At 39.7% G+C, this 288,358-nt stretch overlaps 1 protein-coding gene and 1 long non-coding RNA gene across 12 annotated transcripts; both read right to left on the bottom strand.

Moving 5' to 3' along the window:
- Positions 1-14,361: 14,361 nt before the first annotated feature.
- LOC147365753 (uncharacterized) lies at positions 14,362-27,173 on the bottom strand. Of its 10 annotated transcripts, XR_015132720.1 has the most exons (6): positions 26,790-27,173; positions 25,559-25,735; positions 24,457-24,651; positions 22,592-22,750; positions 21,268-21,665; positions 17,413-19,041 (listed from the first exon to the last, which is right to left on the bottom strand). It is a non-coding gene; the product is annotated as an uncharacterized LOC147365753 (long non-coding RNA). The 10 variants fall into 10 exon arrangements; XR_015132717.1 differs by lacking the exons at positions 17,413-19,041; positions 24,457-24,651 and adding an exon at positions 14,362-14,812 and having other exon boundaries at positions 26,790-27,172; XR_015132723.1 differs by lacking the exon at positions 22,592-22,750 and having other exon boundaries at positions 17,411-19,041.
- Positions 27,174-72,238: 45,065 nt separating this feature from the next.
- MAN1A1 (mannosidase alpha class 1A member 1) lies at positions 72,239-245,475 on the bottom strand. Of its 2 annotated transcripts, XM_086317107.1 has the most exons (13): positions 245,214-245,475; positions 244,134-245,001; positions 199,346-199,442; positions 196,322-196,437; positions 181,798-181,878; positions 145,145-145,239; positions 98,972-99,095; positions 97,032-97,125; positions 89,224-89,339; positions 82,263-82,482; positions 81,113-81,285; positions 75,730-75,845; positions 72,239-74,917 (listed from the first exon to the last, which is right to left on the bottom strand). In XM_086317107.1, the coding sequence occupies exons 2-13, from the start codon at positions 244,752-244,754 to the stop codon at positions 74,791-74,793; spliced, it is 1,980 nt and encodes a 659-aa protein (XP_086173233.1). In that variant the 5' UTR covers positions 244,755-245,001; positions 245,214-245,475; the 3' UTR covers positions 72,239-74,790. The 2 variants fall into 2 exon arrangements, with proteins under 2 accessions (XP_086173233.1, XP_086173234.1); XM_086317108.1 differs by lacking the exons at positions 72,239-74,917; positions 75,730-75,845; positions 81,113-81,285; positions 82,263-82,482 and adding an exon at positions 85,885-86,835.
- Between the last annotated feature and the right edge of the window lie 42,883 nt (positions 245,476-288,358).

The following is a 288,358-nucleotide window of genomic DNA, read 5'->3' as shown; positions in this document are numbered from 1 at the left end:
TGGTCAGAGAATCGGGGGAAAAAGTCTCCTAAGGGCATGTCCTGCACACAGAGGGCTTCCGGGGGAATTCAGGTTTTGCTGGAAGATGTAGTTCCTTTGTTAAACCTCTGCTATTTACATTGATAAGTTGATTACTGCTCACCCTATTTGCAGTATGCACAGCTGTTTTGGTCACATAATCTTTGGTGAGACAGACTGGTATTTAGGAAATAAATTTCGGCAGTGATTTTTTAAAACTGTAGAGAAATCTGGAAACATGGTTCCTCTCTATTCTATTTTTAATTCTGTCCAAATCACCCATTTTTTTGTGGGTTTTCATTATAGTTGTAATATGCAGGTGTAGATGTTCTGACACAAACATTTACAAAGCACACCCCAAAGCATGAAGTTGAAGTGAAGTGAAGATTGCTCAGTCGTGTCTGACTCTTTGCGACCCCGTGGACTATAGCCTGCCAGGCTCTTCTGTCCATGGAATTCTCCAGGCCAGAGTACTGGAGTGGGTTGCCATTTCCTGCTCCAGGGCTTCTTCCCAAACCAGGTATCGAATCCAAGTCTCCGGCATTGCAGGCAGGTTCTTTACCATCTAAGCCACCAGGGAACCCCAAGGCATGTTCACTATCAATTGCTATTTATGGAACCCCATGTCACTGACAAGTAAAATTGGTCTTGAAATTTTTCGTTTCATTTCTTTTATAAATTGAAAATGTTCTTGGCTATTCATAGCCTTAGCTAATCAGTGTTTATGGAATTAAAGATGACAGTCAAAGAAAATTTTAATTAAAAAGATTCTTGTCTGTTCATTCATTTGGTTTAATTACCTGGCCAATGAACAAGTTAGCAGTCATGTACAGATGTGAGAGTTGGACCATAAAGAAGGCTGAGCGCTGAAGAACTGATGTTTTTGAACTGTGGTGCTGGAGAAGACTCTTGAGAGTCCCTTGGACAGCAAAGAGATCAAATCAGTCAATCCTAAAAGAAATCAACCCTGAATATTCATTGGAAGGACTGATGCTGAAGCTCCAATATTTGACCATCTGATGAAAGGAGCCAATTCATTGACAAAGCCCCTGATGCTGGGAAAGAATGAGGGCAGGAGGAGAAGGGGGTGACAGAGGATAAGATGGTTGGATAGCATCACTGAGTCAATGGACATGAGTTTGAGCAAACTCTGGGAGATAGTGAAGAATAGGGTAGCCTGGTGTGCTGCAGTCCACGGGGTCGCAAAGAGTTGGACATGACTTAGCAACTGAATAACAATAAAAATGGATGAGTTAAATTCTGGCAGAGTTTCTACTACTCCAATTCTTAGCCACTTCCTTAAAGACTTTTTATATATGTGTATTAATGATGCAAAGAACTTTACAGTATCAAAATTCATCTTATAAGTTCAACAACTTTTATTGACTGGCAACATTTTATGAAATTTTTGGATTAAGTTAGTTGGAACTTAGGATAGCATCTCTTGAATTTTTAAAGCAAGACAAAAATGATTATAACTAGCCAATCGGCTTCAACTTTGTGCTAGTGACTGTAATTATAATAAAAAAATCTACATTTACTTATGAAATTTTACCTGGGGGTGTAAAAAAACCTCATAGTCTATTAGAAAGATGATAGTTTTATATGCTATTAAAATGAGTCATGCTGAAATTATTGCTTACAAGGGGTCCATCTAAATGATAATGGGTACAAAATGTAGGTTATGCTCTGACAGTAGAGGTCCTATTTCCATCTGGCAAATCTAATGATACTTGAAAGATGTTAAGTCATGAACAAACTAATAGCCCAATTAGAACATCAAATAATCCATGACCCTACTGGTTTATTTTATCTTACACCTTTAAAGTACTTTTGGTAACAATTACTAATCTCTATGTTCCAAAAAGATATAACCTCAGAACCTCTATAGTACTGTAGTTGTTTTTAGCTCTCTTGGGGTTATGTATCTGAGGAGTATTCATGCCTAATGTTGCATAAAAATTCCTGGGATTCATAGCTCTCTAGAAATCCTGTTCTGTTAGGCATAGAAAAGAATACTAAATGAAATGGAGTTCACTTTACTAATGCTTTGAAAGGTATGATTTATAAATGATTCTTTATAAACATTGCTGTGACTTGATATTCAGAAATTTTAATTCATACCCAGGCCATAACATTTATTAATATTTTCTTAGGATAAACCTTCAGAAAATTTGCATACACATCTGGTCTAAGACTTGAGCCAGCTTTATTCTATCATTCAGTCAGTCAGAAAATGTATGGTTAACAATTACTATTGTGGCCATCTATAAGGAGGTCACAATACATGGAATATTTCCTTCAGGTTTATTCTCTTACATTCATTGAAGAGCTAGTTATAAATTTTAGATGGACACACCAATTTGCTCATCAGTGTTGGGGATTTTTACATTTTCTGGCATAAAAATTACATGTCTACAACTTTGCACCCACAATTGGCAAGCTACGTTTGAATTCTCAGAGTTGGGTCTAATTCTACAGGGTGTCCATTAGACAATATTCTGTGATGAAGAATTTTTAGAGTCTTGTTCATAGCATGTGCCACAGGGAAAAAGCAAACATCAAGCCAACAAGTGGGAGATTTTCCCCAGGAGCATGTAGCCAGGGGGAAGTTTGACAGTGGAAATGAGGATACTATCTTGAAGAGTTTCTGAGTGGTGAGAATACCATTCAGGGTCCCAACAAGAAATGGATGGCACACTCAAATTAGGGTAATTTGAGAGAGGTCCATTTACAAAGAGAGGATTACAAAAATAGAGGTGGAGTAGGGAAATTATTACAATAGTGCAGGAAGCTGGGACCACTAACTGGGACTGTCACCACCCCCAGGTCTGAGGGGCCATGAGGAGGAAGAGGTTGCTAGGAGCTGGAAGGGAAAGTGCGATGGAGGTCAGGTCACCTCTATCTGGGGACACATCAGCCCAGAGTGGCCTCCTGAGATGGAGACAGGGAAGTAACTATCTCTGTGTTAGTCTCCTCCCACCTCTGATCTCTTGGGCTCTCTTTTAGCAAGAACCAATAAAACCCCCTGGGTTTCCCAGGTGGCTCAGTGGTAAAGAACCCGCCTGCCAAGCAGGAGACACTGGTTCGATCCCTGGGTCGGGAAGATCGCTTGAAGAAGGAAATGGCAACCCACTCCAATATTCTTGCCTGGGAAATCCCATGGACAGAGCATCCTAGGGGACTACCATCCATGGGGTCACCAAAGAGTCAGACAAGACTTAGTGACTAAATGACAACAACAAAAAAAATCCCTATTGGTCAACCTCCTGGGGCAGAGAGTGATAACGGATAACAGGTGGAGAGTGACTCTGGGCAAAGTGAATGCTCTTCCACCCGGAAGCAAGATGTCTGAAACCCCTCCTTTTTCAATCGTTGATGGTATTTAAAAACTTATGAAAATACCATAGGGGTAGAAAATTTTTCTGTTCTGGCCTTTTTCTCTGAACTTCATCCTGCTTTTTCCTCTCCTGAACCGAGTAAAACCAGCTGCTTTAAAATCAGACCCTCTGAGGATACAAAGCACAAACCCCTCATTTGCTGTGTTCCCCGGACTGAACCTGAACTATTAGCCATATTCAAACATTTTCCCAAAGTCACTGAGGATCCCCACGGATTTGCTGAGGAATTTAATTTGGTCATTTAAACTTATCAACCTGGTTTCTCTGACTTTTATCAGCGAGTTCACGTGCCTCTCTGTGAAGGCCAGGCCCAATGGTGGATGAAAGCTGCTAACTGGGATGATCTTGAGAAGTCTTTAGAATTACACCTTGGAGACAAAGGAATCCCTGCTGTTTACTGTTTGATGTAATCATATTGTCTATGATCAGGTATGGAGAACTGCTAGATGACTGCATCTGACGGTTTCTAGGGCTTTCCCAAATCCAGTTGATTGGAATAATAGTCAGGCTTTTATTAAAAAACCCCAGTGATCTCATGCATGATCATTAAAGGCAGCTCCAAATTGTCTTTAAAGAAAACTCTTTTTTGTATGTTGAATCTACTTGAGAAAAGGTTCATTGACAGGCTGAACCGAGATCTTTTTCTTCTAGTTAAAAAGGCCAGGATGGAATGGGAGACCTGTCCTGTCCAGATTTAATTTAGCAGACCAGGTCACCTGCACCCTAGATGATTAGACCAAAAGGAAGATCACTAAAATCTTTAATTTTCAACTGCAAAAAATGGAGGCCCCTAAACCAAGCCAAAACTCTCTTAGTCTCTGCCGTTATTGCAAAAATCCAGGGCACTGGAGGAAAGACGGTTACAAGCTTAAGCGCTCCAGGTGCCTTCAGACTTTTCAATGTCCTCCTGACCCCCAGTGATGGGACTCTGAAGAACTATAGGGGTTTTCCCCAATCCTTCCCCTTAAACAACTTGGAGAAACCACTCTCCAGATTGGGAGTGAATCTTTCTCTGCCTTTATTGGCACTGGAGTTACACCTTTCATGCTCAACCCCACTGTTATGGAAGTCCCTGCCTCAGAGTGCTAAATAAAATGGTTCAAATAGTAGGGGTCTCAAACTTGGACAAGTTACTGTTTCTAAACCTATCCCCTTTGGTTTAAGCACTCTAAGACATTCTTACCCCTTTCTCTTTAGTTCCTCCACCTCTTATTTATGTACTGAGAAGAAATTTCTTAGAAAAACGCCATGCTGAAATATCTTTCTCCCAAAATGGGGAAATAATTCTAGGATTTGATAGTAGCAACCAAAACAGCCAAACAGGCAAAGCAAATAACCCTTCAACATCCCTTCTTTCCTCTGCCTCTGAACACACTAGAGCTAATTTTAGGGACACTAATCATTTGTCCCCATTGGATCAGCTACCATATTCCTTATCAACAAAATCCGTAACTGATATCGATAGAGTACACCTTCTTCTGAAGTCCAAATAGATCCCTCAAAGCCTCTCCCCAGAATTAATCAATACCTTATAAATAAAGGCTTCCCTAGTGGCTCATATGGTTAAGAATCTGCCTGCAATGATTTGGGTTCGATACCTGGGTTGGAAAAATCCCCTGGAGAAGGAAATGGCAACCCACTCCAGTATTCTTGTCTGAAGATTTCCATGGACAGAGGAGCCTGGCAGGCTACAGTCCATGGGGTCCTAAAGAGTCAACTAACACTTTCACTTCACTATAAATAAAGAAGTCCTGCAAGCCATTAATCTGATAATGAAAGACTCTAAGACCCAGGACTTCCTTATCCTCTTCACTAGTCCCTCCCATAACCCTATTTTACCAGTAAAGAAACCTAACATCTAAGGATGGATATTTGTCCAAGACCTCTGAACCATAAACAATATTGCTATCCCTCATCAACCTTTTGTTCTTGGTCTCAGTTTATTAGCCTTCATCACGCTGAAAGCAAATTGTTCACCGTGACTGATTTATGTAGCTCTTTCTTCAGTATCCCTGTGATAAAGCTGGTCAATACCTCCTCGCCTTTATTTGGGAAAGAAAATAGACCTGGAAGTGATATCCCAAAGTTTTACCAAAGGCTGTTCTTAATTCTCACCTTGAAAGCAGATTTAGATAATATAATCTGTGTGACCTGTTGCCATTTCAGTGTAGAGAGTAGACTAGTTTTCTGTTGCCGTATAACAAGTTGCTGTTAACTTAAAGGCTTACAAGAACAATCGCTGATAGGCTCACAGTTCTACAGAGCAGAAATTGGCATGCCACGGTTACGTTCTCTGCTCAGCGTCTTCCTAGACTGAAATTAATGTGTCAGCCAGGGTTGTGATGCTTGTCTAAGGCTTGCGGTCATCTTCCAAACTTATTCAGGTTATTGGCAGAATACAGTGGCTTGTGGTTGTCTGTCTGGGGTTGCCACCTTTTGAGGGTGGCATTGCTCAGCTGCCAGGGACTGCCTATTTGAAAGTCATTTATTTGGGACCCTTGGAGATTATCCTTAGTGAGCTTGACATAGTCAGATAAGTTACTAAAGGTATTTGACATTTTCTGGAAAGAGATCCAAAGCATGAGGGAGATGTGATGGAAGGGAGGGTCTCTGCTGCTGAGTGTGTCAATAGGAGGAGTCACGTGGCCGCAAACAGTGGGCAGATGCAGTCACAGTTCTGAGAGGTGGAAGGGAAAGGCTGCCAAGGAGGGGAGATGAGCATGCGGTGTGGAATTTTCCCTTAACTCATCCATCCATCCATCCATTCCACAGATATTCATTTAAGACCACCTGCTGCTGCTGCTGCTGCGTCACTTTAGTCGTGTCCGACTCTGTGCGACCCCATAGACGGCAGCCCACCAGGCTTCCCGTCCCTGGGATTCTCCAGGCAAGAACACTGGAGCGGGTTGCCATTTCCTTCTCCAATGCATGAAAGTGAAAAGTGAAAGTGAAGTCGCTCAGTCGTGTCCGACTCTATTGACCCCATGGACTGCAGCCTACCAGACTCCTCCGTCCATGGATTTTCTAGGCAAAAGTACTGGAGTGGGGTGCCATTGTGCCAAACACACAGAGAGGCAGCTAGAGAGAATCAAGTGGATAGCTTCTCTGCTTCCTGTCCAGCCAGAGAGACAGAGGCAAGTGGATGCAAGATGGTGAATGTTACTGAGCGGGGACCACAGGATGCCAAGAGGGTGAGAGCAGGAGTCCTTTTTTAGGAACTAATGCTTAAGGATTTGGTATTAGCTAAGAGAAGAGGGCGGGAGAGCAACAGAGTGGGAAAGGTGGAGACCTTCCTTCCTTCAGGAAAGGAAAAAAGCACTGATGAGGGGTGGAAGCTTTAATGACTAAAAGCACATTTAAGGAGGTATAATTAGCCCACTATGACCCAAATTGTCACAGGTTGCCATACAAATCATGCTGCTGCTGCTGCTGCTGCTGCTAAGTCGCTTCAGTCATGTCTGACTCTGTGCGACCCCATAGACGGCAGCCCACCAGGCTCCCCCATCCCTGGGATTCTCCAGGCAAGAACACTGGAGTGGGTTGCCATTTCCCTCTCCAATGCATGAAAGTGAAAAGTGAAAGTGAAGTCGCTCAGTCGTGTCCGACTCTTAGCGACCCCATGGACTACAGCCCACCAGGCTCCTCTGTCCATGGAATTTTCCAGGCAAGATTACTCGAGTGAGTTACAAATCATGCTAGTGAGTTTGAATTTTTCTTCTAAGCACAATGGGAAGACACTGAAAGGACTTAAGCAAGAGTAACTTGGAGACTGGCACTTAATATCACCCAGGCTTTAGTGTGAAAAATATATTGTAGAGGGTGGCTGTAGCAGAGTCATTGAGATGACTGCAGATGGGTGGGACCAGGAGAGTGAGGAGAGAAGGCAGATTTGAAGGAGATGCATAGGGCTTGGTTGGACTTGCGTGATGATTTGTATATGATCAATTTTAGGAGTCGTAGGATTAAATGTGACTGCATGTACTTGAGTTCACAGTTCCCCCTTTATACTACTCAAGATGTGTCTTTTCTGTTCCCAAAATCTTTAGGTTGCAACAAGACAGCACGTCTTCCATCCACATTGGGAATACTTGTTCCATCGGTTTGGAATATTTCACTGGGAATACGTTTTTAAGCAGGATAGAGAAGATCTGGATTCCCGTGCCTTTTATTTCCTTGTCTGCTCAATGAGAGGACTGAATTGTAAACCTCAAAGGCTGACTCTAGGACTGACACCCCTGAACTGGGCTCACTCTTGTTTCCGCCCAGGCCAGCCAGAGTTTCTGGCTGTAGTAATAGCAGAACTGGTAGTACCCCGAGAACAGTGCATATTTGGATCAAGGGCTGCTTTTGAACTTTTGTACTCCTCCAGTCCCAGGAGTAACTTAAAGAGAGTAGCCAGAAACAGTCAGGTCTACAGATTTAGCTTCATAGCCTGATACCTCTGAAAGTTGCCCAACGTGTCACACAGCAGGGTCATCCATCTGAGCACATAGGGGTATTTAATCACTGTCAATTTCCCTTTAATTTCTCCTCTCTTAGTAGGAGAAGGTGCACTGAGTACAGTGAATGACATGAATTCCGCATAAAATTTATATTTTATGCATATATATATATGCAGAATTCCATACTGCATTTATAAACTTCATTTTGCTCTGTCCTCAGAGATTCCAATCAGCAGTGGAGTTCTGTGCCTGGGCAGAAATGCCTGAATGCACACTGCTGAGGATGGCAAGGGGAAAATTCTGTCTACAGCAAAACCTACCAGTGCCAACCTGGACTCCCCCAGCAAAACCTGCCGTGAGGCAGATATAATGGAGATTTTCCCCTCTTTTAAGACCCAGACTCATTTCACTGGATGCATATTGCCTTTTTGTGAATGCATCTCATACTTCGTCTTTCTGTGTATTTTAATCTAATTTAACTCTCCTAATGGCTTAGATAGAGAAGGAAATGGCAACCCACTCCAGTATTCTTGCCTGGAGAATCCTGTGGACAGAGAAGCCTGGTGGGCTGCTGTCCATGGGGTCGCATAGAGTCGGACACGACTGAAGCGACTTAGCATGCATGCATTGGAGAAGGAAATGGCAACCCACTCCAGTGTTCTTGCCTGGAGAATCCCAGGGACGGAGGAGCCTGGTGGGCTGCCGTCTATGGGGTCGCACAGAGTCAGGACTGAAGCGACTTAGCAGCCATGGCTTAGATGAATTGTACAAAGTGCATTTTATTTTAATCCACTAGAGGGAGCCAGAGGGATTTAGACAATGGCACAAAGGAGACAATCAAGGTTCTTAAGCTCTAAGAAATGTAGACATTTAAACATTTAGAGAAATATCCAGGGTTTCTCAAAGTGGGCTTACTGTCAGTATTACTGGGAGGTGCTTTTTGTTTTTGCTTCTTAACTTGTTTGCATTAAAAAATAGACTAAGAGAATTTTAGATTTACAGCAAAGCTGAGCTGAAGGGGAGTTTTAAAAATATGTAGATTTCCAGACCCTGTTTGAGATCCATAACATCAGAAGCTTTGGGGTGAGGAATCGCTACTGTAAGGGTTGGTAGAATGCCTGGCTTATTAAAAAAATGTCTGCAAGCTTAAAACCAAGAACAGGGGCAGAAACACACTGAACTTTATGTAGCATACACAGCAGGATATAGGAACAAAGACTCACAAAGATTTAAATATTAAAAAAATATATAGAGATTAAAAACTTAGAGGCTGTCAATATTTAAACTATGGGTCATATATATTTCTAATTCCAACTGTTATTAATAAATATAATCTATGTGATTTACATAGAATCAAAGGAAAATCTGAGAACTACCATTAGGATAAAGTTTCCAAGCTCCAAGATGAGATTTTTAGGGAACCTCCAAATCAGTAAAGAGTATACTGTTTCGAAAATAAGCATTTCATGAAAGACTGCCCGATTCCTGTGGATCTTACCCAGGGAATAGAAATAAATGCTCTAGATTCGATTGCTACCAGACCCAGATGTCTCCATAGTGTCCCGTGCAATCTGTCACATTGGCCCCAACACAAGCAGCTTAAAAAATTAAAGAAAGAAAAGAGGGCACATGGATTAACAGAGAGAATTTAACAAATTCTGTCCCTATAGAAAGAAATTTAAAATAAAATGAAAGTAATTGGATTGATTCACAGAAAAGTGTGTTAGAAAACCCAAGTGGTGTGACGAAAATTAGCAATCCAGCCCTTTGGATGCTGCTGGCCCTGTGGATATTTACAGATTTGTTTAAATCAACATCAAATAGCCAGAATCCTTGTGATAAGAATTGGTCTTTATAACTGATGTCTGAAACCTAACTTGAATATCAAACAAAAACTCAGAGCAATGCTTTAACCAACCCTACCAAGGGCCAGCCTAACTAGGTTTTCTTTTTTCTTATCTCAGTTTATTTATTTGGCCACACCACCTGGCATGTGGGATCTCAGTTGCCAAACCAGAGATTGAATCCACGCCCCCTGCGGTGGAAGGGCAGTCTTCACCACTGGCCCTCCAGGTATCCCCCTAACTGGGTATCTACTACAATCTCAGGGTCAGAAGCGTCTTCCTGATGACGATGCCTTTCCAATATCAAGAGGGAAAAGGGAACACCTCTTTTTGCCTCTATGTAAAACAGAGATTCTGAGCACAGTCAAACTTGAAATATTTTTCCTCAAAGATTAAATACAACAGTAATTTAAAAAGGAAAAATGGCAAGGCTCAATTGGCCCAACAGACCCTGATAAGTGTGGAAACAAGATTCTTCCCTTTGAGCTTCTGTCTGAGAAACCTGGACAGGTTGGCCACTATCTTAAGAGTTCTTCATTAGTTTTTCTTCAAAGGTTTCTTTCCTCTGTAAGGAGGGCCCTCACACTTTTATAACTGAATCTTCTCAATCATAAAGCATAACAGAATTGTATTTTATGTTATAGATGTACTTCAACACAGAAATAAAGGGAAGTTATGTGATCGAGAAGGAGGTTATGTGATGGAGAACAATTTAGTAATGTACAGTCAACTCTGAGTAAATCATGCAAATGAATAAAACTCTTTCTAGCTAACTTGATTATATATCCTTCCTCTACATAATCATGTTCCATTTTGAAAATAAAATTTTAAAGGAATATTTTTGTGGATAAAAAATATTTTTGGAAAAATCTTTTAAAATAGTGAACGACAGGGAATTCAGGGAACAATGATCCTGCATGCTCTGAGGTGTGACTAAAAAACAACAAAAAAAAATGAATGAAAAGTTTCCTCTGGATTTTAATGATATTGAACATAAGACTATGTGCCATTTTCCTCATAATGAAATATAAATACATTTACACTGTTATTCACTCCCTTGATTGCAGAATCATTTTCAGTACCCTGTCTGCCCCTACCAGCTAAATATTTTTCTCCTATCAGCCTTTGGTTAAAAATGAAATATATCTTACAATAAGTTAGTTGGCTGCAAACCTTGGCAATTCCTATGTTTTGGCTAGAGGACAAGAGCTCCCTTTTGTTTGAGGTTCTGATATAGAGTCAGGCCCTCGAGATCATTAAAACTGTCAGCTGGTCTGTAACAGCTGCCTAGGTCCCAGGTTCAACACCCACACACCAAATCCACATTTTTGAAGAGAAAGGTAATTCTAATAGTAAATACCATTATTTTTTTCATTTGCAAATTTCTTATTCAATCTCTGATTTTTAAAAAAATGTTAACCACTTTCCATTCCTACCTTAGTTATCCCACCCCTGAGAGGCATAATTAATGGATCACAGTTGTTTTTTCCCTCAGAATGGGGATGTAGACTTGTAATCCATCTAGCATAGTGATCCATAGTTTCCTTTACTGGAGGTTGGCACTTGCGGTGAAATCTATTTACTACCCTGGCTTTAAGTTACATCTTTTGGAAACATTAGGTTCCAATTAGCTTTTCCCTTGGTGGTAAGGAGCTTAGAGGAGTTCAACTGGGACGCAGATGCTCATACAATGCTCCTTTTATTTTAATCAACACAGTGTTGAAAATATCAGGGGACCAAAAGTCAAACCTGGCAAGACAGACATTGTTCATAAATATTACTGGCCTGGGACTTCTCACTGGGTTAAGAAACTGGGTGACATATATCTTATTTGATTGTGCTTGTTTCTGCTCAATTGTGGATACTTATGATCCACAATTATCTTCAATGAGTGGTAATCTCATCAGAAGTTTGCAAATTAATAAAGTCTCAGGAGGGAACCTGTATTTAAGGGAGAAATCTTGGCAAGTATTTGGCACAAAAGTCAACTCTGGTTATTGCCAACTGCATTCTAAAACTCGGTTCCTATACAGGCTTTTTCACATGAGTTTTAACTGATTCCAAATTGTTTTACTAATTTATTCTAAATTATCTTAATTGATTAAAAATGTTAGATAATGCGGTAGATTAGCTATAACTTTCTTATATGAAACAGTCAAATCTTAGTTTTTCAAAGTCTCTCTTCCTTCCCACCTGCATTGGTAAACTGACATTAAAGTAAGAAAACCCCAAACCTCCCAAACAGAAGAGAAAAGAAGAATTCTGAAAGCTAAGGAAGTTCAAACCAATCTTTACTCTGAGAGTTTCTGCCAAACCTTTGAAACTTTGAGATCTGTTTGATCAGGGCAGAGAGTCAGGGGCAGTAGATAAAAACCTAGCATCTGCTCCAAGTGGAAAACTTGATATGAGGCACTCACATACAGCTGAGTCCCCAAAGAGCTTCACCCTCAGTCTCAGGGTGAGGGAGTGAAACTCCTTGCATTGAAGGGGGAGGTGAGAAAATATGTGCCTCTTGACCTTGGCACCAAGGGAGGGCAAGGAATAACTCAAGAATTCATAACCCTACTCTGTTCTTGAGTGGATGTATGTTTTTAATTCATTCTACTCACGTGGCCACAGAAAGCCTTACTTGTAGGATGTAATTTAATGTGGTTTCAGGCTGGTGGTGCTCCTGGATAACTGGCAGAAACAAATGCCCTCTGGAGAGACACAGGCTATGAATAAATACAAATGGAAAGTTGCCATGAAATGATCCTCATTAGAGCACCAACAAATTGATGCTTTCAAACTGTGCTGCTAGAGAAGACTCTTGAGAGTCCCTTATATAGCAAGGAGATCAAACTAGTCAATCCTAAAGGAAATCAGTTCTGAATATTCATTGGAAGGACTGATGCTGAAGCTGAAGCTCCAATACTTGGGCCACCTGATGCAAAGAGCTGACTCATTGGAAAATACTCTGATGCTGGGAAAGATTGAAGGCAGGAGGAAAGGGGACGGCAGAGGATGAGATGGTTGGATGGCATCACTGATTCAAAGGACATGAGTTTAACCAAACTCCAGGAGGTGGTGAAGGACAGGGAAGCCTTGTGTGGTCCAGTCCATGGTGTTGCAAAGAGCTGGACATGACTGAGCAACTGAAAACAACAAGAAGAAACTGAAATTTCCATTTATGCTGGAGAGAAGGAAGGTCTGAGATGCAAGAAAGAATGGGGAGCTAAAATATTGCTAAATATGTGGATAGATGCAAACAAGATTGCCAGGAGAAATATCAATAACCTCAGATATGCAGATGACACCACCCTTATGGCAGAAAGTGAAGAGGAACTAAAAAGCCTCTTGATGAAAGTGAAAGACGAGAGTGAAAAAGTTGGCTTAAAACTCAACATTCAGAAAATTAAGATCATGGCATCTGGTCTCATCACTTCATGGGAAATAGATGGGGAAACAGTGGAAACAGTGGCTGACTTTATTTTGGGGGGCTCCCAAATCACTGCAGATGGTGATTGCAGCCATGAAATTAAAAGACGCTTACTCCTCGGAAGGAAAGTTATGACTAACCTAGACAGCATATTGAAAAGCAGAGACATTACTTGTCAACAAAGGTCCATCTAGTCAAAGCTATGGTTTTTCCAATAGTCATGTATGGATGTGAGAGTTGGACTATAAAGAAAGCTGAGGACAGAAGAACATGCTTTTGAATTGTGGTGTTGGAGAAGACTCTTGAGAGTCCCTTGGACTGCAAGGAAATCCAACCAGTCCATTCTAAAGGAAACCAGTCCTGGGTGTTCATTGGAAGGACCGATGCTGAAGCTGAAACTACAATATTTTGGCCACCTGATGTGAAGAGCTGACTCATTTGAAAAGACCTTGATGCTGGGAAAGATTGGAAGCAGGAGGAGAAGGGGACAACAGAGGATGAGATGGTTGGATGGCATCACTAACTCAATGGACATGAGTTTGGGTAAACTCCAGGAGTTGGTGATGGACAGGGAGGCCTGGTGTGCTGTGGTTCATGGGGTCGCAAAGAGTCAGACATGACTGAGCGACTGAACTGAACTGTATAAAACAAAATTTTTCCCACAAATAAAACATTAAGATTAACTAAAAGACTAGATAGACAGCAATAAACTTATAAGGTATAGAAAGGTAAGAGAGTTAAATGTTTAAGGTTCTTATGTCTTTCAGGAAGGGAATAAGGATATTAACTATAATTTTTAGGTATGTGAATTAAAATAGCTTGAATTGCCTTTAAAAGGCTAGAAATAGTATAACTCTTAAAGAAACGGAGAAGGAAAAATGGGATGGTAAAGATATAGCAATTTTAATCAGTTTAAAAGAAGGCAAGAAAGCTAGGAAGAAAAAAAGAAACAGAAATTTAAGACAAAGAGAAAGTACATGATTCAGTGCTAGATTAAATGCAAATATGTAAAAGTCCCTGATGCTGGGAAAGAGAAGGCAAAAGGAGAAGGGCGTAGCAGAGAATGAGATGGTTAGATATCACCACTGACCCAGTGGACATGAATTTGAGCAAATTCTGCGATACAGTGAAGGACAGGGAGCCTGGCGTGCTGCACTTCATGGGTCTCAAAGAGTCAGACATTACTTAGTGACCGAACAACAACAACAATATAAATAATTACAACCACTCTTAGCAAAATTGTTACTAGACAAAGTATAATTAAGGGTTAAAGTCACTTTATGATGGAAAAAGTTAAATTGCTCAGGATGATACAAGTCAAAACTTGTATGCACTTAATGAAGTCTCAAATTATATAAACCAAATATAGAACTGTGAAGATAAATTGGTAGTCCGCAAGCATACTTGGAAATATTAAATCTCTCTCATAGTAATAAATCTGTCTCATGTGTGTGTGTACTCAGTCATGTCCAACTCTTTGTGACCCCATGGGCTTGTAACCCACCAGGCTCCTCTGTCCATGGAATCTTCCATGCAAAAATACTGGAGTGGGTTGCCATTTCCTACGCCAAGGAATCTTCACGACCCAGGGATCGAACACAGGTTTCCTGCATTGCAGGTGGATTCTTTACTGCTGAGCGACAGGGAATCTCCAATATCTCTCATAGTAAACAGTAAGGCTGACAGTATCTGTGAAGATAAGAGAAGATTCAAAGAGAAAAATAAAACTTAAGCCCCAAATTGGAGTATACACATCTTTTTGAAGCACAGATGAAACATTATGAAAACTGACACTTTGAAAATTGGTATTGTTTCCACACCTATCAATGTAAAACCTCAAGTTAAAGGACTGGTGTCATACAGATCACTTCTCTAACATAAGGCAACTAAATTAGAGATAAGAAAATCCTACATATTTAGCTATTCAAAAAACCACACATGTCTAAGGGTCAAAGAAAAAAATCATAGAAATTAGAAAATCTTATGCTCTAAACAATGATAAAAGTTCAGTTCAGTTCAGTCACTCAGTCATGTCCAAGTCTTTGTGACCCCATGAATCGCAGCACGCCAGGCCTCCCTGTCCATCACCAACTCCTGGAGTTCACTCAGACTCACGTCCATTGAGTCAGTGATGCCATCCAGCCATCTCATCCTCTGTCGTCCCCTTCTCCTCCTGCCCCCAACCCCTCCCAGCATCAGAGTCTTTTCCAATGAGTCAACTCTTCGCATGAGGTGGCCAAAGTACTGGAGTTTCAGCTTTAGCATCATTCCTTCCAAAGATCCCAGGGCTGATCTCCTTCAGAATGGACTGGTTGGATCTCCTTGCAGTCCAAGGGACACTCAAGAGTCTTCTCCAACACCACAGTTCAAAAGCATCAATTCTTCGGCGCTCAGCCTTCTTCACAGTCCAACTCTCACATCCATACATGACCACAGGAAAAACCATAGCCTTGACTGGACGGACCTTTGTTGGCAAAGTAATGTCTCTGCTTTTCAATATGCTGTCTAGGTTGGTCATAACGTTCCTTCCAAGGAATAAGTGTCTTTTAATTTCATGGCTGCAGTCACCATCTGCAGTGATTTTGGAGCCCAGAAAAATAAAGTCTGACACTGTTTCCACTGTTTCCCCATCTATTTCCCATGAAGTGATGGGACCAGATGCCATGATCTTCATTTTCTGAATGTTGAGCTTTAAGCCAACTTTTTCACTCTCCTCTTTCACCTTCATCAAGAGGCTTTTTAGTTCCTCTTCACTTTCTGCCATAAGGGTGGTGTCAAATGCGTATCTGAGGTTATCGATATTTCTCCTGGCAATCTTGATTCTAGCTTGTGCTTCTTCCAGCCCAGCGTTTCTCATGATGTACTCTGCATATAAGTTAAATAAGCAGGGTGACAATATACAGCCTTGACGAACTCCTTTTCCTATTTGGAACCAGTCTGTTGTTCCATGTCCAGTTCTGACTGTTGCTTCCTGACCTGCATACAGGTTTCTCAAGAGGCAGGTCAGGTGGTCTGGTATTCCCACCTCTTTCAGAATTTTCCACAGTTTATGGTGATCCACACAGTCAAAGGCTTTGGCATAGTCAATAAAGCAGAAATAGATGTTTTTATGGAACTCTCTTGCTTTTTTGATGATCCAGCGGATGTTGGCAATTTGGTCTCTGGTTCCTCTGCCTTTTCTAAAACCAGCTTGAACATCTGGAAGTTCATGGTTCATGTATTGTTGAAGCCTGGCTTGGAGAATTTTGAGCATTACTTTACTAGCATGTGAGATGAGTGCAATTGTGCGGTAGTTTGAGCATTCTTTGGCATTGCCTTTCTTTGGGATTGGAATGAAAACTGACCTTTTCCAGTCCTGTGGCCACTGCTGAGTTTTCCAAATTTGCTGGCATATTGAGTGCAGCACTTTCACAGCATCATCTTTCAGGATTTGAAATAGCTCAACTGGAATTCCATCACCTCCACTAGCTTTGTTCATAGTGATGCTTTCTAAGGCCCACTTGACTTCACATTCGAGGATATCTGGCTCTAGGTCAGTGATCACACCATCGTGATTATCTGGGTCGTGAAGATCTTTTTTGTACACTTCTTCTGTGTATTCTTGCCACCTCTTCTTAATATTTTCTGCTTCTGTTAGGTCCATACCATTTCTGTCCTTTATCGAGCCCATCTTTGCATGAAATGTTCCCTTGGTATCTCTAATTTACTTGAAGAGATCTCTAGTCTTTCCCATTCTGTTGTTTTCCTCTATTTCTTTGCATTGATCTCTGAGGAAGGCTTTCTTATCTCTTCTTGCTATTCTTTGTACTCCCCATCAAATTTGGGGGGATTCAAATAAAATGGTACTTAGGGAAATTTATATTAAGAAGAATCAGGTTTCAAAATTAGTAAATTAAATGTCTATCTTAGGAAGTTAAAAAAAGAACAAGAGAATAAATGAAAGAAAAAAGTAATGCAATTTTAGAAGAAAATGATGAAATAGAAAAATAAACAAACATACAACAGGGAAATCGACATAGTCTCTAAACTGATTTTTTGAAAAAGAATACAAAAACAAACCTCTGCGAAAATTAAGGGAAAAAGGGAGAGTAGTCTCAAAATAAATGGGATGAACAAAAAAAATGCTATGACTAAAAATGTCAAAGTCATGAGAAAAGTAAATTATTTTACAAACTGGATGAAAATATTTCTTATAGAAATACAAATTGTAAAATATATTTCAAGAAGAATTAGAGAACCTGAATAGTCTTATAACCATTAAAGAAACGAAATAGTTAAAAACCTTTGCACAGAGCAATTTTGATCTTCAGATAATTCCAGTCTTCCCCAACCCTTTCAGAGACCAGAAATGGAGGGAAATACTCCCCAACTTATTTTATGAAGCCAAGATTATCTTGATGTCAAATCTAGACAAAAAGATTACAAGCAAAATGGAAACCCAGAAAACCCTGAAATAAGCCAATCTCAATCATGACCACGAATACAAATTCTGAACAAAATTTATATTAGCAAATTGAATCTGAAAATGCACAAAGATAGTACATTACGATCAAAATGTCTTCATCCCACAAATGTAATTATCAGTTTACTTTTAAATTGTCTACAGCCTCATAAACAATAGAGAAAAAACAGATGATTACTCCAATTGATGCAGAAGAAACATTAGAAAAACTTGATATTCATTTAGATTAGAAAAATTGGAAAACTGCAAATAGTCACTGTCATAGCTTGAGTTTCTCAGGAAGTGTCTGAGATGGAGGTTAACATGGAGGAAACTGATTAGGGAGTGTTCCCAAGGTTAGGATCTTTGGAAGAGAAAGCAGGAATTAAGACTGGGCAGAGAAGGGAGAAGTCAGGCTGCAGTGTAGACTCAGGGAAAGCTTCACCCAACCCTAAAGAGAGTGCTGGAATGAGGGTAGCCCTTTGGAGTTGGTTTGACTTGGGGTGATAGGTGGGCCTTTATACCTTGTGTCAACCAGCCACCCAAGGTGAGCTACCCCAGGAAGTGGATGTGATATAGGCAGGTTGACTCTCTTTAGCTAAAGAAGGTTGATGGTCCAGGGCTGTTTGCCAGTAGTACCGCCAACTGCTGGAAGAATTACTTCAGCTCAGAAAAGAGGGACCTCAGAGGCATATCACAGAGTCTGTTACAGGCATGTACAAAAAGCCTACAGCAGATGCCACAGTTAATGTTAAAATGTGGAAAGCATTGCCTTCAAGATGAGAAACAAGACAAGGAAGCCCATTATTACCACTTCTGTTTAGCACTGTGTGATGAGACAGGATAAACAGAAGGTTTAAGGATTAAAACGGAAATAAAATGAATATTGTTGTAGCCACACATTCCGGGAAACAAACTCACTCAGAAGGACCCTGCAGATGGAGTGCAGTTTATAACACCGGTGGGCCCAAGGCAGAGTCTCCTCTTAGCCAAGGACCCCGACCGTTTTTGTGAAAACCTTATATACCCTAAGTGTACTTGCCCAAACCCACCTCCCCAAATTTCTTGAAACTAGTCTGGACAAGGTAAAAGAGAGATACAGTCAAAGTTAACCCGTGATTCATGTGTCACAAGACTAGATAAACAGTGAACGTTTATCAATAGGCCTGTGGTCATATCCCGATAAATATAATGGAATTTACAACTTTGTTCTGTTGCAGAGATAATTAGCGTATTCTTTTAGGCAATGGAGAGTCCAAGTACAAGTCCTGAGGCTCTTTTATCGGGGGGGGGGGGTCTGGTTTTCCATTGGTATGCCACTTCTATAGACACTGGGCACAAAGTTCAGAGTCCATTGGGAGGGTGACCATGCGTGTAGCCTAATGTTCGCAGCCTGGCCTAAGATGGAGTCCAACTCTGTCTGTTTCCTCCTTCAATATGATTTGCAGGTGATATGATTGTCTATGAAGAAAATAATCTACAAATGAATTATAACAATAAAAAGCTTGTCAGCACTCACTCCTGGATGCAAAGCAAATGCATATAAATGTGTATACATACGTGTGTTGATGCCATTTTTATAGACAATTATTTAGAAAACCTTATTCATAAATGGTATTTACAATGGCATAGAAATATAATAACTTGAAATAAATCTAACAAAAATGTGTGATACTGAAGAATATGTTAAATAAATATATGATGTTTATGGCTAGTACTCTGTTCTATAAAGATTTCAAATCTTCCCCAATTGATCTATAGATATGAAACTCCAATAAGCAAAAATACTGCCGTGTTGTTTGTGGAATTTGACAAGCTGATTTAAAAATTTACAGGGAAGCATAAAAGACCAAGGAAAATGAAAAGTGAAAAGACTTGCATTACTGGATAAAATGACTTATTATCAGATTATATTATTAAGAATAGGATGTTGATGCAGGATGAGATAAATTGACAAGCAAAACCGAGTGAAACAGAGTCAAGAAGGAAACTCCCATATATGCACATATAGAAACTGGATTTTCACAGATCACTGGGAAAGAGTAGATTATTTTGTTAATGGCCTAAGGACGATTTGGTTCCCATACACTTTTAAAAACCTGAAAATTGAGTCTAATCTTGTATCATAAGGTCAATCTAGGTGTTAAAGACAATGTAAAAGGCACAACCTTACAGTTTTAGAAATAGTGTATAGGGAATATATGAAAAATCTTTAGTAAATAAAGTTTCTTAAAGAAGACACAAAAGTGAAAATTATGCAGGAAAAGATGAATACACTCAAGTACATTAAAAATGAGGGTTCAGATAGTCAAAGACACAATAAACAACCCCAAAATCAGAAAATTAAAAAAACCCAAAACTAGGAGATGATATTTGCAACCTTTATTAACAAAAATTTAGTATCTGAAATATATATAAAAACTTTGAAAAAAATAAGGAAAGACAAACCAACACAAAAATGGAGAAAACATGTGAGACAGATACTTAAACAGAAAAGGAATACAAAAAGTTCAGAACCATAGGAGAATGTGTTAACCTCATTAGTAACAGCATATTGAAAAGCAGAGACATTACTTTGCCAACAAAGGTCTGTCTAGTCAAGGCTATGGTTTTTCCAGTAGTCATGTATGGATGTGAGAGTTGGACTACAAAGAAAGCTGAGCAATGAAGAATTGATGCTTTTGAACTGTGGTGTTGGAGAAGACTCTTGAGAGTCCCTTGGAGTGCAAGGAGATCCAACCAGTCCATCCTAAAGGAGATCAGTCCTGGGTGTTCATTGACGCTGAAGTTGAAACTCCAGTACTTTGGCCACCTCATGTGAAGAACTGACTCATTGGAAAAGACCCTGATGCTGGGAAAGATTGAAGGTGGGAGGAGAATGGAACGACAGAGGGTGAGATGGTTGGATGGCATCACGGAGTCAATGGACATGAGTTTGGGTGGACTCCGGGAGTTGGTGATGGACAGGGAGGCCTGGCGTGCTGTGGTTCATGGGGTCACAAAGAGTCGGACACAACTGAGCGACTGAACTGAATAGGGAAATACAAACCAAAACCAAAATAAACCATGTGAATTACATTTTCCTTTGCTTCTAGACTTAGTAAACACTTATTATCTCAAAGTTTCTGTGGGTGAGGAATTTGAGAGTGGCTTAGCTAGGTGATTCTTGCTTAGGATGTGTCGTGAGGTCTGACTCAAGAAATTAGTGAGACAAGGATATCATACATCCAGGGAATATAGCCAATATTTTATAATAACTATGAATGGAGTACAACCTTAAAAAGTTATGAATCACTATGTTGTACATCTGAGACTTACATAACATTGTAAATCAACCATATGTCAATTAAAAAAAAAGAGATCATTTAAAAAAGATTTAAATGATCCTCATAAAATTGCCAAACATGACTGTTGGCCAAAAAAAAAAGAGTAACTTTTAGATGTATTGATATCTACCTAGGACTTGTTCATTAAACCCACCTGTCTGAGTACTGTGACTTGATTGGGGTTTTCTTTAAGTCACTCCTGAAGCACTGTGATGGCTTTGTCTAACATTAATAGATTTTTAAAAATGATATGTCTTGGGGTATGGCTATGAATAAAGGGGAGAATCTGTTGCTATTGCAAACCAATTATGGAAGCGACTTAAAAAGAAAATCTGAATTGTAACTCTGTTTCTATTTATGTAAAATACTGTCCTTACCTTTCAGTCTGTAGCTGATGTGCACAGACACAGTGGTGGCTCTCGGGTTGCTGTTCTGCCATCTTCCTGTCTCCTTCAGTCCCTCCACGTGGGTATGAACTTCAATGATACAATGGGGCATTTAACAGAGATTGCTCTGTGCAATGCTGTATTTAGTGTTTCTATTTTAATTTTTCTAGGATGTGAATTTATATGAAAATAAAATGCATAATAAAAGAAAAAGAAAAGAAAGAAAGTAGCTGAGCTGTAGTCTTCTAAAGGCTCGACTGGGACTAGAAGGTCTGCTTCCAAGGTGGCTCACACACATGGCTAGCAAACTGATGTTGGCTGTTGCCGTGGGGAGAAACTGCTTGAGCATCCTTACAACATGGCAGCTGGCTTCTCTCAGAGAAAATGATCTAAAACAAAGGAAAGTCAAACTGTGATGTCCTTTGTGATCTTTCCTCAGAAATCATAGTTCACCATTTTTGCAATATCGTAGTGTTTATGGAGAAGTCTACTTTTAAGACCAGAGATTTATAAATAACCCATAAAAGGATAAACAAATTATGGTATACTTATCAAGCAGAAAATGATATAGTAATGTAAAATGAATGAACCAAGGTACGTGTTTCAGTTTTAAGTAATCTAAAAACAATATTGAACAAAAGATGCAAGTCACAAGGAATACGCGCAATATATTCTTTAGAGACCATACATATGAGATGAAACTATCAAGAAAACAAGAGAATGAATGAACAATATAAAATATAGACTGGTGGCTACTTCTGTGGGAAAGGGATCAGGAATTCAAAAGGGGGTTTTGGTAATGTCCCATTTCTCAAAGGCCATGGTTCTTTAAATTCTACTGATACATTTTATACAGTCCTTTTGTAAAAAGGACATGTTTCACAATAAAAATGCAAATTAAAGTGTTCTTAAAAAATAATTTTAAATGTCAGGGCTATTTCAGTGAGCAAACAAATTGTTCTTAAACATTCATCATTATACATCAAGCATCTCCCCATCCTCCATGCCTCTTTATCAAAAGAGAAAAGTATAAATGCATCAAGCCCCTCAAGGAGGACCAAGTTTCCTCAATTCGCAAATGTTACCACAAAAGTCATGGTAATTTGCCCCCAGAGCTCCCTCTGATTCATTGTCTGGCTCCACATCTTTGATGTGGGTTTTCAGGAGAACACTAAAATAGACTGAGAATAATAAGCCCAAATTCAACTTCATGCAAAAGAAAAATTAGAATTTGACTAAAATTGATGTCCTAGGTGGATTCTTTTATTCCTCAGGTCTGTGACATCATGCCATTTTAATTTTAAAATGTATATACATATATGACTTGGACATCCCTGGTGGCTCAGTGGGTAAGAATCTGTCTGCCAAGGCAGGGGATGAGTTCAATCCTTGGTCTGAGAAGATTCCACGGGCCTCAGAGCAACCAAGTCCATGTGCGACAACTCCTGAAACCCAAGTGCCTGGAGCTTGTACTCTGCAACAAGAGAAGCCACCACAGTGAGAAGCCCAGCAGAGCAACGAAGAGCAGCCCCCGCTCACTGGAACTAGAGAAAGCCCACGCACAGCAACGAAGACCCAGCACAGCCAACGATAAAAGGAAAAAAAAAAAAAAAAGCAACCCCAAACATATATGATCCTCTTTATTCTCACTGTTTTGTAAATATTTCAGAATAGAAATTTCATCAACTCCAGATGAGTTACCCAGATGGCCCTAAATATTAGGGTTCTCTTGTTAATTAAAAAAAAATCAGAAGACTATTTCCAGAAACATAGTACATTTTCCTATAGTACATTAATCACTAAACTCTTTTTTAAAATGACATTCTTTCCAAACCATGAGTAGCTTTCAAAGTGCATGCATTTTAGTTGCATAATTATACAAAAATAATTCATTGGCATTAAGATAAGATCAACAGCACAGATTTGACAGACCCACGTATCTGTCAGAGTTTCACGGTTGCAAGCAACCAAAACCAATGCTGACTAGTTAAAACTAGAAAGTAATTTATTGTGAGGATATGGGGTGTCACCAAAGTGAAGATATAATTGACCAAGCAGACTTTGGAAATGGCAGGATTTAGTGTAGCTCCAAGAATCTAGACAGTAGAAACTATTAGGCAGTATTTTTTCCTAGGTATTATCATCAAAATAAATTAGCTCCAGGTCTTCTCTGGTGGTTCAGTGGTGAAGAATCCACCTGTCAATGCAGGAGCTGCTGCTGCTGCTGCTAAGTCGCTTCAGTCGTGTCCGACTCTGTGTGACCCCATAGACGGCAGCCCACCAGCCTCCCCCGTCCCTGGGATTCTCCAGGCAAGAACACTGGAGTGGGTTGCCATTTCCTTCTCCAATGCATGAAAGTGAAAAGTGAAAGGGAAGTCGCTCAGTCGTGTCTGACTCTTAGCGACCCCATGGACTGCAGCCTACCAGGCTCCTCCATCTATGGGATTTTCCAGGCAAGAGTACTGGAGTGGGGTGCCATTGCCTTCTCCACAATGCAGGAGACACAGGTTCAATTCCTGATCTGGGAAGATCTCACATGCAGTGGGGCAACTAATCCCGTGTACCACAACTACTGAATCTGTGCTCTAGAGCCCGCTTGCCTCAGCTACTGAAGCCCATGCACCCTGCAGCCCGTGCTCTGCAACGAGAAGCCACCACAGTGAGAAACTCGTGCACTGCAGCTAGAGAGTGGCCCAGGGAGCAACGAAGACCCAGCACAGCCAAAATAAATAAGATAATAAAATGAAAAAAAAATTTAGCTCCAATATATTCCAGTCCTTATGTCACTGTGCTCAATTTTCACATTTCTGTGATAATCTGGTCTGGGCCACTTCTTGGCAGTAGAAAATATGGCATAATTGACAATTCCACTCAGGCTGCTGCAGTCAAAAGTTTGGGGTGGTAGTGGGAAAAGATTTGGTAGTACCCAAAGTAAAATCAGGTGCTGTTACTAAAAGAACAGGGGGTATTGATGCTGAGCTGGCAAATAGCAGATATCCACTATAACCCTCTTAACAGAAATTAATTTTGCTGTAATCTTCTTATCCAGAACCACTGCACAATTTAAATTAATGCTATAAACATTTGCGCATTGTCTTAGTCTGCTTGGACTGCCACAGAACATAAATAAATAAATGCAATAGATAGGGTGGCTTACACAACAGAAATTAATTTTCTCACAGTTTTGGAGGTTAGAAGTCTGGGTGCCAGTATGGTTGGCTTCTGTGGAGAGATCTCTTCCTGCTTGCAGATGGTCACCTTTTCCCTGTGTACTCACATGGTCCTTCCTGTCTCTTTATCTTAAGGCCACCAATCCTATCAGATTGGAACCCCATCTTTATGACTTCATGCAATCTTGTCTTTTTTTCTCTTGACCTAGAAAGTTTCAGTTCATTTTAGCAGTTACTATTTAGGAGTGTTAGTGAAATGATTCTGTTATTAAAAAAGTTGTGAACCTACTATATGATGGGTACCATGGGGTTGTGCAAATAAGTAGAAAGTAGATAATTATGTCTTAATAGTCCTATCTCCCGGAGAAGGCAATGGCACCCCACTCCAGTCCTCCTGCCTGGAAAATCCCATGGACGGAGGAGCCGGGTGGGCTGCAGTCAGTGCGGTCACTAAGAGTCGGACACGACTGAGCGACTTCCCTTTCACTTTTCACTTTCATGCATTGGAGAAGGAAATGGCAACCCACTCCAGTGTTCTTGCCTGGAGAATCCCAGGGATGGGGGAGCCTGGTGGGCTGCCGTCTATGGGGTTGCACAGAGTCCGACACGACTGACGCGACTCAGCAGCAGCAGCAGCAGCAGCAGTCCTATCTCCAAATACAGTCATACTGAGGGTTGGGGCTTCAACATATAAATTTTATGGAGACACAATAGTTTTTTGGCAGATACCACTATGGGATTCACGATTTGCTAACTCACTTTGATAGTCTTCTTGTCCTCAAGCAAAATTTGATTGTAAATTCTGGTGAACTCGTGCTGTTTTCTAAGTAATCTGTCAGAGGTTTGTGGGAAACCCTGCTGCTGCTCTTTCTGGACCAGGAAGCACTGTGCTCAAAGCCAGAGTCTCGTGTCTACCGTCCATATGCAGGACTGAGTCCATTACTTTTCTGTGCTTCCGCTCTGGAGCATTCTCTGCTCCGGTCTTGGTACTACTTTCTCTCCTGTTTTTCGCGAGGCCATGTGGAGTCGTGGAAAGATGTGGAAATCAGAACACCTGTGTCTATTCCTAGCTCCAGCACTTCAAGCTGTGTGACTTCAGGGAAATCACTTACCTTCAGGAAATTCATCTGTGCCACAAATGTGCCTTGCTTTCCTACTTGCAAATCTGCGGCTAGGTGTTGAGAAGTCAGATACATGCTATGAAGGGAAATGTGGGATGCCGTGAGAGCGTGTGGGCGGGGTGAGGAGCGAACAATGAATCTGGTGGTGTATAGGCTGCAGAAGGCTTCCTGGAAATGATAACGAAAATGCAGGATGAGCAGGAGTTACCTAGGAGCAGGCTGGGAGCATTGTGGGAGAGGGAACACTCAAGACACAGGGCCCAGCATGAGTACAGCCCCTGAGGCTGGAGGGACTGGGCACGCTGAACTTCTGACTGGTCAGAGAGAGAGCCGGCAGGAGTGATGTCTGGTGAGCCTGGGCAGGCAGGCAGGGGCAAGAGTAGGGAGCTGCCAGGCTGTTGGAGATTCTGTTCTCTATTCCAGGACCTGGTGGGAAGCGAGGAGAGTAAAGGACACTCCTGTGTGTGTTTTCAAAAGATCCCTTAGTCTAGAATATGGCCGAGTATTGAGAGAGGAGCATGGACGTCCCTGGTGGCTCAGACAATAAAGAATCTGCCTACAAAGCAAGAGACCAGGTTCTATACCTGATTTGGGAAGATCCCTTGGAGAAGGGAATGGCAACCCACTCCAGTACTCTTGCCTGGAGAATCTCCTAGACAGAGGAGCGTGGCAGGCTTCAGTCCATGGGTTCGCAAAGAGTTGGATGCGACTGAGAGGCTAACGCTAAGAGGTGGCTGAGGCAAGATTAGTGAAGCAGCTGGGGAGGATGGTGGTTTGGAAAAGAATGGGGAGAGTAGAGATAAGCATACTAGTCATTTCTTTCCATTTTCAATATATACATGTTTAGCTGCACCGGCTCTTAGTTGCAGCATGTGGGATCTAGTTCCCCGACTAGGGATCGAACCTTGACCCCCTGCATTGGAAGCTTGGAATCTTGACCACCTGGAAGTCTCAACCTGTTAAGTCATTTCTAAACAAGGTTACTGTTTAAGTTACCTGTGAATTATATAATACTACCCGATTGGCCCAGAGTGATGTTTACTGAGTAATACATTCAGCATATATTGAACTAAACACTTCTCTAGGTGCTGAGGACATAACAGTGAACAAAACACAGAATTTGACCTCTTACAGCTTTTTGCTAGTAAAATGGCTTGCAGTCTACTGAGGTTGTTATAGAGTCCAAACGAGATATGTAAACTACCCAAATGTGAATGCTTACCTTGGAATCTCCAGTTCACAGCTTCTAGAGAATACTGGTTTTCAGCTTTTTCCCAGTATTACTTTACTATGGTTGCTGTAACACATTACCACAAATCAGAGGCTTAAAACACCACGCATTCGTTACCCTCAGTTCTGGAGGTCAGAAACCTGAAATGCATCTCAGTGGGCTCAAACCAGGACAGGGATGAGTCCCTTCTGGAGGCTCCTTGGGAAGAATCTGTTTCCTTGCCTTTCCCAGCTTCCAGAAACTGCCTGCACTCCTGGCTCCAGCCCTCCCATCTACTTGCCTACAATGGCCAGTCTTGTCTTCCTCACACCCCACCACTCTGGCTCTCGCCCGCCTTCCTGTCTTTGACATGTAAGGATTCTTATCAGGATTCTTGTGATTGCATTGGGCCCAGCTGGAGAATCCAGGAAACTGGCTCCATCTGAAGATCCTTCACTTAATTACATTTGAGAAGTCCCTTCCATCACATAAGGTGCTGGGGGTCAGGACGTGGACACCTTTGGCAGTGATTGTTATTCTGCTGACCCCACTCCCAGTGCAGTTACGGTCTGTCCAAGTCATGACATGGAATCACGTTTTCTCATCTTTCTTGTTGGTGACATCCCCAGGGTGTTATGGAACAGTAAAGTGAATCACAGGGACAACCACGTTGGTTCAGTCCCTTTTTCCTGTGTCTGAGAAGTTTAGAGAATCGTGGAGGTTCCCTCTTTACAAGAGAATCTAGTGTCAAAACCCCAGGCCTCGCCCGTGCAGCTGGGGAGGATGGCTGAGCGGGTGGTTCCTAGTTATCTCAGCTGTCTTGCTGCTCTCAGACTATTCCTGACAGTATCTGGAAATCTTTAACTGTGAGTGGTCTATCGAGCACAATGTCCTTCCTACAGGGTTACTAGTGGGGGAAAAAACAACACTCTCAAGAATGTACCCTGATGGTGGCTCAGGTGGTAAAGAATCTGCATGCAAGGCAGAAGACCCAGGTTCAATCCCTGGGTCGGGAAGATCCCCTGGAGAAGGGAATGGCAATTCTAGTACTCTTGCCTGGAGAATCCCATGGACAGAGAAGCCTAGCCGGCTACAGTCCATAGGGTCACAAAGAGTCGGACCCAACTGAGCGACTAACACACACAAAGAATATGCCCTGACACATTTTACAGCACAGAGGTAGGAAAAGATTCAGTTGATTAAGAAAAGTTCTGGAACTTGTTTCCTTAAGGAGGAAGCGATTCTAACCCAATTCCTTAAAGAATTACACTTTCCCACAATGCTGCTATTAAGGGATGAGGAAAGCACCCCGGGAGATTTTTATGACCCATTTAAAACTAAATTTATTGGCATTTCTTCATCAGGGACCAGGCTGTAATTTTATAAATCTTTCCCATGGCTGTTAGAGGAGCAGCTCTGAAAAAGAAATAAAGGGTTAAGTTAAAAAAAGGTTAAGTTCAAATTCTCTCTTTTTTTTTTTTTCCTTTAAGAAAATGACTAGGGTTTCCTGATTCCAAGTAAGAAACTGCCAACTCAGTAACAGCAAGTGAACAGTTACCCGCTTCAAATGCATGCGTTGTCAGAGGTGGGAGTGAGGGCTGGGTCTGCCGCAGTGCCCGGCAGGGTCCTTGGCTGCACTTTGCAGGCAGTTTGATTTGGATCCTCAGCTCCCGTGAGTTAGAGGGTATAAGGGCCAGCAGTAGAGAGTGGTTTCAAATATGTGGATGAAAAGGGCTTGAGACGGAGGATGGGTACTAGAGTGGTGCCAGGAATCAAGGCCATTATCCAAAGGAAAACAAGTCCATCTGCCCTATGAGTTGTCCCCGGTGTGACAAGGGATGGGAGCTGACAGTGGAAAGGTGCTGAGATAGAGGGCAGGAAAATGAACTTTCTGGGCCCATGTCTGGTTTTTTTTTTTTTTTTGCTGTCATGGGTCTTAGTTGTGGCATGTGGGATCTAGTTCCCTGACCGGGGATTGAACCCAGGTCTCCCGCATCGGGAGGGTGGAGTCTTAGCCACTGGAACAGCAGGGAAGTCCCCCAGCCCCGTGTCTTTATTGCTTGCCATACACCACACTCATGGGTCCTCTGGTCAGATTTGCTTCTTCAGTAAACAAGATTCTTCATTTTCCCCGGCCTCTGAGAAGGCCCGTGGGAGAAGCAGACAAATAAATTTCAGGAGGGACGTCTTTGAAGGACAAAAGCACGAGAGGCCCGCAATCCCCACTATCCACTTTCCTGGACTCACAGTGCCCGTCTTTCTTCCTTTCTCAGCCCCTGTCTGAACCCCGCTCTCTGCTTTCTTTCGGTCCTTGTAATCGCATCATCTCGTCCGCGCCTTTCAGCGGCTGACCGGCCTCTGCTCCCCGAGCGGCGATATCGGTTCTCAGGGGCACCAGCCGGAGAACAGACGCTGCCTCTGCTGGGAGCTGAGTCTCCTTTCCCACACTCCAGGCAGGGAAGTGGGTGAAAGGGAGGTGAGGAAGGGCCTCTCTTTCGTTTTCAAAACCCTGGCATCAAACCCTGCTAGGATTTCCATGCGGTACTGCCTCGTGCATTGTGGACTGCAGCCCATGTCCTTTCTATTTAAGCTAGAATTGATTCACTAGGTAACGAATGGAAAACTCCTCCCCAGGCTTCCCAGAGAAATTACATACGCTATTAGTAGCATTCAGCAAGCTTTTACAACTGGAGATAAGCTACCCCGACGTTCTGTCTGTCTCGATGTGTAAAAGCCAGAGCTTCTTCACCTGACCTCAGGTGGGTGACAGGGTCAGAGGAAAATGTGGCCGTTTGTGGCTCTGATTCCCAGCTTGGGTTTGTTCCTGTGGGGTATTGGTCTCGTTCTTTCACTAGAAAGCCATGGCATGTTAAAACCAACTAGACCCAGAGAGCATGAAAAACACACTTTAAAATTCTGACTTTGCTTTAGGGCTTCCCATGTGGCGCTAGGGGAAAGAACCTGTCTGCCAGTGCAGGAGACGTAAGAGATGTGGGCTCGATTCCTGGTTTGGGAAGGTCCTCTGGAGGAAGGCATGGCAACCCACTCCAGTATTCTTACCTGAGAATCCCATGGACAGAGAAACCTGGCGGGCTACAGTCCATAGGATTGCAGAGTCGGACATGACTCAAGTGACTCAGTATGCTTGTTAGGGTTTAGCAACCTGCCTAGTCAAATTGCCCTGGTGTTGATCTTAAAGCAAAACTGCCTCTGTAAGTAAATTGCCAGGTCGACCTGTCCAGGCAGCTGAGGAGTTTGTGTCACCGTGTCTGTCGAAATTGCTGTCTGCTGCAGTTTCGACAGTCAGGTGTGGGGTGGGCCCACCTGATTGTAGGGCAGCTGAGCTGTTGAATGGGGGAGATCAGCTGAACTCCTTTAGAAGTCTAGCTCAGGACCCCAGACTTGCATATCTGGAAGAGTCTATGTGATAGATTTATCAGTAGCCCCTTTTTTCAGTAGATGAGCTCAGAAAAATTTTAAGTGAAATCTTTTATTATTATTGTGGCTGGTTGTTCAGTCACTCAGTCGTGTCTGACTCTTTGCGAGGGCATGGACTGCACAGCATGCCAGGCTCTTTGTCCTTTACCATCTCCCAGAGTTTGCTCAAACTCATGTCCATTGAGTTGTTGAGGCCATCCAACCATCTCATCCCTCTGTTGCCCTCTTCTCCTGCCCTCAGTCTTTCCCCGCATCAGGGTCCTTTCCAATGAGTTGGCTCTTCACATCAGGTGGCCAAAGTACTGGAGCTTCAGCTTCGGTGTCAGTCCTTCCAGTGAATATTCAGGGTTGATTTCCTTTAGAGTTACCTGGTTTGATCTCTTTGCCATCCAAGGGATTCTCAAGAGTCTTCTCCAGTTCAAAAGCATCAATTCTTTGGTGCTCGGCCGTTATTATGGCTCGTATAGTTTCATTTAAGGAGTTATTTTCATAGTCTCATTTAAGGAATCACATAACAAATCCTTTATAAACACAAATAATCATCCCTTAATTGTACTTCTAGAATTGCTGATTTTCATATGTTGGAAAATGGTTATTCCTCTAGAGAACAAGTTTCAGGGGTAAGTAAGCTGTTTAGCAGCAATATAGTTATTTAAAGTACCAAGAGTGAATAATTTCTGTTCCTTCTCTCAGTAAATCTGTTTTGTGTGTCTCAGCTTGAAGAACGTTGCAGAGGACACAGACAAACATCTGAAGATAATATATCAGCTAGGCAGCCTAAGCTCCTCTGGGGTGCAGTATTTAAGGAGGTGGTGACAATTAGATAAGCCAGGGAAGGACATGATGACCTTGCAGTCTCTATAGTCTTGCTTTCCAAGAGTGTCCAGGCACAACATTTTTGCCTGTCCTTTGGGACAAGGGGAGCAATGCAAAGCAGCAGAGAGTGTATTCTTCAGAGATCCAAAGATACAGAAAATACAAAGTGTGAAGACCAGACTTGATCTCCTGTCCACCCTTAATGTTCTTCCTTCTCCTAGGGATGAAAATGACATTGAACATTTAACAACACATAGCAAAGGCAGTTCCAGTTAGAACCAGAGGGGCACTCAATAAGCAAGAATGAACTCAGCAGTCCAGACCAAGAGGCAAAGGGAGAAGGAACTCCTTGCAGTCAGAAGACACACAAGCTAAATCTCAGCTTAGACATGATACTCCCACCCAGTATGATTCTTCAGTATTTACAAAGTGCACTGAATGCTCACAGAGATCCTGGAGGCTAGCTGTTGGGGGTTGAATTGTCTTCCTGAAGGTAATGTTGAAGTCCTGGCCCTAGTACCTGTGTACGTGTGTATGTATATATGTATGTGAAAGTCGCTCAGTTGTGTTCAGCTCTTTGAAATCCCATGGACTGTACCCTGCCAGGCAACTCCATCCATGGGATTTTCCAGACAAGAATACTTGAGTGGGTTGCCATTTCCTTCTCCAGGGGATCTTCCCGCCCAGGGATCAGACCCAGGTCTCCCACAATGCAGGCAGACTCTTTACTGTCTGAGCCACCAGGGAAGTCCTAGTACATGTGAGTGGGACCTTATTTGGAAATAGGGTCTTTGCATGTATAATCAATTTAAGATGATGTCATAGTGGATTAGAATGGGCCCTAATCCAGTGACTGGTATCCTTGTAAAATGGGGAAAATTTAGACACACAGAGAGGAGAGAATGTCATGTAAAGACACAGACACACCAGGCAAGACAGCCGTGTGATAAAGGAGTCGGGTGACAATGGATGCCGCTGAAAGTCACGGAGGCCAGGATTGCTAGCGACCACCAGGAGCCAGGGGGCAGACATGGAACACACTCCCCCTCTGAGCTACCAAGAAGGAAGCAGCCTTGCTGACACCTTGATTTTGGACTTTATAGCATACAGAATGATGAAAGAATACATGTTTGTGGTTTTAAGGCATCCAGTTTATAGTACTTGGTTACGGTATCCCTGAGAAACTAATACTGTGGGTGATATATTACCAGTTGTATGAAAAACAAACAAACACATGTTTCAGAGATGTTAAGAAACATACCCAACATTATATAGTCAGTAGGAGGTTAGTATGGGCTTTCCTGGTGGCTCAGTTGGTAAAGAATCCACCCACAATGCGGGAGACCTGGGTTCGATCCCTGGGTTGGGAAGATCACCTGGAGGAGGGCGTGGGAACTCACTGCAGTATTCTTGCCTGAAGAATCCCATGGACAAAGGGGCCTAGTGGGCTACAGTCCATGTGGTCCCAAAGAGTCTGACATTACTGAGCGACTAAGCACAGCATAGCACAGGGAGTTAGAATGGAAACTTAAAACCCAGATTTATGACTTTCAGTCCTTGGCCCTTCCCTCAACACAGCCTCTGAAACAACTGACATGAAGGTGAATAAAAAAGAGATGTGTAGATATTTCATTTCTGGCTATATACTCAAAAGTATTGAAAGCAAAGTCACAAAGTGACACTCATACACCTGTACTTACGGCAGCATTACAATGGCTAAAAGGTGAAAGCAGCCATAGTGTTCGTTGATGGATGAATAGATAAGCAAAACAACGGACTATTATTCAGCCTTAGAACACAACAAAATTCTGACTTACAGTACAACATAGATGAGGCATCCCAGGTGGCTCACTGGTAAAGAATCCACCTGCCAATGCAGGAGATGTAGATGTGGATTTGACCCCTAGGTAGGGAAGATCCCCTGGAGAATGGGTACTCCACTCTAGTATTCTTGCCTGGAAAATCCCATGGGCAGTGGAGCCTAGCAGGCTATAGTCCATGGGGTCTCAAAAGAATTAGACATGATTTAGCATGCACACACATACCATAACATGGATGAACCTGGGGACATTTTGCTAACAGAAGTAAGTGGATCACATAAGGACGAACACTGTATGATCCCACTTATATGAGGGATCTACAGCAGTCAGATCCCTCGAGACAGAAAGTAGAAGCCCAGCTGCCAGAGGCTGAGGGAAGGGGGCGGAGGGGAGTTGTTTAATAGGTATAGAGTTCAGTTTTACAAGATAGATGGAGTTCTGGAGATTGGTATTACAACAAGTAAATGTACTTAACACTCCTGCACTATACACTTAAAAATGATTATATGGTAAATTTTATGTGTATTTTACCACAATTTAAAAAGAGGGAGGGAGCATATTTTGATAACAGGATTGTTAGATTGGATTTTCTGTGAGCAGGCAGCCAGATTGGAAGGGCTGGTTTCTTCCCTCAAGAAAATATTGCTTCTACCTGGGTAGCTTAGCTGGTAAAGAATCCGCCTGCAATGCAGGAGACTCTGGTTTGATTTCTGGGTTGGGAAGATCCCCTGAAGAAGGGATAGGCTACCCATTCCAATATTCTTGGGCTTCCCTGGTGGCTCAGAGGGTAAAGAATCCACCTGCAATGCAGGAGACCTGGGTTGAGAAGATCCCCTGAAGGAGGGCTTGGCAACCCACTCCAGTATTCTTGCCTGGAGCATCACCATGCACAGAAGAGCCTGGTGGGCTACAGTCCATTGGGTAGCAAACTACTGAGTTACTAAGCACGCACTGCCTAGGCCGTCCACCCTAAGGGAGGCTTCAAATAAGGGGGAGTCACCTGCCTTCCTCCAAGAGGCCTGGAAGCCCACCTTCTGAGGGTGCCGGCCTCGCCCTGCAGGTCTGTGCAGGTGCTGGTTATCCGCTCCCGAGACTTCCAGGGTTACATTCTTCTCTCAGAAGACTTGCACATCCTCAATTGGTTAGTAGGATGGGGATTTTCATTGCTCTGCTTCCTGATTTTGCTGGTTTGTGGTGCAGAAGGGAGGCGTGGGGGTTCTTTGCATGGTTTGTTTCCTTTGCGGTCCTTGCTAACAGAGCTGTGGCCCAGGGCTGAGAGATGGCCCCCGTGCCGCTTCCTGGATGGGAGCCGAGGGCTGAGCTGCTCTGAGCGCCTGGGTGGTGGCCCTTGGCCTGTGGGGGGCGCTCTAGATGGGTGGTACATGCCTCTATTTTGCCTGTGCCTTCACTTGTGTTTGTGTCATTGAGATACATATTTACAGTCTGATTCGCTTAGCATTTCTTCTGAGAATTTAAGGGGCAGGATTTAAGGGGCAAAATTTAAGGTCTATCACATGCAGACAGATAAGCATCACAATATTAGTAAACGTGGTGGTTCCTCTGCATCCAGTCCTCAGCATTTATTTTCCACACTCCTCTGCTGACCTCTAAGGATGACCTGTCCAGTGCTCCCCTTGCCCTCTGGCTTCCAGTTGGGTTTAGCCCCCAGGAAACACTGGAAGGGGATGACAGGCAGGAAGAGAGTCCATTCACGCTAGGTATTTATTCTGTCTGCGCCCTCACTGCCCGACCATGGCTGAATTCCTCCACTAAGGCCACAGCTCCCACTGGGGGCAGAGTGGGGTGACCTTTCTTGGCTTTGGAGCTCCCAAAGATCCAAGAACAGCCTCCTCCTAATGACAAAACTCGGAGAAGGCAATGGCACCCTTCAGTACTCTTGCCTGGAAAATCCCATGGACGGAGGAGCCTGGTAGGCTACAGTCCATGGGGTAGCAAAGAGTTGGACACGACTGAGCGACTTCACTTTCACTTTTCATTTTCATGCATTGGAGAAGGAAATGGCAACCCGCTCCAGTGTTCTTGCCTGGAGAATCCCAGGGACGGGGGAGCCTGGTGGGCTGCCGTCTACGGGGTCGCACAGAGTCGGACACGACTGAAGCGACTTAGCAGCAGCAGTAGCAGCAGCAATGACAAAACGAAAACATTCTAGTTGTGAGTTTGATGTCCTGTATTCAAGAGAAAGCAGTCTGTGGGCTAGAGGGAATACAACGCCTCCAAAACAGTGGCACACTCTTCTCGAGAGAATTTAAACAAGAGCCAGTTTTACAGAGTGTTAGAAAAAGCAACTTGGAAACAGGGCATGATTGGCTGGGGTTACATATCTGACCTTATTCAGAAAGGTCAGGGGAATAGGACATAAGTGTAGAGTCCAGATTGGCTTGGCGTTTGGGGATTGGATGATGGCTACACTGCATTATGGGTACACGGAAGTCCAGGCACATCTCCATCAACAGCTCTATTACTGGTCTCTTACATGACTCCTTTGGGTACCATCTAATTCCTGCTGAGACTCTGCCTGATACAGTGGTGTCAGGAGAAAACAAGAATATTATCACTGAGAACCAAGGGGCTGGGAAAGAGCAGGTAATATAAAAAGCTCAAATCAAAAGTTGATTGATATACTTTGGTTCTCTGACTCACCCACTGGAATTTTTAACATGAAAGGCCTAGCAGCTGCATTGACGAAGTCAACTGCATTTCTAGGACATCAAATATAGTTTCTCACCAAGATAGAGAAGGACCCCAAACTCTCATAGAGGAACCAAGATAACCCTATGGAACCGTGGCAGGCTCTGTTTCACGTCTCTTGCCTCCCTCAGCTGCCCACAGGATGAGCCGCCCTACCACTATCAGCCCCACTGCCAAAAACACCACTGCCACTTCCTCCTCTTGAAGCTTAAGTTTCTTTCAAGTTCCTCATCTGATCCTGACTAAGACAGCAAGTATTCTGACTCTGGGTACATTTTCTCTCTGCCGCTGCCTGTCTACGTGGCAGTCCAGCAGCCCACCCCTACTCTGCCTCCAATGGTCTTCTCAGTCCTGACTTTCCTCTCCCCAGCACACACTATTGCTGCATCTATCAGACAGAGGACCAGCCGGCCCTGCTCTCACAAGCCCCCCAACACAACTGTCCATCAGTCAGTCTCCCTGCCAGGCCTGGCTCTAGCTGAATTTTGGAAGACACTGAGAAGGGACCACATGATGGCACTAGAAAGCTGCCAATGCTCTCACAGAGTTGGCAACTGCAAAGCTCCAGGGAGTCGGGATCTGGGCTTTTCTGTTTTTGTGAATGTCACAAAACTGAAAACTGGTAATGGTCAACAGCCTCCGGAAAATCTTAATATTGTTTCACCAAGCACTCTTCCTAATCAATGGTTATTGGTGTTTGACACTTGCCAAACGTCAACCCTCCTTCCTCAGCACGCAGCCACACTGCCCAAGGCTCTCTTCTCTTTGCACTCAATGCATTTCCATCCTAAATAGCCCGCCAGTTGCTATGAACCCAAAATTACACACACAGAGATGTAAGAAAGATTAAAATGTCTCACCTAAGCATGACTGAACTGTTCTCTCCTTTTGTTTTGATTCATGATTATGCTACATAGTTAGCTGTCTTTTCCCTTTACACAAACAGAGCTGGGCAAACAAGCACAAATGAAAACTGCCCACATTGGGAAAAATCCCTTGGCTGCCCCCGGCTGATTAGTCATTACATATTTACATAACACAGGCAAGGTTACCGGAGTAATCATACAAACATTTGCTAGTTTCCTGTACCTTCCCTGGCTGATTCAGATTCTTAGGAATCGAGATGTGCTCTGTGCATGCTTTTAAAAACAGCAATGGTGAGATTTACTTGGACATCTTCTGTTTTAACGTGACTGACTGACAGCCTAACGTTCTCTGAGCTCTGTATCAAAGACAGTGAAGCAGGATGGGGGGAGTGGAATATATCTCTAGGATCTAGATGGAGGAAGGGAAAAGACTGAATCCTGGCTCGGTTCTTCCTTTGCAACCTTTGCCAAATGTTCTGTTTCTTTGACCTTTAATTTGCTTATCTGCGAACTGGGGTAAAGAATATTTGACTTCTGGAGTTGTTTGGGGGGATTAAATGAGATGAGGCAAATATGCACAGAAGGTACTCAATCATTTGGAGCTATTAATAGTATTCCTGTGATTCGGCTGGAAGATCACAGATCCTAACCTACGGTCAAGCGGCTGAAAGGTCGGGAGACGGCCTTGTGCTCCTCCCGAAATGCCCCGTGGTGATGAAGAGCATGATCTTTTGAGTCAGAAGGTCTGGATTTAAATTGTGGTTCTGCCATTTGTGCAGCAGATGAATTCGGCAAAGGTAAAATAAGAAGATTTTCAAGCCTCAGTGTCACAGTTTGTAATTGTAACAATCATAGCACTGAACAAGATAATCCCTGTATTGTGGATTGAGTTGTATTCCCTGAAAAAATGCTGAAGTCCTAATTCTCAGGACCTGCCACAGTGACCTTATTTAGTGACAGTGTCTTTGCAGATGGTCAACTTAAGATGAGGTCATTCAGTTCATTTCAGTTCAGTTCAGTCGCTCAGTTGTGTCCGACTCTTTGTGACCCCATGGACTGCAGCACACCAGGCCTCCCTGTCCACCACCAACTCCCGGAGTTCACTCAAACTCATGTCCATTGAGTTGGTGATACCATCCAACCATCTCATCCTCTGTTGTCCCCTTCTCCTCCCACCTTCAATCTTTCCCAGCATCAGGGTCTTTTCCAATGAGTCAGTTCTTCTAATCAGGTGGCCAAAGTATTGGAGTTTCAGCTTCAACATCAGTCCTTCCAATGAATATTCAGGACTGATTGCCTTTAGGATGAACTGGTTGGATCTCCTTGCAGTCCAGGGGATTCTCAAGAGTCTTCTTCAACACCATGGTTCAAAAGTATCAGTTCTTTGGTGCTCAGCTTTCTTTATAACCCAACTCTCACATCCATACATGACTCCTGGAAAAACCATAGTTTTGACTACACATTAGGGTCATTAGGACAGGCCTTAATCCAATACAACTGATGTTCTTACAGAAAGTGGACATTTGAGTCCAGAAAGAAGCTCACACACGGAGAACACCATGTGAGGAGGAAGAGATCAGGGTGATGCACCTACGAGTCAAGGAACGCCAAAGGTTGCCAGCAAACCACCAGGAGCTAGGAGAGAGGCATGGACAGATTCTCCTTCACAGCCCTGGGTAGGAACCAACCCTGCTGAAACCTTCATCTCAAGCTTCCAGCCTCCAGGGCTGTGAGATGCTAAATTTCTGTTAAGCCAGCCAGTTTGTGGTACTTCATTGCAGTAGCCCCTGCCCCCCACAAACTAACACAGTGTGTATGCACTAACCCAGTGGTGGGTACCTCACAAGCATTCGATACATCTTAGATATTATTGCTGTGGTTGTTGGCTAAGGACATGTCTTACCTTTTCTAACATTAGTTCCTTTGCACAAAAATATTCCCAGCTGGTCTCCCCTGCTTGGTTTCTAGAACATGCATTTTATTGTGATGTTTAAACACGTACAGAAAGGAATATACAAATGCAGATTTCAATCAGGCTGTTGTTTGGATTTTTAAAACATGTAAGCACCATGAACAGAGCTTCATTAAATAGAAAGCCCAGGGTATAAAGAATGATTTTATACAGGGTGAGGGTGGAACCAGAAAGCATCCCTGATTAAATTGTGAGGCATTTTGGCAGGTGTCAGGCCCGTGGCCAGCAACAGACAGATCAGCGGCTCAGTGAGAATGAGGCATCTCGACTTGCTATTCACACGTTTCCAGGGAGTGGAAATTCACTTCATGAAAAATACAAGATTCCTAGCGGGGCTCCTCAGTGGCTGTTTTATTTTACACTTGTCCTGTGACAGCACGATAGAAGCAGTTTTATTCTCTCATTTCTTGGTATGACCTGTCTTGCTGATGACAACTACTCAGGAGTCTTGACTGATCTGACCTGTGACTTGATTTTGTATCTTGGCATTTAAACTGTATCTAAAACCACGTACATAGCACAGAAGCTCACACAGTTTCTTACTCACTGTTCAACAATATGTATGTGCTGGAAGAATATGAACTGCAAAAATAAATATGTATTTTACCAATACTTGATTCTTGACCTTAAAGATCATTAGGATGGTCTCACTGGAAACACACTATAAAAGTTTCAGGTGGAAAGCATCGATGGTCTGTCTTTCCAGAGAAATTAGAATTACAAGCGTTCTCTTCCTCTCATACATGCAATGTACAAACAATCCCTAGAAATGAACTGTCTGGAGTATTTTATTTCTTAATTAATCCAGTTTTGCTATTTGGTATAAATAGGATGATGTTCAGGCTGAATGAAAGAATAGGAAAGTTTAGGGAATACAATCCAAGGAGGAGTTTTAACTCCCTCCACATCTGCTGCTGTATTTTGCTTTAAATTAGATTTTAAAATTAATTTAATTTTTCATTTGAAACAGCTCAGCTTTCCCTCACCCCTTTCTTTTTTCATTCTATAGCTGGTCCTCCTGTCTGTGTCCCCTTGGAGGACAAATACTACTTTCTCCATCACCTGATAGCTCTTTTTCCATCTATTTTTTTTTATCATTTACCTACATTTCAATAAGAAGAGCATGACATTAGAAATAGGCTTATTGGAATATAAAAAAGATAAAATTCTCCCCCACTACGTTAGAAATTCCAGTCCATAACTCACCTGTTTCTGAAAGCACTGCCTGTTTTCCCGTGCAAATACTCAAGGTAACACAATATTACACGACTCGACACACCTTCACCTTAGTTTCCTCACGTGGGAAACTGAGACTCACCACGAGGATAACTATGTCCCAGAGCTATTGCTGAAGATCGTATTTTCATGTATTTATTGATAAATACTCAGTTTTCCACCAAGCAAGATTTTTATCTGCTGACCACACATATAATACAAGAAAATAATGGTAAAATAAAATTAAGGAGCCAGAAACAAAGACGAAATAAGGATATTACATATGATAGTAGAAAGTCAAGATTGAGTTAGGAAAAATATGTTGGGGGTGGGCGGGCTGGGCCACCTAGTTTCTGTAATTAAGCTTTATTTATTTTAATTAATTAATTTTATTTTTTGGGCTGCACAGCATGTGAGACCTTAGTTTCCCTACCAAAGATCAAACCCCTGTGCCCTGCAGTGGAAGCACAGTCTAAACTGCTGGACTGCCAGGGAAATCCCTGAAATTAAGCTTTAAATACAACTTAGATTCTTGAGAATTCATGGGTTAAGGATCAGTTATATGCTCTTTATGATCACAGAGACGATAAGGGTTTTAAGAGATGACATGTGGAACTTGAATGTCCTTAGCCCCAGCAGCATGTGATGCAATGAGGTCATGTTTTCGTAAATAATTCACATTCCCGTAACTTCTGGTTGTTGATATTAGCCCCTTATCTTCCACTTACTGCTCTACTTCCTGCATCTCTATGCTTCCTCCAGTCACCCTTGCAAACAGTAACAACAGCATATAAAATAAGAACCACAAAACACAACTCGTCACATGATGGAAGGGATGAGGGACCTCTCTGGGGTCTCTTTTATAAAGGATGCTAATCTCATTCTTTTATAAAGGATGCTAATTTCAACTCATTCAGTTGTGAATGTGACTGGTGATGGAGGCAAGGTCAGATGCTGGAAAGAGCAATATTGCATAGGAACCTGGAATGTTAGGTCCATGAATCAATGCAAATTGGAAGTGATCAAACAGGAGATGGCAAGAGTGAATGTCGACATTCTAGAAATCAGCGAACTAAAATGGACTGGAATGGGTGAATTTAACTCAGATGACCATTATATCTACTACTGTGGGCAAGAATCCCTTAGAAAAGACGGAGTGGCCATCATAGTCAACAAAAGAGTCCGAAATGCAGTACTTGGATGCAATCTCAAAAACGACAGAATGATCTCTGTTCATCTCCAAGGCAAACCATTCAATATCACGGTAACCCAAGCCTATGCCCCGACCAATAATGCTGAAGAAGCTGAAGTTGAATGGTTCTGTGAAGACCTACAAGACCTTCTAAAATTAACACCTCCAAAAGATGTCCTTTTCATACAGGGGACTGGAATGCAAAAGTAGGAAGTCAAGAAACACCTGAAGTACTAGGCAAATTTGGCCTTGGAGTACAGAATGAAGTAGGGCAAAGGCTAATAGACTTCTGCCAAGAGAATGCACTGGCCACAGCAAACACCCTATTCCGACAGCACAAGAGAAGACTCTACAAGTGGACATCACCAGATGGTCAACACCGAAATCAGATTGATTTCAATTGATTATATTCTTTGCAGGCAAAGATGGAGAAGCTCTATACAGTCAGCAAAAACAAGACTGGGAGCTGACTGTGGCTCAGATCCTTATTGCCAAATTCAGACTTAAATTGAAGAAAGTAAGGAAAACCACTAGACCGTTCAAGTATGACCTAGATCAAATCCCTAATGATAATACAGTAGAAGTGAGAAATAGATTCAAGGGACTAGATCTGATAGACAGAGTATCTGATGAACTATGGATGGAGGTTCGTGCCATTGTACAGTGCCCAGGTCCAGCCCCGGCGGATCCAGGGAATTCAAAGCAGGGACGGCGTCGGTGAGGATCAGGAAACAATTGCTTAATTACACTTTAATTAAGGATATAAAGGGTAATAGATAAGGATAGCTCAATGGGAAAATTTAGTGCAGAAAAGAGGCTGAATAATTCAGCCAGAAGGTGAGAGAAAGAACGACATGGGGAGACCAAGTTTCGGTGAACAAGGCCCGCACTTATTTTTCAAAGCAGTTTTTATACCTTAAGTTATGCATAGAGGATAATGGGGGAAGGGGTAGAGTCATGCAGTAAGCCAGGCTTTCTTCCTGCAAACTTATCATATGCAAAAGTTTAGGTGATTTGCATCATCTTCTGGCCCAGAGGCCTGTTAACATTTTAAGACCCTTTCTTCAGAAAACTTATTTTTCTCTAAAGGTGATTAGTCAGGGGCCACCCTCCAAAAGCATTAGATAAAGTTGCATTCCTATAGGGCAAAGGTGTGGTGGGCTATAACAAGAAAAAGAATTAACTCAAGGGTCCAAGGTTACAAACATTAAAGCTACTGCTTACACCAATTATATTAATCAATACACTGCCAGGGACACAGCAGGTAAGGGATACGGAAACTTAGCAGCAAACATTGGCCCAACAAGTGAAAAACCCTTCACCAATATAATTTCTAATCAATCTTTTAACTGCTCAAAGGAATCTGTATTCACACAGTTTAGAACATCTCACGCCTCTCACGGTTGTGAACTAAAACACTCTTGTCACGCCCAGGAACTTTATTAACTGGAGCTGTAATTTAACTCTTTTTCGGAGAGAGGTGGTGGGGGACAGCCCCCTGTAAAGTCAGAGGTGTAGGTGAGAGCACAAAGCAGCAAAGTAGGCAGACTCTGGTTTTGGGGGGTAGATGCTCAAGAGTTTCCAGGGGGACTCCTGAGGCTCGATCCCGCCTTTGCGTATGCTGAGCCTCCTTCCTCATGACCTTTGCCATGGGCGGAGTTCTCACGCTGGCTCCTTGCAGTACAGGAGACAGGGAGCAAGACCATCCCCAAGAAAAAGAAATTCAAAAAAGCAAAATGGCTGTCTGAGAAGGCTTTAAAAATAGCTGTGAAAAGAAGAGAAGCAAAAAGCAAAGGAGAAAAGGAAAGATATACCCATTTGAATGCAGAGTTCCAAAGAATAGCAAGAAGAGATAAGAAAGCCTTCCTCAGCGATCAATGCAAAGAAATAGAGGAAAACAACAGAATGGAAAAGACTAGAGATCTCTTCAAGAAAATTAGAGATACTAAGGGAACATTTCATGCAAAGATGGGCTCAATAAAGGACAGAAATGGTAGGAACATAACAGAAGCAGAAGATATTAAGAAGAGTTGGCAAGAATACACAGAAAAGATCTTCATGACCCAGATAATTACGATGGTGTGATCACTCACCTAGAGCCAGACATTCTGCAATGTGAAGTCAAATGGGCCTTAGGAAGCATCACTACGAACAAAGCTAGTGGAGGTGATGGAATTCCAGTGGAGCTATTTCAAATCCTGAAAGATGATGCTGTGAAAGTGCTACACTCAATATGCCAGCAAATTTGGACAACTCAGCAGTGGCCACAGGACTGGAAAAGGTCCGTTTTCATTCTAATCCCAAAGAAAGGTAATGCCAAAGAATGCTCAAACTACCACACAATTGTACTCATCTCACATTCTAGTAAAGTAATGCTCAAAATTCTCCAAGCCAGACTTCAACAATACATGAACTGTGAATTTCCAGATGTTCAAACTGGTTTTAGAAAAGGCAGAGGAACCAGAGATAAAATTGCCAACATCTGCTGGATTATCGAAAAAGCAAGAGAGTTCCAGAAAAACATCTATTTCTGCTTTATTGACTATGCCAAAGCCTTTGACTGTGTGGATCACAATAAACTGTGGAAAATTCTGAAAGAGATGGGAATACCAGACCACCTGACCTGCCTCTTGAAAAACCTATATGCAAGTCAGGAAGCAACAGTTAGAAGTGGACATGGAACAACAGACTGGTTCCAAACAGAAAAAGGAGTACATCAAGGCTGTATATTGTCACCCTGCTTATTTAACTTATATGCAGAGTACATCATGAGAAACGCTGGGCTGGAAGAAGCATAAGCTGGAATCAAGATTGCTGGGAGAAATATCAATAACCTCAGATATGCATAAGGACATCACCCTTATGGCAGAAAGTGAAGAGGAACTAAAAAGCCTCTTGATGAAAGTGAAAGTGGAGAGTGAAAAAGTTGGCTTAAAGCTCAGCATTCAGAAAATGAAGATTATGGCATCTGGTCCCATTACTTCATGGGAAATAGATGGAGAAACAGTGGAAACAGTGGCAGATTTCATTTTGCGGGGCTGGCTCCCAAATCACTGCAGATGGTGATTGCAGCCATGAAGTAAAAAGACGCTTACTACTTGGAAGAAAAGTTATGACCAACCTAGACAGCATATTAAAAAGCAGAGACATTACTTTGTCAACAAAGGTCCGTCTAGTCAAGGCTACGGATTTTCCCAGTGATCATGTATGGATGTGAGAGTTGGACTATAAAGAAAGCTGAGTGCCAAAGAATTGATGCTTTTGAACTGTAGTGTTGGAGAAGACTCTTGTGAGTCCTTTGGACCGCAAGGCAATCCAACCAGTTTATCCTAAAGGAAATCAGTCCTGAATGTTCATTGGAAGGACTGATGTTGAAGCTGGAACTCCAATACTTTGGCTACCTGATGCGAACAGCTGACTCATTTGAAAAGACCTTGACACTGGGAAAGATCGAAGGTGAGAGGAGAAGGGGACGACAGAGGATGAGATGGTTGGATGGCATCACCAACTCAATGGACATGGGTCTGAGTAAACTCTGGGAATTAATGATGGACAGGGAAGCCTGGCTTGCTGCAGTCCATGGGGTCACTAAGAGTCAGACACAACTGAGCAACTGAACTGAAACTGAATCTCATTCATGAATGCGCCATCCTCATGATCAAGCACCTCTCAAAGATCCCACATACTAATACCATGACAGGATTTCAACATTTGAATTTTTGGGGAACAAAAACATTCCATCCATGGCAGTGGCAGACTCCTCTGTTGGCAGTGAGTTGGGTACAGACATGGAGAACTCAGATCTCTTTTTTTGTTTTGTTTTCAATTAAAAATGGACTCTAAGTTGCCTTTTGAACACAGTTGAAACCCCTAGCATAGGAGGGATGATAAAACAGTGAGGGAAGTAACATAAGCCAAAGTGGGGTGGGAGAGAGGGGAACCATGAGGAGTTAACCTGAATTTGGGCTGAAGACTGACAAGAGTCAGTTAGGCTTTCTTTCTTTTTTTCTTGGGAGATCTCACACTGCATCCTATGCCTCCTCAGGAGAGTGTTAGTCCTATGCTAGGTATCATCATCTATTAATCTGTCTCTCTCTGGATTCTGGCGTTGCCTGAGAGGAGACTTTTTGTTTTGTCTTTACCTGAGTAACGCTAATTCCTAGTAGCTTCTTAGCTACAAGAGGGCAGGGAATATATTTTGCTATCTTCTCTATCCCCTGCTCAGTCTCCAATAAATATTTGCTGCATGAATAAATAAATTACTCAGCAAATTTTAGGGATTAATAAATATTTATTCAACTAATGAATCATTCGTGGAAATTAAATCATGCTCTGCTGTGCTAAGTTGCTTCAGTCATGTCTGACTTTTTGCGACCCTTTGGACTGCCAGGCTTCTCTGTCCATTGGGTTCTCCAAGCAAGAATACTGGAGTGGGTTGCCATGCCCTCCTCCAGGGGATCTTCCTGGCCCAGGGATAGAACCCACGTCTCCTGCGACTCCTGCATTTACCATTGAGCCACTGGGGAAGCCCAAATTAAATCATATTTTCATGCAATAAGGGAGTTAACTGCTTTGAGACACATTAAATATATCCTGTGTTAATTGATTCTTTTATCCACTTAAAATCTCTAGTCTTGTCTTTAGGTTTTCCTGATTGTACAAGTAATATGTATCCCAGACTGAAAACCTAGGAAACACAGAAAATATAAATGATACAGAATCCTCCCACATAAAATTAAGAACTGTTAATATAGCTTATTCGTACAGCACACTTAGTTTTTTATTCTGCTTTTTACTTAATCATATTTTCCTTCATTGTCAAATCTTTTGGGTTAACATCCTTTTTAATGGCTATGCAATATTCTGACTAATTGATGTGCCTTATTTTATTTAGCTATTTCTCTTATTCTAATGTAGGTCAGTTTTTATTTTTCACTATTATAAATAACATTGCAAAGAAGACCGAATATAAATTCCAGTCTGCATTTCTGATTATGTGCTTAGAATCGATTTCTAAAAATCTTTTTTTCTCCCAAGCTGTTCAGGGCAGTATATCTGAGTAAACACTAGGACTTTCTGCCTTTTATTAGTGACCTTGGGTAAGCGGAAACATTGTTACCAGCTATTAGTCTGCAGAGGGTTCTTTCTTCAGGATAGAGACCCAATGATTCCTATTCCTCTAGCCTGTGACTACCCTACTGAACTGTATCGTTACGGCAGCCATGTTTACAATGCTCTGCCACCCCACCCCTGCCCCTCCAGGGCTGTCTGAATGCTCTGGACATTTCCTTAACATCCACAAAAGGGTTTTGAAAAACCTGAGACTGATGGGGTCATTCAGGAGTATGCTCTTCAGGACAGAAAGGATGAAGGTAAGGACATTTTTATGACGGCATTCAGTCACCCTGAGCACCTACTGACCTCACCGATCTTCTGCATTTATGCCCCTTGTCAGCCTCTGAAGACTACTTTGGACTCTAGCGTGAACTCAAGGACATGGTGATTCTGTCAACAGTGTGTGGCAGCAGCTCTCATTAGAAGACCAGATGGGTGCACCTTAGCCCCAACATTACATAAAGAATGCCAGTCTCCATAGCAGCAGAGGCAGCTTACCTTGACTGTCCCTAGGTAGCCTTGTTGTGGCTAAGACCTGAGTAGCTACAGTAGATTTTTAAACTGGACTGAACAGAAATTGCCACGAGGCTGAAGACACAGAGCTGGATCTGGGCCCCAGCTCCACACTGGGGCAGCTCCTGTGTCAGTCCCTAGGACTGGCCTATGATCTCCAGCTGCATAAGAGGCCACAGCTATTGGCACATGATGGCCCTCAAGACGGTCATGGGTCAGGAGAGGGTCAAGAGGGTTAGAAGGCTAAGTGCCCACCTCTGCTTTTAGACATTTTCTGGGTTACCATTCCCTGGTGGCTCAGTGAGAAAAGACTCTGCCTGCAACGCCGGAGACCTAGGTTTGATCCCTGAGTCAGGAAGATTCCCCTGGAGAAGGAAATGGCAACTCACTCTGGTATTCTTGCCAGAGAACCCCATGGACAGAGGAGTCTGGTGGGCTATGGTCCATAGAGTCATAGAGAGTCAGATATAAATTAGCGACTAAACCACCATCACCGATACCTGAGAGATTGGCTGGTCCAGAAGAAAGGAAATCCTTAGAAAGTCAGGGGGACTGTGGTCATGTGTTGGAAAGCTGCATATCCCAGGTATGAGAGAGGCAGAGAGGCAAGGACAGCGTGGGAAACATGGTCAAGGGAGGGTGCAGGTAACTGTCAGTATGCCCAAGTCCATAGCCAACTACTTCATTTGTCTACTACTGAAATTTCTGGTTTTAGAACAAAAGAAACATTCGATCTGGAAATAGATGACAGGCAGGATTAAAGCAGACACTTATGAATTAACAGCATGAACTTTTAAACCGGTGATACACACACTTAACTGGTAGCCCAAACACTGTGGTTTAAAAAACATATCACGTGGCCAACAACCCTTGCCAATATATTTTTACAAGGTGGTTAATACTGCCAACACTCTGTGATGTTGAGCCAAATTACTCTGGGGTATTGTGCAGAGCATGATGCTGTGTTTTTGTGACATACTGGATACCCAGGGAGCAACCGCTATAACTCAAGAATATGTCCATGGGGCCAGAAGGCACTGGTAGGATCCAGGCCCTCGTGTAGAGCATCTCAGCTCCCTACCTTTGATGGTGGGGGGGGGTGGTGGAGAGTTAGGCTGAGTGAGACATCTTCCTCAGAGGCAGGGAAACCAAGACCTGGTGTTGGTTTATTAAAACCCCAAGCATGTATCTCATAACTAGAATTGGGAACTTCTCCCGGCCTAACGTTTGCCTTAGTGCGTGATACCTGTTAAGGAGCCAGTGATGTTTTCCAAGAAACAGTATGAGCGCTGGCTGGAGCTCCGCTTGCAGGAGCCTGGAGCAGGTCTCCTTGAGGTCATCGATCTGCACACAGGCCCAGCATCCACCAAATGCTCACCACATCCATGGCCAGGCCAGACCTGCTGCTGCCTTAAAGGGTACCTTCCTCACCAGTGCTGCTTCCCCCACTTCCAACGGGACCGACTTCCTGTCTGACCAGAGCTCCTCTGGATTCCCTGACATTCAGTCAAGCTGCCTAATGAGGATGCCATGGTTCAGTCTGTATTTCAGTACAGGAGATGCCAAGGCCTGCGAGTTTGGCTAAGATTCTCCTGGTAACCAAACCAGATAAGAGCTAAGAGGCTGCTGAGTGGGCAGATGGGTTGTTTACACCTGGCTCTTTTCAGAGGTTCTCTGCAGAGCTGGCTCTTGCCTTATTGTGCAGACATGGTCTCCCAGGGCTGGCAGAGATGGGCAGACCAGAGCTGGGTGAAGGCATGGAGAGTTCTCGGGGTTTAGCAACCACACAGACCATTAACATAAGCATCTAGCACTTGCCTTGGAGCATGGAGTATGTGCGCCCTAGCTATTCATTGCAAGAAGACAGCAATGTTCTCAACAGCGGGTAACTTTAAGGGAGAGGGAGAGAGGATGTATTTTTCATACAAACAGTAGTTCTTTTCCCTGCAGCAACCATCCTCCCTACCCCGACCTTCACCCTCTGCAAGAAGGATAATATGGAATATGTAATGGGAAAACACTTCCCTTTCCTTTTCTTCTCCAGTAGTTTTTCTGCCATCAAGACTAAGCTGTGATGGGAACTTTCCTGGTGGTGCAGTGGTTAAGACTCTGCACTCCCAATGCAGGGGGCTGGGGTGTGATCCCTGGTCAGGGAACTAGATCCTACTTGCTGTAACTAAGAGTTGGAGTGCTGTAACTAAAGATGCTGTGTGCAGCAACGAAGACCTGGTGCAGCCAAATGAATGAATGAACAAAAAAAAATTTTTTTTTGAAAAATAAAGATAGACTAAGCTGGGATGCAAAATGGCTGTCTGGGAGGCCTTACAAATAGCTGTGAAAAGAGAAGCAAAAAGCAAAGGAGAAAAGGAAAGATATAAGCATCTGAATGCAGAATTCCAAAGAATAGCAAGAAGAGAGAAGAAAGCCTTCCTCAGTGATCAATGCAAAGAAATAGAGGAAAACAACAGAATGGGAAAGACTAGAAATCTCTTCAAGAAAATTAGAGATACCAAGGGAACATTTGATGCAAAGATGGTCTTGATAAAGGACAGAAATGGTATGTACCTAAAAGAAGCAGAGGATACTAAGAAGAGGTGGCAAGAATACACAGAAGAACTGTACAAAAAAGATCTCCACGACCAAGATAATCACGATGGTGTGATCACTCACCTAGAGCCAGACATCCTGGAATGTGAAGTCAAGTGGGCGTTTGGAAGCATCACTACGAACAAAGCTAGTGGAGGTGATGGAATTCCAGATGAGCTCTTTCAAATCCTGAAAGATGATGCTGTGAAAGTGCTGCACTCAATATGCCAACAAATTTGGAAAACTCAGCAGTGGCCACAGACTGGAAAAGGTCAGTTTTCATCCCAATCCCAAAGAAAGGCAATGCCAAAGAATGCTCAAACTACCGCACAATTGTACTCATCTCACATGCTAGTAAAGTGGTGCTCAAAATTCTCCAAGCCAGGCTTCAGCAATACATGAACCGTGAACTTCCAGATGTTCAAGCTGGTTCTAGAAAAGGCAGATGAAATTGCCAATATCCGCTGGATCATGGAAAAAGCAAGAGTTCCAGAAAAACTTCTATTTCTTCTTTATTGATTATGGCCAAAGCCTTTGACTGTGTGGATCACAATAAACTGTGGAAAATTCTGAACGAGGTGGAAATACCAGACCACCTGACCTGCCTCTTGAGAAACCTATATGCAGGTCAGGAAGCAACAGTCAGAACTGTACATGGAACAACAGACTGGTTCCAAATAGGAAAAGGAGTATGTTAAGGCTGTATATTGTCACCCTGCTTATTTAACTTCTATGCAGAGTACATCATGAGAAATGCTGGGCTGGAAGAAGCACAAGCTGGAATCAAGATTGCCGGGAGAAATATCAATAACCTCAGATATGCAGATGACACCACCCTTATGGCAGAAAGTGAAGAGGAACTCAAAAGCCTCTTGATGAAAGTGAAAGAGGATAGTGAAAAAGTTGGCTTAAAGCTCAACATTCAGAAAACAAAGATCATGGCATCTGGTCCCATCCCTTCATGGGAAATAGATGGGGAAACAGTGGAAACAGTGTCAGACTTTATTTTTGGGGGCTCCCAAATCACTGCAGATGGTGACTGCAGCCGTGAAATAAAAAGACACTTACACCTTGGAAGGAAAGTTATGACCAACCTAGATAGCATATTAAAAAGCAGAGACATTACTTTGCCAACAAAGGTCTGTCTAGTCAAGGCTATGGTTTTTCCAGTGGTCATGTATGGATGTGAGAGTTGGACTGTGAAGAAGGCTGAGCACCGAAGAACTGATGCTTTTGAACTGTGGTGTTGGAGAAGACTCTTGAGAGTCCCTTGCACTCCAAGGAGATCCAACCAGTCCATTCTGAAGGAGATCAGCCCTGGGATTTCTTTGGAAGGAATGATGCTAAAGCTGAAACTCCAGTACTTTGGCCACCTCATGCGAAGAGTTGACTCATTGGAAAAGACTCTGATGCTGGGAGGGATTGGGGGCAGGAGGAGAAGGGGAGGACAGAGGATGAAATGGCTGGATGGCATCACCAACTCGATGGACATGAGTTTGGGTGAACTTCGGGAGTTGGTGATGGACAGGGAGGCCTGGTGTGCTGTGATTCATGGGGTCCCAAAGAGTCGGACATGACCGAGCGACTGAACTGAACTGAATTGAAGCTGGGATGACCTAATTGAGGAAGAAGCCCTGACTTGGAGGAAGTCATTGCCAGATGGAAAAAGGAGAGGAGAGAGCTCCTTCCTCCATGGGTGGGTTTGGAAATGACAGAGGACACGATGGGTAGGGCAAAGGTCGGCTGTGACAGTCTGGCCACCATCTGGTGCTGGTAGGTGAGGCTGCAGCGGCATCTCCCAGGTAGTAACAGACCTGGAACCCGCCTCATTGTCTCCCAGCCTAGCCCAGCTCCCTGTGATGAAATGTTCCCCCGGCCACTCTGGTTGGAAGCTGGAAACGCAGAATAAAAGAACAAAAATGGAGGGTGCCAGAACCCCGCAGTCTGTGCTTGCCATCTGTGAGTTTTCTGAGTGATTCTGCTTCCATCCTCCCTCCCCTCCAGGGGCAACTGACATTATTTTCATAGGCAGAGCTTCTCATATCCTGGCAGCCTTCTTTGGCTGCCAAAAATAAGAGTCTCAGGGTCGAGAAGCTTCCCCAGAGATCCGATCCACTCAAGAAGGACTTTGTCTGCGGCTGACTACTCACGGGTTCTGGGGCAGAAATTGTTCCCGGTGAGGAGCTGAGAGTGTGATGTGCTGTCTGGGGGGTGGGGTGCGGTGGGGCGGGGGCGGGGGCGGCCTTACGCGTGATGTGGAGCTGGGCTTTTTCCTCGGCCACATCAGCCCAACATATGAAACCTTCAATGACCCTGCATTTCTCAGTGGAGAATGTTAAACTCTTTCCCCCACTTTCATCATGCTACTTAGTCTGGCCCCACCCTGCTTACGCAACTTGTTTTGTACTCACCCACCCTTAGCATCTCATCCTCTGTCCGGTCGCCCTGTTGGCCCTGTTCTTAGATAACTCATCTTCTGTAGACTCTCCCAGGTCTCCTCCTTTCTGATTACTGCTTGGCACACATTTCCTATACACTCTTCCAAAGCTCACTCTGGTCTCTGGTGTCAGTTTTGTCTCCCTCAGCTCGTTTAAAAATGCATCGAGGCCAGAGTCCCTGCCTAACTGCTCCGTATTAGTCAAAACAGACAAGGGCGAGCTTTCGCTGGGGTTCAGGTCTTGTATCTCTGAGCTAAGACCCAGTTCTTGAGAGCTGTGACCTGCGTGGGGCAGGGAGGCACAGCGCGTTCTCAGAAGAGGAAGAAGAACAAGGCAGTGCTGGCCGCTGAGTGGGATGAACAATTCCTGGAAGTCAGTAACAGGCCCCTGGAACAGGACCTGCAGTGGCCACTCCTGCCCGCTCTGGTCGTTCCTAGTCTCTTCTCCCTCCAGGCGGTAAGGTAGGGCTAGAGAGGAAACCAAGGCCTGCGGTCCCGCTGGGAAGCAATCCACAGCACTTCACTGTGTTGGCTCCTCCCTGGAGGCCGAGGTCCGTGTGAAGGGGGGCACTTACTGCAAGAGATGGTGCTGTGGGAACCTGGCTTCGGTGGACTCCCATCCAAGCACTGCACCTCCGCGGTAGAAAGCGGGCGTTGCTCTCTTCACGTCAGCATTTCACCTCCTCTCATTGGCAGAATCCCAGAGGAGCCTGGTGGGCTGACGTCTATGGGGTGGCGCAGAGTTGGACACGACTGATGCGACTTAGCAGCAGCAGCAGCACTGTCAGTGAGTGGTGAGACATCAGCCAGAGGAATGATGACTAGTTCTCCCTTCCCCAGGAAGCGCCAGAGAGGGGCAGCCAAGCATGTCCTTCTGGGGAGGCCCCCACCTCCCTGCTTGTTGCCCCTTCTTCAGTCTGCCCCTCCTTCTCAGGGTGCTGCTGGTCCACACCTGCTTCACTCGTTAGTGTACCCAGTGGCACCCAATCAAGGGTCAGGCCCCCCGACCCTGAGCTGCAGGATAGAACCCCACGCCCCAGTTCAGGGCCTGGTCATGCATGGGGGTGGAGGGGGGAGGGGAGACCCAGCCAGGGAAGGGGGGACCCCCACTCTGTGAACAAAATTGCCTGCATTTCTGACTCTCTCCCTCCACCCTGGGTCTCCAGGCGGCCTGTGGTGAGCAGGAGCTTGGACTGCTAGCTGCAGGGTGGCTATGGAGGGTGGTGGTGGTGAAAATGTTCAAATTTGTTGCAAAAAAGACACCTTGTTTTAAGATGTTTGCCCTCTGCTACTCTGCTATAGGGCACAGCTTCTATTTCCCAGCCCTGCTTTTGGGCTCATTTGCACTAGCTTTCGGAGAAGGCAATGGCACCCCACTCCAGTACTCTTGCCTGGAGAATCCGATGGGCGGAGGAGACTGGTGGGCTGCAGTCCATGGGGTTGCTAAGAGTCAGGTACAACTGAGCGACTTCACTTTAACTTTTCACTTTCATGCATTGGAGAAGGAAATGGCAACCCACTCCACTCCAGTGTTCTTGCCTGGAGAATCCCAGGGACGGGGGAGCCTCGTGGGCTGCTGTCTATGGGGTCGCACAGAGTCAGACACGACTGACATGACTTAGCAGCAGCACTAGCTTTGCTCCTGAGGTGAAAGATGTGGAAGGAAATTCTTCTGATCTTAACGGAGCTCCACTTTGTGCTCTGCGGAGCCCTTCAGCCCTTATCGCGTTCTCACAGCCCTTCACAGAAGGCGTTTCATATCCATCACACTCAGGAGGAGATGAGCGCCGAGAGGAGGGGCTGGCTCTCACAGTGGTCTCCAAGCCCCCGCCTGCAGCCTCTCCTCTCCCTCGTGCCCTCACCCACTCCCCTCCTGGCCTGTCTCCTCACTGTTCCTTGACCTTCACACCCTGTTGTATCTTTTTTTTTTCATTGTATCTTTTTTTAAAAGTATTTTTTATTGTGGTAAAAGTCACATAAATAAAACATACTATTTTCACCATATTTAACTGTACAGTTCAGGGGCACTAAGTACATTCACACTGTGTAGCTCTCACCATTGTCCATCTCCTGCATTCTCCATCCTCCTAAACTGAAACTCTGTCCCCTTTAAACACTAATCCCCATTCCCCCAACCTCTCCCCCTCAGCCCCTGGCACTTACCAGTGTACTTCCTGACTATGAATTGGATTATTCTATTCTAGGTACCTCGTGTAATGGAGTCCAGTAGTATTTATCTGCACCTACTGTATGCTGGGATGCATTTTCCTCCTGCGTTATACAGTAGATTCTCATTGGTTATCTATTTTATACATACTAGTGTATATGTGTCATTCCCAGTCTCCCAAGTTACCTCCTCCCTCCTCCATTGTATCTTAAATCCTCTGCTCTAGCCAGTTGCTCTGCCTGGAACACTCTTCTCCTGGGTGACCCAAAAAACTCCCTGCCTAATTCTTCGTATCCTTCATGCTTTTCCACCAGTCTCCCGTTCTCCATGGTGGTCCACCCTGACCACTCGATCTTCATACTGCAACATGTACAGAAGGTATCATCCCCGGCTCTTGTGATGTCTTAGTCTTGTCCCATTTTTATATTTTCCTATCCTTCTCATCTTCTTCATGTTTTCCTATCCATCAGTTGCTAAATAGTGTCTGTTCTTTGTGACCCCATGAACTTCAGCACGCTAGGCTTCCCTGTCCTTCACTATCTCCTGGACTTCGCTCAAATTCATGTTCACTGAGTCAATGATGCCAACCAACCACCTCATCCTCTATTGTCTCCTTCTCCTCCTGCCCTCAGTCTTTCCCAGCAGCAGGGTTTTTTTCAGTGAGTCAGCTCTTTGCATCAGGTGGCCAAAGTATTAGAGCTTCAACTTTAGCATCAGTCCTTCCATTGAATATTCACAGCTGATTTCTTTTAGGATAGACTGGTTTGATCTTGCTGTCCAAGGGACTCTCAAGAATCTTCTCCAGCACCACAGTTCAAAAGCGTCAATTCTTCAGCGTTCAGCCTTCTTTATGGTCCAACTCTCACATCTGTACATGACCACTGGAAAAATCATAGCTTTGACCAGATGGACCCCTGTCAGCAAAATGATATCTCTGCTTTTTAATATGCGGTCTAGGTTTATCACAGAGAAGGCAATGGCACCCCACTCCAGTATTCTTGCCTGGAAAATCCCATGGATGGAGGAACCTGGAAGGCTGCAGTCCATGAGGTCGCTGAGGGTTGGGCACAACTGAGCGACTTCACTTTCACTTTTCACTTTCATGCATTGGAAAAGGAAATGGCAACCCACTCCAGTGTTCTTGCCTGGAGAATCCCAGGGATGAGGGAGCCTGGTGGGCTGCCGTCTCTGGGGTCGCACAGAGTCGGACACGACTGAAGCGACTTAGCAGCAGTAGCAGCAGCAGGTTTATCATAATTTCCTTATTTATGAAATTTATCATTTTCTGCTAGTGGCCTGTTTGTCCACTGCTGTCTCTGAAGTGCCTGGCATTGTGACTGGCAGGTGGCAGGCACTCAGTCCATGGCTGAGGAATCAATTTCATGAAAGGTCACCCTCGCCTGGATCTAGACAGAGACAGAGCTGGATTCGAGCTCTAAGGGTGTGATCTTGCTCTTCCATCTCAGAACCCAAAGCCTGTCCAGGTGGAGAGCAGGCTATTGGCTGCTCAAGAGATGCCTGTTAACTGGATTTCCCCATCAGACTGCTACAGCAGGGATATCAGAGGCTGTGAACACAGGGCCTGGCCTTGTTTTTCCTGGTTGACAGGTTTGCTGGCATCCAGAGATGGTGGCACACTCCTGGTCACAGGGCACCAAGCTCTGTGGTCCTCAGGAATGTTCTGAATGAGCTCGTCCAAACAACATTAGCCGCTAGGCCCGTGCTGCGTGCTCAAGACACAAGCTCGCAATCTCTCCAAGTCAGACACCTGTCAAATCCAGAATTGCCTCCCAGCCTTGCTCGAAGGATTTGCTCTTTAAGAAATGATGGAGGGAAACAGCTGGGGCTTGCAAGGCATGAGCTGGAGGTATCAGGGCAGACAGAGCTAGAGAGGATGCGAGGAGAAGCCGGTGGAGCAGGGGCAGCAGGTATCTCCCGAGAGGCTGCTCTCTGGGCAGAAAGGCAGCTGAGCCTAGAGGGCTGCGATGCGACAATGGTTTTGTCGTTTTTGTTTTTAATGAGGGTCTGGGGATGGAGACTATGAAGAAACTCTATAACATGAGGGTAGACTTGGGTCGGTTGGGGTCCACCGGCTTAAAGGATGAAGACATCTTCCTGCTCATTTCATAATCAGTTTCCTCAGAACAGATTCTCCCCTGAACTCCATTTACCTGGTCCTTTTACTTGTTATGCTGTGGTTCTGGCTTCTATTTTCTTTTTTCTTGTTTTTGTTCCTGTTATTAGCTGACCTTGTTTATGTTGGCATTAAGGACAGTTTTCTTCCTAATCTCAGTGGCTTGGTAATAGAAAGTTACACATGGTTTGGATTCTGGGTGAAAGGGAACATTTGTATTTATTCTCATACTTACTGGCTATGTTAGTGTTTCTAGGATAGCCCCAGAATTAATGTTTTAATGAACACTCCAACTGCTAGGAACACCATTCTGGAACATATTAACCCAGTCAGAGAACTGCCAGTTAGGCTGGTATTTGGTCAACAACAAGCATTTTCTTCCCCACAAAAGAGAGTAATGGAATTAATTTACCATTTCCTAGCTTATGGCATCTATCTCAACATAAATCTCTATATAGAGATCGATTGCACATATAACTATAACACAGAGTATTGGGGGAAATATTATGATGAGGAAAATCAGAACAAAAGCACAAATCAGGCCTGGCTGATGACATACAGGCAACCAATACATATTCTCAGGCACAGCATTTAGAAAATGGACTTAGGAACTTCCCTGGCAGTCTAGTGGTTAAGACTTTGCCTTCCAATGCAGGGGGTGTAGGTTCAATCCCTGGTCAGGGAGCTAAAATCCCACATGCCTGCAGCCAAAGGGCCAAAACACAGAACAGAAGCAATATTGTAACAAACCAATAGATTTTAAAAATGGCCCACATCAAAAAATCTTAAAAAAAGAAAATGGACTATAATGAAAATAAATCACCTCTCTATGGCTTTTCATTGCAGATAATCTCAGTATTTGGAATGAGTGTGTCATTGTTTCAGTGAGTTCTGGGTAATTCTGGGTGATTTAGTCTTGCTCCCAGGGGATATACGTTTTCTGTTCACAAGTTACTTTATAACAGAAGTGCATCTTCGGATTGAGACTGTCACTTTTTGATGACCTAACAAGTAAATAAAATAGTTTTAAAAAATAGCATCCTGGTGACCTGAGAAAATCTGCTTGGCTTCCTAAAGGGTATAGCTTACCTGGATGCAGTTTGCCTCTGGCCCCAGACTGCCTTTCTAGCAGAGCACACAGGGTGTCAACACAGTAGCAACAGCCTTCTTCATATGAGCATCTCTTCCTTGGTATTCTCACTAAAGCTCCCAGATGAATAAAAAAGAGACTCAACTTCTTCACCATATGCTATCTGGGATCACAGAAGAAAACCGAACAATTTTAGCGGAATTCTCCAGATCCAAATAGTGCAGTGAACCGACACTTGAGAGCGCCTAGGTTAACCGAGCGACTTGTTTTTAACTTGTTAACTGTAGCATCTATCTACAACAGTGGTTTCTAGTCTTTTTCCGGTCACAGACTCTCTTTCTCCCACTTTGGGAATCTGGTTAAAGTTTTAGATTCTCATTTCTGAAAACTGCGCATGGAGGTATACCCTCATGTTTGGAAGTTCACGTTAGGCCATTTTAACGAAGACTTACATCAATTCTTTTTTCACTAACCGGAAGAAATCCAAGGAGGATTTCTGATTTTACAAAAAAAGACAGAAAGTGAAAATAGCATTCAGCACGTGTCTTGCAGTGAGCTGTTACAGAGGCAGCTCACACCTTGAGCAGCAACAATGTCACCCCAAGCTCCTTCCCTGGGAACCATGCTCAGCATCTCAGCAACCAGGCACCATAGCTTTGAACTGTGTCTGCGAGCATCTGGGCTTTATCTCAGTTTGTGTATCCATTAGCAAGATGCCTCCTAAGGTAATTGCTTCTTTGCTTACACCATTTTGGCGTACAGAAGGTTTTTCAGATAACAGGGAATCCTATACATTCACAGGCCCCATTCATAGACTCCTAGGCCAACAATTGCTCATCTGACACCATGCCAGAAATCTCTTGTGTTTATGTTCTTTGGTGTGCTCTCTAGAAATGTGCTAAAATTTGCTGTTTATATTGAAACATGTACACATACTAAATATATATATACATGAAGACACACACTTGAGAGTCCCTTGGATAGCAAGGAAATCAAACCAGTCAATCCTAAAGGAAATCAACACTAAATATTCATTGGAAGCACTGATACTGAAGCTGAAGCTCCAATACTTTGGCCAATACTGATGCAAAGAGCCAACTCATTGGAAAAGACCCTGATGCTCAGAAAGAGGGAAGGCACGAAGAGAAGGGGGCAACAGAGGATGGGATGGTTGCATGGCCTCAGCGACTCAATGGACATGAGTTTGAGCAAATTCTAGGAGATAGTAAAGGACAGGGAAGCCTGGTGTGTTGCAGTCCATGAGGTCACAAAGAGTTGGACACGACTTAGTGACTGAACAACAACAACATATATATATACACATACATATATATATATATATGACATTTTCTCTATTAGAATGAATAAATGAAATAATATATGAAAAGATGCATCATAAAAAGCCAAATTGAGAATGTTGATATTATTGTTATAATTATTTGAATTGGCCATTTAAAATTCAGCACTAAAACTTTAGCTTCATATTGCAGCAGGTGGTATCTTTTATGGAAACTGCTCTATGACCTTTTATATTCTTATAATCCAGACTGCCTCTTTATTTTTATTTCACTCTAATCAATTATTTAAAAAGTCATGACACACCTGCTCACCAGTCTTTGTGGGACAGGTACTTTTGGGGTGTGTACTGTATGTGAAGTCTTTTTCATTCTGTGAAAAAAACCACTTCTCCATAGTACTCTGATGCGCCTGCACCTTACTGTAACTCCAATACAGGTCCTGACAAAAGCAATTAAATTCTGACCTGAATTAGAAATCTTATTAATTACACTTAATCGATCAGTTGCTTGTTTGTTTCGCCGATTTCTTGTTATAAACTGATTATAGACCATTAGTGTTCATTAATATACCAAATTAGATTTCACATCTTCTTCATTATACACTGGAAATAACACCAGTTCACACTTTGACAGGGTCTGTTAAAAAGAATGCCTGTTGTAGCCATACTCTCCTATGTGATTCTGGAAGTAGATAAACCACTCAAGAACAATTTATGAGCTTGCTAATTCTTTTTTTTTTTTTTTTTCTGCTCCTTGCCTTTAGCAGTAATATACAGCTTTGATATGGAGAGCCCTCAGGAGTGCTGTCTCAATGAAATTCTTAGAGTAGGGAGGAAAATAACTTATGAGAAGGATAACTTTATTCCAGCATATGTTTTATGGAGAGTGAGACTTTTACTTAACATTTGGGGAGGAGGGATACTGAATGGGAGGAACTGGGAGTTGGAGAAATACACAGAGAAGAGTAGGAAGAGAAACAATATTTCCTATTTTGAAAAATAGCATCTCAGTTCAGTAGAATCAAATTTGAACTAATGAACTCATGAAAAGTTTTTGTTAAAGAAAGACCTCTCAATATACACATTTGTTGAATACATGAAAGAGTGGGTGCCATCTGTAGATATGGACTGAATTTAGAAGGAAAAAAACAAACAAAATTATATTTACAGGTAGTCCGTTGGGGCTGCTATAATAGAATACCATGGACATTCGTTTCTCACAGTTCTGGGCTGTTTGAGATTCTGAAGATTCAATGTCTTATGAAGGCCCTCCTCCTGGTTCACAGATGACCTTGCTGCTGTGTCTTCCATTGGCAGGAGAGACGAGAAAGCTCTCTGAGGCTTGGGATCTCTTCTTATAAGGACACTTGCCCTTATAAGAGGTCATGAGGGGCTCCACCCTTATGACCTCATAACTTCTCAAAGCCCCACGTCCAAGTACTATTGTATTGGGAATTAGGTTTCAACATATGATTCGAGGGACACATATTCAGTCTATAGCACAAACTCATTTATTAGGTGCTTACTATATACTATGCGACTGCTAAGTCACTTCAGTTGTGTCCGACTCTGTGCGACCCCATAGACAGCAGCCCACCAGGCTCCCCCGTCCCTGGCATTCTCCAGGCAAGAACACTGGAGTGGGTTGCCATTTCCTTCTCCAATGCATGAAAGTGGAAAGTGAAAGTGAAGCTGTTCAGTCATGTCCGACTCTTAGCGACCCCATGGACTGCAGCCCACCAGGCTCCTCCGTCCATGGGATTTTCCAGGCAAGAGTACTGGAGTGGGGTGCCATTGCCTTCTCCGATTATATACTATGAGCTAGAGTCAAAGATGAATACGCATCATTATAGTATTTTCTATAAAAAGGAAAACAAACCTTAAATATTGTTTTCTAGCAATCAATTTTGGACTTCAAAATTGTTTCAATTTGTCACCTAGTACTAGATACTTGTCTTACCCAATGTCCTAAATTGGTATTTTGGTTGTTTCAACTTTTATAAATAATACAGAGTAGCAACTAACAGAGAAAATAATTTAGCAAAATGAGAAAAACTCCACTCCCAATTCTGGAAAAAGAAAAAGACCAAAAGAACCTCCCAAAAAACTAAAACACTGTTCTACAACAAAATGATTAAACTTGGCAACAGTGAATGAGGATACTATTTTTTGACCAAATTATAATGCAGACTGGCCTTAATTGTTTTTGATAGATTGTTTTGGTGTAAATCACTAGTAGAGAGAGATGGACTGGCACAAATAACTGCAGTATAATGTAATAAGTACACCCATTTAGGCTTATCCAAGATGCCAATACATCAAAAAGAAAGAAGACAGGGTTAGAAAGGTTCACAGGTAACATTTGAACTGGACGTAGCAAAGGAGGCATTCCTATCTAAACCCAGCCAAGAATGCAGAGAAAAATACTCCAAAATGTCTCCAAATAATTTTTTTTTAAATCACAGGATTCTATGATGCTAAGTATTATTAATTTCTATCCTTTATCTCTAATTTCTTGAAGAGATCTCTAGACTTTCCCATTCTGTTGCTGCTTTTAGAAGAGGCAGAGGAAACAGAGATCAAATTGCCAACATCCGCTGGATTATCGAAAAAGCAAGAGACTTCCAGAAAAACATGTATTTCTGCTTTATTGACTATGCCAAAGCCTTTGACTGTGTGGATCACAATAAACTGTGGAAAATTCTGAAAGAGATGGGAATACCAGACCCTCTGACCTGCCTCTTGAGAAACCTATATGCAAGTCAGGAAGCAACAGTTAGAACTGGACATGGAACAACAGACTGGTTCCAAATAGGAAAAGGAGTACGTTAAGGCTGTATATTGTCGCCCTTCTTATTTAACTTATATGCAGAGTATATCATAAGAAACACTGGGCTGGAAGAAGCACAGCTGGAATCAAGATTGCTGGGAGAAATATCAATAACCTCAGATATGCAGATGACATCACCCTTATGGCAGAAAGTGAAGAGGAACTAAAAAGCCTCTTGATGAAGGTGAAACAGGAGAGTGAAAAAGTTGGCTTAAAGCTCAACATTCAGAAAACGAAGATGATGGCATCTGGTCCCATCACTTCATGGGAAATAGATGGGGAAACAGTGGAAACAGTATCAGACTTTATTTTTGGGGGCTCCCAAATCACTGCAGATGGTGACTGCAGCCATGAAATTAAAAGACGCTTACTCCTTGGAAGGAAAGTTATGACCGACCTAGACAGCATATTAAAAAGCAGAGACATTACTTTGCCAACAAAGGTCCATTTAGTCAAGGGTATGGTTTTTCCAGTGATCATGTATGGATGTGAGAGTTAGACTGTGAAGTAGGCTGAGCACCAAAGAATTGATGCTTTTGAACTGTGGTGTTGGAGAAGACTCTTGAGAGTCCCTTGGACTGCAAGGAGATCCAACCAGTCCATCCTAAAGGAGACCAGTCCTGGGTGTTCATTTGAAGGACTGATGCTGAGGCTGAAACTCCAATACTTTGGCCACCTCATGCAAAGAGTTGACTCACTGGAAAAGACCCTGACGCTGGGAGGGATTGGGGGCAGGAGGAGAAGGGGACGACAGAGGATGAGATGGCTGGATGGCTTCACCAACTCGATGGACATGAGTTTGGGTGAACTCTGGGAGTTGGTGATGGACAGGGAGGCCTGGTGTGCTGTGATTCATGGGGTCGCAAAGAGTCGGACATGACTGAGCGACTGAACTGAACTGAAGTATTATTAAACTAATAGAGTCAGTGTTTTGAAAAAAATCTAAGTTCTTTCTCTTGGAAGATCATTTAGCTTTCATCATTTTTATGTTCCACTAAGTAGGATATAAAACTAAGCTGATGTATATGGGTTGGCAGATAAAGGCTTAGAAAAGTGCTACTATTAGTCATGAGAAAATCTGGAGTTAAGATCAATTGTGATCCAAAGCAGGGTAGCCAAAGTTTAATCACTGACATCTGAAATGATCATTTTGATGGCCAAGCTTTTTTCAGGTTTTATTTCAGGTTCATCTGTCCCTCTATTCTCTGAGAACAGGTGCTTCATGGACTCACATATTTCCTTCTCTGAAGCCTATTCTTTGACTGAAAGCACATGCTAAACTTCTTGGATCTTTCATGGATAAGTAAATGTGACTTCTCACCAGCAAGTTCATCACTGAGATACGAAGGCTCAAAAATACATTCAATATTTTTGCTCTGCAGCTCAGGGAGGACTCATGGACTGTTGCAATCAAGGCTTTCAATCTATTAGTTTCTAGCAGCTGGTAGTCTTAAGGCTTATTTTTTTTCAATGAGGATCTCTCAAGCTAAGCGGAGGTTCCAAATGGTGAGTCTAGCTATAGCTAATTTGGTGACGTTTACCCGTTTCCTCTCCTATCTATTCCTTGAGCTTCTTAAGGGTAACTCTGCATCTCAGGGAACTACAGTTCTCAGACTCCTTTGTTCTGTTTTCCTGGTAGTCTTGGTCGTCTTGGCCAATGGGAAGCATTGGTAAAAGACTGTGAAGTAGGAGAAAGGAAGAAGCCAGGGTATTTTCCTTTCATTGTGCTTCTAGCGCTGCCTAGCCATTGCTGTATCACCTTCATGATTCCAGCCTCTCCTGGACCATTCCTTCCCGCTACGGTCTCGGCTTCTGCTGAGTCCTCCATTGCTGATCTAGCTCACGCTCTGGCCTTTTCTGCTCTCTTGTAGCATCACCTCCAGCTTGTGTTTTTCCTCCTCCTGCCCAGAGAGTGGCATATTGCAGTTGCTAATTTCTGAACTGCCATCAGAGTTCACCATCCACTGTTTGATGTCTCAGCTCTTGTATCAGCAGTGTAACACGTTCTTTGTGTTAAATTTCTTCTTTTTGAGACTGAGTGGTTTCTGGTTCCCACTTGTAATAATTACAAAGATAATGACCAGAGAAGAAACTGGAGGATTTCTCACTTTAAACAAATCTCTTCACAAGGTGATGCCTGCTTCTGAGAATCTAGGGATCTTGTATTGTAACCATAAGAATCACAGAAAAAAGAAGGTTTTGCCAACTTCCTTTGAGATGTGAGGCATATTAGCAGTTTCACCAAAGGTCTCAGGGAAGCTCCTAAAATGTACTGAGGAGCCACCAAGTAACCTCTGTACAGTGGAGCAGTAATTAACACTTGGTCTTGGATTTTTTCTCATGAGGTAAAATACAATCTCATTGCCAAATGTATTTTTTTTCTTGCTTCCAACTTTTTATAAAAATATCATGGGCAAAAAGGTAATACAGCATATATTTGTAGAGTAAGGGAGGAGTATGTATGTCTCATTTTTCCCTTCACACCTTTTACTCCAAAATAGAATAAAACATTTATTTTACAGCGTATTCAAGACTCATTTTAAACAGAATAGCTTCTACAGTTAATCAATAGATAAAGACTCTGGAGAAGTCTTTGCTCTTGCTCAGACGTGCTGAATCTCCTATTTAAAGAATAAGCTGTGTACATGAGCCAAGAATGCTTTTTGGTTTGGCAGTCTTTATCTGATCTTTGGGAGAGGTTAAAAGCCCAGATACACAATGTGGAAATTTTGAAACTTCTCCTTAATGCACTCATCATTGTATGAAGAGACAGAAAGAAAACTAAATCTATTCTATACCGTTTTTACAATAGAAAAATAAATCCAAGATCTTGTGAAAATTCATTATATTTATTTACCTTTCAATCATGTTTTTGATGTATTATATGCTTTTATCTAGTGTTTAAAAGAAATTGTGTATATTGATTGATAATAACGACAAAAGTCGCTTTCAGATTTTCAGGGACTGATTAATCTTTTTGAGATCTCTTGTTACTCTCCCTCTCGGTTATTTGCTCATTTATATTAGCACTTCCACCAGAAATAAAGAGACAAGAAGATAAGGTTGACGACAGTGAAAATTCTAGCTAGCCATTCTGTCACCTGTTATTATCGCTGAAGACAGGCCAGCTTGCGAAAAGGAAGATGAACTTACTAGGAAGAATATAACAATGTCATTATTAAGGGATTTGCTTGACTCCTAAAATCCTTGATCCTATTTCTAGAGAGGATTACAAAAAGGCCGCAGTAGCTACAGAGGCGTTCTTCTTCCTTTACATCACTGACAGTGTCTCCCACGTGTTTCACTGACCAAAAGAAGGCAGTCTCAGATGTGTGAGCAGCCTTTAACTATGACGGCTCAAACAAACAAAAAAAACCCATCCCCTCTAAAACAGAATAAACAAGCAAGCCTAATCCTAATGATGAGAGAGTATCTGGTGTGTCTGCTGATCTTACCAGCAGTGTGTAGTCCAGAATCAATTAAAATGGAGGGATACGGCTTGGGCTCCTGTGGGTTTTCCCTGAGATAACTGATATATTTTGAACATGCTAAGAGATGAGAAAACTGTCCTATCTTTGGTGAGTTTACTGTTGCAAGTACTGTGATGAGAATTTTCTAATGACAGATTATAATTAGGTATCTCAGTTAAGGTAAACATGAGATTACCCACTAAAAATAGAGTCCGCATTCAGTCTTGCAGAAAGAAGTACCACTTGGCGTTAATATGGCCTAGCAGAAGCTGTGTTCTGTAGCAGGCAAACTTAATATGAAAATTCTGTTTTTATCTTTTCAACAAAAGTTTGAGACTTTTCCTTCGTAATACTTTGTTTGTATGTGCTGAGTTACTTCAGTTGTGTCTGACTCTGCTACCCTTTGGACTGTAGCTCTCCAGGCTCTTCTGTCTGTGGGATTCTCCAGGCAAGAATATTGGAGTGGGTTGCCATGCCCTCCTCCAGGGGACCTTCCCAACCCAGGGATCGAACCCCTGTCTCTTATGTCTCCTGTACTGGCAGGTGGGTTCTTTACCACTAGTGCCACCAGGGAAGCCCTTAACACTTTGTTCAGTCTTTACTGTATGTTCTCTGAGTGCCTTCCAGTGCAGGATGGAAGGATGTAACCAGATTGAAGACAAATACATGCCAGATGCCACATTAAATCTTGTATTTTTATTCATTAATAAGCCACGGCAACTTCCTTTTAAAATCTTATATATTTTTGCATATTTGCCCCTTTTCTAGCCTCCAGCTCTGTTGAAGCAAGAAGCAAGTCTAACTTGCTCTCTGCTGAATCCCTAGGAACCCGGGATAGTGTCTGAAACACTCTGGGAGCTTAATGAATGTCTGTGGAATGAATGAGTAAAAAATAATGACCCAAGAGTGTGATGAATGTGAATAGGAGTTTGCATAAAGTCCTTTGGAGACTCACAAGAAGCAAGAACAAATTGGGGGAAGAGAGAGGCAGACAGGTTACAAACATGTAAATTGAGACTTAAAGGTGAGTAGACATTTTTCCAAGAAGAGTAGAATACAGACAGGGAGGGCCATTTCAGGTGGAGTCCAGAAAAGTGAAAGTCAGCAGGGGTGTGGCAGGGGAGGAGAGGGGAACTGCGTGTACTTTGTTAGGCAGATTCTAGGGCAGAAACACAAGCCCCTCTTTAGAAGTGCACAGTCTGCTTCACTGGTGGGGAGTACTAGATGAAAAGGCAAGTGTCACTCTGACATAATTCATGTCCTCAATGCTATAGAAACTCTCAGTTTCTTTTATTTTTTTTTATTTTTGAAGGTGGGGGACAGGTAACGGGACTCTCAATCAAAATCACTTTTGCATTTGTCTTTGAAAGGATGTGATTAGTTTTAAATTACTATAAGTACATTTCAAACATTTAAGCTGAGGAGCTTCCAGTTCAAGATGGGAGAGTAGAAGGATACGAGTGTTCATCTCTTCCTGCCAGAGCACCAAAATCACAACTAGCTGTTAAACCACCATTGACAGGAGGGTGCTAGAATCCACGAAAAAAAGATACCCCAGTCCAAAGACAAGAAGATGCAATGAGATGGTAGGAGGGGCACAATCACAAAAAAATCAGATCCCATAGTCACCGAGTGGGTGACCCACAGGCTGGAGAACAATAACACCAGAGAAGTTCTCCCACTGTGAAGGTTCTAGGCCCCATGTCAGGCTTCCCAGCCTGGGGATCTGGCAAAGGGACTGGGAATCCCCAGGGAATCTGACCTTGAAAGCCAGCAGGGTTTGATGACAGGACTTCCATGGAACTGGGGGAAACAGATGTGACTTTTGGAGGGCACAAACATGTAAGCTGATCTTGGAAGCAATACTGGCTCTTTCAGAAATTATTTCAGCAATCCTTCCGAGTTCATTAAATTGATTTTGTTGGTTTCCAAAGCTACTTTTGGATGAAGACAAAACTATACTTCAATTTAAAAGCAGTTCTTAACTTGCAGTCACTGTTTTATTTTCATGGCATTATTTGAATACATCAATGACACAGCTGATAATAGTGCGCTTACTAGTGCGGCAGTCAAGCAGGTTGATCTCTGTTTCTTTTCTTCTACAAATGCTGAAAGGAAACCTCCTGTTCTTTCATACAAAGTATGTGGAAAAGTCAATTAGTGCAGCACACTGGTGTGAAGAAAGAGCTGGATATTTCTGTTCTCATCTTAGAAAATAAGAGCTAAACTCTGACCTTGGAAGATGAGCAATAACATGTGTTTGAAGCAGTCTGATTGAAGGACGGCATCCAAAGAAGCCTAGGGTAGTTGGAAACCGCAAGCAAAATAATAGCAAACGTGTTGTCATAACAAAACAAGCTGGAGGCTTCCCAAGGCAGAGGAGAGATGATTCTTTTGCAGGAGATGATTCTCTTTAGCTCTTTATAAAGCCAGAAATAGGGACTGGGATTCAGGGATTGAAGCATAATCCTACCAGGTACAGAGATAAGAACACATACATATATGAGCTGTATTAGTCCTCATGATGTAGGTGTTATTATTCCCATTTTACGGATGAGAAAAGTAAGGTTTTGATGTCTCATAATTTGGGTGCGGTGGTCTCAAGTCCATGCATGGAACATTCCTTGCTTGTGTATTGCGTTTCCTGCTCCACCATCCACAATAGACATTACTGAAGGTACAGCCTAGCTGCTCCACCTGGGCTGATCACTCCTCTCATTTTACAGATGAGGAAACTGAGATGTAAAGACTTGTTTCAAATCATACAGGAAGTTAATGCTATAGCCAAGTCTGGAACTCAGTTGTCTTGATTCTTAGTGAAATCTGCTTGCCACTGGCCCAACTATACCTATGTTCTTCTTCTCTACTGCATTATATAAAGAAAAGAGACTAGATGGATTTTTAGTGGTGGTATTTAAAATATATAAAATTTTGCAGCTCCTGGCCAACAGTTCATTAAGTCACAAAGTTATCCATCTGGAAATAGATGGCAAGGTGACCAGTACTTAAAATGTACTTAGGGTTTATTTAACCAGTGAGGCTAATGTGCGGTATTGACCGGCAGGGTGGTGGTGAGGTTTTGCACAAAGAAGGAAGAGACAGTTTGCTAGTCCTTCTGTCACTTGCTAAATAGATGCCTTGGGTCCCAAGAGTCAAAGCTGTCATGCCCACGATACGGGGCCAACAGCACCGTGCCTGCCTTAAGAAGCTGGTGTGGTGACTCTTCAGCTTAGTTCTAGGGCCGATTTGACGCTGTGTTTCTACTTTCTACCAACAACCACACAAATTCAAAGTCAGGAACAAAGTTCCTAAAAATTCAGCGAATGAGAATCATCATTTCTCCTTGGAGAGTCAAAAAACAAAACAGAATAGAACAAGCAAAACAAAAAAACTCTTAGGTGCCAGTCATTTTTTGGGAAAATGTTACTTGAAAATCAGTACATTTTATGGCCCTTTGTGCAGAATTATGAATTAATGTGTGTTCATAGCCTAAGGCCAAAATAACCCAGGATGTGGAAAAGCTGCTCTGCATCTATCCCTGTTCTTCTCTAGGCTTTCATGGTAATTTGCATTCACTGGGGAATTAAGTGAATCTGTAACACAAGTTTACGTTAATTTATTAGTAAGTAATGTTTTAAGGGCATTCAAAGTGATCATAACAATGACAAGTCAAAAAAATCTTTGGTGATTAGCATTACAATGAATGTAAAAATAGGGCGGGTGGGAGGGGCAAAGGAGGGTGTGGATGGAAATGAAGGTGCTTTTCAGAGGTCATTTCCAAGAACATTTTATACATTTACGCGACACATGGCCCACTAGGAGTTCTGTGTACTCTGCACAAGTGACAGCCATGTTAAAATTCAAGAAAAACAGAAGAAACAATTTAAGAATTGACTTTAAAAGCAGCTGTTGGGAGAAGAAAGCAAATGGAACAGTCATTGAATTAAAAGTTGGGGTGATTGAAGTTAATACTTTTAAGATTCCTTCAATAAGAAAGCGTTATTTAAAAATCCAATATAAATCTGTTTCTCAAAGATTTAGGTATGTATGGCTTACTACTTAGAAATGCTTTTGTAAAAGGATGAATCTATGTTTCCAAAGTGATCCAAATTTTGTTTCAGGTTGCTGTTGTGCTTGAACCTTGAAGTAGAAATAAAAATTCAGAAGGTACATAGGCTTGTCATGACTTGCTAATTAATTACTTCTTCTGCTATTTTAGGACTTCCACTTACTTATAACTTAAAATTGTGGCTCTTGACTTTAGAATGGATGGGAATTACAGAAAGAGCTCACTAAACGTGGATATTCCAGGCTACCCCTTAATTTTGATTTGCTTAGTTTAGACTAATGCTCTGGAATCTGCAGTTTAACAAGACTTACAAGAGATTCTGGCACAGGGGAACTGCAGCCGACTCCTTGAGAAATACAGCCTTAGACCAGTTTCCAACAGTGAACTGAATTTACACCTTTATTTTGGAGTAGGCTGGTTGGATATAATGTACGCTCTCATATATTGTTCTTTCTTATAAGCATAAATCTTACTAAATCTCTGTGTCTGGTAGCAGAGCCAGGATAGAAAACAGTTCCTGACCTTGGGAGAATTTCCCAGTTTCCTCATATTTAAAATAAAAGAATTGGACTAAATGCTGTCTAGACTCCTATGTAGTTCTAATACTTTATGTGCATATCTGATGCCTGGCAAATATTTTGTAAAGGTTATGACTCATGTATTGGCCAATGTAGATGGAATGAACAAGAAGAAACAGTAATCAGTCTTTGGGCCATTAAATCAGTTAAAAAGATTTAAAAAAAAATTCTCTTCATCCCATTCTGAGTCCCCCCCAGATGTCAGGCACAACCTAAGGAGCTAGAATGGCAATTAGATATATGAACTCTAGGCTTAAATAAATTCAAAGAAAAAGATCTACATTGTTTTCTTAAAAATTTAAGCAGCAGTCTACATATAACTGGGCTTCCCTGGTGCTTAGTTCGGAGAAGGCAATGGCACCCCACTCCAGTACTCTTGTCTGGAAAATCCCATGGACGGAGGAGCCTGGAAGGCTGCAGTCTATTGGGTCACTGAGGGTCAGACACGACTGAACGACTTCACTTTCACTTTCATGCATTGGAGAGGAAATGGCAACCCACTCCAGTGTTCTTGCCTGGAGAATCCCAGGGGCGGGGGAGCCTGGTGGGCTGCCATCTATGGGGTCGCACAGAGTCGGACACGACGAAGTGACTTAGCAGCAGGTGCTTAGTTGGTAAAGAATCTGCCTGCAATGCAGGAGACCTGGTTTTGATCCCTGGGTCAGGAAGATCCCCTGGACAAGGAAATGGCAACCCACTCCAGTATTCTTGCCTGGGAAATCCCTTGGGCAGAGAAGCCTGGAGGGGCTACAGTGAATAGGGTCACAGAGTCAGACACGACTTAGTGACTAAGCCACCACCACCACCTACCTACACATAAGTATCAGAAATTAGATGTATTGATTGCCAAGTTGTCATCTCTGTATGGATGGTTGATATTAGTGTAAAAAAAAAAAATCATGCTTAGAATCTTTTTAAGTAATCCTGTCACCAACAGAGTAAACAAAACCAACATTTGTGTTACAAATAATTGAATTCAGAAGGTTCCCTTTTGATTAACTCTACATCAAGTAAAAAAAAAACAATTTATTTGCTTGATGCTATTGAAATAGGTTCTTTTTATGATATAGTGACTGGGAGATTAAGTTACAGAAAATAATAGTAGGCTATTCAAATAGAAACACTGAAAAAACTCAATATTGGAGAAATCATGACTTACACTTTTTTTGGTATGTATTTTACACAAGGCTAGATATACACAGTACCTTAATGATATAAATGTTGTAAAAAAACATCTGTTGGTTTAAGGTTATTCCAATCATAAATACTAATTTATTCTATATTTCCCTAAAACTACTATGTGTGCTAAGTTGCTTCAGTTCTGTCCAACTCTTTGTGACCCCATGGACTGTAGCCTGCCAGGCTCCTCTGTCTATGGGATTCTTCAGTGTTCTCCAGAATACTGGAGTGAGTTGCCATGCCCTCTTCCAGTGGATCTTCCCAACCCACGGATCAAAGCCATGTCTCTCACATCTCCTGCACTGGCAGGCGGATTCATTACCACTAGTGCCACCTGGGATGCCCCAAAATTACTTTAGGGAGCAGTTTTAAAAACTGCCCATTCCTGTGATTAGTTATTTAAAACAATAGCAGGTAATACTGGTACTTAGTATTTTTTTTTTTTTAATGTACTACTTATTAAGACATTTGTAAATAGCTCTAGCAAAGCCTATGAATACAAGGTAGAATTTCATTCATTCATTCACCCGGTAACCAAGCATTCACTGTGTACACCAGGTATGAGGTGCCACTCCAGCACTGAAAACGGCAAGGGGAGAAAGACCCAATAAAGTAACTTTCTGTTCATATGGAGCTTAAATTCTAAGAGGTCAGGCAGACAACAGACACATAAGGAAAACAAATGTGTTACATAACAAATCTAAATAGAAAATAAAACAGAGTAAGGGGCAAAGGGTGACTGGGAATTTTATACTGATTTGTCAAGGAATCCACTCTGATAAGGTGCTAATTAAGCAGAGGCCTGAATGAAGTGAGGATGAGCCAGAAAAACATCTAGGAGAGATCTGGGCAGAGAGAACAGCAGCCCAAATGTTTGAAACATTTTAAAAAGTACAACCTGAATCTGAAGAACCTAGCATTTTTTTTTTTAATTTTATTTTTAAACTTTACAATATTGTATTGGTTTTGCCAAATATCAAAATGAATCCGCCACAGGTATACATGTGTTCCCCAACCTGAACCCTCCTCCCTCCTCCCTCCCCATACCATCCCTCTGGGTCGTCCCAGTGCACCAGCCCCAAGCATCCAATATCGTGCATCGAACCTGGACTGGCGACTCATTTCATATATGATATTATACGTATTTCAATGCCATTTTGGGGGTTCTCCTGTAGCTTAAGTTGTTCTTTTCTATTAAGGCTCTTTGACCACTCAAATCCTAGTGACCTCCTTCTGCTCTGAACATCTATAGCAGAATTTAACTTGTCATTTAACATGATGAAATGTTTTGTTTCACTGGTGGTGGTGGTGGGGTTTGATCTCAATTGAATTGTCAACTGAAGAACAAGGACCACTGATGTCTCCCTGGTGGTCTGGTGGTTGACAGTCTGCCTGCTCAGGTGGGGGACACAGGTTTGATCCCTAGTCTGGGAACTGGGATCCTACATGTCTCAGGGCGACTGAGTCCCTATGCAACAACTACTGATCCCATGGGCCACAATTACCGAAACCTGTGCACCTAGAGCCCACGCTCCGCAACAAGAGAAGCCACTGCAATGAGAAGCCAGAGTACTGCACCTAGAGTTTTTTTTGCTTTTGCTCGCTGCAGCTAGAGAAAGCCCATGCGAGCAATGAACACCTAATGCAGCCAAAAATGAATAAATACATAATAATTAAAAAAAAAACAAACAAGAAACACACTTCATTTCTGATGCCAACTCCCTGTCTCTACTCCATGTGCCCTGGTGTTCAACATATGTCAGATTCTTAACAAAAGTATCTGATTAACCAAAGGTGGTTATGCAACATTATTTGCAATCTAAAATTTTTAATGGGAAAACTGTCCTTGTCACAATTCTCTGGGTATGGTACGGAATCACTGTTAGAATTTAATATGTCCATTTGCCATGGTACACACTCATCCCAAAACATCCAAAAGCTTACTTAAATGGAGAAAAACAGAACAAATGAGGAGATATATCAAAAGACTTTATTTACAATAGAGAAATTTTACAAATATAGTTTTTAAAAATTATGTGTCAATCTATTATGTTTCCCATAACATTAGAGATTTATATAAAGTTGAAAATGACACAGTGGATTTAAGTACAAATAAAAAACAATGGGAAGAACTACTGGTACACATGAAGGTGTCATGACAAACATCACTGAAGTTCTGTAAACTGCCATATAACTTACATGTGTGTCACACAATGTATACCAAACATGTGCAGAAACAAAATTAAGTGCTATTTTAATTATTCACCTTTTGGGATGTGAAAACATATGTAAACATAATTGCACAGTTTTTGCTGAAAATGAACGAAAGACAACCTCTACCTAAGGACTTCAGTTGTTTAAAATAATTAACACAAAATATAACTTTAATTAAATTATATCACCATAATAGTAATCTCTTATTTTGCTTACATGATTGGTATTTTGGGTCCTAGGCTAAAAATATCCAAGTTCTAGAATTGAAATAACTTTGTTCTTGCTATTGGCTGGGCAGCATGTAGTATAATCTTCTTACCTATTTATATCAGAAAGGAAAAGGTTCATCATAGTACAGTCCTATGTGTTCATACAACCTGACTTTAGTATCCTATCTGCTGCAGAAATACCTATCAGCTTGTGCTCTTTCAAATCAGATTGAAAAGCAAAGAAAATAAATTATTTTAAATTGCTAGTTCAAAGACATTCATATGAAAGTTATAATCTAAATACATATGGCCCAATTTTGATGAGAATCTTCTACGTTTGCCTTTAAGTTTTGGAAATAGCAATCATGATGTCCTAAAGGATCTTTTCCACTTACTAACTTTACTGATTTATTTTTTGACATATACCAATGAATAACATTGAAAAAAGGGGCAGGTCATATGCCTTTCAGACAATGGAAATCTTTTGAAAAGCTTTCAAAAGCTGAAATAGCTAAAACAACTCAGTCTATTGAGATCTAAGAAAATAACTGTCTTAAAAACTATTAGGCTGAAGCATATGAAATCGCTGATACTGAGCAATTTTTAAACTACAAATGCCTTAATTTCATATGCTTCAACCTAATCTATGGGGTTGCACTGATCTATGTGACCGCTGTAGTTGAAAAGTACAGATGGTCAAAATCTCTGTACCTCAGTACATGCATCATCATATTAGCCCTTTCACAGGAATATATATAAAATATGAACCAATATGATAACCAAATCTATTTCTGGGAAAACGACTCATATCTCAAAAAATGTTTTGAAGACTCATTTAATTATAATTATTTTGATCTGCTACAGGACTGTAGAGGATTGGGAGTGTCCATTCCTATGCATTACTTCTAAGCGGAGATTGCTACGTTGAACTTAACCAGACAAAATATACTATATCCTAATTTGGCCTAAAAGTTTAATAGATTTTTCCTCAATCGACCATGAATAGACACATTGCCAAAGATTCTCTGAGTTAAATCCTGCTTTCATAAACTGAAATGAATAATTTACTAAGTTTGAGAAAAGACCCTTTTCAAACCTGAAAAACCTAAACAAATGTAATAGTTTCTTTTTTTCAAGAAAAATACATTACAGATGAAATGCAAACAAAAAAACCATATGGAATACCCTCTTTCCAGAGAGTGGGCCCCGATTTCTTTACATATTCAGATAAAAGCAAAAGCTAACTCACTAAAAGTTATACAGTTTCCCTTTAAAAAATATAATTCGGTAATAGCAGAGCTCTGCAAAACTGAAAAGCTCACTTTGTTGTGTGGTGGAGAATGGAAGAAATTAACCAGTACATGATCCAGAGATGACACAGGGCATTTAAAATAAAATCTGAAAACTATTTCCCAAATTAGGAAACACTAATATAATTAACTGACAAAAATATACCGTGGATCTGATGAAATGAGGTCGACAGGAGATGATCCTTTGGGGATGATATTCTAATTTGAATTACAATGTGAGTAAAGTATTCTAGAAGATATTCTATCAAATAATGATAGACCCGCATAAGGACACTGTCACAGTTATAAGATCTGTCTCTGGTGAATAGACAAACCCGATTAACATGAAATTGAAAAGGAAAAAAGCTTTTTTTATTATTTAATTCATTATTATGGCTTTTTGCAACATGGCAAAACATTACAGCTTAAAGCAGACATCATCTCCTCATAGAGGAGGAAAAAGTTTTGCAGTCAAATCAAAATTGTAATTAAGAGATCATAGGTATACTGTTCTATTCAGTTTATTAAAAATAATACTACATCTTCATAAACTCTAGAGATAACAGATTACTTAAAAACAACAACAAAAAACCCTGTGATTCACTGGCTGAATAATAAAGGATACAGTAAGGAATTTAGGTCCATCTATATGTATGATAATAAACATGGAAGACTGCAAAACAATTTTAAAACTTAGAATAATCACAGATCTATTAATAAAAATTCATCATGTGCCTGATCACCAGAAAAAGAATTATTAAGGTATGCAGTGAAAGGAGTGGAGGAGAGTAAAATATAAAATGTCTTTTTATTTCCCATCGTCTTCAACTTTCTTTAAATTCCTAGAGAGTACAGGGAGAAGATGTGCCTCGGTGTTGAAGATCCAATGTTCCAGAGGAAGTAGATCGTCATCAGAAAATATTAAGTACAAATATCTGGAGAGAGAAACATGGGTATGTGAGGCCTGAGGGACCCGGTTATTCAGTGAAACCACAAAGACACAGAGAAAAACCACATCAGCGTCTCCCTTCCCCTTGTGGAGAAGTGTGGACAACAGTCAAGTACAGCAAAACCTTAAGAAGTACACTCGTTACTGCTGAGGAAAAGAAGCTGCTGTGTGCTTTGGTCCGTGGACAAGAACCATACAAAGCAGTCCCAAGGGGCTCCCCTGGTGGCTCAGTAGTAAAGAATCTACCTGCCAACACAGGAGACACGGGTTCAATCCCTGACCAGGAAGATCCCACACTTGGAACATCTGAGCCTGTGCACCACAACTATCGAGCCTGTGCTCTGGAGCCTGGGAGCTGCAACTCTAGAGCCTGTGCTCTAGAGCCCTGAGCCCATGTGCTGCAAGGACTGAAGCCCAGGTGCCCGAGAGCTCGTGCTCTGCAACAAGAGAGGCCACCGCAATGAGAAGCCTGCTCACTGCAACCAGAGTGTAGCCCCTGCTCACCACAACTAGAGAAAAGCCTGTGCAGCAATGAAGACCCAGGACAGCCAAAAATAAAAAAAAAGGTAGTACATGTAAAAATGTTAACTTTAAAAAAAAAAAAAAAACGGTAGTCCCAAGCCGCCGAACTTACACAATGATGAAAACACACCCACAGTTACTGCCATGCATGTAGAATGGATTTCAGAAGCAGTCATGCTTGGTATTATTTGAATGTGCTCATGATAAAGACAACTTTCAGAAAGAAGGTCTGTTCAGGTATCTCGGTCACATGCACTGAGAATAACTTTTACTTACTTCAGTGTCTCTGCCAGGAAGAAGCTCTGCTGTACATCATCGTAGCTCTCCTTGGTGAAGTAAACGTCCCTGAGGCCGGAGTAGCCTCCTTTCACCCTGCAGTGTTTCTCCAGGGCCTAATCCGCAAAGAGGAGGGGAAAAATGGTCACGTTTCAGGAAACTGGCTGTCACAGAGTTTTACTACCAGACTGTCACGTTTAAATAAAATAAGGACTTAAACTGACCGGCTGTGCCACCCCATGGACTGAGGCCCATCAGGCTTCTCTGTCCATGGGAGTCTCCAGGCAAGAATACTGGAGTGGGTTGCCATTCCCTTCTCCACTGGATCTTCCTGACCCAGGGATAGAGCCCAGGTAGGTCTCTTATGTCTACCTGCATTGGCAGGAGGCTTTTTTTTTTTTTTTTTACCACTAGCGCCACCTGGGAAGCCCATGGACAGTATATCTCATCTAACTGGAAACATTTTTACATTTAATTTCAGAATAATTTTTAAACCATTTCATCTTATGGTCTAGAGCAAGATTCGTCAAACTACAGACCAAAAAGTACATCCAGCCTGCTTTTTGTTTTTGTAAATACAGTATTATGGAACCACAGACACACTCATTTATATATTGTGTATGGCCATTTTTTCACTACAGTGGCAGAGCTGAGTAAATGCTTATGGGCCCCAAGCCTAATTCTCTTTGGCTCTTACAGAAAGTTTGTTGACACCTGGTCTGGAAAAACTGTTAATGTCAACTGGGACTCTAAACCACTGGTTGAGCGTGCTGGGCTGCTATGGTCATCAGAACTTCTTATCTTTAAAAAATCGATAGCAGAGCACTAATGAGTGATACTGGTGACTGACAGATATAAAAGGAGAAAATGAAAACCAGTGAAAAAAACATGGCTGGCATCTATTTCTGAAATATATTTTTCTTTTCTTTAGACTGAGATGGAAGAAGATGGGATTAAACCACTGGTAACTAACCAGAGAGAAAGGATCCTACATTCTTATCATTGACTGACTAAAAAAAGTGCGTATTATAGTCAGAGATGGGAAAAGATAAGGGATGGGCAGTGTGAGAATGAAAATTCAGGTAATAGAATTTTAAAATGACTTGCCTTCCATTGTGTCAGTTACTGCTAAACTGACTGCTCTTTGTATTGGATATCTGGATATTACACTGGTTTGCCTTACTGGTTACCAGGCACAATCATCTCCAGGAAGTTATTTTCTACTCACTACATCCTATTAATTTTAATAACTATATGGTAAAATAAAGATTCCCACTGTATACAAACTCTTACTGGAAATCTGGTTCTAATTCATAGAATGTTGACAAAAATAATAAAGTGTAAGACTAAGTCCCTTACAATGTTTAATGAGATAAAGGAAACATGAATAAGATCAAGTTATTCTTCAGGTTATTGTGATCTATAGATCTATAGATCACAATCCTATCCCTTTTTAAAAAAAAATTTGTATAATTATATTGCATTTTCCTCCTATTTAGCTAAACTACCAAGAAGCTACGGCATAGCTCTTGCCATATTAATTGAGAAAAATCTTCATCGGCGAGAAAAGGGTTTCGGAGGAAAGCACGGCTCTAAGAATGCGGAGCCTGGAAAAGGTGAGGTGGAAGGCGAAGGCAGGGAGCAGGAGTGTGGTGCTGAGCGATCCACTTCCATCTGCAGACACTGATAATGAGTGTATTGATTCCACACCCTAGGGCTGGAGGGCAGAAGGGAGACAGCATTGGTCGGGAGAAAAAGCATTTAATTACCAGGTGAAAGAAAATCCAAGTGGCAGGCTACGTGAACATGTCTCCTAGTGTAGAACTTTTTAAAAGCCCTAGGGAACATAAGAACAATCAACTTAAAAAAAAGCAGTTTCGATTATACTCTTAGTTTCAGACAAAGAACTAAATGGAGGAAAAGCCTGAAGAAAGGAACTTTCAGGTTCTATTATATTTTTCCTTCCTTCCTTTTTTGATAACTGTTCTGTCTGATAAAAAGTCAAATGCCAGATACATGGAGTAGGCCAAAAATTATTTGTAAAAAAGGGTAAAAAAATAAAAAGATTCAGAAGTAGGTAAATTTGTTGTTATTGAACGTAATGAAATCCTATTTCCAGACATTTCCTTAAAAAGAAGAATTTATCCGCAAAACTTTTTCTTGATTTTTTCCCTTGAAGTTCTTTGGTACTGTGATAAACTAAAGAGAGGGCCAGGCATGATAAACAGCTAACCCTCCTTTCTACAGAAATTTCTGTATGATAATGTATTAGTTGCTCACTTGTGTCCAACTCTTTGCGACCCCATGGACTGTTCCATCCATGGGATTTTCCAGGCAAGAATACTGGAGTGGGTTGCCATTTCCTTCTCCAGGGCATCTTCCCGACCCAGGGGTCAGAAATTTCTATAAGCTCCTTCTTCTGTTGTAGAAAAAAAGAGTTGTTTTGGGGGCTGGTGCTGCCCAAACAGTTTTCATCTTTTCAGTTCACTTCCACTCATTCTTTTTTCTCTCCCATGCCTAACGTGGTGAACCAGAGTAGTCAAGAACACAATCTGACATTTTAGAGGTGGGGGCTAAGTCCCAGCTCTAGACTTCCTCACTGTGGCCTCAGTTTTCTGGATCTAGGGAGCATCCTTTTTTTCAACATGAGGTTGTCCTGAGAATAGAACCAGAAGATGACACACTTACTATTATTAGCACAGTGCGGGCCTTTCAGAAGTTTAGAGAGGCCTGCCTGCATGCTAGGTCACTTTAGTCATGTCTGACTCCTTGTGGCCCTATGGACTGTATAGCCCATCAGGCTCCTCTGTCCATGGGGATTCTCCTGGCAAGAATACTGGAGTGGGTTGTCACGTCCTCCCTCCAGGGATCTTTCCAACCTGGGGATCAAACCCCAGGGATCTTTCCAACCCGGGGATCAAACCCATGCCTCTTATGTCTCAGGCATTGGGAGGTGGGTTCTTTACCGCTAGGGCCACCAGGGAAGCTTAGAGAGGCCTAGCTACTTTAATATTTTGACATTTTTGGTAAATTAAAAAGAAAAACAAGGCCGGGAGAAATGCCAAAGAGGCATTTTTAACTTTCAAAAAATAAAAAAGCCCTCATGTCAAGTCTAAATTTTAAGACTTCAGAGATGTGAAGCTGGGGACAAGCAGCTCTCCTGGGTCCCCATGACAGTCCCTGGCTTTAGTTTCTTGACAGTGGAAGAGGCCACGTACCCAGGACGCTTAGTCTGATCAGAATACATCATTTCACTACAATCTTTGGGACTCTCAGCCTCTGGACATGGGTTCCTCCAAAAGCAGAGCAAGAGACATGGGCTGGATGCAGCGAGCTTTGCTTTTTACAGAGGTGACATCAGGAAGTGATTGAGCTGGTGGGAAAAGTGAAGTAAGGAAGGGAGGAGGGCCAGTGAAATACACATGGAGCAGGTCACAGCTGTGTGCATGGGGGCTCATTCCTGCCTGAAACCCTCTAAAGAGCCAAATAGAATGCCTCTCAGAATGATTCTTCGGAATAACTATTCTGGGATAGTGATGTATCAACTCCAAAACCTCAGTGGCCAAGGGCGGCCCTTGGGGCTGCAGCCTCCCACACGTCCCAGACCTCCGCCAGCTGCCTCAGAAGAGGCTCTGAGTCAGAACAGCTGAGAAGCACTGGCGCTGGGCAAGACAGGGCCAGCAGGCCAGGGTGTTGTCCACTGAAGCTGAAGCCAGGACACAGGGAGGGCCGATGGGACGGGACACAGCACAAAAGGAAGAGAAGGTGCTGCCGTACCTTCTGAGTCTATGATCTCCGTGGCTTTTCACAGAAGGCAAGAGGCCCCAGCACTACCACCCCCGACTACATTTCAAGTTCTAACAGAAGTTACCACAGGCAAAAAACGGGGATTCCTGTGTTGCGACACAAGCAAACAATCTGACATCATATGCTACGGTAAAAGGAGTCAACAGATAAAAACCCTAACACATCAAACCAACCTTCATACCCTACAGACAACTCCCTCCGCAAGAACCAAGCAAATCAAAGCTTTCTGCCCACACGACAAACTACCGTCATACGATTTTTTTTCACACTTTAACATGTCTAAAATTGGCATGTCATAATTTAATTGGTATTGTTGTATTTTCTTAATGGTATATAAAATAATGGTGTTTCTTATCAACTATGGTGTTTCATATTTGATGAAATGTTATTACTGAAATTTTTAATTTAAACTGATACTTGCAAGTGAGTATTAACCTTAATTTCCTTGCTGGCCTACTGAAGACCAAAATAATTCCCAATTACCAAAGCTTAGCTGAATCTCAATTTTAATATACTTTTTATTCAGAGGAAAAAACATAAAGAAACTGGAATTACAACTGACTAACCATAATTAGAAAATTTTTCAAAAAAAAAAAGAGGCATAAAGAATTGCTATTACTTAAAATAACTGACAACTGGTGATAAGATACATACCAAATGAAAAGAGTAATAAGCAAGATTCATCAACAGCTTCCTAAGATATTAGTTAAATTTTACACAAAGGCAATGCTCATTTTAGATTTCCTAAGAGAAGTTATTCCTAATGGTTTTAAAAGCCAGCTAACTTTCTAACAAAGAGTGCTAGACAGTAAGAGAGTGTATTGATAATTAAAGCGTTTGCCAGTTCTTATCCCCTGAATTTCCTCCCACTCCTTCTGAAATAATAGCTCTTAAAATTAGACATTGTTTGATGCATATCGTAAAGTGCACCTCCTCTGGCATTCAGCACACAAAGTGTTCAACAGATTAGTTCAGGAAGATTATACATCATATTCAGCAGGAAGAGATCCATGAAATGCCAGGATAATCCAAATAACACACTGGACAGATAGAAAGCTTACAGATATTCCGAGGATTCCGAGACCTGTGTTAGAATATTCATGTACAAAGTAGTTCTTCTATAGGTACTGTCTAAAAGTTAGATCTAAGTAGCTCATTTGCTCTAATTAAAAGCATATATTACCACTATGATGCTCAAAGACTAAAAGAAACAATCATACAGGGGTTTCTTGAAACATGCAACAGGTAAGGGTGACTATTCCCAAGTTGCCAGATACCCTTTGTGGGATTAACTGGTCAATGTTTTTATAAACATGAGAACTTAATTTTATAATAGGTCTTTCCAGATTCTCCTTCAATACCAGAGGAGGTATATTTATATACAAAAAACAGAGCTGAAGGCAGGGATGTGGGATGACTTAACTGAAAACACTCAGTCTTGAATGGAAAGATGGCTGGTCAAAGCTTTAAGCTCTAAGAATCATAGGAGAGTTAATATACTAGATTGATAGGGATCACTGAGTATTTTTTCCACACACATATTCCCATAAGAAACACAAGCAAACTAAAACGTCACCTCCACAGCTTCCCAGGCCCATTTCCTGTACTTTGGATCATGAGTCAGTCGCCACATGTACATGTAAGTCTCAACAACTTCTGGCCGTAAGATGTAGTATTTCTCATTTTGCCTCGTAGCAATGGCTTCAACACCACCATCGAATCTGAAAGCTTCTGGTCCCAGTTTCACAACTAAAAAACATGCAGTGGGGGACAAGGGTTATTGTCTCTGACAATACTTAGTGTCTATAACTTAAATGAAATTAAAAGATACTTTAGAACACTCAAGAGGGGTGCCAAAATGATCATTTTAAGGAATAGCTATAAACACTGTATAATAAGCAATGTTCAATATATATTTTTAATTTATCTACTGAAAATAGTACATTTAAGAAAGTGGTAATAATCCTTTACTTTCTTTCATTTTACCACCATTTACCGAGTCCTCACTGGGTCAGCGCGAAGCACCACCTTATTAGTGAGCTAAAAAATTAGTGTTTGAGAACTCTAAGTCATTACGGCATGAAGGTTATATAGTACTTGTGCATCAAACTTTCATAAGAAGGCAGCTAGACTCATCATATGGGGCTTCCCAGGTCGTGCCAGTGGTAAAGAACCTGCCTGCCAATGTGGGAGACTTAAGAGACATGGGTTTGATCCCTGAGTCTGAAATGTTCCCTGGAGGAGGGCATGGCAACCCCCTCCAGTATTCTTGCCTGGAGAATCTCGTGGACAGAGGAGCCTGGTGAGTTACAGCCCACAGGGTTGCAGAGTCAGATACAAATGAAGGAACTTAGCATGCATGTAGATTCATTGTATATTTCATGCAGATTCTGGGAAGATTAATAATGGTTTATAACATACCAAATTTCTTCTGTATTAGGACAGGGACTCTCGCCCAATGTTATTTACATAAAGCAGGGTCAGTAAGTTAGACTTGACCTTTTATGGCCTGGATTTTTGTTTATTGGTAAACTAAAAGTAAATGTTTTTATGTAGAAAAGCAATGCCTCTTAAAGTAAAAATGTAAATTCCTTTAAGATATTAATCATAATCATCAAATATTCACCAGGCACAGTGGATGTTTTTTTGATGGCAACAAATGGACAAAGTTACTTAATGAAATAAAAAAGCACAAAGACCATATATGAAGAGTAATAGGGACTCACAGGTGCGATTGTAAGATTCGTGACAGGTCCGGGCAATTTCAGCCCCAAGTTGAAGGTAGTGTTGGGTCATTCCTTCAGGAGCGTCGTCTGCCCCGAGTGCAAACATGCCTCCAGCAAAGCAGGTCAGGTGGCCCATCTTGTGTTCCAGGAGGCCCCCTTTCCACTCTGCGATGTAAGTCAGCCCGTTACGGGACTTCCGGATCAAGTGAGTCTCAATAGCCTGAAAATAATACTTATTTTCAACATTTTGTAATCTTTTCTCAGATTTATACTAAAAGAACATTGTGGCTCAGATGGTAAAGAGTCCATCTGCAATGCAGGAGACCAGGGTTCGATTCCTGGGTCAGGAATGTCCCCTGGAGAAGGGAATGGCAACCTACTCCAGTATTCTTGCCTGGAAAATCCCATGGACACAGGAGCCTGATGGGCTACAGTCCATGGGGTCGAAAACAGCTGGACACGACTGAGTAACTAACATATTCACTTTTACCACAACAGTATGTGTATATATATGTGTGTGTGTATATATATATATATATATATATATATGTATATATATATAAAAGAATAAAACCACTCACAATTTGAATTTGGTTCCATAAATACAACTCAACTTGAAATTTCATTTATTGCTTTTGTATATCTCCTCTAATCTATGCTTTGTTAGTTTGGTTCATTAGAATTAATGCTGTTGGGCCAGCCCCATAGGTTTTGCTTGGTTCCATGATCAAACACTTGTAGTCCTCAGACCAGAAAAGCTGTCTTCTTTTCAAAGACAGGCCACTGGTATAGTGTTGAGAGCTGCTTTAATGCATTTCCATTTTCAAAAATAACACAAAGCACTGGCTCAGCTCTGAATAATGAGGAGAGCATATTTGTATATAAAACCCAGGCTAGTGCTATTACTCTTCCTTTCTCTCCCTTAGGCTTGAAAGGGTGGCAAAACAGAGTGGAGAAAAAGGAGCTGTTCTTTGGTCAGTCAGATTTTGTGTATGTATGTGCTTAGTTGCTCAGTCGTGTCTGACTCTGCAATGCCAGGGACACCAGGCTCTTCTATTCATGGAATTTTCCAGGCAAGAATACTATAGTGGGTTGTCATTTCCTATGCCAGGGGATCTTCCTGACCCAGGTATCAAACCAGTGTCTCTAAGATCTCCTGCACTGGCAGATAGATCTTTACCACTGCTTGGTCTGGGAAGCCCCAATTGCTCGGCTTCAAATTTCAGCACTGACATTTACTATCTGCAAACTTTGTGGGTAATTTGCTTACTGTATCTTTAAATCTCAGTATCCTTATCCATGAAATAGGAATAGTAGTATCCATTGAGAAAACTGCAACATTTTGTTTATAAAGCAGTCAATACAGTGATTCAGTTCAGTTCAGTTCAGTTCAGTCGCTCAGTCGTGTCTGACTCTTCACGACCCCATGAATCGCAGCACGCCAGGCCTCCCTGTCCATCACCATCTCCCGGAGTTCACTCAAACTCACGTCATCGAGTCGGTGATGGCATCTAGCCATCTCATCCTCTGTCGTCCCCTTCTCCTCCTGCCCCCAATCCCTCCCAGCATCAGGGTCTTTTCCAATGAGTCAACTCTTCGCATGAGGTGGCCAAAGTACTGGAGTTTCAGCTTTAGCATCATTCCTTCCAATGAACACCCAGGACTGATCTCCTTTAGAATGGACTGGTTGGATCTCCTTGCTCTCCAAGGGACTCTCAAGAGTCTTCTCCAGCACCACAGTTCAAAACCATCAATTCTTCGGCGTTCAGCTTTCTTCGCAGTCCAACTCTCACATCCATACATGATCACTGGAAAAACCATAGCCTTGACTAGACAGACCTTTGTTGGCAAAGTAATGTCTCTGCTTTTGAATATGCTATCTAGGTCGGTCATAACTTTCCTTCCAAGGAGTAAGCGTCTTTTAATTTCATGGCTGCAATCACCATCTGCAGTGATTTTGGAGCCCCCAAAAATAAAGTCTGACACTGTTTCCACTATTTCCCCATCCATTTCCCATGAAGGGATGGGACCAGATGCCATGATCTTCGTTTTCTGAATGTTGAGCTTTAAGCCAACTTTTTCACTCTCCTCTTTCACGTTCATCAAGAGGCTTTTTAGTTCCTCTTCACTTTCTGCCATAAGGGTGGTGTCATCTGCATATCTGAGGTGATTGATCTTTCTCCTGGCAATCTTGATTCCAGTTTGTGCTTCTTCCAGCCCAGCATTTCTCATGATGTACTCTGCATAGAAGTTAAATAAGCAGGGTGACAATATACAGCCTTGATGTACTCCTTTTCCTATTTGGAACCAGTCTGTTGTTCCATGTCCAGTTCTAACTGTTGCTTCCTGACTTGCATATAGGTTTCTCAAGAGGCAGGTCAGGTGGTCTGGTATTCCCATCTCGTTCAGAATTTTCCACAGTTTATTGTGATCCACACAGTCAATAAAGTCAATATTGACTTTTTTTGGCATAGTCAATAAAGCAGAAATAGATGTTTTTCTGGAAGTCTCTTGCTTTTTCGATGATCCAGCAGATGTTGGCAATTTGATCTCTGGTTCCTCTGCCTTTTCTAAAACCAGCTTGAACATCTAGATTAGCACTTGATAAAAGCCATTTATTATCATCACATCACTACTGGTAACACATGAATTAAATTCCTCCCTAATAATTCTATTAAAAAGGATATTAATATATGATGAATAAGTTTTTTTTAAAAGAAAAAAGGTCTTTAAATTTGGGAGAAATGATTTTACAAAAATGACTAAACATCTTTGGCTATTTCTGCCCCAGAACTGTTGATATTCTTCTGAGTATATAAACAAAATAAGCCTTATTAGAAAAAAACAAAGTTGTAGTATAAGGGCTTGGGATTACTATTTTTATTACTTAAATAGGAAATACCCCCCACACTCTCAATTATTAATACTTCTTGGAAGGAGAAGGGCTATGACTGTGTCTATAACTGTTAGAGTATCATCAAAAAAGAGATTTTAGGAAGCACATTTGAGAATACAGGCATACCTTTTTTTATTGTGCTTTGCTTTATTACACTTTGCAGATACTGTGTTTTCCACAAACTGAAGTTTTGCTGTGACCCTGTATTAAGAAAGTCTTCAGCATTGTTTTTCCAACAGCATTTGTTCTTTTCATGTCTCTGGGTCACATTTTGATAATTAGCAACACTTCAAACTTTTTCAATATTATTATATTCATTATGGTGATTTGTATCCATCACCTTTAATGTTACTATTATGATTCACTGAAGACTCAGATGATGGTTAGTATTTTTAACTAGAGTATATACATTGTTTGCTTTATACATACTGTTATTGTACACTTAATAGCCTAGAGTGTAGTGTAAATATAACTTTATATGCATGGGACAACCAAAAATTTCATGTGAGTTGCTTTACTATGTTACTTGCTTTATTGCAGTGGTCTGGAACTGAACCCACAATATCTCTGAGGCATGCCTGTAGTAGATACAGACAAAATTGTGATAGAGAAGAATGAATGAAAATGAATGCATAGGTAGATCAAACCTCTTTTACCTTTATTAGAAATAAACAAATGAAACCAAGATGGTAGGAAATAAATGAACACACTACTGTGCTCATTAACTGTGGTTAAGCTAATTTTATTGATGGTCTAGATATTACATTAATATTTCATTCTTATTTAATGCAACTGAACATCTTAGTTATTTACACTTCTCATAGCACAAATTGCAATAAAGTCCTTCAAGCAGATACTTGTTCATCACCCAAGAAATTATTCTTTCTACATGGCAAGAGTAATAGCTTTGAGCATGCATTAGAGAAACATTATTACCCTGTTATGGATCCTGAATAAAGTACTACATTATTTTTGGTATGATTCTGACCAAGTCACTATCTCTCAAAACAAACTACAGTGAAGTTTCAAGACTTTTGAAACAACGTTTGTGTGGCAATGGGAAAATGTAAATAAATATAAAGGAGGAAAAATTAGTCTTCAGTGGTTTTAAAATATGTTCTGTCAAACCTATAGAGAATTGATTAGGTAAAAATAAACTTGTATATTTTGTGATTTCATCCTTCTATATTTGAAAAAAATTAGTTGGATGTGCCTCTAGAATCCTAAATGCCTAATATGTCACCTGTCCAGATCACTCCAATGGACTTTCTGGCAGCATGAGAATCTACCACCTTGGATTCTTAGTATGGCTTCCAGATGAGGCCACATTAACAGCCAGGTAAAAACTCAAAAGTATCTGTTATTAACACAATCCAAAGAAAACATGCCACTCTGGGATTAAATGATTTTCAAAAGGCACTAGAAGCTAAAGCTGATGGACTGCATGTCCAGTAAATTACCTGTCCAGAACAACACTGCAAGGGATCCTCTACTTCACAACAATGATCTTTTAAAGTACAACCAGGCGGTGATAATGCTAAAGAACTTGCTTGCCAGTGCAGGAGATGTGAGACGCAGGTTCGATCCCTGGATCGGGAAGATCCCCTGGAGGAGGGCATGGCAAGCCACTCCAGTATTCTTGCCTGGAGAATCCCATGGACAGAGGAGGCTGGCGGGCTACAGTCCATAGTGGCACAGAGTCAGACACGACTGAAACCACTCGGCACGCATGCAAGCAGCAAAATGTAACCAGCACAAAGAAATTTTACTATGTAAGACGTGACTACTTCTTCAAATCAAAAGTGCAATTGTTCTAACTTTGCTTTCTAAGTTGAAAAACACAATATGGATTGAAAGTGTTTTTACTATTAAGAGAAAGAGGAAACACTTTGACTTCATTTGCTCTTAATGGATTTTCCTGTCAACGGTTTGTCTAAATACAATATGTTAAAAGCTGGGGGCGGGGGGCGGGGTATAGTTTTAGAAACCAAGGGAAAAGTATTTGAAAGAGTATTTTAAAGTTGTCTTTCCTGGAACATCAAGATCTTAGGGGGCCACTTTAAGATTAGAATAATTAAAATGTCTGCCAGGACAGTAATTAAAAATGATATAAGGGAAACCATACTGTATGGAGAACTCCCTGAGTTAAAACCTGAAACCTCACAGGAATGAAGAAAAAATAAATCTGGAAGAGGGCATATGGACCATATCCTAGTCTGCTTTTAATGTTTATCATGTGTCTTAAAGGCTGTGTGAAATGAAGGCCACGGCTCTAACTAAGGTGTCTGGTTCCAATATCTGAAATATTAAAGAGCTGTATCTGCTCTGTGTAGTAAAGTTCACTATTGACCTTGGAGGGAACCAATGTAATATTAAATCTAGAGAGAGGGGATATATGTATGCATATGGCTGATTCACTTCATCGTACAGCAGAAACTGACACAACACAGTAAAATAATTATATTCCAATTAAAAAGTGGTGATGGGAAAACTGGACAGCTACATGCAAGAGACTCAAACTGGACTACTTTTTCACACCATATATAAACATAAATTCAAAATGGATTAAAGACTTAAGAGTAAGATCTGAAACTATAAAGCTCCTAGAAGAAAATATTGGCAGTGCATTCTTTGACATTGGTCCTAGAACTATATATATATTTATATGACTTCCTTGGTGGCTCAAATGGTAAAGAATCTGCCTGCGATGCAGGAGACCTGGGTTCAATCTGTGGGTTGGGAATATCCCCTGAGAAGGGAATGGCTATCCACTCCAGTATTCTTGCCTGGAGAATTCCATATATCGTTTTTTGATCTGTCACCTTAGGGAAGGAAAATAAAAACAAACAAGGGAGACTACATCAAACTAAAGAGCTTTTGCACAGTGAAGGAAACTAACAACAACAGAAGAAAGGCCACCTACTAAATGGGCGAAGATATCTGAAAATGTATCTGATAAAGGATTAAACAAAATCCACAAACCCATACAACTCAACAAACAACCCAATTAAAGTGGACAGAAAACCTGAATAGACATTTTTCTGAAGAAGAGAGAACACAGAGAGATGGCCAACAATCACATGAAAAGATGCTCAACATCACTAATTATCAGGGGAATGCAAGTTAAAACCACAATGAGCTATCACCTCACACCTGTCAGAATGGCAATCATCAAAAAGACAACAAATAACAAATGTTGACGAGGATATGAAGAGAATATGGTTGATAATACTGTAATAACTTTGTATGGGGACAGATGGTTACTAGACTCACTGTGGGTGACAATTTCATAACATACACAAATGTCAAATCACTATATAGTACATTTGAGACTAATATAATATCATACATCAACTACATTTCACTTAAAAAAAAAACTAAACTAACATAACATTGTTAATCAACTCAGATCAGATCAGATCAGTCACTCAGTCGTGTCCGACTCTTTGCGACCCCATGAATTGCAACTCCAATAGAAAATAAAAACACAAAAACTATTTAAGGAAACAAACATATTATATATTTACCTAACACACTATTTATTACACAGTAAATCAACAAATATTTGTTCCCCCTTATTCCTCTTCTATCACAAGGACCTTTGAAAACTATTAATAATCGTCCCTTACAGATTAGTTTGGTTAGTTCAGGTTTTTATTTCAAAGTACTGTCCATAATTAAATGGAAGTAGCCATTAGGACTGTCTGTAATTGTGGGTAATTTTAACTTACTTAATTTTTAGAATATAAATTCAGGATTTTACAATAATTTTAACTGTGACTTTAACAGGGAAGTCACACTTGTTGAAGAAAAATACCTCATTTTCAGATGTGTGAATCTTAACTGAGGTTTGAACCATGAAAAAACTTTTAACTGCCCTATTAGAACGAAACCATATCAAGTATGATTATTATTGGTATAATTATACTATCACATATTGAATTCTACCTAACTGAAAATATTTTGCAACCCACTCAGGTAGTATTTCATTTTTTCATTAAAGCTTGATTAATATGCAAGTTATAAGTTAGTTGAGTGCCAATAATGATTTAAATTTGTGTTTACCTTAATAGCATCAAAATACATTTTCTTAGCCTGGAGATCTGTCTTGTCAGACATTAACCATGCCTTTAGCAAATATTCATAAAAACTGTCTCCAAGTCCTCCAACTGATACATGATCTGCAAAGGAAATGAATTTTAGACTGATTCAGACTTTAATTCAGATAATGCAGTAAAATCACATCAGTTAAGTAGGATACAAAACCCTAAGTCAACAGCAAGTCAATGTTACATTTAAATTCCAACAAATCTGTTTTCAGAAAGATATTCTGAAATGAGCAGATGTGCTGTTAATTAATGTGATATACTTTAAATAATAACCAGTGTAGTTTTATAAGCATGCAGATAAAAAATAATCAACCCTAATTCTAAAATTCTGTTTCATTAGAAAAAATACTAAATTAAAATGTTTCATTATATATACAGAAATTTTAATTGTTTTATCTCTCAGTAAGATAATAAACCATGTCAAAGCTATGAGTATCATCATATCTTACAAAAAACCCCCAAAAACCTGGCCTGAAATATAACCAGAAACTCCTCAGTTTCTTCTAATTATTATTATTTGATAGCTTTTATAGTATTATCAATCTGAAGGGTCAAAATCCTTCAGGGGAGGCCAGTAAGAAAGAAGACAGGGTAGAAGTTTTTCTTCCTATACAGTCACTCTGTATCTGTGGGCTCCCTGTAAGTAGATCCAATCAACTGTGGATTGAATACACCGAAAAAAAAATTTGAGGAAGTTCCAAAGAGCAAAACTTGAACTTGCCATGCACAGCCAAATATTATTTTAATAGCATTACACATATTTACATAGCATTTCCATTGTATTACGTATTAAAGGTAGCAGGTAGTGCAGTGGTAAAAAATCTGCCTGCCAGAGCAGGAGACATGGATTTGATCCCTGGGTTGGGATGATCTCCTGCAGGAGGAAATGACAAACTACTCCAGTATTCTTGCTGGAAAACTCTTGTGGACAGAGGAGCCTTGTGGGCTACAGTCCATGGGATCACAAAGGCAGACATGACTGAGCAACTAAGCATGCATGTGCACACAGGTATTAAACATACTCTAGAGATGACAGGAGGATATGCATAGGTTACTTGCATATACTATGCCATTTTATATAAGGGAATGAGATCTGTGAATTTTGGTATTGTGGAGTCCTGGAAGCTACACTCTACAGATAGGAAGGATGGAATGTACTTCATTCCTACAATCCCCCTCCACTGTCATTTATTATGCTAGATCCACTATGTATGTTATAAACAATCTTGTAACTTGCAGGTAGGTAATCCTCTTTAAAAGTGAGATAAGAGGCTTAGAGGAGCTAAATGAGATTTTAACACTGGTAGGTACCAGGTGACTCTCCAGCCCGCATAGGGTGTCAAATCTGTAATCACTCGCTCTCCAACATATACACCAATCATACGTATTCTTTTGCTTACTACTTGAATTAATACATTTTCCAAGCACATTTACCTATAAAAACAGAGACACAACTCTCTTTGAAAGGTCATTCCTAGAGTTCACAGACAATTTGAGCATTAATAATACAGTCTTATTTGGGAAATATGCATTTGAAGTTTCAAACCTTAAAACTAATTTTATGTATCTATTAAAAAAATCTTTTATTTGTTGGCTTAGTTACAAAAAAGTAAACTGATTTTTATACCACTATCCAAACAATTTTCTCCTGAGTCCCACCCAACAATGAAACTTGGACATTGGGACCTAAAATTGAAGAGGTGATAAGAATGAACATACTATCTTTCCCTCCTCAACCTTATCTTAGCCTTGATCCCTACCTCACTAAGTGGCACCATCACACTTCCAGGTCTGCGTAAGTCAGACATCAGATGGTCATTCTTTACTTCTCTCCCTCACTCCCATATTCACTGAGTTACTGAACTCTACTAATTTTACCCCCAATGTATCTCTTGAGTCCATCCACTCCTTCCTGTCTTCACTAATACGATTTTGGCCTGAGCTACCACTATGCCTGAGTCTGCAATGGCAAATTATCTTGTCTCCTGCACTGTGACAGCATTTTGCTATTTAAACTAATTAAAAAATCAGTTCCTCAGCCATACTAGTGCTCAAGAGCTACATGAGGCCTTGGTTACAGCACTGGAAGGAAGACACAGAACATTTCCACCATCACACAAAGTTCCAATGCCAGTGCCATTCCAATCTCTCCTCCACATTAATGCCAGAGCAACCCTTTTAACATGTGAATCGGATCATCCCTTTCTTGATGCCTTTAATGTTAAAGACTCAAATCCTGGGTGTTTGGAGACCAGGGAGGCCCTGCATGATCTCAACCTTCCCTATGTCATCAATCCTGCTCTCTACCCTCTCGATATATGGCCCTTCTTTTGGGTTTTCAAAACAATTAGACTCCTTCCCACCTCAAGGTCTCTCAAGGTATTGTTCTCTCTGCCTGAAGCGTGCTCCCTGACTCCTCTCCCCTTCCTTTAGTAATCCTTACTCACATTTCATGTATCAGACTACCCACTAGGCTCTCCATGCGCTTTCTCACAGCACACGTTTGCCACATCTGCACTTTCATAAAATGGTGAAATTTGTGTGTGTGTGTGTGTCTTCTCCATGAGATTATGGTTCAGGAGGGCAGGGACTAGACCTGTTACGCTTTCCAGTCCACGTCAACCCCTAAGAAGTATCTTGCACATAGTAGGTACTCAGTAAATAACGACAAACGAGGCCAAATTCTTTTAAGTTAATTTTATTAAGGACTACACCTATGAAGCCTAGAAGGGATATATTTTTAATGTGTGATTTTCTTTTGCAGAAAGCCCAGAATTACAGTTTAAGTTTTATTGTAAAATTAGTATTTTTATAATTCTAGGGTTGATTCTTAAAATAGCAGTTTGACATGACCTTTACAATTTCTTAAATAAACCGCCACAGAAACCTCTGACATTTACAAACTAAACGGACTAAGTACTATCTCATCAATAAGAAGCCTGTTGTTATAAACATGATCACAGGAGACAAATGCAAGCGATGCGTGGTAAAGCAAATCTCTGTTCAGTTACTTTCAAAATAACAGGGACTAAATGAAGTAATAGGAAATGATGGCCATGATTCAGACATGTCCTTCAGAGTTAAGGCAATAAGAGTTGAAAACTAACAGCCAGAAGCAGCTTCATTTTCTTCCCCCTTGGGTTATGATTCTATAATGGAGGAAGATGCAAGCTTGGGCATTTGGTGATTTTTTAAAAAAGGAAAAGGGTTTACATATTTGCTTTAATGCCAGTTAGTTTTCTATTTTTTTCACCTATAAAATTTTTATATTTAGAAAGAATCAAAATAAAGGAACATAAAGGACTATGGACGAGAAACAAGAAAAATTCTTTTTAAATAAGTTAGTATTTCACTCACTAAGCTCCCCCGCCATGTCTGGATGACTATTTGTGTTGGCAACAAAGTCCTGTGTAAACATCTTAGTGGCTGTAAGAGAGAACATCCCTCATTTTATCAGCAGGAAAGGACTGTCTATTAGAAGGAACATATATGGTATTCTTATTCCCAAATGCTCTAAACATAATGTGTATGACAGCCACTCAAATATTATGCTCTTCTATAAAAGGGGCAATTTATTCTTTTCAATAGGAATAGGTCCCAGAAAAGGATGTCTGCTACTTTAAAAGAGAAAAAAAAAATCAAAAGAATCAAGACAAAAAGGACTATATACTCAATATCTTAACCCTTTAATTTTACAGACTTCATCTGAATGTGAACTTCTCTCTTCAAAGCAATCCCCCAATGATGCTCATTACACCAGATTTTATACATAATACTGTGTTACTATATGTATATATAATAGGGTGTTACTAAACACACACAATGTTGTCTCTGTTAATTGAAGAAGGGTGACAGTTGTTCTGTTTATAGACATGGAACCCCATCTTTGGCCTCAACAGTCATGACATATTATTAATGATCAGGACTAGATGCTGCCTCTCAACCACAACTGAGGAGCAGGAGACATATGGTTCGGAGAGGAAAAACTGAACCATTACTAAAAGCAGAGGCAGAAGGGGTTAGATTGGATACATACTGGATGAGTATTCACAAAATTCAAGTAAACTTCTACTAGCTGTAAGACACTGGGTTAACAAATATGACTAAGCCACTGTCCTCAAAAGTTCTGGATCCCTAGGAAGATGGAAATGTATATGAACCATTAGGAAAAGGACTGTGACAGGAAAGTACCCAGAGTGTTGGGATGGGGGAGGAAGACGGGGGCAAGCAGAGGAGGGGTGGGTGAACAATTCCCAACAGTGTCTTGAGGAAGGCCACGTAGAAAAAAGGGTGATTGAGTTGGCTCTTGGTAGAGTTAGAAAAACAGGAAAAGGGCTTGAGGGAAAAGGCACAAAAGCCAAGACCCAGATATGGCCAAGCAGAACTTGATTAATGAACAAAAAAAAGTGCATCTTCCTTGTGGCTGGAACATTGGATGGGGATGGGGGAAGAGAGGCAGGAGATGCATGAACCCTATTTGTTTTTCCATCAGGAAATTGGCCCATAAGCAATTCAATTACAAAGGGCCCTTTGTGCCAGGAAACATGGACAAATATATAGTACACTGGTGACCCAGAAGGTGAAACTGAGATGTTTCAGAATAACTGACTCTTTTTGTCCTTCTGCATAGTGACCTCTGAATCCTACAACACAGGAAGGAGAGAGCAACTCACAGAGACTTTTAACTTTTGAAATCTTTCATGAGGATAACTTTAAAAATAGTTTTCCTTTCAGAGAATCATATCTAGTTATCTTGAATTGAGAAAGTTACTCAAGTTCTATTTTTCCAAAATATTACGGTGGCCCTCCCATTTTTAACCTCAGTATGCTTTAACACTCTTAAAAATGAATAAGCATGCTGAAGAATTCATTTATGTAATATCTATCAATATTTGGGCTTCCCAGGTGGTGCTAGTGGTAAATAACCGACCTGCCAATGCAGGAGACACAAGAGGCATAGGTTCCATCCCTGGGTTGGGAAGATCCCCTGGAGGGCAGCCCACTCCAGTATTCTTGCCTGCAGAATCCCATGGACAGAAGAGCATGGCAGGCTACAGTCTATGCAGTAGAGTAGGACATGACTGAAGCAACTTAGCATGCGTGCATATCAATATTTACCATATTGGAAATTAAAACAGAACTGAAAATATTTTATTAAAGTAATAATATACCCATTATGTTAATATATAGGCTTTTCAGAAGAATATGCTATATTTTACAAAAAACAAAAAAAACTTAGTGGGCAGACACTGTTTTACATTTTTGCAAATCTCTTTTGCTGTACTAGAAGACAATTGGATTTCCATATCTGCTCTACATTCAATCTGTTGCTATGTGTTGTTCTGGCTGAAACATATGAAGAAAATGCAGCCTCACACATTTGTATAGTTGGAAAGCAAAGAGTATTTTGATAGTCTTTTCAGATAATAGCAGATAATTTTTTTGGTACTACAGCAAAACTTGACAAGTGGTTAAAGTTTCTAACAGTTACAATGTGGAGTTAGAAATCACATCAATGAATTTTTGCACTATTACATTAAAATCCACTGGGCCATCTTGCACTTTAAATGCACTTTTCCTCACGCATGATTTTGCAACATCATGCATGGTCATTTGGGACATACTGGTTCCCTGAATTATGCACATCTTCCAGATGATGATACATTTGACTATATAGCATCACAAAAACCATAGTTGTTATATCATCACCAATCTTAGCAGAAGAATCTTTCAGTGTTGGTGAAAGGCATTAAGCTTATGGTGACATGTGCAAATGTTTCAAAATTCTAATTATAAGCTCAAGTTTTATCTTTGGTAGAGACACTCTTCATTATCCCTGAAGCAACATGCTCATTTTTGTGACATCTACCAATTACCCAAATAATCAATTTGTCTTCAGCACTTCTTTCAAGTAAAAACGATGACCCATGAAACAGCACGGCAGCTAGTTCAGTTGCAACTCGAATCACAACACAAGCGCTTTTCTATGAGGTTTCTCATCATGCAGCAGAAGCGTTTTGTGTCTTTTTCATTTAATCATACAGAATATTACAAGGATGTGATCTACTCAGTGATTGAGATTTACTAGAATCAGTAACTGTCTTGCTTCATTAACAGCATTCGTGAGTGAAAGTGGTATCTTTTTATTTGTTGTGGTTATCTGTAGTGAAGGACATAACCACAGGCAAATCTCATGTTACTGCTCTGCATTTTACTGCCCTTTGCAGATACTGAGTTTGTTAGAAGTTGGAAGTTTGTGAAAACCCTGCATTCAGCAAGTCCGGCATCATTATTCCAACACCACTTGCTCACTTCCTGTCTCTGGAACACAGTTTGGTAATTTTCCAATATTTCTAAGTCTTTCACTACTATTATATTTTTTATGGTCAACTGTGATCAGTGATCTTTGATGCTACTATGACTTGCTAAAGACTCAGAAAATGGCTAGCACTTTTTAGCAATAAAGCGTTTTTACATTAAGGAATGTATATTGCTTTTTAGATATAATATTGTACTATTGCAGGCTTAATGGACTGCAGTATAAACATGACTTTTATATGTACTGGGAAATTAAAAAATTTGTGTCACTTGCTTTATTGTGATATTTGATTTACTGCAGTGGCCTGAAACTGAGCCTGCAATGTTTCTGAGGTTTGCCTGTTAGTATCTGGTGTCTCTGACATGATTCTCACCATGGCTTCAGCAGTTTTACCCACTACTGCTTTTGCAACATAACTGCAAATGTCAACACAGTGGAAAGTGTTATTATAAAAATAGCTTTGATTGTGGAGATCCCCTGAGAGGTCCAAAGAACATCTAATGACCTAGCAGACCATGCTTAGGTTAAGTGGCAACCTTGATTGTGGAGTTATGATGTCAATGCCAAGCCTTCCACAGACATTACTAATGCAGACATAGATTTTAGCGCATTTTTTCCTACTAAATTATTCTTTAAGAAAAATACTTGTAAAGTAACAGTGAGGCATACTCATCTAATACCCTATTTAAATATAAAGAAAAAACTTGAGTAAAATCTCAAGGCGTCGCTAACATCCTTGGCACTGCCAGACATCTCACTTAGGACTCTTCATTTGCTTTCAGGTGCTGCTTAATCTACCACTGTTTTCCCCAATCAGCTTGAGAACATTTCTTTCAGCTACTCTGAGTCTTTATAGCCTTGGTCAAAGTCCCTAAGGATCTTAAGTGAGGGCTTCTAGCACAATACTTTCTCCTATGGTAAAGGTAGCTCTCCTGGCGAGAAGCCTTTATCTGCCACCTTAAAACTGACTAAAGAAAAGAACCCTGTTTGCTCCTTCAATTTTTCAGCCCTTAAAGATTCAGGCTCCGCTTTCATCCTGTAGCCAAGCAGAAAGAGAAAATGTTATGAAATAGAATGCTCTAACTACTCTGGGCAAATCCTGCTAGTCATTAGCACAAAGGAACACTTTTCTTATCTGCATCATCAGTTTTTTAGAGGCTATCATCCCTGCACTACCCTGACCAGATCTTCCCTTTCTGATTAACACCTTTAAATGTGCTTACAGATGATCAGGCTCACAGTTATGCATGAAAAATAAAACAATCTAGCTCCCCTGGTAACATTTATAGTCTGCCTTATGACAGAAGCTTATTTATGAAGGGAACTTTCCTCTTTTCTAAGGATTCTCCAACAAGATTTGGGCTATTTTGGTGTTCCTTTTCTCTGTTACTAGAACAGTGCTGGGTACTAAAAAGAGCTGAAACAAGGCTTAACTCTTGACTTACATTGAGCCCACTGTCCACTATTGGGATTCAGATAGTTAGGGTAAAGGCCTTCTGGTTTTTCCAGGTTGTTCAGTACTGTTCGAATATTCATTACCTACAACAGAAAATGAAATGTTACTATGAAAAATCTAAAGAAAAAAGTTTGGTGCCATTCTTCTCTTTCTTGATTACATTTTTTCCATGTTAGAATCAAAGTTGATTTAAATGATGCCATATTAGAACAAAGATAGTTGCCACCAGCTTACAAATAATAACAGTAAGTGAATACAGTCACATTGATAACCATATGCAAGACACCATATAAAGAAGTAGAATGTATCAGTGGATATACTGGATAAACAAAGTCATTACTGTTTTGGAGTTTGCATCCAGTGGAGTGAGACAGCTAAGAAACAAATAAATACGTCAAGTGGTAATAAAAGCTATAAAAAATGCAAAAGGGTAATGGGACACAGTGATAGGAGGTGGTGAGGCTGCATTCGGTTAGGGTGCTCTGGGGAGGTTACTGGGAGAGTGTTTAAGCACAAATTTAAAAGAATAAAAGAGGAAGTAGTGCAGAGCAATAGAAGAGTAAGTCCACAAAAGCCCTGAGAAGAGAGTGGGTTTGGCAAGACCACCGAGGCTGGAGGTGAGGAAGCAAAGGTAGCCAGACCCACACTGTGCAGGCTTCTCAAACCATATCTTAATCTGAGTAAGATGCAAAGCCACTTAAAACTTGTATTTTTACAGGATCAGTGTGACTGAGGGGTTAAGAGAGGACGTGGTAGTCAGACAAGCTACTGCACAGTCCAGGTGAGAGATGATGGGTCCCTGAACCAGGGTAAAGCACAGGGGATGGGACACAAAAGATGTCCTGATGGTTTGGACCTGAGGTTTATAAAAGAGAAGAACCATGATAACTTCAAGAGTCCTGGTCTGAGCCCTTGGGTAAACTGAGGTGTCTTTTCCCAGAGAGTAAAGACTAGGGTAGAGGCAGGTGTGAGGCATTTTAAGTGGGACTTGTCTGAGCGACCTCACAGTGAAGATGTTGAATAGGTACTTGGCTACAGAGCTTGGAGTTCAGGGGGCAGCTTGGGACTGGACTTACAAACGTGGAGGCAGTCAGCATACAGATAATACGTAAAGTCATGAGACTGGGGACAATAACGGAGAGAGTGAGAGTAAGAAGAAGAGCCCCCAGTTTGAGTTCTGGGCTTTTCCAGTGTGTAGAGGTTGGGGTGATAAGGAGGATCCAACAGAAGAGACTGAGAAGAAAGCAACCTAGGGGAATACTGTGTGTCTGCCTCCAGGGCTAGAGAAAGCCTCCTGGAGAAGGAAGTGATCCAGTGCATCAACGCTGAGAGGGCGAGGAAGACGCAGAGGCGAGAAAGGCCACTGGACGTGGCAACAGGGTGGCTGGGACAAAAGCCGGGCAGGAAAGCGCTCCAGGGAGTGGGAGTCAGGCGGAGGAGAAAACAGACGCAGACAATGCGTCCAAGGGACTCTGCTGTAAAGGCAAGCAGACAAAGCGGGGTGAAAGCTAGATAAGGGCAGAGTGCTGGGGTGGTGGGTGTGTTTCTTGAAAATTAAAAATCAATTCAACTGCTACCTTGCATTTGTAAAACCGAGCTTAAAAAAGTCTTTCACATGTGTGGGTCACATAGTCCACAAAACACTATGTTTTTGAGAAAAAGGAAAAAATTCAGAGAGGTAAAGTTACTTACTGGAGGTGCAGAGAATCAGACATGTAATTCAGGCCCTCTTGCGCTGAGTTAGACAGTGCCATGAAACAGTGCTTTATAGTTTGGTTACAAGCAATGCTGCATGTAACAACATTTCATGAAGGCTTCATTAGACTTGGTTGTTCTTTCCCACATTCCATATGCCTAAATCTCCCCAGAGAGGATATTTTTTTCCTACAAGTACTCTTTTGCAATGCCGGGTTGACTGGAGAATCTCACCTTATCAGCAAAGATGGGGTTTCCTGATAAGTAGCTCAAGTGCATAAACTCCAAGTGCAGAGTTCCAAATTCTGCCAAAATACTGCTTCCTCCTGAGGCCCAGGGCCAGTTCCTTCCAATCCCACTACAGAAGAGAAGAGAGTGAAGAGTTATGGGTCAGACTAATTTTTTTTTTTTTGTAGTAGAAGCTAAAGAGACAGCTTTTGAATAACAGCATCTTAGCTAACAGATCACTTTATATATTTTAAAATATTCACTGCTCTTTTCCTTGGCTACTGGTTTCAAGCTTTGACCTTTATCTCCAAATGGAAAATTACTTTTGATGTAAGTCAGAAAGAAGTTGTTATGTGCTTGCTGTTGATGAACAAATATTTTAGAAGGTATAGGTGCCACATAGAGATACACACCTATTCCAGTTAGAATATAAAACAAAATCAGACCAAGATACCCCCACCATGTTCCAGATCCCACATAAAGCCTTTCAACATTTTATTTAATAAATAAAAGTCCAGAGGTTTTATAGATTTTACATATAATATTTTCTATAAAACATTATTCTTGGATATAAGACCCAACACTCATTCCAACCCACTTCAAACTTCCTCCCCATTTACTTGATGTCCTTTCTTATGTTTCCCTTCATACAATATTACCTATTCTCTAAGGCACTCATGTATTATTCCATGATCTAGTTAATTTATGCTCAAAAATTTCAACAAAATTATGTAATTAAAATCTGAAAGAGGTCAAACGGATACACTTAAAAAATGATTTCCTTGTGCCTTATCTTAGTGAAATGCTTTTTAGAAAGAGTTAGTCCCAAACATGCACTGACACAAATACGCATAAGTGACTCTTAAGACACGGTCATACCCTTGGGTATGGTTTATTTTTGGAAGTCTATTTAAAATGTCAAACACAGGTGATAATTCAAATAAAATATAAAGCTAATGATTCTCCTGACCAATAGATTCCCTTCCAGAAACTGAAAATCCATATTTTGGTTTTCATTCAGGCTCACGTTTATTGTATACCTAATATGCAGATGACACCACCCTTATGGCAGAAAGTGAAGAAGAACTAAAGAGCCTCTTGATGAAGGTGAAAGAGGAGAGTGAAAAAGTTGGCTTAAAGCTCAACATTCAGAAAACAAAGATCATGGCATCTGGTCCCATAGATGGGGAAACAGTGGAAACAGTGGCTGACTTTATTTTTCTGGGCTCCAAAATCACTGCAGATGGTGACTGCAGCCATGAAATTAAAAGACACTTAATTCTTGGAAGGAAAGTTATGACCAACTTAGACAGCATATTGAAAAGCAGAGACATTACTTTGTCAACAAAGGTCTGTCTAGTCAAGGCTATGGTTTTTCCAGTAGTCATGTATGGATGTGAGAGTTGGACTATCAGATCAGATCAGATCAGTCGCTCAGTCGTGTCCGACTATTTATGAGCCCATGAATTGTAGCACACCAGGCCTCCTTGTCCATCACCAACTCCCGGAGTTCACTGAGACTCACGTCCATCGAGTCAGTGACGTCATCCAGCCATCTCATCCTCTGTCGTCCCCTTCTCCTCTTGCCCCCAATCCCTCCCAGCATCAGAGTCTTTTCCAATGAGTCAACTCTTCGCATGAGGTGGCCAAAGTACTGGAGTTTCAGCTTTAGCATCATTCGTTCCAAAGAAATCCCAGGGCTGATCTCCTTCAGAATGGACTGGTTGTATCTCCTTGCAGTCCAAGGGACTCTCAAGAGTCTTCTCCGACACCACAGTTCAAAAGCATCAATTCTTCGGCGCTCAGCCTTCTTCACAGTCCAACTCTCACATCCATACATGACCACAGGAAAAACCATAGCCTTGACTAGACAGACCTTTGTTGGCAAAGTAATGTCTCTGCTTTTGAATATGCTATCTAGGTTGGTCATAACTTTCCTTCCAAGGAGTAAGCATCTTTTAATTTCATGGCTGCAATCACCATCTGTAGTGATTTTGGAGCCCAGAAAAATAAAGTCTGACACTGTTTCCACTGTTTCCCCATCTATTCGCCATGAAGGGATGGGACCAGATGCCATGATCTTCGTTTTCTGAATGTTGAGCTTTAAGCCAACTTTTTCACTCTCCACTTTCACTTTCATCAAGAGGCTTTTGAGTTCCTCTTCACCTTCTGCCATAAGGGTGGTGTCATCTGCATATCTGAGGTGATTGATATTTCTCCTGGCAATCTTGATTCCAGCTTGTGTTTCTTCCAGTCCAGCGTTTCTCATGATGTACTCTGCATATAGGTTAAATAAGCAGGGTGACAATATACAGCCTTGACAAACTCCTTTTCCTATTTGGAAACAGTCTCTTGTTCCATGTCCAGTTCTAACTGTTGCTTCCTGACCTGCATACAAATTTCTCAAGAAGCAGATCAGGTGGTCTGGTATGCCCATCTCTTTCAGAATTTTTCACAGTTTATTGTGATCCACACAAAGGCTTTGGCATAGTCAATACAGCAGAAATAGATGTTTTCTGGAACTTTCTTGCTTTTTCCATGATCCAGCGGATGTTGGCAATTTGATCTCTGGTTCCTCTACCTTTTCTAAAACCAGCTTGAACATCAGGAAGTTCACGGTTCACATATTGCTGAAGCCTGGTTTGGAGAATTTTGAGCATTACTTTACTAGCATGTGAGATGAGTGCAATTGTGCAGTAGTTTGAGCATTCTTTGGTATTGCCTTTCTTTGGGATTGGAATGAAAACTGACCTTTTCCAGTTCTGTGGCCACTGCTGAGTTTTCCAAATTTGCTGGCAGATTGAGTACAGCACTTTCACAGCATCATCTTTCAGGATTTGGAATAGCTCAACTGGAATTCCATCACCTCCACTAGCTTTGTTCGTAGTGATGCTTTCTAAGGCCCACTTGACTTCACATTCCAGGATGTCTGGCTCTAGGTCAGTGATCACACCATCGTGATTATCTGGGTCATGAAGATCTTTTTTGTACAGTTCTTCTGTGTATTCTTGCCATTTAAAGAAAGCTGAGTACAGAAGAATTGATGCTTTTGAACTGTGGTGTTGGAGAAGACTCTTGAGAGTCCCTTGGATGGCAAGGAAATCCAACCAGTCCATCCTAAAGGAAATCAGTCCTGAATATTCATTGGAAGGACTGATGCTGAGGCTGAAACTCCAATACTTTGGCCACCCGATGCGAAGAGCTGACTCACTGGAAAAGACCCTGATGCTGGGAAAGATTGAGGGCAGGAGGAGAACGGGACGACAGAGGATGAGTTGGTTGGATGGCATCACTGACTCAATGGACATGGGTTTGGGTGAACTCCGGGAGTTGGTGATGGACAAGGAGGCCTGGTGTGCTGCAGTTCATGGGGTCGCAAAGAGTCGGACACGACTGAGCGACTGAACTGAACTGAACTCTTTTCCAGGGACTACAGTAGGACATTAGGTTCCAAGGATTTTTATAATGAAGAAATCACTCTTAACTGCCTTCTAGTATAATGGGAGAGAAAGACCTAAGCATAAATAATTCTAATCACATACTATAAGAGCCAAGTTAAATGTGTGGAGTGTTCTGAGAGCCCAGAGCCAGGACATGCAATCCAGCATGGAAGTGATCAAGATAGCTTCTTCAAGAAGAGTCTTGAGTTGATTCTTGAAGGGTAAGTAAGGAATAGTGAGGGAAGAATGGAGAGAGAATCCAGACAATGAGAGACTCATAGCAGAAGGGCTAGCCAGGAACTGGAGGTAGCTCCAGAGATTGGTAAGTCGGGGGAGGGGAAGGCGGGAAGGAGAGAAGGCTACAAGGTTAAGTGGAAGCTGGCACCCCACTCCAGTACTTTTGCCTGGAAAATCCCATGGACGGAGGAGCCTGGTGGGCTGCAGTCCATGGGGTCGCAGAGTTGGACACGACTGAGTGACTTCACTTTCACTTTCATGCATTGGAGAAGGAAATGGCAACCCACTCCAGTGTTCTTGCCTGGAGAATCCCAGGGACGGGGGAGCCTGGTGGGCTGCCATCTCTGGGGTCGCACAGAGTCGGACACGACTGAAGTGACCTAGCAGCAGCAGCAGCAGCAGCAAATCTTGGAGGCTAGAGAGCCTCTTGATGAGGGTGAAAGAGGACAGTGAAAAAGCTGGCTTAAAACTCAACATTCAAAAAACTAAGATCATGGCATCTGGTCCTACCACCTCATGGCAAATAGATGGGGAAAAAGTGGAAGCAGTGACAGATTTTATTTTCTTGGACTCCAAAGTCATTGTGGACAGTGACTGCAACTATGAAATTAAAAGAAAGTTACTCCTTGGAAGGAAAGCTATGACAAGCATATTAAAAAGCAAAGAGTTCCCTTTCTTGACAAAGGTCCGTCTAGTCAAAGCTGTGGTTTTTCCAGTAATCATGTATGAATGTTAAGAGTTGGACCATAAAGAAGGCTGAGTACTAAATTGATGCTTTCAAATTGTGGTGCTAGAGAAGGCTCTTGAGAGTCTCTTGGACTGCAAGGAAATCAAACCAGTCAATCCTAAAGGAGATCAACCCTGAATACTCATTGGAAGGACTGATGCTGAAGCTGAAGCTCCAATACTTTGGCCACCTGATGCAAAGAGCCGACTCACTGGAAAAAACCCTGATGCTGGGAAAGACTGAGGGCAGGAGAAGCGGGTGACAGAGGATGAGATGGCTTTGAGCAAACTCCAGGAGATAGTGAAGGACAGGGAAGCTTGGCGTGCTGCAGTCCACAGGGTCACAAAGAGTCGGACACAACTCAGCAACTGATCAAAAACAGCACCTGGAGGCTTGTGGATTTGTCGCTTTCCTCTTTTTTTAGTTGGCTCCACTGACATACTGCTATTGGTGGGCCCTAGGTTTCCCACCTGCTTTGTTTTTCATCTTGGGCATTCACAACCCTGGGTAAACCCTTCTGTTCCGTCACTGCTTCTGCTGCAGGGCTTCTAAGGACACTCAAGGAAAATAATGACGACAAACTGGTATCTGACACGGCATGCCTTCCTCTCATTCCCTGTTTCTTTTTAGAAAAATCTAGGTTTTGTTTCTAAAACATAGACTTATATAGTAAACCTAATAAAAAGAAATAAAAGACAGAGATCTGAAAATATTTATTTTAGAAAATGCCTTACATTTACTAACTTCTGGGACTGAGAGTCAGTTTTTATTTTCATGGTTGGCTTAGGTAAAAGGAATGGCCAGTCATCCAAATAGGATGAACAGCTACTCTCAAATTTTATTAACATATGGCAAATGCATAGAGTAACTGGTCATTAATTTGCTGTCATGACATATTATTTTTTTATTCTAACCGTTTCATCACTGACCAAAGTCAATAAGCCTATTTAGCAAAATTACAAATTTCCATGTTCCAGAGAATCTATAAAAAACAAAGCTACAAAACCAAGCAAGAGGGAACAATGACTTCATGCTAGAGAAGGAAGAGGACGGCACGTTTCCAGATCTTCAGGGACTGGTTCAAATTCAGGGTATCAGAGGGTGTGGGAGGGCACTCAGATGCAAAACGAGCAGTACAGGTTCTAAATAAAATTCAAATTACTTTTGTATGCAGGTATTTGCTCTCTGCTATTAATGTGGTTAATCAAGAGAATATCAGATACACACTGAAAATTTTTCAATGTGTTAAAAGATAAAGATTTTAAAAAGGGTTATACACACACACACACACATATATGTTCTCTCCTTCTCTGTCTTTGCTCTCATTCGTATCAGAAGGAAAACAGCACTGTATCACTAATTATATAGGAAGCAAAACATTAAAAGCACTAGCAAAGGATATGTCATATGAACAGAAAGGAAGCTGGGCTTCAAATGCATGTATTATGCTTATATGAAAGTATAGTTTTGGTTGCCATTCTTTCAACCTACAAAATTAATATATTTCAGTAAAATTATAAGATCAATGGTTACACTGGCTCTTAAATGTAAGTCCTGAAAGGGTTTCAAGAAGTCAGATAAGGCATCATTACATCTTTATATTAAATAACGTCAAAATGAATTTCATTTGAGAGAGCAAGGGATTTTAAATATCTTTAACTTTAGTTCTGTTGTCACAGTAAAGGAAATCATGTTCTTTATTTTTATTTTACAAGCACTAATATTTTAGAAAAGTGTTTTAAAGATAAAATAACAGTTTGTGCTCAGAAACTATAAATTCCATAAGGCAAGCATGAAAGGAAAGAATATTTAAATACTGCCAATCCTGTTATAGTGACTGCATATTAAGCCAAAATGATGACTCAGCATATGGAAATACATACACAGAAAGGCAATTAACATGATGTGAAGAGCTGCCAAGTGTTTGGTTCAAAGAATCCTAGAACAGAACTTCAAACTTTGGTATCATCCTAATTTCATTTATTTCTATTTCCTCCAATCTTCAGTTCTTCCATTTTAAATTGGAGTATTATTTAATACATGTGTCTCAACTTTTAATTTAAAACATCACAATTCTACAAAGGTAATAATTCTTTGAAAATAAAACATCACATTAGAAAATAACTGATTTTGGCAACCGCAATTAGAAACATGTCTTTTAAAAAACTGAGTTGCTATGATTCTTTTGAAAATGTGGATTACTGTTTTGTTGCTTTAGAGACTGTAATTTGAATGTAGTTTATTAGCAGCTGTAATATACTTCCTCATTCGACCGCACTCGAAAGCAAGAAGGTATAATTATTTACTGAACTTATAACTCTGATAAAGCAATGGGCATTATGTGGTTCCCTTCTCTCTCTTGGGAATAGTTAACAGCACCAAAGAAAGGAAGTACAGTAGTAATGATGCTATTCTACTCACGTTTGAATCCTGTGAGATTCAACTCAAAAGAGATGCTAACTCTTTCGCCAGAGCTTATAATGAATCAAGTAGCTGGAGGATTGCTCAGGATTGATGGTATACCCCCTCAAATTAATCTTAAATCCAGGTACCTGAAGTTGTATGTTACAGTCACTTCCCAGACACAATTTAGAACATTAACAAATGCACCTGTTTTCTTAATATCATCAAATGTAACAAAGAATTTATAGACCTAAACAATTTTAAAAAACTGCCAGATGAATATACAAGCAAAACATTAAATAGTTACAAAGTCCTGCTACAGACTTTAAATTTACTCTTCCTTGCTGCCTGCTCTTCTTTGTAAAATGGGAAATGGGCCAATAAAGAAATTTCTTGAGGATTCTTGCCTGAATAATTTCTGATTAGCTGATTAGTAAACAAACTCTTTCAAGTTCACAGTCCAAAATACAGCTTATTCCTTGGGGCTATAGAGTTAACAAGTTTTGGAAGAAAAAAAATTTCCCATGTTCTATATATCATGGTAAAGCTTTACTTATGTTTGCAAATGAAGGGGACACACAAGGATATTTAATTCAGAACAGCAGACAATCCAATATTATTCCTTTTGGATTTTAGCACAAATTAGGAAAAAATAATTAGAAAGTTCATGATGATTGTTTCATTTAAACGTATTCCCAAAGCTAACTGATTTCGAGACTAAGCAATTTCAGCTTCACTTATTACAAATGCTTCCTTCCTGCAAAGGTTCACACAGTGCTGATCTTTCAAGTTTCTAGCCTAAGACCTCATTAAGACTTGGACTACAATTCCAGGGACTAAGACTAGTCATGATTCCACTGTAGCTCATGCACAGAAGTTCTGATTGGGGAGCACTGATCTCCTTAGGGCTATCCTTCCAGGGAAAGCTGTCTTAAAGGGCAGTCACTTGACTGAATTAATTCATAATCCAATACTTAACTGTTTCTGAATAGTAGCATGTGGATTATACGGCTAAAGAATTTTCATACTTGAAATTTTTTAACCAAGGGCCCATCGTAACTTTTTAAAAATTATCCAGATCTTGTTCCACTTTGCAGGTATTTAGTTTAGACAGAATTGGAACTGAATAGCTATTATTTTAGTTTATTCTCACCCTCAATACTGCTATCCTTGTACTTGACTATCTTGGATTGGAGGATAAGCTCAGGGCTACAAAGACTGAGGTGTTAAGTCCTCTCTAATTCCATAACGAATTTGCTCTCGAGATTCAAATATGCTAAAACTCTGTTTTCCAGCTGCTCTTTGGGTAAGGCCCCCCTGCTAACCACTTTCAACAGACTGAAAATAAGCTGAATGTAGTTTCTTCCCCATTATGGGGCACATGGAATATCCTACCATTAGGTCAGGGAACCCCACCAAAAGGCAGTACTAATGAGAAAATATTCCAGTGACTTTAGGATGTGTGAGCATGCTCATATATTTACTTTATCATACTTAAAAAAAAATCATATTCTACTTGTTTGCTTTAAATATACATTACATTTTTTTTTTCACAGACATTTCCCATGTCAATCAATGTACATCATTGTTGTTGTGGGGTATTGAATGCATAGTATCTGACTGAATGGATATATTCTACTTTACTTAAATATACACCTACTGACTCAATGGACACGAGTTTGAACAAATTCCGGGAGACAGTGAAGGACAGGGAAGGCTGGTGTACTGCAGTCCATGGGGTTGCAAAGAGTTGGACGTGACTGAGCAACTGAACAACAACAACCCCTACTGATGGACGCTGAAGCTAATTTATTTTTTATTTATGATTTTACCACTATAAGTAATTTGCTGGTAAGTGCAGACCTTTGATAAAGCTAACTTACTTTTACATAAAAAATGCTGACATCAATTCCAGCTGGAAGCTGTTAGCTTGTCTAAACTGCTAATGAGGATGGGCTTGGGAATGTATACTGGAGGCATATATGTCCACTGTTTACAGAGATATTTCTCCTTACCAAGTGGGCTCGTTACATACCATCACATTTGGTAGCTTCTAGAACTCTTGGGGTAGCTCAAATCCATTTGTTATAAATCCTCATGTTAAGTCCTTTAAAATTGGAGTGGTGGAAGTTACAGACAAGGACTCCACATCCAGACACTTTTCTAATAAACCTCGGGGTGGAACAGAAGCATAGGATGTTCCATCTTCCAAATGGCAATTCACTAATAAAATTAATAGTTTGCCAGACATTCCTTTCCTTTGATTTCAGATATAATTATTCCACTACTGTAAGAGTTTAACATATAACATCATTCCAAGACATTACTTAAGATCCAAGACGACAGTCAGATTTGATTATGTTTGTTATAGTGGCCAAGTTGTGTCTGAGTCTTTGAGACCCTGTGAACTGCAGCACGCCACGCTTCCCTGTCTTTCACTATCTCGTGGAGTTTGCTCAAACTTATGTCTACTGAGTTGGTGATGTCATCCAACCGTCCCATCCTCTGCCACCCACTCCTCCTCCTGCCCTCAATCTTTCCCAGTATCAGGGTCTTTTCTAATAAGACAGCTCTTCACAACAGGTGGTTGGAGCTTCAGCTTAAGCATCAGTCCTTCCAATGAATATTCAGGGTTGATGTCCTTTAGGATTGACTGGTTTGATCTCCTTGCAGTCCAAGGGACTCTCAAGAGTCTTCTCCAGCACCACAATTTGAAAGCATCAATTCTTTGGTGTTCATTCTTCTTTATGGTCCAACTCTCACATCTGGTACATGACTACTGTGAAAAACCATAGCTTTAACTAGACGGACCTTTGTTGGCAAAGTAATGTCTCTGCTTTTTAATATGCTGTCTAGGTTCGTCATAGCTTTTCTTCCGAGGAGCAAGTGCCTTTTAATTTCATGGCTGCAGTCACCATCTGCAGTGATTTTGGAGCCCAAGAAAATAAAGTCCGCCACTGTTTCCACTTTTTCCCCATCTATTTGCCATGAAGAGATGGGACCAGATGCCATGATCTTAATTTTTTGAATGCTGAGTTTTAAGCCAGCTTTTTCACTCTCTTCTTTCCCCCTCATCCAGAAGTTCTTTAGTTCTTCACTTTCTGCCATTAGAGTGGTATCATCTGCGTATCTGAGGTTGTTGATATTTCACCCAGAAGTCTTGATTCCAGCTTGTGAATCATCCAGTCTGGCATTTCACATGATGTACTTTGCACAGAAGTTAAATAAGCAGGGTGACAATATATGGCCTTCACATACTTCTTTTCCAATTTTGAACCAGTCTGTTCTTTCATGGCCGGTTCTGTTGCTTCTTATCCTGTACACAGGTTTCTCAGGAGACAGGTAAGATGGTTTAGTATTCCCATCTCTTTAAGAATTTTCCACAGTTTGTTGTGATCTAGACAAAGGCTTTAGCATAGTCAGTGAAGCAGATGTTGTGTTGTAATTCCCTTGCTTTTCTATGATCCAGTGAATATTGGCAATCTGATCTCTGGTTCCCCTGCATTTTCTAAATCTATCTTGTACTTCCAGAAGTTCCTGGTTCACATACTGTTGAAGCTGAGCTTGAAGGATTTTGAACATTACCTTGAGAGCATGGGAAAAGAGTGCAATTGTATGGTAGTTGGAACATTCTTTGGCACTGCCCTCTCTTCTGCCTTGCATTGTATGGGTCTATGGCTCATCTTGGGGCTTCCCTTGTAGCTCAGCTGGTAAAGAATCTGCCTGCAGTGTAGGAAACCTGGGTTCAATCCCTGGGTTGGGAAGATCTCCTGGAGAAGGAAATGGCAACCCACTCCAGTATTCTTGCCTGGAAAATCTCCAGGACAGAGGAGCCTTGTGGGCTGCAGTCCATGGGGTTGCAGAGTCGGGCACGACTGAGTGACTAACACTTACTTATGGCTCATCTACAGATCAAGACAAATGAAATCAGTACAGACCCCAAGTCTTTGATTCTCTGTATGCTATACAATAGTCTCTTTCCATAACCAGAATGGCCAGGATTTCTCCCTTCTACTTGATTCTAAATCCTCAGGGAGACAGATTTTGCTTTATGCGCCTGTGCAACCTCAAAGTCTAAGGCACTGCCAAGAAAGAGAGGTGCTCAGTTCAAGTTTCATGTAATAAAATTGAAAAAAAAAAAAAAAAAACCAAACATTAGCTAAAGGGTGTTTTTATTGCCTCCTCCCCCTAATTTATATAATCCTACATTAGTGTCACCATACACCTGCCCTCTTAAAGCCAAGTTAAGAAAAAACATATTCGCTGGGTTAATCATATAGTTTTCTACTATATACTTGAGGTAGTCTGAGGTTGTGATTTCTAAGAACTTAGAGGTGAAATGAGGAAAGTATGGACAGTATGGTAAATTTTTATGAAGGCTAAATTTTATTCAATTTAATGACTTTTAAATTCTGAATCTATGACTTTCCTATTTTTGTGATGTTAAGCATGTCTTTTTCTTTCTAAATGGAATAATGATAGGAGGTAATTTTCCTTTTTGTTTTCTTGAGCATCTTTTTTTTTTTTTAATGGAAAAAAAAAATGCTGGCAATGTAAGGCTGGTCTCTCAATAACTGGGGAAATTTTCCTCGGTCCATGAAAGCTAAAAATTTGGCACCACTAATTCTAAGATACAAAGCTACATAGCAATTACTACTGGAAAGCTATCAGTTACACCAACAAATGGATGACATCAAGGTAATCAGGGCTAATAATAACGCATTCTTTTAAGTAACATTAGGTAAATTTAGATATTTTTCTTACCATCTAATGGAAATCTAACTAGCCCAAAGAAACTAGATGGTTAGTTAAACTACTTTGTCATTTGAAATGGTAGTTTTCTTAGTTTTGAATTTTTACATAAGAAGTATCACACAAACAAAAATGTGTGTATAGCTTGTGGGAAGAACAGACAGACTATGGGATTACTCTGAACAGATGCTGGAGAATAAAGCTACCAGCTATTGCATTCTCATTTTCCTGCCTTCTGCCTACAACGTATGCTTCCAAGACTGTGGAAAAACAGTGTTATGAAATAGTGTGGCAACTAGAGGTTTGAAAACACAAAGATAAGGAAAAATTATGACTAAAGAATAAAGAGGACAATAGAAATAAAGAGGAAGCATAAATTGTTGAGGAAAATTCAGCAATAAAGACAGATGTCCTCAACGGAACATTACCTACTACAATGAAATCAACGTCTGTTCTGTTCTGACTCTCACTGACATCCTTATATAAAATTGTGCTAAAGAATCATCTGTGTATAATTAGCTATATGCTGCCTGGTGACACGTTCTCTGTTATTTATTTTTCCGCATGCTGAAATTCATCTCTCTAACCAGAAAACAGAGAATAAGATCCACAGGGGGAAATAAAACTGTCTTTTTTTTTTTTTTTTTAAACCACCACCACCCCTTCAAAGAGATACTCACATAGTAGAGGCCATAATTTGATGTTTGATGCATTTATATATTAGGGCAACAAATCCACTTCTAATATTACTGTAATCCAAATTCTGAAAGTATTCTGAGTAAGGTTTATTATAATTAAAATATTTTATATGTATTGACACTTTCAGTTTATGTTTACCTTTAATTTACAAGTGTGAATATTTTCAGTAATTAAGATTCTTTCTATTATAGGAAAAAAATACTAAAAGAAATGTAACTTATCTCCTAAAAACTTTCACAAAGTAAAAATAATCAAAATGGGTAAACTACATGCTCTGAACCGTTGGTAGTCTCCTAATGCTAATACGAACATTCACAAAATATTTCAAAATACTAAGCAAATAGTTGGTGGAACTTTGATAGTAAAACTGTTTCCCAGTAGAATATTCAAAATATGAGCACTGACAAACATAACTAACTTTTAAAATCTATAATGTGTGTTAGTTCTATAAAATGCCACAATGAACACATGAGTATAATATTTTGAGACCATCCAGTCATATTTATTTTACCATTAAGGAAATAATCAGATAAATGAGTGCCATCACAAAAATGTAGCTTTTGATAACTTTAATGTTAGAAAACATTATGAAATGCTAAAATGAAAATATTAAAATAGCATTTCAAAGTTAGAAATAATAGCCACTCTCATTTTATCTATTTCCGTAGTTGCTAAGTCATGTCCAACTCTTTGCAACCCCATCAACTGTAGCCTGCCAGGCTCCCCTGTTCAAGGGATTCTTCAGGCAAGAATACTGGTTGCTATGCCCTCTTCCAGAGGATCTTCCCAACCCAGGGATCAAACCCAGGTCTCCTGTATTTCAGGCAGATTCTTTACCATCTGAGCCACCAGGGAAGCCCAAGAATACTGGAGTGGGTGGCCTATCCCTTCTCCAGGGGATCTTTCCGACCCAGAAATGGTTAGGCTTTATATTTCATATAAGGTTCAGTGCAAACATGATGGCTCAGAGAATTTTACGTAATTAATAGGCCCCAAACACTGCTCTTTGGATCTTCCCTGTAACTCAGTTGGTAAACAATCTGCCTGCAATGCAGAAGACCCAGGTCAGGAAGACCCCCTGGAGAAGGAACTGGCAACCCACTCCAGTATTACTGCCTGGAGAATCCCATGGACAGAGGAGCCTGGCAGGCTATAGTCCATGGGGTTGCAAGAGTTGGACTTTGTGACTAAATCACAACCAAACACTGCTGTTCTTAACCCACTGAGGATAGGGTTTGGTGATGTTATGAAAAGAATATATAAGAAACAGAGGAATCTGGAATGAAAGGGGAGAGGCAAGACTTAGGACAATCTATATTAGACTAAGGTAAGACTAGACTTTTCAGGTAGATCTGGTCTGAAATGAGCTGTTGTGAAACAAAGCAATGAACTAGTAGGGGGGATTCCAGGGTTTTATGGATTGGGGTTACTCTTGGTACAAAATAAGTCTTAGAGTTCTGATGAGTGTCATCTTGTCCCGTGAATGCCAATTTAAAAACAATCACGATGTTTATGGTCTCTTCCCTGCCGCCCTCATTCAAAATGAAAATGCTCTCCTAAGGTCCTTGGGAAAAATGTACTTTCTTGGAATTTAAGATGACCTACTTCAGTTAAGAGTAGGATTCCAATGTGGAAAATGGCACAATTACCATGTAATGTTAAGCACCAAGAAGAGAATAAAACAAGCTGATGTGACAGAGTCTGATGGGGAGCCTTTTTAGATGAGTTTTTTGGGAAGAGCACGTTAAAGAGGAGATTTCCAAGTGCAGATGAGCAAGATAAAAATGAATCTGTCAGTGAGGACCTGGGAATGGTTTCTGCAGGTGCCCTAAACGGGGACATGACTCTGCAAAGTATGAAAACAGAGGTTGGTTGTGTGGCTGTAGTGACACGGACACTGGAGAGCTGACAGAGGGGCAGATCACCCAGGACTGGTAGGACAGAGCAAGCAGTGACTTATTCTAAGTGCAATGGGAACTCATTCTAGGGTTTTAAATAGGAAGTGATTTGCATTATTAAAGTTCACGCTGGACACTGTGGAAGAACGGACTATGGGAAAGCAAGACTGGAAGTAAGCGAGCAAGTGCAGGCATCCAGGCAAGATCAAGACGGTGGCCTGCACGGGTGCTGGCAGTGGCCATGGACAGACGTGGAGGGATTCAGGCTGTGTCTGAGGAAATGGATTTGGGGATGAGGGAAGACCAGAATTAAGGCAGATTTTTAATTTTTTGGCTTTAGCAGCTGAGGGAATATTGATGCCACTTAAGATGCAAAAGACTGATGTAGGAGCAGCCATGATAAAATATGAGCTCTCTTTTTCAGAGTTTGCTATAATAATCATCATTTATAATTAGAAGGACAAAGCCAAATTTGATCATTTTAACTTTCCTTTTTTAGTTTTTTTATAAAGATCAATTTACGCAATTTAAGGAACTTTTACAATGCTTTTTCTGAACTTTAAAAATTATGAAAATAACATGAATATGGCAAAAAATTGAAAACACAGAAAAGAATATGTAATCAAAACAAAATTTGCATCATTTTCTAAGTCATAATTCTAACGGACAGAAGAGCCTGGCAGGCTACAGTCATGTCTGACTCTTAGCGACCTCATGGACTGCAGCCTCCTATCAGGCTCCTCCATCCATGGCATTTTCCAGGCAAGAGTACTGGAGTGGGGTGCCATTGCCTTCTCCGACTGAATCCCTACCCCCTTGTAAATGTTTCCCACCTATCAATCTTAGTTTACCAGTGTCTTCCAACCGCATGCATACAAACATACAGATATATATCTATATAGATATATGTCTCTCAAGGATTTGTTCTTTTCAATAAAAGAGATTACTTTATATACACTATTTTGTGAGGTACCTGTCTTAATTAACAGTTTATCACAGACACTTTCTGGGATAATCATTTTTAACAGCTGCATAATAATATTCCATAAAATGGATAATCACATTTCATTAAGCCAGTCCTCTACTGATAAACAGGTAGAGCTCTTCAAATTTTTAAATACTGCAGTTATGCCATGTTAACCATCCATATTCATACTCATGCTTGTAGGAATAGCTTTTTACACATTAAGAAAACTTGCTTTTTATCTAGCATGTGTTTTGCTAATTTTTCCCCAAGTTGCTGTTTGTCATTTGATTTTGGCCATTTTTTTTGCTTTATTATTTTTATTTAGTAACATTTTCAATTTTCCCCCTATATATTTAATAAGTTCTAGCTTCTGTGCCCTATCTATAAAGTCTTCTCCCTCCAAAATTATGCTTTAAAAATCCTGAAAATCTGGGCAATAAATCCTTTTTTAAAAAAGTTAGATTCAACAGTGAAAACCAAAGTATTATTGTATATAAGTAAGAATAAAATTTACATTTTTTAACTATAAGTATTTTTGTTTCTTAGGTCATGTAATACTTTAAAAAAACTGTATTAGGCTCACCTGTTCAATAGTTTAGCTAATTATAGCTATTGAATATTTAAGTTTCTAAAGTTAATTTTCCTCAGTATTTTTTTGGATCCTACTGCAAATTTAGTGATTTATTTCTTCCTTATAGAGATTTAGTAGTTTCATCAATATTTCCTCATTAATAAAGAGAAAAAAAGCTGCATTTAAATGATAATGGAGAACATTTTATCCAGAACAACAACGGACAGGCTATAGATAAATCAGAAAATGGGCCACAAAATCTTTAAACCTTATGTATTTAGAGAATTTGCAGGTGTAACCATAGCCAAGGCCCTTAAACTCTCCAAGGCAGCCATCTTTTGCTTTTTAAAACAAAGTGACACCTGTGCAACCCACCTCCTATGATTTCATTGGGATCACATGGGATAACACACATGAAAGTGCACAGAAAACACAGGGTTTAGCCCAGAAAAGTATTTTTATCTTTTGCATTAAGCAACTGACATTTAGCTAACCAAAAGAAATCTGTTTTGGGTTTTTTTCTCTTCAATTTTAGAGATATGTACTCAATAAAAATAAATTAACCAAATGTTCACTTGGAGATAGAAACTATAACACAAGTAATAAGGAAACAAAATAAGGCATTCCCAAAACTTAAAAATGTAACAAATTACAACCATTAACACCCAACTTCCTTAAAGCAATTTAATTGCTGTAAAGCTACCGAATAAGCAGCACTTTAAGAAAGCTCTTATATGTTGCAAGTCCTCTAGAAAAAGGTAATTCCAAAAATATTTCCAGGAGTAAGAGACAACTGCACAGACCTATGACATATATATAAGAAAACACAACAATCCCTGAGTGATTCCTCCACCCCCACTCCAGCGCCAGCCAAAGGTGAGAAATCTTCATTCGTTCTGGACAGGCACAGTATATCCCTTGTGCAAGCTGGATAAATAATCAATCATGAGTCTTTAAGGAATCATTTTAAAAATTCACATATTTATAAATATCCATATACACAGCAAATTATTAGAATTATTCTCATAAACTATCCCCTGCCAAAATAGAACTTATACAACAACATCCATTTTAGAATGATTTCCAAAGCTTACCAGAAAAATCTTTCTTAGGCCCAAACTTGCTCATTATGCTAACTACTTTACTGTAGTAATGTGTAATGTCTGTGAAGCGTATTATGATTTCCAGAGCTGCCGATCTAATCAACTGTGAATCAGTGGGTTAAACCCACTAGAAAGTTTAAAGTTTAATTTTAAAGGGTAAAGATTTGATAACTCAAAAATTTGTTTTAATTGGCAAGTTTGAAGAGTCATTGGTATAAATAATTTTTTGAAGTTAACCTCAATTTTTAATTTAAAATTAAACTTACTTTCATTAAACTTAACTTTGCAAGCGAAATAGTTTAAATTTCATTCTTATTAGAAATATCTGTAAATAATGAAGCACTGCAACCAATGTCAAAAACAACAGTCTTTCACAGACTTTTATTTTTGACATTGGTTACACTGCTTCACAGACATATTGGTAATTCACACTTAAAAAAAACAAAAACAAACGTATCAGACTAGAGGTAAATTCAGAGAAGCGAGAATGGCAAAAAGGAAGTGGTAATCAACTTCACCTGTGGAAAGCAGAAGAGACTCTGGTAATGCTACAATAAGATAATTAAATTTTTATTCACAGAAAAATGAAATAATATGAGGCTCCTAACTCATATCCTAAAAAGCTAAATGAGGTGCTGGCTGTAAAAATGACTTGAAAGCTTCATGTTATCAAATTGTAATTGTTCTGTTTATTCTAATTTTTAAAAAGTGGTCCTTACTTGTTTGTTTAAAAAAAAAATAAAAATAGGCAATGGGCGCTACCTTTAAATGAGGGCGGACTGGTAGGAGGTTGTTTATATAATTAAGTTAATCTTTACAACAACCACATAGGTAATATTACCTTACTGTTTACCAAAGGAAACTGGTAAGGTTAAGAGACTTCCCTAAGGCTTTCAGTTAAGTGGCAGGAATGGGTGGGTTTCTAAGCCCATTTCTACAGCGTGTGTTCTACTCATTTCACATAATACATCATGTCATTTTTCATGCTGCTAAAGATGGTAGGGCCATGAAAATAAGTAAATAACCTGAGTCTAGGACAGCAAAAGGAATTTATTAAGTGAAAATTGAGGAATGACCAATCAGTATTCATTTATTTGAAACAAGATGGTGTTTTAAAAAAGAAAATACATACAAGACTGACTCATAATATACTTTTTCTTTAAATTAAAACTCCCCAGTACAAATATGCTATAGAGATAAAGAGAAAAATGATGCTGATATCTTGCAACAAAATAAAACAAGTTCAGTTTTTTAATGACTCCAAAATAAACTAAATGTCCAGGTCAATGACAGTTACTAGATCTATAAGCCTAATGCTTTGCCAAAATCTAAAAAGTCTTTTGGGCACGAAAAAATTTTTAATTTTTTTTAGGATCCAATTCTTAATGGCAATTTAGGGCATAATCTCTCTCTTTTAATGCATATTTTTGTTAGACATAAAAGGTTTCAAAATATTGAAAAGCATTAAAAATGAAAAGTTTGACTTTCAATTTGTGTCTCATCTCTTTTCCTATTCTCTTTCCTCCACAGAGAATCACTGTCTGTTGAATCACATTTACAGAAATTTTTTGCATATGCTAACAACTATGAATAAATATTCATTCCTTTTAACAGAAATAGGGCTTCCCCAGTAGCTCCTGGTAAATAATCTGCCTGCAATGCAGGAGACCCTGGTTCGATTCCTGGGTTGGGAAGATTCTCTGGAGAAGGGATAGGCTACCCACTCCAGTATTCTTGGGCTTCCATGGTGGCTCAGCTGGTAATGAATCCGCCTGCAACGTGGGACATCTGGGTTCGATCCCTGGGTTGGAAAGATCCCCTGGAGAAGGGAAGGCTACTCCAGTATTCTGGCCTGGGGGACATGACTGAGTTACTTTCACTTTTACTAAGACCATATTCTTGTTTCATATTTAGAATACTCACTGATCTACTTTTAAAACTTAATTCTTAACAAAAAAATTCCAATACAAAGACAAGGTAAAGCAAAAGTTCAATAAGCACTTAGATTTATCCGTATACCCACCACCTAGATTTAATACTATTAATATTCATATTATTATATTCGCTTTACTTACCTACCTATATGTAAGCATATTAGTATTCTTTTGGGGAATTATTTTAATGAAATTATAGATATCTAGTCACGAAATAGTTCAATATTCATCTCCAAAGAGTAGGGACATTTTTCTTCAAATCATGTAATGCCTAGTCATTATCCAATCTCATCAACAAACTGACCTCAGCAGGTAAAGAACCATTACTTTTTACGGAGCTCTTTTTGCCTGCAGTACTGCTGGCATAAGAGAAATATTACAGTCTTCATCTAATACCAAAAGTTTACAGTGTTTATTTTTCATTTTGGTTGTTGTTGTCACTTTATTTTTATTAGCACTTTTCATCTCTATTAAAAAAGTACTGTCTAAATGTCACTTTGACATTGACATAGGAAACTGTCCTCACCATATTTAGTCTTCTGCAGTTTGATATGCACAAAATTGCCTTAAAAATGTTATTTATATAATCATGGCTAACATCCTGAGCAGTGATAGGAAGTGCAAAGGAGAAAGCCCAGTTGCTCTTGTGGCAGAATCTTCCTTCTCTCTGTTCCACAAATTCTCTACTCATTGACCTTGCAGGGACTTTATCTTATATTCTCAATTTATTAATCAATAGGAAGAGTGATTAGTGGTGGTGAAATCTCACAGCTCTGTGTATATATACTAAAAAACTTTGTATACTTTATATGGGTGAATTGTATGGTATGTAAACTGTATGTTCATTAAAGCAGTTTTAAAAAGAGAGGGAATACATGTAAAATTCATTCTGAAGTATGTTCTAAACAGAATTAGTTCCCTAAAGTGAAATTTAGGATTTTTCTATGTATATTCTTAGTACTAAAAAAAGCCTAGCAATTAAATGAACTAAAGTTCCTATTTATTCTATTATTTTGATTATGTAACCATATTACAACCATGATTCTTACAAATGTAGGCATAGTATGCGGAGACGGTTTATAAAAAAATATTGTTGTTTAGCTGCTAAGTTGTGTCTGACTCTTTGGGACCCTATGGACTGTAGCCCGCCAGGCTCCTCTGTCCATGGGATTTCCCAGGCAAGGATACTGGAGTGGGTTGCCATTTCCTTTTCCAGGGATCTTCCTGATGCAGGGATGTAACCTGAGTCTCCTGCATTGGCAGGCAGACTCTCTACTACTTAGCCACAAGGGGAGTCCATAAAAAAGTACAGTTAGAAACAATCTTTAAAGCTGTGTGACTTGAAGGGAAGTAAGTAATCTTACTTTCACAGGTAACACTGACAATTGGTACAATCATTCTGCATGGGTATTTGTAAAAATATATAAAAAATATTTATCATAGTCATACTCCCTAATAACTCCATTTCCAGAAACTTATCCTGAAGAAATAATTTTATTCTCAAGTATAAACACTTATATTCCCAAGTATAAATAAATGACTTGTATATTCAGGTACTATTTATACTAACGTAAGACTGAAACGTAGAGAAGGCAATGGCACCCCACTCCAGTACTCTTGCCTGGAAAATCCCATGGATGGGGGAGCCTGGTAGGCTGCAGTCCGTGGGGTCATGAAGAGTTGGACACAACTGAGCCACTTCACTCTCACTTTTCACTTTCATGCATTGGAGGAGATGGCAACCCACTCCATTGCTCTTGCCTGGAGAATCCCAGGGACGGGGGAGCCTGGTGAGCTTCTGTCTATGGGGTTGCACAGAGTCGGACACGATTGAAGCGACTTAGTAGTAGTAGTAGTAGTAGTAGTAAGACTGAAATGAGCTTGGCTATCTAACAACAAGAAAAAGTTTAAAAACTATAGAGGATCTTATAGTATGCAGCCACGTTGTTAAGAAAATGTTTAATAACATGGAGGACCCTTTCTAATATTTTTGTTTTAAATGAAAGGACTTTTGACTTCCAGTAATGGTGAAGGGAGTTGGTTGGCAAATCCTCCAGTAGGTAACAATTATAAAATCATGTTACCTATCTATCTATTAAAGGCACCAGAAAGTCACCAAAAGCAGGCTTAACATAAAAGAAAAGCTGACCACTGAAAGACACCACTGCAATGAGCTACGACTCAGGTTAGTGGCTTTTCCCCAGACCTCCTGAGGCTTCCCAGGAGGTGCAGTGGTAACGAATCCACCTGCCAATGCAGGAGATGTAAGAGACATGGGTTTGATTCCTGGGTCAGGAAGATCCTCTGGAGGAGGAAATGGCAACCCACTCCAGTATTCTTGCCTGGAAAATTCCATGGACAGAGGAGCCCGGTGGGCCGAGTTAAAGGTTGACAGAGCAGCTGAAAATGTGTGTGTTTGTGTGTGTCTCTGTGGGTGTGGGGGCACAGTCCACAGATGCCAAAGAGGATGTGGGACTAAAAATCTGAGTATACTGTCTGCCCAATCCCTGTTGGACCACTAAATAAGATACCACTGGGTCACCAGGAAAACGGCTAACAGAAACCAGAGGAACATTTACCACTGAAAGGCAGAACTGCAATAGGTGAGATCTGTGAGTTTGTGGCTTTGTCTGACTCCTGAATCTATGCCTGACTTGGGAGGCAGAAAGCTAAAGCCTTACTGATTTCAAGTGTCAGAGGATAGAGATTACTGATGGCCTACCACAAACTTTGCCCCAAACCTTGACTGAATGCTAAATTGCACAGGTACAAGAAAGTTCCCCGGGAGGCCAGATTGAAAACAATAACATCTGGAAACTAAAAGAACTGAGCAGAAATCTCAGCTGTTGTACACTGCAGGGGAGACAGAGTTTATGGTTTGAATGCAAAGGAGCTAGCTGCTTACTAAACAACAAACTCATTCTCAGAAGGACATAAAATGTCAAAGGTCACATCCACAATATATAGTTCTTAACCAAAATTCACTAGATATGCAAAGAAATAGGAAAATATGATTCTTACTCAAAAGAAGGATCTAGATGCTGGATTTAGCAATGACTCCAAAGCAACTACTTAAATATATTCAAAGATTTAAAGAGAAACTTGCCAAAGAAATGGTCAGAAGAAACAGAAAACTTGAAATTATTAATAAAAATTCATCTGTCGAACAGAAAGAAGATGTCTAAACATAAATTTCAGAGTCCAGAGGAGAACATTTAGAGGTCAAACAGAAGTGTAAAGGAGAGAAGAGTGGGAAAAATATCTGAAGAAATAATGATTGAAAACTTCCCAACTTTTTTGGAAAAGCATGATTTGCTAATCTAAAAAATGCAATGAAGACAAGCAGGATAAATACAAAGAAATCTACACCTAGCTAGGTACGTTAGGGTCAAACTTACACTAGCCAAAGATAAAGAGAAAAAATTAAAAGCAGTCAGAAAATAAAAAGCAAATTACATAAAGGGCAACAGTGACAAGGTAAGAGCTGACTTATTATCAGAATCAATGGAGGCCCCAAGCTGAAGGAATGATATTTAAAATGTTAGTAAGATTTGAAAAAGTAAAAATTCTATATCTGATGAAGCCTTTCTCCAAAGGTAAAAGAGAAATAGGTATTTTCAGATAAGAAACAGATTGTTTGTGGCCAGTAGCAAAAACAAACAAACAAAACCTAATACTAACACTCAGTGATTATGAAGGGCCAACTATACTATGCCATTTTATGTAAAGGACCTGAGCATTTCAGATTTTGGTATCTGAGGAGGATGCCCTTGGATACCAAGAGCTGACTATATACTGTTGGAAAGTTCCTATATTTCACCTGAAATAGAATATTAACTCTAAGTAGACTGTAATCCTTAGAGCAATATACATTATATCTAGATACACAGATTATATACCAATATATAAAAATATATGTTCACATATAATAATACAGGAAAGGAGAAAAAGAGGGGCAGCGGACAGCATGCACTTCATAGGGACATCAGTTCCTCTGTCTTCACGTTCCGCAGGGGTGACATGCAGAACCCTGAGTGATGCTACACGTGGTTGGCTTGCATTCCTGTCAAGGCGCTTTAACCTGATAGCCTGCCCAACGTTTGCTCCAGAACAAGACATTATCTTTGCTATCTTGAACAGCAAAAACCACAACAAAACCGTACAAACAGAACTTCCCACTACCCTAGAAGACATGTTAGATACTTTATCTTCTACGGTTGTTGAAAACATCTTTGAAAACAGAGTCAGGAACAAAAACTGGTATGATTCAACAATTTCATCCCTAGGTATTTACCCTAAGAAAACTAAATGACATATTCATGTAAAGACTTGAACTTTCATAAACAGCTTTATCCATGATAACCAAACATTGGAAATATCATAAATGTCCATAAACTACAGAATGGATAAACCATAGTACATCCATAAGACACTATTCAGCAATGAAAAGGAACTATTATGCACAGAATATTAATGAACCTCAAATACTATGCTATATGAAAGAAATGAGAAAAGAACATTTATTGTATGATTCCCTTTGTATAAAATTCTAGAAAGGGCAAAAGTCATCTATGGTGACAGCAACATATCAGTGGTTGTTGATGATCAGATGAAGGGGAGTGATGACTGCAAAGGTCACAAGGAGAGTTTTATGAGTGATGAAATGCTGTATACCTTGATTGTGGTAGTTACAAAGTATATATATTTGTCCAAATTCATTGAAATTTATACTTAAAATGGGTACATTTTTGCCTATAAATTATATCTCAAAAAAGTACATGAAAAGGAAAAAGAACAAGGGAAAAAAACTATATGATTTCAGTGTTGACTCCTTGAAAATGAGAACTGAATGATTTTTAAAGTATTTATTTACACTGGATTGAAATTGTGAATGAATATTTTATTTTTTCTATATTTTCTCCAATTAATATAGTTTTTTTATAATAAGAGATAGGAAAATATATAGTTTATTAAAAAAACAGACTTACCAAAGATTATTTTACTAATTAAAAATGTTTAAAAATATGTTATCTAGAGAGAAAAACACCTATAATATTTCACTGCAGGTGGCACCTGCCAATGCAGAAGACACAAAAGACACAGGTTTGATCCTTGAAGTCAGGAAGATCCCCTGGAGAAGGAAGTGGCACCCCACTACAGGATTCTTGCCTGGAGAATCCCATGTGCAGAGGAGCCTGGTGGCCCATAGTCAGTCCATGGGGTCGCAAAAAGTCAGACACTGCTGAGCAACTGAGCACATGATATGAAACTAATGTTTAGAAAAAAATTTTCTAAATATGCAAAAATACCTATTGGACTAAAAAAGGAGACAAGAAAAACGGCCTGATTTTCTCACTCTTAGGTTAACATACTCAACTGAATGTTAAACAATGGTGGAATACTAAACTTACTAGACTTGTGTAAGTGACATGGTCAGAGAGACCCTTGTAATATAGCGCTGGGGTAATTACTTATTGATTATTTGCCAGCATATTTATCCCTTGATAACTTAATTGAAGAAAGTTTTATCTTTAGTTCAGAAGCAAAGAATCTGATTAACTTCATTCTAACACTACTGGTATTTCATGTGTTTACAATGAATCCAAAGCTTTGGTCAATAAAAATGATTACACTTTGAAAATATCATGATATTGTGGTATTGACTTAGGATTTTCTTTAATATATATTGATAATTCCCAAACAATTTTTAATGACACTTGTCATACCTTTTTTTTTTTTTTGCTGAGAAACTCAACCATCTTGACTGACCATTCAAAAATGCATCATGGAATAAATTATTAGCATACAAAAAGTAACTGTAATTCAGAAAAAGAGTTTCTGGAACAATACACCTTAAATTTTTCTTATAAAATAAGTCAGACTTTTTTTGGAAGCTCAGACTCTTAGAAAACTAATTGTTAAACTAATATCTTAGTCACAGGATTACTGGAAACTCAGAATAAATCTAAAGAGTTTTAAAAAACAAACATGGAGGCAATACTAAATTTTTTCTAAATACAAATACAGATGCTTGACCTACTCATAGATGAAAATGAAATATAGTTTGTATCAATCTTATACCTTTTAACCTCCAGGGTTCAAACCTCTCACTGAGGGCAAACATATGAGTCTGTTCCTTTTTAATTAGAAAGCATCATAAATATAAGCAATAAGGCTAATTTTCTACAGTGGGTACTTTTTGAGATTAAGATTTCATATTGCTAAACACATGTTACTTTCATTAGTAGCGAACATAAATGAATAGTACATGACATTTCAATTCATTTCCAAATATATTCTGGGCAATAAGTTTATTATACTAGAGTAATGATATATTTATCAAGATGACTATGTGAAGAACATGTAGCAACATTCATCTGAATCACTAATTTATGAAAGTGCATTCTGGAGACAGGAAATGTAGATCAGAAATGGCAATAGTTGTTCCGGATAAAAGAGGTTCCCAGTGGAAGAAGTCTGGGAAACAAAGTTATAAAAAAGCTTGAACCCCAGTAACCGCTCTGAGAAGTTTACAGTGAGGAAGGCTGTGTAACAGTGTTTACATTCACCTACAGAGCTGTTTTCTCTCCACAGATCACCTATTAATATCTCATGGGCATTTTATTCTGTGAAACACAGTTTGATATTACTATCAATACAACTTATCAATACATTCTGCTGTGCTGATATAAAAATATAAATTTCACAAATGTGGTTGAGTTGCAAGCATTTTTGATTGATAATCAACAGCACACACTTACATTCTTTGAGGATAAGTGCTTTATCAATACCAGAAAAGAATGCTACATCTTTTATGAACCTTTCACTCCTTTTTATTCAGTCCTACTTCTCTGTCACATCCTCAACTCATGTAATTTCCTCTTCTTTATCTATTTTAAACATATGTAAGATGAACTGAAAAAGATACGCATATATTCCTGCACCTTCTGAGTTTAGGCTTTTGGTAGCAGGACTCATCCTAAGCTATAGCAGTTTTGAATCTGAACCCACTATGGTTGTTTCTTCTACAAATTAAATGAACAGGTTCCTTTTTTCAGTCTTCATTTTTGACTAACCGAAACAAATAAACAGAACTGAAAAATACAAATTCGCTAGTGGTATCAAACACAGGCTTTTTCTCTCACATCAAGTCATTTTTGGTAGCAGTCCCTTGTAAACAATCTGATTTCACAGATTATTTCAACTGAATGGAAATCTTGGAGACTGCTGCTTGATGGCTAAACTAATGACAAAAGATCAAGTTTAAAATTGTTCCCAGCATTTTGAGGACTGGCAACCTACTCCAGTATCCTTGCCTGGAGAATTCCATGGACAGAGGAGCCTGGCAGGCAACGGTCCACAGGGTTGCAAAGACTTGGCCATGACTGAGTGACTAACACATGACTAACTGTGAACTTCCACATGAAGGCCTTCATAGGTTTGTGTTCTGGGGAAAACTTAAATACGAAAGAAGGAAAATATAGAGATCCCAAACCATCAGCTCCTAAAAGTGGGCATGATTTGGTCCTATGTTTTATGGCTTTCAAGACAAGGAGAGCAGTAAATCTAACTCAGCTAAGCTCAAACCCCATTATGTAGCTCATCCTGCTTAAAATCTTCAACGGCTTCCCACTGACATCAAGAGAAACATGAAACTCCCAAGAGGAGTCTGTTGTTGCTCCTTTCCAGATGCTGCTCTGGGTTCCAGGCAGCCTTGCCTGTGTTCTGCATCTCAGCCTTACCCTGCTCCTTCCTGACATGGAGATTCTCCATCATGGGCCCCACTGCCTTCCTGACATGGAGATTCTCCATCATGGGCCCCACTCCCTCCTGACATGGAGATTCTCCATCATGGGCCCCACTCCATCAACGTCCACTCTTTCCTCTTCACCCAGATTTCATCTACACATCCCCTTGATCTCACCTTGAAAATCACTTCTTCAGGGTAACTGTCTCCGATCTCCCTGAAATTTGATTGTGTTTTAGTGATTAATTAATGCTTGTTGGTCCCACAGACTGTAAATTCTGTTAAGAGTCACCAGGAATGTGTTTGTGTTTACCAATTCATCACTGGCACCTAGCCCAGGATCTATAATGAAGAGGATGGTCACTTGATGATTGCTGAGTAAGTGAGCAGGTTCCTTTAACTCACTGCAATGGAAGCACAGGTCTAGTTCCCAGACCACTTTCCTGGAGCAGCTTCTCTGCACCAGTGCTGCCCTGGTTTAATATAACTACAGTGACTATGACAAATATATAACTGGACCTCAGACAACAAGCACAAGAATATTTCTTGGACCACATGGTCCTTCTACTGATTCTACAATTCTATGCTTGCTCTGCACCAGCCTGCTTGCTTTCTTGTCTTGCCAAAGCATTACTGAACTTATTTTACCTGATCATGAACCCTTGAAACAGCCTATCAAAATGCTCATGAAAAGTAGAGTCTTACTGGATAAAGAAATAAGTGGTAGTTTTGAGTCTTAATTTTTCATATGAAAGGGGCCTATCCAGAGTTTAAAAGGCAAAGACAAGAGAAATGTTGTGCTGGAACACAGTCTGGGCACGGGACAGTGCTTACCGGTGAGTATCTGCCACACTGCACTGTGATACTCCACTTTGATCATTTCAGACGCACTGGGCCAGAGATTCATGCATATACATATTCTTAATAGAACTTACCTTCTACCTCATCTTCTAGTTAAAAATGCTTTCCCACTAAAAAATTATGAAGAATATTTTTGCAAGGTGGTCTCTCTACTTTTTTCCACAGATTTTATGATTTTCTTAGAAACTGGAATATAATTGCTTCTGCTTTACAATGTTGTGTTAGTTTCTGTTGTGCAACATCATGAATCAGGCATATGTATACACATATCCCCTCTCTTTTGAGCTTTTAAAATCAGTCTAACTGAACCAAACATCTTCCATCCCATTCTTCTTATATCCTTGAAGTATGCAGATATAATTTAAATCCTTCCTAGGAGTCCTGTTTTCTGATCATGCCAGAATAAGAGAATCTAATCATTATATAGATAAATCACTGAACCTGGTATATCAGTTTTTAAGGTTTAGATGATGGGGTGGCCTCAATCTCTTCTCTAGCTATGTAAAACAGGAAAAAAAGCACACAGTGAAACACCATTTTGTAAAAAGCTGCCTACACTATTTTTCACTACATAATCAATGTCATATTTACACAATAGAGATTGACCAAAAAGACACTTTTGGTAATTATACCTCTATGCACCATTTTTTGTTTTAGGGGAGGAAAATGATCATATTACTTCTTTGTTCACTCAGAAGCCTTCATCTCTATGCATTCAATACACAGGCAGAACTATGAGAAACCTCACAACTAAGTGGTAAAGCTTGTATTTGAAGAAGGAAACAAAATGTTAGGAGAACAAAGAAAGGAATGTGATTAAACTTGTCCAGGGTGGGGAAGGGACAAGGTAGAAAGGAATAAAAAAAAAAACTTCCACAGAACAAGTAATGTAACTGGCCCTTTAAAAACTGCAGACAGATGATCCATCAATCCCATTCTTGGGCATATACCTAGGCAAAAGTATAATTCGAAAAGATACATGCACCTCTATGCTTATGACAGCACTGTTTAAAATAGCCAAGACTTGGAAACAACCTAAATGTCCATCAACAGATGACTGAACAAAGAAGATGCAGTACACATATATAATGGGGTATTACTCAGCCATAAAAAGAATGAAAGAATGCCATTTGCAGCAACATGGATGGACCCAGGGATTATACTAAGTGAAGTAAGTCAGAAAGAGGAACATAAATACTGTATGACAGCATTTATATGTGGAATATAAAATACAACACAAATAAACATTATCTATGAAACAGAAACAGACTTACAGACATAGAGAATAGATGTGTGGTTGCCAAGGGGCAGGAAATGTGGGAGGAAGGACGGATTGGGAGTTTTGAGATTAGCAGATGCAAGCTAGTATATATAGAAAGGATAAACAACAAGATCCTACTGTATAACACAAGGAACTATATTCAGTATTCTGTGATGGAAGTCACAATGGAAAAGACTAAGAAAAATACACATATGTATAACTGAGTCACTTTCTTGTACAGCAAAAATTAACATAATATTGCTAATCAACAATATTTCAGTAAAATTTTTTAAATGGCAGAGTTTTGTTGAGGGTAAGAGGGCCCTTTCAGGCAAAGGGGAAATATACATAAACATGGGGGTTTGAAAGCACAATACCTATTTGAAGAAAAGCTCTACAGCTCTTGAAATTAAAAGATGCTTGCTCCTTGGAAGAAAAGCTATGACAAACCTCGACAGCATATTAAAAAGCAGAGACGTTACTTTGCCGACAAAGGTCTGTATAGTCAAAGCTATGGTTTTTCTAGTAGTCATGTATGGATGTGAGAGTTGAACCATAAAGAAAGCTGAACACCAAAAAATTGATGCTTTTGAACTGTGGTATTGGAGAAGGCTCTTGAGAGTCCCTTGGACAGCAAGAAGATCCAACCAGTCAATCCTAAAGGAAATCAGTCCTGAATATTCATTGGAAAGACTGATGCTGAAGCTGCAGCTCCAATACTTTGGCCACCTGATAAGAAGAGCTGACTTATTGGGAAAGACCCTGATGCTGGGAAAGATTGAAGGAAGGAGGAAAAGGGGATGACAGAGGATGAGATGGTTGCATGGCATCACTAACTTGATGGACATGAGTTTGAGCAAGCTCTTGGAGTTGGTGATGGACAGGGAAGACTGGTGTGCTGCCGTGCATGGGGTCGCAATGAGTCAGACACGACTGAGTGACTGAATTGAACTGAATGGTTCTTGGGAAGCTGTTAAAGATTCTTGAGTAAGGGGAGAAAGTGTGGAGAGCAGATGGATAACAGTTTGAGAAGATTACTCTAGCTATGATAGATAGATGCATGTACTCTAATTGGAGGGAAGAGAAACTGGCGGCCAGGAGAGTATTTCCAAACCCATTGCTCCAGACCAGAACTGAACTGACCGGGGGTTGGTGGGGGTGGGGGTGGGGCAGGGATGAAATGAGAATGGGAAAGGAACCTGGCTGTGAGAGGGGTCAGAAATATTACAGAAATAGAGTACATAGGATCTGATGACAGACTAACTATCAGAATAAGTATTTCAAGATGTCCTCGGGATGAACTGAGGTTACTAGTATAACAAAAGGTCAGTCTGGAAGCGACACTGGTTTAGGGAAATAATGCAGATGACTTTCAACATTTAAGTTTAGGAGCTATCTGGCACTCAGCAGGATATAGGGATTACATTCTATAGGGAGGACTGGGCTAGAGATTTGGATCAAAGGATGGCTACTGCCACAAATTTAGGACTTAACAATAGAATATCCAGATGTTTCTATCTAGAGAAGGCTCATAGGCAAGTATCATAACATCTCGATGGAGTGGGGAGGATGAGGTGTAAATAAATAGGTGGTGTGAAAGATGAAGAGGAAAAGACTGATGCCTTGAAGAGTCAATAATGTAAGAGAGGATGCAAAGACCTCCCTCACTGCACAGAGGGCCTGGACACTGTACTGAAAGAGGCAGGAAGAGACTGAGCCACAGAAAAATGCTTTCACCCTTTCTACACCCCTAAGACTCTTAATGAACACAGTTCCAAATTCTGATTATTTTGACATTATCACAAAGATGAGGAGAACATACAGGAGAGGAGTAACTAAGATGGTAGAAGAGAAGAAAGTGTATTTGTAACAAAAAGGGTTGAAAAGAATTCAGGTTCTACATGAAAGACTTAAAAATATATTCCTGTAATTTATCAAAGTATGTCTTTCAGTTGATTCCTCTTGCAAAATAATTTCTTTTTTTTGGGAAAAATAGAAAAAAAAAAGAATACAGATTCTTTAAAAGAGGATAAAGGGAAGATTTACATAATCCTAGCTCTTACATCCAGATAAGAAAGATGCTATGCATATAATTTTTCATTTTAACTCTTTAGAAAGGAGATTATATTTGTTTACCTTTACTTTTATCTTTAAACAGTGAAAGTGAGTTTAACAAGAGATATAGTTCTAATAGTAGGGTACTGGTGAAATTTCATTCTGGGAGGTATGTGGAATTCTATCAGACCCAATGAATACATTTTTAATAGCCAGGAAGTACTCAATGATCAATACAGCACAAACAGACAAACATGGTGATAGCCTAAAATGGTGGTAAAATATCAGGACAGTTTTCTATTCCCTGTCTTTCTGAAAGCGTAAAGTTATTTATTTTTTCCTAAAAAAAAAAAAAAAGAAAAAAATCTTTTTATTCCAATTGTTAACTATTTCAAAAAGAAATCTGAATTATAGAATTGGATATTTATGTCTGTGCCAGACTAGATTAAATCACATTAGTGAAAAATTTAAAACATACATCTTTTTGGGACTCCTCTGTAGACTATAGAGAACTGCAGAAGCATAAGGCATTAATATTAGCTTGTCTGGTGGCCTGTAGTTTATACACTCATAATTCCTCTTGCTTCCCATCTCCTCTCCTTTACATCTTTTCCTTTAGGATCAACATAGTAATAAATGAATTTTGTAGCACTTTTAGTTTGAAAAGAGACCCTAGGCTTTACTGTCTCCAATTTTAAAAATTTCTTTAAAAAACATAAACATGAAATCATTTCTCCTTATAATTCTCAGAAACATGAGTGAATTCTATAATTTGAAGCCCTTTGACTCTTGTAAAAATTTTGGATACTAGCACTATATCTGTTGTTCCTTTAAAAATACCACTCTTTGAGTACAGACTTACACCTTCAGCCATTTTGTTGCATAGCTAATCAATATTAAAGATTAATGTCTTTAAGCACTTTCTGACCTATTTCATCTTAAAACCAATAACTCACCTAAGAAAAGCTCTTGATCTAATTAATAACTTTTTCAGGCACACTTCCATGGTTGGCCCACTTTAAAGTGGAGAAAATTAATACCACAAGATTATGCAGTCTTATAATATTTAGATCTAGTTAAAGTAATTTAGAACTTCTCTTGAAGCCAATTTTAAAAATATTCTCAAGAGTAATCTAAACAGGATCAAAGTCCACTTAATATATTAAGACAATATGCCCAATTATAAACTGCCAAATGATAAGACATTGGTCCAGGCTTGATAAAGGCAAACGACATCTAGATATTTATTGTTTATGGCAGCGGCCTTTGAAGCAGAATGCAAAACTCTTAATTAGAGTGCAGGAAGAAACTATCAAAGCTGCTGTTTCTAAATTTTTTATCTAAAAGAAAAAAGCTTTATTAAATTAAATATTCAGATATACACTATTCCCCTCCCTTGGTGCTTATGTAAAAGGTTTCATATAAAAGATATTCAGAGGTTTCCATAGAGACTCCAAAATGAGGAGAGGTCGGCAGTGGGTCCTTCGCTTGTTCTACAGCTTTCAGGGACTGTGGATGTAGTGGGATTTATCAGCACAGAATGTCACTGATGCAGTTAATTTTAAAATTCAAGATCTCTACACAGTAGAAAAATTATAATATTGTAACAGTTGGTAAAAGGATGGAAAGCGACCACACAAATATTCTGCACTAAACGAGATTTCTTTGATTGTCTTGAGGCAAAGTATTTAATTAAGAGTCAAAAGAAATGTGTCCCTATTTGCTGATGTCTTCTAGTATAAGTAGCTGTTTGTAGTTGCTACCTACCAGATAATTAAAAAACAGAAACAAAGAAAAATGGAAGAAAAGAAATAGAAAACATGCTTAACCTATCATTTGAAGATAAAAGTAACATTTGACATGAATAAAAAAAATCTGAATTTGAAAGCAAGTTTTTCTAAGAAAAGATCATTTTGAAATTGGATATTTATGAAAATATGCGTGACTGTGACTCACCTTTAAAATTCATAAAAAATATATCAAATTTATACAAATTGATCAAAATTTGTGTCAAACTTGAGAATGGAATTTGCTATCCTGCTTTAGAATCTTCCAAAGGAAGAGTTCCAGAGGTTTTTCTTATTTTCTATTAGTTTGCAAGAAGAAATAATAAGAAAGACTGAAATTTTCCAGCAGAGTTACAAGAATATTCTTTGCATAATTAAAGAATAGGATTTAAAACAAGCATCATGTTTTTAGATCAGCCAATACCACACTTCTCTCATCAACACAACTTTAAATCTTTTCCATCTGGACAAAATTAAAACCAAGTTGAAATAAACACAGAACAAGAACTTTGAATCACTTACTGTATCACAAGCATTAAGTTGAATTAAAAAAAATCATATGACTCACTAAAAACAAATAAAAATTTATTTCCTCATCTGTATCTTTTTACAATTTTATTTTTTGGAGTGTTTTAAAGTGATCATGACATTAATATTCTGGTATTTGCATATAAAATTTATAAGTAAAAATACATGCTCTGGGGTAAGTGCTCAGAAATATATTACTGATAAGAGAGCAGAAAAGCTTAAAAACCATGGACTTATGGTACTGACATAATTGTGCAGTACAAAATTACATGTAAATAAATGGCTAAAAGTGATATATTTATATAGCATTCACATTAATTTTTCTCGTTAAGGAACCATAATTTTTATACCTCATGATGAATGAAACTGCCACAATTATAGCCCTTATTTTAGAGTATCTCATAACTTAAAGATAACCTTTCTTCAGCTGGGCAGTTCCACTGTGTACTTCCCTTTGTGGTCCCAGATGATGACAATTATTATGAAGCCTTATAATATTTCCCTTGTTTGAGGAATGGCAGAAAGTGAAGAGGAACTAGAAAGCCTCTTGATGAAAGTGAAAGAGGAGAGTGAAAAAGGTGGCTTAAAGCTCAACATTCAGAAAACGAAGATCATGGCATCTGGTCCCATCACTTCATGGGAAATAGATGGGGAAACAGTGGAAACAGTGTCAGACTTTACTTTTTTGGGCTCCCAAATCACCGCAGATGGTGATTGCAGCCATGAAATTAAAAGACGCTTACTCCTTGGAAGGAAAGTTATGACCAACCTAGATAGCATATTCAAAAGCAGAGACATTATTTTGCCAACAAAGGTCTGTCTAGTCAAGGCTATGGTTTTTCCTGTGGTCATGTATGGATGTGAGAGCCAAAGAATTGATGCTTTTGAACTGTGGTGTTGGAGAAGACTCTTGAGAGTCCCTTGGACTGCAAGGAGATCCAATCAGTCCATTCTAAAGGAGATCAGTCCTGGGTGTTCATTGGAAGGACTGATGCTAAAGCTGAAACTCCAGGACTTTGGCCATCTCATGTGAAGAGTTGACTCATTGGAGAAGACTCTGATGCTGGGAGGGATTGGGGACAGGAGGAGAAGGGGATGACAGGGATGAGATGGCTGGGTGGCATCACCAACTTGATGGAGATGGGTTTGAGTAAACTCCAGGAGTTGGTGATGGACAGGGAGGCCTGGTGTGCTGTGATTCATGGGGTCGCAAAGAGTCGGACACGACTGAGCGACTGAACTGATGAGTTTTAAGGGATTCCCAGGGGACACTAATGGTAAAGAATCTGCTTGCCAATTCAGGAGATATAAGAGACATGGGTTAGATCCCTGGGTCAGGAAGATCCCCCAGAGGAGGGCTTGGCAACCCATTCCAGTATTCTTGCCTGGGAAACCCCATGGACAGAGGATCCTGAAAGGCTACAGTCCATGGGGTTACACAGAGTCAGACATGACTGAGGCAACTTAGCACACAGGCATGCATGAGTTCTGTGGGGAGAAGTCTCACCCAGGGAGCGGATGAGCCGCCTGGGAACCCCCTTCCCAATCAGAACTCCAGATGTGCTGTGAAACAGGACTTCCCAGTGCTGATTAAGTCTGGATGTTGGTCAAAACCCAATCTGGTGATGTATCCTCTATCTTCTGTTTGATCCATGGGTTGGGAAGATCCCCTGGAGAAGGGAAAGGCTGCCCACTCCAGTATTCTGGCCTGGAGAATTCCGTGGACTGTATAGTCCGTGCGGTCACAAAGAGTCAGACATGACCTACCAACTACACACACACAGATATACATATTATACTCACACACGTAAAGAGACATACACTCGTTTACTTGAGAATCCATTCTTCTCTCCTAACTTAAACACAGGTGATATGGACAGCTACCATAAAGATGTCAGGGTTCTGAAATTCCATAATGATCCCCTCTTTTGTATCTAAAAGACCCCCAACTTCTCAAAAGTCTAAGGGCCTGTCATAAACATCCTTGTAAAATTGATACTATTTATTAATAGCATTTAAGAAATGAGAAAGCCAAGGCTGAGAGAAAGAAGAGATGTGATCCCATTATTTTTAAATAAAAGTTATACTCAGTAAACACAGCATCTTAAACATATAGTTTGATGTATTTTTGAGAAATAAATCACACTGTTAATGTAGCAGAATTGGGACTTATGTTCCTATTCCTTCTGCTGCCATTTTCTTACACACAATCAGCCAAGTTATAGAAACTGGCAGTGTCAGATACTAAAAAATTATGGCACATATGTAATTCATAATTCATTTATTTTCCAAAGTCCATTTGTAGAGTGCTGGCCCCCCAAAATCACTACTCTGACAGCAGTTTGGGACAGAGAGAGTGGGATAGGACATTCCCTAGCTCTCTAAGGAGAGAGGGTACCAACCCCAGGGTCTGGGCACAGAAAATACAAGTGAGAGAACACAAGAGTGTATAATAGGTTTGTCCAAAGCATACAGAAGATCATTTATAAAATCATATGCTTTAAGGGTCTGGCAAGTAGATTCACTGACCTTTGAAAGAAATGCAGTCATATTTTAAAAGAAAGAAATACAAAAAATCCAAGCTCTTTGTACAGTGTATTCACACACAGCTATACGAATGATATCCACCTTAAAATAGCTTATGTAACTTTTATTGTACTTCCAGGGGGATAGAATAGATTTATGCTTAAAATTTTGGAAAAACTGCTCACTGATAAAGCCATTATAGTAATTGCACTGGGTCTGTTTATTAATTTGTCACAATTAAGTCAATAAGAGCTTTACTAATGTCCTATTACTTGATTAGTTTTGAAAGTGATTATCTTAAGAACTAGACTTAATTGGAAGCCTCTCAATTTACAAGGTACATTAAACTCTCAGTAGCATCTTAAGATTATTCAACATATGCAGGTCAATTACCAGTAATCACTGTTTTGTACAAATGTTCCATAAAAACTATAGCATGACATGACAAAGAGGGAAAGTGAGATTTAATTAATAATGCCAGACTCCAATTGACATTTCCAGGATAAAAGGGCAACATGAGCATTCATATAAAGTCTTCCTGAAAGTGGGTCTGTTACTAAAAATCAAATAATGGAAAGCTAGCAACTCTACACCTTATGGATGAAGATAATTTGTCATGATTGCTAAATCACCAAATTGCACTGCCTCTACTCATGCCCAGCTGCATATTAATTTCCAGATTAGTAAATTACAATTAATTCTTACTATTGCTCTACCACTTTTCCAGTTAATAAGAGAGACTTCAATTAATCATTGTTCATCCCCATTTTCAGAACAGATTAACTACAGCTATTACTGCATAAGCAAGAAACCTGGAGTGGTTAATGTATTCACCAAGATTGTGAGGTCTTTAAAAACATTTTATATTGCCCTTCCAATTTCGACTCAAAGATTCAATGTGGTTAGTTGAATATTTACAATGACTACAATTACAAGGTCTAAGAAAGTACCTTGAGACCTAGGCTAATTTGCAAATACCTATTCAAACAATTTCATAACTTTTAAATTAAACTTTATTAGATATTTGAAAGGTCTGCCCCACAGTAACAACATGAGCCTGGTCTTGAGATTCATCACAGGAAAATGTTGCTTCATTAAAAACCTGGGATTGTAGCTCCTTGAGAAAACCATTCCACTGCTGACTTGTAAAGGCACCCTATGAATTATGTGTTCTGACTTGTTCCTAATCTAAGTTCTGTACACAGAATACATTTCAAATTGCCAAAGCTGATTTGCCACCAATTGTGTGAACACAGTGAACAAAGCTGAATCTGCAAAACACTAGTTCTGTGCATTTGAAAATTTTGAGATGAAAGGCGCTTTGAGTTTGTTGCATTCAAATAACTATAATTCACCTTAAACAAAAATTTCCTGGTGCGTTAACCACTTAAATGGTGGGGATGCTATGGGGAAAGTCTTGGTCATATTTAACCATCCAATTCCATGGATTTTGTGCCAAGAATCTATCTGCCTAAAATAGAAGAGTGAGGAAGGTCTCTTAACAGACTTCCTACATACCACAAGTCCTTTTTTAAAGGGTTTTAAGCAATCCTCTTAGGATAGATTGTCTCTAAATTGCCTACACATCACCTCTGATACATTTCTGGACTTTACGCATTTGCTGTAATTGAGCTTTAGAGGCAGGACATTATGAAAATATACAAAAAATATTTTTTCAATATCTAATCCACGCGTGCGTGCATGCTAAGTCACTTCTGCCATGTCTCATTCTCTGTGACCCTGTGGACTCATAGCCTGCCAGCCTCCTCTGTCTATGGGATTCTCAGGCGAGAATATTGGAATGGGTTGCCATGTCCTTCTCCAGGGGATCTTCCCGACCAACCCAGGGGTTGAACCTACATCTCTTACCATGGTGAGTAAGATAGCCAGTTTATTCCATTCACAGCTCGTTTTTCTGTCCCTGTCCTACCAGAAGCACACAGAGGGGTCTATGGCAGATGTGGATTCATGGAGAAAGGGTGGGTGATGTGCAGAGGTTAGGAGGACTGTTAGCACCTGTGTTCAGAGACAGATTACATCTGCTTCTTCCTCCAGTGAACAAAAGACACTGAAAACCCCATTTACCTGGGCATTAAGTTCAATTATGACCAGAGGAATGGGATAAAAGGGAACAGTCTGCCTACCTTTAGGCTCTTCAAATTCCGTCTGCCTCACGATGCATGACTAAGAAACAGCAAAGCATCTTTTGCTCAGAATTGCTCGTTCCTTAAGTCCCAAAAAAGAGGCTATACACAAAGTACATTTAAATTAAGTGCTGCCACCCTTACTGTCCACTTGCAACAAATAAATGCCTTGAGCTTGGTCAAGCCACTGAGTACCTGGCATGGACTTAGTGATCTGAAGCTTGACAAGAGGATTAAATGATTCAGAAAAAGCCTAGATTCCCTCTTCCTCTGGTGGAAGGATAACCTTAGCCTCTTTTTTGTGGGTGTGGAATGTCCTCAGGTACAAGAACTGGTTGCCAGCTGCTGTTAATAAAGTTGCTTTGCCTTGAAGCAATGAGAAGGTTCTTCTTTTTACGGTTACCCTGAGGTCCTTAATTAAAAATGCCTTTTTTTTCACCTTCTATGCTAAAATGGCCCAAATCTTGCTTTCTAGTCTTACGGGATTAAAAAATATATATTGCAAGGGGACAAAGGCGATGCAAACTCTTTTTTGGTAATTAATGTTTGGAATTAGCTGTTTTCTAGAAGAAGCAACAAACTGCTTGGGGATAAGTGAAAATACTGGGCAATTATTAACAAGAGTGAATTAATCATAGAACTCTTCCCCCTTCCTGATCCAACCCCTCACTTTCACCCTACGGAACTTTGGAATTGGCTGTCCCTCTGAGCAGCTCTGAGATTTAAGAATCTAAACAGCTTGGGCGTCTCAGTCAATTCTTCTATTACAGTGCTTCTCAAAGTGTGGTCCTAGGACCAGAAGCATCAATCAACCTCTGCATCAGCTGGGACCTGGTTGGTGTTGTTCAGTTGCCAAGTTGTGGTGACCCCATGGATTGCAGCATGCCATGCTTCCCTGTCCCTCACCACCTCCTGGAGTCTGCCCAAGTTCATGTCCACTGCATCAGTGATGACAATGTAAATTATCATACCCGACCAAAAACCTGCCCAATCACAAACTCTGTGGGTGAGGCCCAGCAACAAGAGTTTTAACAAGCCTTCTAAGCAATTCTTGAGGCTTCCCAGGTGGCTCAGTGGTAAAGAATCTGCCTGTGAATGCAGGAGACACAGGAGATGTGGGTTTGTTTCCTGGGTCAGGAAAATCCCCTGGAGGAGGAAATGGCAACCCATCCCAGTACTCTTGCCTGGAGAATCCCATGGATAGAGGAGCCTGGTGGGCTACAGTCTATAGGACTACAAAGAACTGGATAAGACTGAGCATGTATGCATGCTAAGCAATTCATACAGACTCTAAATGTCGAGAATCATTGCTCTATTAGAGCTGGGTGTTTTCAAATCAATTGTCTATTTATTTCAATAGTTAAATTGGCCATCAATGGGGAAGGAAACGTTTCCAAAGGTAACTGAAAACAGAAATGAATCTATACTTAGGATAAAAATATTAGACTTCCAGCAGTGATTATCAACCCTAGATTAATAATGGAATGGCTGAAGAGCCTTAAAATATGCAAGGATCTTACTCCAAGCCAACTGAAACAGAATGGAGGATAGAGAGGTAGTGATGATATTTAAAAAATGCACAAGTTAGTGGAAAGCACAGGGAAGGCTGAGAATCACTGATAGAATATAACTACAGTAGTCAGACCCTTACTAGAAGTAGGACAGCCTAAGAACTAGAAAATAGGGTGATGTGGATGTTTCTAGCAAAAATATATATGCATTTTTATAGACTCATGTCATATTAATTAAGCACTAACTGGCATGTGGGACTTGGGAAAATAACATTACATTTTATTGGCTCACATGCTTCTTAAACCTCATAGGTTTAAGTTCCTCTTTCTAGTAGAGAAAATTCACCAATAAATATAATTTGAGAGAAGTATCTGGGTTTTGACCCTACAGGCTGATTCTAAAATAATTTTCAAAATAATATATGTTGGAGCATAAAGCCCCCACAATCCTACATGGACTATGGGGACACATTCTCTCCACACTTCTAGATGGTTCTACTAATACCAATTCCATTTCTGACCTAGAAAAATGGGACTTGAGTTTGAGAATGGATTAGAAGCACTGAATGACTTAAAAACAGAAGATTACCATAAAAAGGCATCAAAACCAAGTCAGTTTTAGTTATGTATTATTTTATTGCTCTATACACACACTATTTTATAATGAACATTTAGAACAAGGCCATAAATTAATAATTTAAATTTATATTTATTTTACAGCACTCTGCAATGACTAATCTTCTTTTACATATTAATTCACTAGATTTTCACAAAAAATGCCTTATGAGGTCATCAGGACAGATACTATTATTGTGGCTATTTTAGTTTTACTTATGAGAAGAGAAACTCAATTAAGTGAATTATCCAAGGCCAACCTGGTGCAAAGAACTGACACATTTGAAAAGACCCTGATGCTGGGAAAGATTGAAGGCAGGAGGAGAAGGGGACGATAGAGGATGAGATGGTTGGATGGCATCACCGACTCAATGGACATGAGTTTGAGTAAGCTCCCGGAGTTGGTGATGGACAGGGAGGCTTGGTGTGCTGCAGTCCATGGGGTTGCAAAGAGTCAGACACGACTGAGCGACTGAATTGAACTGAACTGAACTGAAGAGCTATCCTGACAATCTTAACAAGTAGCAACTTTAACTTTGATATTTTGATGTCTGATATTAGTAACTTTATGCATGTAAGTTTCAAACCTCAAAATATGGTTATTTTTATTTCCAGAAGAGTTCAGTTCAGTCGCTCAGTCGCTCAGTCATGTCTGACTCCTTGTGACCCCATGAACCGCAGCACACCAGGCCTCCCTGTCCATCACCCTCCCAGAGTTTACCCAAACCCATGTCCATTGAGTCAGTGATGCCATCCAACCATCTCATCTTCTGTCGTCCCCTTCTCCTCCTGCTCTCAATCTTTCCCAGCATCAGGGTCTTTTCAAATGAGTCAGCTCTTTGCATCAGGTGGCCAAAGTATTGGAGTTTCATCTTCAACATCAGTCCTTCCAATGAACACCCAGGACTGATCTCCTTTAGGACGGACTGGTTGGATCTCCTTGCAGCCCAAGGGACTCTCAAGAGTCTTCTTCAATACCACAATTCAAAAGCAGAAGAGTATAAATGGCCAAATGGATTAAAACAGATAAAAGAGGGAAACCCAATAAAATATCCAATCAGAAAAAATAAAAACATAGTTTAGCATAAATACTTGGAAAGACTAACTTCTTTTTTACTTTTCTAGAGTTAGTAAAACTTATTTTCGAATTCTTAACAGATCCATAAAACATATAAAAGATAAACTATAAGACATAGCTCTAATTTTATACTTAGGCTATATAACTGCTACAAAACATGTCTAGGATAACTAAGTACTATTTTGCTTCTTAGAATATTAGCAAATCATTAAATAAGTTTGATCTCCTCGGGGCAGAAAATTTGTTTCTTGATATTTTTTTTATATTTTTATTATGATGTTAAACTATAGAATTGTATTCTGCTTTATTTTAAAACAATATGCCTCTTTCAAATCTAAAACCAGATACTTTAAAAAATGGTTAGCAAATTTAAAAATGTAGATGTTTATATATTAATGTCAGGTAAAAATGCAGGGAGACATATGGAAAATACTTTTTAAAATATTTAACCTGATTAGTCTGTCTTTCATAGTTTGTGTCTATTAAAACTAATTATGATTTAATATTCAAGCATTTTATACTACCAAAGTATTAAGAAACCCCAAATGGGGGTTTATTACAATACACAAACTACCTACTTCATAAAGGATAATGTTTCACTATTAGAAAACATTAAGCTATGTACTATTCTTAATTAAGCCCCCATTTCTGTTAAAGTAAAGTAATTTGCAATTTAATTATTATAATACAAGCTAAAATGTAACTAATGACATAGTATACATTTGTGTTGGATAATTAGAGTAGTCAGTAAATAAAGCTTTACAAAGCAGGAAATAAAAACAGGTGAGGGAGTTGTGGCTCCTTCATGGCCTTGCTTGGGCTTCCCTGATGGCTCAGACAGTGAAGAAGCTGCCTGCGATGCAGGAGACCTGGGTTCAATCCCTGGATTGGGAAGCTCCCCTGGAGAAGGGAATGGCAGTCCATTCCAGTATTCTTGCCTGGAAAATTCCATGGACAGAGGAGCCTGGCAGGCTATAGTCCATGGGGTCACGAAGAGTTGGACACGACTGAGTGACTAACACGTGTGGCCTTGCTTAGTAATGAGAACTGGAGTAGAGATCAGTCACTTGGCAGCATGTTTCCCTGACGTGTGCAATAAAAGCACATGCTGTAGACAGATCTGCTAACCTAATATAACCACCAGGTGAGTGTCTGTTCAGGGAAATCCACAAAGAGAAACAACTGATGGAACAGTATAAACTAAAACTCACTCACAGGAAAGACAGAATAATCACTAGGAATACCCAGACTATATGCTCTGTGATATAAATGAGTAATGGGAATATTAAACATACTTTTTAAAAGTAAAAACACTCTTTAGAAAACTTCAAATGACTACATTTATTCTATTTAGGCTTAAATTATAACTAGAAATATGGAAATGGTGAAACATTTGATTTTACAAACCACAGAAGTGATTTTTCTTCTTTAGGTTGGGAAAAAAAAATGCATAGAGCCTCTTACTAGTAGTACTAACAAGATCAGACATCAGATTTTGACATTTTCACAGTAGCGAAATTGAGTTCTACCAAAATCTAATCTGTGAAAAAGGCAATGTTTTCCTTTTACCAGAGGTGTTACATAAGTACACATTTTCCTTCTACTACTGTACTGGTGAAACAAGCATGTTATTCTAATCAGGTACTGTGTGTAACACCCAGGTGTTTGTACAATCAAATTACCACTTACTATTAATTCATAATTTCAATTCACTTACAACTTCATATAGCAACTCTTGAATTAGGAATTTATTATAGATGTACCAGAAGAGATAATTAAAAACATTTTTTGTGTGTGTGAACAGATTTTTTGGGACAGACTTTCTCATGTAGGATATGTGTAAATTATTTAGATTCTCTGCTATTCTCAGTTTGCACAAATACTGAAATCTAATTTGGTTTATTGGTGTTTTGGCTCCAAATACATAAACCTCCCAAATTCAAAATACTGCTTGCTTTAAGTTCAAACTGATAAAACCTGCACACTAGAGGAATGTGAACAGATAATACCAGTAAATTCACATTTCTGTTAACCTATAGGTGCTGGCAAAGAGTAGCCTCCATAACTATTTTCAAAACTGACATGGAAGAGCAGAATTATGTTACAGACAGCATATTGTGGCTCTCCCATCATAATCATTGCCAAGAGGTTCAAAGCCAGTCAATAGTGAATAAGGGGCTGTTCTAAACAGCATTCTTGAACACTTTTTTTCCTCTTAGCATCCTTCCATTGATACTTCCTAAGTTTAAGAAGATAATTAAGAAAATATTATTTTGCCAGATATATTTTTCCCCACCTCTTTCGAAACTTCAGTAGTGACAGGTTTCAAAAAACTAGAAAATAAGCTCCAAACCTGCTGTCCCTTGTCCTCTGGCCCATACTGTGAAAATACAGAGATTCAGAGAAAACAGCAGATATGCACTGGGTGACATCAATAACACGTCCGGAAATGTAATTATTGCAGATTAATATCAAATGCTGGTTTGGTTCCCTAGAGAGAAAATTCTTCAAGACGATAAATCAAGCTGATTGGGCAAAGGGTAGGATGAATTTCAGTGGGTCGGTATTACTATTAATTTTGCCAAGGCTTATTGTGTAAATTGTGTTCTTGCCTGGAGAATCCCAGGGACAGGGGAGCCTGATGGGCTGCCGTCTATGGGGTCGCACAGAGTCGGACACGACTGAAGCGACTTAGCAGCAGCATTGTGTAAATTTGGGTAAGTCACTGCTATTTAGTAAATGAGATTGAGAGTGGATAAAATAATAAAAAATTCATACAGGTTGCCAGGAAGAAGTTAAGAGTGTTCCTGTCAGTTGTAAAATGGTTACCTAATTTCCTCTAGTTCAACATGAAAACATCATAGAATACACAAATGAAATGGCACATTATTTCTGACCCAAAATAATTTTCCTGTAATACTTAAAAATCAAATAAAAGTTCTAAAGTACAGTACTGTAAAATAATGTACAATACTGTAAATTTGAAATAAGGTCTGATAAAAAAAAGGTAAAGCCCCAGTTAATGAATTTTCAGGAGATATAAAGATAACAAAGGATTCAGTACTGAATAGTTTTTAGAAATATTTCTTTATGTGTTGAAAATATATCTCCACTGTACACAAAGGATAGATTTAACTAAGGAAAAAATCCTCTCGGCTGTAAAAATAAACACTATGTTAAATATGTTTTAAAAGAATCTAATTTCTTATGAGTATTTCAAGAGAGGGTAGAACTAATTAAATGATATCAGCACCTTATAATAACTGACTTAACTTTTGCAAAGATGTAGACCCACACCTCAATTAGTTTTCAGAGTCTTTATCTAATTCCATTATCTTCCACAAAGCAATAAGAACTACCTCTATAGCATCCTGGGCTTCCCAACAGCTCAACGGGTAAAGAATCTCCCTGTAACGTGGGAGACACAAGAGATGCAGGTTCAGTCTCTGGGTCAGGAAGAGGTCCTGGAGAAGGAAAGGGCAACCCACTCCAGTATTCTTGCCTAGGAAATCCCATGGACAGAGGAGCCTGGTGGGATACAGTCCATGGAGTCACAAAGAGTCAGACACAACTGGAGCAACTTAGTATGCATGTACACACTTAGAACCAGGTCTCTTGGGAACCAGTTAAGTCAGTGGGTTATTATGCCCATATCATTCCTCTCAGAGGGTGGGGAAAATATGTGTTAAATGTGCACGAGGTTTTCATAACTAGATCTTATTTCAAGCATTAGAGAAGTTTCTAGGTCTGAATACTATCTGTATACTATCTGAATACAAAGTCTGAGGATATGGGCAGTATTATAGGTGATCCACATGAGCCAAATAAAAAGCTCACGGATCTCTAATACCATGCTGCTCAAGCCAAGCATATATACCCACTTCCACCTTAAGACACTGGAACATGTGCCATGATCCCCAAGCTAACAGAGAAAGCCGGAGGAACCCAAAGGGAAGAATGAATCCTGAGATATCACGTTATACAACAGAAAGCAACTTCAACTTAACATGGCCCAGGGTGTGAACTCTGCCCGTCTCATCACCTCAACACCTTGGCCTCTGCCCCAAACACACGCACGCACACATACAGAGACACACACACATAAAATTATAGATAGGTACAGGGTGATTTCAAGGTATAGATATAACATATAGACAAAGCGTGACATTTAACTGATACATTAGCCAATTAATTTCATGATTTTCCATGATTAATTGGAAGGAATTAATGTCACTAAAGGAAGGAATGTCACTAGAATAAATAATTAAGGAAAAATGTGCATTAATCTTGCCAAGTCGCCCTGTGCATCCTCTTGGCTTTTCTAACATAAGAAAGCCATTTAACTTTTGCCTATGAATCCATGCATCTGAGTACTCTGGCTCTACCATTTACACACGGCATGATGTTAGGCAAATAACTGTCTCTGTGACTCAAGTTCCTGATTAATGAAATGGATATAACAGTAGTACTGACTTTATTGGGTTGCTGTTAGGATTAAATGTGGTAAAGTGTCTACACAAAACTTCATATTTTATGATGACCAAACAGCTGTCATTATCATCATCACAAAGAGACACGTGCAATTACTTACTTATAGGGAAGAAGGAGTTAGAAGGAAGCTTAAGATAAAACTATTAACAAAATGCTCAGGCTATCATGAAAATTCAAACTATTAATACTTCCTGGGAGAATATGAAAAATTTGGTTAGCCCAAGTTTTTCTTGGGGCCCCATTCCTATGAACTTGGCATGCCAGGGTTCTCCACCCACATGGGATGAGGAGGATGGATTGATCTGGGTCAGTGGAGCAGTTCCCTTCCCTCCTTATAACTGTGGGTGAGCAGCCTCAGATGCACCCAGTCTCAGTTACACTTAGTTCGTTGCGTGGTTGTTCCACATGTTGTATCTGCTGATCTACATCTTGTATTATGCTGATTGATCTACATGTTATATCTTGGCAATGTCTCTGACCAGCAGCTTAATTGATGGAAGTGATCTAGGAACTGGCTTCTTTTGAGAGTGAAAAGCTTTGATGATAAAGGGATGTTTTTGGAATTTATGGCGAGACAGTATCATTGACGCAATGTCACCATGAAATAGTGAAAACCTTGAATCCTGTCTCATGCGGATGACTCTCTTGAGGTCATTTGATCTCACGATGGGAACCCATGGAACACTGAAAAACACTAATAACTTCCAACACAAGGACATATGCCAAGACTCCCAATGGTGTCAGTCATCAATACCATTCAAGTAAATATCCATCTGGTGTCTGTTTGTTAGACCACAATCTTGACTATTTCAACTTAAAACACGTTGAAAATGAAGAGTTTTACCTTTTTATATTCAGCAATGCCCAAGGTATTCCAGAGGGTGTTTGAAATGCAGGTAGCAATTTTACCCCAAGTTCCACTGCTTTCTTTCGAAATATCTGAAAAGTTAAACAGTTAAGTAAGCTACTGTTGTAAGAAAAACAAAATGTGCTACTCTACTATCCCACATTGAGTACATTTCTAACTAACATTTAAAAAAAAAAAGTGTTTCTGAAATTAATGGAATTACCCAGGAAAGTAAGAATGGTCCAGGGGCCACTGTGCTGTAGAGTATTTATTACCAATGCTGGTTGCACACTAGACTCATGTGAGGAGACCTGAATAATACTGACGTCTTGGTAGTGCTCCTGATGTTCTGATTTCTATGGCGTGGGGGCTCCCAGATCAGAACTTCTTAAAGCACCACCTGTGATGTCAAGTGATTCCAATGTGCATGCCCAGGGGAGAACTGCTGCTGCCGGTTAAGTCTTGGCCTGAAAATCACAAGTTCTGGTCCTGTTCTGGTTTCACTTATTTACTAGGGCACAGAGAAGGGGGAAGTTGTAAAAAGATATATTATCTTACAAGTAATCTGTAAGTCCTCTTATCCCTCTGCAGTTTTAACTTCCTCTTATGGTTAAGTGCAGGTGATACGGAAAAGACAAAGTTAAAATAGGTACAAATTCTGCCTAGAATTTAGTAAAGAAGGCAATGTATGAACATAGATATCTGACACACAGATAAAATGAGAGCCTGACATAAAGTCATCTAAGAGTTCCGATGAGTTCAGCAAGGCTGCACGGCATTTAGATGAGGATTGTATGCAGCATGTAATGGGGGGTTCATAATTCCAGAGGCAGGCTGAGAAGGAGATAGAGCACTGTGAAGGCATCAGTGTTAAGCGCTGATGCAGGCAAGTGCGGGGCTGCAGAAGAAATGGACCAGGTCAGCTTCCCTGTCCAAAGCAAGAGGGAATACTGGTAAATGAGGTCTGGTATGCACAGCATGGGCCCAAATCACAAAGGGTCATAAATATAAGGCTAAGAATCTTACTCCATTAAAATGGAAAAATATTGAAAGTTTCGAGCAGCCAGTTCACTTGATCAGAACTGTGCTTTAGGAAGATTAAACGATATCCAGTCACAGTTTTAGATCCAAAGAAAAGCACCAATTTATTCACTGAAGGAAGGACCGCTATAGCGTTCCCTGCTCGAGCTGTGGCCACTAGCGGATGCCTTGTCCCTTCTCCTTGCCACGCTGTATGACTGAGTGTGGTGGGCTGGGAACTTACTATTTCTTCCTGTCTCTTCCTCAAACAAGAGAGATGTGAGAAAAGCTACGGGAACCCTGAAAAGCATGGACAATGAGCAAAGTCCTCTTCCAGCCTGAGAAGGGGTTCATTAAAGCCATGGTCAAAGAAGCCTCTTGTGGCTTCTCCAGAGGCAAGGGTTCCAGTCCTTGGAACTCCTGCTGCAAGACCTAAGCCCCCCACAGAGAAGTCTAGGCACTGGGGCTTCTGGACTGAGAAGAATCCAGTGATACCAATATTGATGCTGCTTCTGAAACCCTACTCTTTTGGAAACTAACTCCTACTCTGTAATGAAAGTTGAGAAAATAATGAGTTTTAATGTAAGAATTTGGCTGACAGTCAATCTAGATAAACTAGCATTCCTGGAATACAAATGAGGACAAAGACATTTGTGGTATATAAGGCACTAAAGAAATAGAGATATCATTTTCCCCATAAAATATTATTATAACTCTTTGAAGTAGACAATTTACTGTTTTAACAGCTGATAGTGAATGGAAGAAGAGAAAGAAAATAAGCCAAAAGGTATATTCTTTCTTTCCAGTCTCTTAGTCTAGAGAATTCCAAGTTCTCTTCTGCTGTAAGGAATTATCCAATCACTGCCCAGCCATCTGCCAACTTTCTAGTTTCCACCCAACTTTTAAAACTGTTAATTAATTAACTCCTTTACAAGAAACTTACATAAGACTGGAAGTCAGACTTGTAATTAAAACACCATCATGGATATTATAGCCATATGGCTCGGGAGTTGAGGGCTCAGGCTTTGAAAACACAATGCCTGCGTTGGAATCTCAGTTCTCCTTCAAATTGGGTAATCTTGGGCAAACTGCTTAATCTACCTATGCCCAAACTTCCTCCTCTATAAAATGGGGATGGCCATGTCCAAGGCCAACTTCCCTAGTTCCATCACTGACACTACTGTTCAGCCAGTCCCTGGGGCATGAGAGAGCACACATTCTGACTTTCATCATCCTTCGGTTATTAAACATCAACATCGAAGTTCCCAGAAACATCTCATCTATGGCTCATTCCCTTTCCGTGATGTGAACACAGTCCATATCTTCATTACCAGGGGCATGGCAGCAAAGAAGGTCTTCCTACCTAGGCTCCCGTTCTCCAGGATTTCCCTTCCTATCGACATTAGCCTCTATCTATTTTACCATGTTTTTCTTTTTATCATGTGATTTTCTTATTCAAGAAACCATCATGATTCCCTCTGTTGTGTAAAACGTCAAGTCAAAAACTAACATACTGGCTAATCTACCGACCTCTATGAATCCGACCATCTATTATCTTCCGTTTTTACAAAGGCCATCCTGGCTCCAGCTTGAGTCTTCAGGGTCTCAAGTACTCATTCAAGTTCAGTCTACCTTAGTATCTTTAAAAAAAATTTTTTTTTCCTTCAGATCTAGTGAGATATAATTGACATACAACGTTGTGTTAAGTTTAAGATGTAACACGATTATTTGATACATGTAGATATTGTGAAACGATTCCATAATGAGGTCAGTTACTCTCATCCTCTTGCGTAACTATCTTCCCTATGCATGTATCATGCCAGTTTAATATATTTATTTACACGGTTTTCTCATCCTAAAACACGCAGTGCTGTCTCCAGTTGGCTAATCCAAACTCACCCATTCTCCAGGCCAAGGTATTTATTAACACCTTCAGTGAACTACTTGACAATTGGCATCACCCAGTGCAGCATTTGATTACAGAAGCCAAGATCCAGATCTCTGTTTTCCTGTGTTACTCTCTTATATCCTCAAGTACTTTTCTTCTTCAAAAGTAGAGAAAAAAAAATCTCCGTTTCTCCTTCACTACCTATTATACATATCCAACCCAAATTTGCTCACTTTGTATTAAATTTATTGATATCGCCACAGTATTCCTATGAGTAGTAGGTGGGAAGACATTTATAATCTTAGCTAATATACAGGAAGGAAACAGCAACCTTCCCCATTCCAAGGTTTTTGACTTTGCTGTTTTCCCTGGCAGTGATGCCCGTTTCCTAGCTCTTTGCATACCTGTTTCATCCTTAACTTCAGGAATCTGCTTGAAAGTCCCCTTTTAAGAGAAGTCTTTCTTAAAAACCCCACATAAAGCTGGCCATCCTCATCATTTATCATATCACCTTATTTCCATCCCACTATCACACTCTAATTATCTTATCTGCTTGCTGGTTGGTTGACTGACAACCCCACTAGATGTAAACGTCATGAGGGCAGGACTTTTGTCTTGTTCCTCTTTGCTGTACGTATACACCTAGTATCCAGCAAAGTGGCTGGTCCTCAATGAATGTTCATTTAATAAAGGAAAGAATCAATCAAATATTAAATATATCTGGAGCACTCTAATGAGAAACCACTAATATTCTAGTGTCTGCAAAGTGTCTGTCCTATTCCATGAATTTCTATCATCTTCAATGTCTGCAAGTAATTATACCAAGTACTCTGCAGTCTCTATGTTGGGCACAATTACAAAATAGTTTTCGGATGAAAACATTAATTAACCTATTGATACTTTAAATGAAATCATATGTGAGCCTAAATTAATTCCAATTCTTAACGTTTGATTTGTTACCTCCTCTTGAGACATGAAGAGGTTAGTTACTTGGAGGAGGAATCCAGATTCTCAAAGAGAATATCTTTCTACCCAAAATGGTGACCAATAAAATTCCAATTTAGCTTACAAAGTTAATACTGTTAAAAGAATGAAGGAGCAATGTCACAAATCATCGTAAACAGCAGTTTTTTTTTTTTTTTAATTTTATTTTTAAACTTCACATAATTGCATTAGTTTTGCCAAATATCAAAATGAATCCACCACAGGTATACATGTGTTCCCCATCCTGAACCCTCCTCCCTCCTCCCTCCCCATACCATCCCTCTGGGTCGTCCCAGTGCACCAGCCCCAAGCATCCAGTATCGTGCATCGAACCTGGACTAGCATCTCGTTTCATACATGATATTTTACATGTTTCAATGCCATTCTCTCAAATCTTCCCACCCTCTCCCTCTCCCACAGAGTCCATAAGACTATTCTATACATCAGTGTCTCTTTTGCTGTAAACGGCAGTTTTAACTAGCACATTTTAGTTAATGTGCTCAAGAGTAAAGACCACAGAAAGCACACTAAATGGTACTTCAGTGTCTCTTCCCAGGGGGCAGGCATGATGGAGGGTGTGCTGGATCCAGGCCAGCACTAGGTCCAGGACGGGTTTTACTATGGTTCAGTAGAAGGCCTGGACCTGCCACTTAACCATTTTCATCTCAGTTTCCCGAAATTGGAGAGCGGGGTTGGTAACTTCTAGTTTTGACTTATTCCTGAAAAAACTAGCATCAGAAGTCACAAAGCTAGTATTAAAATGAGACTGGCAAAAAAGCAAAACTATCATAATTTTTTAATAAAGATAGAAAGTATTAGTGTGCCACCCAATTCTTAGTCTGTCTTGGTTTGTTGGTACTTACATTGGGTAGGGTGGATTTTATAAAGTTAAGAGGCAAAGATGAAAAATGACAGGTAATAAAATGTAATCTGTGCTGATAATAAAAGACATACTCTTTTTTAAAAAAAAATGACCATTAAAACTAAATATGGCCTTGGGTAACTTTCAGCAATCAGCTTGAAAGAGGCAGATATCTAATGACCCAAAAGGAATCTTCAAAAAGATTCTGCATTATAGAAACTCTGGTTACATTCACATCAAAAAAATTCAAAACTAATAAAATTTACTAGAAGGGTGGTAAAATATTATGAAATAGCTTCTGAAATAATCTTTCAAGCATGTAACTAACAAATAGATTTAAATAAAAACATTTATGGTCTAAAGTTAAGAATTTCAAAATAACTACATCCAAATTGTATATTTTCATTATACTTAAATAACATCATCACAGTCTTATTGCTAGAAAACTTCAGATTTCAGAATCTATCAAATAAAAACATTTATCTTTTTACTTTACCCTTACAGATAGGATTAGACAGGCTGTAAACAAGATGTATGGCTTTCTTTGCCTTTCTAGTTTGCAGATCCCTGAAGAACTGCACAAGGATATTTACACACCAGAGCAAATAAGGAAAGAAGAAATGAATAACAACAGACAGCTCTAGAAAGAACCAGTTTCAGTTCAGACATGCTTCGATTTGAAATGTACAATTAATATAAAAGCCTTTCTTTAAACGCTCCTGCTGAAAACTTCACTGTTAAAAGATCAAACACTAATTCCCCATTAGTACAAGCAGAGTTTACCTATTACTCATTTTTGCTACATAAAGCTTTCAGCACAAGATGCCGCTGATCTCATAAATATCTTTGGCTTAAAATAACTGAAATAACCCACATATCATTAGCTGAGTTGATTAACACATATAATATGGGCCAAATTTAATCACTCAACCAATAAGCTACTGTATTGAGCTACTCTGGCTTTTCAATTTAGAGTGGAACATGGAAAGGTTTAAATATTTGAATAAAGGTATAAAAATAGTTAATCCAGGAGAAATTTAGAGCTAAAAGGGACATCAAAGGTCATCTAGTTACATAATCTTGGCTTACAGATGAGGAAACTGAGGTTCAGAGAGGCCCCATTCCCCTAATTAAATGCTCCAAAGTGGGATGGTTTGGTGAGAACTGCAGCCAAGTGAATGCCAGTTTCATGCCATCCCAGATACATGTAATTCTTCTGATCTGGGGGGATCGCCCCTGTGAGTCCCTTATGTGTAAGTGTGTACACATCTTTCATTGCCTCTTTCTAATCTTTGCATTCTCTCTACAATTAAGCAAAACACTAAACTGAAGTTTTTCTAAATTAAACAAATTATTTGTTGTATTTGTCAAACTGTACTTTGAACTTCATTTTTAAAATTTATAAATTTAATTAGATTAAAATTGTTATCAACTGTTCTTTCTTCCCTGTGATTCAGTACAATTCAATTTTTAGCCTGTAGGCCATTAGATGAAGAAAGTATTCTTTACTTCTTCATTCTTCTGAACAATTAAAGCACTAACATCTTCCCAACTTGTTTACTGAAAATAACAAGGATATGCATACTAACCTACCAGTAATCACAGGTTATAATAAAGAAGAACCACAGGTTTTAACAGGTTATAATCACGGGTTAAAACAAAAAAGAATAACTCTATCTTAGACTTGACTTTCTAAAGCACAAAGTTTGAGTGAAAAGAAAAATTTTCTGATAAATTAAAAAAAATCTAGCCATAGAATGCTCTTACTGAACAGGCATTTTAGACTTGCAAGTGAAAAGTCGCTTAGTCATGTCCGACTCTCTGCGACTGTACAGTCCATGGAATTCTCCAGGCCAGAATACTGGAGTGGGTAGCCGTTCCCTTCTCCAGGGGATCTTCCCAACCTAGGGATAGAGCGCAGGTCTCCCACATTGCAGGTGGATTCTTTACCAGCTGAGTCAGCTTTTAAAAGATCATTATCCTTATGAAATAATTAACAGCTAGTGAAACTTTTAAGTTTGCTTTTATACTATCCCCTTGTCAAAATGAAATAAATGTTAATAAATGAATTAACAAAATTGCATCCTGATACTGATTTTTTCCTGAAGGTTCAATCTCATTCTTTAGCATGGAAGATTTTACAAAGTTGAGAGAGCAAGATGAAAAATGGGGAGAAATATTGGGAAGAACTTCAGGGTATTGTTCAAGGTAGACATCACTAGCATCCATGTTGGCAGAAACCAATGCCACCTTACTCATAGAAGTAGTCCTGTATTTTTCTTGAGCATAAGCCACAGTCAAGGTGGCCTGGTAGCAGACACACTAAACAGGGCCTGAGTTCTAGCTCAGGGCTTACTACTTACCTGTTCTGTCACAGTAACGATGCGTCATTTCAATTCTCTAGTTTTTTTTTTTTTTTTTCCTTGTAAAATGCGGGCACTAGATAAGACACTTTCTAAGGTACTTTTCTGCTCCACAGGAAGTGGGTTTAAGACTTAAGAAGAACTTACTACATGCTTCTCAGTGTGGTAAGGGCGATAAAGGAGATACACAAGAAAAAATAAGATCCCTGATTCCAAGAAACTTATATCCAGAAAGGCAAGTCAGTTATATAAAACTAGATAAACATAAAATACACACCAGAAAACAACCGTATGAACCAACATAGAAGTAGAGAATAAACTCAGTGATGAGAGACTTCACTTTCACTTTTCACTTTCATGCATTGGAGAAGGAAATGGCAACCCACTCCAGTGTTCTCGCCTGGAGAATCCCGGGGACGGCAGAGCCTGGTGGGCTGCCGTTTATGGGGTCGCACAGAGTTGGACACGACTGAAGCGACTTAGCAGCAGCAGCAGCAGCAGCAGGGGAATAAAAAAGAGAGACTGAGTTAGGTCATGGGGGAGAGTAAGACTGAAGATGGCACTTCTGTGGGTGCAGATGCGTATTCATTTGGGGGTTGGTATGTACATATTTGTGCACACTCTGGGTTAATATCGTGGAGGACGGGAGACACAGCAGAAGGGGAGAGGAAGGAGCCTGACTAGAGACGAAGATTAACAGGGTCTAGAACATGATAAGACAGAAACAGATGAAAGAAGGCAGGCTAATGACCTTAACTGTCAGGGACAGAAGTTAAGGCGCTGGTTAAAAGAGCACATCAGTTGGGTCAAGAAAGTCCCAACACTTCTGGTCTTGGTTCCTCCCATTTACAAGTGGAAGGACTTCTCAGTCATCAGGGTTCTGAGAGACGTGGCAGGGAGAAAGGCGGTGGTTCTCCCTGGGAGCTTTTCTTAGTTGTAAGGGCAAAGATACATTAAGTGACAACATTAAGAAACATTACAATGTCTGTCTGAAGGAAAGACCTTGAGAAGTAATTAGGGTCCTTTTAAAATAATGTTTTCTCAAGAAGAAAGTATACATGTGTTGTAGAGATAAATGTAGCAGGGACTGGGAAAGAGGAAAATAGAGTGATAATCAAAAGGTATATGTTCTAACATACATTCACTATGAAAGTTAAAAATGCACAGTAAAGGAGAAGAAAATCAATGGCTAGATAGTTCTCACACTTAGAATTATTGTGAGGTGTACAACAGATTGTGTTATCTAGATGTTCTAACTCCTAAAGCACTGGCCCAGGAACTGTTATAAATAACAGTATAACAGTCTGAGCCATTACACAGGGCTTAAAGATAGATTTCTGAGCTGATCTTTCCAACTCAATTTAAGTTTAAAATATGGGCAAGTTGCCAACAAAATGTTTTGAAAATACACAGTTTATTGTGTATTTAATATTATTTAATATTAGGTAAGCATGTCAAATAGTTTCTGGACTATTTGCATCAAGAAGGAAATTATGAAAACATGAACCCTATTCTGGTTATTATTTCTAAAAGAATTTGTGTGAACCATCACACAGAGGTTGTTAACATGTGATATCATAGTGTTAAAAGAGGAACTGCTTGGTTTACTATTATGTTTATAGGTAAACCTCACAAATCACTTGAAATATACAGAATCCAGGCTTAGAAACCTTTGCTTCAAAGAAAGAAAAGAGAAAGAAAATGAGAGCCTCATCCAAGTAAATACATTGTGATTTCCTGGCATTTTTGAGTTATGAGGCATTCTCAGCTAGTGAGTTTCTCCAGATACTGAATCTTACTTCTAAGAGTATTGAAATATTCATAGTTTAACCTTTTTGTCTCAGTTTTATAAACATGTTTATCTGCTCTTTTGATTTAGTGCAATTACACAAATCCTGTCTTGATGACTCAGCATCAGCATCACATGAGTTGGGGCTAGAAGATCTAATTCTTGGTCATCAGCTGACTGAGTTGTATGATCTTGAGCAGCAGTCCTTAACCTTTTTGGCACCAGGGACTGGTTTCATGGAAGAAAATTTTTCCACAGACTGGGGGAGGGGAGAGGAGGAGGGTGGTTTCAGCATAATTCAAGCCACATTACGTTTATCATGCACTTTATTTCTATTATTATTACATCAGCTCCACTTCAAATCATCAGGCATTAGATCCCAGAGGTTGGGGACCCCTGATTTCGAGAACTCACTTAACCCCCTCTCTGCCTTAGTTTCTAAGTATGTGAGTAAGGGATCATTCTTGCAAATCACAAGATGATTAAATATGATTAAATGCATAAGTGCTTTTTAAAGGGCATAATAGTTAACCATTATCATTGTTCTTTGCTATAAGACACTGGTTCCTTCAGGAAAATGGAAGCATATTAGACTTTTTGTCCACATACTAAATGGTCCAAAAAACTGCTGAGCTTTTATGTCTGCTTTCTATAACACTACTGTTTCTTTTGTTATTAGATATCCATTAATTACAATGAAGACTTCTCACTACAACAGCCTGCAACAGTAACTGTCTGCTTTCCCCTAAGTTGCAGACTAATTTTTGTAAACAGCTGTCTGTAGTAGGGCTTAAGGATAAGTCAAACATCTCTTCTTATGGTGTGGGGTGTGAATTTCAGGAAACATGCCCTCTTTGTCAGATGACTACATTTGAACTACTAACTCTACTGGTATGAAAAAGAATTAATTAGTATATTATTTAGGAGTAATAGTTTGCAAGTTTACAAAGTAAACTAAACACCCATATCTCCATAGATTTTGTTTTGCTTTTTGTTTAAAAAAAAGTGCAAAATGGAAGCCACTCCTTTTTCATTTTATCTAAGCAAATGTAAACCTATCTGGTTGTGCATCTATTCCCATTAATCGGGCGTTTTTTGATTTCTGCATGACCTGCCTTTATTTATTATACATGGATACCTCCACAGTACCTATGGGCACAGAGTTCATAATTTCATGTCAGTTGATTGATGAACATTTTAAGTTATCAAAAGGTACAAAATTTGGAAGCAGTGCTATTTTTGTCTTATGCTTGTGTCCCTCTAAGCAAGGTGATTAATTTCTTTTAACCTCAGTTTCCTTGTCTACAAAATAGAGACATATACAGTTGCATTCTAGAACTCAAGAGAATTTTTTCCTATTCTTTTTCCCATGCCAAAACTAAAAATTTTAATTTTCTTATTATGCAATAAAACTATTCTCACTATTGAAAAATCATAAAATTAGACAAACAAAAAATAGAGCCCCATTAATCCTATCTGCAAAGAGTTGGACACGACTTAGTGACTGAATAAACACATTCCTATCCACCCAAACACAATTATTCTTAACATCTTAACTATCTCTCTTCTAAATGGAATTGATTGCATTTCTTTTGAGAAATGGCATCTTTCCATATACACTATTTTGTAATGTTTTAAATTCATCCTCAGCAACTAAATCAACATTAAATACATCATTCAACATCAGAGGTCAGCAAACATTTTCTGTAGAGTGTCAGATAGCATTTCAGGCAGGCACATATCTCATGTCGTGATTTTTAAAAATAATCTTTTAAAATGTAAAACCATTGTTAACTCTGGTAGTACAAATCAAGTCTCAGACTGAATTTGTGCTGTAGGTTGTTGACTTTTGTTTTATATCAGTGGATAGATCTCTGTATACAGGTGTATGGATATGTCAGAACTTAGATACAAGTCCCATATCATCTGACACTTAGGTTTCCACTGTCTAGATGTTGCCAACAGTAGTGAATAAACATCCCTGTACATACGTATCTGTATGCATGATTATTTCCTCAGGTTAAATATTTGAATGTGGAATTTCTGGTCAGAGGGCATTTGCTCCTTCACTTACTCATTAACTCTAGCTGTAGGGTCAAAGCAGCCATAGACAAAGTGTAAGTGAATGAGCATGTCTATAGTTTGCCAATCCCTGGATTATACTAACTTGATTGAAAGCATCAAGCATTAAACATTTTTCATTTAAATGAGATTTAAAAATATATTCATATATCCTACTTCAGGACAACACTACTGTTTTTAATAGATCAGTGTTATATTCTTATAGTACCATAAATAATTCAATGAAATGTCTTGTATTAACAATAATCAGACCAGAATACAAAATGTCACATAACTCAATACTTTTCTTATTAGAAGACTTTTGAAAATATCAACTGAAATAATTCAGGAGGCATTTCCTCTTTAAAATATGAGCATAAATAATAACACTACAAAACATAATTCATCTTGTGAACTGTGGTCAGTCTTGTACTATGTGAATGTTTTTTAAAATAATTACACACATAGACACACACACAGATACACACTTCAACACAGCTTAAACTTCCTAAATTATGAGCATTCAAAAAGGAACCTGTACTATAATTTTGACCTTTTAGAGATGTCAAGTCATTTATTCAACAAATATTTATTAAACGCCTATGAACTACATGTCAAGTTTCACAAGGTACTTGGAATACAAAACTAAACTTTGCTGTGGTCAGTGACTCAAACACTCGTTTTTGAAGAGTGATAGTCGAAAAATATTCAGAGGAGTATTTTCTGATATACAGGGAAGGCTAAAGTAATAACTTCTATTTCTTCTTCAAAAAAAATGAAGACATATTTTTAAAGGTATTAATGGCAGAGGCTGTGCTTCAAGAATGTCAAGCAGAGCAGAAGGCTATGGTCCTGCCTTAGCACATCCTCCACCTGTCTTTAGAGGAAAAACATTAGCCGAAGAATAAGCTTTACCAGAGAATTATGAAAATGCAAAAAGAAAGGAAAACAGTCAAAGGAGGCCAAATAAGAATAGTGTAGTCATTAAGCATAGTCAAGGACTTTTAGTATCTTCACAAAGGCTAATAATATTCCAAGCCATATCCTGTGAGTTGTCTTGTAAAGATACTGAAACCCCCAACAGGTGGAGGAGGTTAAGTACACGATGTCCAGACTGTGGCCATGACAGAAGATGCCACCATTACGAGAACTGGCCTTAAAGATAAGGAAACAAACTGACATTGGAACTGAAGATTAACTAAAAACAATCAAGATGACACTGGTCAAACCAGCATCTGCATGACCAATTTTTCAAGATCACTGTTAGAGCTGACTGTACTGTTTCTACATGTAGCCCCTCCCCCCTCCATCTATAAGAGCGCTTGCCCATGATTTTTTGTTTTGTTGGTGGTGGGTTGAGGCAAGGCAGTTGGCTTTTGGGTAGGAGTCTGCCCTCCTCCCCAGTTGCTGGCATCCAAAATAAACTTTCCTTTCCAAATAAAAAAGAAAACGAAGACAAGTACAATACTGTTGTATTACTTCACAAAGTAATCAGACAAATCCTTGCCATTAGTCTGACCATGCAAAATTGGCAAAGGTATCAGATATATGGAAAAACTACAAAACTGTAGAGAAAGCTACCATTTAGGTGTTTTTGAAGATCTCAAATGCAGCTTTAGACCAAACTGAACACATACATTTGTGTGTGTGTGTGACTAGTCAACAACTTGAAGGTTATCATTTAGATGGGAATCACCTACAGGAGTTAAGAATTGACCTATTAGATCTGTAAAAAGAACTAGCTCCAATAGAAAACACTGAAATAGTCTTCTGTAGAGACTCATGGCGGAGAAGGCAATGGCACCCCACTCCAGTACTCCTGCCTGGAAAATCCCATGGGTGGAGGAGCCTGGTAGGCTGCAGTCCATGGGGTCGCTGGGAGTCGGACACGACTGAGCAACTTCACTTTCACTTTTCACTTTCATGCATTGGAGAAGGAAATGGCAACCCACTCCAGTGTTCTTGCCTGGAGAATCCCAGGGATGGGGGAGCCTGGTGGGCTGCCATCTATGGGATCGCACAGAGTCGGACATGACTGAAGTGACTTAGCAGTAGCACTAGCAGAGACTCATAGACAGGGAAAGACTATATATCATTTATATGTGGAATGTTATAAAGCTGAACTCAGAGCAACAGAGGAAGCGGTCAGGTGGGATGATGGGAAAGTGGAAAAATGTTGATCAAAGGGCATATAAGATGAGTAAGTTCTGGAGGTCTAGCGTATGGTATGGTGATTATGGTTAACAACAGAATATTATTAATATATACTTGAAACAGGCTAAGAGAGTAGATCTTAAATATTCTCACCACAAAAAAGAAATGATAATTATGTGATGGAATGCAGGTGTTAACTAACCCTACTGTAGTAATCATTTTGCAATATATAAATGATCAAATCAACACTTTGTACATCTTAAATTTACACAATGTTATATGTCAGTTATATCTCAAAGAAGGTGGAAAACAAGTGAGACTTAAAGTTCTGAGAAAGCACAGTGGAGAAAACACGGCAGTCAAAAGATAAAAGAGGAATAAAGCAGTGCAGTTGAAGGGCCACGCAGTAGACCCACAGAATCAAGATGCAAAGGAAACGGAGTCAAGTTCATTTAACATTAAACAAAAGCAACCCACAAGAGTCAGACATGACTTAGTGACTAAACAACAACAAACAACAACACAGTGGGTTGAAACTTGACGTGAGAACAGTAGTAGTTCAGTTGCTAAGTCGTGTCCGACTCCTGCAACCCCACGGACCGTAGGCTACCAAGCTCCTCTGTCCATGGTATTCTCCAGGTAAGAATACTGGAGTGGTTTGCCATTTCCTGCTCCAGGGGATCTTCCTAATCCAGGGATCGAACTCAGGTCTTCTGCACTGCAGGCAGATTCTTCACCAACTGAGCTATGAGAGAAACCCAACATGAGAATAGATACATGTGTATGTGTGGCTGAGTTTCTTCACTGTTCACCTCAAGTTATCACAACATTGTTAACTGGCTACACCACAACACAAAATAAAAAGTTCAAAAGAAAAGCCAACAAAACCAAAAATACTTGACATCTATGTTAAAAATTTCATCTGTAACAAAACAGTAAGAGTGGGACATTCTTGAGTCACTTATAAGGCAGTACTGTTGAAGACAAAAGACTGAGAATCCTAGGAAAAAACAAATGTCTCTTTTCAGTGCAGTTCAGTTGCTCAGTCGTGTCCAACTCTTTGCAACTCCATGAATCGCAGCACGCCAGGCCTCCCTGTCCATCACCAACTCCCGGAGTTCACTCAGACTCCCGTCCATGGAGTCAGTGATGCCATCCAGCCATCTCATCCTCTGTTGTCTCCTTTTCCTCCTGCCCCCAATCCCTCCCAGCATCAGAGTCTTTTCCAATGAGTCAACTCGTCACATGAGGTGGCCAAAGTACTGGAGTTTCAGCTTTAGCATCATTCCTTCCAAAGAAATCCCAGGACTGATATCCTTCAGAATGGACTGGTTGGATCTCCTCACAGTCCAAGGGACTCTCAAGAGTCTTCTCCAACACCACAGTTCAAAAGCATCAATTCTTTGGCGCTCAGCTTTCTTCACAGTCCAACTCTTACATCCATACATGTCCACAGGAAAAACCATAGCCTTGACTAGATGGACCTTTGTTGGCAAAGTAATGTCTCTGCTTTTCAATATGCTATCTAGGTTGGTCATAACTTTCCTTCCAAGGAGCAAGGTCTTTTAATTTCATGGCTGCAGTCACCATCTGCAGTGATTTTGGAGCCCCCCAAAATAAAGTCTGACACTGTTTTCACTGTTTCCCCATCTATTTCCCATGAAGTGATGGGACCAGATGCCATGATCTTCGTTTTCTGAATGCTGAGCTTTAAGCCAACTTTTTCACTCTCCTCTTTCATTTTCATCAAGAGGCTTTGTAGTTCCTCTTCACTTTCCTGCCATAAGGGTGGTGTATTCTGCATATCTGAGGTGATTGATATTTCTCCCGGCAATCTTGATTCCAGCTTGTGCTTCTTCCAGCCCAGCGTTTCTCATGATGTACTCTGCATATAAGTTAAATAAGCAGGGTGACAATATACAGCCTTGACGTACTCCTTTTCCTGTTTGGAACCAGTCTGTTGTTCCATGTCCAGTTCTAACTGTTGCTTCCTGACTGATCTGCATATAGGTTTCTCAAGAGGCAGGTCAGGTGGGCTGATATGCCCATCTCTTTCAGAATTTTCCACAGTTTATTGTGATCCACACAGTCAAAGGCTTTGGCATAGTCAATAAAGCAGAAGTAGATGTTTTTCTGGAACTCTCTTGCTTTTTTGATGATCCAGCGGATGTTGGCAATTTGATCTCTGGTTCCTCTGCCTTTTCTAAAACTAGTTTGAACATCTGGAAGTTCACGGTTCACATATTGCTGAAGCCTGGCTTGGAGAATTTTGAGCACCACTTTACTAGCATGTGAGATGAGTGCAATTGTGCGGTAGTTTGAACATTCTTTGGCATTGCCTTTCTTTGGGATTCGAATGAAAACTGACCTTTTCCAGTCCTGTGGTTACTGCTGAGTTTTCCAAATTTGCTGGCATATTGAGTGCAACACTTGCACAGTATCATCATTCAGGATTTGAAATAGCTCAATTGGAATTCCATCACCTCCACTAGCTTTGTTCGTAGTGATGCTTTCTAAGGCCCACTTGACTTCACATTCCAGGATGTCTGACTCTAGGTGACTCTTTTAAAGGGTTAGAAAACAGAAACTATTTCTTTTTTAGAGATAGACGAAGAAAAACAAAAATTCTGGCCAGGTCCAAAGATCTTGGACTTTGAGGAAATAAGCTTTCAAAAGGCTCTTAAAAAATCTTCATTATAAATTAGAGTAATGATAGAAATTAGTGTCACATATTCCACGGGGATTATGACAGGGTTCTTCTGTTTGCTTTATTCAACTAGAGTTGTCCCTAATATAAATGAAAACCCAAATAGCTTATGGTTCCTTTGATACGACGTTTGTCAGATTTCAGGAAAAAAGCTTTATTATAATTCTTTATCTTTACCAATTCTTTATCTACCAAATTAGGACACGGTTTCCTTACCAGTGCTGAAGGCCAAATTTGGATGTCTATTTTCTTAGTTGATTTTTTTTAAAAAGAGGAATCCTGTTAATTGCAAGGGGTCAGAGGTTCTCAAACCAGCAGCATTAGCATCACCTGGGAAAGGCAAATTAGCAGCCCTGCATTGAGATCTACAGAATCAGAAACTCTGATAGTGGGGCCCACAAATCTGCATTTTAATAAGGTTTCCTGGGAAATCTGATACATAGCACAGTTTAAGAAGCACTGACCTAGGTGAACTCAGGTAATTCAATAAGAATGGGAAATAAATTGATTGGAACGAATAATAAAAATATTTATTGCCATGGGTATGATGTACACTGTTTCTGTAGTGAACTAAGCAAAAAAATCTTTAATAATCTTCAAGTTTAGCAAATAGAAGAGGTATTAGGCCATGTGATGCTGAATCTGCAGTTTAACAGTCAACTCTCCATTTGCTGCTTGCCTGATATTTAAGAGCAAATGGGACAGCCAATTCCTAAACGAATAGCAGTCATCGCGGCATAATTTCAGTCTTATGTGCTTGCCACTGTGGTTTAGGAGCTTATTTTACTGTTAAGTCATGTCTCTAAGTCACTTAATAGCATTAGAATGGAAAGATATGGTCAAATTTATGAGGCCAAGAATGAACCTCCTGTGAGTACTTTACACCACATTGAGAATCTAATTATTGGTTAACAACACAGCATTTATTAGTTTTCTCTCTCTTCATACAGACTCTGAGGCAAATCAGCACACAATAGTATTGTTTTAAAGAGCCATTTATATGTAAAATAGCTCTTGTATCTGTTTTTGGTAGTTCATAGGTTAAAAAAAATCCCCCTTTTAGGGTAAGACTGGTCATACAAGGTCAAACACGTTAGAAAACAATAAAACAACTATTTTCAACCATGAGAGCTATGCCAATACCGTAGATTTGAAATCACATAATTGAAAAGTGTTTGTAAAATAAGGCACAGTATATGAACAACGGGAAGAAGATTTACGTTCAGCTTTCTTAAGATATATTTTGGGCTTTTTTTCATTAAGGTTCTTAATAAGGAAATCAACAAGAAAGAAATGGAAACTAGTGGAACATATGTAAATATTTCTTGATGTCTAGATTCCTTAGAAAACCTGCAAAAGTTAAATATATAAATATTTTTAGGTTTCCTAAGGCCTTTCCAAAGGCTAGGCTTTACTTATCAACGATTGGTTAGAATGTAGAATTGGGGTGGAGGGATCAAACATACTGGGTTTGTGCTGGTTGAATAATTTCTTACATTTAAAACAATCACGATAAACATTTTTCACTAAAAAATACAAATACAGTTAAATAAAATAATCACACAGCTAATTATGATCATGGACCCCATGCATCTCAGTAGATCGCAAATCAGGTGTTTTAAGGCTACTCCTTTTCCTCATGAGTTGTTTTATTTCCTCCCCCCTTTTTTTCTTTTTCGCCTTCTTCCTCCTTTCCTAGATATCTTCCTCTTTTATAGCTCTTGCAATAATATATACTTACACTGTGAATCGATAACATTTCATGATAAAAAGAACATAAAGAGATTTCACCCCAACTACCTCTAACATGCTAACTGTAAGCAAATATGCAGACATAAATTATAAAATCTGAACAATGTGCTTTGTTTATATTTCTGTCCTGTAAGAAGTCATTTAAGTAGGATGAGAACCTCTGAGAAAACACATTTAGTAAGAACTCTCAAGTTCAGGGATGCTAGGATTGAGAAAGTTTAAGTAGGCTTTCAGCCATATGATTTCCCAAAGACTGATCTGCATAAATGATTTTGGCCAAGTAATAAACAGCTGATGCCTATGTAGAATTCACTATATTCCAGGGACTCTTCTGAACGTCTGCATTTACTAAGTTGCTCTATCCTTCCACAAGGCTTCTGAGGTGGGAAAGGTTATCATCCCTGATTATGTTCACACAATGCCAGCAAGAAGCAGAGAAACAGAGATTGGAATGCTACAGTCTGGTCCCAGAGTTTATGGTCTTGACCACTACTCCACACTGCTGAAACTAAATGTTGTTAACAATTCTGAACAAAAAGTAACATTTCTTGTAAAATGAGAAATGAATGAATTAAAAAATTGTTCAGTGTTCTCTATATATGTTATATCATAGTGAAAGTCATCAGTCGTGTCTATTTGCGACCCCATGGACTATATAGTCCATGGAATTCTCCAGGCCAGAATACTGGAGTGGGTAGCCTTTCCCTTTTCCAGAGGATCTTACAAACCCAGAGATCAAACCCAGGTCTCCAGCATTGTAGGTGGATTCTTTACCAGATGAGCCACAAGGGAAGCCCAAGAATACTTGAGTGGATAGCCTATCCCTTCTCTAACGAATCTTCCCAACCTAGGGATCAAACTGGGGTCTCCTGAATTGCAGGTGGATTCTTTACCAACTGAGTTATCAGAGAAGCCCTTATATCATAGTGCATCCTATTAAGTATATAATAAGTTTATGACTAGAAAATTTACTACCAAACCTAAAAGTGATAAATGAAAAACTGTTTTCAAGTTATTTGGACAATCTGTTTCATAAAGTAAAAAGATGAATGCTGTAAGTCAAAGTATCTGTTCAATCAGCACTTTAAGACAAGTATTATAGAATGAATATTTGTTGTTGTTATTTAGGAACCAAGTCATGTCCTACTCTTTGCAACCCCACAGACTGTAGCCCACCAGGCTCCTCTGTCCATGGGACTCTCCAGGCAAGAATACTGGAGTCTGTTGCCATTTCTTTCTCCAGGGGGTCTTCCCAACCCAAGCATTGAACCCGCCTACTGCATTGGCATGGAGAAGGCAATGGCACCCCACTCCAGTACTCTTGCCTGGAGAATCCCAGGGATGGGGGAGCCTGGTGGGCTGCCATCTATGGGGTTGCACGGAGTTGGACACGACTGAAGTGACTTAGCAGCAGCAGCACTGCATTGGCAGGAGGGTTCTTTAACACTGAGCCACCAGGGAAGCCCATATAGAACATTGACATGTACTTTACACTTGGATTAGGCTTGTTTTATATGTGAAATATGATCTTTAATGTATACACATCAAGCTAATGCAAATACATTAAATATTCTTTCAAATAAAGAATATTCTTTCAATTAAGAAAGAGATCCAAAATAGATCCCAAGATTCAAAATTGATTCCATCAAGCTTTGACTGTTCTTCTGGGTAATCTCTTTTATTATTGATATGTTTTAAGCATATTTAAATTCCAAAGATACACAGAGGTGTATACATATCTTCCCACCCACAACATACATGCCTACAGAATGCATAACTAAAGACACACATCCTAGTAATTACCATCTAGGTCAAGAAACAGGGCTCTGTCAGCCCCACTAAAGGCCATCTACCTGTGTGCCTCGTCCCACCCATTACTCCTTCCCTCTCTCCAAAAGTAACCACATCCTGGCATTTATTCTTAACATTGATCAACCAAGAGTGCATCCTTAGACCCTATAGTCAGCCTTGCCCACTTAAAAAAAAAACAAACAAACTACTTAAAGGCCTCTTTTAAACCATAGGTTGCCTCTTTTCCCCTTTCATTTCTTTTAATTTATCTGGACAAATTTAAGTCATTGCAAACCTAGGAGCCTCACTCTGCACATCTATAGTGCAGTTCAATACATTCTTCTCACAGTGTTTCTGACAAATTACAAGCTGGATCCAGGGACTTGGTTCCTTTGACAAGGTTCTAGGTGATACGTTCTTTTATCAGGAGGTTTGTATGTGGTTTGCTTTCCTTTTGAGAAGTCAGCAGCTTTGATAATCATGGCCTGGATCCATTAACTCATGAGGAGTTGTAAAAATGGGTGTGCCTTCACCTTTATCATTTCATTTTCATTTATTAACAGAAATAATTTTATTAAGACACTTGGCTTATCTACCACCTGGTTTCCTGTGATACAGTTCACATAGGAAAGGTAAGTCAAAGGCTTGGTTCTTTTTACCAATTTTCATGGTAATAAATTGCTTTCCTTTCATTCTTTGAAGGTGACCAATTGTTTTTGATTTTTAATATCATTAAGAATTTACAAACTTAAACATATTTGGTGGGTATTAATCTGTTACATTTCTTATTTATACTGAAACTCAAAATGTTCATCTTTTGAAGGAGGGAGCCTCTTTTAAGTTGGCCCCTGTGTCCTTTTGACATTACTCTCGTAGTCTTTGTCCGTGTCTTTGTCACCTGGTTCGATGTTTCAGAATGATACTGTACGTTTTTTAGATTTCAGCCATTTCTCAGAAGCCCTGGTTAGTAAGGAATCAGAATTCAACACCCAGTCTGGGCATACTTCACTGTTTCCAGGCCTTTTCAGGGGATACACACACTTATTTATATATTTTAAGATAAAGTATCTCGTAAGTTCTTACCAATATTTTCAATTAAATTTCAGAGCTATGGTGTTTTTCTTTTTAACATTTTCATCATATAATTTACCCATTAAATTACACATTTCAGTGGCTTTAGTATAGTCATACTAAATTGATTCCCACAACAAATTTTAGAACATTTTTTATCACCCATCCTAAAGAAACACCATGTTCATTAGCAGTCACTCCTCATTTCCTCCAACCACTTCAGTCCTATGCAACCTCTAATCTACTTTCTGTCTCTATAGATTTGCCTACTTTTGACATTTCATAAAAATGGACTCATGATACACGCTCTTTGGCTGTCTGAAGCTTGTTGCTTGGTATATCCATCAGGAAGGGCTCTTGGAAGCAATACTTCCCAAGTTCCTGCATGAAGATAATAGTTTGTCAGTGCCCTTCACACCTGAAAAGTCAGTTTTGCTGGGTATAAACCCTTGTTTCTCATTCTTGCTACAGCTGCCAGAATTGCCTTTGAGTTTGTCATTAAAATGGGAGATCTGTTTATAACAAAAAGCAATCTGCATTCAAATTTTGCATAAGAAAGGAGTTAAGACTGTGGGTGTTCATAAGTAAAGAACCAGTGCATATTCCTCATTGTTTCTGTGTCTACAGCAGTTTATTGTTTTCCTTGCAGAGCTTCTCTAATTTTTAGCATCTCCCTTCCACTAACAACCAGCCAATTCATCTTCCATATGACACAAGGTTTTTCCAGAGCATAAAGAGGCCAACTTTCCTATTTCTATTACACCCCCAGGTATTTACATATCTGGACAACCTAAGAAGCACAAATCTGTATTTCACCAGAAGGAGTTACTGAATTTATACCCCAAAACAAGAAGTTGTGAGTTATGAGGAGGAAACTTCTCCCACACACCCACTCCTCCAATTTACAACACTCTATGAACTTGAAAAATCCATGTTTCATAGTTCCAGAACACTGCATTTAGAGGATACTTAAAAGACATTTATTTCCCATTCCATAACAGCAAATTTATGAAAAAAAAATCTGAAAGTGATAAAATGGCTTGTTCAAGGTGAGGCAACCACTAAACAGGGTCTGAGAAGCCAGGATTCCAGAGTCTATGAGCAACGTTGCTTCCACTCCATATGAGCTACTTAAGCTCACTTGGTAGATGCCTCCAAAACAATGAATATTTCAAGTAGCCCCCTGTTTACAGATGGTTTACCTGTAGGCCCCAAATGTGGCAACTTTCCTGAGAAATACAATTTTAACTAATGAGAGCCTCAGATCATTACTCGGAAGTCTACTCCTATTATAGGGTCACAGGGAGTAGCTAATCCTCATAAATGGAAGGAGAGGCAGAGTTTTAGGGTGAGGAGAGAGTGAAGTGAAAGAAGACACTTGGCTTTTCATCACATCTATAAATTCTTCCAAACATTTTTTAAAAGTAAAGTATTTCAAAATATAGAAACTGCCAGTATCTGTGTACCCATAAGTAAGTTCTATCAATTCATATAGTCATATTTGCTTTGGATTTTAAAAAATAAAGGAAAATATTACAAATTTAAAATAGTTTCTAATTACCTTGGGTTTCCGTCATAAAGTGAGTTCTAGTTTTTGATTTGAGAAGTCTCACGAGTGTCTGGTAGTCTATACGCTCCCCTTTTTATAGTCACTTTCTTTATCTCACAGACAAGGTTTTCCTTTTTCCCTGGCTCATTACTGAACAGCTTTTCTCTTACTCTCTTCTTCAAGCAAGCATGCATGTTTTTGAAGTTTCTTAAGGATATTTACGCTGTAACAACAGGAAAAAGGCTCTCTGCTATGTCTTCCCTAATACCTTCTTTCAATTAGATCCTGTAGAGAAAGACAAAGTCACAGATTGAGCCAAATGCCTCAGTAGTTCCAGATTTCCTTCTATGTTAGTAATGAACACAAACTTTATTACTGAATCTATAATAATAATCACAAGTAATTCCACTCTTTTGACTTTTAAATGGTTGAGGATGGAAAATGCAAAGAGATTTTCCATGAATGTATTTTTTTAAGAGTATGAAATACTGTACATACTATTTTGTATCACTTTAGACAGGCGTGTGTAACAAAAAAATTTGTTACTATAATCAGCTTTTGTCTTTTTAAACTGCTCTTGAAAATATAAAGATTAAGGATTGATGACCAATCTGTTTACTTAAACTTTGTGTCACCTCCATTTCCATGTGAGCTGAGGATGATACTAACATCTAATAGATGTTGCTGTAAATAAACCCACCATCTGAAATGGAAATCTATAAATTGACTATAAAGAAGGAAATTCAATTATCACTGAGTAAAGTCATTTTCTTTATGAAACAGATGTCAGAAAGGGAGAAAGGTGACTTTCAAGACTTCACAGGCTGGATTCTTATAAGAAAAGTTAAAAATATTCAAATTTTAAAAAAGGCTAGAACAACTGAATCCTGAGAAAGTCTAGGGGAAAAAGTTTGGTAAGGATTTTTTTCAAGTTTATTGCAATTTTCTTTTAATATTTTTCTGATCATAAGATTGCTACTAGTTCACTCTGAAAAATCTGATAAGAAAAACAAAAAGACATGGGAAAGATCATATAACAATTATAAGCAAATATTGTTTACATTTAAGAATAATTCCCTATGTAGTTATTCTATCTTTTTGTAGCTGAAAACAAACAAAAACACTACGTTCACAGATATAGAGAACAGAATAGTAGCTGCCAGAAATGGGTGAAGGGAATCAAAAACAATCATATACTTAGTAAATTTTGTGTCTTGTTTTATTTATCAATATTTGTCTATGTCATCAAATAAATTAACAAGCATAAATTTTAATGGTTGCGCAACATGACATTATGTGAGCATTCCATGAACTGCTCCACCATTCTTTTACTGTTGGATATTGCAGACGTCTCTTCCTATTTTACTGTTTATATAAAATATATTCATTAACTGCTTTGGCATAATAAGATTACATTTTGGATTACTTCCTTTGGATAGATTCCCCAATGTTGAATAACTGGAATTAAATAAATACCTTTATAGTAAGGATCTTCTTCTATGCATAGTACTTAATTGCTTTTTGGAGCAACCAAATCTAGTTACATTTCCTTCAGCAATGTTGAGCAAATTTTTATCCTATTCTCACCAAATTGGGTATTAACATGTTTTCAGTCTTTGCTAATTTGATAGGGAAGAAAGAGGGGGAGAAAGAAGTTGGAAGTGTTGCTACTTTATTGTGAGTGTTTATAAGGAGAATCAGTGATTATTCTGTATCTGTCTGGATATGTGGGTGGGGAGAAGGCATTGAACAGGTAAGCAAAACTAGAGGGAAGTGCATGCCAGGCAGTGGTGACATGAGACTGGCAATCTTTGAAAGCAGCAACTACCCATTTATCTGAGTACTAGCTAAACCCCATTATTTGAAGTAGCATCTTGAAATTCCATAATGGAATGAACTCCCAGGAAAAATTGGAGAAATGTCAGGTCCCTGGATCTAATCTTAGTTTAACTCAAGGGCCTGGTTTTGAGTCTTATCTTGTGACAACAGTTAACTTAATGGAAGGAAAACCTACTAGAAAATGGTTCACTGCTTATCTTTAATGACTATGAGAAGTAGATATTTTAATCATTTTTTTGAAGTTACTTTTATGATATATGACAATAAATATGAGCTTTCCTTCTTCTCTTTGTCTAATATAAAAAGCAAATAGGCAATATTATTCCAAATTTTTATTCACAGTCAGGAGAAATTTATTAAAGTGCTCTCAACATATGGTAGATTTATGAGCTATTTCTAAGTTCTTTTTGGAATTCTCTAATTATATAAAAGCATTCCAATTGTATTGGTAAACCTTCACAATTTATGTGCTAATAAAGCCAAACTATTTTAATTTCATTTGAAATGACAATGTACTACCTTTTCCCCTCATATTTCTTTATCAAAAAATATGATTCAAAACTTGAAAGTAATTATTCTTTTTTCTAAATTGTATACATGTACATCATTCAGTGCTCTCAATTACTATGATTTTTAAAATATATTTTATTCTGAGGAAGAGGGTGAGAAAATGAAGAATAAAACCACAGAGAAGGAAATGAGAACGATAGCAACTCAAAGAACTATTTGGAAAAATTCAAGGACAAGTTTGTTTTGGAAAAAGACATGAATATGATGAATACATAATTTCAAATATGATTGGAATAATAAAAATCCGTTATAAACTCTTAAGTGTTACCATATCATAGCTTAGTTTTCATACATCAATTATTCCTTGTTGCTCAGAAAAGCAGAAGATTTCATGGGTTTCAGAAGATTGCAGCTGGCTCATTACATGTTGAACTGATAAGCAAGTAAATAAGAAAGGAAGACTGTGGTAACTCTGGATTTGGGAATAATATGTGGATAGGTCATTGTGCAGACAAATCAGGGTCTAATTCCAGTTCTCTCACTCACTATATGACTCAGGAATCAGCCAGTCAGACCTTCAGTGTAGCTACAATATGGAGTTTATGAAATCTCTCCAGTATCGATACTGTGTACCTGGCATACAATAACCCTAAGATAATGGTCTTACTACCACCATTATTATCACTACCACTGTCCTCCTCCTCTTCTCTGTTCCAAAGAAAAGAGAAAAATCTACTATAAACTCTGAATTCTTAGGTTCTTCTGTTTAGAATGTTATTTTCTCCCAATCTTCAATGGTGTCATTCCAATCTGAGCTCCATTTCATGCTAAAGCAGTCCTTCTTGTCCCATCCATCTCTGTCACTCTTTATCCCATGATTGAATTGTATTTTCCTCATAGCACTTACTGTTATCTGACAGTATACTGTGAACTTGTTTCATATTTTATCTCACTAGAATGCACATTTCACGAGAACAGGGATTTCATCTAATTTGTGCATCACTGAATCCTCCAGATATAAGAACACACTTTGGCACATAATAGATGCTCAAAATTATCAGAGCTGGCACGTAGTATTTGCTGAATAAAGATGTGAATCAAAAGCAACTAAACATGTTAATAACTGCAAGCCTGACAAGATGGAAGAGCTTTAAAGTTCACTATATCTAATTCTTCAGAGTTAAACTCCAGGTTAATATTATTCCGGGCTTCCCTGGTAGCTCAGATGGTAACAAAAAGTCTAGTTATAAAGCACTATATAGTATTATATAGTTATAAAGACTAGATAGCAGAAACTCAACACACATACTATGGTTGTTATTTGAATTAATAGTTAAATCTAAATTGAATAATATGTGTACTTTCTACCTGACCAGAGGAAGTTCATGAGACACAGTGGTTTAAAAAAAACAATATTTAATAATTTTAATACCAAGTGAGCTGTAAGAATTGAAACACAGAAGTTAGCAGCAATTTGTACATTAGAGTAATTGTGGTTATTATTATATCAAGAACTTAAATATGTTAAAATAATATTAAACAAATAAATGCATTAACCAAACGGAACTTAGAAGAAAAGGTGACAATCTCTTTTGCTTATCTGTTCTAACCCTAACTGTATACCTAATGGCATGAATGAAAAACAAAAGTGTTTATAACAAAGAGCTGTGAGAAAATTCTTGGGTTCTCTGCCCTATCATTAAATATCTTGGATTTCCTCATTTTGCAGGACCCTGGAATTAGTCATTATTTGTACTGCTCCAGAAGAATTGGATAACTCAAATTAAAATAAAGATCAATTATTAAGTTAAAAACAAACATTATCCTCAAGGCTTAGGTTCTCTTTATTAACAATGGAAAAGAATTTTCAGCTAAATTATAAGATGAACTTCCAAATGCAAAATTAATGGTGGTATATCCAGAGAAGGGCTTCTCAAGTGGTACTAGTGGTAAAGAACCCATCTGCCAAAGCAGGAGACATAAGAGATGTGGGTGTGATCCCTGGATTGGGATACATGAGCAGATCTCTCTAGGAGAAACACTTCATGATGTAGCAGAAATGGCTGCAGTTACTAGGATAGTTAACCCTAAAATCTGTCAATGAACTATCTTCTAAAATGTTTTAAAGAAAAAACTTTAAAGAAATACATAAAACTATACATCTGCATCATAAAGTGGTAACACAAGAAAGCTTTTTAAATGAAATCTTCAAAAGACTTACTTCACACTCACTTGCTATACACTGAATGTTTCCTCTCCTCCCAAAATTCAAATGTGCAATCCTAATCCCTAATGCGATGATAATTTGGAGATAGGTGGAGGCTTTTGGAGGTGGTTTATGTCTTGAGAATAGAGCCCCCTTGGATGAGATTAGTGCCTTTATAAAAGATACCCTAAAGAGCTCTCTCAACCTTTCTGCCATGTGAGGATGCATAGAGAAGACGGCCATCTATGAAACAAGAAGCTGGCCATCAGGAGACACCAAAATTTTCTGGCACCTCGATCTTGGATTTCCCAGCCATCATAACTATGAGAAATAAATGTTTCTTGTTTATAAGCCACCTAGTTTATGATAATCTACCATACCATTATAGCAGCATGAATAGACTAAAGGAAATTCAAAATGAATTCACATCATTACAATTAAATTTACTATAGTTATCACAGACAAAATTTCATCTAGTTATAGCTGAAAAGAAATAGCTTAGCATAGGTACATAGTTGCATTAAATCTAACTAGTTAATATGCATTTGTTTACATTTCTACTGCCAACTCCAATCATCTGTACTAACTTAAGGCTCTACAGTCATGAATGTTTATCCAACAACCATATACTTAAATTTCATACTGCATGAATATTCTTCTCCTTTTTGTTTAAGTAGTGACCTTTGTTCAGTACACATTTCCATATGGATTTATAAATATTATGTAAAGTGTTTATATCTTAGGAAATTTAAAAATAGGTTCACTGATGCTTGGAAGGTTTTTTTCTTTTTAAGACCAGTTATGTTTTTCAATTAAAATACATTGCACAGGAAGCCATGCAGATAGTTTCTGGCAAAATCTCCTTAGTCACTCATCCTTGTGATGTCATCCTGGATTATGACATCACTCAAAACTGCCCTATTTTTTACATCTCTTATTTATACATTCTACTGTACAGCCTTAACTTCCAGAATATCTAGTTATTTGCTAAATTACTGCTACTACTGCTATCCTACTTCAACAAAACAGGCAATTTAATCAGTCGATTTTCTATCACTCATCTGATTTTTTTCATACTGTCTTAGACTTGTTCTTGGACTTCATGGTCTATAATTTTAATACTCTTTTTTGGACAATACCATATAAAATCCATGCCCTTTTTGGTGTGTCTGTCTCATCCGTCTAGCAAAACTCAACAAAAACAAACCAGCTACCTTCTCCATGCTTGTATCTGAACTGCTGAGTACTGCTGGAGAAACAAGTATCATACACCTGAGACTGATGCCACCATGAAGTCATGGTCTCCCACCAAGATGCTGTCCAGAAGCTCTACCATGTTTCTCTAGTCAGCCCTCTCTAGGATGACAATTTCAAAGTATACAAAGTCATCTGAAATGTCTATTCTCTCCTCGTGAACCTCAGCAACACTCTGATAATTCTTCATACAGTTAACAGGGACCATTGGATAATAAATATTTCATATGTTTGCCACCAAATCTGCCAAGGCACTCACACATATGCCTGTCTTCTCCTCTATTCTCTCATACTGCAATGGAGGTGGAAACACTCTATAAATTTGCCCTCTGAATCCTCCCCTCCCCTACCTTCTTAAAGATCTCTTCAATCAAAATCAATTTGGATTATATGTTATTACTCTACCAAATGTACTTTCAGTAGAGTTATCCGTGACCTCTATATAGCTATGTCCAAAGCTACTTTTCAGTCCTTAGACATCCTGCCCTAGCAGCAACCTTTGACACAACTGAATATTTACTCATTTTTCAAATATTACTTTCCCTTTGCTTCTGTGATAATCACATTTTATCGGTTTTCCTCTTACTTCTGGGATTACAACTTCCAACTTCTTAGTCTCCTTTTCTAGCTCCTTTCTCTCACTAATGCCTACATGTTTAGGCTATCTCTTTTCAATCTATATATATTCTTAGCAGCCCCATTCCCTTCTATCCATTCAATTATCATTTAGCTGTTGATGACTCATAAGTCTGGGCTTCCCAGGGGGTGCAGCGGTAAAGAACCCACTTGCTGATGCAGGAGATGCAGAAGTGGGTTTGTTCCCTGGGTCAGGAAGATCCCCTGGAGTAGGAAATGGCAACCTACTCCAGTATTCTTACCTGGAAAATTCCATCCATGGTCAGAGGAGCCTGAAGGGTTACAGTCCTAGGGTCGCAGAGTCAGACATGACTGAGCACCCATGCATGACTCATAAGTTCAAGCCTAGAGCCTATTTCTAGCTCCTATGTTTGAGATCCCTAATGTCTGGCTGCTACTTGGTATCCTAAAGCTAGACTGTCCAACTTTGAAAGCCAGCTCTGCTATTTTGTATGCCCTTGGGTAAGTTACTCAACTCTCAGTGCTCTGTTTCTTCCTATATAAAATGAGGATAAAAACAATATCCACTCTTACTTTATAGGGCTCTTATAACATCTGGATTAATATTTGTCAGCAGAGACTACTTCCCTTGTTCACTGTTCCTGCAGCACCAAGTGCAGTGCCTCAAAGTAGGTATTCAATAGCATATGCTGATTCACTCAATACATGAACTCAACAGATGGTAAATTATCCCAATTCTCAGGAATTTTCTACCAGTCCCATTAAATTTAAAATTCTTTGCTATAGCTGCCTCATGATACCTTTCTAAAGGACATCATAGTAATTTCAAAAGAAAAAACATACACAGAAATATTCCTGGAAAAATATAGCATTTGTTTAAATCACACACATATATACACATACAAATTTAGTATTAGAAATCCATGTCAATATAATTCAGGCAATAAAAATGATACGAAGCACTGGTTTTAACAGGTATTGTAAATTATGAAATGATTCAACATAAATCTAAATGTAAACATATTACCTCATTTTTACATTAGGTTTTACAAAACAAGAAGTACCTGGCCTTATGAAACACTTTAACTGAAGAGAATAGTGGCTGGACGAAAAACATCAGGTCCACAAAGAGGGCTCAACACAGCAGGTGATGCCAAAGAGCAACGACCAGCTCGCCCACCAGACAACTCAGGGCTGGTGACAGGTGCTTCTGTTCTATAAAGTACTTTACGTCTGTTTCTCAACTTTGCTGTTTGAAATTTGGAAAGTTAGACAAGTCTAGAATGATTTTTCTTAGAGAAACAGAATTTTTGCAGACACGTGCTAGAAGAGTAGCCTTTTACTTGAAAAGTTAGTGAAGATATGTATTCCTATCCCACGATGATTCCTATTCCTATCCCTATCTCTACTTATTACCCTAGGGCCACAGGATAGAAGTCTTTTCCTTGTGGTGCAGGCTAATTCCAGTTTGGGAACCCTTCAAAAAGGTCTCCTCCTCACAAATTCCTGTCTTCTTCTTCTCCTGGCAGTTGGGAAGGCTACACAGTTTAACCCAAGTCAGTGGCCACTGGGGCTGTCATTAACACGATTTACTCCAGGCAGGCAGAGGAACCAGAGATCAAATTGCCAACATTCGCTGCATCATCGAAAAAGCAAGAGAGTTCCAGAAAAACATCTATTTCTGCTTTATTGACTATGCCAAAGCCTTTGATTGTGTGGATCACAATCAACTGTGGAAAATTCTGAAAGAGATGGGCATACCAGACCACCTGACCTGCCTCTTGAGAAACCTATATGCAAGTCAGGAAGCAACAGTTAGAATTAGACATGGAACAACAGACTGGTTCCAAATAGGAAAAGGAGTACGTCAAGGCTGTATATTGTCACCCTGCTTATTTAACTTATATGCAGAGTACATCATGAGAAACGCTGGGCTGGAAGAAGCACAAGCTGGAATCAAGATTGCCGGGAGAAATATCAATCACCTCAGATATGCAGAATACACCACCCTTATGGCAGGAAAGTGAAGAGGAACTACAAAGCCTCTTGATGAAAGTGAGAGAGGAGAGTGAAAAAGTTGGCTTAAAGCTCAACATTCAGAAAACGAAGATGATGGCATCTGGTCCCATCACTTCATGGCAAATAGATGGGGAAACAGTGGAAACAGTGCCAGACTATTTTTGGGGGCTCCAAAATCACTGCAGATGGTGATTGCAGCCATGAAATTAAAAGATGCTTACTCCTTGGAAAGAAAGTTATGACCAACATAGATAGTATATTAAAGCAGATATTACTTTGCCAACAAAGGTCCATCTAGTCAAGGCTATGGTTTTTCCAGTGGTCATGTATGGATATGAGAGTTGGACTGTGAAGAAAGCTGAGTGCCGAATAATTGATGAACTGTGGTGTTGGAGAAGACTCTTGAGAGTCCCTTGGACTGCAAGGAGATCCAACCAGTCTATCCTAACGAGACCAGTCCTGGGTGTTCACTGGAAGGACTGATGCTGAGGCTGGAACTCCAATACTTTGGCCACCTCATGCGGGGAGCTGACTCACTGGAAAAGACCCTGATGCTGGGAGGGATTGGGGGCAGGAGGAGAAGGGGACGACAGAGGATGAGATGGCTGGATGGCATCACAGACTCAATGCACCTGAGTTTGGGTGAACTCCGGGAGATGGTGATGGACAGGGAGGCCTGGCGTGCTGCGATTCATGGGGTCGCAGATTTGGACACAACTAAGCGACTGAATGACTGAACTGAACTGATGTGGTGGTAACACTGCATTCCCTCCCCCAACCCTTTAAGTTACAGTGACCAAGTGACTTGCTTTGGCCAATGAGAAGAGAGCTGAAGTAACAGGTGTTTTCCCAACAGCTGCATTAAAAGACAGTGTGTGGTTTTCTAGGTTTTCTTTTGCTACCTCCCCACCCTCCAACACCCTGACTCCTGTCTTGGCAAATGCAAATGACTCAGATGGCAGCTGGTCCATCTGTGTCTGGGCTCCAGGGGGAGGTTGACGAGAAGCAGAGTCGTGGGCAGACCATGTGGCATGCACCGGACAGAAAGTGGGTACAGCATATTCTTGTAAACCACTAGGATTTTTGAGACTGTTATTGTATCATTCTAGTCTCTTCTAACTGATGTGAATTTGCAGCCCTATTTCATAAAGAAACAAGGTAATTTTCTGAGTTTCCCTCTCCTTTAGGTGCCAAGCCCTCTTGTTTGGTCTATCATCTTTATCAATCAGATGCAAATCTATACCAGCTTCGGGCATTTATATATTAGCCATGTATAAGTTTTGGAGCTGAAATTATTGGCACTCTGTGGAACTGCTTTCATGAATTACTGAGATAAAGCTCTCATAGTTAATAAAACTTCTGTGCTTTCAAAAACAATCATAAATACAGGATAGAGCTTTGTACAGAGTGAGACATATAGCAAACCCAAGTTAAGCAGTAGGGATGATTTCTATAACTCAATGCAGTACAAAAAAAGTAGTATTTTCATTTGACTAAAGTGTACATTATTTTAGAATCAATTCCACGTACTCCTAGATCCTTTTTAAAGTATAAAATAAACTTTCAATCTTAATAAAATATTCAACATGAAATGATTTAACTCATTAACCATGGAAACAATGACACATTTAAGCAAAATTACTGTCATCTAATATTATTTTGCTAAGTTAAACATTTTTAAATGAAAATATTACTTATTTAGTTTATCATACTTCTTTATTTTATAAAAGTTTCAATAGTAAATTAATATTTAAAGTATATGTAAGGAACATCACTAAATAAACTCTACAAAATTGATGTCTAGCCCCTGAGGCCACCCCAAATGCCTGAATCCTATTATGAGGAAAAGAAAATAAATTTTTCTACCACTATATTCACATTCTCAATCTTATTTCCCTCCTCCCCACTCCACAATCCTTCCCCCTTCTTTTAGGTTTACCCCCTTGATATTTTTAAAATTAGTGTTATTAGCTACTTCTCTTTTTCAGGAAGTTCTTTAGCAGTCTTTCCTACTGGTATGTCTGGAGCAGTGGATTTCTTTTGGTTAATTTGGTAAAACATTCTTTTGCTGCCTTCAAAATGAAGGCTATCTGAGTAAACTGATCTAATGTAAAAATCCATTATACGTGTTTCCCCAGTCTTGGAGCAGGTGCCCTTGTTTCTTTTATTCACTGGAAGCTCATTCAATCTTTTTAGCTTTGATGAGTTGACTTTTTGTTTTTCTACTTCACATACTTAAACCATGTTAACTGAATGTTTCCTCTGAGAACAAAATACCTGGTCAGTACTAAATGTTCTCTCTCAATTTATAGTTTTTCAAATCAGGAAAAGCTTTCCTAAGTATTTTATTAAATTATCAGTTTCCATAGAGCTTGTATATTTCCTCTGATCCTCTTACCCACCATAGTGAAATTATGTCCTTTTTTTTTTTAAACTCCCATTTTTTCTTCATACCCTTCCAACAGAGCCTGAATTTCCGGTTTAGAAATTATCTATATTTGGTCTTCATGGGATACAGAATTCAAGCCACATGGAAGACTCCTATCATATCCTCCCTTTCATTTCCCAAGACCCTCACGGGGCCACATTAACTAAAACAGACAACTGACCTTTCTGATAGGGCTTTGCATCTTGACAAGGGTAGAGAAAATCAGTGATATTTATTATTTCTAGGATGTCCCAGAGTGATTGTTCAACTATAAAGATCCTCTCTGGCACCTTGAGAGTGTTAGGTTCAATTTGTTCTTCAGCCTTTTTCTACATGTCTGTGACACGACTGTATCCCATTAAATTAATTTTCTGCTCAACACAACCATCGATTTCTGTGGTAAAACAAACAATAATATTTGATATAGTCATACGTGTTATTTTCTACATGTATCATTGTCTCTTGAAATGCCTTGTTTTGCATTTGCCGATTTTCAGTGTCACTTTTGCTTTGTTACTCTTAATCAACATTTCCCAAAATTTGTTCTGGGAAACAATGTTTGTAACTCAGTGTTAGCAGATGTTACATTAAAAAAAAAAAGAGTTTGTAGTTAAGTAAGTATGGGAAACACAAAGATAAATAAAATTAGTTTCTTTTTCTGTGACTTTGAATTTCTAAGAAAAAATATAGGATGTAGTTTTTCCTAATTTATTTTTAGAACGTACACAGATACAGATTTATTCTGCCATATCTAAGGTGATCTGTAGAATGTAATTTGGGGAATGGTATTGCAGAGGTTGCTATTTACTATCTTCAATACAGACTTTAGTTTCCCTCAAACTTGTAATAATACAGCAATGCTATCTCTTTTATTTTTAATACAATTTAGTGTTTGGTATTCATCTTATTCTTATCCCATTGGTTTGTACTTTTTGTGGTTATCTGTATTTCTTACATAGACTCTGGAAATCCTGTGACTTGGTTTTAAAAAAAAATATTACAACATATTTTAACTGAGCTAGGGCATTTTAAGTTTTGAAAATGTATTTCATGTGTCTATTGTTCTTTTGGTAGGTTTAGAAATTCATTGACATTCTTCATTATTGCTCAGTGTTTCTAACTATAATTTTCCTGAGGTATGTAACCCAAAGCAGTGGTTCCTCTTCTGTTTTTGCAGCATAAATTTAAAAATCTTGAGCTTATATCAATGTAGGCCTATATACTTCTGAAGGTGATTTATAAGATGCTCTCAGAACACGCCTGAACCTCAGCGATGAAATGAGAATGTTAAATTATGGTGATTTAGCAGTCCCTCTATGAGATAATTTAGGAAGATGAATTTTCCTAGACTATCTTAGTAATACCTTGATCTACATAAAAGTGTGTAGCACAGAACTTTATTAACAATCAAAAACCAACTAATTCATAATGTGGCCATGTTGATGTTCTTTCTATTAAATGAATGCCTAATTTTTCATTTTGATATGGAGACAAATAGATCAAGCTCAGACTTATGGTAAATAATTTTTCCTTGATCCTATTCCTGTTATTGGTCAAATGAAAGGTAACTATCAGTGATGAGGTAACTGGTAGGAAAAAACAGGAGATAATGGTAAAACAGTCTAATACTAATTGTTTCTCATCTGGCAATCTCACTTTAAAGAATAAATATATTTATTGGTGATTATAGCTACATTATTCAAACTATAGGAATACTGAAAACAACCCAACTGTTCAACATTTAGGGAACAGTTAGCAAAAACGGTGGTGAGAAGATGAATCTTTAAGAACTAAAATTAAAAATATATTCTATATAAACACAAAAGTATATAAGAAAGGAAGTTAAGCTAAGTTAATTTTTATCATAAAATTAAAATACAGAAAATATAGATAAAATTAATACAATGTTTGCACATGGATAAGGACAAAGCATATATACTAAAAGAATAATTATTTTCAATGGAAGTGTTCTTTATGGTCTTTTGCTTACTACAGTTAGCTAAGCATAGAATTTTAAAATACTCTTACAAGGTCTTAGACAAATGATTTTATCCAGGCAAACTGTATCTGTGGGTATTATATTTTTATCAGTAAATAAATATGTCTCTAATAAGAATACTCATATATAGAAACAAACACATAAACTTAAGACACTGTTATGGGTGAAAAAGTACCCCAATTTATATGATAAATATTTAGAAGAAATACATAACTGCTTCTCTTTGCATGTTCTATTACCCTATCTGAGTCCAGATACAATGAAGTAGTCCTATTTCCTCCAAATTGTCTCACCCTCACAGAAATGATGACGAGAGTTAAAACCAAGTATGCCACATCAAAAGTAATGAGAATATGCAGACACTGGGTACGCAAAGACACAAATGCTAAAAGCAGAAATTTGTTCAGTAAAAAACCAGTAGCTAATTTTAAGTAGGAGTTTTTAAAATTATGGATTCCCTTGATTAGTGTTTAGAACATCCTAAACCAAAATGAACAACTGAAGTTATTTGGGACTGGAAAAAGGGAAGAAGAGGGATAACGAAGAACAGGACTTAACACAAAGAGGACACATTAAAAGGAATATAGAAGCCATCTATATACTTTGAAAACCTCTATGGTAGAATAAAATCTAAAGTGAAAGACAAGCTGTTTTGCTATTAGTAGGAAAGTACCTGAGAGACAGAAACAAAGGAACGCAGCCTTTCTCATTAAACGTTTATTGCTCTGCTTAAGCTTGTTTGAAGGAGCACAGAAACACATGGACCAGTATGCTAGGTCAGATCCACTCTTGCCCCAGCCAGACTGCTGAGACTAACACAAATCTGATTGATATGCAAATGAAATATGTGACTGTTTTTCCTTGATGTCAGCTTCTAACACTGTTGACATTAAAAGTGAGGTCCACTAATAACTCTTAGTGGACACTTAGGTTGTTATTCATAAAGTTGCCCAAAGCCTTTTGAGGAAATAGCATCTATGCTCTTCATGAGCATGATACAAAAATCTCTTCTTAATCTACTGATAAAAAGCAGCTAAAAATGAAAAATTTCTTCTTTGCCCTGAGCAGCAGATAATTAATGAAGCCTAACCTAGGAAGAGCTGCAAAACACTTTACAAGGACTTACTGGCCTACAGGACTTCTAACTGGGAAGCAGAATATCTCACTCATTTTCTTAAATACTAGTTTTTATATCTCACTTGCCAAGCTTTCTTTATTTCAATTTTTTTTTTTTTTTATTAAGCTAACATTATACTAACATGTCTGATGGCTCAGTGGGTAAAGAATCTGCCTGAAATGCAGGAGACATAGGAGACAGGGGTTCAATCCTTAGGCTGGGAAGATCGAAGGAAATGGCAATCCACTCCAGCATTCTTGCCTGGAGGATCCCATGGACAGAGGAGCCTGGGAGGCTACAGTTCATGGGGTCACAAAGAGTTAGACACGACTCAGTGACAGGGATATATACTAACGTTAAAATAATTTTTAAAGAAAGAAATCCACAAGCTTGCCACTCCACTAAACCTTATGACTTTGTCCATAGGCATATATAATTTGTAGTTTTAATCACATGATACGTAACCTAATAGAGCCAGGCTTTTTTACAGGCATTGTTTAACATTTTTCGACATGCATGTTCTGCTGAACTTTCCCAGGGTGCTCACTTAATTAGTATATGATAAAAGAGTTCAGTATATGCTAGAGGCCAATCAAAATGTGAAAATTTAATGGATACCACAAAAGCCATACAAAAAATATGATATTAAGACACTCATAATTCCCATTTATAAGCCACTTTCCATCTTACCTCTGCTCCAGACAGATAGTAGGCTGAGATTAGTCCACCAACAAAGCGTATATTTACTTCAAAAACAGAAACTTCAGCATTCTGTAGGAAACAGAATAAAGGATGTTCATATGTAAATGGTAGGATATAATCGAGAAAAATATCAGCATGAAAAGTGCATGAAATATTTAAATTTTCTTCAATCTTACATGCTTGCTGAGAGAAATTTATACACAAGAGGAAAAGCTTTGTCTTTTAACTGTGTCAAATATATGTAAATGTTATAGATAATTTTGACTCTTAAAATAACAATTATAAAAATATTTATAAAATGAAGTTATTTCCTCTCTCTATTCAGCAGAGGTTCAGTTCAATCGCTCAGTCATGTCCAGCTCTTTGTGACCCCATGGAGTGCAGCACACCAGGCCTCCCTGTCCATCAACAACTCCTGGAGTTTACCCAAACTCATGTCCATTGAGTCAGTGATGCCATCCAACCATCTCATCCTCTGTCGTCCCCTTCTCCTCCTGCCTTCAATCTTTCCCAGCATCAGGGTCTTTTCAAAGGAGTCAGCTCTTTGCATCAGGTGGCAAAGTACTGGAGGTTCAGCTTCAACATCAGTCCTTTCAATGAACACCCAGAACTGATCTCCTTTAGGATGGACTGGTTGGATTCCCTTGTAGTCCAAGGGAGTCTCAAGAATGTTCTCCAACACCACAGTTCAAAAGCATCAATTCTTTGACGCTCAGCTTTCTTTACAGTCCAACTCTCACATCCATACATGACTACTAGAAAAACCATAGTCTTGACTAGACAGACTTTTGTTGGCAAAGTAATGTCTCTGCTGTCTAGGTTGGTCGTAACTTTCCTTCCAAGGAGCAAGTGTCTTTTAATTTCATGGCTGCAGCCACCATCTGCAGTGATTTTGGAGCCCTCTAAAATAAAGTCAGCCACTGTTTCCACTGTTTCCCCATCTATTTGCCATAAAGTGATGGGTGCAGATATCATGATCTTAGTTTTCTGAATGCTGGGCTTTAAGCCAACTTTTTCACTCTCCTCTTTTACCTTCATCAAGAGGCTCTTTAGTAGAGGTTATAATACTCAATATTCTCTGTGCAGATGTGACAGGCTCAGGATATTCTATTATTCTGTTCTGTGTTCTTTTATTTTATTCATTTGCCTGTTTGGCCATAAGGGCTCTTTATACATTGGCTGGTAGTTCAACATCATTCTATAACTCTTCCTGCATCAGGATCTGAACTTGGAGCAGCTTGGGTTCTAATGCTGAATCTCAAATATACTGCTTTTGGTCTGGGATGGTCATATTTCTTTGAGAATAAGTTTCATCTCTAAGTAGAGGATTATATGTTGGACTTCCCAGGTGACTCAGTGGTAAAGAATAGTTCTGCCAGTGCAGGAGACGCAGGAGATGTGGGTTCGATCCCTGGATTGGAATGATGCCCTCGAGTAGGAAACAGCAACCCATTCCAGTATTCTTGCATGGAAAATCCCATGGACAGAGGAGCCTGGTGGGCTACAGTCCATAAGGTTGCAAAGAGTCAGACACAACTGAGTGACTGAGCAATAATATATGTTGAACCTTGTTAAATTAGCTCTTATATACACCAATAATAGCTTGCTTCTATTATTATTTACAAAGTACTATATCCTGCATTATAGTCATATAGTCTCTTTATATGACTAAGTCTTTTAATCCTCATACCAACTGTATGAAATAACTGCTATTCTTTTGTCCCTTTTACAAATGGAGAAACAAAATTATAGTGGTTATTGTGACTATTTTAAGGTCAGACAACTAGTATGTGGTTGAATCAGGATTTAAACTTGAGTACTCTGATTTGTGGTCTAGGGCTCTGTTTTCCTCATTCCTGTCACCTCACGTGATAATGCATCAGGTATCTTTGTTAATGGTCATATAATTCTGGCATATAGTTGGTAAATATCGCCAATAATCGTTTCATAATATTTGACTATTACATTCTATTATAGACAATTTAGCACAGCTAACCTACAATAGAAGTTAGATACACTTTGTTATCGAACCAAACTTTGGGTCTGCTTGCCCACACAACAAAGCCAATCTACTGATACTGGACTGCAGGGAAGGAAAGTACAGTGTTTACTGCACAATACTAATGAGAACAAGGGCAGCTCGTGCTCAAAAGACCTGAACTCTCGATGGCTCTGAGGGAAGGGGTTTTAAAGGCAGTGTGACGGGGGGGACTGTAGGGTGCATGATCAGCTCATGCACCATTCTCAGGATTGGACGGCATCAAGGTAAAATTTCAAGCATCATCAATATTCTGGTTTCAACTAGACTAGGGTCTATGTGCTTACAGTCAGCAGTTTTCATCTGGGGTGGGTCTGTTTCCTGTAAAAATAACACAGGAATGTGTGCCAGGCCTTTACCTATATCTTTCAGGGAACTGGGAGTTCAGTGATTATGCTATGTGGCAGATTTATAATCTAAATTGCTACCAGGTTCCAGGCCCAATAGCTATTTTTTGTTTCTACATTTTCACATTTCCTAATCATTAACTCTTGAGCCAGCCTTTTGAGACTCAAGAGAGGCCTGGAAGACTAAAGCAAAAGTCTTTTGCTTCAAAGGATAGGGACACAGGGGCTTGTGTATTGTTTAAACTCCAAGCTTTTGTTAGCTTCTTTTCATGGTCATTGGGCCTACGTGATAATTGTTCACTTTTGCCTAACATCAAATCATTCACTGAAATCACAGAGGCTAATAGCAAACTAATATATGGAGTCAATGCCCAGCAGATGAGCTTAGTCACAATTTGTGGAGAAATTATTTCCTTTAACAAACATTTATTAAGCAACTACTATGTGCCAGGCACTGTCCTAGGTTCTAGGGACACAGCAATGAAATCTCAGGTCCTCAACTTATGGAGTCTACATTTTAGTGGGAGTCTACATTTTCAGGAAAAAAAGAATATGTATTTTCATTTAATTTCCACATGTTCTCTCTAAAAAGGTGTAAGGATCTCACAAATTAAAGCTAAGTAATTGCCTAAGTTACAACTTCGTTTTTGTCTTGCAAAAGGAAGATCATGAAAATTACTTATAAGAGACAATAACTAGGTTAGAGTTAGGAAAAATCATCATAATATATGACTCTCTGGTGAGTTCATTTAGTTGTATTCCCTAATTTCTAATATGTACCTAATACCTAATTTGATTAGAGAACTTTACATAGTAATAGTTTATCTGTGATGTGTATCACTCTGAATGAGTATCATACAAATATTGGTAGAAGCTTTAATATTCCACAAAATTACTGATAGGGAAAAAGGAAGGAAATTATTAATTTATTTTTGCTCACACAGCCATACTTCTTATGTCTAAAGGTAATGTCTAATAATAAAATCTAATAAATAAAACCCTCAAATCTTATCACTCTCAATTTGTACTTGTGGTTTTAGTTTTTAAACCTAAGAACAGTCCTCCACATTTCTGCCTATTGAAGCATGTTGATTTTATATTCTTATTCTAGCTTTGGGTTCATTTGCTATACATTCTCTTTTCCTCCTTTGAAAACTTTGGATAACTGGGACTTTTCTATAAATATCTGATAAAAATTATTGCAAAGTAGAGGACTGAGCCATGTCAAACATCATCATAAATATATCTTCAGCAAGACATCAGTCACTTACAGGTTACAGCTGTTCAACCAGTTATTGATCCAGCAATGTGTTCTTAGAACCTAAATTCTATTTAGCTTCCTCTGTCCGAAGATATTGAGAGATGGTTTTGCAAAGTGCCCTGCTCAAGGTCAGTGCTTTGTCTTTTGAATTTCTCAGATCTAATAGTTTGGTGAGCCCATCCAAGAAGCAAATCTGGCTTGTTAGTGAATCCATGCAGGTTCCTAGTTCCTTGTGTTCCTGTCATTGAAGATCTCATTCAGGAATGTCAAATCACCATTAGTCATACACAACAGTCATCATATTTACCTTCTTTTGAAAGCCAAAACTACATTTGAATTCCCAATATATAATTTTTTATCCTTTTTTCCCCCCAAAGTTAAATCCAACTTATTTGAAGCCTAAGTTTGAGAGCTTTTAACATTTGGGGTTATACTATGTTTTAGGTAAGAAGACTGAAATTTGCATACTTTAGGTCACTCTTTACAGATCTGTAGATGAAAAGGACTAAGAAGATAAAAACATAACATCTTGCTTGGCTATAGTGGGGGCAAAAGACTATAAAAACACTGCTCTAGAGGCAGAAAGACCTGGCATCGAAGGTTGGTTCAGGAGACAGCTAAATGTGAGATCCCAGGCAAACCACATATCCTGAGTCTTGGTTTTCTCATTTGTAAAAAGGGACCATGCACTTCTTACAGGGCACTATGAGTCCGTGCATTGCACACACTGCCTGGCACAGGTGAAAGTACCCAGTAAAGAGTTGCTGCCCTTACACTGCACAAACCTCAGCTGAAGTAAACCAATAAGGCCTAGCTTCCTCAGGGATGAATAGCAAATCAGAAACTGCAGAACCATAATCTTCTAAATACTAGAATGCAAACTGATCCTTTTGGGAGTCATGTCCCATACCCTTATAAGTGAGTTATGTTTCAAATCCTCTTTTTGAATATAGTATCCTGACCAAATTTCCTTTTGTGCTTAAAGTACTTTATACGATATCTGGATTTTCCAAAGTGAACTTCTACAATCTGTGGGTTTGAGGCCAACTTTATAAATGTCTTGATTCTAATTTACATGAAAATAATCTTATTAAATTTGAATGAAGATACGCATCCTATTAATATTAATGCAGCATCTTTTCAGATGCTCTAAAACTTCTCCAGTGATTCACCCTAATGACAGAAGAGGGGTCTGGGCAGGGAGAGAACAGTATGTGAAGGATGGGAGCCCCAAACAGCCTGCAACACTAAAATTTTGTGTGATTTATCTTAACAATGTAGATTTTGTAATCTCCTTCAATCCGTGTTTGGTTTTTTTTACATATGTAATCTTTAAAAAATTTAAAAAATGGGAGTATAAGTGCTTTAAATGTTGTGCTAGTTTCTTCTGTACAACATCATGAATCAGCTACATGTATCCATATATCCCCCTCCCTCTTGAGCCTTCCTCCCATCACCCGACCCCATCCCACCCCTCCACATCATCACAGAGCATCAAGCTGAGCTCCCTGTGCTATACAGAAGCTTGTGTTTATTTTAAATGAGATTAAATTCCTTAAATCTTTAAGTCAGGTCACATTTCAGGAATACGCCCTACGTATCCTATGGTGTCTAGTACACAGTGAATGTACACGTGTGAGTGCCAGTTTGAGAAGTAGATCCAGTCTTTGTTTAAACTGCATGCACAATGGATGAGCAAGGGGAAGGTGGACATTTTCGGCTTAAAGCCTACCCACAAAACTATGTGGGCTGGAAAAACTGCTCTTTCACTTTGACTTTCCTCTACCAATAGCTGTTGAATCAAAGAACACACGTAACCATAATCACACATAAATTAAATAAGATATGTAGTATAATTAACTTTGCAACTAAAATCAAGAGGTAAAATCATGCAAAAACTAAGCTTCCCTACTAAAGTCTCATATTGCCCAGGATGTCTTAGACTGGTAATTTCCACATTAAGTTAACCCCTTTCCTTAGTATTGCTGTCCTCTGGCATACTAAGTATGTGTATATGTGCTTGCTATATACAAATATATACAGGGAAAGTCACTCAGTCGTGTATGACTCTATGCAACCCCATGGACTATACAGTCCATGTAATTCTCTAGGCCAGAATACTGGAGTGGGTAGCCTTTCCCTTCTCCAGGGGATCTTCCCAACCCAGGGATCGAACCCAGGTCTCCCGCATTGCAGGCGGATTCTTTACCAGCTGAGCTACAAGGGAAGCCCTGTAGCTTAAGAGAAAGATAAAAAACGTCTGACACTTGCAGCCTATTTTCTCCGTTTGGGGGCCGCTAGCCTTCCTGCCTGTTATCCTCTCATTCTCCCCGTTTCTTTTACGAGAATTATGTTGCCAAGGGCAAGGGGTTTTGTTCTTGTTCCGTAACTGCTTCTGTGCTGATAAGGGGCGTCGTACCTAAATTGGTGAGGCAACATATTCTCCTAACCCTCATATTCAGGGTCTCTGATCCACATATATATATCAACCTCCTTCTACGAGACAGGATGGTATTTTAAATAACTCAAAGAAATTTATTAGGTTGCATTTTTATAAGCAACTTATTCACTTTTATAAGCAAATTATAAGATGATAGATTTTAGTAAGTGAAATAACAGTCTTGACTATTTGAATAACAAATTAAGGTTGTAGAACAGATTCAGCCATGGATTTTGATTGAGGAATTATAGAGGCACAAACTTTCCTTGATAGATATATTGCTCCTTTGCACCTTCAGGCTTTAAGATAATTATTTAGAATCAAATCTGCATCAAGTTTAAGGAACTCTCCTTAATTCTTAACTTATGTTCCATACAGCAGAACAGACTGGATTGCTTTAAACTGAAAAACACTTCTTAGGAAATAATTTTTATTTCCAGAAATATCTTAATTTTAAATATCTTAATCCTATTCTCTATTCCAATTATTAGAATTTTTTTTTTCAGACTAATTCTCTGAGCCCTAACATCAGAGAATACTTCTCTGCTAGCTATTCCTCTAAACTTCCTGTCAGTTTTCTATTCAATGAACTATAAGTAACGAACAAGCAAGTATTAATAACAGCTGCCCCAATACAAACCAATGCCATAACTGTTTAATAACAACTGCTCCACTACTAACATGTGCTAACCTAGACAGTGTATTAAAAAGCAGAGACATCATTTTGCTGACACATTTCCATATAATCAAAACCATGGTTTTTCCAGTAGTCATGTATGGATGTGAGAGCCGAGAAGGCTCTCAGAGCCCAAGAAGGCTGAGTGCTGAGAAATTGATGCTTTCGAACTGTGGTGTTAGAGAAGACTCTTGAGAGTCCACTGGACAGAAAGGAGATTAAACTAGTCAATCCTAAAGGAAATCAACCCTGAATATTCGTTGGAAGCACAGGTGCTGAAGCTCCAGTACTTTGGCCACCTGATGTGAAGAGCTAACTCACTGGAAAAGTCGCTGATGCTGGAAAATACTGAGTAGAGGAGGAGAAGGGGGCAACAAAGGAGAGATGGTTGGATGGCATCGTTGATTCAATGGGCATGAGTTTGAACAAACTCACAAAGATAGTGAAGGACAGAGAAGCCTGGCATGCTGCAGTCCACGGGGTCGCAAAGAGTCAGACAGACTGAGAAACTGAACAACTATGCTTCATCTTACTGAGAACCAGTGGAAACAGCATTATACTTTTCAAGACAGGCAACTACCCATAAGCTTTGTCTATGTTTAGGCTTAGCATACACATTCATTTGTATGTGGTTCTTCAAAGTGTGTGTTGTAGTAACATCTTGAGGATTACATCTCCTCTTAATAGATTAAATTACAATATTAAACAGTATAGCTTAGTATAATATGTGTCTGAGCAGCTTTTAACTTCATGTTTAAGTAACATGATAGACCTCTTAAGATGAATAAAGTACAGTTCTTCGAGCAACAAAGATAGGCAAATCACCTTCTTCTCTCTGTTAATAGGTTAGTTTTACCAAGCAGGTCCAGAAAGGCCCTCAAGCAGCAGTCCACTCTATCACTGATTACTGACAGAGGGATCATAGCTCAGTATCCTCATAGCCAAAACCGAAATCATCTCCTTTGGCAGACAGTGATTAGCATTCAGAGAGAAAACACTGAACAGCTCCATTTGACAGGATAATTAACTCAGTTATCTACACCATCAGGACGTTAAGGCTGCTCGAAAACAGAGCTTTTATAAAAGCAATACTAAGGCAAAGGTCACTTCTCCTATACTCCATGTTATGGAGCTCTGGACCTAAGCCAAGAACTCATTCAGGCACTTGAAGAGATCCCAATTTGCTTCTTGAGGTCAACTTACAACCTTCAGATAGAGAACCCTACAGCTTATTTTCTAAAAGTAGGATGGCATTCCAATTGGGTAAGAGAATAATCTGGATCTTTAAAAATACAGTCACTGTTGCTACCAATACCTCTGTTATCTAAAACATATGGTGTTCATTACAATTAAAAAGCACAATTCAAGTGCTTGCCAAAGATCAGTCTCATTGTGTTGCTAGTTAGAGTCTGGAACAAGCTAATCATTAGCCTTTGTCATTCTCAAAGCTCATCCTCTCATACAGAGATATCACTTTACCTCAATGCAGAAAAAGGCTTTTTAATAATATTTTAGTATAGCTTTGATTTTTACTGAGGGTTTAATATAAGAAATTGTTATCTGGAGTAAATGTCTATGACATAGAATTCATTATGAAAGTCAGTTTTCAATATTCCTCATGGAAGGATCTAGGTGATCAATACTTTTTTAAAGTCACAGTAGAGAGGAGGAAGCAGAAGGCAATGGCAACCCACTCTGGTACTCTTGCCTGGAAAATTCCATGGACGGAGGAGCCTGGTAGGCTGCAGTCCATGGGGTCACTAAGAGTCGGACATGACTGAATGACTTCACTTTCACTTTTCACTTTCATGCATTGCAGAAGGAAATGGCAACCCACTCCAGTGTTCTTGCCTGGAGAATCCCAGGGACGGGGGAGCCTGGTGGGCTGCCGTCTATGGGGTCGGACTCTGTCAGACTTAGCAGCAGCAGAAAGGAGGAAGTTCAGAACTGAATTTGCAAAGGCCTAAATATGAAACTCCTGATCATTTGTTCTTAGGTTAATGATCTTCCTGTATCAGGAGCCACCACAAACCTGTTCTGGAAGTAGGTTAGGTAAAAACAAGCATATCAATTGCACCTGAACTGCAGATCATTTCTAACTATTTAAAAATGTGACACAGTGCAGCTACCCATGTTCCATGTCAGCTTCTCTCCTAGCTGAGGCTAGCAAAGTTTGTCAGTAAGTAGGACAAGGTAACAACACATCATTTCATTAATCTTTAGTGAATACCTATGGAATGATATATCCTAATGAGTACTGAGATATCAAGATTACATGCCTACTTTTGAGGGACTCAAATTCTTTGGCTGCCTATGTATTTTTCAACTCTTGGCATTTCCTTTCCACTAAAAACAGGGTCACTGGGTTAGGCAGATCTTATTAAAAAGCACAGCTCTTATCTGATGCATGATTTGGGGCAGATTAATTAGTTACCGCTTCATCTATAAAAATAGGGAAAACACCACTTACCCCCTGTAATGTGTCACAAAGACTAAATCAGGTAATCTATGAAAAAAATCACCTAGCATTAACACTTGGAGAAGGCAATGGCACCCCACTCCAGTACTCTTGCCTGGAAAATTCCATGGATGGAGGCTGGTAGGCTGCAGTCCATGGGGTCACTAAGAGTCGGACATGACTGAGTGACTTCACTTTCACTTTTCACTTTCATGCATTGGAGAAGGAAATGGCAACCCACTCCAGTGTTCTTGCCTGGAGAATCCCAGGGACGGGGAGGCCTCGTGGGCTGCCATCTCTGGGGTTGCACAGAGTCAGACACGATTGAAGCAACTTAGCAGCAGCAGCAGCAGCATTAATACTCTGTATGTCTCAGTACTCTTTAAATAGTAATTTCCTTTGTCCTTTCTTCATTTCCTAAAAAACCTGGCCTGAACTAGGTAATTTGACTATTATTCCTGCTAGACTATAAGCTTCATTAGGGTAAGAACTTGACAATTAAAAGGTAATTACTATAGCTATATTTAAAATGGATAACTAAAAAGAACCTACTGTATAGCACATGGAACTCTGTTCAATGTTATGTGGCAGCGTGGATGGGAGGGGAGTTTTGGGAAGAATGTATACATGTATATGTAAGGCTGAATGCCTTTGGGGGTTCACCTGAAAATATCACAACATTGTTAATGAGTTATTCTCCAATACAAACTAAAAAGTTTTAAAAAAGGTGATTAGTAATAATTAATACATGCATGAATTAATGAATGAGTAATGAATAGCCAAGGATCTGCTTTGGATCCCTTGTCTGAGGATTACTTTGAACTAAAACCAGAAAACTCAGCCACCAGTCTACCCTTAACGTTTTCTGCCCAGACCTACGTGCCTTTAGAGAATTGGAATAAATACAAAGCTCTACCTGAAGCCCCTGCTCCTACAGATTATCTCAGTGATTTAAGTCAGTTGTTACAGCCATTTGTACTTTGTACTACCAAGTATGCAAATTCAATCAACTTGCTATGCCTTAATTAAAAGAAAATGAGTTTTGGTTAACGACAGTATAAACAAATCAAAAACATGTACTTTATACCTGTAAGTGATGCAAAGTGAATATTTCACATATAAACAAATTTATTCTTGACTGTAAGATTTGTTTATACTCAGGAGCACCACAAGATAAAACAACTCTCAACAACAGTGATTCTATTCCAGTTTCATTCTTATTTTTACCTTGCAATAAATTTGGATGCATTAACTTTTTTTTTGCATTACCTTTATACTGTCAATTAAAATACCTTATCAGGAAAAAGCATTAATTTGAAAACAAGCAATAATTTATTCAGGCTGGAATGACACTATACGTTATCCATAAAAATAAGTTTTCTGTCTCTGTTTAAGCTTTTCCAATTTCTCCTTCCTTTACATAAATGGAACAATGTTTTCAGCATTTTCAGAAAGAAAACTATAATTGCTGACACAATTGTCAGAATCTCTGGGTAGAACGACTGAATACAGGAAAGATTCTTTTATGGGACATAATAAAACCAACTAGAAGACTGTAAGCTGAAGCACTTTAAATCAATACAGTTGTCCTGAATTTATATGTGTTATTAATTTTAATATGGGAAGTATTATCATTTGGATGTTACTGATAAACTTTTATATTTTTAAAGAAAAATATAGCAATACCCAAAGTTGTTGTTCAGTCACTCAGTTGTGTCCAACTCTTTGCAACCCCATGGATTGAATACTCAAAGAGAGAACTGCAAAAAATACATTTCAAGACCTCTCACATTAGGAACGGTAAAATAAACTGAAATTTGAGACCTGTGACTATGGTTTTTAAAAGTATATTTTGAAGGGTATAGCCCAAGATTATCAATAAAAGTTCTAAAATTATATTTTATATAAAAGTCTGTGAAGTCACTGAAGAAAATCTTACAGAAATACAAAAATACAATTTTAAAGAAACAAAGCACAGTATCTTAGGCATCATTCAACTGATAGTCTAATTCCTTTACCTGACAAGTAAAGAAGTCAAAGAATTTGCTCTTCATAAGTTCTAAATAGCCTGATATCCCCTATTAGATTCCCTTTGCCTCCTCACAGGCTCCTACGGTCCATGGAACACATTCATGTCACCTGGTCGTGGTCTGAGGCCCTCCAACTGCCTTCTGTTACCTTGACTATTACTGTGCGAGGCTTTTGTGCTTCATCCTTTTAAATAAATGATTCCAGAGTTTCTCAGACTGCCACTGGACATGAAAAGCAAGGAACTGCTGCAGTGTTCGGGGAAGCTTTGTGGCAGCAACGGCATAAGTGCCAAACAAGGGACCTGGACACTCTTTAGGCCTATGTCACTACAGTCTCCTCTCCTGTCTTCCATCATTAGACTCTGGAAGAATCTAGGTCTCATTCTCCTCCTTTTCTGGAAGAGAGGATGGGGAGGGAATACATTCTCCATTCTCTCCTCCATATATAGCTGAAGACATTCCATAGTTCTTTGCCGGTAGGTAGTTGAGTTTACTCAAAAATAACGTGGCAGGGCAAAAGTACTACTAAGAAAGAACTGCTGTTGTTGCTCAGTCGCTAAGTCGTATCCAACTCTTTCCAACACCATGGACTGAAGCACAACAGGCTTCCCTGTCCTTCACCATCTCCTGGTGTTTGCTCCAACTCACGTCCATGGAGTCAGTGATGCCATAGAACCATCTCATCCTCTGTCACCCACTTCTCCTCCTGCCCTCAATCTTTCCTAGCATCAGGGTCTTTTCCAATGAGTCAGCTCTTAGCATCAGGTGGCCACAGTATTGGAGCTTTAGCATCAGTCCTCCAATGATTATTCAGGGTTGATCTCCTTAAGGATTCATTGATTTGATCTCTTTGCTGTCCAAGGGATTCTCAAGAGTATTCTCCAGCACCACAGTTTGAAAGCATCAATTTTTTGGTGCTCAGCCTTCTTTGTGGTCCAACTTTCACATTCATATAGGACTACTGGAAAAATCCTCAGAAAGAAACCTTTTGGTTCATTGCCTTAATTTTTCACACTCCGGTCTATTGGTTATATCTGAGCTACCACAGGTCATATCCAACCAAAGAGCCATAGAACCTTACAAAATCCCTCAATCCTTGAGCCTGTTTTTTCATATTTAAAATAAAAAGACAGAACACATCAATTTCCAAGGTCCCTTTATGTTGGAATACTGTGTCTTTTATATTCTAAATTCAGTTACAGGCAGACTAAACACAGACTCATCTGATTATTCAACTCAGTGATTTCCAAAGTGGGGTATTTATGGCAATTAATTAGAGGAATAGGAATATGTTTTTAATTCAAAGAGGTAGGAAAAGGACTCAGTGTTATGCTGCCTTTAATACTCTGGATGGTGCTGGTGAGAAGAGCTCCACAATGCAGAGGAGTCAGCAGGGAGATAAAACTTTCTCTGTCCATTCTCAACATACAGCATGGTACTTGTGCCTAGTTATGGGGATTTACAGATATTAGCAAATGCTTAGCAGACAGAAAGAGGCTTACAAGAATTTCTGCAAAGTAATCTCAGATTAAAAATAATACAGTGAAATAAGTCAAATACCACATGATATCATTTATATGTGGAATCTAAAAAAATGATACAAATGAACTTATGAATCAGAAACAGACTCACAGACAGAAAACAAACTTCTGGTTATCAAAGGAGCAAGGGGGAGGGATAAACTAGGAATTTGGGATTAAGAGACACATATTACTGTATATAAAATAAACAAGGACCTACTGTATAGCTCAGGGAACTCTATTTAGTATTTTGTAATAAAATATAATGGAAAAGAATCTGGAAAAAAGTATGTGTGTGGGTATGTGTATGTAACTCAACTTAAAAAAATACCAATGATGCAAACGTTAAGTGAATGACTAAAAATCACCAGGGCCAACTGTTCCTGTTCTGAAAACAAGTTCTTTGTTAATCTCATTACGAGGGTAAAGCAATGACTGTGGAATTAGACTTGCTCTAACAAGATGTAGTCCCAAACTATCATGAAATGTTCACTACCCATAATTATGAACCTTTTCCTTGATGTACAGTGGGTACTGAGGTTTATTAAAAATGATAGTATGTGGACAAAATTTTAAAACTATTTCATATAGAAATTGATAAAAGTTTATATTGGCCATCCAGTGACTAGGACTCTGTGCAGCCACTGCAGTGGGCACAGGTTCGATCCCTGGTCTGGGTACTAAGATCCTGCAAGCCCCGTGATACAGCCAAAAAAATAGTTTATACTGATAAGGGTCTACAATCAACAAAGTTTAAAACCTTATTTATGGGAAAGTGGATGCAGCTGCTGCTGGATGCATGTGGTGTGATCAGATAAGCTACTTCACGGTGTTACTGACTCAGTATCCATTTTGTTCGGCCAAGTGGCTGGCAGGGGCTTTAAATTGACACTAGCCCCTCAGGCAAGAGTGTGCCCTTGAAAACAGCCCCAGGGTCACAAGCAAATGTCAGTTCCTGGTAGGACTCTGTCTTGTGATCATGTTTCCCCCACCACCAGGCCCGCCCTCTGTGTGCCCTTCAGAAAAGACGTTACTGGAGCCTACTAAGTTGGTTTGAATCGACCAATTCGGCCTTACCTTTGCACCCTGAAGCACTCGATCTACCTACCGATCTACCGTCATAAAGGCATGTGCCCCAGGTCCTGTCTCTCTGTCTATACTCTGCCTTGACCTCCCTGTGTGGCCCCTGGAGGTGAGTCATGTACCTTTTCAGGACCTGTTAAGTAATAAACTTCTCTATTTTAATTTCTCTTATGGTCTTGCATTGAGCCGCAGCTTACCATACAACACCCTGGGTTCTAGCTAACAAAGCTTCCTCTAATAAAGCCGCAGTATTGCACCATGGCGCAGTGCAGAAGCACAAGGCTTTTGTGAGGTCACAGCTCTGAGTACAACTCTCTGTGTGGTCTAGATAAGCCCTGAGGCTCTGATTTCTAATCTGTAAAGGTGTGAAAATAATACTCATTTCTTGGGGTTGCTGTGGGACTTGAACAAGAATACTTGGCACATGTGGGTCTTAATAAATATTAATTTCTTCATTCTTACTCTTAATTTGCCCCCAAAAAACACAAAGACATGTATTTGTGTAGTAAGGGAGGGAAAGTTAAGAATATAGTACGATACTATTTAAAATTGCATTATTTGTTTCTGCTTGGGTACAACACAATAATTTACCCCACAGGAGAATTTGTCCACATTAACTGAGATTTAAGAACTGAATAGGCAGCTTTTATTGAACTTACCACATTAAAATTTAGATTTTCTTCAACCCATGCTTGAGCCTCTTCAAATTCATCTTTCATATTCATAATAAAAAGTGTATCCAGGGCATCTACTATTGTTGCTCCTTGGATATTACCTGAAAATATCAGAAAAATATTTACTCAATAAACACCTTTGACAGATCCATATAGCTACACTGAGCATACCTTGAAGAGGAAGTGAGTAATACTGAATTTATTAGTAAACAAGAATATTGAATACAGTCTAAAGTTCTTTCAGTGAAAGAAAATTTAAATGTTGAATCAAACTAAACTAAAAATTATCATAGGCTATTAATTGGTACACTAATCTTTAAAGTCTTTTCTGAGTTGCAGAAAATAAATCTCTTAGAAATTTCATTTGTGATCACATTCTCTAGCAAGAAAAAGAAAAGATCTGAAACCAAGGAGCAACACACATATTAATTTTAATGTAATTACATCAAAGTGCACCTGCACAAAACTGTTTTAATTATAATTAGATCTAAAATTGTTTAGTGATAGCTCTAAGAAACCATTACTCAAAAATGGAATTCAACCCCCTCTCTGCAGCTCTGACTGATCCTAGCCTCTCCTTCCATGCCGTAGGCCTGCCTACTCTCATTTATTTCCTCTCAACTCCCTCAACAGGAAGACTTTACATTGCTCTTTCACTCATCACTTTCTATCTCCCATTGTAACTACATATATGCATCTCCTTTTAGTCTGTGAAGTTCCTCAAAATAGAGAAGTCATGTCTTATTCACCTCCACATTCCATGCTAAAAGACTTGGTATGTTTTTAAGGCTTAACAATAAATTTAAAAATCGTCACTGTATTAACACAGAACTAAGCAATCTCTTCGATAAAGATTATGGCAATTTTACAACTAAATGATTTCTTAATGGTATGAACAACTTTCATAGAGATAAAAGCAAAACTGGAATTATTTTTTTTAAAAAGTTGTAGTAAACAATAAAAAAATTAAGAACTCTGAGTCTGCATAAAGTGTCTGGGTTTCTCTCTTTATTTACCATCACCCATGTTAACTGGTCACCACGTCCTCAAAACATACTTTAGAATTATCTGAAACCACGTGTACTGCTACCACTCCAGGTTTGATTCTCTTCACCTCTAAAATGAGCTGCTGTGATGGACCAACCAGCCTTTTTCCCTACTCATCCAGTGCTCCCTAACTGTTCCTGAAATGTCCTTCTCCCTACCAGAGAGTCTACTGTTTTTCAGAACTTCCAATGATTATCTACTGAATCCACCCAGTCCAGTTCAGTTGCTCAGTTGTGTCTGAATCTTTGCAACCCCATGGACTGCAGCATGCCAGGCCTCCCTGTCCATCACTAAGTCCCGGAGTTTACTCAAACTTGTGTCCATCGAGTCAGTGACGCCATCCAACTATCTCATCTTCTGTCGTCCCCTTCTCCCCGCCTTCAATCTTTCCCAGCATCACGGTCTTTTCAAAATGAGTCCGTTCTTCGCCTCAGGTGGCCAAAGTATTGGAGTTTCAGCTTCAGCATCAGTCCTTTCAATGAATATTCAGGACTGATTTCCTTTAGGATGGTCTGGTTGGATCTCCTTGTAGTCCAAGGAGCTCTCAAGAGTCTTCTCCAGTTCAAAGAATCCATCCAGTCCTTTGGTAATTCACTATCTGTACATATGTCTTCTGCACTAGGTCATAAACTTTGCAAAGATTTGTGTTTATCAATAACAGTGCTGGAAAGGGAGCCAAACACATGGAAGGTCCTAAACAAATGGAAAAGTATAGTGGGGTGATTAGGAGCAGACTCTGACCTTAGCCAGTCACAAGGGTACCAGTTCAGCCAGTTAGTAGGTGGCTAGCACTGGGCAAGCTGTTCTCTGTTTCATATTTCTCATCTCTAAAATGCACGTAGTAACAAGGACTAAATGAGAAGATGCACAAATGGCACTGTGGCACGTAGGGTCAGCTGATACTGTTATTTGTTACAGAATGTGATCTGTTTAACAGGGGGCTTCCTGGGTGGCGCTAGTGGTAAAGAACCTGCCTGCCAATGCAGGAGATGTGAGAGATGCAGGTCTGATCCCTGGGTCAGAAAGATCCCCTGGAGGAGGGCATGGCAACCCACCCCAGCATTCTTGCCTGGCAAATCCCATAGACAGAGAAGCCTGGTGGGCTACAAGTCCACAGGGTGGCAAAGAGTCAGACTCAACTGAAGTGACTTAGCACACGCTATATAACAGCTTCAGTTAAAAGACAGAACATCACCTTTTCCATGGTGATTTCAGAAGCATCAGACCAAGATTCACATCCTCCCCCCGCCTTTCATCCTGTTACTTACAGACGAAATTGTGAGAACTGAAGAGGAATGGAGTTCAGGGAGAAGGGCGCTGGGGAGCTCTGTGACCCAAGCAATCCATCTAACACTTCTGTTACTTAGCTTCTGCACCTCCACAATGTGAATGTTATTAATACGTGGAGAAGGTATTAATCACAGAAGCAGGCTGTGAGGACCCAAAGCAATAAAATGATGCCAAAGTGGATAAATGGAAGTTCATATAACAGACGACTCCATCCTCCCTTTCTCTCACAAACAAGAGAAATTCAGAGCCAAAGCTGAGAGTCACTGAGACACAGTGAAGGTCACCACGGCTGGCTGCCTTGGCCAGCTTATTGATAAAGACACAGCTTTTATCTGACAGGAAGCAGTTAATGCAGCCAACAAATACTGCTCTGCTACGTACCACATGGGAGCTAAAAATCAGGATACTGTGCCCATATCCATTAAATAAGGATCTTTGGAAGTGTGCCCCAGGCATCAGTATTTTTTCAAGGGACGCAGGTGGTTCCAAAGTGCAGTCAGTGCTATGTCTGAAGGACACACTACGCACAACCCCTGCAGACAACTCCATCAGGTGTGCAAGTCTCCTAGCAACACAATCTGCAGGGTCACACAGACTTTCTCCACCACCCACAAGTACAGTCGATTGGAGAGAAGTTACTGCCAGGAATGAGCCAAAGCACATTCTACTCACCAAACAAACTGCTTGAATGGCCTCCTTTGGATACAGGCTTCAGTTCATTTTTACCCCAGGCATAACGTTTATAATTTTTCCAAGCATGTTTCATCATCTGAGAAAAGAAATAAAAATTGGATTATAATTTGAATTTGAGATGTTTTTGCTTCAAGACAGATCATACATTGAAGATCTAAAGGTTAAAACACTAAAACTCACTGCTTAGTTAAAAGGATGATGATAATTAAAAGGTGGACAATGATATAAATAAGCTGGAACACACACATAACATACAAATACACATCATCCCTTTATGTCTACAAATGGAGACTTTTTTAATCCATTTAATCTTATTTCATGTATTAATACATATCATTTTCAAAAGTCAGTTCCCAGCAACAGATAGTTTATCATAAAAGGGTGAATCATTCTTAATAGATAAGTCTAAGTAGATAAATCATTCATCTATTTCATCCTCATAATGCATAAAATCTATAAGGATTGTATACTTAAAATTCCCCCTTTTCTTGCATAAAGTTCTCTGTACTTAGTATACAGACATCCAAAGTTATTACTTTAAACACTGATGTATCTTGACCAAGACTATATGGAGAAGTATTTTTAAATAAATATAGGAAATGAAAAAAAGAAGCTAATTCTATATATTCCCAACCTAGATGTCTTGTACTAGGAATGTTTTTAAAGTTCAAAACTCTCTGCCATAAATTAGTTGTATACATTTTTCATTTTCAAATTTTATTAATTTTAACAAAACTAGTTTACTTACATATAATGAAAATCAATCAATTTTTCCTGGCTTAGAAACTAAGCTCTGACCTATTATGCTCGATATTAACTCTAGTAGAAAATGAATAATAGTCAAGGAAAGAAATTATTCTCTAAGAGCTTATAAAAACAGTTGTGTAACTATTATAGAATAGTCGTACAGATGTTTTTAATGACTCCAAGAATATACTGCACCTATTTTTGTATACATTTTTTTTAAAAGGGTTGAGGACTCCTCACCTGTCCGAAATTTATTCATGGCATTATCCCCAATCTGTTAGCAACAGTAACTAAAATATGAACATAATGGGGAAATATTCTAATCTGGCTCCGTATTTTAAAATATCTTTAAAAGCATCACTAAAGTCATACATACTATATATAGGCTGTTTATTACTAAAAATCTTCAGTGAGATCAGTACGATTTTATTAATAAGAAAGTCTTCCTATGTCCCCCCAAATAACAATGCACATCTGTCTTCAATCACTCTGTATCAGTATAGTATCTCCCTAACTCACCACTACCGTTAGTAATAACAGCTACCAAAAAATCTGTACTATCTGCTGGGTACTCCACTAAATGCTCTATGTTCAGTATTGTATTCAATTCTCGTTACCACTCTATGAATGATGTTGTACTGTCACTGTTTGGTAGATGAAAAAATTGAGACTTTGAGAAGTTACAACACAAACATGTTTACTCAAAGTCATGACATTTCTCCACAGCTGTGGAGCCTGGGTTCACCCATGTCTTGGCCTGACTTCAAAGCCAATGGCATTAATCATACGCTGCATAAACTTCCTTTGATGAGTCAGCAACAGACCCTTCCTATGATGAATCAGATTGTTGATCTTCTAACCATCAACAGAATGCGTATACAGTAGTGTTTTAGAGATTTTCCTCCTTATAAATTAATTTTGTTGAAAAGTATACTAGGTTTGAAGGGGAAATAACTTGATTTATAATGAGCACTGATTAGTCACACAATCATGGATGAGTCAGGCTTTCTTTATGTGAAAATTTGGGATAATTCCTCACAGGATGCATGTAAGGATTACATGAGCATGACCTGTGTGGTGGCACCCTGCACACATGGTGAATAATCACACACCTACTGAATTTAAGCCTATATTGAGACCAATTAAACTCACATCACACAAATAGAAACCAACGAGCCTCTGAAAAGACGGGGTACATGAACACTAGGTACAAAAACACCTTGAGATTACATCTCAGTTTGATTTGGTTTTCCCATTAAATGTACTGTATTTGGTAAACTCTTTATTCCTGTTTCAAAGATACTTTATAAATCCAAAAGCTTTTGGAATACACCTAATACAAGAACAGAAAAAAAAAAACGTTATGATGATTTGTTTCCACTCCAGGTCTGAATGGAAATCTGTGCCATGTACTACTAATGACTCAAAGACAGCATAAAGCTTTCCTATAGAAGACTGTTGTTTAGTCAAACATGATCATTTATACAATGCACCACTGGCATAGAACCTCACTGAGTTACTACTGTAGTATATATTAACTTTCCTTATCTTTTTTTCCCCAAGGGAAAATCAGACACTAATTGCTTATCTGCCTGTATTTCAAAAGCTGCTGTGACCTGTTTCTCAAAATGGGTTCCTCATCCCATGGGATTTTCTACACGTTAAAGTTAGAAAAGAAAAAGAAAACAGTGTGGTCAAAGTGCCGTGCATGGAGCTCTAATATTGATTTCTCCAGGAATTTGTGAAATAAAGAGGAAGAGCCATCCTGTTAAAGTATTCCAGTGGTTGGTCACCTGGGGTGAAACCATGAGGGATGTGGAAGGCAAGGAGAGAGAGACTGGGAAGCAGACAGGGGTGGTCAGTTATTTGCATGGTGCCCAGGGGAATTAGGTCAGGTTTGTAGAGCTGCTCAGTTCAGTTCAGTCGCTCAGTCGTGTCCGACTCTTTGCGACCCCACGAATTGCAGCACGCCAGGCCTCCCTGTCCGTCACCAACTCCCGGAGTTCACTCAGGCTCACGTCCATCGAGTCAGTGCTGCCATCCAGATACAGAACGGCAAACAAAGCTGCTGAATGCTCAATGTTGATGAATTATCTCCCTCTCCTCCATGAGGCACAGCTCTTTTCCTGCTGAGACTGTTTACTTACTGCCCAGTGGTATGTCCTCATAGAAAAATCCTCTTGTTTATTGAGGAGGAATGTGTAAGAGCAGGTCACAGGTACAAGCATCTTAAAAAATGGGTTCATATCTGAGCTCTGCCATCATTGGCATGACTCCAAGTGAGGCAATTAATCTGAGTCCACTTTCCACACCCATTAAGTGTAAACAAATAAACGTACCAGTCCAGTAGACAGCAAGGAGATCAAACCAGTCAACCTTAAAGGAAATCAACCCTGAGTACTCTTTGGAAGGACTAATGCTGAAGCTGAAGCTCCAGGATTTTGGTCACCTGATATGAACAGCTGACTTATTGGAAAAGTCCCTGATGCTGGGAACGATTGAGGGCAGGAGAAGAGGGTGTCAGAGGATGAGATGGCTGGATAGCATCACTGATGCAATGGACATGAACTTGGGCAACTTCCGGGAGATGGTGAAGGACAGGGAGGCCTGACATGCTGCAGTCCATGGGGTTGCAAAGAGTCGGATACGACTGAGCGACTGAACAACAACAACCAGTTCAGAGACACTCACATTCCAGCTGTTCCAAAGGACATGGAGGGCTACATTTGGTTCAGCTGAGGACTAGCGGAGAAAGGGGGAGGGTGTTGAATCTACCGCCCTGATAAGGTAGAAATTGACGGCCTTCGCTCTTAAATTTATATTTACAATCGATGCTTTGAACAAACTGATTTTAAAAGCCTGTCAGTAATTTCCACCAAACTTTGACATTAAACATCCAGATAAAAATCTCAACTGAAAAGATTTTAAGGATCACTCTATCAGTCTTTTCTTTAATCTTTGGTGGAACAGGGACATGGCAGAAGGGAAACAAGATAAAAAGTAAACTTCAGGAAATCAAGTCACAGCTTGGCCAAACCCTGCTCATCCATTGAAAAACAACGTCTAGATTCGTGAACGTGAGAATCTAGCCGCCCCTGCCTCTCACCTGGTGCAGCCCCGCTCCCTACATTCCCCTGTGGGAAGAAGGCTGAGGACCAGAAGGAGCGCCGAGCCCCCGGGAGACCCTGTGCTGTGGATGCTGTCACAGGGAGCAAGGCAGGAGGGCTTCAGCTGGGGGAGCTGGAGCCCTGCTGTCTAAGGGTCGGATCTCTCAGACCCTCAGTTTCTCATCTTTAAAAACAACAACCGAAGGAGACAAACGTCCCACCGCAGTGCAGGATGTTAACTGTGTGGGAGGACTGGGTTGTGCTAGGGCAGGGATCTATGGGAATACGCCATACTTTCCACTCAATTTTGCTGTGAACCTAAAGCTGCTCTAAAAATTACAGCCTACATGAAAAAATAAATGAATAGCATTATCTTCCTCACATCATGGTCAGGAGATCAGATCTGATAACATCTGGCTACAGGGAGACATCTGAAGAGTGTTCCTGGCTTTCATGCCCACCTCCAGTGGCCCCACCTGGTGCAGGAGTTTAAACAGAGATAAGAACAGCGCAAAGGAAAGCGGACACGGAGCTATGCACACAGTGGACAGGGCAATTCAGCAGGAGGGAAATTCACAGGGGAGGGAGGAGGTCAATGTCACTGAGAGGTGACAGACGCAGAGCACGGTATGACTCGGCACTCACAGACACTGCAGGCCTGGAGTCTACCACAAGTACTGCGTTTGGCACCCTGTTACCCTAAATGGAATCAGGATCCTGCCTAAGGCAGTCCTGGGAAGATTCTCCCCTTAAGACGGCATACTGGGCAAGGTCCGAGTCCACCCACCTTCTATCTGTCCTCGCCCTGCACAGAGAAGAACCCTCCCAGACATGAGAGCTTCCAACTTTACCCCATATCAAATTAAAACACTCATTCAGCACCTTGCTCAATTTATCTCTTTCCAAAACTGAAATACATCAGTTCTCTCTCCCTTTCCATCGGACAGTAAAGAACCCACCTGCAATGCAGGAGACCTGGGTTCGATCCCTGGGTCAGGAAGATCCCCTGGAGAAGGAAATGGCAACCCACTCCAGGATTCTTGCCTCAAGAATCCCCATGGACAGAGGAGCCTGGCAGGCTCCAGTCCATGGGGTAGCAAAGAGCTGGACATGACTGAGCGACTAACACTTGCTTTCTGCCTTTCCACAAGGCTGTTTGTGTGCCTGTGCTCAGCTGTATCCATCTGACTCTTTGTGACCCCGTGGACTGCAGCCCACTCCAAATTCAACACAGTCCTGTACTTCACCCAGCAGCCCCTGGACAGAGGGACAGAACACATTCAGTTGGTTCTGGGTCCAGGGCCAGCTCCCTGGCTTGTGCCCTGCTCTGCTTTGGGCTCAGAAGAGGGATTGAAAATTCAAGGGCCAGACAGAAATAGAATGGCCAGGTTTAGGGCAACTGGAAATGATGGGGGAATTTAGCCAAACAAGAGTGAAGGCCCTGGCTAAAGCCATTTAAAGAAATACTCTTAAAAAAAAAATACTAAGCTTGCTTTCAAGGTTTGAGCTAGGTTTTCCAGGGGTCCAGAATAAGAACAGTATACAAGTGAAAGGGAAAAAATATCTGTGAGCCACAGATGGCCCACAGACCATCGGTCTGCACTGCAACCTCTGGTTTAAGGGCACATGTCTAGACCTGACTGCTCTGTTCTCAGGCCTGTGGGCATGACACTTCCCTCCAGGCTGCCCCCCAAGCTCAGTGAGCAGTGCCTGGCCCACTTCCAGCCCAAGCTGCCTCAGTGCCTGCTCTTGACCGTTCAGGGCCTGTCAGGACATTGGTGTTGACTCTGCCTAGAATTAGTGAGTCCTCGAGACCTGAGATGTATAAAGCATTATGCACATGCCTCTCAGTAATCCTCTTCTTGCTGAATGAGTGGTAAGCTCCCATTTCAGAAAGCATTTGTAATTCTAAATCCTACACGGTTCTACACATACAAGTGCAGAAGCTGTAAAGAAGAAAGTGACTTAACTTTGTCCCACACCTACAAGGCACTGGGAGAGGAACCTGGTAATGCTTGGCCACACACTTAATCCTCCTTAATACCTCTGGGATCAGAGAAGGTAATGGCATTCCACTCCAGTACTCTTGCCTGGAAAATCCCATGGACGGAGGAGCCTGGTAGGCTGCAGTCCATGGGGTCGCTAAGAGTCAGACATGACTGAGAGACTTCACTTTCACTTTTCACTTTCATGCACTGGAGAAGGAAATGGCAATCCACTCCAGTGTTCTCGCCTGGAGAATCCCAGGGACAGCAGAACCTGGTGGGCTGCTGTCTATGGGGTCGCACAGAGTTGGACATGACTGAAGCGACTTAGCAGCAGCAGCGGCAGCAATGCCTCTGTGGTACTATTAACCCCATTTTACAGAGTAGGAAGCAGAGACCCAGCATAGCACAGAGAAAGAACAAGGTTGTGAACTCTCCCATTCTGATTCTTTCCTCTGCATCACTTGGAATGCCGTGACTTTTTGTTGCTTGCAAACCTTAAGACTGAGCTCCCCTGCTTCTCCAGGCACAGGGGACCTGGGGCCCAAGGGACACGGCTGGGTGTCCCAGGCCAGGTGTCCCCCCTACCGGGGGTCCAAAGGGACACAGCCGGGTCTCGCAGCAGAAGGACACACACCAAACTGGACTTGTAAGCTGGCTCCAGGACGGGTCCTAGCAGCACCCGTTTTTCTCATCTGCATTGTATCCTTCAACCCTCAGGACCTTCGTTCCCTCTGCTTCAGCTCTCTCTCCAGCTCTGCAGCCCAACTTTTCTCCTCCCACTGTAGGCTACTAAGGCGGACAAGATGGCTCTGCCTTCCTCTGACCCTGCCTGTCCCTGGATTTATGGAGAACCGTGAACTCGTCTTCATCACACTGAGCTGCCAACTGTGCTGACACCTGATCTCTTCAGCTGAAGTATTTCGTGAGCTTTATCACCACCTCCAGGGCTGAAGGTGGCCACTCTCCTTTCCTCTTCTCCACTAGCCGACTACTTCTTCCTTGTCCCGGTGTGTGCAATTAGTCCCCAGGCACCCCAGGCTGCCTTATAACCAAGGAGTGGAAGATGTGTGATCATGTTTTCTTCAGATTCAGAAGAGATTCCTGAATTCTCCCACAGCCGATTTAGTATTTTTTTTTTTTAAGAAAGCAGGAGATACATAAAGGAGGAGTAATTATTAATGCTATTATTGTATGAACCCTAATGGGCTACTAAACATTAATTCCTCGAATTGAAACAGCAGTTAGAGCAGTAATCTCTTCTGAAAAAGACTCAGAATGCCTGATAAAGTCAGTTTTAAAAAATGAGAAGTCCAGTTAATCACCACTTATAGAGGACAGATTGTCCTGTTTCTAAGAAGTATCTCATACCCTAAGAAAAACCCAGTTTTTCTATGTCTGGCCCAGAGAATTGGGTTATAAACTATTTAATGGTTCTTTCTCTGTGACCAAATTCTGACACTTTTTTATAAAATGTCTGTGCTATTACCAAATGGAAGACGGTAGAAGACACCCCTCTCAAGCCCCCCAAACGTGACTACAATATAAATATATAACTCTAAAATATTCGAAGAAATAGTAATTTCACATCTGAAAAGTTAGCTGTTAGAAAAAGATTTGTTCATATATGACTATCTAGTACATTCCTTTTTTTGGAAAGTATTTATTAGTGAGAGCGTTTTCTTTACGCAGACAAGCTCTGGATCAGCTGAGGGTCTATGACTTGCAGTTATTCCCTTCTCAAAAATATCTGTCTTGTGGTCAGTGACTGTGGTCTCTTCCCATAGAGTTCAAACATTCAGCATCAGAGTTCTTGGTTTTTCTTTGGTTGATTTTAAATTGATCTAAATCTGCCTTCATTAGATTATCCTTGCTAAGTAAGACCTCTGTGGTCAATGGGAGGCTAGCAAGTGGTCCTTTGCAGGCCAGGTGCCAACTGATCTTCCCCGTGCAGTTCCCAGGCAAAGGCCTAGAAGTGCTTTTCCAAACCTGGGAACCACCCGTGCCTACAGAGTTTTTAGCAGGCAAGAGAAAACGATACCCGCCGCTGGGATACCACGGACCTTCCTTTTATTCTAAGAAGGTCTCAAAAACGTATCTCCATAGGAAACAAATCCTATTCTCAGTGAATCTCTTCTCTCAAAAGACATTGTTTTTTGGTTTTTTTTTTTTTTAGTTTTAATATTTGTAATAAAATAAGCTTCCCTGGTGGCTCAGTAGTAAAGAACCCACCTGCCAATGCAGGAAATGTGGGTTCAATCCCTGGATTGGGAAGATCCCCTAGAGGAGGAAATGGCAACCGACTCTAGTACTCTTGCCTGGGAAATCCCATGGACAGAGGAGCCTGGAGAGCTGCAGTCCACGCTGCTGCAAGAGTCGGACACGACTCAGCAAGCGACTACACAACAACGGCAGAGCAAGTCCAAACATCCTTTTAGCTCATGTGTGTCACTCTATAGCTTCAAATTTTCACTCCATTTATCTTTCTGCAGGAGTGACACAGTGTTTTAGAGCAAATACGCTCTTTAAGGGATCTGTTCATAAGGTTTGTCAAGTTCAGGAAGACTAATAAACTTTTTATTGGTTCTTTTAATATCCCTTTTTTAAATGTTACAAATACTATGAAGTTAGAATATAATTAATGAGAAAGAATATATAAATAATGAAAAAATAAGCAAAATTTTTCTAAAAATGAGCAAAAGTTAGAGATATCTGCCTTTTAAAATTTACATTCTTTTCTTCTTATTTTCTTAAGCAAGCAGAGTAGCCCTAGAGAGTCCTGTTCTGCTTCAGTTATCAAGAGGAGAGTTTCAGGACACAGCATTTCTTTTTTTTCTTTTATATGTATGTGTTTTTAATAGACAATTTTTTTAGAGCAGTTTTCGATTCACAGCAAAATTAAAAGGACAGTATAGATTTTCCATATACTCCCTACGCACACACTGTAGTAATACTAATAATATTATGTTTCTGAATGATACATTTGTTACATTAGTGAGCCTACACTGACAAGTCACCATCACCAGAAGTCCACAGTTTACATTAAGGTTCACTCTGGTTATCGTACATTCTCTGAGTTTTGGCAAATGTATAGTGACTTTTTATCCATCATTATATTATCATACAGAATAGTTTCATTGACCCCAAAATCCTCTGGGCTCCACTGTTTTCCCCTCTCCTCCACCCTACCCTACAACCACTGATCTTTTTACTATCTCCATAGTTTTTCACTGTCCAGAATATTATATAGTTGAAATCATACAGTACAATCTTTCAGACTGACTTCTTTCACTTGGTAAATATATACTTACGGTTCCTCTATGCCTGAATTTTTATGACTTAGTACCTCATGTCTTTTTTTTTTAATTTAAATATACTTTAAAATTTTTACAATGTTGTGTTATTTCAGCCATACAACACAAATCAGCCTTAATTATTCATACATCCCTTCCCGCTCCAGCCTCCCTCCCCTCCCTGCCACCCCATCCCTCCCAGTGAATAGTACTCCAGTGTCTGCATGTATCAGTTTATCTATTCACCTTCTGAAGGACATCTTGGTGGCGTCCAAGTTTTGGCAATTATGAATAAAGCTGTTATCAGTAGGAGAATTGCAGGGCACAACTGTTCCCTTTTCAAATTAAAACTAGAAATCACTATCTTAACTAAAGGATTATAAATTATTGATATAATTTTGTAAAGTTATTACTTCTTGAAGGTAGAATTCACACTATATTGCTTATAAAATGTCACATATTATAGGGAAATATTTTTTTTTAATTTCTGAAATAATTACCCTTAAGACCGTCCATTGTTAATAAATAGTTTGGATACTCCTTGTCATTTGAGATTCTATAATATTATGAAAGTAATTTTTGTATACTGCAGATAACCATTTTAAATATTAGTATCTAGTATACCAATAAAAATGTTCTAGAAAAGGTACTATTTAAAAAACTACCTATGAAATGTCAGCTATATATATTCAATATAAAAAATGCTCGTTCTTAAGTATAATCTTGGAGTAGCAGCTAGTGCTTCTGTAAGACGTAAAATTCATAATTGATGTGTCACAAAAAGGTATTTTCTTATCATCCTTAAAAATAGAAAGGGCCAGCATTCATTGAACACTTATATGTCAGGAAATATGTGAAACATTTACACATTCTCTCAGTCCTTCACAACAATCCTACAAGGAAAGTAGTCTCTCCACTGAGAGTCCCATCAACACAGATTAAGAAATCAAGAGGTTAAGTAATTTTTCCAAGGTCAGCCCTCCATCAGGGTGGAGGCTCTGAATTCAGGCTGACTCTGAAGCCTGTACAGTGTCCTGAGTTAAACATGTGACCCATGAAATCTGGGGAATATGCCTTACAAATAAGTTTTCAAACAAACTGTTAACTCATGTGTTATTGGTACATATAATGCATGCTTTCTATTATTTATTTAATTATCCTGGATAAATTCAACTTCCAGTAGTGAGACTTCATTAACAGGCTATGCAAAACCATCTTCCAATTTTTCCATTTTTAAAACCTTGCTGATACAGGACAGCAACATTAAATATATTGGCAGATTGAGAAACTTGAATAAAAATGAGAATATCTCTTGCTTCTGATGCCCTGTGGGAAAAGATATCTTACGTACACTGAAAAACACTTTTGCTTTACATATTATTTTAATATCTAAAATTTCCTTCCAGTGAAAGGTATTAGTTTATTTCCTTCTGCACATCCTACAGTGTTAGAACATAATCTTTATTCTTGGTTTCATAGTATACAACATTTCGTCACCAAAAAAACCCTAGTAATTTTGTTTATTGAGAACTGAAAAAACATATTTTGCTCAGAATGAATTTAAATGTCAATATCATTCTATAAATTTCCCCTAAATTGGAAACATCAGCTTTTTTCCCAAACACCTACCGAAAAAGTATAGCAATACTGATTATCTTCCAATGCTCTATTACAGGTTTATTTAGACTTCTGCTATGTTTCTAATACTGAATATGGCAAACAATGATTTTGGACTATATGTGGTACCACTGCTAAGGCAAGCATTAACATATAATACGGTCATATCCTTACCATCCAATAAGCCGTATTTTCTATGGGTTGAAGATCATCTGTGATGTTTTGCAAGTGATAGCAGTATTTCCCTCGGCTTGAAAATGCATTACTCTAACCATTCTGTTAGAACTCTAAATTCTGATAAGGCTAGAATTTTTTTTTCTTTTCGAAGAAGGAGATAATCATCATTCATTCTACAGTTGCTGGATGGCAAGTGCCCAGAATTAAATGTACACCAGATTTTAAATGTACACCAGATTCAGTGACCTGTTAAAGTAGATGGCATTACTTAGAATTAGCTTTGGGTACAATGACTTTCAATTTTGTTCAGCTATTTCATGGCTTAAAAAATTGGGCAAAGACCTTCATAGATTTAAGAAGGAAAAAAAAAACAGTGCCAAGTTTATCAGCAGAGGTCAACTTATTTCACTGTTCATAAAACTACAAAACAATAATAAAACAGGAAAATGATGAATATATATTCTATCCATTGCAGACTGACTCACCCCACACCCCAGTCTCCTTCTCCCTGCTTGTCCAGAAGCTACAGAAGCTGAATGTGTTTTCCTAATCTCTCTACAGCTAGAGATGGCTATGTGACGAAGCTCAGGCCAATGAGACGTGAGTCGAGGCTGACCAACAGCCCTGCTGTTCCCCTTCTTCCTGTCTTGAATGGAGGTGTGACGCAGGTAGACATGCTGTCACTGTGGCTGTTCTGCTACCATAATTGAGTGTAAATCCGGTACTACAGGGCATCGTCCTGAAGAGGAGATGGCGATAGCCTGCCTCATTATGTTTTATTTTTAAAATTAATTAATTTTATTTTTGGCTGTGCTGGGTCTTCATGGCTGCACACAGGCTCTCTCTCTAGTTGTGGCAAGGGGGGCGGGACTAGTTGGGGTGGGTGGGTTTCTCATTGTGATAGGTTCTCGTATTGTGGAGCACAGACTCTAGGGTGCATAGGATCAGAAGCTGCAGCTCGAGGGCTCTACAGTACAGGCTCAGAAGTTGTGATACACAGGCCGAAATGCTTTGTGGTATATGGAATCCTCCCAGACCAGGGATCGAACCTGTGTCCCATGAATTGGCAGGTGGATTCTTCACCAGTGGACCACTAGGGAAGTCCCCCATTATGTTTCAAATTCAAACTAAGGTTCTTTTGTCACTTAACTCACTGATTACCAATCACTGATGAATTTAACGTGTAACTACCACTTTAAAAACCTGAGTGATCAGATCAAAATTGGACTTATACCATACCCCCAATCTGGGGAAATAGGAAGTTTTTCTCTGCATTATTTCTTTTCATCATATTGTTTCGTAGCTGAAACTATTCTGAAGGTTTGTTCAGAAAAGTTGTATAATAATAAATAGTATGATTTGTCAAAGAAATTATGGGAGCTTGAGTCCTTTGTTCAAGGTTTAAAAGACGGGGGACATGCATAAATAATTTAAAAAAGAAAAATTATGTAGTCAGGATTCCGGGATTTACTCAGAAGACAATAACTTCAAGGCGCAATCTGAGTTGTTTTCATCCACCTTCCTTGAAAAAATAATTTGTTCAAAATGGGATAAACTGTTCAAGTAACTTATCAAAGAAGAAGATTATATTTTTGGATGAAAATCCCAAATATTAGTTCAGGCATCTTCTGTAACAGAATTTATCCATAGTATGGTAAAAACTGAATTACCCTAATAGCTGCATCACATTCTTGTTATCTTAAAAAGGGCTCTGGTTAACACATAATATAGTATTTTCACTAAATATTGTGCTTCTGTGAGTAAAACTAACAACACTAGTTGAAATGTTTAATTTTTATCTACTTTTATGAAGCATCACAGCTGAGTTACAATTTCTTTCTCTCAAATGCAAAATTTATCTCATCACCCTCAACTATATGTGTGTATATGAAAGAACACAGCCTTTTCCTATTTATTATAACTACACCAAATCTTGTTTAAAATAGGTCAGTGTATTTGTGATCTTCAACTATCAATTTCCATATAAACCAACTGTTTTATACTGTGTATTTTCTTCTCATTGTTTGAACAATATTAGAATTCCATATCCTTCATTTCTGGAAACAAGACTGTTGTTCCAAATAGAGAAGTATGACCTTCTACTGTTGACAGAAAATACCTTCCTAGCCCTGAATATAAAACACTGTCCTTGGCTTAGGACTCTCTACCATGATTTAGAATATCCTTGTTTAAAATGCATCTCAGAAGCAGGAGAATATTCTACCTTCCCCCAGGATGCTCTGTCAGGACTTGTGAGGGATGTGTCCCTCCTGCCTGTTTCCTCAGCCCTGTCTTAGAAGGATACCTTCCTAGGAACTAACTACTCACTTTAAAATTTTACTGGCAAAGATCTGAGGTCTTGAAATGTAGTAAGAGGTCAAACACATAACTGGTAAACAGGTACCCTGGGCAATAGTGAGGGCGATGCAGTAGTCTTAGCCTTGGCATGCTAGCCGCTAGCCAGCTCCTGTAGGACATGCTCACACAGAAGGAAGCAGACCAAACCCCTGTCAGCCAGGCAGAGAGCAAATTCCAGAGCAGATACAGTGGGGCAGCGGGATGCAACCGCTCCCATACAAGACTCTCTGGACGCCAAGTCCCAACTTCATTTCCACCTGTTTCCTTCATTCCTTTCACGAGCATCTATGTGTCTATCTGCGTTCACTTCCCGTCCACAAGGGGCTAACCAGTACACAGCTGTCTGTCGTGTTGTAAGTCTTATCAGTGTTAGTAAGTGCTGGAATTCTGGTCCTACTGTTTTCTCCTTTGACTTGGACTTCTGGGTCCCGGGCTCTGCTCAGCTTAGACCCAGGACTACTATCATATGCCTTGCTGCTGGCATTCTTCTTGAAACCCAGATTCACAGCTTAGCTCCACCCTTGGGACTATTGGTAGCCAGTTCTTGAACTGCCTTCCTGGCATGATCTCTATCTTCAGCCCAGATAGAGATCTTTATCTCTGTCTCTACCCCTCAAGCCACTGGCCTGGTCCATCACAATAAAATGCCATTCTCCACACTACACCAGCAAGAGCCATGGTCCTGTGATGTCTGCTGCAGAGCCAAGCCTGTTTCCTTTCCATAGAAGAACACGTGTAAATGCCGATTCATTGTAATCCAAGGTCTCCCTCCCCCAGATCAACTAATTCTCCAGGGAGAAACTTAAGCAATTTCCTATTACCAGTTTCACTGGTAAAGCTGTTAAAGAGTTTTTCCACAATGTCTTCATCACAAGGCTCTAAATTATGAAGGGCCAAATAAGATTCAGGTAACAGTCATTTTAAAACTGAAAGAAGGCCTTAATTCATTTTCACCTGTTGTGTAGTTTGATCTTTTAAGATTCGAAGATGCAGCTAAGTCCATAGCGAGGTGGTCACCGACGGATAAAGTTCTCCATTCTAACAGTCTGAGATCACAGAAATGATCCAAAGCCTTGAAGGATGCCAGTTACTCCTAAAACTAATCCCTCTTCATCATGAAGTCTGTGAAGAATTAGTTATCACAGTTCTACCACTTCTAAAGAGTGTCATAAAAACAAAGTTTTGAAGTTTAACAAAAGACCACATTAAAAAGTGTAATCCTGCTGTAAACTGCTTTTCCCAGTTTCTAGCCCTGAAGACAAAATATGGCTGATATGGTGTGTATTCAAAAACATTTTGTTTGTTCCTTTTTTTTTTTGATCTGATATTTGAGTTTATTGCAAAATAATCACTACAATAATCATAGCTAACATAGGACACCATGTAATTACAAAAATTTTTCCCCCTGATAAGAACTTTAAGATCTACTCTCTTAACAACTTTCAAATATGCAATACGGTATAATATAATTAACTATATTCAATGTTAACCATGCTGTACCTTACATCCCAAGACAGATTTATTTTATAGTTGAAAGACTGTATGTTTTGACCCTCTTCATCCATTTTTCCAGCCCTTCAACTTTCACTTCTGGCAACCACCAATCTATACACTGTATCTATGAATTTGATTTTGCTCCTTTTTAGATTCCATATGTAAATGAGATAATAAAGTATTTGTCATTCACTGTCTGACTCATTTCATTTACCATAATGTCCTCAAGGTCCATCCATGTTCTCATACATGACAAGATTTTCTCTTTTTTTATAGCAGAATAACATTCAATTGTGTGTGTGTGTGTACGTGTGTGTGTGTGTGTACACATTTCACATTTTCTTTATCCATTTATCCAATAATGAGCTATTAGGTTGTTTTCACATCTTGGCCATTACAAGAAATGTTGAAATGAACAGGGGGGTTAGATATCTTTTTGAGTTAGTGTTTTCATTTTCTTTGGATAAATACCTAAATGTAGAATTGCTGGATCATAAAGTAGGTCTACTTTAAATTTTTTGAGGAATCTCCATACTATTTTTCATAGTGGCTACATCAATTTACATTTCCACTAACAGTGCACAACTGTTTCCTTTTCTCTACATCCTTGCCAACACTTCTTTTTCCTTTTTTAACAGCCATATCGACAGGTGTGAATTGATTTTGATTTGCATTTCCCTGATGATTAGTGATATTAAGAATCTTTTCATGTGCTGGTTGCCATCTCTGTATGAAGTGTCTGGGTGTTTCTCTTTAAACCTCTACAGGTACATAATACATAATATGTGAAAGCGTTAGTCACACAGTGGTGTCCAATTCTTTGCGACCCCATGGACTGTAGCCTGCCATGGAATTCTCCAGCCAAGAGTACTGACTGGAGTGGGTAACCATTCCCTCTCCAGGGGAATCTTCTTGACCCAGGGACTGAACCGAGGTCTCCTGCACTGCAGGCAGATTCTTTACTGTTTGAGTCACCAGGGAAGCCTAATACATAACATAATGACCCAAAAAGGACAGAGTGGATGTCATCCTCACTGCAAGAAACACTCCTTTTGCTGATATTTATGAGCCAAGAATTTGTTAATTACAACAAGAAAAATCTATTTCTATTACATACAATCACAAGTTTTACCAATACTTAGCATGTGCATCATGTAATCAAGTATTTCTGAGCACCTACTAGCACCTACTTGGTGCCCAGCATGACCATAATGATTTACAGCTGCAGGTTGCTGTGTTTCTGTCCTCTGGTTCTCCATTTCTTCAGGCGGACAACAGAGAGGAAGCTAAGGGAATGCACCCAGATTCTTTGCTTTCCCTCCTGGAGGTCAGTTTCCATACTTCCCTGCACCCTAGTTGCAGCGCAGGTGTTGAAGACTAACTGACCAGTCATCAAAAGGACAAATTCTGTGAAAATGGAGAATGGATAAATATAGTCTTGGATAGTGAGAAAGATGGCCTAAGTAGCTAAACTTGAGGTAGAGGTAACAAGGTTGGGGGGTAATGGAGAGAAAGGACTAGTTGAATCATATTCTAAGTCATCCGATGCATGTTAGAGGGAGGTGGGGAGTGAAGACAAAACACAAGCTTTATGTAACAGTCAGAAATAAAAATGACACTGGTGCAAATGTTTCTGGCCCTTCTAGACCATGCACTACAATGCAGGTAAATTCTAAATTGCTAACTATAATGGGTATTTATCTGGTCTGTACTCTGTTTCAACATACATGCTGCTAATGCTAAGTTGCTTCAGTCGTGTCCAACTCTGTGCGACCCCATAGACAGCAGCCCACCAGGCTTCCCCGTCCCTGGGATTCTCCAGGCAAGAACACTGGAGTGGGTTGCCATTTCCTTCTCCAATGCATGAAAGTGAAAAGTGAAAGTGAAGTCGCTCAGTCATGTCCGACTGCTAGTGACCCCATGGACTACAGCCCACCAGGCTCCTCCGTCCATGGGATTTTCCAGGCAAGAGTACTGGAGTGGGGTGCCACTGCCTTCTCCGTTCAACATACATAGTAACAGCAAATATCCAAATTCAAGTCAAATTCAAGTAATTTCTTTCCTATGATCTCCAGAAAAAAGCTCACTGGAAAATTTGTAAATTAGGCAAATTAGAAATTCTGTCAATTTCTTCACAAGAACAAAGTATATCTAACACCTACTTGTGTCTTCAGAGGTTAAGCACGTTCTTGTAAACTGTGTGCTACATATAAAAATGAGAAGTAGATAAAGTAAGATCTTTTTTAAACACTGGAAAAATATTATTACTACTATTATTATTATTTTATTGTAGAACTCAGAGCTCCATGGCTGTCAAGGATGAACATATTCAGTGTTAAAAGTCACTAATGAAACATGACTATCTCATTTGCAAATGAAGGTGTTACTAAAACCATATAAGGTCACTGGTTTAAAACAGGGTTTCAGCCTCTGTTTTACTGACATTTTGGGTAGACAGAGTTCTATGTTGCAGGGGGCTTTTATGTGCGTTGCAGGATGTTTCTAGCAGGATCCCTGGCCTCTATCCACTAGATGCCTGGAGCACATAATCCCACTGTGACAGCCACTGTCTGGGGGGAGAGGACAAGATATCCCTGGTTGAGAAGCAATGATTAAAACAAACTGATTAGAACAATAATCCTAATACTTACACAGCACATGTACTAGGCACAACTCCATCTGACCATCAATGACAACTCTATAAAGTAGGGCTTATTTTACAGATGAGAAAACCAAGAGGTTAAGTTAGTTTCAGAGTTAAGTTAGTTTCAGAGTTAGTACACAGAGGTTAAGTTAGTTTCCCAAGGTCACTGGACACATAAGGGACAAACAAGGAAGTCAAGCCCAAGCAGTCCGGCTCTAGAGTTTGTGCTCCTAACTTGTATACTACACTTGCTATGACATATGGAGAACAGACACAAATCAGGAATATTTTTCACTCAAGATTTTTAAGTCTATAACTTTGGGTACTACACATATCTGAGTTCAGAATACTCATTTGTAAAATAAAAATGATAATGAAATTAAAATAAGGTACTTTATCAAAGGCTTCAAGAAAAGCTCTAAGAATAAAGAGTAGAATATTTTTCTTATTTACCAATACTCTTTTACATGTGGATACATTTCTGGTTTCTTTTTCCTGCTTACCTGCATACAGCAATTAGAGTTGGGTATACCTTGTGGCCAGAGAAGGCAATGGCACCCCACTCCAGTACTCTTGCCTGGAAAAATCCCATGGACGGAGGGCCTGGTGGGCTGTAGTCCATGGGGTCACTAAGAGTCGGACAGGACTGAGCGATTTCACTTTTCACTTTCACGCATTGGAGAAGGAAATGGCAACCCACTCCAGTGTTCTTGCCTGGAGAATCCCAGGGACGGGGTAGCCTCGTGGGCTGTTATCTATGGGGTCGCACAGAGTCAGACACGACTGAAGAGCCTTAGCAGCAGCATACCTGGTGGCTCAGCAGTAAAGAATCTGCCTGCAATGCAGGAGACACGGGCAGCAGATGTGGATTTGACTCCTGGGTCAGGAAGATCCGTTGGAGAAGGAAATGGCAACCCACTCCAGTATTCTAGCCTGGAGAATCCCATGGACAGAGGAGCCTGGCAGGCTTTACAGTCCATGGGGTTGCAAAGAATTGGATATGACTTAGTGACTAAATAACAGCAACATACATAAAACGACTATAAAACCTGATTTCTTTTGGTTTGCTTTCCTCTACCCGTAACCTGAGGCACAAAATACCTCTGAGGTAACAGCTTGGTTGATCACAAACCACAGCAACAGGCCACAATGGCTGTTGAGTAACTTTTGTACGTAAGGGGCTACACTGCAGTTAGTGCCACATACAGGATCACACGTAATACCCACGGGTGGTTAGAAGAAATCCCCCAAGGAGGCCCATTCCCTTGACCCGTAAATATGTTGTTTCACATAGCAAAAAGAAAGTCTGCAGATGTAATGATAATTACTCAAAGATAATTAAGACAACTTTAAAATACAGAGATAAGCAATCTTAAAATACACAGTATTTGGGCACACCTCATCTAGTCACCTGAGCCCTTAGAAGCTGAAAACATTTTCCAGCTGGAGACTGAGGAGATACAGCAAAGGGACAAGTCAGAGGTTCAGTGAGAGATTCGTCACACTCAATGTGATATCACCAGTTTGAAGATGGAGGGGTTATCTCAATGTGAAGGCAGGCAGCCTCTAGGAGCTGGGAGGCACCTGGCTGACAGCCAAGCAAGAAAGTGGGGACCTCAGCTCTACAATTACAAGGAACTGAATTTTGCAACAAATTTGAATGAAACTCTGAGAGGATCCTCTTCCAAAGTCTGCAGATAAGACCCTGGCGCCTTGATTTTGGCCTTATGAGACCCAGTACAGAGAAACCCAAAAACAAGCCCACTCAGGCTCTGTGAGATATTGATTTGTATTGTTTTAAGTTGCTATGTTTGTGATAATTTGTTACAGAGCTACAAGAAACCTAACAGCACAGGATACGCCTGAGACAAGAAAGAACAGTAATTCACCCACTGCTATGCCACAAATTACCAAGTGGTAGATAGGGGTTTTAGAACCCTGGTTCTTCAACCTCCAAACTTTCCTTAAATAATCAAGATTTACATCACAGTGGAGGCAAATAGTTTTGCATCCACTCATCACTGGGTCCTAACAGCCAAGGCAGGCAGGCATTATCCTCCCTTTTACAGATGAGAAAGGTTCAAAGAGTTGTGTACTTAACATAGTGTAAGGCTGTCCGTAAGTGACATAGGCACGAGCTCCTTCATCTCACTCTCTTGCATGTGCTGCCTTTAACAGTAAAAACTGTAATAAACATAGTATAGAGAATTAAACAAAGCAGGCCATCAGAGCACAGCAACACAAATGATTTTCTGCTGAAGGGGGATAGGAACAGGTTAGAATTTGTGGAACTGATAACATTTAAGTTGTCTTTTGATGGGTAGGTAGGATTTCAAAAGAAGATGATTGTTAGGACTTTGTGTTGTTACTGTAAACTTGGAATCAAGGCAGCAGTACGGTAGGCTATTAGATAATGAACATCTCAGGGAAGGTTTGGCTCATGCACTGGTATTTTTCAGGCAGGTTTATCTCACAGTTACTGGAACAACATGAAGATACTAATACTTGTGTGTGCGCTCAGTTTCTAAGTCCTGTCTGACTCTTTGCGACCCTATCAACTGTAGGCTGGCCATGCTCCTCTGTCCATGGTATTTCCTGGGCAAGAATCCTGGGAGTGGGTTGCCATTTGCTCCTCCAGGGTATCTTCCTGATCCAGGGATTGAACCCATGTCTCTTGCGTCTCCAGGGCTGCTGGTGGATTCTTTACTGCTGAACCACTGGGGAAGCTGGGGAAGCCCCCAGTGATACTAATACTGGTGAACTGCAATTTCATGACAGTAGAACTGTCCATAGTGAATATACAGCAGAAACCCAATCTGCCTCTAACAAGCAGTCCCACAACAGAGAAACTTCCAATAAGAAAAATGCAGCTGGGTGCAGCAGAGATGATGGAGACCTCTGTGCAGCCAGGCAACCCTCTCCTCCCCAGTGCTCAAGAGGCTCTGCACCCTGGCTGTGCTGGGGCTAAAAACCAATTCTCCACCCCTTGGCCACAGCTGATTATAGACACCTAAACTACAGCTAGATCTGATTCTCTGTTCTGGAAATTTGGAACTGAATCTCTGAGATGCTTTTTAGAACCTCTATCAGTCCTTAAACCCACTGGCCATGTAAATTTGTTTGCAGAGGAAACAATAAAGCAGGTATATCTGCAAACGATCAAGCAGCCCAGGAGGAATAACAGACTTGGTTTCAAGTGTTCTGCAGATTCATAACTCCAGGCCCTCTGAGGTTCTGGTGCACCACCTGACCTGGATCCATGAGATTAATTCCTCTTATCTTTATAATATATATCTCTCCTTATTTTCTCTAACCTAAGTTGAGTGAATTTATATCTTTATAAACATGAGACTCTAACAGATTCTCCAAAAAAGCACTTGGGACCATGTATCTTCTGTTTCAAACACTTAGGGAAACCCCAAGACTAGGTCAATCTGTTTTGTCCACCTTCTCCAAATATGGCAGAATGGCTGAATCCTGCTAAAGGAAAAAAAAACAAAAACTCAAACAAGTGAGCAGATGGGGCCATAACAAATCCATGGCCGCTAGCCCCACATGTGTGCTCAGCAGGGCTCAGCAGGCTACTTTGTTTCTCTCCTCAGCCTTCCCATTGTCCCTTGTCATCTTGCAGCTGCCATCCCATCTCTACGGTTCTGCTCACGGCAGCCTTCCTGTCTCTGTCCTTCTTTACCTCCATTACAACAAGGCTCCTACCCCAAAGAGTCCACTGCAGATGCTCCAGCCTTCTACCTGCTTGTTACCAAACCCAAATTCTCAGCCCTCTTGCCTTTCAGCAACATTTGACACTGCTGAGACTCACCACTTAAAACAGAAAATATCCAAAAATGCTCTAGGGTGTCATACTCTAGTTTATGGCTAAGGTTTTCTGTTGCCTCTTTCTCTCTGCATCCCGTAAATATTGGTGTTCTTCAGACTTTAGGCCCTGAACTCTTAACAGGACTCTCTACCCTCAACGGAACTTATTTACTTCCGCAGATTGATGATCTTAAGATTGATAACTCCAGTTTACCCCTCTCTTTGCAGGGCTTACTGTGTGCTTCCAACTGCCCGTGAGACCTTCTTCACGTGGATGTCTTTCCCACTTAATGCAGAACACCAGAAATCAAATCCACCACATCTCCCCACTTCTCTGCTTCACTTGGGTCCCCATTGTCACCAAAACTCTTGTGCAAGCCAGGAACCTGAGAACCATTTTTGACTCCGTTCCCCAGCCCACTCAATAGAAATACAATGTTCTGTAAATATTAAAAAAAAAAAAAATCTCAAGGACCTGTTCACTCTATCCTCACTACTTTTACGCATTTAGGCCATTATTACCTCTCACCCAGATTACCACAGAGTCTCTTAACACGCCCCTGACTCCAGTCTTATCCAAAAATGCAAATTTGATATTATTTCCCCAACTTAAAACTTCCCATGGCTCCTAGTGATCTCAGGATGAAGTCTGAACACTTTTCAAGATCCATTCTCTGTTTTACTTCTCTGGACCACTTCTTAGCATTCTCTTCTCAACTGCCATGTCCCAGATTCACCTCCTTGGCCGGACCTAATAGCTATTTTCTACAAGGAAACGGCCCTTCAGTGGGCTAGGTCCTACTCATGTTCAGGTTTCTCTAATCCTTTACTGCTTTTAGAAAGTATTCCTGAACCCCCAAACCTGAGCTTACTGTCCCGAGCAGATGCCCCCACCACACTCTGCAATTCCCCCACCAAAGCATTTATCCTTGCTCTTTATCCCTCTGGATTCCAGACACACAGTGGTTCCATCTGTCCTGCTTACTGCTGTTTCTCCAATGCCTTGCACAGCATGGTACTCCTAAATAGTTCTATGAGGACATTGTTGGCTAACATTTCTTAGTTTATTAAAGGAAAATGATATTAAGGTTATTTTTTAAAAAAAAATTCACATGTGTATGATTACTGCATTGACCCACTTGCATATACTTTTAGAAAGAGTTCTAGGATCTGGTGCATCATCACAGGACCAATTAAACAAGTCTTTGTGATCATTACTATATAAAACCTGAGTGTCAAGTCAGTAATGATGTGTTGTGTTACTCTGACTCACAGATCTGTTTTGGCAATAAACCTCATTATGAATTTAAAATTCACATCTCATTTAATATGGTCACACTTAATGGAAAGTCTCACTTGAAAAGTAAGTTACTGCAAGATTATTCACTCTAAAATTTAAGATCTGTCTGGTGGTCCAGCGGTTAAGAATATGCCTTGCAATGCAGGGGACACAGGTTTGACCCCTGGTCTGGGAATATTCCACATGCCGTGGTGCAACTAAACCTGTGTGCCACAACTCCCAAGCCTGAGCTCCAAAGCCCACGAGCCCCAACTACCCAGCCCACAGAGCAACTAAGTCCCAGAGCCGCAACTACTAAGTCCAGGCACCACAACTGCTGAAGCCCATGAGCCTACAGGCCATGCTCTGCAACAAGAGAAGCCACTGCAATGAGAAACCCTCCCACCCCAACTGGAGAGTAGCCCACTCACTGCAACTAGAGAAAGCCTGCGTGCTATAGTGAAGATCCAGGGCAGCCAAAATAAATATAAAGAAATGACCCCATCATCATCACATCAAAAAAAAACTTAAACTATAGGAGTCATAGTTGTCCCAAGATGAGGGTGAGGAAGGAAGCAAGTTCACACTTCCTTTCAGGGACCACTTTTCCTCTCCACTTTGATTTAAACAACTTTCCAGAACTCCCAATTTCTTCCATTAGTGCATCAAGTGTTATTCAGATAATTATATACATACACATACATAATCATGTGTTTATATATATTATCACATACATATTATTAACGTCTACACACATACATTAATACTCACTAATAAACTTATGCTTAATGTTGGACATAATATTACTCTTAAGAAAAGCATTTCCAAATGAACTGATCATGGGTTTTACTTTGAGAATTAAGTATAAAAAACCCAAACCAAAAAAAAAATCCCCCGAACCCCAGCATGCTTTTTGCCACAAGCTGAGATGGAAACAGTGTCAAGCTTCACGCTCCTGCTCCCCCAGCCATACTTCTCAGGCAGAGGAGTGACTCTGTCACAGGTGTTCCAGGGCTTCAGTCCAGGTGGGTAAGATCCTCAAGGGTCTCAAGGTATAGGGGTCGGGCTGGGGAGGCTGAGGGGCACTGACTGTGGCGAGCACAGTGAGAGTGGGACGTGTGCCAGGATGGCCAGATGAGCCACGTCCAATGCCAGGTAAGGACCCAAGAGCTCTGTAACCCTGGGCAACCTGCTTGACCTTGTCTCCCTCAACTTCCTGTATCTAAAACTGGGAAAATAATACTGAACTCACAGGGCTGTTCTGAGAATTAAGTGACTTTATGCATGGAAAGTGGTTAGCACTGTGCCAAACAAGAAGTAAATACTCCACAAATGGTATCATGTAATTTACTTTCATATATCTCACCACTCTAGAATTAAAATTGCAGATAAAGGAGAGACAATCTACACAAAGATGAAGACTGTAAAAATCTAGTTACTGGTTGTTTTAATTATATATAGATCAAGCTACACAGAAAATCACTTAAGGAGAGACTGTTCTCAGAACAAGGAAAGTTAACACATGCATTCTATTGGGAGAAAGAAGGGAGCATCTTTTAGAGTATAACTGAGAAGCTGTATTTTTTATTAAATATTTAGTCTTGACTGCCATTACAATTTTAGAGAAAAAGTGAAAATTATCAGGTGTGTTACAGTTGTTGTTGCTATTCATAAGGAAAACATTCCTTTTCACACTGTTCAGTTTTATACATCAGGGTCTTTCCTAAGTAAGAAAGATTGCTGGGAAAGACTGAGGCAGGAGGAGAAGGGGATGACAGAGGACGAGATGGTTGGATGGCATCACTGACTCAATGGACATGAGTTTGAGCAAGCTCCAGGAGATGGTGAAGGACAGGGAAGCCTGGCACACTGCAGTCCATGGGGTCACAAAGAGTTGGACACAACTAAGTGACCCAACGACAACAACAACATACCTGCAAACTAATAGTTAAGGTTTGAGTCAACTAAGCAATTAAAAAAAAAAAAATTCTCATTTTAAATATTAAGGCAAAGTGTTAGTCGTGTCCGACTCTTTTGCGGCCCCATGGACTTTTTGTAGCCTTCCAGGCTCCTCTGTCTGTGGAATTTTCCAGGCAAGAATACTGGAGTGGGTTGCCATTTCCTCCTCCAGGATTAAGGCAAAATTTGGTTTAATAAAGAAATAGCTAACTTGGGGTCTTGTTATTTGAGGACAGAAAACTAGAGTGCATTATATACAGACACTCTCTTTTAGGATCACTAATGTGTGGTGTGCCCCTGGGGTTTGTGAAGACAGGATACTCCAGGTGAGGTACAGGTGCTGTAATCTACCTGGAAGTAGAGGAAGAACCTTCCCTCCATGCCAGTTTAGTTTATCACCTTCCCATCAGCTCCTCAAAGTGCTGTCTGCAAAAATCCTCCAGTGTTTCAGAAAATCTGAGCAACACTATGATGTGGAGAAGGCAATGGCAACCCACTCCAGTACTCTTGCCTGGAAAATCCCATGGATGGAGGAGCCTGGTAGGCTGAAGTCTATGGGGTCACGAAGAGTCAGACACGACTGAGCGACTTCACTTTCACTTTTCCCTTTCATGCATTGGAGAAGGAAATGGCAACCCACTCCAGTGTTCTTGCCTGGAGAATCCCAGGGACGGTGGAGCCTGGTGGGCTGCCGTCTATGGGGTCGCACAGAGTCGGACACGACTGAAGTGACTTAACAGCAGCAGTAGCATGATGTGGCATCATCAATCAAAGGTATTCCTTCCTGAGATAGCTTCCAAGCAATTCCATTTACAGCCAAAGACCCACAAATATGTTAACCAATCATATAACTGGACAGCTTTCTCCCTCAGGAATTCTAAAACCTAGCAGCGAGTACTGGCAGGTCAGGGAAAAGGTGATCTGTCTGTGTGCAGTGCTAACGTCTAGAATTCACTTTTTAAGGTTCCAGGAAGCCAGAGTGCTCCTTGGACCTGGCTGATAAGCACAGTCACTTCCGGATTATTAAGGACACTAGTAATGAGACATGTAATATGTGTAATACTGTTTGTGCTACCCTCTGCTTCTGCGTCATCAGCACCACTTCTCCAAGAGAAAACAAAAAAGGATGGCTGACGATTAACAGCGTGGGTAAAAAGAATGACAGGAAAACACAGCAATGTTAAGCTCAATTAAGACAGCGAAAACTAATACCTGAGTACTTGTATGGTGTATTTAGCCCTAAAATCCTAAAAGTCTATTTCCACATCAAAGTCAAAGTAGGGGATTTAGGTCAAAACCTTCACTTATCAAAAACACATACATGCAGAGAGTAGTTTTCCTGATAAGGAATCTGCAACTAGTTAACTCATCCTGGTATTACAGTTTATCAAACTTCTTCCTAGTCCCCACAGAAGTCCCTTCTAAATGTCCAAATTCTAGTGCCTGTACCTTACAAAAACCTAGAGTGTAATTCTCCACATCACAGGTGGGTGGAGAACTACAACCACAGAAACACATACACAGAAACCCAGATTTACAGGCATATTCTAGTGAAACTGTATTTAAGAAGCATTAAGAAAGAAAGATATGAATAGCGTCTCTCTTCCTTACTCCACTAAGGGCAGTTGTTCTTAAACTTCTGTATTTAAGCTTATCATACCATGTTATATCTTGGAATAGGACTCTTTCCTATTTATAAAATTAGGATTATCTATTGGTTTTCAATTTTAGAAGCATTTGACAAGGCATGGGCAATGCAAATGCCTCTTGATTTTAACTTTTCCTATTTTCCTTTCTACCAATGGCAAACAGGTTTAAATTCTAAGATAGGGAAAAACAGATGGCCTAGGGGGTGGGGGTGGCATGAAAAAAGGAAAGCTAGAAAAAAAGTAGAGTAAATAAACTCATGGCAAACAAGCATACCTTTACTTCTTAATTGTTTTTATTAAACAAATTCTGCTTTGAAAATCTAACATTAAAAAAAAACTTATAGATATCATGGATCAAAAGTTTTCTATTGTTTTAGGTTGAATCATTAGAATTTAGATATCACCGCTTACGTTAAAACTAAATTCAGCCAAAACATTCTTCGGAAAGTCTTTAATATAATGTTCCAATAAAAAAAAGTAAACTTTAAGAACACTAGTTGGTGTTCTGTTTCCAAATCTAATCCTCCAGGCATAAACTACAAAGTTAATAAAGAGCAGATTAAAACTAACCAGGAACAAGTTATTAATTCCGTTTTCCATTTCACTCTTCAATTCTTGTTTTAAATGCTCTAGGAATCTCTGCTGCTGATGTAGTTAAAGCTGCAGCAGCTCTAATAATCAACGAATCTTATCACACAGGGTGTAGATACTTTCTAAATGAAAGCACCATATGCCTAATTATTCAGCTAAATTTATACCCGTAGCTATCTCTGAATGAAACATTTTCAGCTTCTTCGGCTCACAAAACATTTCCTTCTATGCCCTTAAGGCATTTTAGATTTCATTCTTCTCCTCTGCCTTTTTTCCTCCCTGCAAATCTGAGTGTTTGTGCGACACCAGACCAGGAACCAGAGGTAACTGGCCACTGATGAATGGACGCCCTCTCCCTGGTTTTCCTAAGATGAGTATCAGTTCTGTGAGATAACAACTGAAAAGAGGAAAAGAATGCTTTCTTTCCCACCACAGGAAGCAAGGATTTTGGCAATACCATCTAAAAAGGGAGGTAACAACAGAAAATACAAGCTATGGATTAACAGGGCAATACTGCAGTTCAAGCTTCCTTTACTTTCCTGGAAGGGACTTCTCAAAACCAATTCTCACCAACAACCTCTTTTCTCAACCCATTCCTTGAATCAATCCCTACTTGCCAGTAAATACTATTATTGACTAACGCTATGTACCAGGAATCATGTAGAGATTCATCTTCTACTTTAATTCTTAGAAGAAATCTGCAAAAGGGAACGACCAGCCATTTCCATTTCACACGTGGAAAGGGAAGCTCAGAAGGGTTTCTACTCTGCCATCATGCCTCACCATCTGAGTACATTGTAAAGAATTTTGGTGATATACTTGTTTCTCATTTTGGTTATATTTAAGACACACTGTCTTCCACTGTTAAATTCTGGGCCATGAACCTCATAGGTGTCTAAAAAAAGGTGTCTCCATACAGAGGAGGAGTTTAGACTCTAGTTGGAAGATAACCAAGCCCATGAAATTAGCAACACCCAGGTCAATGACAGAAACAATCAAAGCCATGTGATTCTGGAGATAGCAGAGACCAGTAAAAGTTGGGAATGTGAGAGAGCTCCATGGTGGCACAGAATCTGAGAAAACGAAAAGACACTCCATTTGAGAAGGATAAAACAGGGTGTGGTTTGGAGACAGTAACTATGCAAGTTTTGCTTTTCAGCAAACACAGAATCCTTCCTAATTTAAGGGATGTGACTCCAGCAAACGGAGCTAGATTTGTAGAAGATAATGAATGCCAGCTAGAACAATGTTTTTTAAACTTTAGTCAAGGAACCAGAAGTATCAGCATCACCCACAAGAATATGTTAAAAATGCAAATTCTGTGTGGCCTAACCAGATCTAGTGAATTAAAAATTTTGGAAGCAGCAACTTGCAATCTGAGTGCTAATGTGCTTTCCAGGTGACTTTAAGCTGTCTAAAGTTTGAATCAGTGCTTCATAGGAAATGAAGCCCACTAAAACCTCTGAGTTGGGCAACATGAGGGAAGGGATATTTTTGAAGGATGAATCTAATATGCAGAATGAATTGGAAAACCGACCATGTACAAATTCATGAAATTCACAAAGCCTCTACCATGCAATTATTTATATGAGATAACACTTTTCAGGAGATATAACATTAAACTGAGAAACAAAAGAGTAAGGTTCTTTCTCAAAATACTACACCTCTTACAGAGAAAGTTTTATTAAACTCTAACTCTTCTAGAGGAAATGATATCTAACCCGTGACTTTTCATTTCAATGTGATATTGTAGGCACTATTTACAAAAACACCATTGTCTCTCAAAATTTTTTGCAGAGATAGGGGAAAAAAATCCACAACAACTTTATTAGGGTGTAACATGTATAAAATTGAAATGTAAGAAAAATGACAACTCTTATTAAATGTAGTCCACAACTTTAGACAATAAAGAACACAAATGAACAAGGATTACCTAATTTAAAAATCACAGACCTGAAAAACAAAATGCTGGGTTGTAAATATAAAGTAGATTAACTCTTAAGCAAAAGAGAACTTTTTATATTCAAGTGTTGACCTTCAAAAGAATCTTATGAATATCTACGTTTATTTCAGTGATGTTACATCTGCTTAAAAGATTTTTTTTTGAACCTCCTTCACAGCCAGTTACAAGTCATATAAGAAAATGAATACAGCTTTTCATTTTATAAATCATTCTAAAAACTTTAAAACTAGAAAAGGTGTTTCCCATATTTAGACCTGCTTCTGTATGACTTTTGACTGTTATAAAATATCACATCTCTCCTCCAGACAATGGCCTGTAGCCCCTGAGAACAGGTAGCAAAGGTTCCAAAGAGGCAAGGACACGACTTTTGGAATACATGCTTAAACAGGGGCGGGTGTCACACGTAGCATACGTAACCCCTCTTGGTTGCTGCTGTTTAGTCACTAAGTCGTATCCGACTCTCTGGGACCCTGTGGGCTCTAGCCCACCAGGCTCCTCTGTCCATGGAATTCCCCAGGCAAGAATACTGGAGTGAGTTGCCATTTCCTCCTCCAGGGGATCCTCCTGACCCAGGGATCAAACCTGCATCTCCTTCACTGGCAGATGGATTCTTTACCAGCAAGCCGCTAGGGAAGCAACGCCTCCTGGTACGCTTGTTTAAAAAGGTGTATTCATTCAACACATATTTACTGGTTCTATTATGGGTGAGGCCCAGGGCTAGCTGCTCAGGTGGATGAATTCAGGGAAGCACTTTGTCCTGCTCTCAACACGACAGTCCTGCTGCAGATTCATGACTATGAACAGCCAACATCACAGACTCTGCACTCTCAGAGTAAGTGAAAACAGGAGTATTTCCAACCTCTGTGGTATCTTATTACTAATAGAACACTTAATAAATCATAATTTTTATTCACCCTAACTGCTAAAGCAGCTTTTCCACAGTAGTTAATAAATCATCTTCATTTCTTTATGCTCCTCCAATTGCACCCCTCCCACCCCACCTGCTTTTTTTCTCTTCATCACACATTTTAAGTTAAGCGAGCCCTGCCTGTGTGCCTGCTCAGTTGCTCAGTCATATCCAACTCTTTGTGACCCTGTGGGCTGTAGCCCGCCAGGCTCCTCTGTCCATGGGATTTTTCATGCAAGAATACTGGAGTAGGTTACAATTTCCTACTGCGTAGGAACTTTCCGACCCAGGGATAGAACCTGTGTTTCCTGCATTGGCAGGCAGCGTCTTTACCACTGTGCCACCTTGGAAGCCTAACTAAGCCCCTGCTGCTGCTGTGTCGCTTCAGTCGTGTCCAACTCTGTGCAACCCCATAGACGGCAGCCCACCAGGCCCTAGAAGGATTAAATAATGAAGAATAACGGAGTACTTAATATGAGTGAATATATACTATGTATTAAATGCACATCAATTATAAAATACATTTTTTACTACATAAACTTACTAAGAATGCCTTACAGAATTGCTGACTCAGGCTAACTCTTAAAATCACAACATGGACTGCTGAAGCACTTCTAATCATGAGATGAAAACTTGCAGTTCTAATCATGAGATGAAAACCTGTAGTTCTAATCATGGGATGAAAACTTGCAGTTGACTAGATACATTATAACACTCCACATTGCTAGTTGACTACAAAAATAACACGTTTCAGAGAACAGCATCCAAAACAGTCTAAAATTACTATCATCTCAAACCACAATTTATAAAAATAATACAGTATGTTTATATCCATCATTATTCACCATGTTAACTCAAAGTGAAATTTAAACAGTTCTGGCATTTGGAAGACTTTTATGAACTAATCAAGGTTAGAGTACAAATACATTTTGAGATGTGCAGCTCCTCACTATATCAAAAAAGCATGGCTAAAAACACATTTATTTAAAGAAATTTGCCAAAAATAAGAAAGAAAAAAACCCAAAGCCTAAACTTCATAATCATGCTTTGCTTTTATTCTAAAACAAAATACCTTAGACAAAATGCGGATTTATCCTACTTAAGTCACCAAAGGCCTCTAATATACAAAAGATCAGCCTGCTCCTTCAAACATAAAAATGTGTGTTGCTTTGAAATTTTATCAACAATTTCCCTTTGGTTAATTTTTCTTCTGTAAGAATTCAGCTTTGTAAGACTTGCCATCTTCTGGAACCACTGGGGGGAAAAAGTCACTTCTGAAGTTCTATCTGGATTATTTTTGAGCTTCAATTATGATCTTAAAATATTAGGAAGCCATCCTCATGAATTCTAAAATAGAAGATTCACTCTCTCTTTCCCCAGCATCTTCCTCAAATATCTGATGCAAAAACCCAACGATAACAGTGAAGATGAGCCAATGGGAGTTGGCTGGCTGGGTCTTGGCTGACCGAAAGTGGGCTGTTCTAGTGTGCTTGGCAGATACTCATATCAGTAAAGAGTACTTTTAATTCTAGGGATCCAGCCCAGGAAAGAAGCAAATTTTGTTGTTGTTTTTTTAAATAAAATGCTGTCTACTGCCTTTCAAGACACTGCCTCCTCCTAGCTGGCTTGTTAGATCCATCTTCTCTGATGTCCCACTTCTTAGGTCTCCAAGCTGTCTTCATTCCCAACCCTGCTCCTTTAAAAACTTCCTTGTCCTGTACATTTCACAATAAGGAAATCCAACTAGTGAACCAACACAGGGAAAAGTGCTGCTGAAAGAAGGGTAAATTAAACACACGCGAGACTGTTTCATCACCCACGAAAATCAAAAAGAGTCAAGACCAGGTTCATTACATGGAAGTATAAGAAAAATCACCCCTCAAAATGTACTACGATTCTTTGACCTATTCATTTCCCCTATTAGAAATTTAAGATTAAAAATCCTACTTATGGGGTGAGGGCAATGAAAAATCAGCTGGAATCTTAACAGACAAAGATGTTTATCTCAGCCTAAGATAAAAACAAAAAACTGGAAATAATCTAAATGTTCAGGTCCCAGGGGAGGGTTAAATAAACTTGATGCTTCTATTTCATATATTATGCTATCATAAAATGATACTTTAAAAGAAAAATTAAAAAAATATGTATCCATAGTGTGGTTTTAATTGTGAGAAAAAATAACTGATATGCTGGGGTGAAAAGTGTTGACATTGCTTGGGACTGAATGATTGAACTATGAAGAATTCCCCCCCGCCCACCTTTTTTCTACTCCTATGTACTATCAAAATGTTCTTTCCTAAGCTAGTATTACTTTACAATGAAATAACACAATGGAAGATACTTGCTTGTTTTACAAACCCATTCTCACTCTTGCTAAGATAAACCTCAAAGAATAATAATTTCTGCTGGGCAAATTTAGTGATATCGTTTTAACAGGAGCCTTTAAGAAATAATACATGATTGAAAGGGAGGCAGTGATGGTGAAATTTCAGGCAGCTGGGAATGAGATTTTTGAGACCAGGTATATACACTATGCTGCCTTCATCATTCCACAGATCTGTCCTTTTGTCTTGTGGCCTAACAGACAGACAGACAGTGAGGAAATGCAATCTTTTAGCAGTTGCAGCACATATTCTTGTGAAAGAGGAACTAGAGTTAATCTTGCCCCGAACATCAGCTCAGAGAAGGTGGACATGGCCATCCCGAGTGTGAGCCACGAGTCCTGGCCTCCTATGTCTGAATCCTCTCATCCTTTAAAAGAAACAAGTGCTCTTCATAGGACTTTACAAAGACCTTTCCATGAAGAAGGATTTGACAGGTACGAAGATCCCAGCAATAGCTCACGGTCTCTGGATGGCCCAAGTTCATGTCTCAACCAGTTATTCACAGGTCCATCATTATTCTCTGCACCTTCTCTCATAAACTCCTGGCCTAGGCAAACAGGTATCCCCACCAGCGCTGCAACAAAGGTTGTTTTAGGGTATAGTGTGCTGTATTATTGAGCTTCCTTGGTGGCTCAGATGGTAAAGAATCTGCCTGCAATGCAGGAGATCAGGTTTGATACCTGGGTTGGGAAGATCCCCTGGAGAAGGGAATGGCAACCCACTCCAGTATTCTTGCCTGAAGAATTTCATGGACAGAGGACCCCTGCAGAGCTTGGCGCCCTTGACCACATTTTTAATCCCCTCCCTTTACAGGCCCCCTCTCATACTAAGCACCTTCATACTAGAGACTGGAGACAGGACAGTCGAATGGGAGACCGACTAATAATTACATGAAAAAATGCAAATAAATGTTAATACAGTATGCCTGAGTATCATCGTATGGAAGGATGCAGAACAAGGGGAACCGGAGTGTATCGGAGCAAATAAGGGACCAGGTTGCTGCTAAGCTTAAGAGGGAGGGAGATTAAGACACTAACAGTTTTTAAAAAGGAAGTGAGGGTGGCATTTTACTGATAGTTACAAAAGTCAAGCAAATACAAAGGCTACATGGGCTCTTTAATTTCATTATCTCTAGTCTGGATTATCTGCAGGTCTGCTGGGCTCTAATGTGCCTAAAGCAACTGCCAGAGTATTCATGACAGAAATGAGGGCTGTGACTTCTAAATGCTCTTAAGCCTTAATCTCATTTGGTTTTCTTTCAAGTACCTAATGATCACAGAAGTCTTTATCAGGACTCAGTGGAGGTGGGGCAGCGCCTCTGCATTCTGCAGAGCAAAGGAACTAGCCAGGATTGCTTTCTCAGGGAATGCCTCACCAAGCAAAGATCTTCCATCTCCTTCTAGGATACTCTCAGTGGGGTTTCTAGCTGCCAGCCTGCTATTTAGGGCTGAAGAGGAGGGAGGGCCAGGCCAGCCAGCCTCCAGAGCATATGTTCTCATTAGAGTCAAGTATCGCGGGCGGAGCCGGCCTGAGAACTTAAGAGGCAGTTTCCAGCTCTATATAGTAAACACACTTGGGGAATCTCAAGAGCTCAGGGCTCACAGAACCCTATTTTTCATATGTAAAATGAGTATGGGCTTCAGGATCTCCGAGGTCCTTCTGGGCTGGATACCTTAATAAATCTAAATTCAAAGCTCTCAAAAAGGCCACGATCTGTTGAGTTACAAACTAGACCTGATTTATGCGAATTTAGACTACCAGGTAACAACACATTGAGCTCTGATTATAGAACTGATCATAATTACATACATTTTTGCTAAATCTAAAATAATTTTCTTTGTACTTCTTAAAAATATTCCTCCAAAGACAAAACAGGTTAAAATGCATTTTACTTAATCCCTCTTCTTCTCTATCTTGGAGAACAATTTCAAGGCTTAAGGAGGCAACTCAAGAACTGTGCTCATTCTGAGAAGACGGTACTTCAGGAACAAGCACATGAGACTGTGAGAAAGAGACAAATGAATTCTTTCACACATATTCTGAAGTACAGAAGCTGAAAAAGTATGCAATTTTTAAGGATACCGAAAGTTTTTTGGATTTGGCGAGAAGGTGAGAAAATCAGAGTTGACAGTAGCACAGTAAAATCATAGCTGTCTGAAAGATCATCCTGAATTGGAAGTGTACCCTTTAAGCAAACCTATTTTGAACTTTGTTTTTGATAACTTTTGGAAACATCATTACCCACTTTCCTGATGCATTAAACCGTATCTCAAACAATGTAATCTTGGCTTGATGGCTTCAGGTAGTGACTACTAACAGTAATAACAGCAAGCAACATTTATTATACACTCCCTATGTTTTATAATAATGTGTGCTAAGTCACTTCAGTCATGTCTGACTCTTTGTAACCCCATGGACCGTAGCTTTCCAGGCTCCTCTGTCCATGGGACTTCCCAGTCAAGAATAGTAGAGTGGGTTGCCATTTCCTATTTCAGGGGATTTTCCTGACCCAGGGATCGAACCCGAGTCTCTAATGTCTCCTGCACTGGCAGGCGAGCTCTTTACCACTGGTGCCACCTGGGAAACCCATGTATAATAGTAATACCATTTTAAGTGCTTTGTGTGGATGCTCACATTTAAGCTTTCTGATCCAAGAAAGTGCGTACTTAATTATTACTGCCATTTTACAAATGAGAAAACTGAAGCTCTGACAGATTAAGCAACTTGCTTAAGGTCACAACAACTAATACATGGTAAAAGCCAGATTCAGGCCCAACTTGTCTGACTCCAAAACTAGCCCTTCTCACCATACCATGTTGCTACAAATGAATGTAGCAGGGGCACGTAAAAGCACCTGGAGAATCTCCAGGACCTTCTTGGGTGAAGAGAACTGTGTGCTCCTATAACGAAGAGACCCCAGATTGGTGCTTTTTACATGTATGTCTACTTGCTGTTTTTTAAAGGTAAGTATAGTTAATGTGCAAAATTATATAACTTACAAGTGAACAATATAGTGATTCATAATTCTTAAAGGTTATACTCCATGTATTGTTATTATAAAATATTGGTTATATTCCTCATGTTGCACAGTATCTCCTTGCAGCTTATTTCATACCTAATAACTTGCATCTCTTCATTCCCTATCCCTAGATTTCCCCCTCCCCCTTCCCTCTCATCACTGGTAACCACTACTTTGTTCTCTATACCTGCGAGTCTGCGAGTTTCTTCTCTATACCTGCGAGTCATTTTTGTCATACTTCATGAATCCCATAGACAAGTGCTACTATTAAATATACGTCTACTTTAAAAAATATATACTCTGTCAGGGAATGGCATGATATATTGAAAGTGATGAAAGGGAAGAACCTACAACCAAGAATACTCTACCCAGCAAGACTCTGATTCAGATCTGATGGAGAAATCAAAAGCTTTAGACACAAGTGAAAGCTAAGAGAATTAAGCACCACCAAACCAGCTTTACAATGAATGCTAAAGGAACTTCTCTAGGCAGGAAACACAGAGAAGGAAAAGACATACAAAAAATAAACCCCAAACAATTAATAAAATGCTAATAGGATCATATATATCGATAATTACCTTAAATGTAAATGGATTCAATGTACCAACCAAAAGACATAGACTGGCTGGGTAGATGAACCCCACAAATTGTATGTAATTATTTTATATTGTTAGGTTAATCATGTTTCCACTATGGCTTGCAACTGTAATTAATTATCTTTTTTTTTTTTTTTTGGTCTGGCTATTGATTGTGAAAACTGATAAACATCTTCTACTATTGTGATTCAGTTCAGTTCAGTTCACTCGCTCAGTCGTGTCCAACTCTTTGCGACCCCATGAACTGCAGCACGCGAGGCCTCCCTGTCCATCACTAACTCCAGAGTTCACCCAAACTCACGTCCGTCGAGTCAGTGATGCCATCCAGCCATCTCATCCTCTGTCGTCCCCTTCTCCTCCTGCCCCCAATCCCTCCCAGCATCAGAGTCTTTTCCAATGAGTCAACTCTTCCCATGAGGTGGCTAAAGTATCGGAGTTTCAGCTTTAGCATCAGTCCTTCCAAAGAACACCCAGGACTGATCTCCTTTAGAATGGACTGTAAAGATGGGCTTGACACAGGACAGAAATGGTATGGACCTAACAGAAGCAGAAGATATTAAGAAGAGGTGGCAAGAATACACAGAAGAACTGTACAAAAAAGATCTTACAACCCAGATAATCACGATGGTGTGATCCCTCACCTAGAGCCAGACATCCTGGAATGTGAAGTCAAGTGGGCCTTAGAAAGCATCACTATGAACAAAGCTAGTGGAGATGATGGAATTCCAGTTGAGCTCTTTCAAATCCTGAAAGATGATGCTGTGAAAATGCTGCACTCAATATGCCAGCAAATTTGGAAAACTCAGCAGTGGCCACAGGACTGGAAAAGGTCAGTTTTCATTCCAATCCCAAAGAAAGGCAATGCCAAAGAATGCTCAAACTACCGCACAATTGCACTCATCTCACATGCTAGTAATGCTCAAAATTCTCCAAGCCAGGCTTCAGCAATACATGAACTGTGAACTTCCAGATGTTCAAACTGGACATAGAAAAGGCAGAGGAACCAGAGACCAAATTGCCAACATCCGCTGGATCATGGAAAAAGCAAGAGAGTTCCAAAAAAACATCTATTTCTGCTTTATTGACTACACCAAAGCCTTTGACTGTGTGGATCACAATAAAGTGTGGAAAATTCTTTAAGAGATGGGAATACCAGACTACCTGACCTGCCTCTTGAGAAACCTATATGCAGGTCAGGAAACAACAGTTAGAACTGGACACAGAACAACAGACTGTTTCCAAATAGGAAAAGGAGTACATCAGGTTGTATATTGTATATTGCTTATTCAACTTATATGCAGAGTACATCATGAGAAATGCTGGGCTGGAAGAACCACAAGCTGGAATCAAGATTGCCAGGAGAAATATCAATCACCTCAGATATGCAGATGGCAACACCCTTATGGCAGAAAGTGAAGAGGAACTAAAAAGCCTCTTGATGAAAGTGAAAGAGGAGAGTGAAAAAGTTGGCTTAAAGCTCAACATTCAGAAAACTAAGATCATGGCATCTGGTCCCATCACACTATTGTGATTACGTAATTATTATTCATTTAATACCACTGTCTCATGACTGTGTGCTCAGTTGCTCACTCATGCCCCACTTTTTGTGACTCTATAAACTGTAGCCTGCCAACCTCCTCTGTCCATGGAATTTTCCAGGCAAGAATACTGGAGCAGGTTGCCATTTTCTCCTCCAGGAGATCTTCCTGAATCAGGGATCGAATCCACGTCTCTTGCATCTTCTGCACTGGCAGGCAGATTCTTTATCACCAGCGCCACCCAGGAAGACCATATCAACAGAAATCAGTAAAATTCTATTATCTCCAAAACTATCATTTAAGAGAAAAACCTGTAATTGCTTTTTTAAATCCAGATGCACATTAGAATTATCTTGGAATATTCTGAAAAATACAAATGCACAGGTATTGTTTTTTTCTTCAAAGCTCCAGACCTGATTCTAATGAGCAGCCATGTTTAAAACTACTGGACTATATGATTATCTTTTAGTACTACCTAGTTTGTTTCATTTTTTTCTATTTCACATTCAGTGCTCCTATTTTGTTTATGTTTTCCAATTTCTCCATCTCTCTTTTTTGTTGTTCTTTCTCAAGCCTTCATCAAGTGTAACAGAAATCTTTTGTATACATATATGTACATAAATAGCATGCACAATATATTTTAGAAAATTACGAATGTTTGCCTTGCTAAAAAGTTTACATTTTGATTCTACTTGTTTGACTATGAACAGAGTGCTAGATTTCTAATTTATATTCACTCAAAACTTTGATATAGTTCCATTTATTCTGGCATCTAGTATCACTGCTAATAGTCTAGAAAGCTTATTATCTTGGTGATTTAAAAAAAAATTTTTTTTGAATGAGGCTTGAAACTTCTAATCCAATTCTGAGAATATAAAGAAATACTATGTTGCAAAAAGAAAAAACCAGGAAAGTAACATGTGATACAGTATTATTGTATCACATTGTATTATAAAGTGAAGATTTTGTTCAAATATCAAAAAACTTTATGTTAGTGTCCATTATTTGTTTTCATACCTTATACAAGATTCCATATTGCATTTAGTTGTATTGAGCAGCTTCAGCCTCATGCAACAAATTCTGATAACTTCTCTTTTCATTTTTATTCTGTCACAAATATTTTCTTAATTTCCCTTGTTATGGTTTCTTTGATACACTTATTTAAAAATAAACATTTAATTTCCAAACACATGGGGTTAAGTATTTTTTATGTTAATTTCTCATTTTGATCCTTTGATCCTCTCATTTAAATCCTTTTTTCTCTGCAATCACCCTTTTCGTTTTTTCAGTCTTATAACTTTATTGAAGCTTTCAATGGCTAAGTAAAGATCGTTCTTGGTAACTGTCACATTGCACATGAAAATATGTGGGTTATTTTCAAATATCTTTCAATACTGATTTCTAACATAATTCCATAGTGATAAGAGAATAGACTCTATGATTTCAATATCTTTAGACCATGAAAATTTTGCATCTTGTTTTATGTCCCTGGATATGTCCCAGTGTCTCCAGGTTTATAGTCTATGGGAACTAGAATAGAATTTGCACTCTGTTGTGTGAAAATTATATAAATCTTAATTACATTGAATTGATTCATAGTGCTTTTTCAGATCTACTATATCCTTCTAATTTTCTGTCTATCCATTCTATTAATTTTTGAGAGTTTGAAACTGAAACTCCAACTAAAAATCTTAATTTATCTACTTTTAGAAATAATTATAATACATAGTGGAACTACATATAATTGCTCTTTATTTTCCAAGTCTCCTGCAAATGTGTTATCATACTTTCACAATTTAGAAAAGAAAAAATATATACTTCTTCAGGTTAACTTTCAATTCTTCTGTTATGCATTGTGCATTGTCAAAACAGCACCTACATTTATGAAAGAACTCTCCCACACTGGTACACCCTTTTCCTCTTTTTTTTTTAAATTTCTCCCCCAGCTCTCTTTGTAAAGAATGCCCAATTGAGTAATTACTAATGCCTCTGTTTCCCTGCAGGTATTTTCATAAGGAGAAAAAGATGTCATCAAAATTCCCAGGATGGCTTTAAAACGAAGAGGCCTTCTTAACCATGCCCCTAGTAAGATCTTTTTTTTAATTATAATAGTTAACATAATTCATATGAGACCAAAGTTTTAGTACTACAGGATTGTACATGTTTTGCAGTTACTTGACATTAGTGTCTGCAAATAATGAATATGAGAGTCAATTTATACACCTCCTTGACATTTTACTTAGGAGGCAAGTCATGTCTGGATAACGAACAACGTTCACCCAGGACTGGACTTCCATGCTCAACTCTACCACTAACTAACTAGCAAAATGATTTTCAGGGCAATTTTTGTGTCTCAGCTGCCTTTATTGTAGCTATCTCTAAAGTCTCATTCAGATACAATATTTTATGGCTTAGAGCACATGGGAAAGATTGAAGGCAGGAGGAGAAGGGGATGAAAGAAGATGAGATGGTTGGATGGCATCACTGACTCGATGGACATGAGTTTGAGCAAGTCTGTGGGAGTTGGTGATGGACAGGGAAGCCTGGCGTCCATGGGGTCACAAAGAGTCTGACACAACTGAGTGACTGAACTGAACTCCATGTTTACTTTCAAAAATCAGAGTTATTTTTATAGCATTTTTTGGTAATAGGAAAAAATTTGGCAGACTTGTTTGAAGGACCTTTAAACATATTTAGTAGTAAAGGGTGGGGGACTAGAGGTAGTGCAATTATTTAATACTACACAAGACAAAGAATATTGAGGGAAAAGTCAAGACTTAGTTTCCCCAAAGAAAGAATCTCTTTCTTAAAATACCAAACACTAGCTTCTCCTTTATCATTCTGTCTCCTTAGGGGAAAGGCATGTCATGGTATCCACGGAGCCCAGCAGGGGAGCTACTCTTATTGTGACCAACCAAAACTCACCTTTGACAAACACATTTTTGTGGTTTTGTAGGTTATAAAGGACTTAAAAGGCCACAGGTCCTCTACTGGGTTATAAGATATAAGGGTCCTATGCAGTGCTGATCTACCCATGTATATATAGCCCTCATCACTCATACTGACCTGATGGGTTTCCTCCTGCCTGACCTTTAGACCCATGCTTTAAACTCGCTCTGATAATGAATTTGTATTACCATAGCTTATTATATAATTTAATACAAATAAGTTAACTAAGCTGCTGAAGTCCAACAAAGTTACTCATCCAAAGACACTTTTTACAAACGTGAATCATCAACACAAATTTCTCAAAGTGGTTTATTAGCTCACTTAAGAAATAAAGATGCATTTACTTGAAAATGCATTTTTTTAACCTCTTTTCCACTGAATTAACTAGGTTCTAGATCCTATATAGAGCTCCTTTATATGAATGTTAAGTTACCCAGTAAGAGAAAAATACTCCTCCCAAACAAATTATCAGTAGCTTACAGAAAATTAAGCTGAGCATAACTGATTATCCATTAACAATCTTTTCCTGCTTTTGTACATATATTAATGTTCAACACTCAGCATCTACTCTAATACTTACACTGCTGAAATCTTGAATTTATTCATTTACTTGTTAAAGAGAGAAATTTTTACAAATGCTCCATGACCTACCTGCTCTGCTGCTGCTGCTGCTAAGTCGATTCGGTTGTGTTCGACTCTGTGCAACCCCATAGGTGGCAACCCCACAGACCAGGCTCCCCTGTCCCTGGGATTCTCCAGGCAAGAACACTGGAGTGGGTTGCCATTTCCTTCTCCAATGCAGGAAAGTGAAAAGTGAAAGTGAAGTCACTCAGTCGTGTCCGACTCTTCAAAACCCCATGGACTGCAGCCCACCAGGCTCCTCCATCCATGGGATTTTCCAGGCAAGAGTACTGGAGTGGGGTGCCGTTGCCTTCTCCGCTACCTGCTCTGAGGAAGGTCCTAAGAGTGGGAAAATCTTGCATTTGCTCCTGTTCAATGTCTGGTGTGTTTCAGAACTTGGTGAGCTGAACAGGCAAGGTAACCCAAGGGCATCCAAGCTCCTTCAGAGTCAGGTCTTCAAATTGTGGCCTTTATTATTTTGCAAATATTATTTTCCACACTACTACTCATACAAATAAGTTTCAAAATAAAAATGTCTTGTTTTAATATGTCAAGGTAGATTATTCCTATGTCTGATTTTTAATAAAAATTAATTGTCAGTAGTTAACATAAAATATAGACTCATGCACAACCTAAGGCTAGTGTGTCAGGCATAAAAATATATCCTCACCATTAGCTATCAATATGAAAATTTGCTTTCAACTTTTAATTATGTAACAGTTCTGGAATTAAAAACTAAGGCCTGTTTTGAGAAACCTAGAAAGAAAACTGTGACCCAACAGTTACCTGGTCCTAAAACCGTGCTTGATAGACCCAAACCTGGCTGTCAGCCTCCCCACTACCATCCCATTTAGACTGGAGGGGGTTCCAGTCTAAGAAGGGAGGGATCACATTGATGGTTTGACTGTCTTCAGGCCCTATTACTCAGAAAACCCTCCCCATAATTACACAAAAATGGGGGGAAAGTTCATCCTCTAAATTAGGATTAAGGTTCTAATCCTAAAGGATAGCGTAGATGCTTTGGGTAGACTCCCCCTAAAAGCTTCCTGACTTTAAAAAATGTTGGGGTAGAAAAAGAAATGACTATTTTTCTAAAAATTCCATGGTGTTCTTTCACTTCTGTGCTTCATTTGCTTTTTAAAGTTAAGGGCAACTTGAGCACAATTTTAAAAAGATCAGCCTCGTGGGAATACGTACTATGTATATATTATAAATTTCATGGAAGTCCCAGAGTTGATTTATTTACGAAGTGTTCATGGGGTGGGGGGATGTCTTAATTTCAGATTTAAGTTTTATGACAAATATTTATCATCCATCCAGTTAGTACTAGAAAGCATGTAGCTAGCACTTTTTGTGAAGGGTGCTAGGCAATAAACATCCTGAAATTAAAGACTGTTTCCCCTTAACACAAATTTTTAAAAAATTTACCACAATACCAGTAACACAACTGCGTTGGCAAAAAAAAGCACTGGCTGTTTTTAAACTAAATTTACAATATGAAAGTTTGGCTCAGAAATTATAGTCCAAGCTCCCAATATGTTAGAAGACTTGCTTATATCAATACTTTCTAAATTTTACCCATAACACTGTTAGTACCTCCAGGTATGATAGAGAACCTAAGTAAATAAAAACCACTAGAAAAAACAGGAACAATAAAAATCAAGATCAAGGCAAAGATCCATTGGTTCATGACAAGGCATACATGGTACCTGAAACTGAATCTAAATGTATCAAGTTGAAGTCCATTCATAATGGGCAACCACTCTTCCCTCTCTAAAACTGAATGTTTACAGCATAGTTTTATAATAGTATTAGTTAACCTTTTTTTTGGTTTACAAACAAACACATCTGCCTGAACTAATCTGATGAAAAACCATAATCCATTTCTTCCCATTAGTCTTTGACTAAATACTGAAGCTAATCATCCTGGCTTTCTACCCCCACCTCCCTACCCCGCTTGGTTCTCAGGGCAACATGAAATTTTAAAGAATCCATTTAGTTCCACCACTTTATGCAAGACTGGGCAGTTTCAAAACATCCAGGTACAAAGATGTTAGCATCACACTGATACAGAAGGCTACATAAATTTCCTTTACATGGTTAATTAAGACCTTTTGATCTACAGACAAATATAACGGTGGATCTAATAGCAACAGATTCGTGAGGAACACATACTGTTAATATTCTGTCCTGAATTGACTGCTACTGTCCCAGTGCTTCTGGTCTAAATGCACTTTTACTCAGTACTAATCGGTACCAATAGCTTTTTCACATCCATGGATCTATAATATTTAAAATAATATCCTGGGACAATTGTGATCTACACTGTCAGTTCATAGGAATTCAGAGGCATGAAATGTGAATTACACCACTTCAAACTTAAGGAAAACATAAGCAGATACAGATTTGGGGCTAATTTATCTATGGGTTTTGGTGGGATATTTTCAAGGAGGCTGAGAGATGAAAAGAAGAGGGAGATGACTGGTGAAAGCAGAGCTTTTTTCCATCTTCCTGGAGAGTCGGAGAAGAGTTTCATGGAGAAGGAAAACTGCTAGACAGAAGTTGTCACAGGGAGTACAACCCACTTCCCCAAGTCTGGGAAGGTTCTATGCCTGAGGAAGGGTCTCATAGTTCAAAGGCTGATGGGCTATATGGTACAGGAGGGATGACTGCAGGCAGCTTGCCTAGGGTAAACTGAAAGGGACCCAAATCCACCTTAACTTGCTCAATTACAGCTTAACCAAATTCATTGGGTCATCATATTAAAATCACAAATTCTACAATGATCAAGCTACCTCCAATTTGCAGCCACTTCAGCTAAGTACCTCTTCACAACCTCAAAACTCTTTTTATGCTCTTTAAATGGGGGGCGGGGCGGGGGGGTGCGGAATCAGGAAGCTTCCTTTCCTGAGTACCTGGTCCAATGTCAAAACACAGCATTTATTTTCAAACCCTGTGAAACTTAAAAAAATGAAAATTCATAGTGTATTTCAGAAATTGGAATCAAAATTTGGGGTAACATGCTTTTAACATGGTTCCTACAGTCGTTGGATTGTGCAAAAATCCAGAATGGTATAGTTTCACAAGGAAGAGCAGCTGAGAAAGGAGGCTTGTCCACAGACAGCCTGGTTGCAAGAAGTCTGGGCTTCAAGTCCTGACTCAGTCACTAACTGGTTCTGGGGCTCTGGGCCCTTCAACGTTCATTTTTAAAATGATAGTCTGAAACGATTTTTAAGGTCCTCTTCAGCTTCAAGCTAAGCACAAACTGACCATGTTTCAAGTTCCAACCGAAAATTACAGGAAAGAAATTAGGAAAGACTTAACAAAGTCCATGTTTGCCCGAGATTAAGTCTGTCATCATTGTGCTGCTGTGGAGGAAAACCTGTTGCATCACATGGAATACTCTTTCTAGCTACACTAGAAATGCAAGAAGCAGTAGGCTGGCTTTTTACATTTTTTTTTTTCATTTTGTGAAAAGTAAACAACAGTGTGCCCCCTATGATAACAAGTTCTCAAGTTTCACCTTTATAGTCTGTAAGTACACCTGGCGGAATGGGGCCACGTGACTGAACGCGGGCTGGGCTGGCTTGCTGTTGGAACATTTCTGTGATGCGTGATCGATGCTTTGCGTTTACATTCAAGCTTCATTCCAAACCCACGTCCAAGCTTTATTAGAAGGCTGTTTGGGACCTTCACTGTTGCTGTTTTCAGGGACGATTAACTACGTATTGGCCAGTGGAAGAGGAAGTTTGCACAGGATCTGCCCATGTATTAAATACCTACTTCGTGTGGTTTATGCTCACTCGAGCATGCAAGTTAAAAACAACGGGATTCAACCTCAGATCCTAATTGGTCACATCTACTTTGACAATAAAAGGGAAGTGAAAGAGCCTTTGACACTGCATCTGGTGTAAGTGGAAAACCTCCCTGTCTCCCCACACTAATGTTACAGACATGCCCTCCGCCCCCCACCCCCAACACTGTAATATCACACAGTTAAGAGTTTCAAAGGTCTGTCATTTCTCCCAGAAAAACACCGCGGGTCTGGAGGGATTTCTAGCTGGGTGCACTCACCTCTTTGATCTTTTCCCTTTTCTCGCGGATGGCGGCGTCGGCGGGTTCCCGGTCAATCGCCCCGATTGTATTCACGGGCGCTAAGTACACTGGGGGCAGCCTTCTGAACCCCGCCCTGTTACTCAGCTGGTCCTGGGCCACCTTCTCCTTCTCCATCAGGATGTCTCTCTGGATCTCCTCGGGCAGCTTCTGCAGGGTCTCCTTGGCTTCCCTCAGAGCCCGCTCGTGGTTTTCGCGGATCCTGGCCAAGTTGTCCTCTAGGGAGGCCGCGGGGTCCCCCGGAGCGTCCTCCTCGCCGCGCCGGGCGCGCCCCTCCGCCGCGTCCTCGGCGCGCGCCCCGGGTCCGGGCTTGTGGTCGGCGGCCGGCTGCAGGGCGGGGCTGGAGTGGAACAGGACCCCGCTGAGCAGCTTGGAAGAGTCGGGCAGGAAGAAGATCGCCCCGAAGCAGAGCGTGATGAAGGCGCTGAACACCAACAGCAGCACGAACTTCTCCGTCAGGCGGAAGGCGGCGGGGCCCGACCCCTTCCTGCCGCTGCTGCTGCCGCCGCCGCCGCCGAGCCCCCCGCCCAGGCCGCCGCCCGCCGGACTACTGAAGAGCGGCAACAGGCCCCCCACGGGCATCGCGCCCGCCGCCCCGGCCGCCGGGTTGCCCGCTGTCCAGTGGCCTCGCGCCGCGCCGCTCAGCAGCCAAACTTCGCCGCCGCCGGGCGTCAGCGGCCGCGGGGCTGCGTCCTGGGCATCCAGGCCGCCCAAATCCCCCGCCCGGGCTGCAGGTATCCCCCGGGGAGACAACTCCCCTCAGGGTCTTCTCCCTGAGGCGGCTCCTTTGGCAAACAACGCGCGCGCGACAGACCTCTCGCTGCAGCCCCTGCGGGGAGAGAAACAGTAAAAACACAGTAATTAAGAAGGATGGTGATAAAGTTTCCACCGGTCTCCACCCTCCGACGGCCGCGAGAGCCTCCAGGACAGCTCCCCCGGCACGGAGTCCGGAGTCCGGCTGCCGGCACCGCCCTCAGAGCCCACTCTTTGGACTTAGGGGTGAAGTTGGCGGGTCTCGGGGGCGGGGTGTCCCGCGCACACCTGGAGCAGGGCCGCGCGCGGTCACCTCCTTGCAGAGGGCAGCGCGGAAGAGGCGCAGCAGGGGTAGCGGTGGGGGACTCGTCAACTTCGCCTGCTCCTCATCCCGAAGCTGGGACCAGCTGTCTCTCCGCTTCCCAGGTGGCGTCTGAGCGTGCCTCCCCGCAGCCCCGAGCACCGCGCGGCTGGGCTAGCGCGCCGACCCGCGGGCGAGTCGGAGCGAGCAGGGCAGCGCGACACCCTCCACCGCGGCCCCGCGAGCACTAACACCACTGCCGGTCTCGGGGCGGTCGGAAACGAGGGCGGTGACGCGGCCGGAGAGTGACGGCGCGACCGGGCCAATCACGCGCCGCTCAGGGCCCCCCGGGGGAGGAGCCGAGGCGGGGAGGGGGGCCGTGCCGGGAGGGGAATTTACGGGAAGCGCAGCCTCGCGGGGGCCCGGCCGGGGGCTGGGAGGTAGCCGGGGCCCCTGAGGCACGAGGCGGGCGGGAGAGGCGGCAAGAAGCCTGGCAGTCTGACCCTCCGCGGAGGCCATGGGCCGGAGGCGGCGGGCGGGACCCGGGGTCCGGGAGTTTATCCCGCTCTGGCCTCGGGCCCGGGTCCCAGAGGGTGGCTGGTCTCGAGTTGCGGGGGAGGCGCCTGGGCTGCTGCGGGACTTCCCCGCTGCCCCCTCGGACCTGCTCCTGGCAGTGCGGGGCCCGCTCCAGAGGGCTTGAAGGACAGGGTCTTGCCAAGAATTGCCAGATCTCTATGAAGCGTGGTTTCTCTTCTTTACCCAAAGCAGGGATTCCGCCAGTGCTCGGTAGCAGTTAAGCCAAAAGTCCCTTGATGAGAGGCTGTGATTTGGAGAGCTCTTGAGCTCAGCTTTTGAGCTCTTTGGTCGAACATCCTTTCACCTAAGAGGCTTAATGGTTTTGTGGTTGCTCCGAAATCTTCGACTGAATCCTCTCCCCCTTAAAAAAAAAAAAAAAGTGGTGTAGCTCCCCCACCCACTCCCACTTTCAAAATTCACCTACCTCATACAAGTTGGTCATATTTTCCACTTAAAGAAGACGTTTTATGCTGCCATAGCTTCAAGTAATAAATTTCAACATTGGATTTGACTACTTCCAGGGAAATAAGGACTTGGTCCAACAGAGATTGTCTTCTAGACAGCATTATTTTGCAAAACGTGTTTGTAATTCCCCTGTTGCTCTGCAAATAAAGGGTTATCAGAGAGGAGAAAGTTGACTAACTTCCCATTTCCCACTTCTGAAAGCTAGTTGATAGCAGGCTTATCTTCTATCCAGCATGCTTCTCTAGAAAGGTGATTTTAGATGGTTCTGCTTGTTGTCTTTAGAAGAAAGGAAACAGCTGACACCTTTCAGGAAGGTGCCCACAGCATAATTGTTCTCAGGATTTAGACTGTGTGAGAAAATCTAAAATTAAATTTAAAAATCCTTATTACGGATTTCATTTTAGTATTCATTTTAACCATCATTACAGTATTTGTTTTGTGTAAAATGAATCATACACCTAAAGTTTTTGTTAATGGGAAATTATTGTTCGATAAAGCCAACTGTATGGCTTTTTTGGGGATAACTGCTGTGAAATTCTATGCCCAGAAGAGTGCAGCATATCCAAGCAGGGTAACAAAGTTTAGAAGGACTGAAAAAGAAAACAATAATTTTCATTTTTAATAATGGAAGGGTAATTTTTGTTTCAAACTACAACTTGTAGATAGGTTGGAAAGTTAAATCATTGGGAATTAAGGTCTGTCTCTTTATCATCATCTTTTATGGAATGCTTTATTATTTCAACTATTGAATTATTTCTTGTAACCACAAAATATTTAGTAACATTAAGATTAATGTTACTAAGTATTCCAGAGAAGCAATAAAATCTACTTTTAAGTGCATGTTAAAGTGATGAAGAAAGGAAGTTACAAATCTGATGCCATTTCTTTAATTTTGATATCAAACCAATTTGAGTTTAACCCATATCCTGTAGTGGAAACATTTAAAATTTAGTGTATGGACTTAAAGATGATTTTTTTTTCCCCTAAACACCTTAAATTTTATTTATCTGTATTGTGTTTAGGGCTTCCCCAGTGGCTCAGTGGTAAAGAATTTGCCTGCAATGCAGGAGATGCAGGAGAGGTGGGTTCAATCCTTGGGTGGGGAAGAGTCCCCTGGAGGAGAAAATGACAACCCACTCCAGTATTCTTGCCTGGAGAATCCCATGAACAGAGAAGCTTGGTGGATTACAGTCCATAGGGTCACAAAAAGTCAGACATGACTGAGCAATATTGTGTTTAAATCTTTTACAGTGACTATTATATTTATTTGTGTTTACCTTTATGTAGCTTATTTTAAGACTGCTTTCTTACTATATGTTTTTCTTATGAAACAGGTTTATTAAGAGTGAAGCCTGCTTTTAATGACTGGTTAAACCAAGAAATTAGCATGGGTGGTTGATTATGGGATACATATTAAAGGGCGCCAGTCCGTGTTATGTAGGATAAAAAACATGCGGGAATGCTCACATTTGGGCTAAAGCAAGTTTAAAAAAAATTCACAGAGAAGGTATTTGAAGAGACATACCAACTAAATCAACCACATTAAAACCCTGAAAACCAACTATGTGTATTCATGGTAAGGAAGGAGGACAGAATGTTCAATAAGTAAAAATGTACATTTTGTAGAAGTGAAATATAAGACTTTGCCCTGATTTCAAAACCATACATACTCTACAGTTGGAATCACAATACTTTGTATCCTCATATATAGCAAAAATAAAGGAGACTGTTCTGGTCTCCAAATGATAAAACTTCCTGTAAATCCAGACTCCCTGCCTTGCCTACCTGAAGATATATGATCTTTGTGAATGCAATGATTGTGATAAAGTTGCTGTTTTCTCATTATGAATAGTCTAATGTAAACTTAGCAACCTTTGTAATTTGGTGCAGTTTTCCTGTTCAGATATTTGCCATGTTTTCTTATGTGGCCAGCTAGTCCTGAAGCAACTCCCTTTTAACTTCTTGCAAGTTTGCTTGCAAACTTAATTCTTAATTTTTCCTTTTCTAGAGCTTATATCTCTATATCTTTGAAAATTTGTAAAATGTTTCAAGATAAAATCTTTAGCATCAAGTAATTTTTTAAAACTTGATTTTGGTTGGAGACATCCCCCAAAGTACAAAAAACCTCCAATTTATTTGACTGCTTGAATTTCTCTGTTTCTAAAATAACATTTTTAGCGAAGGGTAGATTTAACTTTTACATACTGCTAAGTCGCTTCAGTCGTGTCCGACTCTGTGCAACCCCATAGATGGCAGCCCACCAGGCTCCCCTGTCCCTGGAATTCTCCGGGCAAGAATACTGGAGTGGGTTGCCATTTCCTTCTCCAATGCATGAAAGAGAAAAGTGAAAGTGAAGTCACCCAGTCACGTCCGGCTCTTAGCGACCCCATGGACTGCAGCCTACCAGGCTCCTCCGTCCATGGGATTTGCCAGGCAAGAGTACTAGAGTGGGGTGCCAGTGCCTTGTGCTAAAATTAAATATAATGATAATTATAAACAGGATTACAAAGGAAAAGGGACAATATTTTTATGAAAACTGTGGTGAATAAATGTTTTTGTAAAGCTATAAGTTCTTAAAAATTAAATTGCAAAAATCTTTTCTGAATAGGAAGTTTCTAGAAGGTGCTTCTTGTTTTATGGAAAAATCTTTTTGACATTCTTTGTTCTTTAATTTAAAAATATAATGTAATCTAATGAAAGAATTTAACATATATGTATAATAATTAATACTAAGATGTTCCAACAAGTTAGATTTTTGATAAAAACAAATCTCCCTATAGCTGATTTTCTAATTGTCTTCAAATTCCAGTTCAGAATAAGTTTTTACTTTTATTTTAAAAAAACCAAAACATAAATATGAAAAAAATTGTTCATTGTGAACATTAATCTTGAAATTTCAAGAATTCAATGAGTAATGCTGAATTTTAGATGAAATGTATTATAATGAGAATAAACCAAAGTCTAAAATAAGCTATCAATAATATTCTTAGTTATTTGAGGAGTTACAGTCATATATCTGGTCCTTTTTTTTCTCCTCCTCAGATTACTTTGGAACAGCTTGAGTAGTAGATTATTTTTACAGAACTTCAATCATCTTTGTGTGTGTTTGGGGCCAAGGCTGGGTGAGGGGTGGGCAGGAATAAGAGGCTGAATCAAGGAGCCCCCTCTGTCCCTGTGTGCTCCTGTTGAAAGATGTTTTTGTTTTGAAAACTCATTTCATCAATATTAGCAGTTTCCAACTTTAAAACATTGTGTTCCACAAAGTATTTGGGCATAGCTCTTGGAAATTTTAGAGCATTTCTCTCCATAGAAATAAAGTTGTAAATGGTGCTTTGGTGCTAGTCTGCTCTATAAAGATCTAAAACCCTAGGGAAGAATAAAACATTGGAAAAAAATAATGTTGCAATGCTAGTAATCAAAGTAGCATTAAATTAGAAAGTGTTATATTTATCATGATTGTTGGAGCCTCAGGACAGATTTATCTGGAAGAAGCAGCAATATAATGATTGTTTCAGGAAGATTCTAAACTAACTTGCACGGTTGTAAGGTTTGTGGAAGTTCTTAGGTATAGTTTTCCTCCAAGTAGATTTCTTTCCATGTCAAGTGTATCACTAGTGCTACCCTTAGGGTGTTTTGTTTCTGTTTTCTTTTGATTTGATTAACAAAGGAACTGAAAGAGATAAATAAGTTCCTGGAGAGGTTTTCCTGAAGTAATTGAGCAAGGGTTTGAATGAGAGAGTGATTTATTATAGAAGACATGCATGTCCTTGGCTGTGTGACCATGGGTGATAAGTCACCCATCTTCTGTACTTTTCATTCTTCATCTATAACATTGTGGTGGCTCTTAGATTAAGTGATATAACTAACGTGTCTGGCCCAACAGCATTCAAGAAATTTAATTCAGTTTCTCACCTCTCCTACAAAGGGAACTAATGAGTTTGGGTAAACTTTGGGAGTTGGTGATGAACAGGGAAGCCTGGCGTGTTGCGGTTCATGGGGTCACAAAGAGTCAGACTGAACTGAACTGAGCGACTGAACTGAACTGAATGTCACTAGTGGCAAAAGAACAGTGTATATGGGATTCTCCTAAGCAAGAACCAGAAAAAGTGGTGGGAAGAAATTTTGGATTATGTGGTTCTTCACATGGTTGTCACTTTCAAACCTTTATTTTCTATTTAAATAGTATCCACTGGACTTGTGGACATGGTGGGGGAAGGAGAGGGTGGGATGAATTGAGAGAGTATCATTGGCATATACACACTACCAAAGGAAAAAAGGAAAGATACACCCATTTGAATGCATAGTTCCAAAGAATAGCAAGGAGAGATAAGAAAGCCTTCCTCAGCGATCAATGCAAAGAAATAGAGGAAAACAACAGAATGGGAAAGACTAGAGATCTCTTCCAGAAAGCTAGATATACCAAGGGAACATTTCATGCAAAGATGGGCACAATAAAGGACAGACATGGTATGAACCTAACAGAAGCAAAAGATATTAAGAAAAGGTGGTAAGAATACACAGAAGAGCTATTCAAAAAAGATCTTCATGACCCAGATAATCATGATGGTGTGATCACTGACCTAGAGCCAGACATCCTGGAATGCAAAGTCAAGTGGGCCTTAGGAGGCTTCACTACAAAGCCAGTGGAGGTGATGAAATTCCAGTTGCACCATTTGAAATATTAAAAGATGATGCTGTGAAAGTGCTACATTCAATATGCCAGCAAATTTGGAAAACTCAGCAGTGGTCACAGGACTGGAAAAGGTCAGTTTTCATTCCAATCCCAAAGAAAGGCAATGCTAAAGAATGCTCAAACTATTGCACAATTGCACTCATCTCACACACTAGTAAAGTAATGCTCAAAATTCTCCAAGCCAGACTTCAAGAGTACGTGAACCGTGAACTTCCAGATGTTCAAACTGGATTTAGAAAAGGCAGAGGAACCAGAGATCAAATTGCCAACATCCTCTGGATCATTGAAAAAGCAAGAGAGTTCCAGAAAAACATCTATTTCTGCTTTATTGACTATGCCAAAGCCTTTGACTGTGTGGACTGCAACAAACTGTGGAAAATTCTGAAAGAGATGGGAATACCAGACCACCTGACCTGCCTCTTGAGAAATCTATATGCAGGTCAGGAAACAACAGTTAGAACTGGACATAGAATAACAGACTGGTTCCAAATAGGAAAAGGAGTACGTCAAGGCTGTATATTGTCACCCTGCTTATTTAACTTCTATGCAGAGTATATCATGAGAAACACTGGACTGGATGAAGCACAAACTAGAATCAAGATTGCTGGGAGAAATATCAATAACTTCAGATATGCAAATGACACCACACTTGTGGCAGAAAGCAAAGAACTAAAGAGCATCTTGATGAAAGTCAAAGAGGAGAGTGAAAAAGTTGGCATAAAACTCAACATTGAGAAAACTAAGATCATGACATCTGGTCCCATCACTTCATGGCAAATAGATGGGGAAACAGTGGAAACAGTGGCTGACTTTATTTTTGGGGGCTCCAAAATCACTGCAAATGGTGATTGCAGCCATGAAATTAAAAGATGCTTGCTCCTTAGAAGAAAAGCTATAACAAACCTAGACAGCATATTAAAAAGCAAAGACATTACTTTGCAAACAAAGGTCCGTCTCATCAAGGCTATGGTTTTTCCAGTAGTCATGTATAGATGTGACAGTTCGGCTATAAAGAAATCTGAGTGCTGAAGAATTGATGCTTTTGAACTGTGGTGTTGGAGAAGACTCTTGAGAGTCCCTTGTACAGCAAGGCAATCCAACCAGTCCATCCTAAAGGAAATCAGTCCTGAATATTCATTGGAAGGACTGATGTTGAAGCTGAAACTCTAATACTGTGGCCACCTGATGCGAAGAACTGACTCATTGGAAAAGACCCTGATGTTGGGAAAGATTGAAGATTGGAGGAGAAGGGGATGACAGAGGATGAGATGGCTGGATGGCATCACTGACTCAATGGACATGAGTTTGAGTAAACTCCGGGAGTTGGTAATGGACAGGGAAGCCTGGCATGCTGCAGTCCATGGGGTTGCAAAGAGTCAGACGTGACTGAGCGACTGAACTGAACTGACACTACCATGTGTAAAATAGAAAACTAGTGGGAATCTTCCGCACAGCACAGGGAGCTCAACTCGGTGCTCTGTGATGACGTGTAGGGGTGAAATGGGAGAGTGGGGGAGGGAGGGGGCTTAAGCAGGGAGGACTATACGTATACATACAGCTGATTCACATTGTTGTGCAGCAGAAACACAGTGTTGTAGATCAACTATATTCCAATTAAAAAAATAAAATGGGAAAAAACTTTCATTTCTACCAATAATAATAATATCCACCAGAGGAAAAGTGGGGGAAAGAGCCCCAGGTTTTGTAGGGAGAGAGTCCTACAGTGTTTCCCCACTCTATAAAAATAGGACCAAAAGGGTTATGAAAGAATCAACTTTATATTTCTTAAACTTGAGAAAATATGACGGATGGCAGAGTCTGAATGTGAGGAGAATGTTATTACTGCTCAGTGCTTGAAGAATCAGGAAAAGAACAATTCAGGCAGAAAGCCTGGCTAGAGACGGCCAACAATGATCTTTCAGAACTCTGGTATATATATGTTTGAATTTTATGACTTAAAGAGATAACTCTTTTATTTATTTATTTTTTTTTTAGAAGAGATACTGTTGACTGAGTGAAACTGAAGGAAAAAAGTTTTCTTCCTTTGGCTAGAGAAAGAGTTTTTCTTAGTTTTAAATTCATTCAGTTCAGTTCAGTCGCTCAGTCGTGTCCGACTCTTTGCGACCCCATGAATCGCAGCACGCCAGGCCTCCCTGTCCATCACCAACTCCCGGAGTTCACTGAGACTCATGTCCATCGAGTCAGTGATGCCATCCAGCCATCTCATCCTCTGTCATCCCCTTCTTCTCCTGCCCCCAATCCCTCCCAGCATCAGGGTCTTTTATAATGAGTCAACTCTTCGCATGAGGTGGCCAAAGTATTGGAGCTTCAGCCTCAGCATCAGTCCCTCCAATGAACGCCCAGGACTGATCTCCTTTAGAATGGACCAGTTGGATCTCCTTGCAGTCCAAGGGACACTCAAGAGTCTTCTCCAACACCACAGTTCAAAAGCATCAATTCTTCGGCGCTCAGATTTCTTCACAGTCCAGCTCTCACATCCATACATGACCACAGGAAAAACCATAGCCTTGACTAGACGGACCTTTGTTGGCAAAGTAATATCTCTGCTTTACAATATGTTATCCAGGTTGATCATAACTTTCTTTCCAAGGAGTAAGCATCTTTTAATTTCATGGCTGAAATCACCATCTGCAGTGATTATGGAGCTCCCCAAAATAAAGTCTGACACTGTTTCCGCTGTTTTCCCATCGATTTGCCATGAAGTGATGGGACCAGATGCCATGATCTTCGTTTTCTGAATGTTGAGCTTTAAGCCAACTTTTTCACTCTCCTCAATCAAGAGGCTTTTGAGTTCCTCTTCACTTTCTGCCCTAAGGGTGGTGTCATCTGCATATCTGAGGTTGTTGATATTTCTCCCAGCAATCTTGATTCCAGCCTGTGCTTCTTCCAGCCCAGCGTTTCTCATGATGTACTCTTCATAGAAGTTAAATAAGCAGGGTGACAATATATGGCCTTGATGTACTCCTTTTCCTATTTGGAACCAGCCTGTTCCATGTCCAGTTCTAACTGTTGCTTCCTGACCTGCATACAGGTTTCTGAAGGGGCAGGTCAGGTGGTCTGGTGTGCCCATCTCTTTCAGAATTTTCCACAGTTTGTTGCAGTCCACACAGTCAAAGGGTTTGGCATAGTCAATAAAGCAGAAATAGATGTTTTTCTGGAACTCTCTTGCTTTTTCAATGATCCAGAGGATGTTGGCAATTTGATCTCTGGTTCGTCTGCCTTTTCTAAAACCAGCTTGAACACCTGGAAGTTCACGGTTCATGTAGTACTGAAGCGTGGCTTGGAGAATTTTGAGCATTACTTTACTAGCGTGTGAGATGAGTGCAATTGTGCGGTAGTTTGAGCATTCTTTGGGATTGCCTTTTTTGGGGATTGGAATGAAAACTGACCTTTTCAGTCCTGTGGCCACTGCTGAGTTTTCCAAATTTGCTGGCATATTGAGTGCAGCACTTTCACAGCATCATCTTTCAGGAAATTTATTTTTTAAAAAATAGCTTTTTATTTAAAAAAAAAAAAAGTTTTTTTTCCCTCTCCATTCTATGTTCTGTAAAGATCACACTCTTTTCCAGACAAATCAAACTCAGAAAATGAGAAAAATTATGATACGGTATTCTGCCCAAGTGAAAATTTTCTCATGAAATAAAGCGAAATGAAACCACATGTGCTTGTTCCTATTCCTATTTTGGAGAAACTGTCTACAGCTATGACACGACAGCACTTGCCTTCCCAATTGTATTGCAAAATAAATGTGCTCTTTGTACTATATATTTGGTCTTTCATATCGCCCTTCAGGGCAGAACTTTTTCTTAGCTCTTGGTCTCTATAAATGAATAGGAATTCTCTTGTGGTTCTTTGTCCATGGAACAAAGTTCACTTGAAGCACTCTCCTGCAACATATAGTTTCATTTGAGGGCAACAGTTAAAGCAGATTTGTTGCAGAGAGAACCTGAACAAATTATATCTACTGAGTGTGTGACTGGTAGTCTGATTGTTTGGTATAATTAATAGTGGTCTAGACTGTGGGAATGGGACGGACATACTGAAATTAACATAGGAAAAGAGAAAGGAAGATTTCCAAACCACTGACCCATATATCGATTAGACTTAATGGTCTGAAACTGACTGGGTCTCACATAGGGTTTCTACAAATTATTGGGCTTAAAATGTGTTGAGCTTGAGATATGCAATCTGGCTGTTAGATTATAAACAGCTTTTGAGCATCCACTGAGATCATTTGATTCTCCAGTTTCTCCCAAATATTAAATGGGTATAATGTATTTGACTATTATGATATATTATATCCTGAACAGTAACCAACAAACAATGAAAATATCAAGTTCCTAAACATGACATTCCTTTAAAAAAATTCTTAGTATTAAAGCCCATCTCTCTCTCTCTCTCTATCTATATATATATACCAAGAAATTAATTTCAGTGTTTTTAAAAGTAAGAATTAAGTTTACTTACGAAGTAATTGATTGCTTAGTCTGGGGTCCTGAGAGAATGAAAGGTCACTGCTGAAGGATATGAGGTTTCTTTTGGGGGTATGATTGTGCTGATAGTTGCCTGACTCTGAATATACTACAGTTGTATGCACTAAATAGGTGGCTTTTATGGTATGTGAACTATATTTGAATAAATTTATTATAAAAAAGTTGTCCTTTCAGAACTCATTTATAAGAATCTTGAGAACAATGGAATACCTTAAGCAAAAAAAAAAAAAGGTAAAAATAAAAGGATGAAGTTGACATCGTACAAAATGGTATTAAATATTTGAAAAGTAGTAAGTGGAGAGTATAAAGTCAAAAAAGATTTTCAAGTACATAGAGGAAAATGCTATAAATTCTCAGCTTGAGAAGTATATATTTTTACTGAGTAGTCAAACCAAAGTAATATTTTAAAATTCTGAATCACTTCTACACTCTACACTCTTTCCTATTAAGTAAAACATGGACAAGTAATATCATTCATATTTTTTGTATACATGGAAAATTGCTATTAAATTAACTGTACTTCACAGCACTGTAGTGACCAAAATGTTTCCAGAAGTTAACTGCTTAGAGGAGCACTTTATACTAAACAAAATGATGCATGGGCAAGAGAGCTGGATTAGGAATCAGAAGACCTGTCTTTAAAACTAGCTCTGATTTCTGTAGATTTTTAAACACTCAGCTTCCTTTTTTTTTTTTCCTGTAAAATAATGGGGACTCCTAGTTGAAAGAGTTGTTATGATGATTAAATTAGATAGTGTTTGTCTATCAGAGAATGTTCTATGACTATAAGGTATTATAACAGTTACTAATAATATTAGTTATTAACACAATAACATATAATTATATTAATTATTAACACAATAACATACAATTATATTAATTATTAACACAATAGCATACATTAATGCTGCTGCTAAGTCGCTTCAGTTGTGTCTGACTCTGTGTGACACCATAGACGGCAGCCCACCAGGCTCCCTTGTCCCTGGGATTCTCCAGGCAAGAACACTGGAGTGGGTTGCCATTTCCTTCTCCAATACGTGAAAGTGAAAAATGAAAGTGAAGTCGCTCAGTCGTGTCTGACTCTTCGCGACCCCATGGACTGCAGCCTGTTAGGGCTGTCCATGGGATTTTCCAGGCAAGAGTACTGGAGTGGGGTGCCATCGCCTTCTCTGAACATACATTAATATTAGATAATTATTATTATTAATCACTTGGAGAATCATCTAGCATCAGAATTCTAACACAATGTCATTGAGAAGACTAAAAGGGTAAAATTTGTATATATTATAGAATTTTTTCTTTCTCCCTTTCTTTCTTTCTCCTATCATCTATCTTCAAGATCTTTAACTCAAAAAGCTGAAATATTTTAAAGAATTGACTACTATTATAATTTTTTAAAGAACTCACAACTATTTAATAGGATGTATTGTAAAATTTGTAGCAGAATCTGTATCTGACTCTTCTATGTTCCGTTAATTCTGCCAAAATAGAAAACAGTATTTCTTAAAAAAAAATAATAAAGGCCAGACATTCTGAGAAATTTTCTATTTTTATGCTTTCGTATACTATTCATACACCCATTAACTGTATATTTTCTACTCAAATTGTTTTTACCTTTTACATTTCTATAGTTTTATAAGCTTATCACAAGTATAATACATGTGTTATAGAAAATTTAGGATGTATGGTCAACAAAAAGAAAAAAAAAATTAAAATTTTTACCACAATGACACTTTTGTACATATCTTATGTAGAGAAGGAAAACTTTTCCCTTTTCCTTTCTAGGTTCTTTGGCAGGTTTAATAATTAAATTGACATGAGATAGATTAACAGGAGAAAAGCAAATTTAATTTCATATTTATAGGACCTCATAAAAATATGAGACTTAAAGAAGTAACCAGTGCAAGCAACTTTTATACTTTTTAGATAAACTATTATTTGTGAAGATTTGACAGAATGAAGGGGTTTAGGCTTGGGGTAGCAATTTAATAAAGAAGTAATAAGCTTTCCTTATACAGCCTTCTCAGCCTTGAATTTCCTATCTCTGGTGATAAAAATGCCTTCTACCTTTCTGGTATAGGGAGGACACTTTCACATGGGACATTTATTTCTGGCATTCAGGGAGACAAAGAGAATCAGAGTGTAATTCTTACACTGGCTATTTCTTGAATAATTTTAATTAAAAATAATCAACATGCCAAAGTGGCATATTTTTGACGTAGCCTATTTTGTTCACCTTCAATCCTGCCTTTGAAACTTTCCCAAGAAGTTTCACTCTCACAAGTTGAGTTGGTAGATTGTTGCATCTCATTGAACCAGTCTTCTATTCCTAACAATAGGTTGGTTCAGATAAATTCATTTCAGGAACTGGTGATGCAACACGTGTATGCATGCTCAGTAGTGTCTGACTGTGATCCCATGGACTGTAGCTCACCAGGCTCCACCGTCCATGGAATTTTCTAGGCAAGGATACTGGAGTGGGTTGCCATTTCCTACTCCAGGGAATTTTCCCAACCCAGGACTCGAACCTGCATCTCTTTCATCTCCTGCAATGGGAACCCCAAATTAGACCTATATTGTGCTAGCTCTCAGGCATTTAAATGGCACCCCACTCCAGTACTCTTGCCTGGAAAATCCATGGACAGGGGAGCCTGGTAGGCTGCAGTCCATGGGGTCGCTAAAAGTCGGACACGACTGAGCGACTTTACTTTCACTTTTTACTTTCATGCGTTGGAGAAGGAAATGGCAACCCACTCCAGTGTTCTTGCCTGGAGAATCCCAGGGACGGGGGAGCCTTGTGGGCTGCTGTCTATGGGGTCACACAGAGTCGGACACGACTGAAGCGACTTAGCAGTGACTTAGCATGTCTATGGAAACAAAAGAAAAACAATGATTAATGACTGAAGTAGATCATACGTCTACTTTCTGAGTTCTGCAGAAAACCAATAAAGAACATTTCTAGATATCAAACTCGAAGCATTTTCAGATAGATGAGGGCAAGTAGCGGCAATTTGATAAATTTTCCTGGTTTGTGGATAGAATATCTGTGATGATCTGAATGGTTCACAAAGCAGTAGGTGCAAAGACTGTGCATATATGAGCTGTTGTTGTGGTGATTTCTCTGAAGTGTATATCAAGTTGTCCTATTTTAGCTTGCATGGCTTCAGGAAAAAGGGCAGTTTTAGTTTTCAGTGATTTCAAGTCAGGAAGGTGGGGGAAAAATTTGGAAATAATAGTTTGGAGAGTTGTAGTCAGATATTGAAGAAAACTAAAATTCAGGATTCAGTCCAGTTTACAGGTAGAAAACAAAACCTCAAAGACAATTAATAGCACTGATCTTTGATAACCACAAATCTGTAGTACTGAAACATAATTTTTCTCCCTATCATCACTCCATTTCTATCAAAGAGAACCACAGTAAGACTAATTTGCTTGCAAATAATTCTAGTTTAATAAACTTGACCTGCTTGTTTACATATGTGTAGCAAGAATGGTGGATGACCATATAGGGTCTTTGAAATATGCTGGAACTTTTCATAAAAAGACTCATATTGAACTCTAAAAAGCCTCCTGAGGCTAAGAGCCAAACCAAGAACTTGCCACTGGACTTTGCCTGCAGTCCCTATAGGTATGGGTACATTCCTCTCAAGTTCCCCCAAATCCTGAGCTTCCTGAAACTGTCAGGAAGTGACCTTCCTTCCTCACCTGATAAGGCTCTAGGAACCCTGTAGGCAAGATATCAGGTTGTTTTTCCAAGTGACTTTATTGACTTCATTAATTCAATCTTAGTTTCTTAAAGCTGTCTGGTCAAATTTTAAGTCTATGCACATCTCTCTTAAATGTGACATTCTGGTCAAAGCCTTGATAATATGACTAATGTTTTCAATTGTGTCCTGTTACAAAGAGAAGAGATTCTTAATTGAGCTTATGCAAATAACTATATTGCCATGAAAATAAGAATGCTCACTGAGAGTTTTCAAATTCTAGAGTGATCAGGTAGAGAGAAAAAGAAATTGTTTTATCTTTGTTCAGAAGGGTATACTTTACCAAGCTGCTTTAAGTTAGGCATAGCTTGAGAGAAAACAGAAATGTTTTCTTAAATCTGAAAAAAAAAATAAAATAAAAAGGAACCAACAACTTTTCAAACAAAAATTCATGAAAATTATAATCATCCTCATCATTTCATTCAGTCCCGTATATTTCTTGTTGCTCTTGATCTTTTGTTAGCAGTTTTATGAAGCCATTAGTTTCTCCATTAGAGTTTTGTAAATTCTTGCCCGATTCAGTGGTATGATCTGTAAGTTATCAGTATTCTACAGTACTTGTCAGAGTCCTTTCCATGAATCTCTCTGAAGATGAAACACTTTTGCAAAATCATCAGAGTAAAACAGTAAATGCAGAAGACTTTAAAATGCCCACGATTAAAGATCTGATGAAAGTTCATTACAAGGTTCTTGTCAAGGAAATTTTAGTTATTTCTGTGACATACATTTTAAGATAGTAATTAAGAGTTATAAGTGACAACATCATGCTAAGACATATTGGATTTGGAAGTATTTTGTACTATTTCTGGAGCACTTATGACATATGCCTATACAAATACAACATAAAGAAAGCCTAGTACTATTCTCTTCTTTGACAAAATAAAAATTGTATGTCTGCATTATGCTTAATAACTCTGAAGACACATTTGTTTTAATCAAATCAACTTAAATTAGTTTCTATTTATGAAAGATTATCCCAGATCCTATAAACTTGAAACATTTTATTTTCTCTATTTCTGAATTTTAGGTATGTTTAGTTTCAGTTCAGTTCAGTTGCTTAGTCGTGTCCGACTCTCTGCAACCCCATGAACCGCAGCACACCAGGCCTCCCTGTCCATCACCAACTCCCAGAGTCTACCCAAACCCATGTCCATTGACTTGGTGATGCCATCCAACCATCTTATCCTCTGTCATCCCCTTCTCCTCTTGCCCTCAATCTTTCCCAGCATCAGGGTCTTTTCAAATGAGTCAGCTCTTCGCATCAGGTGGCCAAAGTATTGGAGTTTCAGCTTCAACATCAGTCCTTCCAATGAACATCCAGGACTGGTCTCCTTTAGGATGGACTGGTTGGATCACCTTGCTGTCCAAGGACTCTAAGGTCATCTCCAACACCACAGTTCAAAAGCATCAATTCTTCGGTGCTCAGCTTTCTTTATAGTCCCTCTCACATCCATACATGACCACTGGAAAAACCATAGCCTTGACTAGACAGACCTTTGTTGGCAAAATAATGTCTCTTCTTTTTAATATTCTGTCTAGGTTGGTCATAACTTTTCTTCCAAGGAGTAAGCGTCTTTTAATTTCATGGCTGCAATCACCATTTGCAGTGATTTTGGAGCCCCAAAAAATAAAGTCTGATACTGTTTCCACTGTTTCCCCGTCTATTTGCCATGAAGTGATGGGACCAGATGTCATGATCTTAGTTTTCTGAATGTTGAGCTTTAAGCCAACTTTTTCACTCTCCTCTTTCACTTTCATCAAGAGGCTCTTTAGTTCTTCTTCACTTTCTGCCATAAGGTGTCATCTGCATATCTGAGGTTATTGATATTTCTCCTGGCAATCTTGATTCCAGTTTGTGCTTCTTCCAGCCCAGCGTTTCTCATGATGTACTCTGCATAGAAGTTAAATAAGCAGGGTGACAATATACAGCCTTGATGTACTCCTTTTCCTATTTGGACCCAGTCTGCTGTTCCATGTTCAATTCTAACTGTTGCTTCCTGACCTGCATACAGGTTTCTCAAGAGGCAGGTCAGGTGGTCTGGTATGCCCATCTCTTTCAGAATTTTCCACAGTTTATTGTGATCCACACAGTAAGGCTTTGGCGTAGTCAATAAAGCAGAAGTAGATGTTTTTCTGGAACTCTCTAGCTTTTTCGATGATCCAGAGGATGTTGGCAATTTGATCTCTGGTTCCTCTGCCTTTTCTAAAACCAGCTTGAACATCTGAAAGTTCATGGTTCACGTATTGCTGAAGCCTGGCTTGGAGAATTTTAAGCATTTGTTTAAGCATGTTTAGTTTATAAACACTTAATTTAAGCCAATAAGATACAGTTCTTTTACAAATTAATTGGCAATATCATCTGGAACATAAAGAAAAACGCCATATCTGTAATGTACATACATAAACATATGGGCACAGAGATCTGAACTTTTATTCTAGGGGTTCCCTGGTGGTCCAGTGGTTAAGAATCCATCTGCTAATGCAGGGGACAAGTGTTCGATCCCTGGCCTGGGAAGATTCCACAGAACACAGGGCAAGTAAGCCTGCATGCCACAGCTATTGAACCTGTGCTCTACAGCCCATCAGCCACAATTCTCGAACCCACCAGCCACAACTCCTGAGATCTCCTACCACAATCCTGAGCCCTTGGTGCCCAACAGCCCATGCTTGGCAACAAGAAAAGTCACTAGGATGAGAAACCCATGCACTGCAATGAGGGAGAAAGGCTGCTCACAGCAATGAAGACCCGACACAGCCAAACAAATAAATAATAAATAAACTTTATAAAAAGAAAGAAAATGTTTTAAAAAATAACTTTTATTCTAAAATTTTAGTCATGAATCAAATATAACAATATAAAACTTGCTAGTTTATAAATAACAGTTGAATTCAAGTTATATCTCTGCTGGACAGAATAAGTTAAGGTTACCTTGCTGAGATGGCTAAAGCTTTTTATTAACATTTATGGAGGAGGTTTTTAAGATTTATAATTGCCCTTGACAAGTGATCTTATGGAGGCTCTGTGGACTAGATTTTGGGCAAGGCAGTTTCTATAGCAGTCTGTATTTTAAAAAGCCTCCCCTCTTTGTTTTCAGTCCCTGGTAAGTGGGGGCTGTGTTGTATTTATTTCCTGAGGTGTTACTATTTCAAAGACTTGGTAAGATTTATAACTTCATAGGATAGGGAAAGAATGTAAGCTTTTTCTCAGGAGTGAAGGAGTCTTTTGGGCCTAGAAAAGAAAACAACAGTTTCAAAGGCCCTTGCTGAATCATCTGACTTCAGAGAAAACAGAGCTTTAGGTCCCACCCTGATGCTCCAGGCCGGTTACATCTATCTGGGACTTATCACCCCCTGTCCGGAAACCTTCCACCCCCTGCACCTGCCCAGAGGACTTATCACCCCCTGCCCAACTACAAATGCCATCTCATCTAAAGAATACCCAAAACATCCCACCTGATTAACATTTCCCTTATTGCTTCCACAAACCTCCCTATAAATATGGAGTCTCCCTGATCCCTCTCTGCGCTCAGCCTGGTCTTTAGGTCGACTGTCGCCCCTCCTTGCCTGAATAAAGGTAACCTACTTCTGTTGAGGTCGTCTTTTCTCTTTCTGCCTCGGCTGAACTGTACCTTACAAGGAATTTTGGAGTCTATTCATCTATTATCAAAAGTCTAGGACAATTGCTATTTACATTTTTTTTCTCTGTGCAGGACAATTGCACAGTCATTGTCTGGATTTTTTACACCTGCAAATGTCTGAAGGCGAGTAGGAAGGGGTGTGAGTGGATTTTGAGTTGCTCTCAGAGTTGTACTTTTGTTTCTCTAAAGATTCAAGTTGCAAATCAAGAATTACTGACTTTAACTCTTCTTTTTTCTATAATCTATCTTCAAGGAATTGGGGAGCTGCTTTTATCATAATGCTCAGAGATGGGTTAACCCACCTAACCACACTATTTGAATTTGTCATTTTATATCAGGGAGAAAATTTTCTACCAAGGTGGAAATTAGAGGATTTTTATGTTCTAGAGCTTTAGGGTTTTGTGCAGTGTGGCTTTGAAAAGTTTGTACAAAGCATTCAACAGAGGTGTTTGTATGTGCTTCTGTTTGAGTGCACAGTTTAACCTCAAACCAATTCACCTTCGAGGACAAAACCTCTTCTTGCGTTTCTATTTGTCCCTGAATATCAGCTTCCAGTTAAGCCATTTCCTGATCATTTGCAGAAGGGCCTGGGAGAATTTTTGGCCATCTGTTTCCTCTGAGAGGAGGGTTTTTTCCAGGGGGCCATCTGGCTTGTCTGATAACTACAGTATAATCATGGGTGGGAAGAACACCCCTTAGCAGCCAAACAAGGTTCTTGTGAGTAGGGTTGTAAATGGCCATTAATCTTTTTAATTCCTCTTTAAATTTGGTAGGATCTTCTGAAAGTGGAAGTAAAAGGGTCATATAATTCAAAAGACTTGTTGTGGTTTAGGCAACATGAACTCTTCGGTGCTGGTGCTGGTCTAGGTCATATCTGCAAAGGACATTGCTTAAGAAGACCTGAAGCTGGCAGAGCCTAAAAGCAGGAGGAGCCCTGGAAAGCAGGAGGAGTTTTTAAGGGACAGCAAAGCAAGTTTTACTGTCTGTCTTGGGTGCTAAGTAACTTGTATACCCTGGGCTTTGAGACTAGAGGCACTAGAGTGACTCCAGTGCTCCCTGTAAATCTTGTAGGAGAAGGAAAGTTAAAATAAGTAGCTGGGTGTTTAAGGCATTTTTTAAGGAAGCTGGAGGATTTGAGCAGTTAAGGGATTCATTGAGGAAATGGAATTTACATTGTATATGGACTTTAATTCTGTTTTAATTTCTATTATTTCATCTTGTTAGGGGAATCCCTCAGGCTAGTGTTATATTCCTTTGTATTCACTTTTCAACTTGGTCTTTCTACAGGTATCTTCAAGACAATTGTTTAGGACAGAGAGCCCAAAAATGTTTTTTTTTTTTTTCTCCTTTAAGTATAATCAATTTAAAGAATCCATCATTTGGCCACTGAAAATAGGATCTTAGGTTAATCTTAATGCTATGCTGTGCTTAGTTGCTCAGTTATGTGGACTTTTTGCGACCCCATGGACCATTGCCTGCCAGGTTCCTCTGTCCATGGAATTCTCCAGGCCAGAATACTGGAGTGAGTAGCCATTCCCTTCTCCAAGGGATCTTCCCACCCCAGGAATTGAACCCAGGTCTCCTGCATTGCAGGCAGATTCCTTACCATCTGAGAATGAGGGAACTCCCAATCTCAATAGCAACTCAAACTAATAAGCCTATTTATAGCTTTACCAAGGATGCAAGAGGTGCCCCCAAAGAGGGTGCAAAACACCCGTATAACATCCAGAAAATTCACTCTTAGAGTTAGCCTGAGAAAGCAAAGACCTTTGCTGTCATAAGCAGTAGGACTTGGGCAGTGAAAACAGTGACTCCAGTCTATCTGCCATGGGATGGGAGACACCTCTAGTTACACACTGGTTAGTCTTTGAGACTGGACAGGTGCTAGCAAGATGAGACTTTCTCAGTACTAACAAAGTCACAGAGGTTGAGATGATAAAGGCCTCTGATGGACAAGGATCCCTTATGACTAACTCCCCTGAGAGCTAGTACAACCAAAGAGAATGCTGCTTGTGACTTTGAATCTATTCAACCGGCCACCGGAGACACACTGGTAAAAGACCTTCTGAATGCTGGAGACCAGAGAAAATATTCTCACTGGTCACAGAGCCACACTCTCAGCACTTAGAGTAAGATGAAAGGAGAACCTCCACTGGTTTTTATATAGGGGACCCATAGCAAAGTCCACACTAGTCTGCTGAGAATCATGAACTCTCAAATCTTTGAGCCCTGCTCAAACAATTTATAAACCTATTGCCTTAGATGGCAATACTGGTATTCTGCAGCTGTGGTTTTTATGTTCTGGCCAGATCATTCCTTCCGTTTATGGTCCTTTGTGGTTCTAAGAGCTCAAGGGTGGCCTCAGTTCTTATCTGTTTTCCAATTCTGAATAGTCGGAGAAGTAAGGATTGCTTCTGAGGACAAAGGTGTGTTTAGGGGAGGTTCCCCAACAGGATCCAGATTCTTTTGGTACCAATTGCAAACAATCAGCTCTGATTTTCATGTGAGAACTGGATAGATGGACATAGAAAAGTAGCAACCCCCAAAGAATTCATGTTGGGAATGGTAAAACCTAAGTTTGGGCTTAGGTTTGCCAGAGATGAGAGATTCTGTTAGTCAGACTGGAATAGTCACTTCTGGAATAGTCACTGGAATTTCCTAGGTTTTAACTCATACTGTGACCAAAGCTTTAGGTATTTGTATTTAATCATCTGTTTCTTTAAGATTTCGAATGCTGTCAAAAGCCCTAATTTCCACTCGCATTCACTGAATTTGTTGAATAATTCATTGGTACTGGCAACATTGTCCCCCAGATCTTTATCCCTATTGGATATACTTGATGCAGGTGACCAAAGATGATAGTTTATTACTTTTTGGTCACTGTATACCAGATTTCTGGGTTATCTTCCTATAACATGATAAAGGCATTCATGGGTTTTCTGTTTTCTAATTCCTGGTTCCAAATTTTGACTGCAGATAACAGAAAGCAATACTGGTTTCCTTCAGCCAACAATAAATTAAAGTGAAGGGATTTATCAGAGGATGCAGAGGATTCATGGAATCAACACGTGATTGTTGTTGCTTAGTCACTAAGTTGTGTCTGAATCTTTGTGACCCCATGGACTGTAGCCCGCCTGGCTCCTCTGTCCATGGGATTTCCCAGGCAAGAATACTGGAGTGGGTTGCCATTTCCTTCTCCACTTCTCCAGGGAATCTTCTGGACCCAGGGATCGAACCTGGGATCGAACTCCTGCATTGCAGGCAGATTCTTTACCATTAAGCCACCAGGGAAACCCCAATGTGTGACTACTAGGCCCTTAAATGAGGCAGTTATGCTGCTAGTGGGAACTAGAATTATTTGCAGACTTGTATCCAGAGTTAAAACCCAGAAAGCCCCAAGGCACCAGTTATAAAAGTGAAATCTGGGAGGAGAAGGTTTAGCTATCAAAAGATGGTGGGACTTGATCAATTTACTTCAGCAGTCATTTGCAAAACATATGGAAGAATAGAAATTTAAGGTATAGAACCAAAGATGGAGAACCATAATTTTATATTAGACTGAATTTATTGATATGAGTTCACTTGTCAGAGATTCCTGATGGCATGTGAAGGTAAAGAACTGGGCTGGTGAGCACTACCCTAGACTTACAAATGAATGGAGGTGTCAGACATGTCTTAGAATAAGGTAAAGAAAATAATTCAAAGAATTGGGAGATTGGAATACTGGATTTGATTTATTATAGATGTCTCGTCCACTCATCCAATAAATATGTTCCTCCAGAAGGCCCTGAAGACATTCTGTTCACTAGGACTTTGAGACATACGTTGTGATTGGATCTCTGGCTTATTATAAAAGTGGTGTAGTAGTTGTTCTCTGGACTGTGTGGGAGAAGCTGAAATAGAAATGAGTTTCCTGATTTCAGTAGGAACAGTGAGTCCTTAAGGCAGCAGGACCCATATAGGTCACTTACCACTGGAGGACTGGTGAGCCTGGTTAATGTAATGGCAGCAGGGAATGAAATGGGCTGACTGCAATGAGATTATTGCCAGTGGTCATGGAATCCTTGGGGTTGAAATAGAAAAACAATCCTTTAAGGTCACATTTTATTTCTCTAGCCCTAAACTGCAGGTCTGGTGGAATTCTTTGCTCTATGCTTTATTCTAGAGTATAATATGTATGGCTTATTATAAAATAGTAGCCATTTCCTTACCCAGGGGATCTTCCCGACCCAGGGATCAAACCCAGGTCTCCTACATTGTAGGCAGATTCTTTACCATCTGAGCTACTAGGGAAGCTCCATTATAAAATAATAGTGGTTAACTCTAAAATTTACTTTTGAGGCTAAGGAGATCAAACCAGTCAATCCTAGAGAAATTCAAGCCTGAATATTCGTTGGAGGGACTGATGCTAAAGCTGAAACTCCAATACTTTGGCCACCTGATGCAAAGAGTGGAAAAGACCCTGATGCTGGGAAAGATCGAGGGCAGGAGGAGAAGGGGATGACAGAGGATGAGATGGTTGGATGGCATCACTGACTCAATGGACATGAGTTTGAGCAAATTCTGGGAGACAGTGAAGGACAGGGAAGCCTTGGTGTGCTGCAGTCCAGGGTCTCAAAGAGTCGGACACAACTGAGCGACTGAAAAACAACAGAATACATATCACAATAAAACTAGAGGAGGAGGGGACATTACCCAGAGTTTGTAGACTTGTGATTTTATAGAGTAACTGATGAGATTTGGGACTGTCTTCATTTGGAAAAGGAGTGTGTTTTTGTGGTATAAGTAATGAATTGTATTAGGAAGAACAATTCTGGGGGAAGTGTGATTTGGGGAAGAAGGATATGAATACATGTTTGTCTGCCAAAGGTGTGGACTGTACATTTTTCATTTTATTTCTGACTGTCTAGTATCTAACCATATTTCTATTTGGGGAATTCCTCAGTGAATATTCTCTTGGAAAGGATAAGTGTTTCACCTCCCACTACTGACATTAAAGATACCAGCTCCTCTTTTTGTTTGCCCTTGGAAGACAGGCTTGATCCTATAACTAGCCAATTAGACACTGATACCTTGGACTGTAAGTTTTAATATGGAGTACATACATAAAGATAGGATGAGGTTTGAACTTTGGTGGTATAATGGAATAATTCTTGCAGTGTCAGGGTGTTCTGCTCAGATGATTCTTGTTAAAAGATACTTCTTATGACTCCTGGTTCTTCAACTTCTGGACATGCTTTGATGCCTGCCTGGTTACAAGGGCTTGTGGTTCAGAGTTTTTTGACTTGGTGAGCTCTTGATAGCATTTATTCTCCATTTTCGTGCACTTAAATAGTCAGAATTCATTTGCATTCCTTGTGTATGATGCTGTGCTGTGCTCAATCACTTGAGTTGTGTCCAACTTATTGCACCAGGCTCCTCAGTCCATGGGATCCTGCAGGCAAGAATACTGGAGTGAGTTGCCATGGCCTCCTTCAGGGGATCTTCCTGACCCAGGGATCAAACCCAAATCTTTTGTGTCTCCCACATTGCAGGTGGATTCTTTACCACTGAGCTACCAGGAAAGCCCCACTTGTGTATGGTATTTGCATCCTAATAAACACAGAATTTAAAGGGAGTGTTCTTTCCACCATAATCCTGGTCCTCTTCTATTATCTCATCTCAGTAAATGACACCATTATTTATCCAGTTGAACAAGCCAATAGCCAGCCTTGACAATCCTCACCTAATCCATCATTAAGTTTTATTGATTTTTCCTCCTAAATACCTCTCCACAGCTCTAACCCCAATCAATATCAACACCCTAGTCTAAGCCACCATCATATTTCACCTGGACTACAACAATCTCTTTGGTCTACTTGCTTTTTGTTCTCCTCCTCTAATCCATTCTAAATGTAAAATCTGATCATGTTACACAGTGTTTCTGGTGAGGGCCTGCTTCCTAGCTTTCAGACAGCTGACTTTTCATTGTGTTCTTACATGGCCGTTCCCGAGTGCATAGGCCTCAAGTTATGTGAGGTCAAAGGATCTCTTCCTTTTCTTATAAAACCATCCATCAGATTAGGGCCCCACTTGTACAACCTTGGTTAGCCTTAATTACCTCTTTACCTTATCCTCAAACACAGTCACATTGACTGACATCAACAGATGAATTTTGGGGGACACAATTCAGTCCATACCATTCTGCCCCTGGTATCCCCAAATTAATGTCCTTATTGCATGAAACGCACATCTATTTTATCCCAACAGCTGCCAAAATCTTAACAGATTCCAGCATCAACTCTATAAAGTCTGAAGTTTCATCTAAATATCATCTAAATCAGATATGAGTGAAACTAGAGGTATGACTCATCCTAAGGCAAAATTCCTCTCTAGCTGTGAACCTGTGAAATCAGACAAGCTAGGTGTTTCCAAAATACAGTGATGGGACAGGCGTCAGATAGACATTGCTATACCAAAAGGGAGAGATAGGAAAGGAAAAAGGGATGATGGATCCCAAGCAAGTTCAAAACCTAACAAGGCAAATACCGTTAGAGCTGAAAGCTTGCAAATAATCCTCTTTGGTTTGATGCCCTGCCTTCTGGACCTACTAGGGTGGTGGCCCTGTCTTGAGGGCCCTTAAGCAGGGTCACAACCTCATGTTCGGCAGGCCATCAGGCCTGTTGAAACTGAGTTGATAGCCCTGATGATCTCTGAATGAACTTTGGGGTCATTCTTCCCTTTTCTTGAAGGGTAAAGCATGTGCACAGCCAAAAAATTCTATGGTTCCGTCCAGTAAAATTCTAGGTGACAGCTTCCTTCATTCTGTCCCACTTTCTCAGCCCCTCTTTTGGTCCAAACTGGTAGTGTCACCACTGATATAATTGCATCTCTATTCCAAGCCTCTGCTGAGATGGTTGATTGCAATCCATGAGTCACATCCTTTACCAGAAACTGTTCAGTCATACCTCTAGTGTTGTCTTTAGGACAAGCCTCCCCCCTCCCTCCTTTTTTTTTTTTTTTTGGCAGTATGGTTAGGCTTAGCATGTTTCAAATCTTCAAATTCCAGTTCCTTTATGCTTACTAATTGCTTTCTTAATTCAACTTTTTCCTCTCACATTTTACTAAAGCAGTAAGGAGGACCCAAGCTGCCCCTTTAATACTTTGCTTGAAAATCTCCTCTGCTAAGATCCAAATTCATTGCTTGAAAGTTCTACCTTCCACAAAACACTGGAGCATAATTCAGCAAGTTCTCTGCCACTTTATAAGAAGGACCTTTCTTTCAGTTTTTAAAACCCTCTTCCTCATTTTTGTCTGAGACCTCAGCAGTTTGGGTGGAGTAGGGTTTGAGAATTTGCATTTTTACCTTTGAATGTCATTTCTATAAGCTAGCAAAGGGCCTCTCAAACTTTAAAATGCATACTAATTCCTGGTCATTTTGTTAAATGTAGATTCTGATTCTGTAGGTCTAGGGATTTGCAGTTCTAACAAACTAATAGGTAAGTAGCAAGCTGCCTCCAGGTGAGTTGTACTTGTTAGAAATATAAAATGTCCATCTGATCCCCAGGGGTCCAAGTTGGAATCTGCGATTAACAACGCAATTTAACACAATCCATGTCAATCAGTATTGGAGAAACACTATTCTAGGTACTTTGAATCATCAGAAAATTAGGCGGGAAACTTCCATTGAGGCTACAACAGACTCACAGAAAACTTGTGGATAGATGATTTGTTCACGGTGGATGATATTTAGTTAGACAGTCTGCTCACTTTGAATACTTTTACAGCTTATAACCACATCAAGTATTTCTAGTTCCATTTTATAGTTGAGAAACTGAAAATTAGTATAGATAAATCACTTATTTAAGGGCACACAACTAATGCATGTCAGGTCTTTAGTTTGAACCAAGTACTCTGCCTCAAGTCAAGTTTTTTTTCACTAAATTATACTTTCAGATCCTTCTTTCTATTAAAAACAACGAAGGTGGGAACAAGAAGATCAAAAACGCTAAAGCTTATGTAGTTTGCTCGCAGGTGAACAGTCTCTTTTGTAGAAAAGCTCCTAGAGCCGAAATACTCTGGTACTTTCCTAGAAGTATGGAAATTTCTGTCATTCTCCCTCCTGTCCCCAACCCAAAGCTAAAGCACATAACAAGAAGCATTTGGAAGGAGAAGAGTTCCTGTCACAGGCAGATACAGTGATAGAGGGGAAAAAATACTGGATTTTTTTTTTAACTGTAGAAAGTATACAGTTACTATAAAAAGTGAAGGAGAAAGAAAAGAAGGAGGAGGAGGGGAGGGGAAGGAAGATGAAAAGGAAGAAGAGAACTCAGAAAGCTCAGCCTTACATAGTCTTATGCACCACAGTAGGTCATGCATTCATCACTGCAATACACTAGAGTGGAATTTTATTTTAAAATAACAGTGATTGTACATCATCCAAGAAAAGGTTAAGTTATATTTAGAGTACCTTTTGAAGAAAGCAGTAAAATATGCAATGCAATTCAGAAAGATTTCTACAAAGAGATTTAAGTGAGCAAATCTCCAACATTTCAGAGTGACACATCCTCTAAGGATTCCTGATAGATGAGATTTTATTGTATTTTCTTTCTTTTGTCTCCCTTTCTATTATAGTGTTTTAGAGTACAGAGAAGACATATCACACTTGAATCTCACACCTGACTTTATATATATATGTATATATCCAGAACAAAAAAAAAAAGGAAAAAAGGAAAGAAAAGGAAGAAAAAAATCATGGTGGCATTTCCACCAGCCATTCCATCAGTGAGCACATATTTTCTGGAGCTTGGGATGGAGGACAGGCCTTTGCTCTTATTTCAGTCTTGGTTACTCTTGGGGCTCTCATGATGCCTGCATCTTCCTTGCGATTATAGTGTTTGAAAGCATGTATTTTTTGTGCTCTATTACCAAATACATGTTTTATCTGTTGAACAATGGAGAAAAAACATTAAACTCTTCAAATGCTAGTAAAACGTGATTTGTGTTGTTCAGTCGCTCAGTCGTATCCAACTCTCTGCGCTCCCATGGACTGCAGCACGTCAGGCTTCCCTGTCCTTCACTATCTCCTGGAGCTTGCTCAAACTCGTGTCCATTGGATTGTACTTATTGAGAGGTACTGAGTTGGTTTCCAGTGTTTCGTGTTAAATAAAAAACAAATCCAGACTTAGTAAGGAGAAACTTTATTTGAAAGGTTTAAGATGAGGGAAGGGCAAGCATCTCAAGAGTGAAGGAAAAGGAATTGATTTTATTTTTATGGAGAGGTGTAAACAAGGCTAGAAGGAACCAGGTTGGGAGAAGCGAAACGAGATAACAGTATGATCAGATAGTAGTTAAGAGGATGTTTTATTCTGAGACCTATCTGTTTAGGTGGGTTGTGTGTTGGCTCTGGCTGAGGGTGAGCCAAAGTTCAGGAACCTTGGGGGAAAGAAAAAAATTACAAAAGTTTGGTTAAGAAGCGTTTTGTTCATGTTGATCAGTGGGGATGAGCCTTTTGTCTAATCATTTATGAAAGCTGATTCACTTTGCTGTGCAGTAGAAACTAACACAACATTGTAAAGCAACTAAATGCCAATAAAAAATCATTTATGAAGCAAAGAATGGGAATTTGGAGGGTCTATGTTTGGTCTCATCATAGGTAACTAGGGGATGTGAAAGGATTTCAATCTAAAATGAAACTGGAGAGGGAATTTCCTGGCCAAGCAGTGGTTAGGACTCAGGGCTTTTAATGTCATTCTCGGTTCAATGCTTTTACATTCTACTGATTTTACTGGATTCAATCCCTGGGGGGAATTAAGATGCTGCAAGCTGAATGCACAGCCAAAAAAAAAAAAAAAAAAATCAAAAAACAAACATTAAAAAGAAAAATAAAGTAAAATGGAATTGGAGACTATGAAATGCAGAATCTCACACATGTGACCTTGCGAAAATGGAACTTAAGAACTGAGAGGCCGATTTTCACTAAAGGCCTGATTTACAGAAGAAGGAGACCTATCTCCTGACCGATGACTATTTGCATAGAATCCGGCCCCATCGGCAAGCCAAAGAACTTACTGCTGGGACCCTGGCTTGACTTCCCCCTCATTGTACTCCTTGCCTCCAAGCCCTCAACAGACTTGCCTATAACTTTGCTACAGCATGTGTTTCCTGAGTTGCAATTCCTCTGCTATTCCTGAACAAGCTCAATTTCTGGTAATTTGAGCTTGTCTCAGTTTACTTCTTTATTTAGGTTGACAGAGGGTCTCATTCTTATCTAAGGGTCATTTTTTTTAATAATGATTTACAAAAAGGTGTGTGTGGGGGGGAATTTCTTAACCTTTGCTATTTTCCAATAGCACAGGATTCAGTTAAAATTCAACATTGACAATAGTATATAAATATTCGCACATATACTGAATTTGGGGGGTAGTTTAATGAATTTCCAAAAGTAATTTTAACTACGTACAATAATCAGGTGGTAACTGCAGAATCTAACTCCTGCTTAAAATGACTTTACTGCAATTATCATAATCACATATGAAAGTTTGAAATTTCATTTCTCAGGATTTCAAAATCTCTAATGAATGAGATCATATATATATATATATATATATATATATACATAAAATGAAAAGTCATCTCACTTCCTCAAAAAGTCTTTCTTGACTAAAATCACCTTTAGTTTAGGGGTTTGTTATTTACTTGCATTTTTAATAGTCTTCATATCTGTAAGTCATGTACTTAATCCTTCTCTTTCATGACAGTTTGTAAGCTCAACGGGATCAGGGAGCCTACTGTGCTTTGCTGCTATCTTCCAGCACCTGACTCGTAATGGAGGCTCAAATCACATTTGGTGGTTGAATAAAAGCTGTTTCTATCCTTCTGCCATTGTAAAAGAGGTTGAGGAAATCATCAAATTATTGTTGTTTCTAAAAAAATATTGCATCACCCTATGTCCTCCAGCACATGCAGTTTTGGCTAGAGATTTCTTGTAATTCAGGTTTGTGAAAACCAGAAGGAGTCTCTTGAGAATCATTTTACAGCTTTTGGATAAGTCTATGTAAATGTAATACCATCACTTATTAATCAATACAAACTAATATTTATTAATGTTGAGTATATGTCAAATGCTACATATAAATTATTTTTTAATCTTTGAAATAATCTTATGAGAAAAATGTGGATTATATAGAAATGGTTTTAGACAATTTATATATAAGTAAAAGACCAGGGTAGTCAAAATATCTAACCCTTATTGTAGTCGTGGATTACTGGGGCATAGAAAAGAATGGATCCCAGGTGAAGTGGTATTTTTATTTCCTGCATTTATTTTGCATAATACTTCTAAAATATATAAATTACGATAACATGGTCTAATAAAAGGAGTTTGGGAGATAATTCTTACTTATGGGACTCCATCCAAAATTTACTACCATAACAGTTTATAATTGTTTCTTCTCAAATTATAAGTATGGATATTTTTGTGGATGAAAAACATAAAATATGCAGTTATTTGCATTCAACAGAATTTATGTAGCATAAATTCACCTCCATAAGTCACAGGAAATGATGACTAAGTATGGTGTAAACCAAAATTAATTAGGGTATAAATTAGGGACCAATATTAATAATATAATTCCAAGAGGTTCCCTTATGACTCCATGGATAAAGAATTCACCTGAAATGCAGGAGACACAGAAGATACAGGTTCAATCTCTGGGTCAGGAAGATCCCCTGGAGCAGGAAGTGGCAACCCACTCCAGTGTTCTTGCCTGAAAAGGCCCATGGACAAAGGAGTCTGGTGGGCTACAGTCCACAGGGTTGCAAAGAGTCGGACACGACTGAGCAACTAAGCACTCATGCAGTGTAATTCCAAGTGAGATCCTTTAGTCCTAGCAAGGTGCAGAAAAGATGAGTGGAGAGGCCATGGACAGAGGACCTTGATTCTGGGTCCCTTGGTTGCATCCAACAGTACAGGCTTCTGACCATCACTCAATTTCAAGTCAATTGAGTGATGTCAATTGAACAAGCCACTCAAGGTGGAACAGCTTCACAGATTCATCTACTTCCAAAGTCTTGGACTCTAAAACCTGATTGAACCTGTTAGGTTACGATGGTGGGAGGAGGGGTGGGCAGCTCCTTCCATGTCCCAAGGAAGTTTAGTACTTCATCCTCTCCCTTTCCTCCCTCCTCATGCCTCTGTGTACTCAGTAAACCTGGGGGTTTGGGGAGGATGAAGGATAATTAAGAAGAAAAAAAGCTTCTCTTGTCCTTTGTTCTTTACTCTTTATTGCCTTGAGGCAGAATCCTAATTATAGCTTTGAAATTAAAAGCTAGCTAATTTAGATTAATAGAAAAGAAACTCCAAATTCAAGATTGCCAAACTTGTGGGTTATTTTTGAATTCTTTCTAGAATCCAGCCTTCCTGTTTTTCAGAATTTGTTTCATACATAACAATAGTGATTATCAAAATTAACTCAGGTAGGTATTGGAAAGCAATTTTCTTTCCAGGCCAGTTCTATAAGCCCAATGTCACTGTCAAGGCGCTGGAGACACATGGGTGAATAAAACAAAGAGCTTGCCTTCATAAAGCTTCATTCTAATGATGGAGACAAGTGATAATTGACAAAAACAATATGATTTCGAGTAACAGTAAGAACTCTGAAAAGAAAGTAAGATAAAGCATAGGAAATGAATATATGTGTGTCCTTTCTGATGAGGTGATGTTGGAGGAAAGATGTTCATAACATGAGGGGGACAAGTGATAACTTGGGCAAAGAGCTGTGTGAGTAAAGGGTAGAACAACTACAAGCGCTTTAAGGGGAGCATGTGTTTGGTCGGAGGCAAGTGTGGCTGGGGAAGAATTAAGATATGAGTGGGAGGAGACATTAAATCAGAAAGGTAACTTAGGGTCAGATCATATAGAATGTAACAGATCATGGGTTAAGATTTCGGATTTTATATTAAGTGTGATTGGAATTCATTAGAGAGTTTTTGTGGAGGAGTGACATTATCAGATTTACATTTGTAAAAGATCTTCTGGCAAAAGAAAAATTACAGCAGATGGAAATTTGAATCTATACAGAAAAATACAGAGCACTGGAAATGGTAACTATGTGCTACATATAAAATACTTTATTTTCCTTGCATTTAAATGTCTCAAAAAGACAATTGACTCTTTAAAAAAAATAGAGAGTTTATAACACACAGAGGCAAATCATATGTCAACAAAGACACAAAGATAGGGAGAAGAAAAATAAAAGTATACTGTTATAAAATTATTATATTACATGTGAAGTGCTAAAATATTAGTTGAAGGTAAACTGATAATTAAAGATGTATAATATAAACTAAAAATCACTAAAATAACAAAACAAAAATGTATAGCTAATAAGTCAGCAAAGGAGAAACAATGGAAGCGTAACACAATTAATTCAAAAAAAGACCGAGAGAAGGGAACAAACAACAGATGTGAAAAATAGAAAACAAATAGCAATATGGTAGATTTAAACCCACTCATATCAATGTGAATTTGGAATGTGAAGTCAAGTGGGTCTTAGAAAGCATCACTACGAACAAAGCTAGTGGAGGTGATGGAATTCCAGTTGAGCTATTTCAAATCCTGAACGGTGATGCTGTGAAAGTGCTGCACTCAGTATGCCAGCAAATTTGGAAAACTCAGCAGTGGTCACAGGACTGGAAAAGGTCAGTTTTCATTCCAATCCCAAAGAAAAGCAATGCCAAAGAATGCTCAAACTACCACACAATTGCACTCATCTCACACGCTAGTAAAGTAATGCTCAAAATTCTCCAAGCCAGGCTTCAGCAATACATGAACCGTGAACATCCAGATGTTCAAGCTGGTTTTAGAAAAGGCAGAGGAACCAGAAATCAAATTGCCAACATCTGCTGGATCATGGAAAAAGCAAGAGAGTTCCAAAAAAACATTTATTTCTGCTTTATTGACTATGCCAAAGCCTTTGACTGTGTGGATCACAATGAACTGTGGAAAATTCTGAAAGAGATGGGAATACCAGACCACCTGACCTGCCTCTTGAGAAACCTATATGCAGGTCAGGAAGCAACAGTTAGAACTGGACATGGAACAACAGACTGGTTCCAAATAGGAAAAGGAGTACGTCAAGGCTGTATACTGTCACCCTGTGTATTTAACTTCTATGTAGAGTACATCATGAGAAATGCTGAGCTGGAAGAAGCACAGGCTGGAATCGAGATTGCCAGGAGAATAATCAATAACCTCAGATATGCAGATGACACCACCCTTATGGCAGAAAGTGAAGAGGAACTACAAAGCTTCTTGATGAAAGTGAAAGTGGAGAGTGAAAAAGTTGGCTTAAAGCTCAACATTCAGAAAACGAAGATGACGGCATCTGGTCCCATCACTTCATGGGAAATAGAAGGGGAAATACTGTCAGACTTTATGTTTTTGGGCTCCAAAATCATTGCAGATGGTGATTGCAGCCATGAAATTAAAAGACGCTTACTCCTTGGAAGGAAAGTTATGACCAACCTAGATAGCATATTCAAAAGCAGAGACATTACTTTGCCAACAAAGGTCCGTCTAGTTAAGGCTATGGTTTTTCCAGTGGTCATGTATAGATGTGAGAGTTGGGCTGTGAAGAAAGCTGAGCGCTGAAGAATTGATGCTTTTGAACTGTGGTGTTGGAGAAGACTCCTGAGAGTCCCTTGGACTGCAAGGAGATTCAACCAGACCATTCTAAAGGAGATCAGTCCTGGGTGTTCTTTGGAAGGAATGATGCTGAAGCTGAAACTCCAGTACTTTGGCTACCTCATGCGAGAGTGTGCTCATTGGAAAAGACCCTGATGCTGGGAGGGTTTGGGGGCAGGAGGAGAAGGGTTGACAGAGGATGAGATGGCTTGATGGCATCACCAACTCGATGGACATGAGTTTGAGTGAACTCAGGGAGTTGGTGATGGACAGGGAGGCCTGGCATGCTGCAATTCATGGGGTCGCAAAGAGTCGGACACGACTGAGCGACTGAACTGAACTGAACTGAACTGATACCAATAATCATTAAATGTAAATGATCTAAATATCCAATTAAAGGCAGATGATCAGATAAAAAAGACCCAATTATATGTGGCTTACAAAAACACATTTTGCTTTATTTTTATTTATTTGGCCATGCTGCATGGGTTTCAGGATCCCCAACCAGGGATTGAACCCTGGCCCCTGACAATGAACACATTGAGCCCTAATCAATGGACCACCAGGGAATTTCCACAAAACCCATTTTAAACATAAAGACAGGAATGGGTTGAATAGAGAAGGATGGAAAGATAATACATGAAAATTACAAATCAAAAGAAATCTGAAGTAGCTATATTATTTCAGATAAAGTAGATTCAGAGCAAGAAATATTATGAAGGATAGAGTAGATCATTTCACAAAGATAAAGTGTCAATTTACCAAGAGTATACAAGAAACTCAAATGCTTGTGTATATGATTCAGTTCAGTTCAGTTCAGTTCAGTCACTCAGTCATGTCTGACTCTTTGCAACCCCATGAATTGCAGCATGCCAGGCCTTCCAGTCCATCACCAACTCCCGGAGTTTACTCAAACTCATGGTTTGCCTTGGAAACAGAGATCATTCTGTCGTTTTTGAGATTGCATCCAAGTACTGCATTTCGGTCTCTTTTGTTAACCATGATGGCTACTCCATTTCTCTAAGGGATTCCTGCCCACAGTAGTAGATATAATAGTCATCTGAGTTAAATTCACCCATTCCAGTCCATTTTAGTTCACTGATTCCTAGAATGTCGACATTCACTCTTGCCATCTCTTGTTTGACCACTTCCAATTTGCCTTGATTCATGGACCTGACATTCCAGGTTCCTATGCAATATTGCTCTTTACAGCATCGGACCTTGCTTCTATCACCAGTCACATCCACAACTGGGTATTCTTTTTGCTTTGGCTCCATCCCTTCATTCTTTCTGGAGTTATTTCTCCACTGATCTCCAGTAGCATATTGGGTACCTACCGACCTGGGGAGTTCCTCTTTCCGTATCCTATCATTTTGCCTTTTCATACTGTTTATGGGGTTCTCAAGGCAAGAATACTAAAGTGGTTTGCCATTCCCTTCTCCAGTGGACCACATTCTGTCAGACCTCTCCACCATGACCTGCCCGTCTTAGGTGGCCCTGCGGGCATGTTTTAGTTTCATTGAGTTAGACAGGGCTGTGGTCCAGATGATCATATTGGCTAGTTTTCTGTGATTATGGTTTCAGTGTATCTGCCCTCTGATGCCCTCTCGCAACACCTACCACCTTACTTGGGTTTCTCTTACCTTGGACATGGGATATCTCTTCACGGCTGCCCCAGCAAAGTGCAGTTTCTGCTCCTTACCTTGGACGAGGGGTATCTCCTCACGGCTGCCCCTCCTGACAAAATCTCAAAATAAATTAAAAAGAAAAACACTGATAGTACTACAAAAAATTATAGACATATCTTAACTTCTCTGTCAATAACTGATAGAACAAAATAGAGAATTAGAAAATACATAGACAGCTAGAGCAACACTGTTAATCAATTTGATCTACTTCTTACATAACACTTCAATCCACAACAGAACACACATTCTTTTCAAGTGCATATAGAATACTTACCAAGATTGACCATGTTCTGAGCCATAAAACAACTCTCCATAAATTTAAAAGCATTAGAGTCATACAAAGCTTGTTTTATGGCCACAATAAAGTTAAATTATAAACAGAAAGATTATCGTGGAAATCTCTAAATATCTGGAAAGTAAATAACACCCTTCTATATCACCTTGGACCAAAGGAGAAATCAAAAAAGGAAACAGAAAGTATCTTGAACTGAATAAAATAAAAATGTCAAATAAAAAGTTGTGGGATACAGCTAATATATATGGAGGGAAATTTCTAATACAAAATATTTATACTAGATAAAAAATAAGGTCTCAAATCAATGACCTCAGCTAAGAGTAAATGAAACACTATATAATGGGAGAAAGAAAATAAAAAGATTAGAGATTAGAAAGAGTAGAAATCAATGAATTAGAAAATAGATAAAAGAGAAAAAATCAATGGTATCTTAAGTTAGACTGATCAAAATTATTAAGAGAAGATATAAACTCTAGAAGAGTAAGAATTAATATCCGTATAGATTCCACTGGTAGAAGTTTGTGGCAATACAATTGACCATCTAGATGAGCTGTTCAAATCCCTTTAAAGACACAACTACCAAAATTCACTCAAGAAGAGTAGAAAACCTGAAAAACTCCTAAATCCATTTTAAAAATGAATTTGTAGTTTAAAACTTTCCAAAAGGAAAATTCTTGCCTGGCCCAGACATCATCACGGATGCATTCCACCATACCTTTAGAGAAGGAATAATACAAACTCCATTATAAATTCTTCCAGAAAATTGGAGGGGAATTCCCAACTCATCCCGAGGATAATACTATTTTGAAACCCAAAGCAGGCAAATCTATAACAAGAGAAGAAAACTGTAATATTCATCATGAACACAGATGAAAATATTCTTTGCAAAATTTCAGCCAATTAAATGAAACAATATATAAAAATGATAACACATCATGCCCAACTGGTATTTATCCCAGGAGTGCAAGAGTTAAATAACCTTAATTTTTAAAAATGAATGAACTCGTGAGTTCCCTGGTGGTCCAGTGGTTAAGGGCTCCACATTTCCAGTGCAGGGAATATGGGTTTGATCCCTGGTTGGGGAACTAATATCCCACATGTTGAATGGCTTGACCAACAAAAACAAACAGCTTTTTAAAAAATCCAATTAAAAACATTTTTAAAAAATTAATGAAGTCAATTCAGCATGTTAACAGACTGTTATTAGTCAGCTTGTGTCGCCCTAACAGAGTATCTTAGACTGGGTGGCTTAAATAACAGAATTTTATTTCTCACGGTTCTGGAGTCTGGGAATGCAAGATCGAGGTGCCACCTCATTAGGTTTCTGATGAGGACCTTTTTCCTGGCTTGCAGATGATTTCCATTTCTATGTGTTCTCAGGTAGCAGAGACAGGTCTGGGTCCCTTTCTCTTCTTATAAAGGCACTAATCCCATCAGATTAGGTGCTTATCCTTATGATCTCATTTTAAGCTTTCTCACCTCCTTAGAGGCTTTGTCTCCAAATACAGTCACATGGGGGTTTAGGGCTTCAACGTATACATTTTGGGGACACATTCAGTCCATAATACAGACTAAAAAGAAAAAAACCCCCACCTGAATGAGAGCAGTTACAGGATATTTTCATGTACATGCACAAATGGAAAAATCTTAAAAACAATATTAGCAAACAAAATCAGCTATATATATATGGCTAAATATTATATATCTATATATAAAAATATGTATGTGTGGGGGGGGGGAGGGGCTTCCCAGGTAGCTCTAGTGATAGGCCGGTTAGACCTAAGAGACATAGGTTCGATTCCTGGGTTAGGAAGATCCCCTGGAGGAGGGCATGGCAACCCACTCCAGTATTCTTGCCTGAAGAATATGGACAGAGGAGCCTGGTAGGCTGCAGTCCATAGGGTTGCACAGAGTCGGGCACGACTGAAATGACTTAGCATAAATACGTATAAATATGTATAAAAGAGAGAGCATGCTTTGACCCCTTTCTATTGGCTAGGTCAGGAGAGCGCTTCCCCTGCATTGGAATAAGTCTGCAGTCTCCAGTCTCTAAGGTTTTCATAAACATTGGTGAAGAAGGCAGCCCAGACCCCTCTACTTTGCTCTATGCTCTCCTAAACTCAGCCTCATCTCTCTACCTAGAGCTCGTCAGAGTCAATTTTATTACGTCCAATCTCCCTCGCTATTCTCTTTTCACAAGAAACCCCCTATTCCCAGATCTACTTCATCTCCAACCCTCTTTCCCCATATATCTGAGCATTCGCCTCTTCTTCCTAACATCTGAAAACTTTGCACTGCACCTTCTGGAACTGACATTCAATCACTTGCAAAACTCCTTTTATTCTCACTCTTTTTGAACACTTTTCTTCATTTTCTCACTTCAGTGGAAAACTGGCTTTCTCCAGAGGACGTTGCTCCCCATCCAGCCTTCTTCAGTGGTGGCTGTTTTTCCTTCCACACTTTTCCCTATCCTCCAGAAATGGACCTTGAGACTCATTGCTGTTCCAGGTCAATCTTTCTTCTCCTAACTGTCTACCTAAGCTTTTCATTTCAAATTATGGGTCTGCATAATCCCTTCTTTCTGCAGTCATTTATGGGACCTGGATCATTTACCCTCAGTCCCTAAAATTTTGGCTCCTGGCTTACACTCACTCTCTCCAACTTTATTTTTATCATAACGTTTGAAGATTTTAATGCTCACACAGGTCCTCGCTTTGAGACCTTGCCCTCTCAGTTCCTTGACCTCCTCTTTTTTAATGATCATGTTCCTTACCTAACCTCAGTAACTTAATTATGATAGCATCAGATCAGATCAGTCGCTCAGTCGTGTCCGACTCTTTGCGACCCCATGAATCGCAGCACGCCAGGCCTCCCTGTCCATCACCAGCTCCCAGAGTTCACTCAGACTCACGTCCATTGAGTCAGTGATGCCATCCAGCCATCTCATCCTCTGTCGTCCCCTTCTCCTCTTGCTCCCAATCCCTCCCAGCATCAGAGTCTTTTCCAATGAGTCAACTCTTCCCATGAGGTGGCCAAAGTACTGGAGTTTCAGCTTTAGCATCATTCCTTCCAAAGAAATCCCGGGGCTGATCTCCTTCAGAATGGACTGGTTGGATCTCCTTGCAGTCCAAGGGACTCTCAAGAGTTTTCTCTAACACCACAGTTTAAAAGCATCAATTCTTCGGTGCTCAGCCTTCTTCACAGTCCAACCCTCACATCCATACATGACCACAGGAAAAACTGACTAGACGAACCTTTGTTGGCAAAGTAATGTCTCTGCTTTTGAATATGCTATCTAGGTTGGTCATAACTTTCCTTCCAAGGAGTAAGCGTCTTTTAATTTCATGGCTGCAGTCACCATCTGAAGTGATTTTGGAGCCCAGAAAAATAAAGTCTGACACTGTTTCCGCTGTTTCCCCATCTATTTCCCATGAAGTGATGGGACCAGATGCCATGATCTTCGTTTTCTGAATGTTGAGCTTTAAGCCTACTTTTTCATTCTCCACTTTCACTTTCATAAGAGGCTTTTGAGTTCCTCTTCACTTTCTGCCATAGGGTGGTGTCATCTGCATATCTGAGGTTATTGATATTTCTCCCAGCAATCTTGATTCCAGCTTGTGTTTCTTCCAGTCCAGCGTTTCTCATGATGTACTCTGCATATAAGTTAAATAAACAGGGTGACAATATACAGCCTTGACGAACTCCTTTTCCTATTTGGAACCAGTCTGTTGTTCCATGTCCAGTTCTAACTGTTGCTTCCTGACCTGCATATAAATTTCTCAAGAGGCAGATCAGGTGGTCTGGTATTCCCATCTCTTTCAGAATTTTCCACAGTTTATTGTGATCCACACAGTCAAAGGCTTTGGCATAGTCAATAAAGCAGAAATAGATGCTTTTCTGGAACTCTCTTGCTTTTTCCATGATCCAGTGGATGTTGGCAATTTGATCTCTGGTTCCTCTGCCTTTTCTAAAACCAGCTTGAACATCTGGAAGTTCACGGTTCACGTATTGCTGAAGCCTGGCTTGGAGAATTTTGAGCATTACTTTACTAGCATGTGAGATGAGTGCAACTGTGCGGTAGTTTGAGCATTCTTTGGCATTGCCCTTCTTTGGGATTGGAATGAAAAGTGACCTTTTCCAGTCCTGTGGCCACTGCTGTGTTTTCCAAATTTGCTGGCATACTGAGTGTAGCACTTTCACAGCATCATCGTTCAGGATTTGGAATAGCTCAACTGGAATTCCATCACCTCCACTAGCTTTGTTCGTAGTGATGCTTTCTAAGGCCCACTTGACTTCACATTCCAGGATGTCTGGCTCTAGGTCAGTGATCACACCCTCGAGATTATCTGGGTCATGAAGATCTTTTTTGTACAGTTCTTCTGTGTATTCTTTCCACCTCTTCTTAATACCTTATGCTTCTGTTAGGTCCATACCAATTCTGTCCTTTATCGAGCCCATCTTTGCATGAAATGTTCCTTTGGTATCTCTGATTTTCTTGAAGAGATCCCTAGTGTTTCCCATTCTGTCGTTTTCCTTTATTTCTTTGCATTGATCGCTGAAGAAGGCTTTCTTATCTCTTCTTGCTATTCTTTGGAACTCTGCATTCAGATGCTTATATCTTTCCTTTTTTCCTTTGCTTTTCACTTCTCTTCTTTGCACAGCTATTTGTAAGGCCTCCCCAGATGGCCATTTTTCTTTTTTGCATTTGTTTTCCATGGGGATGGTCTTGATCCCTGTCTCCTGTACAGTGTCACGAACCTCATTCCATAGTTCATCAGGCACTCTATCTACCAGATCTAGGCCCTTAAATCTATTTCTCACTCCCACTGTATAATCATAAGGGATTTGATTTAGGTCATACCTGAATGGTCTAGTGGTTTTCCCTACTTTCTTCAATTTAAGTCATGAAATAAGGAGTTCATGGTCTAAGCCACAGTCAGCTCCTGGTCTTGTTTTTGCTGACTGTATAGAGCTTCTCCATCTTTGGCTGCAAAGAATATAATCAATCTGATTTCGGTGTTGACCATCTGGTTATGTCCATGTATATGATAGCATACCTCAGTCCTTTTCAGAATCTCTGTTAATACTTACAGAATTCTCAGTTTCAAGCATCCCAGTTTCTCACTGATGTTTTCTCTTTTCACAGTTTTCTCTCTATGGTACTCTTACAAGGTTATTTATATAATGTCTTGAATAGCCCCTGGCAAATTGGGAGTAAAGTGTGTACTTGTGGAATGAATGAATAATCAACTTGGATTTATCCCAGGAATGACAAGTTTGTGTAAAAATAGAAAGTCAGTTAATGTAATTTATCACATTCATAGATTAGAGGAGGGAACCATGTGATGACTTCAATAGGTACAGAAACAGAATGTGATAAAATCAACTCCCATTCATAACTTAAATAAAATCAAAATCTTCTCTACTAGCAACAGAATGAACTTCCTTAACATGATAAGAGATATCTGTTTCAAAAAACCAAACTGCAGAAATAATTTTTTAATGTTTTTAATCTTAAAAGATTTTTAATAGAATCTTAAAAGTTTTCCCTTTGAGATTGGGAATAAAGATGCCCCCTGTTTTCACTTCTACTCAGTATGATTATGAAGAGCCTAACCAGTACAAATGGAAAGGGAATGACAATCCATTCCAGTGTTCTTGCCTAGAAAATCTCATGGACAGAGGAGTCTGGCTGACTACAGTTTATAGGGTCACCAAGAGTTAGACGTGACTGAGTGACTAACAGGGAAACAGTACAAAAACTCAAGGGAAAAAAGGCATGCATATTACAAAGTGAAAAATAAGTTGTCGTCACTTTCAGAAAATTAATTGCGAAGAAAATTGCAAATAATACACTAAAAATTTATTGGAGTTAATATACTCATTTAGCAAGATTTCTAGATCTAAAAATCAATATAAAATATTATATGAAGTTTGGCACAAGGAAAAAGTTTAGAAAATGAACTTTTACAAATGACACTATCAATAACATCATTAAAACATACGCTGCTGCTGCTGCTGCTGCTGCTAAGTCGCTTCAGTCGTGTCCGACTCTGTGTGACCCCATAGACGGCAGCCCACCAGGCTCCCCCGTCCCTGGGAGTCTCCAGGCAAGAATACTGGAGTGGGTTGCCATTTCCTTCTCCAATGCATGAAAGGGAAAAGTGAAAGGGAAGTCGCTCAGTTGTGTCCGACTCTTTGTGACCCCATGGACTGCAGCCCACCAGGCTCCTCCATCCATGGGATTTTCCAGGCAAGAGTACTGGAGTGGGGTGCCATTGCCTTCTCCAAAAACATACACTAAAAGGAATAAATATAATTGTGTATGGGTATCACCTTCACAAAGAATAATAAAAAAGTTTACTTTGTTATTAAAGAAGAGCTAAATAAAGAAGAGATATACCATATTAATTATTTGGAAGACAATATTTTTAAAGGTGTCAGTTCTTCCGCTATTGATCTGTGACTTAAATGAAAGTCCAATACATTTCTGAGTAAGGTTTCTGTTTGGAGATGGGGGAGGTTGTTATAAATGTAACAAGTTGATTCTAAATTTTATGTAGAAATGCCAAAAGCTGAGAATGATTAACATACTGTAAATAAGAAGGACATCAAGGGTATTTGTTCTACATAACATCCAGATTTCATTATAAAGCTATAGTTATTAATACAGTGAACTACAGGTTCAGCATCAAATGGGTAAATGGTACAGAATAGGGGACCTAAAAACAGACCACACAAATAAGGATGTTTGGTATGTTATAGAGGCTTTATTCACGATAAGTGGGAAAAATGATTTTTTTCAATTAATTATTTGGGAGCAATTGATGTCAATATGGAAAAAAATTGAGATCTTACTTTTTACCTATCCCTGAATTCAATTTCAGTTGCAGTACAGATCTAAATGTGAAATGCAATATTTTCAACTTTTGGAAGAGTACTTTTGAAAATGTCTTTATGAACCAGGGTTGGGAAGAATTTCTAAACAAAAAAAAACAAAACAAATGGAAAACGCTGATAAATGTGCCTACCTTAAAATTAAGCAGTTCTTTTTCACTAAAGAAAAATAGTGAAAGACAGGTAATAAAGGAGGAGAAGATTTTGCAATATATCTAACTGACAAAGGACTAGTAATTAGAATATATAAGGAACTCCTTGTTAATAAGGGAAAGAAATAATCTAACTAAAAAAAAAATCAGGTAAACAGGCTCTTTCTAGAAAAGGAAAATAGCCGATTAGTATTAAAAGGTGAAATAAGCTATTGAAAAGGCTTTTAAGATGTCCTGATACATCATAACAAGGCAGAAAAGTTACTCTCTATGTAAGCATGTAGCAATACCTTCCTTCAAATCCCATAGCATAGCCGGCAGAGCGAATGGGGAACATGCCTGGGTCAGAGACCAACATCAGAGCAAGGGCTTTGCTGCTGCTGCTAAGTTGCTTCAGTCGTGTCCGACTCTGTGCGACCCCATAGATGGCCTCCCACCAGGCTCCTCCGTCCCTGGGATTCTCCAGGCAAGAACACAGGAGTGGGGTGCCATTGCCTTCTCCGATAGATTAGGTTAGTACTTCTAATTCCCATGGAGTTATGAAATGGTCAAAGAGACCGAAAAGTTTGACCGAGGAAGGAGAGTTCGGTCCACACGCTTTGCCCATTTCTGGTTGGTTCCCGAAGGAGACATTGGGTGCCTCTTGGCATTGGCAGGTCAGTATAATGCCCCGACAGGTTTCTGCCATAAGCCGTATGAGATCATCATGGACCCACAGAGCAGGGCTCCTTAGTTGATTCACGGAGGGCATGTCATTCATTCACACAAGCACACCGTAGAGTTAGTAAAGCACAGCAGAAAACGTGTTCGTTAAGAGAACAAAGAACTAAAGCTCCAAGCATCCTTACCTTGTCCTGAAGGATCCCAGAAGAGCCCCCAAGATGAAAGGTTGTTGTTGAATCACTCGAAGACACCGGGATTCTTGGCCCCTGGAGAAGAATTCAATCCGGGGCCAGAGACGAGGCTTGATCGCTCAGAGCTTTTGTGTAATAAAGTTTTATTAAAGTATAAAGGAGATAGAAAAATCTTCTGACATAGGCATCAGAAGGGGGCAGAAAGAGTCTCAGCTAAAGACCATGCTCGTTCTCACTGAGCTCAGAGCTTACCTGAGATTTGAATGCTCTAAGTGCCTGCTTAGCTATTGCTCCTTTTGAGGATCATTATTGCAGGTGATTCCTCATGATTTGTCCAACAGTTAGTTGGACAAAGGATTGACCTGAAGGCATAGTCCATAGGCAAGTCAGTGACCCTGTGTGGGCCTGGCATGAGAACTCTGTCTTGTAGGAATGCACTTTCTGGATTGTGTCTGCCTAACCATTCACTTTCATGCATTGGAGAAGAAAATGACAACCCACTCCAGTGTTCTTGCCTGGAGAATCCCAGGGAGGGGGGAGCCTGGTGGGCTGCCGTCTATGGGGTCACACAGAGTCGGACATGACTGAAGCGACTTAGCAGCAGCAGCAGCAACCCATGCAGTCGCTCTGTTTCTCAATAGTCTGAATGTAGAATGCCAGTGTAGGTACACACAGTTTGGAACACATGTGCACCCAGAAAAGAGGAAGCAGAAGCCATGAAGCACTAAAGGCTAACAAAAAAAGGAAAGTCACAGATCACAGAGAACAAAGCTATAGAAGCAGAGACACAGAGAGAGGCCGGTAGAAGAACTAGAATTGCTGGACTAGAGGGAGCAGGGTGCTCACTTTTGAGGGGGTTGGGTGTTCTCTATTCAGGAGGCCTGGTGCTGTGGCTTTTGAGACAGAAGCAACAAGAATGTGCATCCTTTCC

The sequence above is a fragment of the Bos grunniens genome, chromosome 9 (genome assembly GCF_055505025.1).
Source record: "Bos grunniens cultivar Pamir isolate PY7600 chromosome 9, Bosgru_T2T1.0, whole genome shotgun sequence".
NCBI lineage: Eukaryota > Metazoa > Chordata > Mammalia > Artiodactyla > Bovidae > Bos > Bos grunniens.
The sequence above is the reverse complement of the archived record's forward strand: the minus strand, read 5'-3'. Positions and strand labels throughout refer to the sequence as shown.

Excerpts from the sequence above, each read along its gene's own strand:
- MAN1A1 (XM_086317107.1), bottom strand. The coding sequence starts at position 244,754 with ATGCCCGTGGGGGGCCTGTTGCCGCTCTTCAGTAGTCCGGCGGGCGGC. Across the intron at positions 89,340-97,031 it reads TAGTGGACAGTGGGCTCAAT|ATCATGTATCAGTTGGAGGA; the intron begins GTAAGTCAAGAG and ends TTTCCTTTGCAG. Across the intron at positions 81,286-82,262 it reads CGAATCTTACAATCGCACCT|TTGTGAAACTGGGACCAGAA; the intron begins GTGAGTCCCTAT and ends CATGTTTTTTAG.